This window comes from Chiloscyllium punctatum, chromosome 27 (genome assembly GCF_047496795.1).
Source record: "Chiloscyllium punctatum isolate Juve2018m chromosome 27, sChiPun1.3, whole genome shotgun sequence".
In the NCBI taxonomy this organism is placed as follows: Eukaryota; Metazoa; Chordata; class Chondrichthyes; order Orectolobiformes; family Hemiscylliidae; genus Chiloscyllium; species Chiloscyllium punctatum.
Genome location: NC_092765.1, coordinates 3,049,731 through 3,304,785, shown reverse-complemented (window position 1 = coordinate 3,304,785; position 255,055 = coordinate 3,049,731). Strand labels below are relative to the sequence as shown.

At 41.1% G+C, this 255,055-nt stretch overlaps 3 protein-coding genes and 1 long non-coding RNA gene across 4 annotated transcripts; 1 reads left to right on the top strand and 3 right to left on the bottom strand.

The window, feature by feature from the left end:
- Positions 1–4,213: 4,213 nt before the first annotated feature.
- zbtb8os (zinc finger and BTB domain containing 8 opposite strand) lies at positions 4,214–16,724 on the bottom strand. Its single transcript, XM_072547927.1, has 7 exons — positions 16,583–16,724; positions 14,991–15,015; positions 13,619–13,740; positions 10,141–10,223; positions 5,726–5,778; positions 4,593–4,629; positions 4,214–4,488 (listed from the first exon to the last, which is right to left on the bottom strand). The coding sequence occupies exons 1-7, from the start codon at positions 16,662–16,664 to the stop codon at positions 4,402–4,404; spliced, it is 489 nt and encodes a 162-aa protein (XP_072404028.1). The 5' UTR covers positions 16,665–16,724; the 3' UTR covers positions 4,214–4,401.
- Positions 16,725–16,754: 30 nt separating this feature from the next.
- On the top strand, positions 16,755–30,708 carry iqcc (IQ motif containing C). Its single transcript, XM_072547926.1, has 5 exons — positions 16,755–16,871; positions 24,350–24,493; positions 28,640–29,000; positions 29,509–29,630; positions 29,797–30,708. The coding sequence occupies exons 1-5, from the start codon at positions 16,755–16,757 to the stop codon at positions 29,833–29,835; spliced, it is 783 nt and encodes a 260-aa protein (XP_072404027.1). The 3' UTR covers positions 29,836–30,708.
- An 82,073-nt stretch (positions 30,709–112,781) lies between these two features.
- Positions 112,782–238,313, bottom strand: LOC140453275 (uncharacterized). Its single transcript, XR_011952333.1, has 4 exons — positions 238,256–238,313; positions 176,121–176,198; positions 135,634–135,692; positions 112,782–113,017 (listed from the first exon to the last, which is right to left on the bottom strand). It is a non-coding gene; the product is annotated as an uncharacterized lncRNA (long non-coding RNA).
- LOC140453359 (transcription factor Sox-12-like) lies at positions 201,645–209,949 on the bottom strand. The gene has a single exon (XM_072547925.1). It carries the CDS (start codon positions 209,789–209,791, stop codon positions 208,742–208,744), a length of 1,050 nt encoding a protein of 349 aa, XP_072404026.1. The 5' UTR covers positions 209,792–209,949; the 3' UTR covers positions 201,645–208,741.
- Positions 238,314–255,055: the final 16,742 nt, after the last annotated feature.

The following is a 255,055-nucleotide window of genomic DNA, read 5'->3' as shown; positions in this document are numbered from 1 at the left end:
GCACATACAGTTGGACCCACAGATCAGCCATATCTTATTAAGTGGTGGAAAAGGCTCAAGGGGCTGAATGGCCTACTCCTGTTTCTACATTTCTAGGTATGTACTTAGCTGGTTATGCTCAGGCAATAAAGAATTAGCCAGATGGGTTTCTCTCGAGTCAAGTCAAGAATGTGTTAGCTTAATTCGGTAAAACCCTGCCAGGTAAAATACTAAAACCATTAAATAAAATCTATCCTGAGTTCTGCTATGTCCCCCCAAATGTGCAGTCAAACCAAATGCTCAAAAATATAGTTATAGGGGAGGACTGATTAACTTTGGCTAAATTCAAGAACATAATAAAATCAGCATACTACACAAGTATATTCTTAGCAAGATTTCCCTACTTTTACATTATAGTCCCTTTGAAATTAAGGCCAACAATCCATTTGCCTTCCCTATTACCTGTTCCGCTTGGATGCTAGCTTTTTATGATTCATGGCCAAATAATCCCAAATCCTTCTGTTCTGTAGCTTTCAGCAGCCTTTCTTCATTCAAATAATACAAATCCCTTCTATTCTTTCTGCCAAAGTGCATAACCGCACACTTTTCCACATTATAGTGCATCTGCCAAATTTTTGCCTGCTCACTAAACCTATCTCCATCCCTCTGTAGACTTTATGAGTTATCCTCACCACATGCCTTGCATCAATTTTTGAGCCATCAGCTAACTTGGCTATAGTACATTCACTTTCCTAATTCAAATTACTAATATATATTGTAAATATTTGCAGTCCCAGCTCCAATCCTTGTGGCACTCCACTAGTTACAGGTTACCATCCTTAAAAAGCCCCCCTTATCCCAACTTTCTGTCATCCAATACCTCACGAGCCCTTCCCTTATTAATTAGCCGAATGTACTGTATTGCAATGAAGCTGTTTTGGAAATCTATTGAATGCATAGAAGCTATACAAATGCAAATACAATTTATTGTATATCTGTTGATGCAGACGAGAATTCTGAGACAAATTGTAAATCACAAACATCGACTATTACCAATTTAAAAGCTTCGTCTGCTCATTTGGCACTTTCTTTAAAAATTTATAAATTCATGTTCCATTTTCATTAGCTTGAGATTGGAAAATCTGGGTTGATTCTTCTTAAAGGAGGTAGAGTTAAAATTTAATGATATCCAAAATCAGGCAGAATTTTGACAGAGTAGACATGGAACAGCAGTTTCCATTGGTGGTGGGGTTGAGAATTAGAGGACAGTAGTTTAGGCTGATTGGTTCCTTGATCAGTGTCGATATGAGGTAAATTTTTTTTACATAATGATCTGGAATGCACTGCCTGAGGCAGATTCAGCACCCAAGGAGGAAATATCTGCAGGTCTACAGAAAAAGAGATGCCAATCTTTTTCTAACAGAGAGCTGGTACAGTCAATAGGCCAAACAGCTTCTTTCAGATCAGTAATCATTACATAGTAATTCCTCAGACTCATGCTCTATAATGAAGACCTTTCTGATAAATCAAGTGTATAAGCTGATTGCTACTGCCATCTGTAGACACGCAGAGAAATGACTTTATATTCACATACAAATTCCTTCCAATTTACAGTTGCACAAACTCAAAAGGTTTTGGAGAGATGGCAGGATGTAATGTACAAACACACATCACCTGGAGGTGCAGTGATAATGCTCCGCCCTCTGTAGAATCTCCAGGTTCAAGTTCCACATTAACTCGGAAGTCAAACTGAACTTAAAATTTAACTCTGGTACTTTCACAACAGAAGCTGCCAGACTTGCTGAGATTCTTGAGAATTTTGTTTTTATTAGCTGCTAGACTTTTTGGTTGCAACAAACAGTGTTCCTGATGCCATTCATTAGGTTGATAGCTAGCCTAGAGAACCTTGCACATTTCCCCAATGTTCCACAAGTGGAAAACATGTGTGAAGGTATGCTTTAAAAAATTTTCAAAATACTAAGGATATCTTACTTCAGGGATTTGGAGATGGCAATGTTGGACTGGTGTGTACAAAGTTAAAAAAAATCACACAACACCAGGTTATGGTCCAACAGGTTTAATTGGAAGCACTAGCTTTCAGAGCAACGCTCCTTCATCAGGTGATTGAAATACATACCTCACACCTCACACCTTTCATACATTGTCTAAGTTGAGATGGCGCTTTTTTTTAAATGAAACCTTAAGTTGTCTCAGCAATGTGAATTGGAAGTAGTTCTGGGATTTACATATTAATGAATCGAAACCTGCAACACATTCTAAAAGGGGTATGGGGCATCCTTGAGACCATATTTTAAATACCAGAGTGCAGTTTTGGTCATAAGGCATTGGAGGCTGTTCAGAGCGAATAGGTGGAATGACTGATTGAGGAGAAGTTGGAAAGATTGGGTTTATTTCCACTGGAGTCTAGAAAAGTGAAGGGTGACTGAATTAAAATATTTAAGATTCTAAAAGGTCTTGACATGGTGAATATGAAAAGGATGTTTCCTCTTTTGTGTCAGTCCTGAACTAGAATGTACTGTTTTAACACCAGGAAACAGATTGAGTGAGACAGTGTGCAGTTTTAGAACTTGCTGTCTCAAGCCATTAAATATTTTTCAGATTGATTCATTTCCCTAACAAGAATCTTCCTCAATCTGAAGTTAACCAGGATGGATGAGAATGTGGAATCAGTGATGATCTCATCCAATGGCAGAGCAAGGTTGAAGGACCAAATGGGCTACTCTTGCACCAATCGAGTATGCTCATATGAGGATACCATAATTGAACATTTTGTTGCATCCATTAACGATAGAAAATGCTGTCAGATAAATACTGGAATTGATTAGAGACATTGACTGGATTTTTAACCTCACTGAGGGCAGGAACTGAAGTATGTATGGGATAGAAATTATACTAACTCCATCTTGCTTTCTGGAAACTGTCTTGAAGTGGAACACCACTATTCTGAAAGAACAACACTTGCAATCCCATCATGCCTCAGGGAAAAAAAAAGTGTTTATCACCAAAGGATTATAATTGAAAAGGAGTAGGTTTTATGTAAATATGATAAAACACTCTACTCTGCAAGCACAATAGTTATAGCTAAATGAACAAGATCATTTAGAGACCACTGACATTAATTTAACAGCTTTATTATATAATTTAAAATCAAAACTATTTTTTGTAAAGCTGAAAAACCCAGCAAAGCTTCAGTAATAAATTGGCACAATTGTAAAAGCCAATTCTTTGAGGATTGGATGAAGCAATCCAAAATATCAAATTGTATTGTAACAAATTAAAATATAAATTGCTGGAAAAACTCAATAGATCTGGCAGCATCCTTGGAGAGTAAACAGGGATAATATTAGATGTTGGAGTTCAGTGATCCTTCTTCAGAACTGTTATAATAAAGGGTCCCTGGATTCAAAACATTATCCCTGTTTACTCTCCAAGGACGCTGCCGGACCTGTTGAGTTTCTCCAGCAATTTGTTTTTGCCTGTTTCAGATCTCCAGCATTTGCAGCTCTTCATTTTAAATTATATTGCAAATTAGTGGGATCATAGAACTTCTGCAAAAAGTTACAAAATTATTTAAAGAAACTCAATTTTAATTATGTATGAATGAAGAATTAAAGATTCTACCTCACTGCCCCGATGATTATCAATACAAAAGAACTTTGTCTATTACTACTGTCATAGGTTTGGGAAATTCATATGTTAAGACTATGTTTAACATTGAATGTACAGAAAAAGTTGATGATGTGTTACATGGTTCAGAATCAAAAACAAATCAGTAGTGTGAGTACAAGTCTCATTAAAGCACTGCATTGCTCTGTGGAAAAGTAATCCCTATTGCACTGCCAATGAAATGATTTGGGATTCACTGGAAGTGGCATTCATATTTCTCAGTCATGTCTTTTAATTTGAAAAGGCTACATATCCAATAAAAACAATGTAAATTTTCACTAACAATAACTGCAACTTCAAACAGTCAATCTTCAAGAAGATCTATCCAACAGCACAGTCATTGCTAGTTCTTTCAGCTTCAGAAAGAACTTTTAAGAATTCATCGATTTCAAAAGGGTTAAAATTATGCTGAAATTCAGAACTGCTCTTGATTTGTCAGACAAGTATTTCTAGAAGATGGGGCACAGCAATCAGTTCGGTAGCTCCATTAGTCAGTCATTCTGATTATATTTCACTAATAAAGACAGACTGTAGTGAATCTGGTACCTTCTGTTATTGAGTTCTTTAATAAATTAAAAGGAGTGCATCTTAAACGTAAATAGAAGAGGCTGTTCTTCTAGTAGTGGGTCTTATCTTACATTCACACTCTCATCCGTTATTTCAAGAAAATGTCAAAAGTATACACTGTACACATTTCAAAACACACAAGAAACATTTAAAAAATTTAAATGAAAATCAAATATCAATTATGACAAAAATTTGAGGTTTCTCATCTTCGTGGATCTGCATTGCTGAGTATGTGATGGCTTTGACTTCAGTGCCCTGGAAAAGCAGAGAAATAGCTGGATCAATTTTACTCAATTCCTCAACTAATAAATAATAAATGGAGATGGTGTAAAATGAAAAGTGAAAGATCCTAGTCTTACTTGAGGATGTTTGTCCAAATCAAACTGTTCTCCCCACCTTAACAGGAAAAATAAAGCATCTTTAGTTAGATTTCAAGTGAGTTACTAGGAAACAAGCATACTTACAAACAACTATTCTTATTATCCACCTCCCACTAGGAAATACACTTTGTAGGTCCATCTTAATTGCTATTAAGGAAAGGATAAAAGGTTGAGTATTCCAAAACACTACTAGTTAAGCGGGCACATTTAAATGAACTTCAATAGTGTTAACCACCATTTAACTTTTACACATTTAATTATTAAATTGTAATAACTAAATATTAAATTAGAATCTAAACACATGCTCTGGTTGTTTGTATTTGACATTGGACTAATTTTCAACACTTGGAATACTTATCCCAAAGCTAAAATGAAAAAAAATCTAATTTCAATCCACCCATTAGATTGCTTCCTTCTTCCCCGATGAACGGATTTCAGTCACAATACTCAAGTGATTAAACAAATACAAACAAGGACAACACAATTCAATCCACTGCATCAATCGAATATGATTACTTCAAAATTTTAATCAGTTTAAAAAGGGATTCTGTGCTCAAAACATTTCTTTGAATGCTTTACATTGGAATTATGCTTGAAATAATCAAACTGCACACATTATTGTACCAAATTTTAAATGTTGAATATATTACTAATTTGAACAAATATAAAATTAATAACCAGCTAGAACTCTACATTCTGTCTGTCTTTAAGTCTCTCCTTATTGAGGCAACAACCAGACAGTCCAATCTTAGACTTATGCAAATGTTACTCAAGCTGGTCACAAAGCAGTTAGACAAGTCAGGCCTGCAATCAGTAACTTCCTTCCAAACATTTGGCTAATGCTCCTCCCACTAATAATATAGTTGCAGCAGGAACCTGTCACTTTATAAATCGCAGGTAAAGAAATGCTTTGAGGGAAAGTAAAACTTTAAACATTAAATGATATATTACATTATTTTAATGTCCATGAAGGAAACAGAATGTAATATTTCACTGACAGTGCACACAGTCTAAATAACCAATTGTGCTCAGATGGTCAATTCTCTAAATCTGCAGTATTTAAGATTAATGATTCTTATACCAAATTGTTCAAGTTTTGTTATCGTACATACCCGATTGATCGAATCTTATAATTAACTCTATCCATGTGAATCACTTTCATCTCCTGAAAGAGAAACCCAAGACAGTAAGAATAGCAACTTGTAAAAAAAACCTTAAATCGACAGTTAGAAATCAGCAATTTCTGATAAACTGCAGCTAATTTGTAGTTGAAATCAGTTGCAACATTTGCAAAGGAAAGCACAGCTATTTTGTGGCTAGTTGAATTATTTGAACAGTCAACATTTGCATTACTAAAAGGATTTTCCAATTTATAGTTATGTTAGCTCCTCTAAGGGTTACATTAATCAAAGCAGTAACTAGATCAGGAAGGCTCCAGATCCCAGCTGCAGTTTGTACTGAGTGAGCTAATCACACATAGCTGCAGCTCAGATATCTAGGATTACAAGTGGCCTCAGCAGGCCCAGAAGGTGGATGGGGAAAATAACGTTGATTGCCATTTAACAGCCTCTGTTTGGGCAGCTTGTGCCTGATCAACCGAGAACAGAAATGAGGTCAAATATGACAACCTGCCAGTGCTGCTTAAATTTAGAACTGAAACATGGTGACCAAAAGCACCCATACAACCGTCCTCAAGCAAGGAGGCAATAACTTGAGAGAAAAACATTTCATAAGATCTCGTCAGAAAGCAGAATGCAATGCCACTATCCCAGCAGAGCTTGTCAGAACAGGTTCTTTTTCATGCCGTAAACTTTAATTTTTAGCATAGCTCGAGTATTTGCAATGTGGAGGATTTTTATAGTTTTCTGAAGGTTATTTGCATTCATTGGGCAATACATGCCCAATAGCCAAACCTTAAAGTTCACAAAAAAGTGAAATTTTAGCTCAGATGTTTGCAAAAAAACATTTTTAAAAACTACTTTTCCAATAGTACTTTGTACATAAGAACTAGGAGCAGGAGTAGATCATCTGGCCCATCGAGCCTGCTCTGCCATTCAATTAGATCATGGCTGATCCTTTCATGGCCTCAGCTCCACTCACCCACCCGCTCACCGTATCCCTTAATTCCTTTACTGTTCAAAAAGAAATCCATCTTAGCTTTAAAAACATTGAATGAAGCAGCATTAACTATTTCCCTGGGCTGGGAATTCCACAGATTCACAACCCACTGGGTGAAGAAGTTCCTTCTCAGTTCAGTCCTAAATCTGCTTCCTCTAATTTTGAGGCTATGCTGTCTTGTCTCCGTTTCACCTGTCAATGGAAACATCCTCTCTCCTTCTATCTTGTCTCTTGCCTTCACAATTTTATGTGTTTTTATAAGATCTCCTGTCATTCTTCTAAATTCCACTGAATATAATCCCAGTCTACTCAGTCTCTTCTCATAAGCCAACCCCCTCAACTTAAGAATCAACCTCTCCGCTACACCCTCTCCAGTGCAGTACATCCTTTCTCAAGTAAGAGACCAAAACTGCACACAGTACTCCAGGTGTGGCCTCACCTACACCCTACACAGCTGCAACATGACTTGCCTGCTTTTGAACTGAATCTCTTTAGCAATGAAGGACAAAATTCCATTTGCCTTCTTAATAACCTGTTGTACCTTCAGCGATTCATGCACAAGGCTTTTTACCATTCTAGTAATAGTCCGTTTTACTGTTATTCTGACCAAAATGGATGACATCACATTAATTAACATTGTGCTCATTCTGCCAGACTTTTGCCCACTCACTTAAAGTATCTATGTGCCTCTGTAAAGTTTCAGTTGGTCCAACTGTAGAATCATTTAAGTATTAATCTTGAGTTCACATAGTAAATCAGTGCAGAGAAACAGATTAGAAATTAAATCCCAACAACCTCATGCAATGTTCTATAAAACTAATGCTAGTGCAAAGGCTATAAACGTACTTGACCATTCTCCAACTCCTTTGTTCTTTTGGGGGCTACACTTTAAGGGCCTGCGGCTGACACTCTAATTCAATCTCTAAATCTTACTGTTTACTCACCACCTTCTCTTCCTTAATCTTTGAACACATTTTAATTATCCTCCTAATCCCCTTCTTTGCTTTAGTGACAGTTACTTTTTATGTCTCTGAAACAGTGCAGAATTTTACAAACAACTTTGAAATACAAGTTGCTGTTTCAAGAACAATTTATTTTGCTTCTTTTAACTATTTTGCTCTTTACTGTATATCCTCCAGGATGCTTTTTCATGTGAATATTGAACACTAATGGGCAATTTCAACCGAACCCAATGGTTAGGTTGCAGACTATATAGGCATACTCGGATCAGAGTACATGGTAAATGAATCGCAAAAAATGTGAATACAAATACAGTAAGTGATTAGGAGACAAATGAAATGCTATTATATTCCATTCACCTTACAATAAATAAAAGTAGGGATGTTTTGCTAAACTTGTATATAACATTTGAGAGTCCACATCAGGAGTGTTGTGTGCAGTTTGGTTCTCCTTACCTAAGAAGGGATGTAAATGCACTACAGGTTCACGTGACTCATACCTGGTGTGAAACTTTCCAGTCTCACCTTAAATGTAGGGCAGACAATGGAACTTAACTGAATCGAAGGCAAACATTCTGGTGTCTGATGGGGCTGGGTTTATTGTTTTACTATTAAGTTCTCAGATGTTAAGTTCCTTCACTATCACTGGGTCAAAATTGTGAAACTGCCTTTTTACAGCACCATGGATATCCATACATTCCAAGTACTGTCACCTTCTCGAGGGGCAATTCGTGATGGGCAGTAAGTGCTGATCCAGCCAGTGATACCCCCCCACATCCCATATACAAATAATGAGAATTAATCTTTCATGTTAGTCAGCTTTTCTGTCCTTCATGGTGGGGAACCTCTTCTGGGTTCATGAGCATGTCACAAATTCTCATTAACATCCCCCAGCTTGTTGGAATTAGGCTCATGGATGCAATTGTGATAGCCAAAAACAGGAAAGGTGCGTGTGCACAACAACCACCACCTGGCAGTTAGATGGCTTCCTTCAAGCTCTGATGAGTAAAAGCTTCATCAGTAACTTGGCCCCTTCATAACAAAGATGCAAATGCTGCAGCGTTTGAAGTGAAATCTCTCCATGTTGATCAACTCCTAAGAAGTTTCACTTGTATTCAGTCTGGCTTCTTGCTGTTAAACAGTGTTTGAGGTGATGCCTGCCTAAGCCAATAAGCTTGTCCAAGAGGAGCAACCACACCGCTTGACATCAGCAAATCACCTGAGCAAGCAAATGGGGTTGAACTGAAATTGCCATCGCATGTGGTTATGTCATAGAATCAGTGGCGTATAGTGCAGAAACAGAGCCTTCAGGCCAACTCGTCTATGCCAATCAGATATCCTAAATAAATCTAGTCCCATTTGCCAGCATTTGGCCCATATCCCTCTGAACCCTTCCTATTCATATATCCATCCAAATGCCTTTTAAATGTTGTAATTGTAGCAGCCTCCACCACTTCCTCTGGCAGCTCATTCTAGACATGCACCACCCTCTGCATGTAAAAAAATGCCCCTTAGATCCCTTTTAAAATCTTTCCCCTCTCACCTTAAACCTATGCTCTCTAGTTTTGGACTCCCTAGCCCAGGGAAAAGAATTTGCCTACTTACCCTATCCATGCTCCTCATGATTTTATAAACCTCTTTAAGGTCACCCCTCAGCCTCCGACACTCCAGGGAAAATAGCCCCAGCCTATTCAACCTCTCCCTTTAGCTCAAATACTGGCAACATCTTGTAAATCGTTTCTGAACCCTTTCAAGTTTCACACCATCTTTCCGGTAGCAGGAAGATCAGAACTGCATGCAGTATTCCAGTAGTGGTCTAACCAATGTTCTGTACAGCCACAGTATGACCTCCCAACCCCTACACTCAATACCCTGACCAATAAAGGCATGCATATCAAAAACCTTCTTCACTATCCTGTCTACCTGTGACTCCATTTTCAAGGGACTATGAACCTGCACTCCAAGGTCTCTTTGTTCAGCAACATTTGTGTCTCATACAAAGATAAAAGAGTGGAAAGCTCAGACGTGTAGTTGTGGTGCAAGTTCAGTGAACTAATGGTGTGTACGCTGCTGGCCAGTAAAGTATCTTTCACACTAAGTAACACCCTGGCAGATACTGTGGGGCCGGTAGAGCTACACTGAAAGTAGCAAAGAACTGACCTTTAGAAGACAAGTCAAATAGCTTGGGTGAACAGGTTACGAGGATTATGTGATGTACTGTCCATTCCTGCTGGCATTATGACATGTAAAATATAAGCTTAACACAAGATGCGATATTTCCATTATATCCTCTATTGGACTGTTTCTCAAACAATGTTTAAAACAAGCATTTCACAGCACCCATCACAGCCGCAGTTCAAGGCTTGTGAATCACTCCAAAGTGCTTAATGAGATAAATTTTAATGTCAGTTCACATCGGTCTTACTTCAATGTTAAAGCAAATTACTGACCCTTGGAATGAAAAACATTTCTGCGCTGAATTGATACAGCCATTCATCCATAAAGTTGTAGAGCAGGGACAACATGTCATGGCCTAAGACAAAATCAAAATAAAGTTACAATATCAAACAGTGATTTTATTTCTTATCATGCAAGCACTCCAATGATTTTGAAGCTAGAAAATATACTGAACTCTGGTGATCAGGGTAATACTAGAGTTAGTCACTTGACAAAGTCAAACAATGCATCAACTCAACAAAATGTAAATGATGGAAAACAAGGTTCCTACAGCTGAAACAGTGACTTGCCTACTCTCTTCACAGATGCGGATTTGACTTCCCCAATGCTTCCAGTAGTTCCTTTTTTGGTTACAGATATGTACTTACACAAAAATTGGTAACCAGCAGTCAGTTCTCAGTGAATGTCTGCCAGAGAAAAACAATGCCTATTTGTTCAAATGATGTCCTGATAAGCATCCCTACTTAATTTATAAAATTTCCTATTGTGGTTCTCTAAACACCAGTTAGTTAAGATAATAAAATCCACAAAGAATATTGGATTAAATTTGAAGACTGTCTCATAACCAATGATAAATCAGTTATACATTATACAAATGTAAGTTGTATAATGTAAGTTTAAAAAAAGTTCTGAAAGATATGAAAGAACTGAAACCAACATAGCCATTCTAAAAGATGAGAGACAAACAATCCAAGGCTTTTTCAATATATCATTTCAGTTGCATCACACTGTAAGCTTTTGCTATAAATTCTGTGTCTTATGAGGTGAAGGAGCAGTGCTCTGAAAGCTAGTGCTTCCAAATAAACCTGTTGGAGTATAACCTAGTGTTGAGATTTTTAAAAAACTTTGTACACCCCAGTCCAACACTGGCACCTCCAAATCACATCCACAAAAAGAAACATCCTTTTAATATCCACCTGGTCAGGTCCCCTCTGGATCTTTTATGTTTCAATTACTCATTTCTAAATTCTAGACGATAAAGGCCTACCCTGTCTAGCCTTTCCTCATATGTTCCTTCATTCCAGGTATTAGTAGAGTAAATCTTCTCTGAACTGCTTCCAATTCATTAACGTACTTCTGCAAGTACAGTGACCAATACTTAACACTGTACTCCTGATGATGTCTCACCAGTGCCATGCATAGTCTCTCTTTCATTCAATTCCCCTCACAATAAACCATAATATTAGCTTTCCTGATTTCTTGCTGTACCGGCATACTATCCTTCTGTGATTCATGCACATTTGGGTTCCTGTGCATCTCAGAACTCTGCAAACTCATCATTTAGATAGTGGTTTTTAAAATTCTTTCTGCCAAAGTGGATAACTTTCACACTTTCCCACATTGCATGCCATTTACCAAAGCTTTGCTCACTCACTCAACCTATGTGTATCCCTTTTAGGCTCCCTATGTCTTCTTTACAACTCACTTTCCTACCTTTGTATCTCAACATATTTTTGATTCCTTTATAAATTGTAAACAGTTCAGACCCTAGCACCAACCCTTGGGGGAACATCACTCATGACAGCCTGTCAGTCTGAAAAAGACCCACTTATTCCTACTTTCGCTTCCTGTTAGCGAAACAATTTTTCGTCCATGTGAATTCTAACCCCTACACCATGGATTTGTATTTTACACAATAAAATTTGATGCAGCACGGTATTAAACACCTTCGGGAAATCTAAACACATTACGTCCATTAGTTGCCCTTCACTGAGAAAACCATGGGTGCTCCACCTGATTACCATGAACAAAATGTACTGTTGTAACATCTTAAATAGCTTAAACACTTTCTCTTTCACAGATGTTCAGCGAACTAGAATGTAGAATCCTGTTTTCTACCTCCTACCTTTTTTTGAATAAAGGAGTTACATTAGTTATTTTCTATTCTGAAGTTGTGGGACATTAGAATCAACACATCAATATTTCACTGGTTACTTCTTTTAAGATCCTATCAGGACCTGGGGCCTTGTCAAGTTGTGGTTCCAATAATTTACTCAGTACTATTTTCATTATAATTATATTTGATTTCCTCTCCCTTTTCAATTCCTGACTTATAGCCATTTCCAGGATGCTATTGTATCATCTGTAGTGAAGATGAAGCAAAATGTTTGATCAGAAAATATAACCTGAAAACAGGCCTAGATCCAGTCCCAGGAATTAAGAAAGTCCTGATTTTAGAGTAAATCCTTGTAACTAATTACCTTTCTCAAAATACTCTTTATTGTCAGAGAATAAGTTTTAATTGGAATCTACTTACCAAAGCAGTAAGACGGCATTTCAACCTTCACACCTTCAATTAAATGAATGCCTTTGTTGTGCCCAACAGCCTAAAGAACCACACCTAACAGATTTCAATGACTATACTTGGAACAGGGCAAGGCAGCACAATACCCATACTGCCAAATGCCAGTGCCCATAAACTATCTGCTTAATTGTCTATTAATGAATAGGACATGATCAATATCTGTAGGGAGCGCCTCAATGAACTTTAACATTTCTGACATAAACACAACGTAGAATAAACAGCTGCGTCACTGCTTGTCGTACCCACCGCCAGGAATTTAATCACAGTTCAAGTACACAGCAAACTGGTTTTAACATTCTGAGGAAGCAGGGATATAGCGAATGGCAGACTCTTGAAATTATGATTAAGCCTTTTGTTATCTCATAACAAATAAAACAAAGATTTATTTATCATATCAGCTTATTGCTTCAAGTATTTGCACCAGAAAGTTTGCAGTGATTCAATTTATGGCATTAATTTATACATCAGTTTAGCCTGTAGGTATTTTAGTATTAACATTTTTGAAACAAATTTTTATCATTTGCTAACAGGTCACCTGTTAATGGTTAAAACTTTACCAACTCTCACACAGAATTACTGATCACTCAATAGTTTATTCATCTAATGATATTTGAGACCAGACTCCAATTCCCACAGCTTTCCTTCCTAGTGAACGTACCCCACTGTCACTTGCTGTACCTTCAAACAATTAAGCAGAGACAAGGGACTCAGCATATAAGTCTGAACTATCTCCAATTTTGTGGATTGACAAAGTAATTATGGTCATCAGATCCCAGACCGCCTTTCCACTTCATTGAATAGTGCTTATTAAGTTAATTCTTTGTATTTTAGCAAAATGTTTTGATTGCACTAAGAATCTTCTCTAATCTAAAATGTACCAAGTTTGATATAGTGTTTTACCTTTCACATTCCTCCCCTTCTCAAACTTCATGGGTAGCAATAGTCTTTCAAGGCTTACACTTAACCCAAGTAACTTATGTTCTGTATCCTTACCCTCACCCTACAGGAATTTGATACTTACAAAATATTTAATGTGAAACTGAAGCAGTTGATCTAAACGCCCTGACACTCAAGCACACTAACATAAAAGGATAATGTTTCATGGAAATGTCTTATCTACTGAAAAATTATAAATATGTAGGTACGTAGAATGTCACCATGGTTACCTTCAGCCTCTACTTCAATTGTTGTTGATGGTTGCACCGTTTCAATGTCAGTCATATAGCCAAACATAGCCATTACAATCTGTTCAAATGCCTCTTCTAATGTATCGCCCCATGAATGCAACCTGTCAAAAGAAGTAATTTCAAGGACTTCAGCACCGGAAGTTAACTGCTTTATAAATGTAACACAGATTGCCAACTCTGTTATACTAATCACAAACTGGGAAGTTAGTGGCTATCAATTCCTTTCAGCCACAAATCCCAAAAGGATCAGCTAGAAATCATTCAGGAAAAAGTCAAATAATATCATAGAATAATACGAAAAAAAGACTGCAAAGTAACAAGAGCCTGTTTTAAGTAATTTTGAAGAGCAAACTTTTAAGCGCTCACGGAGCTTCTAACATTTACTGTTTGTATATCAGTTGATATAGCACACAAATAAGACAAGTCAAACATTATACAGATAGTTCTTTTATAACGCGATGGTTGTGTTCTTGTGCAACCCTGTATTATAGAAAAATTGTAGTTTTAGAAACAGCACTTAAAGTGTTGACAGTGTAATCGCCGGTGTAAACAGTGTCCTTAATTCATCAAATGCATTATAGTGAACTTGTGTTAAGGAAACGTGTGTTATAGCAGAAAGACCTAAACATAATGTCTGGAAGTTTCCCAATTACTATTAATAGGAATCAGTATAAAAATGTATAACAGGCAATATATATTAATAGCCCCCCAATACCAACAATAGCAAGGCCTGAAAACATTCCAATGTTAATATTTCTTAAAACATTTCATTCACAGTTAGTTCCAGTTTGCAAAGTTAGAATATAATTATGGTGCTGCATGTGTTCCACAATTCAAGTAGAAAACACAGAACATTTTATATGGATGGCTTAAAAAGAAAGTCTCAGTTACAACACTGGATCAAAGGTGCGCCCCATTTTGATAATCCTCCTGAACGTATACAAGAATAAACTTTGGAATTCCTAACCCCATAATTTCATCACTATGATTGATAGAATTGAATTTTTTAAAATTAAAAAAAAATCAATTAAATAAAAAACATAAGCTGGTGTGCTGATTAAAAACTTAATACTTGGAAGACAGCAGCTTATATATACTTTAAAAAACAAAGCTCAAAAAACACCAATAATTGTACTGGAACACAAAAAATCAGACACTTGCCATGAGAAGAGCGATGCAACAACAGGAAAACTTCATATCAGCACAGAATCCCAAAGTTGCAATAAAAGCTGACATGAATTGTAAAATTCAGATGTTTGAGGTTACTTTCCAAATATCAAAGAACTGTATTCTAAATTGGCACTTGCTTTTAACAAATGTTTCAGTAAAAGTAGTTATTTTAAGAACTTACTGTACATCTGCAGTGTGGTCCAAATCTAAAGGAGCAAAAAAAAAGAAAATTACAGGAATTGAAAATCATTTTATAAACCTTGTCATTTCAAGGACTTACAATACATGAGGGTGCAATGTACAGCAACTAAGATAACCCACTATATCGAATAAAACAATTATACTGTGATCTGTACTTGTTTAATTTACTCCACAATACTAGAAGCAATTAAGTATGATTTGCTCACTTATGGGTGTCTTAAATGCTCACCATGACCGATTTATCTTGTTCGAAATAGTGGCCAAGGTTCTAGTGGTCATACTTTACTAGGAGAAAATGAGGATGGCAGATGCTGGAGATCAGAGTCAAAAGGTGTGATGCTGGAAAAGCACGGCCAGTCAGGCAGTACCTGAGTAGCAGGAGAGTTGACATTTCAAGCACAAGCTCTTCATCAGGAATGAAGAGCTTGTGCCCGATACGTTGACTCTCCTGTCCTTGGATGCTGCCTGACCGGCTGTGCTTTTCTAGCGCCACACTTTTTGACTATGTCATGCTTTACTGTCTGATGGTACACGAGGGGCTGAATGTGCTGGGTGGCGATTAGTACATTCTGTTTTTTACCTACTCAACAGTTAAATATGCACTTTCTAGGTCAGGTTCTGGACTGCAATGAGAAGCTTGGAAAAAGCAAAATTCCCTTAACTTTTCCAGACCCATTTGCACCCTTCCCATTTTTAATTTGGCTGAGAAGAGCTGACAACATTGGTTAAAAATCAAAAACACAGAATGCTAGACAAACTCAGCAGGTCTGGCAGGATCTATGTAAAAACAATGACTGTAGATGGTGGAAACCAGATTCTGGATTAGTGGTGCTGGAAGAGCACAGCAGTTCAGGCAGCATCTGAGGAGCAGCAAAATCGATATTTTGGGCAAAAGCCCTTCATCAGGAATAAAGGCAGTGAGCCTGAAGCGTGGAGAGATAAGCGAGAGGAGGGTGGGGGTGGGGAGAGAGTAGCATAGAGTACAATGGGTGAGTGGGGAAGGGGATGAAGGTGATAGGTCAGGGAGGAGAGGGTGGAGTGGATAGGTGGAAAAGGAGATAGGCAGGTAGGACAAGTCCGGACAAGTCATGGGGACAGTTACTGAGCTGGAAGTTTAGAACTAGGATGAGGTGGGGGAAGGGGAAATGAGGAAACTGTTGAAGTCCACATTGATGCCCTGGGGTTGAAGTGTTCCGAGGCGGAAGATGAGGCGTTCTTCCTCCAGGCGTCTGGTGGTGAGGGAGCGGCGGTGAAGGAGGCCCAGGACCTCCATGTCCTCGGCAGAGTGGGAGGGGGAGTTGAAATGTTAGGCCACGGGGGATCTATGGGAGAGTCACTGAGTCACGGTGAGAACTTTCAATCAGGGCGATTAGGATTTGAATCTTGAAGGACGTGCGTGCGAGACTCCATCCTCAAACTCCTCTTCCACCCCCTCTACCCCCGTCATTCCTCACCCACCCCCACCCCAATACCCCCCTCCCCCTCCCCAGCCTGACCGGGGTCGGTGGGTCGGTGGGTCGGTGGGTCGGTCCCTCCCTCCCTCAGGGAAACACTGAAGGAAGCCACACTCACATTCGTACTTCTTGCTGACGGGCGGGTATTTCTCCTTCACCGCTTTCTGAGCCGCGGTCAGGAAATACTCCCGATCGTCCATCGACCCTCCGACAGCGCCCGCGCATGCTCGCAGCACCGAGCGCCCGCCTCCCCCTGCCGCCGATTGGCTCACCGCGCGGTACCCGATTGGATGACTACTCTGTCCATCACTAACGAACATGTCACTTCCTGCCCACCACCACCGTCACTTCCTGCCCTTACCAAGATGGCGGTGAGTGAGGATCGCCGCGGGTTGTGCGTTCTCCAGGTGAGCGCAGCTTCCCCCCAGTTTCACTGGAATCATTTTTCCCTTCGGTGAAGTATATGAGGACTCCTGTTCCGGAGGGTCTGGATGCTCTCGATTGTTGAATATTCAAATTTTGTTTTCCCAATGATGCCGGGTGGTTACCATGGTAACAACTCAGCACCTTTCGAAGACTGGATTCTGTGAATCCCCTCGCACTCAGACAGAGCTAAGGGACATGATGCAGCTTCATGCTGAAGAGAGAGGGTGGATGTGATGGTACTGGAGAAGGTGCAGAGGAGATTCATCTGGGCTAGAGCCATTCACCTCTGGAGAGAGGCTGGTCAGGCTGGGGCTGTGATTTTCAGAACTGCAAAGGCTGATGTGGGGGGGGGGGGGAACCTGATTGAAATGTATGAAATTTTGAAGGGTATAGACAGAGTTGTTTCCCCTTGGTGAAGGGATGAATGAACAGGGGACATAGATTTAAAGCAAGGAGCATAGGATTTAGAGGGCATTTCGGAGGTTTTTTAAAACCAGAGGGTCACTGAAACTCGTTACTATAAAGTGTGGTAGAGATGAGAATCATCACAATCTTAAGTAGTTAATGATCGCTTGAAGTGCTGTCGCAAATAATGCTACAGGCCACGTACTGGAAGATGTAGATAGGTGTTGATAAGAGGAAGTGAGGACTGCAGATACTGGAGAATCGGAGTTGAAGAGCATGGCACTGGAAAAGCACAGCAGGTCAGGTAGCATCTGAGGAGCCCGATAATTGACATTTTGGGCACAAGCCCTTTGTCAGTAATGACTGGTTTGGACATGGTGGGCTGAAGGGGCATGCTAAAAACTCTAACTATCTATCTTACTGATTGCTAGAACAGTTTCGCGTACATAATATTTTAGCATTTGAACACTGTCCTATCCCCCCTAGTCCAGGAACTCCCCACATACGTTCGAGACACCACCCACGCCCTCCACCTCCTCCAAGACTTCCGTTTCCCTGGCCCCCAACGCCTCATCTTCACCATGGATGTCCAATCCCTCTACACCTCCATCCGCCATGACCAGGGCCTCCAAGCCCTCCGTTTTTTCCTCTCCAGGCGTCCCCAACAGTACCCTTCCACTGACACTCATTCGTTTGGCCGAACTGGTCCTCACCCTTAACAATTTCTCCTTTGAATCCTCCCACTTCCTCCAGACCAAAGGGGTAGCCATGGGCACACGTTTGGGCCCCAGCTATGCCTGTCCCTTTGTTGGCTACGTAGAGCAGTTGATCTTCCGTAATTACACCGGCACCACTCCCCACCTCTTCCTCCGCTACATTGATAACTGCATTGGCGCCACATCGTGCTCCCGCGAGGAGGTTGAGCAATTCATCAACTTCACCAACACATTCCACCCTGCCCTTAAATTTACCTGGACCATCTCTGACACCTCCCTCCCCTTCCTGGACCTCTCCATCTCCATTAATGATGCTTGACACTGACATTTTTTACAAATCCACCGACTCCCACAGCTACCTGGATTATACCTCTTCCCACCCTACCTCTTGCAAAAATGCCATCCCGTATTCCCAATTCCTCTGCCTCCGCCGGATCTGCTCCCAGGAGGACCAGTTCCACCACAGAACACACCAGATGGCCTCCTTCTTTAGCGACCGCAATTTCCCTTCCCACATGGTTAAACATGCCCTCCAACGCATCTCGTCTACATCCTGCACCTCCGCCCTCAGACCCCACCCCTCCAACCGTAACAAGAATGCCCCTGGTGCTCACCTTCCACCCTACCAACCTTCGCATAAACCAAATCATCAGCCAACATTTCCGCCACCTCCAAACAGACCTCACTACCAGGGATATATTTCCCTCCCCACCCCTTTCCGCCTTCCGCAAAGACCGTTCCCTCCGCGACTACCTGGTCAGGTCCACGCCCCCAAACAACCCACCCTCCAATCCTGGCACTTTCCCCTGCCACCGCAGGAACTGCAAAACCTGCGCCCACACCTCCTCCCTCACCTCTATCCAAGGCCCTAAAGGAGCCTTCCGCATCCATCAAAGTTTTACTTGCACATCCACTAATATCATTTATTGTATCGGTTGCTCCCGATGCGGTCTCTTCTACATTGGGGAGACAGGGCGCCTCCTAGCAGAGAGCTTTAGGGAACATCTCCGGGACACCCGCACCAATCAACCACAACGCCCCATGGCCCAACATTTCAATTCCCCCTCCCACTCTGCCGAGGACATGGAGGTCCTGGGCCTCCTTCACCGCTGCTCCCTCACCACCAGACGCCTGGAGGAAGAACGCCTCATCTTCCGCCTCAGAACAATTCAATCCCAGGGCATCAATGTGGACTTCAACAGTTTCCTCATTTCCCCTTCCCCCACCTCACCCTAGTTCTAAACTTCCAGCTCAGTAACTGTCCCCATAACCTGTCCGGACTTGTCTGACCTGCCTGTCTTCTTTTCCACCTATCCACTCCACCCTCTCCTCCCTGACCTATCACCTTCATCCCCTCCCCCACTCACCCGTTGTACTCTATGCTACTTTCTTCCCACCCCCACTCTCCTCTAGCTTATCTCTCCACACTTCAGGCTCAGTGCCTTTATTCCTGATGAAGGGCTTTTGCCCGAAACGTCGATTTCGAAGCTACTTGGATACTGCCTGAACTGCTGTGCTCTTCCAGTACCACTAATTCAGAATCTGGTATCCAGCATCTGCAGTCATTGTTTTTACCTATTATTGTCATGTACTGAGATAATGAAATTTTTTTTTTGTGATATGGGCAAACCATACCTTACACAAGTACATCAGAGTAATAGAAGTGAATGCAGTGTTGGAACTGCAGAGAAATATCAACTTAAATACCATATTAAATGTCCTTTAAAAAATCAGGTAACAGGGAAGCTGTACCTGAATCTGTTGGTACTATGACAAAGCTGCTCCTTTAACAAGGGTATGCTGTTCCTTGGCTTTTTTTGCGTGAGGTCATAAACAACCCAGACTCTGGAAAGTCTGGGGTTAGTGCTTTAGGGCCAGTTTGATTATAGCTAACAGATACTGCCTCAGGTAGAAGGCTTTCGAGTTAAAAAAACACACTTGTACAATGAAAGGGGAGTGGCCAGTTTCCCCAGCTCAGCTTTTCTCTGGTTTGGTTTTTAGCAGTAGTGTGGAAAAAGCTGCTGGACCCAAGGAAACAGGTCCAGTTTGGTATTCTGTCTCTGACTTCGATTGTGTAAACCCCTCCCAACCTGGTTATAAACATTTCTAATCTCTTCTGTCAGGCAAGAGATAAAAAAGCTTAAACACATACCAATAGATTCACGAACAGCTTCTTCCCCACAGTTGTTAGACATCTAAAAGGACTTCAAATTTCACTTCTAACATTGATCTCACTTTTTGTGCTTGTCTTTGCTGGTGTGACTCTGCTCTATTACCCTATGATCTTTGAATAGTATAATCTGCCTGTACTGCACACAAAACACAACGTTTCACTGTATCTAGGTATATATGAAAGTAATAAATCAAATATTGGTGGGGTTGGGTGGGTGGGAGTGGGAGGTAGATCTCATCACTGGTTCAAGTCATATGTCACACAAAGATGATTGCACAAAAACCACAGTAATCATCTCAGCCTTGGTTCTTCAGTTGACATGTTTTATGACCCCCTCTGCAGTTTAGACTTGAACCCACGCTTCCTAATGTAAGGTAGGCATATTACTACTGTGCTATTTGAGTCCTCCCAGGAGTTCCCCAGTGTAGTGTTCTTGGCCTAACCATCAATGTTTTCCCTTCAGTCAGAAATGGTGTTCGTGTACATTCATTAATGTTCTGTGATGTTTGCAACTTCTCACATATTAAACCTGTCCACATACAATTGCAGCAAGGCCAGTACAGCATTCAGAAGGAGAAAGTGAGGTCTGCAGATGCTGGAGATCAGAGACAAGAGTGTGGTGGTGTAAAAGCACAGCAGGTGGTATAAAAGCACTGCAGCAACATGCCTCGTTCCTGATGAAGGGTTTATGCCTGAAACGTTAATTCTCCTGCTCCTCAGATGCTGGCTGACCTGCTGTGCTTTTCCAGCACCACACTTTGTACAGCATTCAGGATTGAGTTGATAAGAGCAGAGTGATATTTGTGGCACACAAGTATCATGCAGTGACTATCTTCAACAGGAAAGAATCTAACTAGCTCTCCATGACATCCAATGGCATTATCTTTGTTGATTCTCTCTCTGTCAATATCCTGAAAAATACTTGAAATAACTGCAGAGAGGCCAGTATTGCATCACCAAGCCTTAAATTACATGTGCACCATATATGGGCTCTGACCAGCTAACTGAAAGCCAGTCCCTAGACTGAGGAGACCTTCTGAATCTCCTGTTGTTTTTTATTTTACAAGCCAAGCATCCTAAGTTAAGGCTTGATGCCAGAAATGCTTACCTAAACTCCAAGATGACTGATGCAAGCAGTTGTTCTTCAGGCACAAATTGTTTGTTCCCATCGTAAGTGAAATAATTGCACAGAGGCCAGTATCCTGTCACCAAATCATCCTTTTTTTACATGTGCACTGTACGTGGGCTCTGACCAGCTAGCTCAAAGCCAGTTGTTAGACTGAGGAGACCTTCTGAATCTCCTGTTTATCTCTGTCAGCCAGGGCTTCCTGATTGGCATTGTTAACCTGGGCCAGTCAAGAATCTCACTGTCAATGAGATCCACATGGCACTGCTTCCCATCACTACGTTAAATAGAAACTTAACAGGACTGCAATATAAATATCGTGGCCACAAAAGCAGGTCAGAAGCTGGGAGTCCTGCAGTGGGTGACTCATGTGGCTCCTGAAAGCTTCTCCACTGTCTACAAGACACACGTTAGGAGTGTAATGGAATACTTCCCACTTGCCTGGAAGAGTACAGTTGTAATAACACTCAGGAAGTTTGACATCGTCCAGGACAAAGCATCCTGCTTGAAAGACACCGGATCCATTCTCTGCAATATTCACCACTGACGTATTATCAATTTTCAGTGATTTACCAAGAATCCTCCTTTCACATTTTCCAAACCTGCAACTTTTACCACCTAGAAGGACAAAGGCAACAGATGCTTGCAAAGATCGCCACCTGTAAATTCATGTTCAAGAGCCAGACTTAGAACTATTATCCTTGTTCATTCACTGTCACTGGATCCATTTTGTGGAAGTTGTGTTAAGAACACTGGGTACATTTGCACAGATGGCCTGCTGAGCCCAAGCTTCCTCTTTATCCTGAATAGTTTATTCTGTCAAGCCAGGAATACCCACATTCCATGAAGATCAAAAATCACACAACACTAGATTAAAGTCCAACAGGTTTATTGAAGAAGGAGTGGGACGCCGAAGGCTTGTGTTTTCAAGTAAACCCGTTGGACCATTAGCTGGTGCCGTGTGATTTTTGACTTTGTCCAACCCAGTCCAACCTCCACATCATGACATTTCAAGAAAGACTTTTAAAAGGGATGTTTTGATCATTTAACTTGTTGCATAAATACAAGGTATTGTATGAGGAACAGTGCTCCTGCTCTGGACAAAACATGGCTATAGATAGTAAGAGTCCTTTACTCTTATGCACCAATCTCTTTTATAAAGGTTAGTGCACTGCAGGTGTTTACTTTCCCAAAAGCTTGGAATGCCTGCAGATTAGTGTTCTGGCATTAAATTAATCAGGTTCTTGTGAATATCCGCATTTACCAATTTCTCAACATTGGAAACATATGCTATATTCTATTTTCTCTGCTTAAAATGGATAAGCAAATAATATCCCATCTACCACATTCTTGCCTATTCACTTAACCTGTATTTATCCCCTTATAACTATACAATAAAAACACCAGAAAGTTGGTGAGGGTTACAGCCTTGCAGGATGTAGCTTCTTCAAGCTTTCTGCCACTATTTTAAACTGCAACACTTCCTCAGATAATGTGACATAATCCCTGAATGGAAGGTGTAGCTGTTTTTGCAAAGAGCTGCACTGCATTCATTTTTTTTCTGATGGGTATAATCTCATCGTTCCTGTGTTATTCAAGAAAATCATTTGTTTTGCCTTAGAATCCTTTTCATAATATCGTGACAAGAATTACTTAGATGTGGTTAGTCCAACCAAACTTCTGTTAGATGTATGGTAATGTTCCTGCATTTCAATTCTATTCCAATAAAAAGAACCCTTTTAAAAAAAATCAATCTATTTGGATGTGTTATTGCACAATCTATGACCATAACATCTTGACATGGAACTTGAAACCAGCCCTTTTAGCTTGGAGGTACGGGACACTACCATTGTGCACAAGACTATACACCTAACCCCAATGCTTTGTTTGCCTCTCTCTTTAAAAGCATTAAAATTAAGCTTGTTGATAAGTTGGAATAATGAAATGAAACTCTGTACACAGGCACACAAATCGTTTTGTTTCTCTAATAAGACTTAATTGATGTGACATTTTTCACATGCTCAAAATTCCAAGGTATAAATTAATTCATGAAATAAGCATTCCCCTTGCAGAAAAGTCCAACAGTTAACTTTTGGGCAGTAAGGTCACTAACAGTAAGTTTTAAGCAGCCAATTAAGCTGTTTTTTTATGGAAAAAACAAAGAACTACAGATGCTGGAAATTAGAAACAAAAACAAATTGCTGGAAAAACTCAGCAAGTCTGGCAACATCTGTTGAGAGGAAACAGAGTTAACATCTCAGGTCCAGTGACCCTTCTTCAGAAATCTGTTTTTGTACTGAGCAGTGGACAAATCCTCTGCTTGGTCAGGTCCTTCATGTCTGAGAGGGCAGATGCAACTTTTGTTTAATGTCTCAGTTGAAAAACTCCACCACCAACAAGGCAGCAAAACTGCACTGAAGTGTCAAACCTGGACTTGAGCCCAGGATTGTAGCTCTAAGCTGTAACCTGCAAGATTCTGAGGAGAGTGCAATTCCTTAGCAAAGCTGACACTTCATTTTATTCTCAGTTATGTTTTGAACATTGATACTCCGAAAATAAAACCTACCCGAACCAAAGAACTCTTTGTATGCTACTGTCAAAGGGAAGAAGAAGTAATCTTCAAAGATTGCTGTTAACACTGAAATTAAGTAGAAGTACTTTAATTAAGGTACTGACAGTGAACTGTTTTCTTTTTAAGAATTGTATAATACATCAGGAGCTACTTGCTTAAAAAGTAAATTTTTTTTATGTAAAGTCAGTGAATTGTCAACGCTTTTGTTTATTGCTTCAATTGGATGGGTTGTCATGAAGCATTAGTCAAAAAAGCTGGGTGTTATTTTAAAAGTCTTACAGTCATCTTGCTTTAACTTTTTGATGAAAGGGCAATGCCCAGCGTAAATGACAAATTCCGTACAAATTTCTGCCAGTGTAGTGGTTGAAGCTTTTATTTATTTTAGAAAAAACTCTTTAACATGTAATTCTTGCTGCTACATGGCATTTATTTTTTAAAACTATTTCTCCACCCTGCCCCCTTTGTAGGCTTACGTTAGAGGTTATTTGGTGAGAAAAAGCTTCCAGCGTTTGCGCCAAGACTATGAAAATATTGTAAAAGAAATCGAGGGAGGTGTGGACTTGTTGGAGTGGGACGGCAAGGAGTTACCGAGGCCTATATTTAAGGAGCAGGTACCTTTCACTGGACAGTGCGTGTGTTTATTTCTGTATATACGACTACGTTATTGAGTACCTTGGCTATCACAACATTCGATACAAATTTTAAGAAATAAAGCCAATCTTTTGTGCATCACCAGACATATAAATGTTGTAGCCAAAGCCTTTTCACAATCCAATTCACATCTGATCCAAGCTGTGAACAGCACGTAACCTTCGAATGACGTTACTCATTGTATGCATAATATCAAATAATCTTGAAAATGGCACAAGCCTGCAGTTTAATAGCAAAATGATGTATACTTTGAACTAATTAGATATCTATCTAAAACCCACATTGCAAGATGCATAAAACATAAACTTCAATGCCCCAAAATATTTGGGGAGATCACTTAGAAAGTCTTTCTAAATTCTACTTCTTTCTCTCCTGCCCCCAACCCCTCGCTCTCACCCAGCCACCTACCATAACTGTAACTACAGCAAGTATATTGGGTATCTTGAGTCATATTGGTTCTTTAACCATCATCATGCTCTCTGCAGTTGATTTGGAGATGCCGGTATTGGACTGAGGTGTACAATGTTAACAATCACACAACACCAGGTTATAGTTGAACAGGTTTATTTGGAAGCACTAGCTTTCGGAGCACTGCTCCTTCATCGTGTGGTTGTGGAGGACCTGATGAAGAACCAGCGCTCCCAAAGCTAGTGCTTCCAAATAAACCTGTTGGACTATAACCTGGTGGTGTGTGATTTTTAGCTCTCCAGTTGAGGCTTCCTCAGTAAATGTTCTTAAAGTTAAGGTAATTTGTTTGAACAGTAAAGGAATTAAAGGTTATGGTGAGTGGGGGAAGGTAAGTGGAGCTGAGGCCACAAAAAGATCAGCCATGATCATATTGAATGGCAGAGCAGGCTCCAAGAGCCAGATGGTCTACTCCTGCTCCTAGTTCTTATTTTGTTGCTATTTGTTTCTCTTGCGCTCAAGTTGACTCTTGCCTCCATTGAATTACAACAATGGTTACAAATAAATATATAGTTCATTGTCTGATTTGCTTTGGGAAAACCTGAATATAATAAATGTTTGTTATCTTGAGAAGTTATGAGCTAACTACTTCAGTCGCTTCCAACCACCAATTTGACTGGCTGACTGCTGTTAAGAATTACTTTTGTTTCTTTTAGCTGAAAGCATTCCCTAACTACTGTTCTGCTGAGCACCGTTTACCTTTAAGTCTGTAAAGAAAAATGTCTGTTTGAATCTAATTTATCTTTGCACATGACTAGTTGAGCAACTTAGCTTTGCCACATGCTTTTGTTTCAACTTCAGACCATATTTAGTTTCCTTCAGCACAAGCTTATTTTAGAGGTATTCCATTTTAGATTTTTAGGGTTGCTCCATCAATCTCATTCAGCTTCTGTGCCAGTATTACTAAGCTCGCTGTCTGGAAATCTCGGAGAGTTTCTCAACACATTTCATTCTTAATCAAAGGCACAACCATCATTGAATCTCCTACATCAATACTCTGAAAGTTCCTGTTGAACAGGAACTTAACTACATTAGCTCAAGAAACATTAGTTACAAAAGCGAGTCAGTGGCTGGGAATCAGCAGCTAGTAACTTACCTACTGTCTCTTCGATGCCAGTCAATAAGGTACAAATCAAGAATGTGATGGAATGCTCTCCACTCGGCTGGATGAATGCAGCTCCAGCAACATTTGTAAAATTTGAACTGATCCAGGCAAAACAACTGACTTGATTGGTATTTCATCCATCACTTTAAATAGTTAGTGTTTCCAACACCTGTACAAAGTGGCAGTGTAACATATGCATTTTTGAGAGCACCTTCCAAACCTGCAACCTTTTACTGCTTAGGTGAACAAGGTAGTATGCATGTGGGAACACCACCATTTGTAAGTTCCCCTCTAAGTCATGTATGATTTTGACTTGGAAATATATCACCATCCCTTCTCTGTCATCAGGTTAAAATCCTGAAACTCTGTCTCCAACAGCACGGTTGATTCTCCATCAAATGAGCTGCAGCAGTTCAAGAAAGTGGCTCATCACCACCTTCTGAAAGGGCAATAGAGAACAGTCATAAATTGGTCAGGAACTACCTCCTCGTATCAGAGAGATAGTGGCAGAGACAGGCTCTTGTGCCGGAACTCGACTGCTCCAACCACTTTTTGTTTTCCTCTTTTTTTTTTCTTTATTTACTTCTCTTTACTCACCATCAGTGGTGAGGAATTCCAGCATGGACCTGAGTGGGCCAGCGTAGACCTTGTGGTGGCAGCGACAGGGTCCCTATTTACTTTTCCAGGGCAAATATGGGACCTGGAATTGAAATGCAAGAACAGGTAGGAGGCTAGGAATACTGTGACAAGTAACTTTCCTCCTCACTCCCCAAAACCTGCTCTCCATCTACAAGGCACAAGTCAGAATGGAATGCACCCCACTTCCCTGGATGAGTGCAGCTCGAACAGCAATCAAGCTCAACACCATCCAGGACAAAGCAGCTCATTTAATTGGCACCACACCCACAAGCATCCACTCCCTCCACCACCAATGCTTAGTAACAACAGTGTGTGCTAACTACAAGATGCAATGCAGAAATTCTTCAAAGATCCTTAGACAGTATGTTCCAAACCCATGACCACTTCCATCGAGAAGGACAAGCACAGCAGATTTATGGGAACACCATCAGCTTCATGTTCCCCTCCAAGCCAATCACCATCTGACTTGGAAATACTGTTGCTGGATCAAAATGCTGGAATTCCCTCTCTAATAGCATTATGGGTCAGCCCATAGCAGGTGGACTGCAGCAATTTAAGAAAGCAGCTCACTATTGCCTTCACAAGAGCAACTACAGATAGGCAATAAATACTGGCCCTGCCAGTGATGCCCATATCCAACAAATACATTTTTTAAAAATTGGCAGCTGCTATATCGGAGGTGATGTTGGCTAGTTAGGCCGACTAGTGAAAGATGGAGCCTGAGGATAGACATCTTTGTGATTGGTTGGGTCTAGCGCTGGTGGTGGTGAAGTAGTGATGGAGGAGAATGATAGCAACAATGTTGAGGTAGGCCCAGTGGCGAGAGATACGACTGTGATATTGGTGGGCCTGGCACAGGTGACGAGGCATTGGCAAGAGGAAAATTGGTCCAAGAGCGAAAGATGGTGCATGAAGAATGATCCCTTCAATATTGGCGAAGCACTGGAGGAGGAATGGCAGCCCAGGCATCATTGATGATGCGCTGGTTCAGGACTGATGGATTCTCTTTAAGCTATATCTTTCAATTTTTTAACTTATTAAAACTATTCAAAATAGCGCTGGATCATGGCGATGGTGGAAAAGTATTTTGCTGTAATTTACTGTTTTTCCACTGTAAAATACATGACAATAAAATCAAATCATAAATAAATGTTGGCCATGCCAATCCTGCTCACAGAAAGACTTGGAAAATCTCTGTTTATTGCTCCTCCCCAAACCACTGAAACAGCCTAATGTTTTATTAAATATGAGCAATATCTTCTCATTACATTTCAACATGTTCTCCATTCTGAAGAAAAGTCACAGACCTGAAACACTGATTCTACTTCTGTGCCCACAACTGTTGAGTATTTGCAGCAATTTTTGTTTTTAATGTTGTGCTGATGACGTGGGTGAGATTGGAGGTGTACCAGGTACAGTGAAATGTTGTCTGGAGATATGTAGTCCAGGCTTAAAGGGGTGCAGGGTAACAAGTGCAATAATTGATTCCTATTTGTAAGATGCAGGTGATGTGGAAATTGAAATATTGTTTCTAAAAAAGTAATTGATGATGTAGTGTGGATGACTGAATAAAATAAATCTTTTTTTCAGTTGTTGGTTTTGGAAAGCCTAAACCTAGAAGTTTAGAACCTGTAGATTTGATAGAACAGCAGAAAAGTCTTATTGAGTATTAGCAGTATTGAAAGTTCTCAGCTGCAGTGACCATTATGGTAACTTCTATAAAGAACACATCTAATATATACATTTATTTTTGTGGAGACTTCAGTAGGCACTGTTTCCTGACTAAACTAAATTGAAGGATCGTGGCTTTAAGCATTAGCAACAATCAAGCTTTCTTTCTTATAAAGATTAAGTCTAGAATTTGGTGTGATTGGAATTCTTTTTACTTCTTTGACAGAATGCAAAGAGAAAAGGCATGAACCGTGTAATTGAAAGGCAAACTTGTGAAACATCTTGTCCTGAACCTAAAAAAAATGAAATTTGTGGAATATTTGAGGGTGATGAACCAGAAAAAGATGGTTGTGAAATCAGAGCATCCTCAATCACAGGAAGTTTTCCTGCAGTGGCTGAGCACCTGGATGTTCCTGGCATTTTGACTGGAGGTCCTGCGATATGTGAACAGGCATCCAATAAAATTGAAGCATCCTCTGCAAGTGGTGATGAGAGGAAAGACTCTGATACTACAATGAACTTTACTGATGTAACCTCAGTTTGGAACAGTACAGTGCTGGAGGATTCACCCGCTGTTCTCAGTACAGGTAATGTGCAAGATCCAGTGAGTTGCACCCTGAAGGGGAAATTAAACTTTTAATGTACATTTAATTAATGTACTAATGATCAGGAGATGTTTTGAAATAGTAGGTTCTGCAGTTAATTAGTATAGATGTTTAGCTTGTTTATGGGTCTTGAAGTTCTGGAATTATTCAGAGACATTAGATGCTTGGGGAGGAAACAGTTGCTTTCTATAGAAAATCTTAAAAAGCTGGTTCTGCTGTCTTCTGCATGTTTGAGAGTGTTCCTGTTTGGATCGGATTATTTGCACTACTAGAAAGCTGTTTTGAACCATGTGTCTATCACAGATTCAGCTACACTTGTTTTGATTTTTAAAAAATGTGAATATGAAATGAGTGTATATAGTTTATTTTAAATGGGTGTAAGTTTTGAATAAAAACACTCCTTTCCATTTTAACACTGAATTTTAACTAAATAGAAGAACAAACTGGTGAAAGGATACATACTCACAAATGTACATATTTGAATTTGTAGAACATTTGTGTAAATGGCAAAGGAAAGAAATGCCAACAACATTCGAAGGGATACAGAAGTACAGAAGCAGCCTCGCAATGGAACTCTTGTGGCTGCAACAGGCCATTGCTAGTCGTAAAAATGTAAGTATTGAGTTGGAATGTGATTGAAGGAATGTATTGTATCTGTATGCTATGTTTCCGAAATAGTCTGTCCTCCTGGTGTAATCTTATAAGAAATTGACTATATGTATTTTGTGCAAGAGAGAGATTTACCCTTTCACTGTGGTGACCTTATTTGTTTTAACAGTATTTGATACTGAAGCAACAATTGAGAACTCCAGAATGAAAACATGGTTTCAAAATTGGCAGTCACCAAGAAGCTGATCCAAACAAGTCATGGAGATGTTCTTCATTGGAAGCTAACTAGATGCAAGAAGAATTATATCACAGATGAAATCTGTGTGTGGTAAATGCAGTGAAGTGGAACCTGATGGAAACTCTTTAAAGAGAACATGAGGTTAAAAGAATGCTAACGGTTAACTTAATGCATTCCTTGGAGCAATACTGCAGTTTGTATGTTCCAGGGTAAGGCTCTGTCATTCTTCTGTTAAGCTTATAACCCTGTTTTGTTTATTTCAGAAAATAATAATCCTTTCATATTTAATGTATCAATTTATTTACTTATGGCTGGCAGCCTGGCCAGTGGGTGGCACAACTATTGCTAATCTTGGAATCCAGCCAAGATGCTGCTAATCAGTTCCATTTTTCACCAATTTGTCAGGATATGCTTTAGCTATTTGACTGTGCTGGGATAAAGAAATACATGCTGATCAACTGAGTTAGCTTTTTGTCTTTTGTCTGATTGCACTTAAGTCTCTACATTGTCAAGACATAAACGGAGCCTGAGCTTTTCTGGGACCTTTCCATCACAATGACCATCAATCGAAATATGAACTTCTGTGATGTAATATGTTTATTCTTTTTAAAATACTGTCTGATGATTTCTTATGCATTCTGCTGAAAATTTGTAACATTATGGAATTATTTCTTCATTATGGAATTGTGCACTGACCATGTAAGCTGAAAATTAATCAAATTTAATGCAAGTATGTACTGATTTCAAGTTCCCATTTCTCTCCAAATGGGTTATTTTAAAAAAATGCCAAAGTTTTATCATACATCCACAATTTTGAAATCAGAATAAAAATGAAACTTACAATCTGATCAAAGCATTTCATTGGGTTTAAGATTCGGTATCTAATTCACAGACCACGCATTTTGCAGTTGGTGATGCAGCTGAACAATCATCTACACTTAAACTTTTTCGAGTGTTTGTACCCAGTGCACTGATTCTGTGGGAATCAACCTCTGTTCATAGCATTTTCTGAAGGGAAACACTCCTTTTAATGTTCAATCAGAGTCACGTGCTCTTTGCTGAAAGCAGGGAGCTGGATTGAAACCTCAAATTGTTCTTGTTTCCCTCTGTAATATTGCCACTTCTGGCTGTTACCATGCAGGTAATTACTGTTCTTAAGATGATAAGGCTACTCTTGGAATATTGCAAGCAGTTCTGGTCTCCTTACTATCAGAAGGATGTTGTGAAACTTGAAAGGGTTCAGAAAACACTTACAAGGATATTGCCAGGGTTAGAGGATTTGAGCTATAGGGAGAAGCTTAATAGGTTTTGGCAGTTTTCACTGGAATGTCAGATGCTGAGGGGTGACCTTATAGAGGTTTATAAAATTATGAGGGGCGTGGATAGAATAAATAGACAAGGTGTTTTCCCTGGGGTCGGGGAGTCCAGAACTAGAGGGCATAGGTTTAAGGTGAGAGGGGAAAGGTATAAAAGAGACCTAAGGGGCAACTTTTTCATGCAAAAGGTGGTACAGGTATGGAATGAGCTGCCAGAGGATGTGTGGAGGCTGGTACAATTGCAACATTTAAAAGGCATTTGGATAGGTATATGAATAGGAAGGGTTTGGAGGGATATGGACTGGGTGCTGGTAGGTGGGACTAGATTGTGTTGGGATATCTGGTCGGTTGGACAGGTTGGACCGAAGTGTCTGTTTCCGTGCTGTACTTCTCTATGACGCTAATTCATTGAGAGAAGGACTCAAAGCAACTGTCAGTACATTTAAAGGCTGTGAAAATAACAGAATAACAATCCTCAACACAAAGCAAAAGCAGCTTAAAAAGTTATGGGTCAGCTTTCCTTTTGTGGGTCAGGAGATACAAGCATAACAGTGGAAGCACTATATTAATTGGGTCCAACTCCCCTCAGCTCTGGAGGATTTGAACTATAGGGAGAGGCTGAACAGGCTGGGGCTGTTTTCCCTGGAGCATCGGAGGCTGAGGGGTGACCTTATAGAGATTTACAAAATTGTGAGGGGCATAGATAGGGTAAATAGGCAAGTTCTTTTCCCTGGGGTCGGGGAGTCCAGAACTAGAGGGCATAGGTTTAGGATGAGAGGGGAAAGATATAAAAGAGACCAAAGGGGCAACTTTTTCACTCAGAGGGTGGTACGTGTATGGAATGAGCTACCAGAGGAAGTGGTGGAGGCTGGTACAATTACAACATTTAAAAGGCATTTGGATGGGTATATGAATAGGAAGGGTTTGGAGGGATATGGGCCGGGTGCTGGCAGGTGGGACTAGATTGGGTTGGGATATCTGGTCGGCACGGATGGGTTGGACCGAAGGGTCTGTTTCCATGCTGTACATCTCTATGACTCTATAACTCTCAGTTTGCAAACTCCAAGTGACACCTATTGGTGTTGTCCATAAATTACAGTTTGTCAGCTCTGTCACAATACTCAGCCTGCTGTCATTTGCATCTGTGTTTGTTTGTACATCCAAATATGTATAAATGTTTATAAAGAACAAATTTGGTTGGATGTACAGATGTACTCACATATTAATTTTGCAATAATTTAGTTAGCACAATGCAACTTCTAGGAAAGACAAAGCCCTGTCAAACTGTACTTCATGCTTATTTATTAATGATTTTGCTTGATTTGACAAATAACACACAGGAGAAAAAAAATTGACCAAGAATACTTTATTAAGGTCAGTACATTAGTAATCAGTAACCCTGGACAACATCAAGCATGTATTGTGAGGATTTATCTCCAATGCCATTGCACCTTACTCCTTCAATCGATTTTTAAATTCTTTATTTTTCTTGAAACTGTGATATGATGGCTGTAATTGACACTATATGATTGCAGATTTGAATAATTCTTTTTAATGTTTATTATTAATATCATTTCAGTGTGTGGTAGACCAAGCCCTGATTTAGTGGATAAATGAATGATGGAATCCTTCGCTGCTGCACACACAGGGAAGAGCCATCTTTAATCTGTGACTTGAGCACAGCCCCGAAAGAAAGGATATCAGACAAAAAGAACTGCAGATGCTGGAGATCTAAAAAAGCAAAAACTGCTGGAAAGTCTCAGCAGGTCTGTCAGCATCTGTGAAGAGAGATCAGAGTTAATGTTTTAGATCTAGTGACCCTTCTTCAGAAAGGAAATCAGCGTAACAGTTGTTTTAGCAACCATTTGCTTTGTGATTGGCTGCGGTTGGTAGGATATTTCTGAGAAATGTGAGGTTTGGGGTGAAAGCAGCTGGGGCCAAATGTTCAGGATTGTCGTTCCTGACTGCAGCCCAGTGAAGAATGGGTTGAAGACATGCCTCAATTTCATGTAGAAACAGCAAAGAGCTTCGCAATGAGTCAGAAGTTAAAGATTTTTCATAAATTTTAGTTTCGGCAAGGTGTAAAATATTTACTTGCAGTAAGAACATCCATCCTCTTTTGTTGCCTGGTTAAATTTGATATTCCCATTGTATACCACATAACTAGTCAATGTTCTGTTCTCATTCCTTTGATCATTTCCTCCATCAGACATTCTTGAGGCATCTGAGTGATAAGGAAGGTAACCACCAGAGGGCAGTAAAACAAAGGTATGACAACTTTTGTTGTGTTCTGATCATTTCCGCTGAATTAACTCGTGTATATTATAAACTTTTAAATAAGATCAGCCTTTTTATTTATGAATATTGTGAATATTCAATGTAGTATTTAAAATAAAACTTAAAGATGGGGGAGGGAAAATTAAATTATTACTTCAGGGTCTAGTGGTTGATTGTTGGAACTTTTCACGGGCATTTTCTTAATTGCCTTTGTTAGTTTTGGAAAAAAACCCCGGGTTACATGTTTTCCTTGGGTTTCCTACAAAGCAGCTAATTGGGCAGTGTGAAGAAAGTCCTGATGCATATTAAAGCTTGGGGTTAAACTACTGCAATGGGGATGGCTCGGTGGTCTCAGGGTATGATTCTTACTTTGGGTCTTTTATATTGTTGACATGTCGAGGTTCCAGTTTCAATGCCTGGACAAGCTCTCATTTCTCCATATTACAGAGGAAGAGATGCAGGATGTCTTAAAATGCATAAAGGTGGATAAATCCCTAAGACCTGATCAGGTGTACCCTACAACTCTGTGGGAAGCTAGGGAAGTGATTGCTGGGCCCCTTGCTGAGATATTTGTATCATCATTAGCTGGAAGACTGGAGGTTTGCTAACTTGGTGCCACTATTTAAGAAATGTGATAAGAAAAATCCAGGGAACTATAGACCAGTGAGCCTGACATCGGTGGTGGGCAAGTTGTTGGAGGGAATCCTGAGGTACAGGGTTTACATATATTTGGAAAGGCAAGGACTGATTAGGGATAGCTAACATGGCTTTGTGAGTGGGAAATTATTTCTCACCAGCTTGATTGTGTTTTTTGAAGAAGTAATGAAGAGGATTGATGAGGGCAGAGCAGTGGATGTGATCTATATGGACTTCAGTAAAGTGTTTGGCAAGGTGCCCCATGGTAGACTGGTTAGCAAGGTTAGATCTCATGGAATACAGGAAGAACTATCTATTTGGATACAGAATTGGCTTGAAGGTAGACGACAGAGAGTGGTGCTGTAGGGTTGCTTTTCACACTGGAAGCCTGTGAACCATGGTGTGCCACAAGGATCGATTTTGGGTCCTCTGCTTTTTGTCATTTATGTAAATATTTTGGATGTAATCATAGGAGGTATGGTATGGTTAGAAAGTTTGCAGACGACTTCAAAATTCGAGGTGTAGTGGACAGTGAAGTAGGTTACCTCAGATTACAACGGGATCTTGGTCAGATGGACCAATGGGCTGAGAAGTGGCATATGGAACTTAATTTAGATAAATGTGAGGTGCTGCATTTTGGAAAGGTAAATCAGAACCGAAATTATACACTTAACGGTAAGTTGCTGAGGAGTGTTACTGAACAAAGAGACCTTTAATTGCAGGTTCATAGTTCCTTGAAGGTGGATTTGCAAGGAGATAGGGTAGTAAGGTGATGTTTGGTATGTTTCCCTTTATTGGTCAGTGCATTGAGTATAGGAGTTAGGCGGTTATGTTGAGGTTGTACAGGACATTGGTTAGGCTACTTTTGGAATACTGTGTACAGTTCAGGTCCCCCTGCTATTGGAACGATGTTGTGAAACTTGAAAGGGTTCAGAAAAGACTTACAAGAATGTTGCCAGGGTTGGAGGGTTTGAGCTGTAGGGAGAAGCTGACTAGGCTGGGGCTGTTTTCCCTGGAGCGTTGAAGGGTGAGGGATGATCTCATAGAGGTTTATAAAATCATGAGGGGCATGGATAGGGTAAAATAGACAAGGTATTTTCCCCAGGGTAGGGCAGTCCAAAACTAGAGGGCATAGGTTTAAAGTGAGTGGGGAAAGAGTTAAAAAGGGCCTAAGGGGCAATCCTTTCACACAGAGGATGGTGTGTGGATGGAATGAGCTACCAGAGGAATTAGTGGAGGCTGGTACAATTACAACATTTAAAAAGCATCTGAAAGGAATATAAGTATGAATGTTTGAGAGGGATATGGGCCAAACACTGGCAAATAGGACTAGATTTATCTAGGAAATATGGTCGGCATGGATGGGTTGGATTGAAGCGCCTGTTTCCATGCTGTAGGACTTTGGTCTCTCTAATTCCGTTGCTGCAATTTTTACTTGATCAACGAGAGCACTCTAATCCATCTACAGCTACTCTTGAACATGATGAAGATGACTTCCATTGGCAGACAAGTCCCTTTGTATGGAATTGTGAAGACTTCTTTCATGTAAAACTTTGACTTTCTGTTTTGCCATGTTGATTCTAGAGTCTTTATTTGTTCTGAACTGCTCCAAACAAAAGTTTATTCTTACCTTCCCCTCTGCTATAGCTCGATATTTGTTTCTCCAGGTCCTGGAGCACAGCTGGCTTTGCTATCAATCAGTTGACTAGCCTAAATCAAGTACTTTATGAACTTCATTCTGTCAGAACGGTTCATTAATTCCAGATCATTCTGATACACAGAGATTCCACCTTGTTGGTTCATATTGTCAGTGCAGAAAATTAAAATTAACAAAAGTCTTTAGCATTAACAGTGTGCTCTGATGAGGTGGTAATCTTTGTGTTTCAGGATAATCTATAATTATGAGACAGTTTTGTACTGCTCTTGGGAATACTAATCAATAAAAAAGAAACGGTTACAGCAAGCAATCAGTAATACTTGCAGTATTTAAAATTGAACTGTAAATATGTCCAATATCTTAGTGTCCTTGTCTGAATCTTTAGTGGAGTCTTTGGTGGATGGACTATAAATAGTTCAAACTTGTGAAGCCCCTACCCCTACTTCCAGGTACAAATGAAAACAAGAAACTGAGGATATGGAGAAACCAGAAATGAGTTTGCTATTCCAAATGAATGCTAGGTTCAGCATCCCAGATCAAAGTGGTTCTTTCCCCAGCAGGCATGCAATAATCAATGCAGCCATTCAAATAGATGGAGTATTAACAGCAGGTTTCCGGCCTTTCTATCAAGTGGAGCCAGGTGTCTTTAAAGGATCACCAGATTATTTCTCAACAGCCTGTTAATCAGACTGTTAATTCTTTCTGCCACTCAAGTGCACAAGTAAACACCAAAAGCAAAGTTCCACCTCCTCTGTTGTTTGTAAATCTGCTAACCCTGTCATTTGTCCAACCAATGGTGCTAGCCAAACAACGTCCTATGGTTAATGTTTGAGCAATCCTAAAAACACCTTCTTCTGTTGATACATGAGAGTATATACCTCTACAAAGTATTCACAAGCTGTCTTTCTCTTACAGGCATTAAACTCTTAAACGTGTGTCTTTAAGCTGCATAGATCTGAATAAAATTTGAAATGTAACATTTGACAGCTTTTCATGTTTGGGCTCTGATTCTGTTCACAGTAGTAGATGAAACAAGAAATGTGCTTTATGCAGATTATGTGTAGTGTTCGAGAGGCTTGATTTGCTTAAAGGTTTCTTAATTCTGAAAAGTTTACTGAAGATGTTTAATGCACAGTAAAATTGACAGGCAACTGTGGTGTGAGCTTTCTATCTCTTTTTATAGCACTGGGAGTGATGAGGCTTCTCCTGGCTAATGATGTACAATTTCAAGAAGGAATTAGATATAGGACTTGGGTCTAAAAAGATCAAAGGTTATGTGGAGAAAGCTGAAACAGGATACAGCATTGCATGATCAGCTAAATTTCTGTGTCATATGATCCCACTCCACAGCTACCTGATGAAGGAGTAGTGCTCTGAAAGCTAGTACTACAAATAAACCTGTTGGCCTGTAACCTGATGTTGTGTGATTTTCAGCTATATTTGAATCACAAAGCACACTTGAACAGAAGACCCTGATAAGAGAGGTTTTTTTTAAAGAAAAAAGCTCTGGGGTTTAAATGTTCCAAGGCATGCTTCAAATGACCTCCTGAAATCCAAACCTTCCGCTTCAGTAACAGCTAAAGGCCTCTGTAGCAGAGTTTTCTGCATGCAGATAAAGATCTTTGAGGGATGAATAATTGAAATAACTTATCAGCTCTGGTTTTATTTGGTTCCCACCAGATGCTCCCGTTAGGAGACTTCCAGTATCTGGTTGCATCATCATGTTGTACCGAGGATCCCTGACGTTGTTTCTGCACAAGATTGTTCGGGTGTAAACTGGTGAGATTACTCCATCCCACTGCCTGTCCCCAGTGTTTTATTGGGCCTGTCCCTTTTGCCATTGTAGAGCCAGCTCAGCCTCCTGGGGCAATGCAAAAACAGGTTTCTGTCTATTTTAATTGACATTTGAACCTTGGTTCTGAATTAGTGGTGCTGGAAGAGCACAGCAGTTCAGGCAGTGTCCAAGTAGCTTCGAAATCGACGTTTCGGGCAAAAGCCCTTCATCAGGAGACTATATTACAGTTTTTAGTAGAACATCACATAACTAAGTACAGATGGAAAGTATCTCTGTTCATATGCAGTTTCTCCTTTGGGAAGCTCGTGTGAAGGTGCTCTTCCGAAAGCTTGTAATTTCTAATAAATCTGTTGGACTGTAACCTGATGCTGTGTGACTTCAGACAGTATGGAGAAAGGAGATGAGTTTCTGTTCTTGATTGGGATTAAGATAGACTAACTGCAAAATTTAAACATGTAATCTGCTCATTGCAAAATTTAGTTTTAAATGGTAGAACTGTCGCGAGTGAGAGAAAGAATTCTTTTGTTTTACTTCTCTAATTTCCTCCTACTCCTGCTTAAAATTTGAGAAATTGAGGTGTGAAAGGAAAATGTAGGCAATTGTTTGTGTGACAAGGCATCAATAATGCTCCTGATTTTGATGGCATTGGATGATAGGAAAGACCATTTTTATTAACTTATTATCTATAAGCAGAAACCCAGTGTGGGCTGAGAAGTCTAATTAAATATAGTTCAAATATAGTTCTGTACCTATACTTTCAGAGTAAAGTGGAGAAGTTGCCCATCATATTTTCCACCAAAAAAATTCAATGAATTATAGAGTACGTCACATGTGGTGTGAATCACATCCTGTGAAAAGCCCTACATTCTCTTTTCAAGGTAGATAATTATTCAGTGTGTATTTTGCTTCACTGAAATCTCTGTGGTCGCATTTTGAACTCGTATCTTTCTCTACAGCTGACTGAAACAGTAATGTATGCTTTTTCACAAAGGCTTCTATCTTAATAAATATCTCTCAGAGGTGACAGAGATATGCCTGTGAAAACCTAAATCACAAAAGAGTCATTTAGTCTCTCGGAGGTCACTGAAGACCTCTTGCTGTTCAACTTGTGACACTAAGTGTTGCTGGGTCATTCACAAACTGTTCTGAGCAGGAATTTTCAATCATAATCTGAGCAGATGTCTGTTTTGAGACTGAGATTTAAAAGCTAAACTCTATTGGCTTCTTTTGACTTTTAATTTTATTCTGTATAATTTGAATGAAGATTGGCTGCAGGTTCGGTCCACTCCGGTTTAAACTGGTTTTTATGTCGATTTGCGCTGTGTAAGTGGATGTCAGAGAAAGGTCCTCTTGAGTGTAGTGCATTTTTGAAGCACATTGCTTGCATTTAGAAATGTCTTGTGATACCCAACATTCATTAAATGAATATTATTAATTTTGTCTATTGTGTCCAAACTAGAAAATCATGAATAGATTTAAATTGATTTTAGGCTGCACTCAGATCACCTTTTTACGTATCCATTATAAAATAATTATTTTAAGCAGAAAAACATCTTGAATCATTTGAAACTATGTATTTTTATGTGTGAAGAAGTATTAACTTGGATATCTTTGATAATAATTTAAACACAATTGCTAACCATCCAGCTCAACTGAAGAAATCTTCTGCAGACTTGAGCCAAATCCAATACTTCCTGAAATGGTCAAAATTGTCAATAGGTCAAGTGTAAATGGAGTGCAAAAAATGTCTAGTGACTCAGTGGTAATGTCCCCCTCTCTGGGCTAAAGGGTCCATATTAATTCCTGACTGCCCTGGAGGTGTGTGATAATATGATCAAACCAGTTAATTAAAAATAGCTACAATGGAGTGCGGTAACTCTACAAACCAAGACGTGATTTAAATAACATTGAAAATAAAAATTTCTTCCTGAAATTCATCCAAATTGTGCAGTATGCTTGAGGGTTAGGTTTATATTTTATATTTCAAAACATAGTTGTCACACAGTCAATGCAGTAGTATTTCTCTGATCCTCTCTTGATAAGATACAGAAGTAAGGAGACTATTGTGCTTGAGCCAGCTCTTCAAAAGAGGAAACTTGATTGTCTCACCCCCGCTCTTTCCTTATAACTCTGCAATTTTTTTTCCCTTTCAAGTATGTATCCAATTCCCTTTTCTGGTTTCAGCACCTGTTTGTCCAATGTAGTGTTTCTGTGTTTCATACACAAGTCCCTTCGTAATGCAGTGTTCTGCAGCTTTTCTCCATTTAAATAATACACTGTTCTTTTGTTCGCCCTTCCAAATGAACATCTTCACATTTTCCCACATTATATTCCATTTTCCAACTTTTTGCCCACTTATTTAACCTATCAATATCTCTCCGAAACTGTTTGTATCCATCTTGTAACTTGCCCTTTCAACTATATTTTTCACCAAAATAGCAGCAGAGTAGGTGGGCTGGGCTTTCTTTCCCGCTCTCTTTACTCATTTTCTTTTTTTTTTGCTCTTTCTCTTTTCATTTTCTTCTTCCTGTTTTCTTTCATTTAATTCCGGAGAGGGCCAGGTGAAAAGAGAAGTCTCTGGTGGCAGCAGCAGCAACACCAGGATGAGCCGGACACAGCTCCACCCAGCCCGGCGTCTCCCAGTGAGCGAGGAGCAGGTCCTGGGCTGACTCCCCACACCTGGAATTGGAGTTTAGGCCAAGGCTCAAGGTCCGCAGTTAGGCCCAAGTACCTGAAGGAGGAGAAGTGGTGGTCTTGTCACGGCATGGAGGTCTCATCCCTGTGTGGAGGTCTTGAGAAGGTGGTGGTGAGCTGCCTTAAAACATAGACAATACAGCACAGAACAGGCCCTTTGGCCCTCGATGTTGCGCTGACCTGTGAGCTATTCTCAGCTCATCTCCCTACACTATCCCATCATCATCCATGTGCTTATCCAAGAATTGTTTAAATCTCCCTAATGTGGCTGAGTTGTCCTTCTTGAATTGCTGTTGCCCACTTGCTAAGGGAATTCCAAGATTTTGACCCAATGATAGTGAAAGAACGGTAATATATTTCCAGTCAGGATGGTGAGTGGCTTGGAGGGGGATCTCACAGGGGGTAGTGTTTCCAAATACTTGCTGCCCTTGTCCTTCTAGATGGAAGTGGTTGTTGGTTTGGAAGGTGCTGTTTAGGGATCTTTGGTGAATATCTGCAGTGCATCTTGTAGATACTACACATTGCTGCTACTGAGTGTCAGTGGTGGAGGGATTGAATGTTTGTAGATGTGGTGTCAATCAAGCAGGTTGCTTTGCCCTGGATGGTGTCAAGCTTCTTGAGTGTTGTTGGAGCTGCCCCCATCCAAGTAAGTGGAGAGTATTCCATCACACTCCTGACTTGTACCTTGTAAGATGGTAAATTGACTTTGGGGTGTCAGGAGGTGTTTACTTGCCTAACTATCTCTTGTCTTTGACCTGCTCTTGTAGTCACTGTGTTTATGTGGTGAGTCCAGATAAATAAATTAGTCAGGCACCATTTCCTTTTCATGAAGCCATGCTGACTCCACTTTCTGTCGCAGTCCTTTCCAGAATAAAGGTGTTGATTATCTATTTTCCAATGAGCTGAGACCTTTCCAAAATCTAAGGAATTTTGGATGATTATAATCCAATGCCTTTAGTATCTCTGCAGCCATTTCCATTTAGATGCTGGGTTGCACCCACTGGGACTTTAGATCTGATTATTCTCACAACATTGTTTCAGTCCCTTCCCACTCCACCCCCTTTCACTTCTTCATTTTTAAGTTTCTCTGGGAAGTTTTCTAAATCTCTGATGAAGATAAATACAAAATACTTGATCAAAGCAGTTGCCAATTCTTGCAGTTCCATTAATAATTCTTTCTGTCTCAACGAACAACAATAGTTGTAGGTGCTGTTTGCTATTTAAATACTTGTAGAAACTCTCACTCACCAGTTTCCTTTCCTACTCTATTTTCTCCCACTTTGTATTTAAACTCATTCTTTGCTTGTCCTCAATCTGTCTGGCTTTCTGATGTACCAGTAATCTTTGCAGAATTGTAGTTTTCCTTTCAATTATATATGGTCCTTCATTTCTTTATTAAACTATAGATTATGCATCTTTCTCAAAGAGTTTCTTTCTCTTTGGGGATAAAGCTTTGTTGGGTATTATTAAGTATCTCCTTAAAGGCCTGACCCTACAATCTAATGTCCCATCTTTTAACCTACTTTCTCCAGTTCACTTTAGGTATAATTAATTTTATTTAGGTTTAAAATGTCAGTCTTAGAACTAAACAAAAAAAAATCCAAAGAATTGTGAATGCTGGAAATCAGAAACAAAAATAGAAATTGCTCAAAAAAGATACTCAGCAGGTTTGGAAGTATTTGTGGAGAGAAAGCAGAGTTAACCTTTTGGATCCAATGACCTTTCTTCAGTACTGATGTTTGATTGGAAAAGGTTGGTCCATATCCTGAAGTTAGGGTAAAGGGGCAGGGGGAGGAGTAAGCAATAGGCAGAGATTGAGCCCAGAGAGAGAGAAAAGCACTTGGGCAGACAAAGGGCTGGGTAAAGGTCATCCTGGCAGAATGAATCGTTCTGACGAAGGGTCACTCGACCCCAGGCATTAACACTGAGTTCTCGCCACAGATGTTGCCAGACCTGCTGAGCTTTTCCAATAATTTCTATGTTTGTCTCTAAAATGGTTGAACTCGATATTGAGTCTTGAAGGCTACAGGGTCCCCAAGTGGAAAATGAGGTGCTGTTCTTCCACCTTACGCTGAGCTTCACTGGAGCACTGCAGCAAGCCTGAGACAGAGATATTGGTCAGGGAATAGGGTGGGACTGTTAAAGTGGCAGGGAACTGGAAGCTCAGGGTCTTTTTTTGTGGACAGAACATATGTATTCTGCAAAGTGGTTACTCAGTCTGTGTTTTGCCTCCCCAGTGTACAGCAGACTAGATTGAGTGAAATGCGGGTAAATCACTGCTTCACCTGGAAGATGTGTCTGGGGCCTTGGATAATGAGGAGCAAGGAAGTAAACAGGAAGGTGTTATATCTTCTGCAATTGCAGGGAAAGATGGAATTGTGGTGGGGGAGGGGGTGGTGGGGTTGCGAGTGGAGGAGGAGCAGACCAAGGTGTCTCAGAGAGAATAGTCCTGCAGAATGCTTACAAAGGAGTGTACAAAGTTAAAAATCACACACCAGGTTATAGTCCAACAGGTTTAATTGGAAGCACACTAGCTTTTGGAGCGTCGCTCCTTCACCACCTGATGAAGGAGCGACGCTCCGAAAGGTAATGTGCTTCCAATTAAACCTGTTGGACTATAACCTGGTGTTGTGTGATTTTTAACTTTGTACACCCCAGTCCAACAACGGCATCTCCAAATCATACAAAGGAGTGGAGAGGAACATGTGTCATTTGACAGAATGCCTCATCACCAGAACTTTCCAATAAGCACCAAGGAATAGCATGGCTGGTGGTGAGAAGGGCACTACCCATCAGATCCTTATGTAAGCCTAGTCTCTATGTGCCACCGCATGCTGCCTTTGAAGTGGCTGTGCTGTGGTGAGACTGTCACTCACCTCCCGCTGGAATATGTTTTTATAAAGAAAACCTTGAGAAAGATGCAATGGTTTTTGTTGTGGTTCGTCCCGAGCAGCTCTGTGGGGCAGGACTCTGTTGTTTCTGAGGATGCACATTGAGACAAATATCGACTGCACCTGGAGGACCATCGACTCTGTGAAAGACCCTTTTTGGTCTGCCCGAAACCTGTTGAACTTCCAGAACAAGGAGTCAACCTTGACTGAGTGTTGCAGATTGGCACATTCTAAGGTCCAGGGCTACGTGCTGAGGGACGCAGTAGGCACAGTGGGGAAACACTACTGAGGTCTTTCTACTAATGTATAACGGGGGTCTGTTCAACTGTTAGAGCCTCTCCGTGCCTCCAAATGAACATAAGTGGTTTCCTGCATTGGTAGAAAATTATTGAATCATGGAATTCCTACACTTTGAAAACATGCCATTCAACCCATCAAATCCATACTGACCCTATGAACAGCATCCTACCCAGACCCCCCTCCCTACCCCATCCCTGTAACCTTGCATTTCCTATGGCTAATCCAGCTAACCGACACATCCCTGGATAGTATGGACAAGTTAGCATGGCCAATCCACCTAACCTGCACATTTTTGGACCTTGGGAGGAAACCAGAGCACCTGGAGGGAACTCACGCAGACACAGGGAGAATGTACAAACACCACACAGACCGTAGCCGAAGGCTGGAACCACACCTGGCGCAATGAGGCAGCAGTGCAACTGTTGAAAAGCTCTGAGAAATGTCATAATTCCAACGTCTTGTTTGTTATTTCTTTCTATAAGGACTGTACAGAACTGATTTAGAGCATTTGTATGTACATATAGATGCTTTTATGAATAAAGTGTATTTTAAATAAAAAATATAATCACACAGTATTGATAAAGACAATATTTTCTTAAGGAAATGTAATCAAAATGTATAATTTCCATCTTTGTGGCCTGGACAGACAAGTTTTAGATAGCAATAATGTTTAATAATTTAATTGACATTGTGATTCTTTATTTTAAAAAAAACGTCTATTGATCGTGAAATGTAAATGTTCTCTCCAAAAATCCACGCTCATTCTTTCTGGCACCACGAGACAGAGTACTATTTGACACAGCCGACTGAGTAAATATAAAAGGAATGCATTTCCTCTCACAGGTTTCTAGATATCGTCACAATAGATGCATATAGCGTGCCCCACACTCTCTCCATATGTAGCCTTCGAATATTAATTCCACAGGGGGGAGCTCAGGGAGACAGAAAACCACAGGCAACAAATGACTGAAGAGCAATTTAGCTGAATTTTTATTTAACCCTTTGAAATCTCAGCACAATATTTTCAATTCTTTTCTGAAATCTTCGGAACGTCTGCACTGTGTAACTTTGTGATTGCGATGTTGGAGATTGTGGTTGATGTGACCTGATTGAATAGGACCGTACAAATGTACAAATTAGGAGCACGATTAGGATGTTTGGCACCTTGAGTCTGTTATTTTGGCTGCTGTTTGGAATCTGCACGTTTCCTTTAGTCTCCCTCCTGTTTATTCACGCAGCATTTTTTTTAAATTTAGCGTGTGCATAGTCACAGAGTCAAGCAATAATCATGACAGTAGCCAGATATAAACAAAAACAGAAGTTGCTGGAAAATCTCAGCAGGTCTGGCAGCATCTGCGCAGAGAAATCAAAGTTAACCTTTCATGTCCGGTGACCCTTCCTCAGAACACCTGCTGAGCTTTTCCAGCAATGTCTGTTTTTGTTTCTGATTTACAGCCGCAGTTCTTTCGGTTTTCATTTAGTATCTCGATAGCTCTTTAAGCCTGCTCTCATGGTTCGTCAGTAGGTCCTCTTTAACAACATGAGTGATTGTTTGAATGCGATCAGATAGCATTGTACTGTACATGGCTGCATCTGTCAAGTTCTGCATCAGCAGTTTGGTCGAAAACTCCTGTGGAGCAAATTTTCCTGAGGATCAGCTCACCGTTTTATCCTTTTCTCAGCAAATAAGGTAGAAGGAAGTGTCCACAGGCCCTTACATCAGGACAGTAATCAGAAACCCAAGGCAGCAGCAAGGATTCCGAGTCACTCCGAATTCAGTCTTTAACTTGCCGACTTTGAGCAAACACTGTTGTACAATGAATAAATCATGTTGCTCAGGGATCGAGTATTAAGCCACAGAATCTGATGTTAATGGTCACACAGGCTGGACATTGATTGAGGAGAAATTCTTGCAGGTCACAAAAGAGAAATTGCTACTTGGTTGAATATGCCACATAAGTGGGTGCTATCAGTGACCCCCACAACATTACAAAACCCTACTCTTTTTAAGAAACCTTGGCTTGCTGCTCCTGAGGTCCATGGAAAAGAATTGATGTAACCATTTGCTCTAGCAAACAAGGCAGCCGGTCACCTATATCTTTCATTGACACAGAATGACTGATGTTGCTGTTGAACATATCTACCCAACTGGACATAAAAACCCAGCTTAATAGAATTCCAGGCATTGGTCACTTTAACTCCATGACTTGTTGGGCCGAAGGGCCTGTTTCCACACTGTAAGTAATCTAATCTAATTTAAGAAAACAGCCTCAGTTCCCTCAGCCTTTCCTTGTAAGGCATAGAACATAGAACATTACAGCACAGTACTGACCCTTCGGCTCTCGATGTTGCGCCGATCTGTCATACCAATCTGAAGCCCATCTAACCTACACTATTCCATGTACGTCCATATGCTTGTCCAATGACGACTTAAATGTACTTAAAGTTGGCAAAGACCTTCCTTCCATACCAGGTAACATCCTAGTAAGTCTCCTCTGAACCCTTTCCAAAGCTTCTGCAAAATTCCTATAACGCAGTGACCAGAACTGGACACAATTCTCCAAGTGTGGCCACACCAGTGTCTTGTACAGTTGAAGCATGACCTCATGGCTCCGAAACTCAATCCCCATACCAAATAACGCCAACACCATTTGCCTGCTTAATAACCCTATCAACCTGGGTGACAACTTTCAGGGATTTATGCATTGGACACCAAGATCTCTCTGTTCATCTACACTGCCAAACGTTTTACCATTAGCCCAGTACTTTGCATTCCTGTTACTTCTTACGAAGTGAACTACCTCACACTTTTCCATATTAAACTTCATTTGCCACTTCTCAGCCCAGCTCTGCAGCTTATCTATATCCTTCTGTAACCTACAACATCCTTTGGCACTATCCACACCTCTGCCTACCTTAGTGTCATCCACAAATTTATTAACCCATCCTTCTATACCCACATCCAGATAATTTATAAAAATGACAACAGCAGTAGCCCGAAAACAGATCCTTGCGGCACACTACTGGTAATGGAGCTCCAGGATGTACATTTCCCATCAACCACCACCCTCTGTCTTCTTTCAGCCAGCCAATTTCTGATCCAAACCACTAAATCACCTTCAATCCTGAAACTCTGTATTTTGTGCAATAGCCTACTGTGTAGAACCTTATCAAACACCTTACTCAAGTCCATATACATCACATCAACCAGTTTAACTTTATCCACCTGTTTTGTCACCTTCTTGAAGCTTAGTGAGGCATGACCTACCCTTCACAAAATCATGTTGACTATCCCTAATAAAATTATTCCTTTCTAGATGATTGTAAATCCTATTTCTTAGAACCTTTTCCAATACCTTACCCACAACTGAAGTAAGGCTCACTGGCCTATAATTACCAGAGTTGTCCCGACTCCCCTTCTTAAACAAGGGAACAACTTTTGCTATCCTCTAGTCTTCTGGCACTACTCCGTCGACAATGATGACATAAGGATCAAAGCCAAAGGCTCTGCAATCTCCTCCCTGGTTTCCCAGAAAATCCAAGGATAAATCCCATCCGGCCCAGGCATCTATTTTCAGATATTCCAAAATTGCTAAAACCTCTTCTTTGTCAACCTCAGTCCCACCTAATCTTGTAGCCTGTATCTCTGTATTCTCCCAAACATTGCCCTTTTCCAATGTGAATACTGATGAAAAGTATTCATTAATTGCTTTCCCTGTATCCTCAGATTCCACACACAACTTCCCACTACTATCTTGGATTGGCCTTATTCTTATTCTAGTCATTCTTTTATTCCTGATATACCTATAGAAGGCCTTAGGGTTTTCCTTGATCCTATCCACTAATAACTTCTCATGTACCCTCCTGGCTCTTCTTAGCCGTCTCTTTAGATCTTTTCTGGCTAACTTATAACTCTCAAGCCCCCTAACTGAGCCTTCATGCCTCATCCTCACATAAGCCTTCTTCTTGACAAGAGCTTCAACTATTTTAGAAAACCATCTCTCGACAACTACCTCCCTGCCTGATAGGTATGTAATTATCAAGGAACCGCAGTAGCTGTTCCTTGAACAAGCTCCACATTTCAAGTGTGTCCATCCCCTGCAGTTTCCTTCCCCATCCTATGCATCCTAAATTTTGCCTAATCACATCATAATTGCCTTTTCCCCAGTTATACCTCTTTCCCTGCGATATATTCCTATCTCTGCCCATTGCTATTGCAAACATATCTGAATTGTGGTCACTATTGCCAAAGTGCTCATCTACCTCCAAATCTAACATCTGGCCTGATTCATTACCCAGTACCAAATCCAATGTGGCCTTGCCCATTGTTGGCCTGTCACATACTGTGTCAGAAAACCCTCCTGCACACATTGGACAAAAACGGACCCATCTGACTACTTGAACTATAGTATTCCCAGTCAATATTCGGGAAGTTAAAGTCCCCATAGCAACTACCCTGTTACTCTCTCTCCTATCCAGAACTACCTTTGCTATTGTTTCCTCTACATCCCTGGAACAACTCAGAGGCCTACAGAAAACTCACAATTGGGTGACCTCTCCTTTCCAGTTTCTAACCTCAGCCATACTACCTCAGTAGATGAGGTATTATGTCCTTGATAATACTGTCCTTGACTAACAATACCACTTCGCACCTCCGCCCCCCCCCCCCGCCCTCCACTTACCACCTTCCCTGATCTTGCTTAAACATCTAAATCCCGGAACTTGCAACAACTATTTCTGTCCCTCCTCTAGCCATGTCTCTGAAATGGCTACAGCATCGAAGTCCCAGGTACCAACCCATGCTGAACGTTCACCCACCTTATTCTGGATACTCCTGGCATTGAAGAGTACACATTTCAAATCAACATCCTGATTGCCGGTGCCCTCTCGTGACCATGTAAACCTATCCCTGACCTCACTACCCTCAACCTCCTTTACAATGGAATTACAATTCAGGTTCCCATCCCCCTGTTGCATTAGTTTAACATCACCCCACTGAACCAATAGCAAATTTCCCTCCCAGGATATTGGTACCCCTCTGGTTCACGTGAAGGCCATTCTGTTTGTAGAGGTCCCACCTTCCACAGAAAGAGCCTCAATTATCGAAGAATCCAAAACCCTCCCTCCTGCAGCCACGTTCAGCTCCGCTCTCTCCCTGTTCCTCGCTTCACTAGCACGTGGTATGGACAACAAACCAGAAATAATAACTCTGTATGTTCTAGCTCTAAGTTTCCACCCTAGCTTCCCGAATTTCTGCCTTTGCTCCCCACCTTTCTTCCTACCTACGTCGTTGGTACCTATATGGACCACGACTTGGAGTTCTACCGTTGAGGATCCCAAAACCAGGATCTGAGACATCACAAACCCTGGCAACTGGGAGGCAACGCACCAATCGTGAGTGTCTCTCATTCCCACAAAACCTCCTATCTGTTCCCTAACAATGGAGTCCATAATGACTAAAGCTCTGCTCCTCTTTCCCCTTCCCCACTGAGCAACAGGGACAGACTCTGCACCAGAGACCTGTGCTGCATTGCTCCCCCCTGGTAAGTGCACCCCGCCAACAGTATCGAAAATGGTATACTTGTTTATGAGGGGCACCACCACAGGAGATCCCTGCACTGCGTGCTGGTTCCCTTTCTTACCCCTGACGGTAACCTGTCTACCTTATTCATGTGGCTGTGGAGCAACTAACTCCCTGTAACTCCTCTCAATAACCCCCTCCACCTCCTGAATGATCTGAAGTTCATCCAGCTCCAGCTCCAGTTCCCTAACACGGTTTTCGAGGAGCTGGAGTTGGGTACACGTCCCACAGGTGCAGTCAGCAGAGACACAAGTGGTGACCCCTACCTCCCACAAACTGCAGGGGGAACATTCAACTGCTCTAACCTCCATTCCCACTATTCTAAACTCACAAATAGACCACTGATAAAATGAAACACAAAATAAAACACTTATCACCTTACGAACCGACGCACAGAATGTTTTGTTTTGGTTGGAGGAGGAGGATGGGTGGGAGACACTACCCGAGTAGCGTTTCGGGTAAAGCAACAGCCCAAATCTGTAACCTCGTGTCCTCTCCGATTGCCTCCAGGGTCTGAAGAATTGCTGACCTAAAAATAAGTAATTTATCCTGTCAAAGCTGTCGATCTTTTCCAGCAATTTCTGGGTGTTTTTCAGTGTTAAGGCTAGTCAGCAGGTTTCTCTAATCAACAACAAAAACTTGGTTTATTCTCAAACAAATGTGCAAAGATAAATGAAGAATAGTTTGGATGATACACATAAATAAATAAATAAATAAATGCATATTTACATTGTACACACAAGGAATTTGGTCAAGCAAAAGTTCAACACCTGAGAAAAGCATAAATGCTAGATTGTCCTGTGTCCAAAGCTGTTCTGCACACAAGCTGTTAGCACTGGCTGTTTCCCTGGAGCAGTTATAGCTAACTGAATTCCCTTTAGTAGAGATGGTGGGATCGTTCCCAAGAACATCCTCTCTAGGAACTTTCCCCAAATTGTACAGATGGCCTCTGGTGGATTCTCAGTTCGTACATTTCACTGAGAGGAATTGCAAAGAATGAGAGGGCAGTAGGATGTTTCTTTTCAGACAGGTCAAAGCTTCCCTGAGTTTAGGTTAGATCCCCTACAGAGTGGAAACAGGCCCTTCAGCACAATAAGTCCACACCGACCCTCCAAGGAGTAACCCACCCAGACCCATTTCCCTCTGACTGATGTACCTGACACTACAGACAGTTTAGCATGGCCAATTCACCTGGCCTACACATTATTGGACTGTGGGAGGAAACCGGAAACCCACGCAGACACGGGGAGAATGTGCAATCTCTACACAGACAGTCACCCAAGGCTGGAATTGAACCAGGGACCCTGGTGCTATGAGGTAGCAGCGCTAACCACTGAGCCACCGTACTGCCCTAAAAAATATTATTGCATTCTTCCCTTCACAGATCGCACCCATGTCTTCTACAATTTACCAGACTGGTGACTGTCTCTGGGTTCCCTGCTCTGTGGAGATTCAACTTTGTTAGGTTTGTAACCAGTACTTTTCTTTAGCAATGTGCCCTTTGTTAAAAGAAAGTTCTTTATATATTTATATGGATCCGCATTATCTTTGTAAAAAACAATATTTGGATTACATCGTGTCATAACTGTCTTCTTTAACTTTTTGTACTGTTATGTGTCTATGTTTGAGAATGTGTGTATTTGTGTCAATCTGTGAGACACGTGTGTCTGTGTGTCTCAGTGTATGTGTGTGTGGGCATGTTCATGTCAATATGTGTGTATCTCTGTGTATGTGTGTGTGTATCTCTGTGTATGTGTGTGTGTGTATCTTTGTGTATGTGTGTGTATCTCTGTTTATGTGTGTGTGTATCTCTGTGTATGTGTGTGTGTGTGTGTATCTTTGTGTATGTGTGTGTATCTCTGTTTATGTGTGTGTGTGTCTCAGTGTATGTGTGTGTGTATCTGTGTGTGTCTGTGTGTGTGACTGTGAGAGTACCCAAATGACTGCACACTGAAGGCCATGTGTTTGATATTGTACCTTTATTATTTTTCTTATTTAGCAGGTAATACAAGTTCTCTTCCTTTAACTCAAGTAAACCTGGTAACTGGTTCCTTATTGCTTGCAATAAAATAGTTAACTATATTTTAATTGGACAGAGATACAGCCTCATGCTGTAAACAAGTTAAACCTTTATTATGACCAATTGAGAGCTCAGCCCTTCTCCAGTTGCTTCTCACACACTGAGTTCTCGTTGCTCCTGCAGGGAGCCTATGACTGCTCCTCTGTGATGTCAAGAAAATCCTTTATTGTGTAGCAGGGTAGGTGTCCTGCTCCTAAGATGGCATCCGACTTTCCTCAGCCCCTGCCTTAACTGAGTACACGTGTGACAGGACCTAACGACATTCCATACTGTTGCTTCTGCTTTTGGTCAGAAACCATGTTTCCCTGAACCTGGACCCACAGGCTCTTTCCATGAAACATAAACATGTTTCTTTTTTTAAACTTGGTTCGTTCATCCCTGCTGAAGGACGGGATGCCAAAAACAAAGCAGTACATCCACTGAGAACGGTAGTGATTCTCAGACACCATGGTAATGAGGAGAGGCAAGTTTTCACTGCCTCACAGGATTAATTTCCTCTCACAGTTGGGGATAAAATATTGCATCTGCATCAGAAGACATTCGAGTTGACAGCCTGGTTATTGGAAGACAATACTGTTTTACATTAAATGGGTAATGTTAGTCACAAAGCCCATGAGTATGGCAATAAGATGTAGAAATTGTACTCCTTTTCAATAGATGTGATTTATAAAAGTTGGTTAAATATGTGTTGCTGGGAAACTGATGAGGAAGATTGTCCAAGGAACGCAGATGGCCAGAGGCGACAGATCCGAAAGTGTGGAAGGGCTGGTTTGATTAGTTCCTGTACACTGCCGAACAATAGACTGTAAAATATAAAATAATACAGTATTTACAAAGCATATCTCACAATGTTCCAAAGACTTTTATGCTAATAAAGTACTTCTTGAAGAAATCTAATATGGGAAAGAGGGCAACCAATTTGGACACAGTAAAGCCCCAACTCACAACAGTTTGATGCTGATCAGCTGATCATTATAATCATCATTTTCGTGTGCTTGTTTTCAGATGCATATTGGACAGCGCAAGTAGGAGAACTCTTTGGTTAGTCTGCAGTGTCCTGGAGTTTTACGTGCACCTAGAGGGCAGACAGAGCTTTGACTTAATGCCCCTTAGTGAATAAATCATCTCCATTTTATGAGTGGCACAGTGGTTAGCACTGCTGCCTCACAGCAACAGAGACCTGGGTTCAATTCCCGCCTCAGGCAACTGTCTGCGTGGATTTCCTCCGGGTGCTCCGGTTTCCTCCCACAGTCCAAAATGTGCAGGATAGGTGAATTGGCCATGCTAAATTGCCCGTAGTGTTAGGTGAAAGGGTAAATGTAGGGGTCTGGGTGGGGTGCTCTTCGAAAGGTTGGTGTGGACTTGTTGCAGAATTTCTATTGAAAGGCCATTGACCTGACGCATTCATTCTGTTTCGCTCTCTACTGCCAGACCTTCAGAATTTTTCCAGCACTTCCTATTTTTATTTAAAATCTGGAGTATTTTGCTTTTGACTCTGGCATGGGGGTTGAGTCCAGGATGCTCTGACTCAGTCACCATAAGGCAATATGACTTTGGAGCAGATGTAGGCCATTTAGCCCATCCAGTCTGTTCTGCCACTCAATGGCCGATTTGGTAATCCTCAACTCCACTTCCCTGGTTTTTCCCTGTGACCCTTGATTCCTTCATTGATTTTTTTCATGGCTGATGTCTTATGGGAAATATTTGCAGAATGTTTGTCTTCTCAAATATCTTTGACAGCACCTCTGCACACCCGTGTACCCTTCTATGTAGAAGGACAAGGACAACAAATCAAAAGGAAGTCCAGCCCCTCCAATTTACTTCTCAAGTCTCACACAATCCTGCCTTGGATTGATACAATTGTTCCTGGGTTGTCACTGGGTCAAATCTCTCCCGAAAGTCACTCTGGCTGTTCCTTCACCACACTGTTCAAGAAGGCAGCTCACCACTATCTGCTCAAGGGGCAATTAGGGATGGGCAATAAATAGCAGCCATACTGACACCCCCTGAACAAAAACAAACTCAAGATCCATCTCAGGTAATAGATGCAATTCTTAGAATACCTAAAGCGTTTGTTAGAATCCTCCTGTTTTATGTAAATTATTTGGCAATTCCATCCAGTTAGGCTCTCACTCCAAACTAGAATGTCATTTCATTTTCCGCACTGAGCTTAAGTTTAACAGATGGGAAACAATGGAGCTGCTTGCAAAGCACTGTTTATAGATCAGTATTGATTTGGCTTTTCTGACAGGATTGTCCTCGGAGTATCCACTCTGAGAGTCTAGAGAGAGTTGAAACAAAAACAGAAATTGCTGGAAAAGCTCAGCAGGTCTGACAACATCCATGGACAGAAATCAGAGTTAACAATTCGGGTCCAGTGACCCTTCCTCAGATCTGAGAGAGAGATGAATTGAGTGGTTGTGTGGAACTGAGCTGATGATTCAGCCATAACCTTCCTGATTAGTACTGGAGCAGGCTGAAGACAGTGACCATTCTTACCCAAAGTTTCTCCTTCATTTAGTTCAGGGAAAGAAACCATTGCCATGTTCTTTTCTCTGCCAGCATACAATTCAAAACCAGTAGATATTTCAGTAGTATATTAGCTGATACAGAGATAGCGAATATCTGATACAGAGACTGAATGTACAATGTGATATACCTAGTGAGAAGATATTACATTGACACTCACTTTAAAAACTCCCGCATGAAACATGGCCATTAGGCTGAGGACACTGGGTGCACACAATGACAAAAACAAATGACCAGTATGAAGGGGAAAGCTGATTGGAAACAATGGGAAGGGAATTATGTGGCTACTGTTTGTTCATTTCAATTTGCAATTGAAACACATGAAAGGTTATTTGGTGAAAGTGTGCTTGGATGAGATATTTGAATTTACCTTTTTTAAGCTAACATAGGTTTTACTAAAATGAACACTAAACACAATATTTTACATGAAGAATGTTCTGTATATCTTCTAATTCCACTGTTACAAACTCTTAAAGAAATGATTCTGGACAATGTTGGTTTGTGCATAACATTTGCATATTTTGAAATATGCAAAGTAAATTTAATTCTCTGCGGAGTTACATTGCCAGACCCTGTTGTCTATTATTTAACAAGGTATCTGCATTTTGGCTGCAGGCACATGGTTTGTTTATTAAGGGTTTAATGCATTCAAAAATTCAGCTCAGTCATCAATGATTTAGCAAGTTGTAAAGCCACCAAGTGGAGGGGTTTATCAATTATTAACTATTCACTTGTCCATTTTATTTATATTTATATTTTTATAGAACCATACTGAATTTATCATAATGCAGCATCCATATTTTCCATGAATTTGGTTTACTGATTTAAAAAAAAGTGAATGACACATATTTTAATATGCAATACCTCACTGACAGTGCAATCAGGGACTCTTAAAATGGAACTGTAATTTCAGTGTAAACTTGATGAATTACCACTGAGGCACTGGAAGGAATGTAATGTTAAACTGCAGACAGAAATCATCACCCAATTAATTCTTATACAATGTCACACTGACTTGCTGACAAAAGCACATACACCATTCTTAGGTTGGCATACATACAGCGTTATCATTTGCATATAACTCAGAAATGATTAAAATTTTGTTTGGCAGATGACACATTCAGAGGTGTGGCAGATTGCAGGGATTTGAATTGACATTTGGGATGAGGGTGGGGTTTCGGTGGAGTTAGCTAATCTTGTCACCTTAGCAACCCTGTACCTCTGCTGTTTTCCCCCAGGGTGCTGTTGCTCTTTGATGTTGGGACTTGTGGTTAAGATTGAGGGATGGTTTGGGGAGGGGGTGGGCACTGTTCAGACATTATGAATTTGAATAGTAAAATAGGATAAAAGAAGGTATCATGTTCTGAAACCTCCAGATGTTAAATTAAAATTAAACTTGAACTACAACAATAAGTGTCACACAGAAATCCCATGGTGGTCGTCACATTTTTGAATGACTTTTCCACTGGACGTTATAATCACCAGAGTGAAACTCAAATGGTTTTCAACTTCATCAGAACCCAAGTTATACCTCAGCCTGCCATTTCCTAGCCTTTTATAGTTTGCACAAGATAATATTTATATTTGTTACTGAAAGGAGTTTTAGCTGCTCACTGCTTTTTCTTTTCAATACTGTTCTTCATCTGGTGATGCGTGAAGATTGCACTTGATGTAAGGAGATTGATTAATGCTTTAGGAGAGTGGCAGTGGGTCTGAAGATGTACAGTGTTATGTAATTGGTGTTATCGCAATGCTATCTTTTACCATGGTAGCAGTGCACGGGAATACTTAAGTTTTATTAAGTGCCGATTGAAATTCATGCCAGCGCATTATAGCTCCAGGCTAGCAAAATATTAGTCAGACTACTGCATTTCAAATGTTCGAAGCCTGCTTCAATACATGCTTTTCATTATTCATTCCTTGTTGTTACACTAGATGTACTTTCCTAACTTCATATTGTAATAATTTGCGATATTTTATAATAACATTTTATTACAAAATGGAGTGTAGACAGCAGGATTGTATTATTTTATAACCTGATCTATAAAACCTGTTAGTGGATCACTAAATGGAGTAATGAGATTGACTGGCATATAACACAACAATAAACCACATTTCCAGCTCCATGTCTATGTAAGATCGATCAATAATTGCATGGTTTACACGAGGTGTGTAGTATCTTTAACAGATATTCTATAAAGTCCACGTGTGGTGGGTGCCCCACGTGTTCTGATCATTTTCAATGATTAATTCTTTTTCCTACTATTGCCAATTTAGATAAAAACCATGTGTTACAAATCTCACTCCAGAGTCAGAACAAAGTCAAAAATCACATGACGCCAGGTTATAGTTCATCAGGTTTATTTACAAGCACTAGCTTTCAGAATATTGCCTCTTCATCAGGTGAAGTGAGAGGGAAGCACACAGATACAGAATTTATAAAGTTAAAAATCACACAACACCAGGTTATAGTCCAACAGGTTTACTTGGAAGCACCAGCTTTCAGAGGGACTCTCCTTCAGCAGGTAGCTGTGGAGCAGGACCATAAGACACAGATTTTAGAGCAAAAGATTACAGTGTCATGCAACCGAAATGTTATACTGAACAAACCTGGATTGTTGTTAAGTCTTTCCTATATGCTGCAGGCAAGGATGCCCTGAGGCATGGTATATTGGCGAGACCAACAGATGAAGGGACATGGTGCAACAATTGCCAGACAGGAATGGCCCCTCCTACTCGGGGAACACTTCAGCAGTCAGGGACATTCAGCCTCTGGTCTTCGTGCGACCATCCTTCAAAGTGGACTTTGGGATACACAACAACGCAGAGTGACTGAGCAGATGTTAATAGCCAAGATCGGTACCCATGAGGATGGCCATAACTGGGACCTTGGGTTCATGTCACACTACAAGTAACTCCACTACACTATACACTCTCTCGCACATACATGTACACACACACTTTACCAAGCATGTACACATGCACTTTAACAAGCATATACACACGCTCTTTACCAAGCGTGTGCACACACACTTTACCAAGCATGTGCACATGCACTTTACCAAACATGTACACACACTTTACCAAGCATGTACACACGCACTTTGCCAAACATGTACACATACACTTTACGAAGCATGTATACACACACACTTTACCAAGCATGTACACACACACTTTACCAACCATGTATGCACGCACTTTATCAAGCATGTACAGACGCACTTTACCGAGCATGTACACACGCACTTTACCAAGCATGTACACACGCACTTTACCAAGCATGTACACACGCACTTTACCAACCATGTATGCACGCACTTTATCAAGCATATACACATGCACTTTACCGAGCACGTACAGACGCACTTTACCAAGCATGTACACACGCACTTTACCAACCATGTACACATGCACTTTACGAAGCATGTACACACGCCCTTTACAAAGCATGTACACACACACTTTAGCAAGCATATACACACGCACTTTACCAAGCATTATCAAGCATATACATACGTACTTTACCAAGCATGTACACACGCACTTTACCAAGCATGTACACATGCACTTTACGAAGCATGTACACACGCCCTTTACAAAGCATGTACACACACACTTTAGCAAGCATATACACACGCACTTTACCAAGCATTATCAAGCATATACATACGTACTTTACCAAGCATGTACACATGCACTTTACCAAGCATATACACACACGCACCTTACCAGGCATGTGCACACACACTTTACCAAGCATGTACACACACACTTTACCAAGCATGTACACATGCACTTTACCAAGCATATACACACTCGCACTTTACCACAAAAGTATACATGCACTGTACCTGGCATGTACACACACACTTTACCAAACATGTACACACGCACTTTACCAAGCATGTACACACGCACTTTACCAACCATGTACGCACGTACTTTATCAAGCATATACATACACACTTTACCAAGCATGTACACACACTTTGCCAAGCATATACACATGCACTTGATCAGCATATACACACACGCACTTTACCAAGAATGTATACATGCACTGGACCAGGCATGTAAACACATACTTTACCAAACATGTACACATGCACTTTACCAATCATGTAAACACACACTTTACCAATCATGTACACACACACACTTTACCAAGCACGTACACATGCACTTTACCAAGCATATACAGACACGCACTTTACCAAGCATGTACACACACTTTACCAAGAATGTACACATGCACTTTACCAAGCATGTGCACACACTTTACCAAGCATGTACACACGCACTTTACCAAGCATATACACACACGCACTTTACCAAGCACGTACACACACTTTACCAAGCTCGTATACACACACTTTACCAAGCATGTACACATGCACTTTACCAAGCATATACACACTCGCACTTTACCACAAAAGTATACATGCACTGTACCTGGCATGTACACACGCACCTTACCAGGCATGTGCACACACACTTTACCAAACATATACACATGCACTTTACCAGGCATGTGCACACTTTACCAAACATGTTCACTTGCACTTTCCCAAGCATGTAAACACACTTTACCAAGCATGTACACACACACACTTTACCAAGCATGTACACATGCACTTTAGCAAACGTGTACACACACACTTTACCAGGCATGTACACACGCACTTTATCAAGCATGTATACACACACTTTACCAAGCATGTACACATGCACTTTATGAAGCATGTGCACACACACTTTACCAAACATGTACACATGCACTTTACCAAGCATATGTGGAACTTGTTCAAGGAGCAACTATTGAGTGTCCTTGATAAGTATGTACCTATCAGGCAGGGAGGAAAGGGTCATGTGAGGGAGCCGTGGTTTAATAAGGAATTGGAATCCCTTGTTAAATGGAAGAGGGCGACCTTTGTAAAGATGAGGCGTGAAGGTTCAATAGGGGCGATTGAGAGTTATAAGGTAGCCCGGAAGGACCTGAAGAGAGAGCTAAGAGCAGCAAGGAGGGGACATGAAAAGTCCTTAGCTGGTAGGATTAGGGAAAACCCTAAGGCTTTCTATAGGTATGTTAGGAATAAAAGAATGACTAGGGTAGGAATAGGTAAAATCAAGGATAGTAATGGGAAGTTGCGTGTGGAGGCTGAAGAGATTGGGGAGGCACTGAATGAATACTTTTCGTCAGTATTCACTCAGGAACAGGACATTGTTGTCGATATGAATACTGAGGCACGAATAAGTAGAATGGATGGCTTTGAGATATGTAGAGAAGAGGTGTTGGAAATTCTGGCAAGGGTGAAAATAGATAAGTCCCCTGGGCCTGATGGCATTTATCCTAGGATTCTCTGGGAAGCAAGGGAGGAGATTGCAGAGCCATTGGCCTTGATTTTTGTGTCCTCTTTGTCTACAGGAGTAGTGCCAGAGGACTGGAGGCTAGCAAACGTGGTTCCCTTGTTCAAGAAGGGGAGTAGGGATAATCCTAGTAACTATAGGCCAGTGAGTCTCACTTCTGTTGTGGGCAAAGTCTTAGAGAGAATTGTAAGGGATAGGATTTATGCACATCTGGATAAGAATAATGTGATCAAGGATAGTCAGCATGGTTTTGTGAAGGGCAGGTCGTGCCTCACAAACCTTATTGAATTCTTTGAGAAGGTGACTAAGGAGGTAGATGAGGGGAAAGCGGTAGATGTGGTATATATGGATTTTAGTAAGGCGTTTGATAAGGTCCCCCATGGTAGGCTACTGCAGAAAATACAGAGATATGGCATTGAGGGTGAGTTGGAGGTTTGGATTAGGAATTGGCTGGCTGGAAGAAGACAGAGGGTAGTAGTTGATGGCAAAGGTTCATCTTGGAGTGCCGTCACTAGCGGTGTTCCGCAAGGATCTGTTTTGGGACCATTGCTGTTTGTCATTTTTATAAATGACCTGGAGGAAGGGTTAGAAGGTTGGGTGAGCAAGTTTGCGGATGATACGAAAGTCGGAGGAGTTGTAGACAGTGAGGAAGGATGTGTCAGGTTACAGCGGGATATAGAGAAGCTGCAGAGCTGGGCAGAAAGGTGGCAAATGGAGTTCAATGTAGCTAAGTGTGAGGTGATTCACTTTGGTAAGAGTAACAAAAAGATGGGGTACTGGGCTAATGGTCGGATACTTGGTAGTGTGGAAGAACAGAGGGATCTTGGTGTCCATGTACACAGATCTCTGAAGGTTGCCACCCAGGTAAATAGTGCGGTGAAGAAGGCATATGGCGTACTGGCTTTTATTGGTAGAGGAATTGAGTTCCGGAGTCCTGAGGTCATGCTGCAGTTGTATAAGACTCTGGTGCGGCCGCATCTGGAATATTGTGTGCAGTTTTGGTTGCCATACTATAGGAAGGATGTGGAGGCACTGGAACGGGTGCAGAGGAAGTTTACCAGGATGTTGCCTGGTATGGTAGGAAGATCCTATGAGGAAAGGCTGAGGCACTTGGGGTTGTTTTCATTGGAGAAAAGAAGGTTTAGGGGTGACTTGATAGAGGTGTACAAGATGATTAGGGGGTTAGATAGGGTTGACAGTGAGAACCTTTTTCCACGAATGGAGTCAGCTATTACAAGGGGGCATAGCTTTAAATTAAGGGGGGGTAGATATAGGACTGATGTTAGGGGTAGGTTCTTCACTCAGCGAGTCGTAAGTTCATGGAATGCCCTGCCAGTAGCAGTTGTGGATTCTCCCTCTTTATGGGTATTTAAGCGGGCATTGGATAGGCATATGGAGGATAGTGGGTTAGTATAGGTTAGGTGGGCTTTGATCGGTGCAACATCGAGGGCCGAAGGGCCTGTACTGCGCTGTATTCTTCTATGTTCTATGTTCTATATACACACGCACTTTACCAAGCATGTACATACGCACTTTACCAAGCATGTACACATGCACTTTAGCAAGCATATACACACGCACTTTACCAAGGATGTACACACACTTTACCAAGCATATACACACTCACTTTAGCAACATGTACACACACACTTTACCAGGCATATACACATACACACTTTACCAAGCATGAACACATGCACTTTACCAAGCATATACACACACGCACCTTACCAAGCATGTACACATGCACTTTACCAAACATATACACATGCACTTTCCCAAGCATGTAAACGCACTTTACCAAGCATGTACACACACACTTTACCAAGCATGTACACATGCACTTTAGCAAGCGTGTACACACACACTTTACCAAGCATGTACACATGCACTTTATCAAGCATAAACACACATGAACTTTACCAAGCATGTACACATGCACTTTACCAGGCATGTGCACACACACTTTACCAAGCATGTACACACATTTACCAAGCATATACACACACACTTTAGCAACATGTACACACACATTACCAAGCATGTACACACACACTTTACCAAGCATATACACACATGCACTTTACCAAGCACGTAAACATGCACTTTACCAGGCATGTGCACACTTTACCAAACATGTTCACTTGCACTTTACCAAGCACGTACACACACACTTTACCAAGCATGTACACACACTTTACCAGCAGAAAGTGAGGACTGCAGATGCTGGAGATCAGAGCTGAAAATGTGCTGCCGGAAAAGTGCAGCCTGACCTGACACACTTTACCAAGCATATACACACACACTTTACCAAGCATGTACACACACGCTTTACAATCATGTACATATGCACTTTGCCAAGCATGTACACACAATTTACCAAGCATGTACACACGCACTTTACCAAGCATGTACACACACACTTTACCAAGCGTGTACACATGCACTTTATCAAGCATATACACACACACACTTTACCAAGCATGTACGCACACTTTACCAAGCGTGTACGCACACACTTTACCAAGCGTGTACACATGCACTTTACCGAGCATGTACACACACACTTTACCAAGCACGTACACATGCACTTTATCAAGCATGTACACATGCACAGCACCAGGCATGTGCACACACACTTTAGCAAGCATGTACACACACACTTTACCAAGCATGTACACATGCACTTTACCAAGCATATACACACTCGCACTTTACCAAGAATGTATACATGCACTTTACCAATCATGCAAACACACACTTTACCAAGCATGTACACACACACTTTATCAAGCATGTACACACGCACTTTACCAAGCATGTACACACACTTTACAATCATGTACACATGCACTTTGCCAAGCATGTACACACAATTTACCAAGCATGTACACACACTTTACCGAGCATTTACACATGCACTTTACCAAGCACGTACACATGCACTTTATCAAGCATATACACACACACACTTTACCAAGCATGTACGCACACTTTACCAAGCGTGTACGCACACACTTTACCAAGCATGTACACATGCACTTTACCAAGCAGGTACACACGCACTTTACCAAGCATGTACACACACCCTTTAACAAGCACGTACACACGCACTTTACCAAGCATGTACACATGCACTTTACGAAGCATGTACACACGCACTTTACCAGGCATATACACACACACTTTACTAAGCATGTACACAGGCACTTTACCAAACATTTATGCACGCACTTTATCAAGCATATACATACTCACTTTACCAAACACGTACACACACTTTACCAAGCATGTACACACACACTTTACCAAGCATGTACACACACACTTTACCAAGCATGTACACATGCACTTTACCAAGCGTGTACACATGCACTTTAGCAAGCGTGTACACACACACTTTACCAAGCATGTACACATGCACTTTAGCAAGCGTGTACACACACACTTTACCAAGCATGTACACATGCACTTTATCAAGCATAAACACACATGAACTTTACCAAGCATGTACACATGCACTTTACCAGGCATGTGCACACACACTTTACCAAGCATGTACACACATTTACCAAGCATATACACACACACTTTAGCAACATGTACACACACATTACCAAGCATGTACACACACACTTTACCAAGCATATACACACATGCACTTTACCAAGCACGTAAACATGCACTTTACCAGGCATGTGCACACTTTACCAAACATGTTCACTTGCACTTTACCAAGCACGTACACACACACTTTACCAAGCGTGTACACATGCACTTTACCAAGCATATACATACACACACTTTACCAAGCATATACACACACGCACTTGACCAAGCATATACACACACACACTTTACCAAGCATGTGCACATGCACTTTACCAAGCATATACACACACACACTTTACCAAGCATATACACACACACTTTACCAAGCATGTAAACACACACTTTACCAAGCATATATACACACACACTTTACCAAGCATGTACACATGCACTTTACCAAGCGTGTACACACACTTTACCAAGCATGCACACACTCACTTTACCAAGCATGTACACATGCACTTTACCAAGCATGTACACACACACTTTACCAAGCATGTACACACACATTTTACCAAGCATGTACACACACACTTTACCAAGCGTGTACACATGCACTTTACCAAGCATATACACACACACACTTTACCAAACATGTACACATGCATTTTACCAAGCATATACACACACACACACTTTACCAAGCATGTACACACGCAATTTACGAAGCATGTACACAAGCACTTTACCAAGCATGTACACATGCACTTTACCAAACATTTATGCACGCACTTTATCAAGCATATACATACTCACTTTACCAAGCACGTACACACACTTTACCAAGCATGTACACACACACTTTCCCAAGCATGTACACATGCACTTTAGCAAGCGTGTACACACGCACTTTACCAACCATGTACACATGCCCTTCACCAAGCATGTACACATGCACTTTACTAGGCATGTGCACACACACTTTACCAAGCATGTATGCATGCACTTTATCAAGCATATACATACGCACTTTAGCAAGATGTACACACACACGTTTCCAAACATGTACACACACACTTTACCAAGCATGTACACATGCACTTTACGAAGCATGTACACACACACTTTACCAGGCATATACACACACGCACTTTACCTAGCATGTACACACACTTTACCAAGCATATACACACTCACTTTAGCAAGATGTACACACACACGTTTCCAAGCATGTACACACACACTTTACCAAGCATGTACACACACACTTTACCAAGCATGTACACACACACTTTACCAAGCATGTACACATGCACTTTACCAAGCATATACATACACACACTTTACCAAGCATATACACACACGCACTTTACCAAGCATATACACACACACACTTTACCAAGCATGTGCACATGCACTTTACCAAGCATATACACACACACACACTTTACCAAGCATATACACACACACTTTACCAAGCATGTAAACACACACTTTACCAAGCATATATACACACACACTTTATCAAGCATATACGCGCACGCACTTTACCAAGCATGTACACATGCACTTTACCAAGCGTGTACACACACTTTACCAAGCATGCACACACTCACTTTACCAAGCATGTACACATGCACTTTACCAAGCATGTACACACACACTTTACCAAACATGTACACACACACTTTACCAAACATGTACACACACACTTTACTAAGCATGTACACATGCACTTTAACAAGCATATACACACACACACTTTAACAAGCATATACACACACGCACTTTAACAAGCATATACACACACGCACTTTACCAAGCATATACACACACGCACTTTACCAAGCATGTACACATGCACTACACCAGGCATGTGCACACACACTTTACCAAGCATGTACACACACGCACTTTACCAAGCATGTACACATGCACTGTACCAGGCATGTACACACACACTTTACCAAGCATGTACACACGCACTTTACCAAGCATATATACACACACTTTACCAAGCATATACACACACACACTTTACCAAGCATGTACACACGCACTTTACCAAGCATATATACACACACTTTACCAAGCATATACACACACGCACTTTACCAAGCATATATACACACACTTTACCAAGCATATACACACACACACTTTACCAAGCATGTACACATGCACTTTACCAAACGTGTACACATGCACTTTACCAGGCATGTACACACGCCTTACCAAGCATGCACACACACATTTTACCAAGCATGTAAACACACACTTTACCAAGCGTATATACACACACACTTTACCAAGCATGTACACACGCACTTTATGAAGCACATACACATGCACTTTACCAGGCATGTGCACACACACTTTATCAAGCATGTACACATACATTTTGCCAACCATGTACGCACGCACGTTATCAGGCATGTACACATGCACTTTATGAAGTATGTACACACGCATTTTACCAAGCATGTAAACATGCACTTTACCAGGCATGTGCACACACTTTACCAAACATGTTCACTTGCACTTTACCAAGCATGTACACACACACTTTACCAAGCATGTACACGCACACTTTACCAAGCATGTACACATGCACTTTACCAAGCATATACACACACACACTTTACCAAGCATATACACACACGCACTTTACCAAGCATGTACACATGCACTGTACCAGGCATGTGCACACACACTTTACCAAACATGTACACACACACTTTACCAAACATGTACACATGCATTTTACCAAGCATATACACACACACACACTTTACCAAGCATGTACACACGCAATTTACGAAGCATGTACACAAGCACTTTACCAAGCATGTACACATGCACTTTACCAAACATTTATGCACGCACTTTATCAAGCATATACATACTCACTTTACCAAGCACGTACACACACTTTACCAAGCATGTACACACACACTTTACCAAGCATGTATGCATGCACTTTATCAAGCATATACATACGCACTTTAGCAAGATGTACACACACACGTTTCCAAACATGTTCACACACACTTTACCAAGCATGTACACATGCACTTTACGAAGCATGTACACACACACTTTACCAGGCATATACACACACGCACTTTACCTAGCATGTACACACACTTTACCAAGCATATACACACTCACTTTAGCAAGATGTACACACACACGTTTCCAAGCATGTACACACACACTTTACCAAGCATGTACACACACACTTTACCAAGCATGTACACACACACTTTACCAAGCGTGTACACATGCACTTTACCAAGCATATACATACACACACTTTACCAAGCATATACACACACGCACTTTACCAAGCATATACACACACACACTTTACCAAGCATGTGCACATGCACTTTACCAAGCATATACACACACACACACTTTACCAAGCATATACACACACACTTTACCAAGCATGTAAACACACACTTTACCAAGCATATATACACACACACTTTATCAAGCATATACGCGCACGCACTTTACCAAGCATGTACACATGCACTTTACCAAGCGTGTACACACACTTTACCAAGCATGCACACACTCACTTTACCAAGCATGTACACATGCACTTTACCAAGCATGTACACACACACTTTACCAAACATGTACACACACACTTTACCAAACATGTACACACACACTTTACTAAGCATGTACACATGCACTTTAACAAGCATATACACACACACACTTTAACAAGCATATACACACACGCACTTTAACAAGCATATACACACACGCACTTTACCAAGCATATACACACACGCACTTTACCAAGCATGTACACATGCACTACACCAGGCATGTGCACACACACTTTACCAAGCATGTACACACACGCACTTTACCAAGCATGTACACATGCACTGTACCAGGCATGTACACACACACTTTACCAAGCATGTACACACGCACTTTACCAAGCATATATACACACACTTTACCAAGCATATACACACACACACTTTACCAAGCATGTACACACGCACTTTACCAAGCATATATACACACACTTTACCAAGCATATACACACACGCACTTTACCAAGCATATATACACACACTTTACCAAGCATATACACACACACACTTTACCAAGCATGTACACATGCACTTTACCAAACGTGTACACATGCACTTTACCAGGCATGTACACACGCTTTACCAAGCATGCACACACACATTTTACCAAGCATGTAAACACACACTTTACCAAGCGTATATACACACACACTTTACCAAGCATGTACACACGCACTTTATGAAGCACATACACATGCACTTTACCAGGCATGTGCACACACACTTTATCAAGCATGTACACATACATTTTGCCAACCATGTACGCACGCACGTTATCAGGCATGTACACACGCACTTTATGAAGCGTGTACACATGCACTTTACCAAGTATATACACACACACACTTTACCAAGCATGTAGACATGCGCTTTACCAAGCATGAAAACACACTTTACCAAGCATGTACACACGCAATTTACGAAGCATGTACACATGCACTTTACCAACCATGTACGCATGCACTGTATGAAGCATATACACACGCACTTTACCAGGCATGTGCACAGACACTTCACCAGGCATGTGCACACACACTTTACCAAGTATGTACACAGGCACTTTACGAAGCATGTACACACGCACTTTATAAAGCATATACACACGCACTTTACCAGGCCTGTGCACACACACTTTATCAAGCATGTACACATACACTTTGCCAACCATGTACGCACGCACGTTATCAGGCATGTACACATGCACTTTATGAAGTATGTACACACGCATTTTACGCACACTTTACCAAGCATGTACACATGCACTTTACCAAGCATATACACACACACACTTTACCAAGCATATACACACACGCACTTTACCAAGCATGTACACATGCACTGTACCAGGCATGTGCACACACACTTTACCAAACATGTACACACACACTTTACCAAACATGTACACATGCACTTTACCAAACATGTACACATGCACTTTACCAAGCATATACACACACGCACTTTACCAAGCATGAACACATGCACTTTACCAGACATGTGCACACACACGTTACCTAATATATACACATGCACTTTACCAAGCATGTAAACACAGTTTACCAAGCATGCACACACACACTTTACCGAGCATATGCACACACACTTTACCAATAATGTACACATGCACTTTACCAAGCGTGTACACACGCACTTTAGCAAGCATGTACACACGCACTTTACCAAGCATGTACACATGCAGTTTACGAAGCATGTACACACGCACTTTATGTTGCATGTACACACGCACTTTACCAAGCATATACACACACGCACTTCACCAAGCATGTACACACGCACTTTACCAAGCATGTACACATGACTTTACCAACCATGTACGCACGTACTTTATCAAGCACATACATACAAACTTCACCAAGCATGTACACACACACTTTACCAAGCATGTACACATACTTTACCAAACATGTACACATGCACTTTACCAATCATGTAAACACACACTTTACCAAGCATGTCCACACACACACTTTACCAAGCACAACACATGCACTTTACCAAGCATATACACACACGCACTTCACCAAGCATGTACACACACTTTACCAAGCATATACACACGCACTTGAGCAGCATATACACACACGCACTTTACCAAGAATGTATACATGCACTGTACCAGGCATGTAAACACATACTTTACTAAACATGTACACATGCACTTTACCAATCATGTAAACACACACTTTACTAAGCATGTACACACACACACTTTACCAAGCACGTACACACACACTTTACCAAGCATGTACACACACCCTTTACCAAGCACGTACACACACACTTTACCAAGCACGTACACATGCACTTTACGAAGCATGTACACACGCACTTTACCAGCCATATACACACACACTTTACCAAGCATGTACACACACTTTACCAAGCATATACACACGCACTTTAGCAGCATGTACACACACACTTCACCAAGCTTGTACATATGCACTTTACGAAGCATGTACACACATACTTTACCAAGCATATACACACATGCACTTTACCAAGCATGTATACATGCACTGTACCAGGCATGTACACACACACTTTACCAAACATGTACACACACACTTTATGAAGCATGTACCCACACACTGTACCAAGCATGTACACATGCACTTTACCAACCATGTATGCACACATTTTATCAAGCATATACATACGCACTTTACCAAGCATGTGCACATGCACTTTACCAACCATGTAAACACACTTTACCAAACATGTACACATGCATTTTACCAAGCATATACACACACACACTTTACCAAGCATGTACACACACACTTTACCAAGCATATACACACACACACTTTACCAAACATGTACACACACACTTTACCAAGCATGTACACATGCACTTTACCAAGCATACACACACACACACTTTACCAAGCATATACACACACGCACTTTACCAAGCATGTACACACACACTTTACCAAGCATATACACACATGCACTTTACCAAGCATGTACACATGCACTTTCCCAAGCATGTAAACACACTTTACCAAGCATGTACACACGCAATTTACGAAGCATGTACACACACACTTTACCAACCATGTACATATGCACTTTACCAACCATGTATGCACGCACTTTATCAAGCATATACATACTCACTTTACCAAGCATGTACACACGCACTTTACCAAGCATGTACACATGCACTTTACCAAGCATGTACACATGCACTTTACCAACCATTTATGCACGCACTTTATCAAGCATATACATACTCACTTTACCAAGCACGTACACACACTTTACCAAGCATGTACACACACACTTTACCAAGCATGTACACACACACTTTACCAGGCATGTACACATGCACTTTACCAAACATTTATGCACGCACTTTATCAAGCATATACATACTCACTTTACCAAGCACGTACACACACTTTACCAAGCATGTACACACACACTTTACCAAGCATGTACACATGCACTTTACCAGGCATGTGCGCACACACTTTACTAAGCATGTACACACGCACTTTAGCAGCATGTTCACGCACACTTTACCAAGCATGTACACATGCTCTTTACGAAGCATGTACACACACACTTTACCAAGCATATACACACACACTTTACCAACCATGTACACATGCACTTTACGAAGCATATACACACGCACTTTATGAAGCATATACACACGCACTTTATGAAGCATGTACACACGCAAAGGAGAAAGTGAGGACTGCAGATGCTGGAGATCAGAGCTGAAAATGCGTTGCCGGAAAACACAGCAGGTCGGGCAGCATCCAAGGAGCAGAAGAATCGACATTTTGGGCATAAGCCCTTCTTCAGGATTTTCCTGTTCCTTGGATGCTGTCTGACCTGCTGTGCTTCTCCAGCAACACATTTTCAGAGCTGTACACATGCAAAACCACACTCTCTCATGCGTACTCATGCACACACTTACACTCTCTCTCACTGTCATGGACACACACATACATATAAGACTATGGAGTGAATTTGCATTTGGAGAATTATATTTGCAGATACATTCTATTTTGCTCAAAAGGTGCACAATCTGCAGGCAGTCATTCCATGTAATATCTTATAAATTTCACTTTGGAAACAGAACCAGTATGAACTCATCGCTGGGATACAGACCGTCTCTTACCTCACATCATCAACGTATTGTCTGAGCTGAGATGTTACCTTTTTAAATAAAACTTTGTTATCTTGAGAATGTGACTTCAAAGAAGTTGTGGGATTTACATAGTAATGAACTGAAAGCTGCAACCCACTCTAAAAGCTGAAAGACTTTCTAGGTTTGTTCAATATATGACTTCAGTTGCATGAGACTGCAACCTTTTGCTATAAATTCTGTGTCCTACAATCCTGCTCCACAGCTACCTGATGATAAGGCAGCACTCCGAAAGCTAGTGTTTCCAAATAAACTTGTTGGACTGTAACCTGGTGTGTGATTTTTAACTTTATCAAACTAATTAAGGTGGAGAGATCATAACAATTCATCAAATCTAAAAGAACTGCGGATGCTGTAAATCAGGAGCAGGGGCAGGGGCTGTTGGGGGTGGGCTGGGGTGGGGGTCGCAATGGGTCTGGCAGCATCTGTGAAGAAAGGTTAACATTTCGGGATGGTGCTCCTTCCTGTGTGTTTTTTCACAGATGCTGCCAGAGCCGCTGGTTATTTCCAGCAGTTTCTGTTTGTGTTCCATATTATTGCAGGCATTTGGTTTGGCTCCAGCACCACATTCTTTTCTATTTTTTTGTAAATATCTCTCTGCCTCATTTAATCAGATTATAAATCATCCCTTCAGTTGTGATTCAGCTGTTGACACTTCACTCACACCATCTGACACCCTTGGTCACATACACAGACTCATTATCCTACACTCCACTCACAACATTTGTATAATCTTTTAATCGTTCTGCCCTTGATCTCTCTGCCTATAAATTCTGTGTCTGTGTGCTTCCCTCTCACTCCACCTGGTGAAGGGGCAGGTGATTTCAAATAAATCTGTTGGACTACAAACCGTGTCATGTGACCTTGTCCACCTCAGTCCAACACCAGCACCTCCACTTCCAGAGTTGGGTGTATAGGGATTGTGGGCTGATGCTCCTGTGAAGCACTGAGGGAGTGTTACACATTGTCAGAGGTACCATTTTTGGATTAGATATGAAACTAAGACCTGAGTGCATTCTAATGGGGGTAGCCTGGTGACTCAGTGGTTAGCATTGCTGCCTCACGGCGCCAAGGACCGGGCTTGATTCTGGAGCCAGACTCGATTCCAGCCTCGGCCAATTGTCTGTGTGGAGTTTGCACAGTCTCCCCATGTCTTTGTGGGATTCCTCCCACAATCCAAAGATGTGCAGGTTAGGGTGTGGTGATTCACTTTGGTTAGAGTAACCAGAATGCAGAGTACTGGGCTAATTGTAAGATTCTTGGTTGTGTCGATGAGCAGAGAGATCTCGGTGTCCAGGTACACAGGTCCCTGAAAATTGCCACCCAGATTGACAGGGTTGTTAAGAAGGCATACAGTGTTTTAGTTCCGGAACCATGAGGTTATGCTGCAGAAGTACAAAACTCTGGTGTGGCCTCACTTGGAGTATTGTGTACAGTTCTGGTCACCGCATTATAAGAAGGATGTGGAAGCTTTGGAAAGGGTGTAGAGGAGATTTACTAGGATGTTGCCTGGTATGGAGGGAAGGTCTTATGAGGAAAGGCTGAGGGACTTGAGGCTGTTTGCGTTAGGGCAAAGAAGGTTGAGAGGTGATTTAATAGAGATATATAAGATAATCAGAGGGTTAGATAGGGTGGACAGGGAGAGCCTTTTTCCAAGTATGGGGACGGCGAGCATGTGGGGGCATAGCTTTAAATTGAGGGGTGATAGATATAGGACAGATGTCAGAGGTAGTTTCTTTACTCAGAGAGTAGTAAGGGTATGGAATGCTTTGCCTGCAACGGTAGTAGATTCGCCAAGTTTAAGTACATTTAAGTCGTCATTGGACAAGCATATGGACGTATATGGAATAGTGTAGGTGGGATGGGCTTCAGATTAGTATGATAGGTCGGCGCAACATCGAGGCTGAAGGGCCTGTACTGCACTGTAATGTTCTATGTTCTATGTCGAAGTTATAGAATGGGGAAGCAAAATGCAGGGGATGGGGACAATCGAAATGTGAAGCTGGTTTAAGGAGCAGATATTGCATGTCCTTGATAGGTATGTCCCTGTCAGGCCGGAGGAAGTGATAAGGTCAGGGAACTGTGGTTTACCAAAGAAATTGCATCTCTTGTTAAGTGGAAGAGTGAGGCTTATGTGACATGAGGCAAGATAGTTCAGATGAGGCGATGGAGAGTTACAGATCAGCCAGGAAGGATTTAAAGAGAGAGTTGAGAAGAGCAAGGAGGGGACATGAGCAGTGTTTAGCAAATAGAATAAAGGAGAACCCTAAAGCTTTCTATAGGTATGTGAGGAATAAAAGGATGACTGGGGTAGGAATATGGCCAGTCAAAGACAGAAGTGGAAAGTTGTACATGGACCCTGTGGTGATTGAAGAGGTGCTAAGAGGAGAAGATTGAGATACGGGCATTAGACTTGAAAGGATTGAGATTAGTTAGAAGGAGGTGATATCAATTCTATCATGTGTGAAAGTAGATAAATCTCCTGGGCTGGATAGTATTTACCCAAGGATTCTCTGGGAAGCTAGGGAGAAGATGACGGAGCATTTGGCCTTGATTTTTGAGTCATCATTGTCTACAGGTTTAGTACCAGAGGACTGGAGGATTGCAAATATTGTGCCCTTTTTCAAGAAGGGCAGTAGAGATAATCCAGGTAATTATGGACCAGTGAGCCTTACATCTGTTGTATGAAAAGTTTTGGAAAGGTTGATAAGAGATAGGATTTATAATCAGCTAGCAAGCAACAATTTGATTTCAGATAGTCAACATGGTTTTGTCAAGGGCAGGTCATGTCTCACAAACCTCAATGAGTTTTTTGAGAAGGTGACCAAGCATGTAGATGAGGGTAGGGCAGTTGATGTGGTGTACATGGACTTCAGTAAAGCCTTTATTAAGGTTCCACATGGTAGGCCGTTGTAGGCATAGCTACAAATTGAGGGGTGATAGTTTTAAAACAGATGTCAGAGGCAGGTTCTTTACTCAGAGAGTGATAAGGGCATGGAATGCCCTGCCTGCCAATGTAGTTCACTCAGCCACATTAGGGAGATTTAAACAGTCCTTGGATAAGCACATAGATGATGATGGGATAGTGTAGGGGATGGGCTTGGATGAGTTCACAGGTCGAGGGCTGAAGGGCCTGTTCTGCGCTATATTGTTCTATGTTCTATGTTCTATTTATTTCACACTCAACGTAACATAAAGATTAGCTGCTCACTTACATTACTATCTGGAGGAGCTTGTTGTGCACTATTTCCACCAGCGTTCAAATGAAGTGAATAAATTCCGTCTCCACACATAATAGAATTTGAAATATTTTAAAGATGTAGGTTTATCAATTCAAAATTAACTTGATGATGTGTAAAGTCATATGAAGAAATAAGCCAGATTGTTCAAATTAACAAAATTAAGGAATTAATTTTACTGTAACATCACTCAAATCAGCTATAAAGTGTATTAACACACACACACACACACACACACACACCAGCCAAGTTATAGGGTCAGGGTAGAGTAGTAAAAAGTCCGTAAGTACAATGAATTACTTTTTTATTCTCGCGCTCCTTTGATGATCTTGAAGTCCAGTAACTGTTGTAGCTGATGTAAACTGGCTATTCTTCTGGATTAAAGCATTTTATGTTGTCACTGGTAATTTTTCAGGTGGGTGGCATAACCCTTGAAGTTCCTTCTATTTTTACAGTCTCTACCTTTGTGATATAATTCAACCTATAACAAAGATAGCATCTGAAAAGTAAAAACCTATTGAAGAGAACAATGCTATTATTCTATTGTAATCTTCTTATTGTAATTTCCTCTCTAGGACAAACAAATAAGATTGAAGCAAAGCTTTCACAAGGGGAGGTTCAATAAAATGGCAGTGTGGCTATTGCCGTACAATGGAGATAACCAATATTAACAAAGGGGTTTTGGTCTCCCATTGTCAAAGCTATCAGGATGTCATTGAAACAGATAGGAGAGTTTTCAATATCCTTTTGCATAATGGATTTAGTAGAATGTCTTTGTCTCTGGCCGTTTTCTTTTTTAGATGAGTTGATAGTTGCTTACTGTCCTTCAGCTTTCTTCTCCAAATGGCTCAAATACAGTAAAGACCACTAATCCGATCACACAGTATCCGGCAGAAGTGGAATTCCTCACTCTGGGAACTATCTTTTGACAACCTCTTTTTTTGTCTCTCTCTCTCTTTCTCATCATACCTTGATGATGGTATACATGAGTGAGCCTGCCTTCACTGGCACATTCATGTCACTGTTTTACTCCGCCACACCCCCATCCACCCACGCCCACACCATTCCCCATGTGTATCAGATACTGGGGAGTTTACTGTAATAATGTAAATATTTAATACGTACATATTAAAGAACCGAAACCAGCAAATCCATTCTAAAAGATGAAAGACTTAACAATTTAAGTTTGTTCAATGTATCATTGTATCACACAATCTTTTGCTATAAATTCTGCATCTTATGGTTCTGCTGCACAACCACCTGATGAAGGAGCAGTGCTCCTAAAGCTAGTGATTCCAAATAAACCTGTTGAACCATAACCTGGTGTTGTGTAATTTTTAACCTTTGTCCACTCCAGTCCAATACTGGCTCATCAAAATCATGATTTCTTTTCGGGGGACTACCCAGACATGCCTCCTGTAAATCCATTAGGAGAAAGTGAGGACTACAGGTGCTGGAGATCAGAGCTGAAAAATGTTTTGCTGGAAAAGCGCAGCAGGTCAGGCAGCATCCAAGGGGCAGGAGAATCCTGAAGAAGGGCTTATGCCCGAAACGTCGATTCTCCTGCTCATTGGATGCAGCCTGACCTACTGCGCTTTTCCAGCAACACATTTTTCAGTCTTATTAATCCATGTCAGGGTTTTTTTCAAAGAGACTTCGCTTTTCTTGCAAGTCAAGTGACCTCTGCTCTGTCCTGGCTCATTTAGGCTTTTTTCAAGTGAAGGTCCAAGTATTAAATTAGTCAATGCAATTAAAGATTAATAGTCCATTCCTTACAGCATTCTGTCAGTTCCAATTGCCTGCAGCATTTTCTTACATTGTATGAGTGACTACACTTCAAATATTACATCTTGAATGTAAAGTGTTTTTCTATGCCCTGAGTTCATGACAGGTGCTATGGAAATGCAGGTCCTTCTTTGCTGCTTGCTACTAATTATCTATGGTAATTCAGTAAGTAAATAAGTAAAAAGGGTTTCCCAAGCATTGCAATGTGAAAGGCGACTACAGACTAAAATAAAAATAAGATCAAAATATCTTGATTTACTGAATTGCTAATCTCTCTAAAAATTCTAATGTTTACATATATTGCCTCATCTTTTGATTCAATCTGTATGATGTTTACGGTAATATTCAATAGCTACTTCAAATGTTTTGCTGTATTTATATTTTGAAAGTCATTTATCTCCAATTGCTTTCAGACACTTGATCTAATTCATCGTCATTCATTGATCGGTCATTACAGTTTTATGTCCATTTTCAATAATTGAAATTAATTTGTTTTTAATCTACCAGATTGCAATAAATTCAACATTTTTACAAATATTTATTGCATCCTATGACATTAATTCTTTTGCATAAAATCTGATCCATCTATTGAGTCTGATCCACCGTTCAAAGAGATCATGGCTGATCTGACAATCTTCAACTCCACGCTCCTGCTTCTTACCCATCACCCTGCATTGTCTTTCTGATTAAAAAGCTATTTATCTTGGTCTCAAATATACTTACACAGAGTGGCCAGCTCTCTGTGGTACAGAATTCCAGAGATTCACCAACACCTGAGAGAAAAAGTCCTCCTTATGTCGTTTTGACATGTGTGACTCCTTATTCAGAGATTTTGCCCTCTCATCCTAGATTCTTCCACAAAGGAAACAACTTCTCTGCACCTACCCTCTCAGTCCCATAAGAATCCTACATGTTTTAAAAAGGTTAGTTCGATTATTAGCAAAAAAGACAATGTTATGCTCAAGGTTAGAGAAGTGCACAGTTGCTCTAGTCTCACTCCTCCATGGGGTAAAAACAATGACTGCAGATGCTGGAAACCAGATTCTGGATTAGTGGTGCTGGAAGAGCACAGCAGTTCAGGCAGCATCCAAGGAGCTTCGAAATCAACGTTTCGGGCAAAAGCCCTTCATCATTCCTGATGAAGGGCTTTTGCCCGAAACGTCGATTTCGAAGCTACTTGGATGCTGCCTGAACCTGCTGTGCTCTTCCAGCACCACTAATCCCTCACTCCTCCATGGGTCACAAAATAAAAATACAAATAGTTTTTCTTGTACCAACATGGCCAATTAAATACTTTAATTAAACACCATATCTGTATCAGGTTTAAAATGAAAAGATCCATCAACCAAGTTTCTTAGTAGACACAATTATTGGTTTATTATCAAACAAAACTTATTCAACAAAGATGCAATGTTTAGTAATGTATACAGTTGACAAAATAGAAATATAAATGCTGATCGCTCCTAACATCCCCAAAAATGCTCTCACTCAAATGCATACATTTCAGGAAAATAAAAAAAAATCTCTGCAGAAACTGGTTTTCTGAAACAAAAGAAAGGTTTAGCTAATTCTAGTGGCCAAATCACTAATCGCCCAATGTGGGCTTTGGAGGCTTTGTAGACACAGCTTGCTCAGGAAACAGAGATTTTAGAAATTCCGTCATTCCTTTACTCACTTTTTCAGAGGAACAAATAAATTTCACTGTAAACTCAACAAGTTTTTTTTCAGGAGTAGGAGAGATTAGTTGGGTATCCCTTCCTCAATGCTTTCTCATTCTCCAACTAATTCTTGATACGAAAGCAAGAAACTCATTCATCCAATCACTGTTTGGAAACAGCCCTGGCAGAGGTAGACAGCAAAGTATGCAGTCAACAAGTCATAGAGTCTGAGAGCTGTACAGCACAGAAACAGACCCTTCAGTCCAGCTCATTCATGCCGACCAGATATCCCAACCTAATGTTATTCCATTTGCCAGCACTTGGCCCTTATCCCTGTAAGACCTTTCTATTCATATACCTATCCAGATGCCTTTTAGATGTTGTAATTGTACCAGCCTCCACCACATCCTCTGGCAGCTCATTCCATACACACACCACCTTCTGCATGAAAATCTTGCCCCTTCGGTCTCTTTTATATCTTTCCCGTCTCACCCTAAACCTATGCCCTCTAGTTCTGGACTCCCCCACACCAGGAAAAATTTATCTATTTATCCTATCCATGCCCCTCGTGATTTTATAAACCTCTATGAGGTCACCCCTCAGCCTCTGACATTCCAGGGAAAACAGCCCCAGCCTGTTCAGCCTCTCCCTATAGCCCAAATCCTCCAACCCTGGCAACATCCTTGTAAATCTTTTCTGAACCCTTTCAAGTTTCACAACATCTTTCCAATAGGAAGGAGATCAGAATTGCATGCAATATTCCAACAGTGGCCTAACCAATGTCCTGCACAGCCGCAACATGACCTCCCAACTCCCACACTCAAAGCTCTGACCAATAAAGGAAAGCATACCAAACACCTTCTTCACTATCCTATCTACCTGTGACTCCACTTTCAAGAAGCCATGAACCTGCACTCCAAGGTCTCTTTGTTCAGCAATATTCCCAAGGATCTTACCATTAAGTGTATAAGTCGTGCTAAGATTTGCTTTTCCAAAATGCAGCACCTTGCATTTTTATAAATTAATCTGCCAATCCTCAGCACATTGGCCCATCTGATCAAGATCCTGTTGTAATCTGAGGTAACCTTTTTCACTGTCCAATACACATCCAACTTTGGTGTCATCTGCAAACTTACTAACTATACCTCTTATGTTCATATCCAAATCATTCATATAAATCACAAAAAGTAGAGGGCCCAGCACTGATCCTTGTGGCACTCCACAGTCACAGGCCTCCAGTCTGAAAAACAACCCTCCACCACCGCCCTCTGTCTTCTACCTTCAAACCAGTTCTGTATCCAAATGGCTAGTTCTCCCTTGTTTCCATGAGGTCTGACTTTGCTAACCAGTCTCCCATGGAGAACTTTGCCAAACGTCTTACTGAAGTCCATATAGGTCATATCTACTGCTCTGCCCTCATCAATCCTCTTTGTTACTTTTTCAAAAAACTCAATCAAGTTTGTGAGACATCATTTCCCACGCCAAAGCCATGTTGACTATCCCTAATCAGTCCTTGCCTTTCCAAATACATGTACATCCTGTCCCTCAGGATTCCCTCCAACAATTTGCCCACCACCGAGGTCAGGCTCACCGGTCCATAGTTCCCTGGCTTGTCCTTACCACTTTCCTTAAATAATGGTACTCATTAACCAACCTCCAGTCTTCTGGCACCTCACCTGTGACTATCGATGATACAAAAATCTCAGCAAAGGGCCCAGCAATCACTTCTCTAGCTTCCCACAGAGTTCTAAGGTACACCTGATCAGATCTTGGGGATTTCTCCGCTTACAAGCTTTTCAAAACATCCAGCACTTCCTCCTCTGTAATATGGACATTTTGCAAGATGTCACCATCTATTTCCCCACATTCTATATCTTCCATATCCTTTTCCATAGTAAACACTGATGCAAAATACTCGTTTAGTATCTCCTCCATCTCCTGTGGCTCCACACAAGGGCTGTTTTGCTGATCTTTAAGGAGCCCTATTCTCTCCCTAGTTACCCTTTTGTCATTAATATATTTGTAAAACCCCTTTGAATTCTCCTTAACTCTATCTGCCAAAGCTATCTCATGTCCCCTTTTTGCCCTCCTGATTTCCCTCTTAAGTATACTCCTACTGCCTTTATACTCTTCCAAGGATTCATTCGATCTATCCTGTCTATACCTGACATATGCTTCGTTCTTTTTCTTAATCTAACGCTCAATTTCTCTCGCCATCCAACATTCCCTGGACCCACCAGCCTTTCCTTTCACCCTGACAGGAATGCACTGTCTCTGGATTCTTGTTATCTCATTTCTGAAAGTTTTCATTTTCCAGCCGTCCCTTTACCTGCGAACATCTGCCCCCAATCAACCTTTGAAAGCTCTTGCCTAATACCGTTAAAAGTAGCCTTCCTCCAATTCTGAACTTCAACTTTTGGATCTGGTCTATCCTTTTCCATCACTATTTTAAATCTAATAGAATTATGGTCACTGACCCCAAAGTGCTCCCCACTGACACCTCAGTCACCTGCCCTGCCTTATTTCCCAAGAGTAGGTCAAGTTTTGCACCTTCTCTAGGAGGTACATCCACATACTGAATCAAAAAAATGTCTTGTACACACTTAACAAATTCCTCTCCATCTAAACCTTTAATACTATGGCAGTCCCAGTCTATGTTTGGAAAGTTAAAATAACCAACCATAACCACCCTATTATTCTTACAGACAACAAAAATCTCCTTACAAATTCGTTTCTCAATTTCCCTCTGACTATTGGGGGTCTATAATACAATTCCAATAAGGTAATCATCCCTTTCTTATTTCTCAGTTCCACACAGATAGCTTCCCTGGATGTATTTCTGGGAATATCCTCCCTTAGCACAGCTGTAATGCTGTCCCTTATCAGAAACGCCACTCCCCACCCCCCACCCCCACCCCTTCTGTTGCCTCCCTTTCTATCCTTCCTGTAGCATTTGTATCCTGGCACATTAAGCTGCCAGTCCTGTCCGTCCCTGAGCCACGTTTCTGTAATTGCTATGATATCCCAGTCCCATGTTCCTAACCATGGGATTTCCTGGAAATTTTGTTAAAAAGTCTCCAATGCCCACAATCACCTCTTTTGAATTAGAGTCATAGAGTCATAGAGATGTACAGCATGGAAACAGACCCTTCAGTCCAACCCGTCCATGCCGACCAGATATCCCAACCCAATCTAGTCCCACCTGCCAGCACCAGGCCCATATCCCTCCAAACCCTTCCTACTCATATACCCATCCAAATGCCTCTTAAATGTTACAATTGTACCAACCTCCACCACTTCCTCTGGCAGCTCATTCCATATACATACTACCCTCTGTGTGAAAAAGTTTCCCCTCAGGTCTCTTTTAGATCTTTTCCCTCCCACCCTAAACCTATGCCCTCTAGTTCTTGACTCCCCGACCCCAGGGAAAAGACTTTGCCTATTCACCCTATAGATTCTCTTCATAATTTTGTAAACCTCTATAAGGTCACCCCTCAGCCTCCGACTCTCCGGGGAAAACAGCCCCAGCCTGTTCAGCCTATCCCTATAGCTCAAATCCTCCAAGCCTGACAACATCCTTGTAAATCTTTTCTGAACCCTTTCAAGTTTCACAACATCTTTCCAATAGGAAGGAGACCAGAATTGCACGCAGTATTCCAACAGTGGCCTAACCAATTGCACCAACAGCTGCAACATGACCTCCCAACTCCTGTACTCAATACTCTAACAGATAAAGCAAAACATACCAAATGCCATCTTCACTATCCTATCTACCTGCGACTCCACTTTCAAGGAACTATGAACCTGCACTCCAAGGTCTCTTTGTTCAGCAACACTCCCTAGGACCTTATTATTAAGTGTATAAGTCCTGCTAAGATTTGCTTTCCTAAAATGCAGCACCTCACATTTATCTGAATTAAACTCCATCTGCCATTTCTCAACCCATTGTTGAACCAAATTGAATTTATTGTCACGTGTACCGAGGCACAGTGAAAAGTTTTGTCTTGCAAGCAATACAGGCAGATCACAGAGTTAAGTAACATAGATAAGTAAATAATAGGTAAACTGTGGCAAAAACAAAACGCAGGTACAGATGAATATTAAGAGATTATGAGTCCATTCCATATTCTAAAAAGAGTAGGGTAGAAACTGTTTCAAAATCAGCTGGTGTGTGTGTGTTCAGGTTTCTGTACCTTCTCCCCGATGGTAGAGGTTGTCGAAAAACATTACCAGGGTGAGATGGATCTTTGAGAATGCTGGCGGCCTTTCCTTGACAGTGGGCCTGGAAGATAGATACTATGGATGGGAGGTTGGCCTTTGTGATTGACAGGGCCAAGTTCACCACTCTCCGTAACCGTCTCTGATCTTGAATGGTACAGAGAAGAAGAAACAAGTCCAAGTATTTCCACAAAACTTGAAATAAATCAATTATTCTACCAACCTTCAAAATGTTAAATCCTCAAAGAAATCTTAAGTATGAGGTGTATTTTTAATAACTAATTACAGCAGGTATTTACTGATATTATAAACATTGGAGTAAAGTGCTAGGGGAGTCTATTCACCAGCTCCCAAACCAATTTAGTTTTTGATATCAATTCCTTAAATTAACTTCATCTGTGTCCAATGATTTATATTTCTTTCCTCAATGTCACCCAGGGTAACCCGTTTTTTATTCTATATTGTTTTGTCCTGTTCCTTGTCCTAAACCATGGCTAAAGTAAAATTCTGTTTTGGAACTTTTATCTTTATTTCTTATTTACTATTTTATATTGACAAGAACAGCAATTTGAACTTTTAACTTATTTCCTTATTTTTGACTTTTTAACCTCAGGTTTTGTACCTAGGTATCTTGCACCTAAGATGGTGCTGTGAATAATGCCATTGCACACTTTTCACCGCACCCCTGTATCCCTGTAATTGAGTACACACAACAATAAAGTATAATTCTTAATTCTATACTGTTGCTGCTAATACTTTGAGATATTTCTGTAACAATTATCCATTTTAATTCAGATTGACACTTAACTTAAGCAGGAATATTACTAGATGTAATGGTACATCTACCACACCATACCAATTAGAGGCGAAAAACTAACAAGATAGTGACCAAATAAATACATGGCCAGAATTTTGGTCTTCTTCCTGCCAGATTTGGCTGGACTGGGACTTAAACCTGATAATCTGCTGATTCTGCATTGAGAAATCAAAACCGAACAAAGGTTGATTTCCGCATTCCCATGGCACTCAGTTTAATTAGAATCCTTTCATTTGGAACTATGCCAGAAGTTTTCTGTTCATGTTAAAATTATTACACAGCAATAAAGTAACTGCAACTTATTAGTTATTGGTAAATAATAAATATGATAGCTGATCATTCAACCATAATAACTATTATATTTTGCTTGACCATATCATTGAAATGTCTTAAACCAGTTCACAGTCAATTACTTTTGATGGGGTGAATTATAGGCAAAATATATTGATCTATTCTTATGAAAAATTAACTAGCTCTCTGGAGAGCTGTTTGAAAAAGGCCCAGTAGAAAAGGACTTATATTTTGCCTACAACATCATTTAAATACTCTATTTAACTGGAGAATTATGCTTAAAACATTCACTTTACTCATTCCTTAGTTCTGAATTATAGCAGCCAAAATCTTTCCCTGAGGAGCCATGACAGGAAAGTAGGATTTAAATTGACCAAAGAAATTGCACCTACCACGCTGCACCAAATCAATTTTTAGTCCCACACTTTCTTACAGCTACTCAGTTCTGCTCTGCTTAGCCAACCAGCTCATTCGTCACACATAATGGCAACTTCAGCCAACCGGTCAGAATTCCCTGAGATTGGCTACAGGAGCTGAAATATAATGAGTGAGTGAGAAATGGCCTGATCATGAAGTCAGTAAAGGCTTATGTATTTTACCTTCAAATACCATTTGGAATGAAGTCCTGCATGACAATGTCTTAGAGATCAAGGTATTTGCTATTTTTAAGAGGATTCAACTTCTTTATGATCCATTACTTTGAAGAGTTTTCAACACAGAAAGGTCCAGTGGAAACATATCTAACATTTGAATTACTTGAGCCTATGATAGGGTATGAATCTGTTTCAATGTATTGACTTATCGTCAACCCAGAAAACATTTATTGACATTTCAATTGTCCTCTTGTTTTAATCCTTTTAAACTCACTAATAACAGCAACCCCAACATCCACCTCCCACCCTCAACCGCACCACCACCCCCACCCAAATAAATGGCAACAGACAAAAATATTGGTGGTATGGGTGGAGAAAAAAAACTAGGAGAATTGTTCAGGGGCCTGTCTGCATAGCTCATGGAGAAGGTCCTTTTGCTTGTGAGGATTTTCTGTTCTTTGGTTTCTCTTCTTCAAATGCATTTTTCTCCCTCACAGGGGTTACAAGCCACTGGTACATTAACCTCAAAGCCTCTTGTTACTGCTTAAAAGGTATAATTTACAGAGGCTGAACAGGCTGGGGCTGTGTTCCCTGGAGTGTTGGAGGCTGAGGGGTCACCTTAAAGAGGTTTATAAAATCATAAAGGACATGGATAGGATAAATAGACAAGGTCTTTACCCTGGGGTGAGGGAGTCCACAGCTAGAGGGCATAGGTTTAGGGTGAGAGGGGAAAGATATAAAAGGGAACTAAGGGGCAACTTTTTTATGCATAGGGTGGTATGGAATGAGCTGCCAGAGGAAGTGGTGGAGGCTGGTACAATTACAGCATTTAAAAGGCATCTGGATGGGTATATGAATAGGAAGGGATTAGAGGGATTTGGGCCAAGTGCTGGAAAATGGGAATAGATTAATTTAGGATATGTGGTTGGCATAGATGAGTTGGACTGAAAGGTCTATTTCTGTGCTATACATCTCTATGACTGTATGACTCTATAACTGGCATGGGAGAATATATAGGCTTACTTCAGAGTTGAGGTGTTTTACTGGAGAGGGAGAGACCCACACCATCAGGTCTGTTCAGCAATCTGAAGACTTCTGCCAGTATCATGCACACTCACAAGCTGTTTGGCTACTGTTGAATAGTTGCTCTGTGGAAGGGTCATTGAACCTGAAACATTAACTCTGATTTTTTTTTTACAGGTGCTGCCAGACCTGCTGAGTCCTTCCAGCAACTTCTGTTTTTGTTTCTGATTTCCAACATCCACTGTTCTTTTGGGTTTTTTTGCTCGAACAGTTGTTATCAAGCTGATGGCCTTTGTCATTCATAGTTGGTTACAACTCCACAAACCAATCAGCAATCTGTTGCCAGCTGAATTCCATTTTGTACACATCTCTGTCGTTAACTTGCCTGTAAACAGCCTCCTCTTGTGCAAGACTTATTGCAAACATTGGAAGGCCCACATCTATTTTCTTTTAAAGGAGCAAGCACCTAGAAATTGGTCTTGTTATGCCTTTTTTGCAGGAGTTTAGTTTCTGGAAGATTGTCATCACAGGTATTATATACTCAATGCATCCAGATTAGAGGATGTTATTCCACTATCCTGGGTTAGACAGCTCAATAGAGTCATAGAGTCATAGAGCTGTTCAGCAAGGAAACAGACCCTTCAGTCCAACTCATCCATGCTACCCAGATATCCTAAGTTAATCTAGTTTCATTTGCCAGCATTTGGTCCATATCCCTCTAAATTCTTCTTGTTCATATTCCCATACAGATGCCTTTAAATGTTGTAAATTGTACCAGTCTCCACCCAATCCTCTGGCAGCTCATTTCATACATGCGCCACCCTTTACGTGAAAAGTTTAGCCTTAGGTCCCTTTTAAATCTTTCCCCTCTCATCCTAAACCTCTGCCTTGTAGATTTGGACTCCCCCCCCACCGCCGTCCCAGGGAAAAGCCCTTGGCTATTCGTCCCAAGTATGCCCCTCATGATTTTATAAACTTCTGTAAGGTCAACCTGAAACTGTTCACATATCATTGAGTTGACGCTCAGTTTATGCCTGATCCATGATCACTCCTTGATTCAAATGGCTTATTTTCTTGGCCATGCACTCTCGATATTCCTGACAACATAGTATTTTGGTCGAATATTTTTACGTGTGTGCGTGTGCGTGTGCGCGTATATCCCCTGTCTTACCATCATCATTATTCATGCTTCCCCTTGTGACACTGCATCTCCTGGTACAAATGGAAGGGCAGTATTTACAGAAATTACAGCTGCAGGAAATCCCCCCAAAAAACAAATAGAAATGCTAGAAACTCTTGAGAAAGAAAGTTAACTTTTCAAGTGAATGAGATAGAGTGGCATGGTGGCTCAGTGGGTTAGCACTGCCGCCTCACAGCACTAGGGACCGAGGCTCGATTCCAGCCTTGGGTGACTGTGTGGAGTTTGCATGTTCTCCCTGTGTCTGTGTGGGTTTCCTCCCACAGTCTAAAGATGTGCAGGTCAGGTGAATTGGCCATGCTAAGTTGCCCATTATGTTAGATGCATTAATCAGAGGGAAATACGTCTGGGTGGATGCTCATTGGAGGGTCAGTGTGGAATTGTTGGGCTGAAGGGCCTGTTTCCACACTGTGGGGAATCTAATCTAATCATATCCTGAATGGCTCCTAACTCTTATACTCCAAATGGTACATCAGTCAAACCAGGAGCAAAGCTGGAGTAAATGGGACTTATTCCCAGTGTCATGTTTTAATAGCCTTGTTACTTTTATATTATTGACTGCACCATATAACTAATGATAGCAAAATGATTGCATAGAATTTAAACAGAAATTCAATTTGGTTTATTCTCATGTTGCTGAGTGGAACAGATGGTTTGTTACTGGGGTGTGTCCCTTTAAGACCTGCACTAAATCACTGCCTTCATCTCATTTTAGCATATCCTCCATGGGCTTGTGATCTTACTGTGGGTGGCCTCAAATAAAACAGCGGAGCACAGCTGGAGATAGATTTCCACAACTCAGCCACCTGAGTTTAGAGAGATGAATGGGGCTGAGAGAGAGTCAAGGATGATAAAATTTACGAGTGCCCGTAATCCTCAGCCCTTTTGGGTCACCATACAAGGCTGAAAGTCAGACCTAATTTCAGATTAAGCAAACAGAATCTTAACTGTCAACTTCCTGAACTCTGAGCTATGTGACCTTCAGCCCAGGCATTGTAATATTTAAATAATTGAAAAACTACTAATTTTTCATGTCAATACTCTCCAAATATAAGTGTATTATGTGAGTGTTTATCAAGATAAGGGATGACAGTACTGCCGTGGGAAAGATAATCCTTTGCTGTTTTGTGTGTCTTGATAATATTGAGTTGCACAGGTCACAAAAAATACAAAACACCCCTTGTGTTTGTCTGACAGTTTATGTTAATGTATTATGTATATATGCTCAGCCACTGAGCTGCAATTGCCACCTCTACCTAATTCAAAATTAACTCCCAGATGAAGGGAATGTTATTTTAGCCAACAGGATTTGAATCCCTCCAACTTTTTTTACATTTAAGCACTGTCTTTAGTACAATTCCCAAATAAATTCAGTCATCTCACTCTGTCTCTCAGGCCTCTATAACATTTATATCTTGTAACCATCTGAGCAGCAAACATTCTGATGATCCAGGTCCAACATCCTGCCCCTTGACTCCTGTTGGAAAGTGAGACACAGTCACCACATTGAGCTGCTGTTATTGAGAGAGGAAGGGTGGACATTCAACTAAGACAAGACAGCATGCCTCAAGCATTGTCTACATGGTTTATGATGTCATTTGGTATAGATAATATTTTAATAACTTTTACATTACACATCTTTGGTTTACACTCAATAATTTAAACCTTCAAGAATTCAGGGCTAACATTTTGAGATACAACAATGTGACGTAAAGGGTTAATTATACCCTGATTCTGTGTGTGAGATAGCATAAGCTCATATGAAAGTGGAAGTGGATCATATGGAGATTATGTCTGTGCCAGAAGGTGTCCTCTGTTACAGCCCTAGTATACACTAATGTTTAATAAAGCCTTCAATTGTTCACATTGCCTGAGTGTAGGCTTGACCTTACTACATGGTGGCAGTGGTGAGCAGACCCACAGGGATGGAGGCACTCACAGGAAGACTCAGCAGCAGTGTGTGGCACTGCAAGTCCAGCTATCCAATCGCCACAAGTGGGAGAAAAAACGGAAGACTATCACGGAGGCAATATTGTGCTGAAATTCAAGATCAGCCAAGGCACTGGACTGAAGAGAGCAGAAACACCCATGCTGTACAGTGCACGCTGACAAAGCCCACAGCAGGAACCATTACACATGAAAGCAGCCATAATGAGTAAACTATTACCATAAATCCGAGGTCGAGGCAGGAATATGTGTGTACTCAGAAAATATTCCAGCAGAAAGCACACAAAGAAACAGGTCATGGTCTAACATTTAGAAATGTACGTCCCCTTAAGGGTCAACCAGAACAGTTCCAGAATGGATTGAGAGCAAGGGATGTTCCTTGGACTTTGTCTGTAAGAGCTGGGTTCTTTCTTCTGAGTATCCTGCAGTTCAGGTGGAATTCCACAATGGGTCCAGCTTCCAGAACCATCCTCAGCCACCTGCATCCCACAATCTGAGCCATCTCATGTCTGTTAGGGAAGGAAATCTGCCATTCTCACCTGGTGTGGCCTACCTGTGACCGAGACCCACAGCCACGTGGTTGACTCTGAACACGGTCGAGACAATTAGGGTTGGGCAATAATTGCTGGCCCAGCCAGACGTGCGAATTTCCCAAGAGTGAATTTTAAAAAAAATCCTTTAGTGTTGTTTCATGTGGTAGAGAAAGGTTTCCTGAACAGCCGACTGCTCCACTTCTCCACCTTCACCCTTAACCTGGACATACCTCGCTGATCCTTTCTACTGCCCCCCAGTGGAGGGGTCTCGATGCGGAGTACTTCTGCTTTCATTTGGGGACGTGGGGCAACATTCCCTTGAAGCCATGTGGCTATGTATGTGTGTAATCGAATGGCATATGCACGGTGATTGATGCCAGTTGTCGCTGCTTGCGTGGACATTGGAAGCCCAAGGAACTGGTATGACATTGTGAAGGAACGCTGACATGGGGTGGAAGGTGTTGCACAGCAGACATCCTGTACAATTATAGTTTAAGGAGCTTCACAGGTTCCAGGTCAAAAATGTGTTGTGGAGTCAATGGACCATCTGTATACAGGCTTTTTGTTTACATAGAGTTATACAGTCATAGAGATGTACAGCACGGAAACAGACCCATCAGTCGAACTTGTCCATGCCAACCAGGTATCCGAAATTAATCTAATCCCAATTGCCATCACTTGACCCAAATCCCTCTAATCCCTTACTATTCATATATCCATCCTGATGCCTTTTAAGTGTTGTAATTGTACCAGCCCCCACCACTTCCTCTGGCAGCTCATTCCATACAGACTCCACCCTCTGTGTGAAAAAAATTTCTCCTCAGATCTCTTTTAAATCTTTCCCCTTTCACCCTAAACCTATGCCCTCTAATCTGGACTCCCCCACCCCAGAGTCCAGACTAGGGAAAAAAACCGTATCTATTCGCTCTATCCATGCCCTTCATGATTGTATAAACTTCTATAAGGTCACCCCTCAGTCTCCGACACTCCAGGGAAAATAGTCTCATGTTCCTGATCTTTGAACATCAGGTGTTGATGTGGGAGCGTGGGCATGTTGGAGTACCTCTCCATGGGGGTCTAAGTCCAGACAATGGGTTTGGACAGTTCAGGATCTGTGATGCTTGTTAATGTTTTTTTGGTTACATCTATACCCAGGTGACTTTGGAGAGTGAACAAGTGGAGAGAGCAGGATGAATTCTTCTTTCAGGCTGAACCATCACAGGATTTCAACTCCCCAATAATGCAGACCTATACAATAAATTCTGGCATTCAGAGATCATTGTTAATATGGAGAAAACTCATTTTAAATTGGACACAGGTACTGGTGCAACCATTCCTTCAGATGCAAGTGTGGTTGAAGCCAAGAATTTTCTGGCCATCTTCCATCCAACCTTGGGACCCAAGTGATATTGAATTCAGAGTTCGAGATACAGGCAAAACATTAAAGTGGAAGAGAGAGCATAGAAACGTATGTCATTCTTAATCATTGCTGTTCCTTATTGAAAAGAGTTACTTGTGTAACTTTGACCCTTCTTCATTTGGCAGCTGGAGAAGATGTGGCTGTTGACTTGTTGTGGATTGAATTGGTCTGCAGTACAGACTGTCCATCCAGTGGACCACTGGAAGATAGTATAGGCCTTTTATTTCTCTCAAAATGGAGGCAGAAAGTGATGGGAGAACAGTGTCAAGGCTGAAGGAAAGCAGTCACTGGAGGGCATAGTAGACCTTAGCTTGTTCTTCTAGGGCAGAGAGACACAAAATGAAACCACCAATCATACTGCTAATTTAGGGGAGGCCAGCTCTTTTATACCATTGGATTTGGGCTCCTCAATCAATGATGATTCTGCTATCTCTTTTGAGGGAACCACCCTGTTGTTGAAGAGCGCAACAAAAGGGTGAACTGTCCACTTATTCCAGTGAACCCACCAATGACTTGGACAAGAGCAAAACGTACCAACAGCTACAATTAGATGAAGAAACAGGATGGACAGTACCCAGGCATTCACACAATATGTAAACAACATCAAGCTGAGCTGATAGATTACAAGAAAATCTCCAAACCCTTGAACAAGCCAACCAAGAGGTAATTCATCGACTGCAAACAGGTGGAGAACTATCTGGAGGAAGATTACTCTTACGTCATTGGCACACCAGAGGGCTTTTTTCAGTAAACAGTCCATGGCCCAAAATCTACTGCTTCTCAAACTAAAGTCAACCTTGGAGAAGCTCAAAGTCAAGCAGCAACAGGAGCTTGAACATTTTAAGATTAAGCAATGATTGGAACAGTCTAATTATCCGAAGGAGACTGCTAAACAAAATACCAGCCATTAATAGCCATACAACACGTCAAGAGTCAGTGGTGGAGAAAGAAAACATGACAGAACATTTACACAAATGCGGTGCAAAGACAGCTCATATTCATAACGAATTGACATAACAAAGAGCTATCTTGATTGGGGGGTGGGGGTGGGCAAGTCTCTCTTCTACTGAAATGTTTAGAGATCAAAGATCACTGTGAGTTATGAGTTGAAGAAAACATCTTGCTGCAATCAATGAATGCTGATCAGAGATTGAAATGAATAGAGAGAGAGAAAATACAAATCTCCATTTAACAATGTAGAAGACTATGATAGCAAAAGTTGTTCTTATTAATGACCTTCAGAAAGATGATGACTTTTTAAAAGAAAGGTTAGTAACAAATGGAAAACAAAATCAACAGAGAATTTAAATTCTCAACATCTGACCAGTCCAAGTACTTGATTAACAGTGAGGCTCGCAAATAGTTGAACATCTGAATATCCTACTACTCTCTGATTCTCACTGCAACTTGTAGACCACAGAGATACATGTGAACCTCCTATAGATCGTAGTCCTGTAGTCTACTTCTTTGATGATGATACACTGCTATTCTCTGATGGAGGTATGAGGATGTTCTTATTTGTAGCAGCCTCACTTTGAAGCATGTAAGAAACTGACATCACAACATACATAATGCATCCCCCCTACTCCAGGATTAATGGTGAAGTCATCATTCTCCTGTGTTCAGATTGCTTTTTGTTCATCTATTCATTTGTCAGATTTATCCCCTCTCAGAGTTTGTGATAGACGTTTGTGAAAGAGAGAATTTCAATTCATTATCTTCCTCTTCCGGTGAGAATTCCAGTACCTGAGAGTTGCCTCTTTGAGCACGTTTTTCATTGATTCGTCTTCATTGCTGTAAAGACCAGGAACCAGCTGATTTGAGAAGCTGTTATTCCAGTCTACTTCTGCAATCACCTTATAATAGAGCATGTACATCCAACACGACCTCCAAAGGAGTCGGGAATATTGGTAAGAGTTGTATGTCTCAGATGAAAGAGAACTAGGGGAGTGAAAGCTGGAAGGTAAAAACAATGACTGCAGATGCTGAAAACCAAATACTGGATTAGTGGTGCTGGAAGAGCACAGCAGTTCAGGCAGCATCCAACGAGCAGCGAAATCAACGTTTCGGGCAAAAGCCCTTCATCAGGAATTTTCTTGCTCCTCAGATGCTGCCTGACTTGCTCTGGTTTTCCAGCCCCACTCTAATCTTCTTAGGCACAAATTCAAGGGATATTCTTTGGCTGTAGGTACAGATAACCTTTTACTCTTCATCCCCATCAAGTTCTTTCACTGTACCTTTTCAACCAATACTATTTGACCATCAATATTTAACACCAAACTCCAGCTTTCACTCATACTGGATTAGTGGTGCTGGAAGAGCACAGCAGTTCAGGCAGCATCCAATGAGCAGCGAAATCAACGTTTCGGGCAAAAGCCCTTCATCAGAAGAACTTCTTCAACATAGGCATCCTTGGAAGAGGATTCGTAGTGAGGTTAAAAGGCTTGCTAGCCTCATTCCTGATGAAGAGCTTTTGCCTGAAGCATCAATATTCCTGCTCCTCAGATGCTGCCTGACCTGCTGTGTTTTTCCAGCACCACTCTAATCTTGTCTCTAATCTCCAGCATCTGCAGTACCTACTTCTGCCTTTGTGCCTAAGAAGCTATGTGGGTGGAACAGTGGCACAGCGGTTAGCACTGCTGCCTCACAGTGCCAGAGACCCACGTTCAATTCCCGCATCAGGCATCTGTCTGTGTGGAGTTTGCACATTCTCCCTGTGTCTGCGTGGGTTTCCTCCGGGTGCTCCGGTTTCCTCCCACAGTCCAAAGATGTGCAGGTTAGGTGAATTGGCCATGCTAAATTGCCCGTAATGTTAGGTGTAGGGGAATTGGGTTAGTGTGGATTTGGGCTGAAGGGCCTGTTTCCACACTGTAAGTAATCTAATCTAAAATTACATCATATGAAGCTTGAGCCTGTAGGGTTCCTGTCCTGTCTTACTATACCTTGTAAATAGCTATTTTTAATAATGTTCAAGCACCTGAACACAGAGTTGACCTCACTGCAGGCAGCTGAGACAACGTTTTCATTTTTATTAGATTGCTAGTGGGTGTTGTGTTTATTTTAGTATGTTTCCTGTCAAACTTTCTGTTGGGGAATATTGAAATAATTTTACCTGGCTTCAATGTCTTCATACCACGTTACACAGTGTTACCATGTGTCCGTCCATTCTCAAAACCCACATAGGTAAGTTTGCCCAAAATAGTAATTGTTCATATGTGGGAAAGGATTTAACTTCTGACTGTTCTTATGGCCCCAAAATTCGATTATTTGCTTACTCATGGGATGTGTGCGTCACTGCGAATCCTCTTCCAAGGATGTTTATGTTGAAGAAGTTCTCCTGATGAAGGGCTTTTACCCGAAATGTTGATTTTCTTGCTCCTCGGATGCTGCCAGTATTTATTGCTCATTCCTGGTTGCCCTTGAGAAGGTGGTGATGAGCTGCCTGCTTGAGCCGTTACACTCCACATGCTGTAGGTAAACTACAATGCCCTGAGGGAGGGAATTCCGGGATTTTGACCCAATGACAGTTAAAGAACAGCAATATATTTCCAAGTCAGGATGGTGAGTGGCTTGTAGGGTGAACTTGAAAGTGATGGTGTTCCCATGTATCTGCTGTCCCTCGTCCTCCTGAATGGAAGTGGTTGAGGTTGGAAGATGCTGTCTAAGGATCTTTCATGAATTTCTGCAGAATAACTACATATTGGATAATTCACCCCTACATTTCATGCTAAAGAAAAACTGTTTGGTACAGGACTACATCATACAGCAAGGACTTGCTGGTTCCCAAGTGGGAAGAAATGGCAGAAACAGGAAACGGTTAAGAAAGTAATCCAATTTACCAGTTCTTAAATCAACATAACTGGATCATGGTAGGTTGTGCTGATTTTCTTTTGGTGTTGGGAGTGTCAGTAATACTGGGCGGGGGGTGGGGAGGATAAAGGGAGTTAGTCAGAGTTCAGACTCCTGATAACTGACTGGTCTTCAGGTTATTACACTGATGCAGTTTGCATCACATTCCCTTCCATTTCTGTTGATGGAACTGGGACTTGAATGGGCCAACCAGCAAATACAAATGGCATGAAGTGTAGATAACCTCTGTCCTTTTGAATATTGCTGCAAAGTTTACAATTTACATGAGACATTGCTAATGCTCCTTGTGTATATGATCAGATTTATTTGGGAAATGTTAGAAGCAGCTAGTAGCCAGTTCACCTTTAATTGTGATTCATTGCTTTGTGAGTATTAATTCCCATGCAAATCGCATATTATTACTACTGATGGATGAAAGTGCAATGCAAGTATGATGAAATGTTATAGTCTCAGCTCAGTCAGAGGAAAAGTAAGATTGTAGCTAAAATCACAGGTGAACAACCCGGCAGAGTGGTTCTTGCCCCAACTCTTGCAGGGGATGGCACAGTGGCTCAGTGGTTAACACTTCAGTCTCACAGCACCAGGGACCCAGGTTTGATTGTTACCCAGCCTTGGTTTGCATATTCTCCCCATGTCTGCATGAGTTTCTCTGGGTGCTCTGGTTTCATCTCATAGTCCAAAGATAGCAGGTTAGGTGGATTGGCCAAGCTAACTTGTTTGAGAATGTGTAGGTTAGCTATGAGAAATGCAGGATTACAGGTATGGGGGTGTGTTTTGGTGGGATGCTGTTCAGAGGATCAATGTGGACATGGTGGGTTGAATAGCCTACTTCCACACTGTAGGGATTCTATGACTTATTTATTATTTGAACCAGAGTGTGGTCATACTTTACTGCATCTGCTAATGCTCCACGTTCTGTGTCTATTTGTACATGATTAAAGAGTTACCCGCTGGTGGATTGAGGATTCAATGTTCAATCTGTGCCTACTCATTTCAGCAAAAATTGGTCTAATCCGTCATCAGAATGCTTACTGCAAAAGATTCAATAGTGAAGGATGAGCGACAACAATGGATATTAAAAAATACCAATTCAATTACAGTTCATGAATAGCTAATCATGAAAATTTGTCTTTGCTGCACCTTAATTTTCAATTTTCAATGATACTACAATATCATTACCGATATTGAGACCTTAAACACAGGCAGAAATCAATGAAAACTAAGAGGATAAAAGCACGAAAGATCACATGTCAGGGTCTACCATTATACAATGCCATCTCCTCCTGCAACATGACTTAAACATCCTTTGGGAAGTGTTATTGATTAGATTTTGGTGTGGACTGGCACAGCAGAACTAAAATCTAGAGTAATTATTATGAGGTTTTGATGTGATTTATATTATCCTGAGATGGTTGGTCCAATATTATAAAAGTTGTTTCCAAAATTTAAATTCTATCCATTCAAATAATGTTGGAATATCAACATCATGAATGTTGAGGTGTGAGACTGAGTTTGTTGCAGAGTCTGGTCAGCAAATCTACTGTTTTACTGGGAATTGATCCTGCCCTCATGAAATTAAGCTGATCTCAACTGATCAGGTCATTACAGCAAGGGTAATAGTTTGAGAACCTCTGGAAAGACACACTGTGGGGAAATCAATCAGTGCTTCTCCAATCCTGATCTTTGTCTGTTGATTACCATGCAGAATGTTTTTGGACATTGGATGTTTACATCAGTGGATTTGGCCAGGAGGAACCTGCAATCACTTTTGAAACTCATACAGTGGGATAGTTACTTGTGTGATGTGGTGGTGGACAATGACTGTATGTCAAACTGTATCCTGATGTCTGCTTTCATGGGAGAAAATAAACTTTAAAAAAAAAGAGACAATGTTGATCCACAATATTAAAAATCTTACATTGAGTGCTATGACATCAGAGATTGAAGAATTCCGCCATAACTATAATTCATTCCCAAATTATTGTATGAACACTAACCAAAGAATATTTTCCTACTGCTTCAGTCACACAGCAATAATCTCATCTAGCATATTTGTAACTTCTCATTAAATGGCAAACAAATTAATATGAAGTTCCAAGTATTTTTAAATCTATTAGCTCCTGTCCCCAGGAACCAGACTGACGTTTCAGTTTCACCTCAACAGCTCTCTTATAAGAAAGGTTTAGTAGTCCCTAATATCCTCTATCACACAAAATCACTAAAGTTGCTTTAAAACAAAAAGTAAACCATGACTACAGGAGATTTTAAGTAAAACTGAAAATATGCAGTAGGTTGATTAGCAACCAAAATCCTGAAATTTTCACTTGTTCGATCTGATTAAAGTGAAGATGATGCTCTTATCTGAGGGATCCATAAAACAATTGACTTTACTCTTTGGAAATACCAAGGTTTTTTTAGATTAGATTAGATTACTTACAGTGTGGAAACAGGCCCTTCGGCCCAACAAGTCCACACCTCCCCGCCGAAGCGCAACCCACCCATACCCCTACATCTACCCCTTACCTAACACTACGGGCAATTTAGCATGGCCAATTCACCTGACCTGCACATCTTTGGAGTGTGGGAGGAAACCCACGCAGACACGGGGAGAATGTGCAAACTCCACACAGAGAGTCACCTGAGGTGGGAATTGAACCCGGGTTTCTGGCGCTGTGAGGCAGCAGTGCTAACCACTGTGCCACCGTGCTGTCCACTGGTGTCACATAAGAGTATCTTTATCAGAAGTTCAGTCGGACATTATCGATTCATCATCTTACCCAGGTAGTGCAAAAACTGTCAAATAAAATTCATCCCCAGTGCGACCGCTCCTTCTTTATGTTTTGCTCAGTTACCTTTGTAAAGTGAGGCAACATTTCAATTAAAAGTTGAAAAGTGTGGGGCTGGAGAAAGCACAGCTAGTCAAGCAGCATCCGAGGAGCAGGAGAGTTGACATTTCAAGCATAAGCCACTATTCCTGATGAAGAGTTTATGTCCGAAACATTGACTCTCCTGCTCCTTGGATCCTATCTGACCTCTGTACTTTCTCCAATGCCACATTTTTCAACTCTGACTCTCCAGCATCTGCAGTCCTCACTTTCTCCAGCGTTCCAATTAAGTCTACTGGAGTACTGTAAACATTAATTGCTTCTCAGTTTTATGAAATAGCAAAAAAAGTAGACAAATGCAAAATGTTCTACTCTAAAAAAACTGGTATCATAGAAAATTTCTTGCTCAGTCATTTACAAAAAAAAAACTTAAGGCCAGTGTCAGACATAGCGAGTTCAGATTGATTCAATTGACCACTTTGTACTAAGTCTGAAATAAAATATAACTCCAGTCGATATGCTAGGTCAGATAGCTAAGCACTGTTTGTTGCAAATTGGCTTTGTCGAAAATGTGGACAAACTGCAGCACAAAGTAATTAACCCTTCTCCCGAACTCATTACAGTGCATCTGGAGGCTTTGTCACCAGTCACAGAGAAGAAGGCTGTAATTTAACGTGGCAGCAAATCACAGCACTGAACAGTGAAAATCTACCTTCCAGCTACCATCATCCACTATTACTTGTACATTAATTTGCTTGCATTCATCATCACCACTATCATTTGCAACATATTAGGGGAAGCTCTTAGGTTTTTTTAATTAAAAGAAACATAAATGCGTAGTGATGTCTTGCTCAATAGTATTATCTGCTTTTATTACCACTATTGCTCTACACTCTGCTGTTGGTGCACAGCTCTGCTGAGCCAAGAACTGTCATTTTATAAACTTCAAAACATTATCATTAACTTCAATTAAAAACGATAGCAATATTTGGTCTCAGGCCAGCCATGCTCACTAGTTCACTGGGATTAAGTAGGACAATATCAGACAGACTGGTTCTTGTGTGTGGACATTGAGTGAGGACATCTTTGTTTTTTGGCTGAGAGTCCCTTCAGTTACAGAAGGTACTTTGGTGATGTGATGGCCTAGTGGTATTATCACTGGACTATTAATCCTGGGCCCCAGATCATATCCTGAGTTCAAATCCTGCTGTGGAATTTGAAATTGATAAAAATCTGGAGTCTAATGATGAAATGATTGTCAGGAAAACCCATCTGGTTTACTAATGTCCTTTAGGGAAGGAAACTGCTGTCCTTACCTGGTCTGGCCTTCATTTGATTCCAAACCTGCAATTGACAGCTGCCCTCTGGGTAATTAAATATGCAAAAAACAGTATAATTAAGATTCACACGTTAAGAACAGCCATATAGATAAGGTACTCATATGTGGTAAATATAATAAGGAGTCAATGACTTAAAGAGAAAACTTAGTAAAAGAGATTGTATTGAAAAACCAAATTGAAGAGAAGATTTCATATCTAATTCCTGGTCTTAGTGGAACTATCATGGTGATGCATTGTGACATTTGGAGAGATAAGAGAAAAGTCAATTGAATGCTGTATTCAGAATTGGAGCCTTGAGACTATGTTAGAAAGTGTGGATCTGATGTATGAATCTGCATAGCTTTCCATGCTGGAATCAAACGACAGCATCTCATGAGTCAAGAATGACAAGGTGACAGAGAGATACTATAAAACTGGAGACCAGCATGAGTCATACTTTGGTAAGAGGAACGCAGAAACAGAATGAAATTGGAAGAAACAGGAAAAACTCCTCTAATTGAAATAATTATGATATCTGTTCACTAACAGTGCTTTCTGCTTATAGTTATCCTTAGAGATTTGTTGGAGATCGTGGTAAGTATTTCACTGGACATATCTTAAACAATATACATGGAGTAAAATATCTATAGATGAATTTAAAATTACTTTATAATTACAACTGCCTGCAAACCAATCTAAAAACTAATTTATTGAGACAGCTTCAGGATTTAAATCCTACATCATTTTTAAAGCTAAAATTACAGAATTGAATTTGATGAGAAAATTCTCAAAGAACCAACCTTTCCTAGTTGTGTGCTCCTTCAGCAGTCTTGCCTGGCAACAATACTGCAACGTAACTACACAATAAATTGTTGGCATTAAATTTGAAACACTGCAAGTGCTGTGGGTATGAAACAAAAACTAAAATCCTACAAACCTACAACATGTTGGCCAGCACTTTTTAAAAAAAAGATAATTACTGGTTATCAATTTGGGATATTCCTGGATTAATTAACAAAACCAAACAATAATCCTATTAAATTAAATATTATTGACAAAGTTTTCAATACTACCTCACAACCCACAACTAAAGTTCACAATGATGGTTTCTCTGCTAGGCCAGCTGGAGAATAACTGACAAACCCACAATTTGTTATTTTTGAATCTGAGATGTATGCAAAAGAATAATATATGTTTTGAAATCATCAATGGTATAATTGATAAACTAGTTCACATTGTGTTCCATCATATTCTATCATATTGTGTTTCAGTATTTAGAGATTATATCCACTAATTCTGCATGTCTGAGGTGAGTTTGAATTGGAGAAGATTATGTAATTATATCCCAGAAAGACTGTTGTCAAAAGTTGTTGGATCTGGAAAGTTCATGGATTATCGTGAACAATGAGTTTTGTTCAGCAGCGTTAGTAAAGTTTAAAAGGACACTGATTGTTTTACATGGAACGACATTGATTTGTCTCATTGATTCAGGGAAAGGGGATTGATCAGGAGCATTTCATAGATTTTCATGGACTATTTTGCTTAAACATTCATGACAGTCCATTGATTTGTTACCCTGAGTTCATAGAATTTCATGGACTGATTGCTTTTATCAGTGTTCATTAATGTTCATGAACTCAAGAAGGTGACATTTAATGTTCATGAATATTCATGAACAGACATAAAGTGACTGTTCAGGGAACATTTATGGATGTTGATGCTCATGTTTCCATGAACATTATGAATTACTCATACTTGGCTGACATACTGGGGGAAGGGAATCCGCACCATGGCCTAACAGTCTGGAAATTTCAAGCCAAATGCTACATGGTTAACCTCTTAATAGTGCATATGAGGTAAATAGCTGCATCTATTAGTAAAGTCAAATTGTAATATTACTTAATTAAATGGTATTGAAAATGATTTTACATTGTTGTCCAAACAAAAATGATTAACAGTCTTTCTAGTAAATTAGAGGGCTATCAGCCTTCCTCTACCTTCAGGAGAGGCTGGATGACTTATAATGTCACCACAGGACAATCTAAATTCCTATCCATTAAATCAAAGTGAATTTGTTTTGATTGTTACATTATAATGTGTGGCACAAAACGTCCTCTCTCTATTATGTTCAATCTCTTACAAATTGATATATAGCGTAGATCACATTGTGTAAGAAAGCCTGATGCACAAGATGACCTCTGTTCTGTGGTATCGAAATGCAAATGTAGATTTGTACTAGGGGTGTAGGTGTTATACTGACATTAGGAACCAATCTCAAATTTTAAAAACACAAGTTTGAGTTACACTTACCTACTAATTTGGCTCCAGGGATGAACCAAGAAAACAAAGCTGAAATTGCTGGAAAAACTCAGCTGGCAGCTGGAGTGGGAAGCAATAAAAACAAAGTTAAAGTTTCCAGTCCAGTAACTCTGCTTCAGAATCGAAAGCAGATGATTCAGACTATCTCACAAGAAGTTGGGGAGGAATTTAAGATATACTCACACACAGGAGCCTGCACATGGTGACCAATAAAGATCATTTTTAGCAAGTTTTGAAAAGATTTGTAGTTGAGATTGAGGTTCTGGATGTAGATTTGCTCATTGAGCTGGAAGGTTCGTGAAAACCTACATCAAAAGATCATACTTTTCTCAGTACAAAATGACAATCATTCTCAACCAATACAAATGGTTACATTTAGTACTTGGCATATATCAATCACTGTTGCTGGAAGGATTTTTCAAAGCTCCAGACATTAACTTATATCTGGCGATCTACAGTAATTTGTAATGGTTAGAGTCAGTAGAGCGGTGGTGAATTTTTTGGACCTTGCAAACTAAAATACGTTCCTCAAAGGAAACTAATTAAAGGATTAAAGTTTATTGTAAGTCACAAAAATCAATTGGAAATAATAAGGCAATTAAGAAACAGCCTCCATTTGTCAGGATTGCACAAGGCTGATTAAACGTAAAGGACACAGGAACCATTTATTGCTAAGGACATTCATGACAAATAGAGATTATTGCTACTTTACCAACTCAGTAGTAACCCTGATTTAAAATATCAAAACATATCTACATGATAAATGTTTTTTTTGAATAAGTGTTCCTCATATCAACAACCATAGTTTGTTTTCACTATGTCGCTGACAAGTATAATTGCTGATCTTTCTAAAAGGTCTTGCAACTGTCGTACATGGTATGGGTTTGCATCAAAATTATGAGAAAATATTTATTCATTCCAAAATCACTTCTTCACTGATTGCTTCTGTACAATGAGTAGAGAACAGTTTTATCCCAGCACAGATAGAGTCCGCAGATTCTGTCAAAAAGAAATGTCACTGAAAATGTAAATATACCCATATTTCGAAATAGCAGAAACTTTCAACTAATTCAAGTAGCATTCAAAAACATAGTCTGTATATTTCATTTTTATCCAGAGCAGTAGCAGAAGTCCATTCAGCCCCAAACTTACTATCCAATTACATCCTGGCTGATTAGTGCTTCGAATTAACTGCTGTTGTGTTGTTACAACTGAGTGGTGAAGGGAAATCAGCTCCTTTCTTTTTAACAGTCTCCTGGATGGTCACAACAAATATTTTTCTTTCCTTTTAACAAGCAGCTATCACACTTAATTAAAACGTAATTAACTAGATCAAGATGAAGGAGGCAAATTAGAAGGTTTTCTTAGGTGAAAGAACCAAGAGTTTTTGTACCTATTAATCCCCAGAAAATCATCAAAACGTGACATAAACACAGGTAATAAGTTTAAAAAGAACTGAGGAAGATGTCCACTACAGACAGGAATACATGGAAAACAATTATTTAAAGTTCTTAGAGTCCTTGAGTTGAGAGAATGACTTGAGTCCCAACTACTTAGCTATTGCCTCATTTCTTCAGCAGCAACAAACTTTGTAGACATTCTTAACTTCTCAGTGAATAGTTGTTTTCTAAGCCTTTTTAATCATTGGGCACTGGCTTCAGAACTTGGGTGAAACAGGAAAAGAGAAGCATGCAATGTGCTTGCTGTTTTCATTGTCATATTTATTCTTCTTGCTGTTTTTTCTGCTCAACGCAGTTATAGAGTCATAGAGATGTACAGCACGGAAACAGACCCTTCGGTCCAACTGGTCCATGCCAACCAGATACCCCAACCCAACCTTGTTCCACCTGCCAGCACCTGGCCCATATCCCTCCAAACCCTTCCTATTCATATACCCATCCAAATGCCTTTTAAATGTTGTAATTGTACCAGCCTCCACCACTTCTTCTGGAAGTTCATCCCATACACGTACCACCCTCTGAGTGAAAAGGTTGCCCTGTAGTTCTCTTTTATATCTTTCCCTTCTCACCCTAAACCCCCTATGCCCTCTAGTTCTGGACTCCACCACGCTAAGGAAAAGACCTTGCCTATTTATCCTATCCATGCCCCTCATAATTTTGTAAACCTCTATAAGGTCACCCCTCAGCCTCCCACGTTCCAGGGAAAACAGCCTCAGCCTGTTCAGCCTCTCCCTGTAGCTCAAATCCTCCAACCCTGGCAACATCCTTGTGAATCTTTTCTGAACCCTTTCAAGTTTCACAACATCTTTCTGATAGGAAGGAGACCAGAATTGCACGCAATGTTCCAATAGTGGCCTAACCAATGTCCTGTACAGCTGCAACACGACCTCCCAACTCCTGTACTCAATACTCTGACCAATAAAGGAAAGCATACCAAACACCTTCTTCACTATCCTATCTACCTGTGACTCCACTTTCATGGAGCTATGAACCTGCACTCCAAGGTCTCTTTGTTCAGCAACACTCTCTAGAATCTTATCATTAAGTGTATCAGTCCTACTAAGATTTGCTTTCCCAAAACGCAGCACCTCACATTTATCTGAGGTAACCTTCTTCGCTGTCCACTACCCTTCCAATTGTGGTGTCATCTGCAAACTTACTAACTGTACCTCTTATGCTCACATCCAAATCATTTATATAAATGACTAAAAGTAGTGGGCCCAGCACCGATCCTTGTGGCACTCCACTGATCTCCCTATATTCCATGAGATCTAATCTTGCTCACCATGTTGAACCTTGTCGAATGCCTTACTGAAGTCCATATAGATCACATCTACTGCTCTGCCCTCATCAATCTTCTTTGTTACTTCTTTAAAAAACTCAATCAAGTTTGTGAGACATGATTTCCCACGCATAAAGTTGTTGATTTATATCCATTCTGAGTTTGCTCTATTGTCCAACCTAAATATAGGTAACTTTTTATCTTCAATACTTGAATTTATGATGCAAGTGTGGATTAAATAAGAGACGCCATTAATTTCTTTATGGTGGTCCAGTTCATTGGTTTCAATCTTTAGATATCATTGAATTCTCAGTGGAGCTGGTTTTATTTATTCCATAGGGTTCCCTGGACTTGGCCCACTTTGTGGCCACATGATCACAACAGGCATGCCAGGTCGGTATTTGTCCATTTTAAAACTGTTTTTTTAGCCTCGGAAAGGCCTTAGGCATGAGAGGCAAATGATGGAAGTTAAAGGTGTACTGTCCATTTTCACTATGATCGTTACTGCTTCTGTTATATGTTGTACCGCCTCAACAAAAATTTGTCAATCCCAGTGCTCTTGAGCACTTTGAAAAATTAGAATACACAAGTCAATTTACTCCTTTTTGTACACTGGAGAGCAAACAAGATAGGTGCACAGAAAATCCATCCTTCCAATTAAATCAGGGCAAGTTAAAGCATGAATGTGTATCTGTTGTAGATCTCAACCTCGAAATTCATGATGATTCCCAAACTTCACAAGCAGCTAGTGATATAGAGTCATAGAGATGTACAGCGTGGAAACAGACCCTTCGGTCCAACTCATCCATGCCGACCAGATATCCCAACCCAATCTAGTCCCACCTGCCAGCACCCGGCCCATATGTGCCCCACAGTTTCCTCATCTGTCCTCATTTATACTCATGTTATGTATTCTGGATGTTAAATAACATATTCACTGTTTGTCTAAATGATTAATTTTGATATCTGTTTTTACAGTTTAAAACAATGCCTAATACCCTTATGATTTGTTCAGTATTTTATACCGAAGTCAGTTGAACAAAAGTATCCTTGTTCAATGTATTACTTGGTTCAACTAAAAGTTTCTGAAGGTAAGTTTTAATTTTGGGTGACAATAGGAGAGTGTAACAAAAAAAGATACCTTCTCAGGCTGAGGCATTTGATGTACCATTATATGAATGGTTGTTTGATAGTATAGAAATTAAGGCTTGTTGTCAAAGCTTTTCATCTTGCACTCGTTAGGACAATCTGCAAGAATACCCATTCAGGAGCAAACTTAAAATTTACAATACCCACCACTTTAAAATACAATTTGCTGAAACATTTTATATTTCAGATGTGTCTCCTTTAATTAATTACACTTGACATAATTCTTATTGCGTCTGGTTCATGCTTGTAAACTACAGAAAGCTGCCTGAACAATTTAATATATACACTCCTGATCTTATCATTTTATTGTGCTGGGCTTGTAAATACAGCATGTAATTTAATATGGAACATGTTTCTCTTCTGGATTGAGGATACATAAATGTATCTTCAACATAATACTTTAAGACTTTGCTGATGAAAAACTTTGGCATCGATAACACATTGTGTGGGTGTCAACCACTATCAAATATTTTAGTTGATTGATTGGTAAGTGGATTCTGAATGTGCATTTCAGTATTAGTGTGATACCAAGAGTATAAGCCTTATGTCCCAACTGTCAATCATCATTAATTGGTGTATCCTCCATGGCAACACCTCCACCGATCAAAGATTACTTGCCAATTAATCAATACTCTCCTATCATATATTTAATTTTTAGTTTTCCACTTGAATTGGTACTCTTGTGAAATGTCCTGATGAGTGCAAGATGAAAAGCTTTGATAAAATGTGTCTATTTTCAGCAATACTCAAATAGGGAAGTTAGGAATTTATCCAGTTTATTATTTGCCTTGCAGAGGTTACTGCACGTTTGATTCAATGTTTTGCTGTTTTTTAGGTGTGGACAGGAAGGATGGTGATGTTAGTGGAAGTTATTATTGCAGAGCGACTACAAAATGAGCTGGCACTTACATGGAAAAAGATTTATTAAACTTTGTTTTATTCATGTATTTACATGTTTCCTTGTCCTTTATTTCATCTCCCCCACCACTTTAAAATACAGTTTGCTGAAACATTTTATATTTCAGATGTGCCTTCTTTAATTAATTACATTTGACATAATTCTTATTGTGTCTGGTTCATGCTTGTAAACTATAGAAAGCTGCCTGAGCAATTTAATATATACACTCCTGATCTTATCATTTTATTGTGCTGGGCTTGTAAATACACATGTAATTTAATATGGAACATGTTTCCCTTCTGGATTGAGGATACATAAATGTATCTTCAACATAATACTTTAAGACTTTGCTGATGAAAAACTTTGGCATTGATAACACATTGTGTGGGTGTCAACCACTATCAAATATTTTAGTTTCCTGAGAAAATCATATCAGTTAAAGTTTCTGTTTCAATTCCTCTGTAAACTCTGCTGATGGCAGTCAAATATACCATCATCGCTTTTCTGGCAAGTAGTCAGGTGAAAGGTTCATTGGAGTGAAGCAATTTGTATTTAGTTACAGCCTTTGGGACATATTATAATTAAAAATTGTTTACCAAAGCTTTGCTGTTGCAGTAGTGAGGCGAAATAGAGAACAAATAAGGTGAAAAATCAGGTTATTTTTGTTTTGACAACATGTTTAGATAATGCCAAATCGGAACAGACTCCATTGCTTGTATCCATTAGTCTGGTGTTTGTTTGTGACTGGCACTGACTCAATGGGCCAAATAGTCTTTTTCTGTACTGTAGATATCTATGGCTCTAACAAACCTAGCATTCTCAATCCATGTAAGGAAATTCGTACTTACAAGATAAAGCTCCCAGCATGTTGTTGCAGCCTTGTACAATAAACTGGGAAACCCACAAGCACTACACTAACACTTTATTTATTACTTACCACACCAGACAGCCCATTGCAGACCCAGGTATAAATCTAAATGCATGAGCTTGATTTTGGTTGTATATGTGGAGAGGATTTGGGTCAGTTAAAACCGTGTTTGCAATAATGGGTTTTGGACCAAGTATGTGGAAACGGGACTAGTGTAGTTTGGTGTTTGTTGGTTGGTATAGACATGGTGGGCCTAAGGGCCTGTTTCTATGCTTTATGACTCTGTGACTCCAACTCCTTGTGGAATGGAAGGTAGAAAAAAAGCATTTTTTAAAAAATGACAGAAAGGAGGGGACTAACTGCTCCATCAAGACAAGCCCACATAGTTGGCCAATCACAAGCATCATCGCTCAAAACACACTGTGGGGTAAAGGGTTAGCTATATTTTTAAACATGTTATTGGTCTCTCATCTGAGCCTTGCTCTCCACCCACCGCAATGTACTGCTCCAGGGCTTGACTTAAGGCTCCTCTAGCAATGTTCCTCCAGTGCCATGGGCTTGCTCACCATACAGATCAGAGCACCACTGCTTGTTGACAAACTTCAGACATGAATGAATCTTCACAATGTTGAAGACAATTCAGCTGGAGGTGCAGGACATTTTTGTTATTCCTTTGTGGGATGCGGGCTTCACTTTTTGGGCCAGCATTTATTGCCTGTCCCTAAGTACCCTTGAGAAGGTGGGGGTGAGCTGCCTTCTTGAACCACTGTAGTCCATCTGCTGTGCGTTGACCCACAATGTCTTTGGGAGGGAATTCCACAAATTTGACCAGTGAAACTGAAGGAACAGTGACATATTTCCAAGTCAGGATGGTGAGTGGCTTGGAGGGGAACTTTTGTTGTGGGGGGTGGTGTTCCCATATATTTGCCACTGTTGTCCTTCTAGATGGGAGTGGTGGTGGGTTTGGAAGGTGCTGTCTCAGGTTCTTTGATGAATTTCTGCAGTGTATCTTGTGGATGGTACATCCTGCTGCTACTGAGCACTGATGGTGGGGGGAGAGGCATGTGGATGTGGTGCTGACCAAGCAGCTGCTTTGTCCTGGACAGTGTCAAGCATCTTGAGTGTTGTCAGAGTTGCACCCATCCAGGCAAATGGGGAGTATTCCATCACACTCCTGACTTGTGCCTTGTGGATAGTGGACAGGATTTAGGGAGTCAGGAGGTGAGTTATTCACCAGAGTATTCCTAGCCTCTGATCTTTGCTTGTAGCCACAATATTTATATAACTAGTCCAGCTCATTATTTTTGGTTAATGATAACCCCTGGATGTTGATAGTGGGGGATTCAGTTATAGTAATGCTGTTAAATTTCAAGGGTCAATGGTTATATTACATATAAAAACAGAAAGAACTGTGGATGCTGTAAATCAGAAACAAAAACAGAAATTGTTGGAAAAGCTTAGCAGGTCTGGCAGCATCTGTGGAGCGAAATCAAACTTAACATTTCAGGTCCATTGACCTTTCCTCAGAACAGGTTTACTTTCTTTTGGTTATACTCTCTTGGTTATATACTGCTTTGGAGATGATCATTGTCTGCGATTTATTACTTTCTACTTGTCAGCCCAACCATGGATATTGTTCAGATCTTGTTGCATTTGAACATGGACTGCTTCAGAATCTGAGGAGTTGGAAATGTTCCAAACATTGTGCAGTCATTGACGAACATCCCCACTTCTGACCTTATGGTGGAAGGAAGGCCATTGATGAAGCAGTTGAAGATGGTTGGGCCTAGGACACTAGTCTGAGGAACTCCTGCAGAGGTGTCCTGGCGCTGGTGTGACTGACCTCCAACCATCTTCCATTGTGCCAGGTTTGACTGCAACCAGTGGAGTGTTTTCCCTCAATTCTTATTGACTGTAGATTTGGAAAAGCTCTTTGATGTCACACCAAGTTGAATGTGGCCTTGATGTTAAGGGCTGTCCCTCTCCCCTCCCCTCTGGAATTCAACTCTTTTGTCCATGTTTGAGCCAAGGTTGAGTGGCCCTGGCAAAACCCAAACCGGGCATCACTGAGCAGGTGCTGCTTGACAGCACTGTCGATGACACCTTTCATCACTCTACTGATGATTCAGAGTGGATTGATGGGATGGTAATTGGCCACATTGGATGTAACCAGCCTTTTGTGTACAGGACATACCTGGGCAAGAGGCTTGGCTAGGGGCATGTCAAGTTTTGAAGCACAAGTCTTCAGTACAATATTGTCAAGTATTGCCTTTGCAGTATCCAGTGCCTCCAGCCATTTCTTGATATCATTTGGAATGAATCGAATTGGCTCAGGACTGGTACCCCTGATGCTGGGGATCACTGGAAGAGGTGGATCATCTACTCAGTACTTCTGGCTGAAGGTTGTTGCAAAAGCTTCAGCCTTACCTTTTACACTGATGTGCTGGACTCTTCCATCATCGAGGATGGGGATATTTGTGGAGCCTCCTCCGCCAGTGAGTTGTTTAATTGTCCACCACCATTCACAACTGGATGTGGTAGAACTGCAGAGCTCAGACCTGAACAATTGGTTGTGGAATCACTTAGCTCTGTCTATCACTGACCAGTAAAAGCAATGAGGATAGGACTTGAGGTGTGGTTTCTTCCTTTATGATAGATTGTCTTGAACAATGCCAGAAGTGTTTCCTCTTGAATCAGTTTGTTGGTGATTTTTCTTCACTGCTGACTCAGGTTTATATGAAATGCCTCAATCCAGGAACTGGCTGCCATGAGATTTGCTGCCCTTGCCTATCATGCCCACTTTCCAAGATGACATCACCCCAAGCACAGATACATCCTGTACCACCTCCTAAATGAGCAGGAATACTGTTAGAAATTTATGCCTTAGGCAAAAGAGACTGGAGAGGGCCGAATGTAGAATCTGGATGAAAATTGTAAATGGATCATGAGGTTAGTAATTTGTGGGAAAGGACAATTTGAAGGGGAGCAATAATGGTGTAAAGGGTTAACTATTCCTTTACCCTAAGTGCAGATACTGAGCATGTGCATCAGGAGGAGTTAGGTCTTAGTGACACAGAGCACAGGGAACTGAGAGCTCAATCTGTAGGTGCCAGAAGATTTCCTCTCCTAACATCCCTTTTATCTTCTTATGTGCATGAAAGCCTTTTAGCATTCATTCACCAGATTGTAGCTCTACTCTTACTGCTGCCTTCAATCAGCTCAACAACCAAACCAGATTCTAGGAGCAAAAAGAGGGACAGTACAGCATCCACCCCTGGTCTGAGGTCTTACTAAATGGACATACCACTATGTAAAATGGCTACAATGAGAGTTATGCTGTAGTATACTTTGTAAGAACTCTCTCCAACACTCCAACTCACCTTGAAGACACACAGCACCTGCCCTGTTTTTCAGTGGTAAGTAGACTCATTGGTGTATCTCTGTACTGGACTTGAGAAACACAGATAAGGTTTCTGACAGTAAGCCTAACTGAAGCATGCATCCTGAGAGTGGTCCAAAAGTCATTTCCCACAGAGAGATGTCCTTGCTAGCACAAATCAATTTCCCTTCTGTTTCTTACTGCTGTACGAATCAGTTACTGAAGTATGGTTTATTTATGCATTCCCAGCTCTATCTCTGTTATAAAATGCTAATTTCATTTCAGATAACTTTACTTATTCCAGCCTGGTTTCCTGTACGTGTCTCAATCTATGGTCAGGTGATCACTGCTGTAATTTTAAATCTATGTTTTTTCCTTTAAAATAGATTTACACCGTGGAGGGCTCAAGTATCAAATTCAGATGATGGAAGTTGAAATTGATAGTCTATATTTTATCACAAATATCTCAGAAATAAAGTTGGCCCTATTTAACATTGAACTCAAGTCACGTTTATCCTTGACTGTGTTTAAAAATGTTTTGTTTTTTGAAGTTCAATTCTGGTTTCCAGCTGGTGTGTTAAAAATCATCATTTGACATAAAGCACATTGCTTCTATTTTATTAAAAATGCTATGAGAATGTTGCTTTAAAAATAGTAAAATATGAATGCATTGCTACCTTCACAGTAGACTCTAAAATATTGGATAATATATCAAGCAAAATTACAATTAAAAACTTTCTTGCAGCACATATATTCATCACTTACCCTCCACACCCAATATTCACTAATCTTTGGTTTAAAATTCAGTACGATTGATGAAACTTTGGACATACTACAACACATGGTCTAATTGCTATTAGTTAGGTTTATATCCTTTAAGGTGTCAGCTTCTAGGATTGTGTCAACTGCTTTAAAGCTCCTGATCAACCTTTTTGTGATATGTGCAGGATGATTAATGATGTTTCCGTGATAAAGAAAAATATGCTCAGTTAACTCAGCACCCATTTTTTTGAAACTTGCAGAAAGTAAGACATAATTTAACGGTTACTGTTTTATCTTATAACGGTTGATCTTAGAGCTTTTTATTTCTTTGTCCCATTATTGACATGACAAAGATGAATATGGAGACCCATGAAAAAGATAGAAAGGAACTACAAAAGAGATATCCTTGAATTACGATAATGGCCTCCTGAGTGCTGCAAAAAGGAAGCCTATTATTAACTGATATCTTGTGGTTCAGAGCCCCAGCTACTCAATTGTTCAGTCTGCCTGCCTTGGACAATTTACTGAATCAATCCTCATTACACGTGTTAAGGCCTCACATCATTACCTCCTATATTTCCATCAGGTAAACGTAATAAGGCTCCTTGGCTGCCTTCCAGTACCACAAAATGTAGGTGTTAGTTCATTGTCTAGAACTGTCTTTAGGAAACTTATTAGACTAAATTATCCTATATCCATAATTTAGATATTGCAGGTGCCTCGGCAAGTCTCCAGCAAGGTTATGTACAGATTTCATTTTTGCTCTATTCTCTCACAATATTTTAACTCTTTATTGTACACGCATAACATGAAGTTATACTTTGATACTATATTAAACTGTGCAGGTAGTTTAAACATTTTATTGCCTCTCATATTAATAATGAACAGGTTGTTGAACAATATCAGAGGAAAAATCACCATAGTCCCACTCATTCATCTGAGACAGATGGTTGATGTGGGTTTAACCTAAGAACCACCTCACCTCAGTTGAGGAGAAAGGGTGAGAAGGAGATTCCTTCATAGTCACCTCAGTTAGTGCAGGAATTGAGCCTGTACTGTTAGTGTCACTCTGCATCACAAACCAGCCAACCAATCAACTGAGCTAACTAGCCCTCAGTGCACTTAATAGAAAGATAAATGAAGGCTCAAACAATGCATTTATTCAGTGAATACTAAGCAGTGTCGACACCCTACAAAGGATTTCACCACCACCCCCCCCCCAACCCCCAACTCCTGACCTGGGCTGACATAACTTTAGATTAAATTACTTACAGTGTGGAAACAGGCCTTTCAGCCCAACAAGTCCATTCCGACTCACCGAAGAGCAACCCACCCAGACCCATTCCCCTACGTTTACCCCTTCACCTAACACTACAGGCAATTTAGCCTGGCCAATTCACCTAACCTTTAGACTGTGGGAGGAAACCAGAGCACCCGGTTTTCTGTGAGGCAGGACATGAACCCAGGTCTCTGGCACTATGAGGCAGCAGTGCTAACCACTGTGCCACCGTGCTGCCCCAACTGGTTTGGGATTTACTGTGGACACCCTGCCCCCACACCCTTTTCCTGAGCAATAACTCACTGTCATACTTATGTGCTGGCCACTTCATGTAAATGAAGAACATCCCCAGTACCCAACAAAACAATTAAGAATATTGTTCCAAAAATCTTAAGTTGCCCAAGAATAAACTCACTGACCCTGGAGTGAAGATGAAGCAGTTATCAATTATTTCCTCTCAGAAAGTGTTTTTGATGAATTCATACATGCCATTTGGTGATACAAAGAAAAATGATTTGCTAAAAAATCCTCAGACAAATAATTTGACTCTTGATTCCAACCTAAGATAGAAACCACCACAAATCCATTGAAAAATAGAAAAGATTACAGAATGATCATCTTTGACAAAAGTTGTTGGTTTCTTCCATCTTTCAACAAATAAAAAATTCTGATGAAGGGCTTTTGCCCGAAACATCGATTTATTTGCTCCTTGGATACTGCCTGACCTGTACACTCTCGACTGATATCAGAATAGAACATTCCTTTCTATCATTATGGATAGTGACCTCCACTCTTCCACAATGATTCTTCCTTTGCTCACTTGATTTCCTCATCTATTTGTTGGTCTTCAGTCACATTATCCACAGACATTGAGTCAATTTTACTTTGTTAAAATTGCATTCGGCATCCCGTCTGTAATTAATCTATGCATGAATTGGAATGTATTCCACTTGAATATCAGGAAGATAGAATGTATTCTTGTTCCCCTGAATCAATAAGCCTGCGCCTTTTACCTTAGGACTCGTTCTGTTCTTTACACCTTTGGCTACTTACTCAAGCTGGAGAGGCACAAAGTTTCAACTTCAGAATGCCAAAACCTTCTTTTTCCACTGTCTCACTCCCAGTGCATTTTTATAACACCAGGGAGTTCTGCATACCCCAATGTTCATCCCGCAACCAATATCATCAGGAGCAGGTTAATAGGCTGTTCTTTTCACTTGCTGTTTGTAAGAATCCATTTTTCCACAACATCACTTTTGTTTTGCATCTACCAAAGCTACATTTCAAAAATAATTCAGTCATTGTGGAATATATTGGGATTTTTGAAGATTATGAAAAGTGGATATAAATTAGCTCGCTGAGCTGGAAGGTTTATTTTCAGATGTTTCATCATCATGACTAGGTTGCATCATCAGTGAGAGCCTCTGGTGAATTGCTGGTGGTATGTCCTGCCTCTCTATTGATAGGTCTTGGTTTCTTAAGGCGGGTAATGACATCTCCGGTTCCATTTTTCAAGGGAAGGTAGATGGGGTCTAAATCGATGTGTTTATTGTAGAGTTCCAGTTAGAATGGCAGGCCTCCAGGAATTCTTGTGCATGTCTTTGTTTCACTTGTCCTAGGATGTGTGTGTTGTCCCAGTCAAAGTGATGTATGCATGTATGGAAACTAGTGACAGTAAGTCGTGTCTTTTGCTGGCTAGTTGGTGTTCATGCATCCTGGTGGTAAGTTTCCTGCTTGTTTGTCTGATGTAGTGTTTTTTACAGTTCTTGCATGGTATTTTGGAATTGACATTACTTTTTCTGGTAGTATCTAATGGATCCTTTCGGCTCATTTATCACTGTTTGAGTGTGTTGGTAAGTTTATGGGCTACCATGAGGCCAAGGGATCTGAGTAGCCTGGAAGTCATTTCTGATTACCTCTTTGATTGAGGTAATGTCACCAAATTTTTTGGTTGTGTTGGTGTCTGCTTGTTTGGGGTTATTTCTGAGGAATCACCAGATTGTGTTAATTGGGCACCCGTTTTTCTTGAAAACGTTTATAAGTATTTTTCTTCTGCTGTTTGTGAAAGGTGCTATGGGGATGTGGGTTAGCCCTGTTGACTGTATGCATTGAGTGTGGTACAGAACAATATCAATAAAGTCCTGTGAGGAAGTTTTTAGGGCAGACCTTCGACAGCATTTTCAAAATTCACACTGTCTACCAGCTAAAAGCGCAACAGACCTACAAAATGCCATCAGCTGCAAAGTCCCTTTCATGCTCATTTCAAGTTCACTTTATTGTCACATGTGCCCACATGATTACAATGAAAGTTTACAAGTCACCACCTATGGCTCCATCTTGGATACCATGGTACCTGGGTACAGATACTTAAGTACAAGAGGAGGTCAAGAGCTGAAGCAGACACAATGGCCTTTTTCTGCAGCAAAACACTTTTGTTATTCTGTGATTTAAGCAGGTGGCTCACGTCACCTTCTCCAGGCCGGTGATGGGTGGAGAATGTCCTGTCCAAGCCAGTGATGCCCATACCCTGTGAAAGCATAAATATTGAAATTATGATGTCATAGCATCAGCCTTGATTAGCAATTCTAATAAGAGCAAACTAGATGAAGAGAAAGATGCTGGATAAATACAGGTTATTCCTCAAGAGCTAAGTAACCATTTCTTCTCATTTGCTTAAACCATTTGGAGGAATTTTTCTAAATTGAAACATTTATGCAAATTGTTGTTCCGATCAAACTCCTGAACTTCAACACATTACAATCAATACTGTGGCAGGAAACCAAAGAAAACTTGCCATATTGTATGAAATTAACATGACCTGAAAAAGAGTCATCTTTTGAAGCACATTTAATGATGCAATACTTTTACTAACGGCATTGAAAATTTGTTCCATTGGTTCAATTATGCTTCCTCACAAAATAAGTTTATTTTTGACTGATTGTTTTAAAATTCTACATAGGCTTGCTCTGAGTGGGATTATGAGAGTGATATGGAGCAGAGAGAGATGTATTGGACTTTCTTGGATCTTTAGCAAACATCTGACAATCAAAATCGCTGAAGCGAGGGAAGTAAAACAGGTCTAAGGCAACTTCCTACTTTTATCCAGTGAAACTCGATTTCATGAATCTCAAGTTGTCAAGTAACTCTGAATTGCCTCTGATGGATTATACTCTGCCATGTGGCAGGCACTGAATATTGTTGTATAGAATTGCAGTTTATACACAAAACAGAAATCCTAATACTGAAAATACAAAAGGCTGCCTGTACATATATATGTCCCCACATGGGTGATATTTTTAGCACTTCTCTTCCAAATGCTAATCTAAGCTGTCTGCAAGTAAATATCAAATGCACAGACACTTCCTGAAAATTACACATTGTGAACAGAATTGTGAGTCATGTTGTACAGATTTGTTAAAAAGATATCAGGCATAATTTTTTATTGTAATACAGAAACCATACAGATTTCAAATCTTGTGTTTACCTGGCAACAGCAACAGGGATCAGGGAGTCAAAGTCTTCAAGAAGGAGGTAGATATAGCTCTTGTGGCTAAAAGGATGATGGGATATGGGGAAGGGCAGGATTTGGGTAGTGAACTCAATGATCAGCCATGATCATTTGAATAGCAGGAGCATCCTCAAAAGCCGAAAAGCCTACTCCTGTTCCTTACATTCTATGTGTCTATTTTTGTCTTCAGTGAACGATGTAATTGGTTATTATTCATTTACTACTCTGGATAAGGAGGTGCAATTAACATAACTTCATTTCAATACCCAGACTGTCCCTTCAATACAGCATGCCTTTGCTTTTTGCTGTTCCCATCACCTCAACTCCATCTGAGAACCCATTCTAATTGCTGATCACTATTTAACACATTGAGTATGAGGAACGATCAAAGTTTGTGAGAAGATTTGTAGCTCGGGTGCTCGTTGTTGTGGTTCTGTTCGCCGAGCTGGGAATTTGTGTTGCAGACATTTCGTCCCCTGTCTAGGTGACATCCTCAGTGTTTGGGAGCCTCCTGTGAAGCACTTCTGTGATCTTTCCTCCGGTATTTATAGTGATTTGTCTCTGCCGCTTCCGGTTGTCAGTTCCAGTCGTCCGCTGCAGTGACCGGTATATTGGGTCCAGGTCGATGTGTTTGTTGATAGAATCTGTGGATGAGTGCCATGCCTCTAGGAATTCCCTGGTTGTTCTCTGTTTGGCTTGTCCTATAATAGTAGTGTTATCCCAGTCGAACTTATGTTGCTTGTCATCTGCGTGTGTGGCTACTAAGGATAGCTGGTCGTGTCGTTTTGTGGCTAGTTGGTGTTCATGGATGCGGATCGTTAGCTGTCTTCCTGTTTGTCTTCCAAAGGACTAGCCACACTACCATACACCAAGAGCATTTCTGAACTGACAGCCAGACTACTACAACCACTAGGACTCAGAACAGCACACAAACCAACAGCCACTCTCAGGCAACAACTCACCAGGACAAAGGACCCGATACCCAGCATGAGCAAAACCAATGTAGTGTACAAAATCCCATGCAAGGACTACACAAAACACTACATAGGACAAACAGGAAGACAGCTAACGATCCGCATCCATGAACACCAACTAGCCACGAAACGACACGACCAGCTATCCTTAGTAGCCACACATGCAGATGACAAGCAACATGAGTTCGACTGGGACAACACTACTATTATAAGACAAGCCAAACAGAGAACAGCCAGGGAATTCCTAGAGGCATGGCACTCATCCACAGATTCAATCAACAAACATATCGACCTGGACCCAATATACCGACCACTGCAGCGGACAGCTGGAACTGACAACCGGAAGCGGCAGAGACAGGCCACTATAAATGCCGGAGGAAAGATCACAGAAGCGCTTCACAGGAGGCTCCCAAACACTGAGGATGTCACCCAGACAGGGGACGAAACGTCTGCAACACAAATTCCCAGCTCGGCGAACAGAACCACAACAATGAGGAATGATGCATGACATATTCTGTATACAAAATCAAAACTTTTCCCTTGATATTAAGAAATTAAAGGTATCAATCTTAAATTTGCCTTCTCTTAATCTGGACCAATGGATTATTGTTCTGCTACAAAAATCAGAAATTGCTGAAAAAACTCAGAAGATGTGACAGCATCTGTGGAGAAAAAGCAAAGTTAATGTTTCAGGTCTAGTGACTCTTCCTCAGAATAATTCTGAAGAAGGGTCACTGGACTTGATATGCTAACTGGATTTTCTCTCCAAAGATGCTGTCACACCTGCTGAATTTTTCCAGAAATTTCTGATTTTGTTTCTGATTTCCAGCATCTGCAATTCTTTGAGTTTTTGATTATTGTTCTGCAGTCTGACAATGGGTTGACTTTTACCAGAAATAGCCAAATGTTATTCTTGGTGAGTCTCATGGAGGGTTTCTCTCCGTAGGCCCGAACACATTATCTCATGCTATCTTTCCAAACGCACTTCATTACTTCCTACACCACGCACCAATGGCTCATTGTTTCCCCAACCCACCACAGCTTGAAATACTACCCACAGGAATTCCTGGTGTCATCTTTAACCTCCAGCTGGGCCCATGGTCAAGAATTGGCCATCCACAGCTGCCCCACATGGTTCCTGTCAATTACCCCTGACATGTTGGATAGAAGGACCTGGAAGTGGACTAGACAGTTGGGAAGAGCATGCGATCACTGCCCAGGAGTGCACCCTGAGATATTAGCGATGGATGGAGATCTGAAGGAGCAAGAACTCGAGTCTCCAGGAACCCACTAGGACCTTCCTGTCAGGAATTGTCTACCATTGACTTGAATGTTATGCCTTATCCAAGTACCTTTTAAAAGTTGTGAGGTTTCCTGCTTCAACTCCTCTCCCAGGCAGTTCATTCCAAAACTCCACTACCCTCTGGGTGAAAACAGTTTTCCTCAAATCCCCTCTAAACACCATGCCCTTCATCTTAAAATTCTGCCTTCTTGTTATTGACCCTTCAACTAATGGGGAGAACTGCATTCTGTCCATACTCCTCATGATCTTCTACACTTTTATCAGGGACCCCCCCTCCCTCCCTCCCCCCCCAACAAAAGAAAACAATCAAGCTTATCCAGCCACTCTTCATCACTGAAATGTTCCATCCCAGGGGCAACATCCTGCTGAATCCCCTCTGCAATCCCTCCACTACAAACACATCCTTCCGATCATGTGGGGGCCAGAACTGCACACACAACCCCAGCTGTGACCAAACTAAAGTCCTGTACGGCTCTAATGTAACCTCCCTACTTTTGTAATCAATGCCATAAAGGCAATTATCCCTTATGTCTTCTTAACCACCTTATGAACCTGTGCTGCTGACTTCAGGAATGTGTGAACAAGCACTCCAAGAATTTTCTGCTCCTTTACACTTCGTACTGTTCTGCCGTTCATTGCGTTGTCTTGTCTTGTTACTTCTTCCAAAGTGCATCATTCACTCCTTTCAGGGTTAAGTTCTATCCACCACTGATCTGTATATTTGACCAATCTGCTTGTATTCTTCAGTAACCTAAAACCTTCTTCCTCACTACTAACCACCCCGTCAATCTCTGTGTAACTTGCAGGCTTACTTACCATCCCACCAACATTGTCCGCTGCATCATTTATGTATTTATCACAAACACGAAGGGGTTCAGCACTGATTGCTGTGAAACACCACTGAACACTGGGTTCCAGTCACATAAGCAATTTTCTATGACTGCCCTCTGTTTCCTACCACAGTGTCAACTTTAGATTTGTATGCCCACCACCTTTATATATTCTGATACTACTCAGTTAAAAAAAATTGCTCACAATATTTTCATGTAATTAATTAATGTTATTATATAAATAGAAAAGAACGCTTTCAAAAATTACTTTGAACATATTGGTGGCTTTTCCCCAAAATAACAGTTGTGCTTGGAAAGGCAAGGACTGATTAGGGATAGTCAACATAGCTTTGTGTGTGGGAAATCATGTCTCACAAACTTGATTAAGTTTTTTGAAGCAGTAACAAAGAGGATTGATGAGGGCAGAGTGGTAGATGTGATCTATATGGACTTCAGGGTAAAAACAATGACTGCAGATGCTGGAAACCAGATTCTGGATTAGAGTGGTGCTGGAAGAGCACAGCAGTTCAGGCAGCATCCAAGGAGCAGTAAAATTGACGTTTCGGGCAAAAGCCCTTCATCAGCAATACTGTATTCCTGATGAAGGGCTTTCGCCCTAACCGTCGATTTTACTGCTCCTTGAATGCTGCCTGAACTGCTGTGCTTTTCCAGCATCACTAATCCAGAATCTAAATGGACCTCAGTAAGGTGTTCGACATGATTCCCCATGGGAGACTGGTTAGTAAGATTAGATCTCACAGAATACAGAGTGAACTAGCCATTTGGTTACAGAACTGGCTCAAAGGTAGAAGACAGAGGGTGGTGGTGGAGGATTGTTTTTCAGATTGGAGGCCTGTGACCAGTGGAATGCCACAAGGATCAGTGCTGGGTCCACTTCTTTTAGTCATTTATATAACTGATTTGGTGAACATAAGAGGTACAGTTAGTAAGTTTGCAGATGACACCACAATTGGAGATGTAGTGGACAGTAAAGAAGGTTACCTCAGATTACAATGGGATCTTGACCAGATGAACCAGAAGGACTGTTATGGAAATGGGTTCCACATCTCATTGTGGTTCACCATCTGAAGGAATTCCTCCTCATCTCATCCTCACATTCAGCAACTTAATTCTCCTCTGATGGCATAGTTGTTTTCTGTTCAGAGCTTTGTGTGTTCTGAGAGACCCTTCCACCTGAATATCCATCCAGTTGTCCCTAATCTTATTGGGCTGCTGCAGGGAATCTGTTTATTGGTCACTTCTGGGCAGGTGTTACACATCACCATTGAGATCTAGATATCATCCCAAACCCGTGAAGAAAAATGTCAGACCATTTCTGCCCCCTACTGTGATAACAGCAATGATCTCTCCAAAAAAACTGGATGATTGCTCCTAGGCAAATAACAAATAACAGTGTTTATGACTATGTAGATTATATGTTAAAATATAATTTCTGGGAACTAGATTCAGGAGGAATGGTGCAATGTTTACAAAGTTTATTGAATATACATAAAATACAGTCTACTACATTTGGCATTTGCAAATTTATTTTATTCATTTATAGTGGGTGGATGCTGCTGAAGATAGGCATTGGTGGTCCATCCCTAACTGCCATTGAGGAAGCAGTGCTGAGCTACCTCCTCGATCCACTGTAGTGGATGACACTGATGTATGACACCTACAGAACAGTTAGGGAGGGCATTCCAAGATTTTAACCCAGTGACACTGAAGGAACAGTGACTTTAAAAGGTTTTGAAAAGTATGGTGTAACTAAAACTGGTTTGGTGGTTAATATTGATTTCAAATGGTCGAATGTCTCCTGACATTGTTCTCTCCACCAAAACTTTGTTCTTCTTCAGCAAATCAGTTAACAGTGCCACTACACTGGGCTGAAGTTTGGAACAAAACGTCTGATAGAATCCACTGAGTCCTAAGAATCGAAGCACCTCTTCCTTTGAGGTTGGTCATGGAAATTCCTTGATAGCCTTCGTCTTTGAGTTCCGTGGGGTCAACCTTCCATGACCAATGTTATGTCCTAAGAATGTCACCTCTGCTTTTCCAAATTCCATTTTATTTAAGTTTATCACCAGTTTTGCTTCTTATAGTCGTTCAAAGAGCTCTGCCAACTGTACCATGTGATCTTTCCAGGACTTACTAAAGATCACTACATCGTCCAAATAGACTGCACAGATTGTTAACCCAGCCACAACTCTGATAATGAGTCTATGGAATGTGGCAGGTGTGTTCTTCATTCCAAAGGGCATCACCTTAAACTGAGAGAGCCCATTTGGGGTCACAAACGCAGAAATTTCTTTTGCCGTCTCTGATAAAGGTACCTGCCAGTAAACATGCATTAAGTCCAACTTGGTGATGTAACTAGCTTGTCTGACTTTCTCGATACCGTCCTCCAATGTCGGAATTGGATATGACTCCGATTTCGTAATGGCGTTAACCTTCTGATAATCCGTACAGAATTGTTGCGTCCCATCTAGTTTGGGAACTAACATGATCGGCGAACTCCACTCGCTCTGGCCTGGTTCAATGATGTCCTCGATGAGCATGGCCTCCACCTCCATCTGGACATCTCTGGCTTTGAAAGGATTAAGCCAATAGGAGCAGTGTTCCCTACATCTACTTCATGTCCAATAGCATTAGTCCTACCAATCTGATCCTTACGTATGTCCTTATACTGCAGTAACAATTCTTTCAACTGCATTTTACGCTCCTGAGACAGATAGCTTATTGACCTATCCCACTCCTCAAGTACTCCTTCATTTTTTATTCTATTTTGAGGCACTTCAAAATCCATATTATCATCCGGATTTGATTCTTCACTCTGTCAGGCAGTAACTAACACCTGTTTCTCCAGTTCTTTCTCTCTAGTATAATATGGTTTCAACATGTTCACATTACATACCCAATACCTTTTCTTCTCTAACTGGCATTTTTACAAGATAATTCACCTGACTCAACTTTTTCTCAATTTGACAGGGACCACTAAACCTGGCTTTGAAAGGATCTCCTATAACTGGTAACAGTACAAACACGTCATCCCCTTGGGAAAACGTCTGAGTCTCAGAGCTTTTATCTGCCACCTGCTTCATTCTACACTGTGCCCTCTTTATGTGCTGTTTAGCTAACTCACCTACTTGACTTAATCTCTCTCTCTCTCACCTCCGATACATAATCTAAGTGTGAGATCACCGATTTTGGTCCTGTCAATTTTTAGAACATAGAACATAGGAAAATAGAGCATGGGAACAGGTCTTTTGGTCCACAATATTGTGCAGTAGATTATTCCTAATCTAAAACAAAATAACCTAACCTATGCACCCTCAATTCACTGCGGAAGGTGGGACCTATATATGTAGGACGGGTTGTGCCTGAACTGGAGGAGCGTAAATGTCCTGGGTGGGAGATTTGTTCGTGTGGTTCAGGAGAGTTTAAACTAGTTTGGCAATGGGGTGGGAATCAGAGCTACATTCTCTCTCCCTTTCTTCTCTCTCTCGTTTTCCTCTCTTTCCTTCTCTTCTCTCTCTCTTAACCTTTCTTCTCTCTCTCTTTCTCTTTCTCTCTCCCTTTCTCTTTCCTCTCTCTTTCTTTGATTATCTTCTAACTCCATTTTCCTCAATCTTAATTGAAATTTTTCTACCTCTACTGCACGTGTCTGTTTCGCTGACACAACTAAGTATTTGAGTAATTCCCTTACAATTTCAGCTTTATTTTTGTCCTTGGTTAAAGCCAAATCTAATTTCTTTGTTAATTCTAAAAGTATGGCCTTTATCTTTCCTTCTAAACTTCCATAGCAAATCTGAGAATCATCTTCAAATCTCAGAAACTCTTTAGAAATTTTAAGAGTCATTTCTCTCACTTTTAATTTAATCAACCACAAGTCACCGAAATTAAACAAATTGCCTCACCTATGTTTTATTCAAAGATCGAGGACACTAACCTGCAAGTGTTTAAATCCGTTGGGATTTTTTGTACCCCCAAATCTATTCAAATCTGTCTAATCCAGTTCAAATCCCAACGATAAGTCCCCAGACTGTTACATCATTGTGTAAACCCCCCTACTTAATTTAAATCAGCAACACAGAAAAGATTTATCCCATGCAGTAATCTGTGAGAATTTGAGAACTATTAAGTAAAAATTAACAACTTTATTTCTTAAAGTATAACAGAGAATAATTAACTAACAACTATTTACAATCCCTTCCTCTAACCTATCTTTTACTTTCCCTTCTATATTACTAATCTGATAAAACCCTTGATAAAGATTTACTAAAATTCAAATTTCAAAACCAGCCAGCTGTCGAATCTTCTCTTTATATCTTCCTCTGTCTTCTTTTCTTCTTCGTAAGGATCTCTGTTTCGTAGGGTCAGCACGGTGGCTCAGTGGTTAGCAGTGCTCTCCACAGTGACAGGGACCCAGGTTTGATTCCAGCCTTGGGCAACTGTCTGTGTGGAGTTTGCACATTCTCCCCGTGTCCATGTGGGTTTCCTCCGAGTGATTTGGTTTCCTCCCACAGTTCAAGGATGTGCAGGTTAGGTGAGTTGGCCATGCTAAATTTACCCATAGTTTTCAGGGATATCTAGTTTAGGTGTGTATAGGATAGGGGAAAGGGTCTGGGTGAGTTATTCTTTGGAGAGTTGATGGGAACTTGTTGCCCCAAAGGGCTTGTTTCCACACTATAGGGGTTCTATAATCTATGAGGTTACTGATCAATAAAAGGTACCTTTAAGAGAGCTATTCTCTGGGCAGTCTGCATGTGTTAGTGGCTTGCAAATCTCCCTCAAATGTTCAATTTTTCCTGGTCTTATACTCCCAAAGCATTGGATTGTGTCATTAGCTTTTAATATTGTCAATATGCTCAATTCAAACTGGATTGGAGTTTTGTATTTTTCGGGGTATAATTTAAACCGATTGGCCTAATTCAAATATGTTTCTTTTGTCTCCAGGTAACCAGCTCCCCTAGCTGCTGGACCAAAAGGTTACTTTATATCTTCTTCAGAATACTTGGTGCTGTCAGGTAATTCTGCTAGCTTTTAACTTTCTTAAACGTTGTGGGCGGCACGGTGGCACAGTGGTTAGCACTGCTGCCTCACAGCGCCAGAGACCCAGGTTCAATTCCCGCCTCAGGTGACTGACTGTGTGGAGTTTGCGCGTTCTCCCGTGTCTGTGTGGGTTTCCTCCGGGTGCTCCGGTTTCCTCCCACAGTCCAAAAATGTTCAGGTGAATTGGCCATGCTACAGTACACCCACATCTTCACAACACCATGTATCTGCTGTCCCTGTCCTTCTATTTAGAAGGATCATGGGTTTGTAAAGCTAACAAGGAGCCTCATTAGCTCTAGAGCTCCCTGCAGATGATGCACGCTGCTGCTGGGAGTAGGTGATAGATGGAGTGAATGTTGAAGGTATTGGATAGGATGCTGATCAAGCATGTGCTTTACCTTAAATGTTGTTGGAGATGCACGATCCAGGCAACTGTAGAGTATTCCATCACACTTCTGACTTATGCCAGTAGCTGATGAACAGGTTATGAAGCCTCAAGAGGTGAATTGTTTGCCACAGAATCCCCAGCTTCTGACTTACTATTTAATCATTGTATTCATGTATATGGTCCAGTTCAGTTTCTGGTTAATAGTAACCACCAGGAAGCTCAGGGATTCAATAATGATAACACTATTGAATGGCAAAGTTAGGTTCTCTCTTGTTTGAGATAGTTATTGCATAGAACAGATATTAACTGTTACGTATTACTGGTTGTTGTCCAGGTCTTGCTGTATGTGAACATGGACTGCTTCAGTATCTGAGAAGTCAAAACTAATGAACATTGTGCAATCATTGACAAACATCTCCACTTCTGACCTTATGATGGAGAGAAGGTCATTGATGAAGCAGTTGAAGATGGTTGGGCCTAGGACACTACCCTGCGGAACTCCTGCAGAGATGTCCTGAAACTGAGATGACTGACCTCCAACAACCACAACCACCTTATATGTCAGGTACGAACCCCAAACAGTGGAGTGTTTTTCCCGCTTCCCAATGGCTTTAATTTTCCTCAGGATCCTGGAAGTGACACTTAGTCAAAGGCAGTTATTCTCATCTCCCGTCTGGAATGCAGCTCCGGAACCAAAGCCGCATTGAGCTAAGTGACTCTGATGGAACCCAAACTGTGTATCAGTGTAAAGGTTACCACTGAGCTAGTGTCAAGTGCATACTTATTAAGATCCATTACATATATATTTGTTATACCTGTATAATCTTGTGCTTTCAACATTGCCAGAAATGCTTCTTGTTCCAGTGGAACATAGCCCGTGGGTCTTCCAGTTACAAAAAGTGAGCTGCTGTGTGTGCTCCAGATTCAAATTAACACCCTTGGAGTCTTCACAGCAAACCAGGATCAGAGAGAACTGTCCATTCCAAATTGAAATACCGTGTTAAGAAGTTGAAGAAGCTAATATTTTAAGATGTACACACAAGTACACACACATTTTGATGGATGCCTGCATACACACACAAGTATACACACATGAACGCACACATGAATACATACACATGTATACACATGTGAACATGCACATCATGCACAATTTACCCTTCGATGTAAAAACAATTAACTGAATTAAATTACTAAGCAGAATCATTATTTAAGGAAAACTATTGGTAGTTCCGGGTACACAAAATTTCTAGGGCTTTTACAAACAAAAATCATAAGTCCCTTTGGTGGAGAGGAGGTTTCAAATGCACATCAATAAAGATTGGAAGAAATCCTGCTGTGATAGCTCAATAAACCAACAGACCCTAAAGGAGCAAAGTTTCCCACTATGCTGTCTGCATTCATTCTCAGATGGTTTGAAGCAACGTCCTTTGCCCAGGTGTTTTTTTATTAGAGCCTACAAATCCCAATGGACACTGAGGAACATGGTTCAAACTCCACTCCTGAAACAGCCGGAATATCAGGCAAATAATGTAGTTTCAAAAGGAATTGATTTTAGAAATGTTTAAAGTTCAGATTCCTAATCTGGGTACGATAGAAATGTCTGACAATTATCATTATGTTCAATTTTCAGCACTTTAGCGTAAAACATAGAAGCACGTGAAAGCTACAGATGGTAGCGAATTGTCTTGATGGTGTCTGTAGACGACAATCTGATTGGTCCCAAAGGGATTACGAGTGCAGACAACAGTTAATCAAGCAGCAGACTGCAGTTTTTTGCTCAGAATTCAGAGATAATGACAGGGAAAAAGGGAGCAATGTGAGAGAAATTTGAGTGGAAGGAACAGACACAGCTGTCTGATCTGCTGATAGGGACTTCTAGTGAGGGAAGCAATTTACCTCAATCAACTGCACAAGAAACAACATGTAACCATTTCACACCCAGAACTCTGCCACAGTGATTGAAACACTGTTATACCAACATGAGATAATGAATATAATTGATATTTTATATTTAAGCAGTTAGTTCTACATTGGTTTTTATACCAATTAAATTCCGATCATTACTGTAGGTCATAATTTTATTCATTTACTGTTGGAAGAGTTTGCCATGTGGGTTTGCTATTTATGTCTGCTACTGTGCCACATTGACATTCATTGGAAGGCAAATGTGACCGGACAGCTGGGTTTGTGACACACAGTGACAGCATGGGTTCAGTTCCTGCACTGGCTGAAGTTACCAATAGGTCTAACCTTCTTAACATCAGCCCTTGCCTGAGGTGTACTGACCCTCAGGTTAATCTCACCATCAGTCAGCTCTATCTCTCTCTCTCTGTCTAGTGAGAGAATGATACTTTGGCGACTCTACCTTTAGTTTGACTGCATCACTGAAATGCCTTTGATTTCCAGGTGCTGAAATGTTCATGTTGTTACATGCTCCTCTCTTTATGAATTCTCTGACCTTTTTGCATTCTTACCAGGTTGGTCTTCACTTCATAGACTCACCTTGTAGCCACTGTCTCCTGTATTTGCCATTCAGGTGATTATGATAGCTCCCGAGTACTGCATGCAATCCCAGAGTGTGGACCACACCAACTAAATTCAGTCTGCCCCTTTCAGTAGTCACGTTTTCCTTGATGTAACATTGTGGTCAATTATTACATTCTTATTGTCACTTTGGCTGACAGATCAGCTAACATGGCCAATCAGAGATCAAAAATGGGATCTTTCGTTTCTGTGGGATTCTTTAATACTTAATCTTTAGTACTACCATCAAAAGATCAAGTCTGTCTTGATGAAGCCTTTTTTTTACTTGAACTATTATTTACTGAGATATTTCAATCAGTTGCTTTCTTATCCCACAAACTTATAGGTTGCATACCATTTTACCTAGAGGTGGGCAGTTATGTCAAAATTAACTGGTTTATGTTTCTCTATAATTTTCCGAAAAGATGGTTTCAAACTGACAGATATCACTCATGTTGAGTTAAAAACTCTCTGACAACCCTTACAATGCAGCATTCAGTTAAACGGAGCAGGCAATTCGGCTTTTGCCCAAAACACGATTTTCCTGCTCCATGGATGCTGCCCAGCTTGCTGTGCTTTTCCAGCAACACACTCTCGACTCTAATCTCCAGTCCTCACTTTCATCCAGGCAATTGGATAGTTAATTGTACAAGCAAATCCCACTCTCTTAGGATCATAGAATCCCAACAGTGTGAAAGCAGCCATTTGGCCCACATTAACCCTCCAAAGGACATCACTCCCAGGCCCAACACATCCATGAAACTCTGCATTTCCCACGGCTAACCCACCCAGCCTGCACATCACTGCACACGTTAGAGCATGGCCAGTCCACCTGGCCTGTACATCTTTGAACTGTGGGAGGAAACCGGAGCACCCAGAGGAAACTCACACAGACATGGGGAGAATGTGCAAACTGCACACAGATAGTCACCCAAGGCTGGATTCGAACCCAGGTCCCAGGCAACAGTGCTAACCACGGAGCCACCATGCCACCCTAATGACCCATTGATTCATAGATACGTAAATTCATATTTGCCACTGCAGTTTCTGAATCAATGTAGGAAAACTTTTTTTGCTGTACATCGTGAAATTTTGTCTGTAGGTTGGGAAACACACATTTACACACAACTTTTCTTACTAATAAAACAACAACACTGAACTGCAGATGTTTCTAATGTTTGCTTTGTTCTGCAACATCTCAGACTGGTGCCAAAAGCTATAAGAGATCTCATGCTGTTGCTTTCGACTTCCTTGACCCTGCTGGGGAACAGTTCTACAAAGTACCTATTGGTCTGTTACATCCCGTCTAGCTCTGTTCCCCCCAGATAAGGTTCCACTTGATCTGGGCAAGTTTGTTGGGCTAAATACAAAAAAATCTGTAGAGTTGGATAGTTTGAATCCCATCATAAGAGACATATCATAAATATGGTGACACTGTGTCTGGAATATTGCTTTAAGTTAAAATTCATCCAACACCAGGTTATAGTCCAACAGGTTTAATTGGAAGCACTAGCTTTCGGAGCACTGCTCCTTCATCAGGTGGTTGTGAAGGACACAATTATAAGACACAGAATTTATAGCAAAAGTTTACAGTGTGATGTAACTGAAATTATACATTGAAAAATACTTTGTTTGTTGAGTCTTTAATCTGTTCGAATACCATGATAGTTTCACTTCTTTCATGTGTAAATCACAAAACGTTTTTAAAAGTTGCATTCTCAGGTTAACTGTACCAATGGGTGTTAGCTGGACAATATGTTGAAGGTGTTAGCCCCTGTGTTCTCTGTCTGTGCCATGATGTTTAGATTCTAATCTAAAAAGTGAGATCCCAGAGTCTTGCATGTATTGTTTTAGTTCCTTTGAGGAGGGATGTAGTTGTTTTGGAGGCAGTTCAGTGGAGATTCACTGGATTGATTTCCGATATGAAGGGTTTGTCTTATGAAGAGATATTAAGCAGTTTAGGCCAATACTGTCTGGATTTTAGAAGAATGAAATGAGATCTAATCGAGGCGCATAAGGTGCTAAAGGAGATAAACAAAGGGGGTGTAGAGAGGATGTTTCCTCTTGTAGGGCAATCTCGAGTGGGAGATCATAGTCTGAGGCTATAATGTGTCACAAAGCTGGCTTCTTTTTACTAAAAGCTGTTCCTTTTCTCAAGGATACATTGTCCTTGGTTTTCTTTTCAGCGGGGTAATAAACAGCTCCCAGAGCCGATTAGATTGATTTGGTACAGAGATTAAGCACTATTGAGTGGACTTTTTGCTTATATGTAAACAGCTGAGACTTCAGGCCAAAGTAGTCATGTTTTAGAAGTGACCTGTATAATGAAAGGGGAGTGGTCAGCTGTCTAACTGAGCAGTTGAGTTCAGTCTAGAACTAGCTGGGAGTTAAAAAGTGAGCTGTGTGAAAACAAACTCTCCTTCTGCTCTTCTAACTTCAATCTGTAAGCATCTGTTCCATTTTTAAACTGTGTTTCAAGAGGGTTTGCTTATTAAGACTGTTGTGTATATTTGGAACAGCATAATTAAGTCCAGTTTGAATAGACTGAGTTCTGTAGGGGTTCTTTTTTCTGTTCTTTGTGCTTTATTGTGTAATCTTGTGAATAAATGTTTGTCTGGTTTAAAACCCAGCTTCCTCACTCTGGGTAATTTTCACTGTACACTTACCGAAATAAATTGTAAAGCTCTGGTCTGGGCTGCCTGTTTAAGAATGTTTTGAGTGGTCTGGCCGAGTCCATAACAGATTGGGGGCTCTTTGTGGGATTTTGAACAGCATGTGGTAGGTGCTAGTTTCTTTATTTTGGGTGTTGGTTTGGTTGGGGAGACAAAGCTTGGGATAGGAATGGCTCTTTCAGTCGCCAGGAAGTGGATGCAGTGACTTTGGAGGTTTTGCACAAAGTGAATAAGACCAAGCTGCAGGAATTAGCTGGGAAGCTGGAAATGGGACTGCCTGTTCCTGTGAGGAAAGGAGAGATAATTACAGCAGGAACTCAGCATTTAAACTTACTGGAGAAACCATCAGAACCTATAGAGATGGCCAGAATTCAATTACAAATGAAGCAGATTGAGTTAGAGGTGAGAGATAAGGAAAAGGCAGCAGAAATGAAACAGAGTTGCGATTAAAAAGCAGAAGAGAGGGAAAAAGAGAGCAGAGAAAGAAAAAGAGAGAGCTTTTGAACTTCAAAACTGACACTTAAAAAGGAAAGTCAGCTTAAAAGGCTGGAGATAAAGGCCAAGGCAATCTCAGTGAGAAAGTAGTGCAAACTCATGTGGAAAAGCAGAGAATTAAAACAGCGAGGTTAGCAGCTGAAGTGGTTGATGATTATGAGCTGGTCCATAAAACACAGTTTGTCTTCCAGAATCAGTTTCAGTCCATGAGGGATCGAAATTGGGGCAAAGAGAAATCCTCACGTGGAAAGGGAAGCAGAGATCTCAGTGAAGATCATAATGATAATTTACCACCGGGTAAAAAAGAAACCCTTGAGGGGGAGAAAGAAGTTAAAAAACTCCAGCGTTTTCATTATATTAAAGTGGGCCACACAAAATTGCAGTGTTGGTGGGCTGGGGGAAAGACAGATGTAGGAAAACCAAACAAGCCTGGAAGTTTTGATGGACCAGTAATAAAAAGCACAAGGGAATTTAGACAACTGCCTCAGAGTAGACAAGATGATCAGAGGTTGGTTAAGGAGGAAATGCCAGATCTGCTTAAAAAATATACATGCGAGGATAAAGTTTATTCACATAGGCCAGGAGCAGCAGGTAAGGAGGTTACAACATTAACGGACACAGGATCCTCTCAGTCTGTGATGCTGAAGGATGAAGAGATATATACTCCTGAGGGACTATTGCCAGAAAAGGTACTGGTAGCAGGGAATTCATGGTGAGACAAAAGTGCTCAATTATGTAAAGCGAGGCTAGAGAGTCCAGAGAAGAGTGGGGAATTTGTGGTAGGAGTACTGGACAAACCCTCAGCTCCAGGAATACAATTTGTCCTTGCAAATGATATAGCTGATTCACCAGTAGGTGTGCTGCCTACTCTAGTTGAAAAGCCAGTGGAGACGCAGGCAACTGAAAAAATGAAGAATGTTTATCCAGGAATTTTCCCTGATTGTGTGATCACAAGATCACAGAGGCACAAGCTGGAGCAGGAGGGATCAAAAGGAACAGACAAGGAAGCTGACATAGCTTTATCACAAACTTTCTTCGATCAGATAAGTGGAACAGAGAAGGAGCAAATAGGTAAACATGTAAGTATCTTTAGTTCTGCTATGCTTTTGAATTACAGCTGAAAGATGAGGAGTTAAAACCGTTATATCAAAAGGCATTTACAGAGAACGAAATGCATCCCTGTGTGTTATTAAATAACAAATGATGTCATAATGAGGAAATGGAGACCATCACACATTCAAACAGATGAGAAATGGGCAGAGAGTCATCAAATTGTTTTGCCAATAGGGTATAGAAAGGAAGTACTGCAAGTGGCGCATAAGCTAGCACTTGGAGATCATTTAGGGGTGAGGAAAACACAGGCTAAAATACAAAGACATTTTTACTGGTCTGGACTACAAAAGGATGTAGTTGAATTTTGCCAGATGTGCCATAAATATTCGCTAATCAGAAAACCACAGGCAGTAATAAAACCTGCACCTTTAATACCTATTCCAGCAATTGAGGAATCTTTCACAAGAGTCTTGATTGATTGCATAGATTACATTACATTACATTACAGTGTGGAAACAGGCCCTTCAGCCCAACAAGTCCACACAGACCGGCCGAAGTGCAACCCACCCAGACCCCTACATTTACCCCTTACCTAACACTACAGGCAATTTAGCATGGCCAATTCACCTGACCTGCACATCTTTGGACTGTGGGAGGAAACCGGAGCACCCGGAGGAAACCCACGTAGACACGGGGAGAATGTGCAAACTCCACACAGTCAGTCGCCTGAGGCGGGAATTGAACCCAGGTCACTGGCGCTGTGAGGCAGCAGTGCTAACCACTGTACCATCGTGCCACCCAAATAGGTCCCCTACTTCAAACAAAAAGTGGGAATAAGTATTTATTAACAATAATGGATGTGTCGACTAGATTTCCAGAGGCAATCCCATTACACAACATCACAATTAAAAGGGTTGTAGAAGAATTACTTAAATTTTTTACTAGATATGGACCACCAATAGAAATTCAGTCAGATCAAGGATCAAACTTCGCATCCAAACTATTCACGGAGGTTATAGATAACTTGGGAATAAAGCAATTCAAATCTACAGTGTACCATCCTGAATCGCAGGGAGCGCGAGAGAGATGGCATCAAACACTAAAGACCATGTTAAGGGTTTATGATCAGGATTATCCAGATGATTGGGATAAGGGAGTTCCATTTGTACTTTTTGCGATCAGAGATGCACCGAATGAATCGACCAGTTTCAGTCCATTTGAACTAATTTTTGGGCATGAAGTAAGAGGATTGTTAAAATTGATTAAGGAGAAATAAGTCAGAATTCAGAGGTCACGCATTTGGACTATGTGTCAAATTTTAGAGAATGATTAAAAAGAGCTGGAGAGTTGGCTAAACAGTATTTAAACATATCACAGCATAGAATGAAACAGGAAGCAGATAAGAAATCACAAATTCGCTATTTTGCAATTGGTGATAAGGTATTGGTGTTACTTCCAGTAACAGGTGAGCCTTTAAGAGCAAGGATCTTATCAAATCAACACAGTTCCAATATCCAATTCCACGGTTGGAGGACAGTGTCAAAAAAATGGGGCAAACAACTTACATTTCTAAGTTGGCCTTGCTCAGAAGCTACTGGCAAGTACCTCTGTCAGAGAGAGCAAAGGCAATTTCAGCTTTTGTAAAGCCAAATGGACTATATCAGTTCAAAGTCACGCCATTTGGTATGAAAAATGCTCCAGCCACATTTCAGAGACTAACTAATAAGGTCATTGCCGGATTACCCAATTGTGTAGTGTATATTGATGACCTGGTGGTTTTTAATCACTTGTGGAAGGAGCATTTACAGCATTTATTGGACTTGTTTGATCGACTTCAGAAGGCAGGTATGGTGGTAAACCGAGCTAAAAGTGAACTTGCCAAAGCCCAAGTCACCTTTCTGGGCCATGTTATCGGACACGGGCAAATGGCCCCACGGAATGCAAAAACAAAAGTAATCGGGGAATTTCCCACACCATTGACGAGAAAAGCTGTACTATGGTTCCTGGGGTTGAATGGATTTTACTGAAAGTTTGTGCCAAACTTTAGCAGTGTGGCTGTTCCACTCACCAAATTGTTAAAAAAGGGAATGAAGTTTCAGTGGATAGCGGACTGTCAAAAGGGATTTGACAGCCTAAAAACGGTGTTAACCACTGCCCCAGTATTAGCCACACTGGATTACACAAAACCTTTCAAGGGGGCTATTGATGCCAGTGATGTGGGTGTTGGTGCGGTGCTCTTACAGGAGGATGACGAGGGAATAGAAAGACCCATCGGGTATTTTTCCAGGAACTGAACATTCATCAACAGAAATATTCAATGGTGGAGAAAGAAACTTTGAGCTTGGTGTTGGGATTACAACATTTCAGTGTCTATATTACCAGCAATGCTTCTGAAACAATCGTATACAGAGGAACCTCAATTATCCGAACGAAATGGCAGGCACTATTCGGTTCGGATAATTGATTATTCATTTAATTGATTCAAGGCCTCTCCCCTGGAGCTCGGAGTTTTCTGTTAGGTTCGCTCCCTGTTCAGGAGATGAGGCAACATCACACCACACGCGAGCGAGTTTTAGGGTTTTGGAGATTGGGCAGGAAGTGAAGTTGAGACTGAGATGAGATCAGCCACAATTGTATTAAATGGTGCAGCAGGTAGAAAGGGCTGAATGACCTGCTCCTGCTTGTGGTTCTTATATTTTCATATTCTAAATGAATTTTGCCAAACACCAACAACTATTCTGAGAGATGATTTGGAAATGATGCACAGTAGGAAAGGGGAATGATTTCAGATCCAACCGGCTTTAACGCTAATGTCTGAGAATAAAACTTGAGGGAGAGGCCTAAGAAAGAAACATAAAAAATAGAAGCAGGACTAGGCCCTTCGGCCCTTTGAGCCTGCTCCACCATTCTATATGACCATGGCTGATCATCCAGCTCAATCCCCTGTTCCTGCTTTTCCCCCATACCCTTTGATCCCTTTAGCCCCAAGTACAATATCCAACTCCTTCCTGAAATCATTCAATGTTTTGGCCCTGACTGTTTTCTATGGTAGTGAATTCCACAGGCTCCCCAGTCTCTGGGTGAAGATATTTCTCCTTACATCAGTCTTAAAGCCAGACCTGGATGAGAATAATCGACAACTTTAAATTTTTACAAAGCATTAATGGGATACCCAATCCTCTTCTTAGCCTGTGTCCACAAACCTGATCCGGGGCTGTGCACGTCAGTGGATCTCAGGATTTTACTAAATTAGGAGACAGTGAGGACTGCAGATGCTGGAGATCAGAGTCAGAAAGTGTGGTGCTGGAAAAGCACAGCAGGTCAGGCAACATCTGAGGAGTAGGAAAGTCGACGTTTCAAGCATAAGCTCTTCATCAGGAATTTGGGGATGCCCAAGGGGGCTGAGAGATAAATGAGAGGAGGGTGGGACAGGGGGGAAGGTAGCTGGGAATGCGATAGGCAGATGAAGGTGGTGGGGGATGGTGATAGGTCGGAAGGATGGATTGGATAGGCGAGAAGGAAGATGGACAGGTAGGACAGTTAAAGAAGGCAGTGTCGTGTTGGAGGGTTGGATTGAAATAACATGAGGAGAGAGGAAATGAGGAAACTGGTGAAATTGACATTGATCCCATGTGGTTGGAGGATCCCAAGGCAGAAGAGGAGGCGTTCTTCCTCCAGGCGTCGGTGGCTTGGATTTGGCAGTGGAGGAGGCCCAAAACTTGCATATCCTTGGCTGAGTAGGTGGGCACTGGGGTTGTTTATTGTGTGTGTCCTGGAGATGTTCCCTGAAAAGTTCCGCAAGTTGGTGTCCTGCCTCCCCAATGTAGAGGAGACCACATCGAGAGCAACGGACACAGTTGGTGAGGTGTTTGAATGTGCAGGAAAATCTCTGCTGAATGTGGAAGGAGACTTTGGGGACATTTCATTTTACTGAAATATGCAAACGTAACAAGGCTTTGGTGTGGAACACAGCTATAACACAAGGTTTGCAAGAACAGTAGAAACAATTCAAATGGACAAAGGGAATATTTAGGACACACGTTCAGGAGAACTTTTACAAGAATAATCAACACTTCTGAGTTATGTAAGCATGATACAAGAGGAGGGAGTAATTCAAACAGACATTTAGATGATGGAGTGGTAGAAATGGTTCTTTGTTTAATTACAGATAAATGAGTGAAAATGAACTGGATAGTCTGTAGCCACCACTTGGATCTAATTTGTGCATGTAACAACATTATCCTACTAGGCTGATATCATTCTTGCTCAAAGCACATGTACTTGTCCCTGAATCTGGGCTGATCTTTGCTGGAGTGGCAGCAGCAACCCTGCAGTTGGATCCCAATCCCCCCTGAATTACAGAGGGGAAAGGGGAAGGAGGCTGGCTTTCTGCTTTCTGATTGCTATCTGCCACAGCAGATTTTCATAATCAAGTTAAGCATCAGGGCTACCATTTACATCACATTCCTTTGCTTTCAGAGTATTAATAGGAAACAGCAGAGCAGCTAATGGGCAACTGGTACAAACATAGACAAGCAACTGCTGCATTTAAAATAGTGAAGAGATTAATGCATTTTAATTTTGTTGATTGTAACTCAGATAAATGTTCTTCAATCTCAGGAAGGAATTATTGCGTGGAGTTGGGGTTGTCAGTAACAAGAAACATAGAGATATGCTCAGACATCCAGGATATGCCGACATCAGAATTCCATGCAAGTGGTCATGCCTTACAGCTTTGAATTATACATTCTATAATCCATTTTCATAAATGAAAAATTTAAAACCTGAGTATCTATTTTCTAATCATCTTCTTGTCAGTTACTTACTCAGAAGCAACTGACAAGGTGATTTCTGTTCGTAGCTCTGACCTCGGAGACATGAAGGTGATCATTGAAATCAAACTGAAAACATTACTCAAAGAAAATTACTTGAACTAAATTAAGGAAAGAATAAAATAAGAAGTGAGGGAAGAAAGAACTTCTTTTCTCTACAAAAATGGCATTGTTTTGCAGTTTTAACTCCATAACTAATAGTTATAAACAGTAACCAGCTTCAGCCATCCCAGAATAAATACTGGGTACACACTACTTTTATTTTTAGATGGAAGGGCAAGGACTTGTTAACATTGTATAGATTTGTTATTTTGTGCTTATATTTGGAACAGTTCAATTATTTGACTTTTCTCAATCTGAATTATTCATCAGTTGCTGAAATCAAGCTGAGCCTACAAGTTTCAATATTTCACTTCATATCTGTTCGGATGAGCTTTTTTTGGGTTGTGTGGTGTTAGCAATTATAAAATTGTTAAATTATCGACCACCACTCTTGTAGTTGCATTCGCTGTTGCTGGTGTGATGTCCTCTGCTGTTTGAATGGAGATTGGTAAAGTGCCAAGTGATCATTTAACTACAGCAAAGGAAGATATTGGGACTAGACAAAGTAAAATTGATCACTGGTGCTTCTGTCTTTAGTTTATTGACCAAATCCAATGATTCTTATCCAACATAAGATACCTAACCTCAGTCAAACATTCCAAGTTCAGCATTTTGCAATGTGATCATTCTAAAATATATCAGTTATGTTTCCATCAATGGCTGCTATTTTAATTTTATAATTGTGTAAAGCATAAATGGTGGCAAACTGGTGATGGCTCAAGACTAGAATCTGAAAGCAACAACCTTCTGCCCTGTGGAAATGGGTTAAAATCCCACTATGTTTAAATGAGTGATAGACCTGGCATATAAAACTATTCTCGGTAATACTGCCATTAATTGCTGTTCAAGAAACCTGCACTTGATTCATTAATGCCATCTCGGGAAGGAAATCCTTGTCTGGCCGACATGTGACTCCAGACCCAAAGCAGTGCAGTTGACTTGTAACTGTCCCTGAAGTGGCCTAGCAAGCTACTTAATTTAACAAATGTGTGTCATGCTAGTGACAGACAGATCCCATTAAAGAGAAACGATTGATTACATTGTTTGTTTTTGAATAAACAGTTTTCCACTTGAGAGCATTAATTAAGAATTTGATCTTAATTATTGGGAACAAAAGTAAAATGTTAAATTGTCAGTTAGGCTTGCAATATAGTGCACTGTATGTCCTGGAAGCTATTTATATTAACAAGTGATGCCTTGCTCTTGCAAGTAGAAACAAACGTACATGTCTTTTGCCTTTTTAAACTTAATAAAAATAAGTGAAAATGATTCAATAGCTAGTTTATTTCTCAGGGCAATACCCTAACCAATCAGAGTCAAACAGCCTAGTTTCAGACTTAAATAAGTCTGGCAATTAATTGTCAATCATCATTAATCGGTGCATTTGCTGTAGAAATATCCCTACCAGTCAGAGTCCACTTGCTAGTCAATCAGCACTCTCCTCCCATAGTCTTGCAAAATGTCCTGTTGAGTGCAAGATGAAAATCATCAACATAATGTATTTTGTCAGTAGTACTCAAAAACAAAATTGCTAAGATGTTTAAGGATTCATAAATATTCCATATTCCTGTATTCTACTGCTTTGCATAAATATCAGAGGAAATTATTCCTTTTGACTGGAATTTGTAAGACATGGAAAAAGATTCAAATTAAGTTTTTATTGCACATCAAAAATGTGAATAACAAAATGATGGTAATATGAAATAAAGTTGAATCAAAAGTAGAGCAACATTTTCAGTGCAGTACGAAGTGATGAGCATGTTTAGACTGGTGTACAACTGTAACACTGAGACAGACGCTCTGTTGTCAAGTGGTGTGCTTAATTAGCAAGTGTTATGTTGTAAAACAACAGTCTAGTAGAATCAAGAAAGATTGTAAAACCCAGTACCAGACAATTACTGTCTGTGGCTAGCCCAGACAATAACAAAATAGAAAAAGGCACAGTCTCCTGGCAGTGAGCAATGACAGCTTAATACTGATGATTCTAAACCAAAAATACATTCTGTAATATACCAGTATCTTCAGTAAATAGTGAAAGCATTAGCTGATACCAAAAACAATACTCGCACACTGTTAAAGTTCCTGTCTCAATGTTTAAGAATCTACTCAAAACAGCAGTTAAATAACTTAGAAAGAGAAGAGCAATTAGAAATTGTCAGTGTTGAGACATATTACTAGACAAAGATTTGCTTCTGGACTCTGAAGTGCTGGGACAGTCAGTGTGCAATGTTCAACTTTTCTGGATGTCAGATAGACTGGAGTAAGTAATAGAGACAATGAGAAGGAACATTGCAGCACCAACACACTGCTGTTCTGCTGATTTCACCAGCAGTATTGACTGAATCAACTTGCAGCTCTATTGATGCATTAATCACTCATGGCCAATAGAACCTGGGTGATGTCATAACATTTGTCTCCAAGAATTTCATTTTCCAAATATTGCATGTCAGTATTATTATCCTCAAGATCATATGAAATCAATGCAGATTTCCAACATTTTTTTTTGGATTCCCCACATCCTTGATATTTTGGTTTGTGTTCATGTGATTTCACTGGAACTTTGATTGTCAGTCAAATGCACATCATTAATTGGGAAAATACATGTGGTGGACAGCTTTTGTGTAAGGGGGTAAAGTTCTGAAACTTTCTCGGCGGCAATTGGAGTAGGAGGAGCAACTGCGAAGACCAGACAGGAACGGAACTTTTAAATATATAAACTTACCTCGAGAGTTTCAGGTACATATTTTGGCAGCAGCTTGAAAGGATATTGGAGCTGAAGGGGGAGGATCCAGTTGTTGTGGTCCACGTTGGCACTAACAACATAGGCAAAACTAGGGTGGAGGACCTGTTTGGGGATTATCAAGCACTAGGAAGGAAATTGAAGAACAGGTCCTTGAGGGTTGTAATCTCTGGATTACTGCCCGAGCCATGTGCTAATTGGCAGAGGGATAAGAAAGTTAGGGAAGTAAATATGTGGCTCAGAGATTGGTGTGGGAAAGAGGGTTTCCATTTCATGGGATATTGGCATCAGTTTTGGAACCGGGGCGATCTGTACCGTTGGGACGGTCTCCACCTGAACCGATCCGAAACCAGTGTTCTGGCAAAAAGGATAAATAGGGTGATCACTAGGACTTTAAACCTGTGAGTTGGGGGAAGGGAAAGGGAAAGTAACAAGGAATATGGAATCAAGTAGAAAGAAAAGCAGCAGGTTAGCATGTGTGCAGGGTTTAAGTTCAAGGCAGACTAGGAATGAAGCAAAAAGGATTGATAACTCTACCTAATGTTATGACATCACCCAGGTTCTATTGGCCATGAGTGATTAATGCATCAATAGAGCTGCAAGTTGATTCAGTCAATACTGCTGGTGAAATCAGCAGAACAGCAGTGTGTTGGTGCTGCAATGTTCCTTCTCATTGTCTCTATTACTTACTCCAGTCTATCTGACATCCAGAAAAGTTGAACATTGCACACTGACTGTCCCAGCTCTTCAGAGTCCAGAAGCAAATCATGAGGATAAGAAAATTAGCATTAAGGTGCTTTATCTGAATGCTCAAAGCATTTGTAATAAAGTAGATGAATTAATAGCACAAATCATCGGGAATGATTATGGTGTGGTAGGCATCACAGAGACATGGTTGCAGGGGGTTCAGGACTGGCAGTTAAACATTCAAGGATTTACAACTTATCGAAAAGACGGGGGGTGGGCAGAGGGGGCAGGGTTGCCTTGTTAGTAAAGAATGAGATTAAATCTATGGAACTGAATGACCTCAAGTCAGATGCTGTGGAGACTGTGTGGGTGGAGTTGAGGAACCACAAATGCAAAAAAACCATAATGGGAGTTATGTGTAGACCGGCCAGTAGTGGTCAGGACCAGGGGTGCAAGATGCACCAGGAAATAGGGCATGTCAGAAAGGCAAGGCCACAGTGATCATTTAATGAACGGCTGAGGATCCTGGGATTGTATTCATTGGAGTTTAGAAGGTTATGGGGAGATCTAATAGAAACTTAGAAGATAATGCATGGGTTAGAAAGGGTGGACACTGAGATATTGCTCCCATCAGGCGGGGATACTAAGACTCGTGGGCACAGCCTTAGAATTAGAGGGGCTCAATTTAGAACGGAAAAGAGGAGATATTTCTTCAGTCAGAGAATGGTGGGCCTGTGGAATTCACTGCCATGGAGTGCAGTGGAGGTCAGGACGTTAAATGTCTTCAATGCAGAGATTGATAAATTCTTAATCTCGCAAGAAATTAAGGGATGCGGGGAGAGTGTGGGTAAGTGGCGTTGAAATGCCCATCAGCCATGATTGAATGGCGGAGTGGACTCGATGGGCCAAATGGCCTTATTTCCACTCCTATTTCTTTGGTCTTATGGTCTTATGAAAGAGTTAAGGCTGAGGAGTGATTTAAGGATTTCTTAATTTTTTTTAAAAATCACTTGTAGGATATGGGTGTCATTGGCTGGGGCAGTATTTATTGTTGGTCCTTGAGAAGGTGGTGGTGAGCTGCCTTCTTGAATTGCTGCAGTCCACCTGCTCTAGATAGATTTACCTACACTTAGTGAGGGAGAGCCAGGATTTTGACCCAGTGACGTTGAACATAAACATGTTCAACGTCACTGATGTATTTCCAAGTCAGGATGGTGACTGGCTTCGAGGGGAACTTGCCGGTGGTGGTGTTCCCATGTATCTACAGCCCGTCTAGATAGATGTGGTCATGGCTTTGGAAGGTACAGTGTAAAGATGATGATGATATCACATGGATTTGGCCAGGGAACAGCTTGAAATCTTGATTTATTATTTTGAAATCTTGTTCCTCGGTGTCCGATATGTGGGTCCACAGAGTTGACTATGGTATAGGTTTCAGGCACAAAATAGCCTCCTCTGCCTCCAGTATGGTAGGCAAGTATATCCTCATCATGAGCTGGAAATATACAATCATACGAAACAAACCAGTGATCGGTGCCCAACACCTGAAACAGGTATTACACACTTTTTACGACTAGAATGTGCACATTAATGTTCTCCACTCCAAGGTCAGCTTGTCTTGAGTTAGTCAGCACCAGAATCCCAAAGTTACCACCCACTAGGCTGCAACCATCAAGGTACATTTGCAAAATATCTGAATCCAGCTCACGTTGAAAAAACATGTGACCGTGGTTGCTAAGTGATGATGGCAGCTCAAAGTCTACCTCAATGATAACCTCTCTCCCCTTGGCGACTCAAGATCTTCCCAAACCAATCACTCCTCCTTTTCAAGGTAACCAGAAAATAACACCTGCGTTGGTCAGAAAATAAAATCTGCAACAGAACATCTTGTGCAGTCAAGATGATGTCATGCTAATTGACACTTTAAATATTTAAAAGCTTGAAGCACTCAAATCACTCCATTAGATTAATCTATTAATTTTAAAGCAAAATATATCTTGCTTGGAACATGGATGCGCTAATTACTTCCAGTCCTTTCAGCATGAAGCCTATAAATAGAAAGTAGGAGAAGTAAATCCTCACTTACATCAATCCTTATGATGAAGAAAGCAGTTACCTACAATTATTTTCTAAACATTTCACAGCTTTCAAGTTTTGATTCCAGGAACAATTGATAGTGGATTCAAACATAAAGAACATTCATTGTCTGAAATGATGTATTCAAATTAGCTTTGAGTTTTCCTTCCAAAAATAATGAAAGAAAATGGTGTGTAACTGCAGGCAGGGATGGCTGAGAGGATTAATGATGTGGAGATACTGGTGTTGGACTGGGATGGACAAAGTTAAAAATCACCAGGTTATAATCCAACAGGTTTAGGTGAAATCACAAGTGTATAAAAGTGTATGATGTTGCCACACATGGCGCCATCTTAGGTACAAAGGTACCTAGGTACCAAAACATTTAGTTATGAATTAGTAAAAGAAACAGTGTTAAAAAATTAAGCATTTCAGACCTTCATAGAATAAATAGATACATAAATAATTAGCGCTGCCGATGTTGGAGATCTGAAATATAAACAGAGAATGCTAGAGCAAGTCAGTAACTCTGGCAGTATCTGTAGAGAGAGAAACAGCGTTAAACTTCTCAAGTATGGTGACTTCTTCAGAAATGAAGAGGGCTGGAAAATAATAGTTTTTATGCTGTTGAATAACTTCAGATTACGAACACTGTCCTCCATTTTGATTACATCCCCTTCCCAACTCTTACCCAGGGTCCTGTTTTCCTGAAGAAGGGCTTATGCCCAAAACGTCGATCCTCCTGTTCCTTTGATGTTGCCTGGCCTGCTGCACTTTTCCAGGAACACATTTTTAAGCTCTGATCTCCAGCATCTGCAGTCCTCACTTTCTCCTGTTTTCATGGGTTTAATTACACCATAGCTGACTTATTTTTAACTATTTACCCATTCCATTAACACTTGTTTTGCATCTTAAGCATTCCTTTACTGCCCTTAGCACTCCCTTCATCTTTTGCTCTGGGTACCATCATCACATGTCACAATTGATCCTTCTCCCATTTACCATCAGCATGAAAATGATTACTTTCCTGACCTCTTCAATTCAAGGAAGAGTCTTTAACTCGAAAGGTTAACTCTGTTTCTCTCTGGAGTGATGCTGGCAGATCCACCGATTTTTTCCTGCACTTTGTGTTTTTATTAGTGATTCAGTAACGTGGATTCAAATTCTACTACAATAGATGGGAATTTAAAATCAGATAAAATAATTTTAAATAAAATGTTTGTATGGGCAATGACCAAAAAACTAACAGATTTTAAACCTGTCCCCTGTGTCGCAAAAGATGGGACTGGCCTCGGAATCCTCCAAATAGTTGGACCGTTCCCTATCACCTGTCCTTCATGTAAGAATTTGTAAAGAGAAACACCTTTGACCACAAGTCCTTCAGGAAGTGGGTCAGCATGTAATGTCCTTGAAACTGTGTGGGAAAAGGAGAAGGCGGATTCTGTCAGGTTGTTCCCTGAACAGACTGTCAAAGTCATTTGGCAAAGAGTACACCCAGACTTTCTGCACTACCCACACTGCCCTCAAAGTGGCTACTAAAAGTGGCTACAGATTGTCACACATCTTCTTCTGGAAAGTGTCTTTGCAAAGGGAGTCAGGAGAGAGGTGCTATGGCTCATTCCAAGCAGCTCCATGACGCAGGATCTCTGTGCTCTATGGCCTGTTCCATTGAGACAAACATCGACAGTGCCCGGAGGACCATCAACTTGAGGAAAGATGCTCTTTGGTCTGCCCATTGGTCTTCCAGAGCAAGGAGTTAACCTTGACTGAGTGTTGCAGACTGGCACATTCCAAGGTCCAGGACTACGTGCTGAGGGATGCACTGAAGCTTGGGGCAGCTGCTGCCAAGGTGTAGTGAGGAAAGACCACTGTCTGAGGTCTTCCTGCTGAAGGTAAATGGGGATCCTTTCAGTTATCAGACCCTCTTGATATCTCATATGTGTGTAAAAAGCCTTGTATAAGTAACAAATGCCTTGGGTTTGTTTGTTCTACATATGAAAACCTGTGTACAGAATCAATCTGCTCTGATGACTATGTATGTACATAAAGATTTTTTATGAGTAAAGTATATTTTTGAAATAAAAACATTAAGTAAAAAAATCAATCCAGTTCACTAATGTCCTTCAGTGAAGGAAATAATCCCTTCCTTATTCAATTTAGTCTCCAGACCCACAGACTCCAGACCCACAACAAAGTAGTCAACTCCTAACTCCCTCTCCAAAAACTAACAAATTATTCAGTTTAATTTCAAAAGGTGCCTCACCATTGGTTTTCAAGGAAAGTTAGCCCTGGCCTTGTGAGTAACGTATAATCATGTGAATGCATTTAAAAGAAAATGGCCTACCATCAAGTTTTCTTTTTTTATTATTGGGTGTCATTGGTTAGGTCAACATTATTGCCTATCCTTAATTGTCCAGAGTCAACCTCATCTCTGTGGGTCTGAGGTCACATGTAGTTCAGACTAGGTAAGGATGGCAGACTTCCTTCTGTGAGAGGCGCTTGCAAATGTTGTTGTTTCTGCAAAAATCACAAGGCGGAATCATGAGGGGGGTGTATGTTAAGCTAGATATGCCTGCACAAACAGCTACAAGTAGCTGCATCTTGCTTCTGCAGAAATCGCAAGGCGGAATCAAGAGGGTGTATACCAACAAATAACAAACCGAAAAGGAAGATGGTCGACTGGTAGAAACTGATGTATTGACATGACAGCTGCAATTGTCATGCACATAGGGAGTTAGTATGAACAAGATAACCAAATAAGACATAATATAAATATGAGTTGTAAGAGCAAGTGTCCAACAAGTAGGCACCCTGATCAGAAGGTTACAGGCTTAGAGTAGTGGGGGATGTAAACAGAGGCAGTGTGAAGCTAAAACTTGTGATAGGCTATGCGCAACAACAAAAGCAACCAACAGGGTAAATGGGGAGTACCAAGAGATTCAACTGAACTGTATAAATTGTTATACAACCTTCTGATCAGGGTGCCTACTTGTTGGACACTTGCTCTTGCAAGAATGCATTAATAAAACTGCTGCTTCAGAATTTGACTTGGACTGAAATTATTGAACAGTGAGCTTTGTTTCTCACACTTCCTTAAAGGATATTAACAAAGCAGATTTTTTTTACAGTGCAAGTGCTTACATGGTCCCATTAATCTAGCTGTCTGTTTTAAATTTTATTGAATTCAAATTTCACCAGCAGCCATGGTTGGATTCAAACCCCTATCATCAAAACCCTGGCCTGGGGTTCAGGGTTCCTAGTCCAGTGACATTGCCACTATGCCTCTGCCTCCCCTAGCCTTGCTCAGTGGATTGCAAATTGTGCACTTGTTCCCTTTAGACAACATGAATTATCCATGTCAGGAATCTTACCGTTATATGGAAACTCGAAGAGATAAGGTGACAAATTCATTTTGGGACATTGATAATCCAATTGTGATTTGAACAATTTCACTTCATTTCTTCAACAAACCCAGCTTCAGGTTCAAATGGCAGCCAGGAAAAACTGAGAAAGGACTGTCTGGAATAGGAAAATCAGATTTGGTGGTCTTTAAAAAGAGGAAATTCAACACTGAGGTACATTGAGGCCTCTTCGTTCTGATGTAATATGTGTGTTTTTTAAAATAACTTACTTAATGGATTTTGAACTAGTGGCATGTGGGTTTTTGTCTGTATCTATCAATGAGTTTAATGATGAAATTTTAAATAATTCAGCGGCCATGGTGATTTCTTTTAAAACACAGTAACAGAGTGGGATGACCTGGAGAATAATGGCATGACTTTTACAAGCAAACAGAGTAAACAATAGTGCATTAGGATTCAGGGAGTGGGATCTGGAAATTTGCTCCTTGCTTGCTTTAGAGGGAACACCCATAGCTTGAAGAAACTTCTTGGATTTACAGATTTCAGAAGTTGTAATTGAAGCTGGATGTGTAAAATAATTTCTCCTGAAGAAAGGAGATAATTGAGAACTGTTAGGAAATAGGTTACCTCAGTATAAGGAAGCTAGTTGGAATGTTCCTTACCAGTATTGTTTGGCTAAAACCTGAAGGGGTTATTTGAAGATCAGAAACTTTAATCTTAGTTGTATGATATCGGAAGTCACATGACACCGGGTTATAGTCGAACAGGTTTATTTGAAATCACAAGCTTTCGGAGCACTGCTCCTTCATTGAGTGACGAAACAGCAGCATTCCAATGTGATTTCAAATAAAACCTGGTGACGTGTGATTTCTGACCTTGTCCACCCCTGTCCAACACTGGCACCTCCACATCATAGTTGTAATGATGACTAAGGAAGAGAATATCAGATTCTCAAGATCAGGAAATGGAGCATTCATTAAGTTAAATCCTATAGATGTGATAGTAAAAGAAATTCGCTCTGGTATGAATATTCGAAAGCGCTGTTGGGATTGATTGGCATTAGTAAATATTGATAATACCAAGTGTTTTGAAATCTTTAACTTGTGGGCTTTATGTAAATAATTTTGTTTATTCTATTTTACCTTAATTCAAATTCCATTGGTATTGATAAAGCCAAATCTGCAGCAATGTTTGCTTCTTTTTTCCAGTAAAGCAAAATAAAATACAATCTACCAAGCCAGGTTTCTGTGCGTGGCCTGACTTGTCAATTAATAACATCAGCTGGATCTAAATATCGTGCTGAGTAAATCATGCAGGAAAGATGCATTTCAGATCAGCAACTTTAAAAAAAATGTGGTTGCCCAGAGGTGAAGAGCACAAACCTGATCCTAAGTGTAGTACAGGTCCTTAATAATGAAGACAGAAAAATTGCTGGAGAAACTCAGCAGGTCTGGCAGCATCTGTGGAGAGAACGCAAAGTGATCACATTGAGTCCATTGACCCTTCTTCTGCATCCACAGTTTTTTTTGTTTTATTACCCTAATGTGGAAGGTTTGCAATAACACTCATTCTGCATTACAACAGAGTGGCCATGCAACAAAAGCACCTCATTGTCTGCAGAGTGCTTTGGGACTTAGCAATTGTGAAAGCCTTTTTCTAAATCTGACCCCACCCAATGAATGATGCATCAATCTGCAGAAAGAACAGAGTTGTGATGAGACAGGGCTCTGTCATTAACTGCTTTCATCCACCCAATTACTAACAATAAACCCTCAAAAAAAATCTTCCGTATTAGGTTCCCAAATCAGAAAGCTCTTTAGAAAAAGGGAGGAAAAACCTTAGGTTGGAATTCAACCTGTATCTCTCTCACATTATCTCCCATGGGCTAGTTTCAGAGCAGAACTGCAGCCTTTCAGTGAACAGGCCATAAGATTGCGATCTCATAGTAACCAGTCATGATAAGACAATGGATAGAGAGAAATATATTCAAAATATCTTAATGAAGGAGACAAAGAGAATCATAACTGTCTGAATGTACAAAGCAATACTCCCTTTGGCCCCAAAGAAAGTAATTTTTAAAAAATTATACTTTTTAAGTAACACAACTCAAAAAATTTAAGATACTCCAATATCTGAAAATAGCCTCACACAGTATGGAAGATAAAGGACCGAAGCAGCTTTGAAGTAGATAACCAAAGATAGTGTGTAGCAAAAATGCCTGATAACCTCAAGGGGAAAATATTGATTTATTTTGCTTTTACTCATTACAGCTCCCTCTTGCTGTTATTTCTACATTTGTAGCAAGTGAAACTTCTGTGGATGATCAGAAAAAATGTTTGTAGTCTTCGATTTTATTAAAAAGACATCAACTATCCCTACAGGGGGTGAAGGCAGTACAATTGGTAGCAGCCAAGTCAAGAAGTTCCGAACATGTGATAAAAAAAAGTCACAACTGCTTGAAGGATACAGGAGCATCCTGGTTATGAAAAATGTACTAGTAACACAGAGGGATTAAAGTTCTGAGCACTTATGTTGAAGGAGTTGTGGGATTTAATTACATACATTGGAAACAAAATGCTGACAAGAGTAATGGAGACTGTGAAATTATCAAATTATTGTAAAAATTCCATCCGGTTTACTAATGTTCTTTAAGGAAGAAATTGCACCATCCTTACCTAGTCTAACCTCCATGTGGCTCTACATCCATGGTAATGTCTTGGCACAGTGTGTTGCACACATGCCTCTGAATTAGATTGTTGTGCATTCAGTTCCTGCACTAAAGTCTAACGTGGCTTTCAATTGCAGTGCCTGGCTGTTGGAATTGTCATCTTTCAAATGGGATGTTCCACCTGCCCTCCGAGATATAGGAGATCTAATAGCAGGGGAGTTCTTCCTAGACAAATATTTATCCCTTTATCAAACTCACAAAAGAACATCTTATTTGAGTGTTATTGCATTGCTGTTTGCGGGAACTTGCTCTGTGCAAACAGGCTGTCTCATTTCTTACATTGCAATGGAAACCAAATATCAAAACATACTTCATTGGTTGTAAAACACTTTGAAATTGCTTACGGTCATGGAAAGTGCTATAAAAATTTAATAAATATGCATTGCAAATTATCACCATCTTCTCAGGGGTTATTTGGGATGGCCATAAATATTGGCTTTTCTAGTAATTCTCACTTTCCGTGACTGAGTTAAAAATAAAACCTCAGGAGCAACAAAAAAAGGTTGCAGTCGCCCTACAATCTGCAGCATTCTTCCCATCTTTACATCCATCTATCTATCTTCATGAATTCCAGGTTGGCTAAACAGTAATGCCATATACCATGTTGCAAATGTAAAAGCTGTGGAGCGCCTATCAAAATGAGATTATAGATGGTTTGCATATATGATTCATGGAAGATTGAATTCTTCTGAATTTAAAGTTGACATGATCTATTCACACTCAATATCAAGATTTCAGTTTGAAATAAAGACTCTGCAGGGGGAATAGAACAATGTTAAAGGGGTTTGATATAGGATGACAGTTTATTTGGAAGACACTTATAAAGGCACTATACAAACACACCAGGAGCTATTTAAAGCTGTAGCAAGCAACAGGAAAACTGAAGTAGGTGTTTCACCTGTTTATGAATTATCCTAGAGTAAATTTATACCACAACTTAGAGCGTAAAATATTTTGAGCTTTTTGCAAGCATTTTACCAGCATTATGATTAGGTCAGCTATTATTTTTTACTTTACTGGCAGATTTCATGTAAACTTCCCATATTGTGTCAACAACATCATGAAATTATTGTCAGGGCACTTTCAAATGCAGCATCTGTAAATTGATAAGCACACTTGATGATGTCCCAGACAGATCTGCAGTTTTTCAGCTTTACTTCACAAACTTGTTTCTTGTAATGGGTCACCTTACAGCAGGGAACGCTAAGAGGGGATTTGGTGGAGGTATTCAAATTCATGAAATGTTTCACCAGTTGAAATAAAATCCAAACTGTTTTACTGGGAAACAAACTTGTAACCAGAGAATCTAGATTTCAGGCAATTGACTGAAAAACCAGGTGTGGCATGGTAGAGAAGGGAGAATAGGAATTGTGAAGGTACTGGCTATTATCTGTCTGTTTTCCTCATGCTCAGTATCGGTGTCAGAGGACTGGAGAATTGCAGACTTTATGCAGTCATCTCAAAAATAGTGGCAGGATATGCTCAGCAATTACAGATGAATCAATGGAACTTCAATGGCAGGAAAGCTTCTGGAAGTAATTATTTGAGATGGAATTAGTAGTTACATGAATAAATTAGAATCCCTACAGTGTGAAAACAGGCCCTTCAGCCCAACAAGTCCACCCCAACCCTCTGAAGAATGGACCACCCAGACCCATTCCCCTACATTTACCCCTGACTCATGGACCAAATCTACACATCCCTGCACACTATGTGCAATTTAGCACAGCCAATTCACCTAATCTGCACATCTTTGGACTGTGGGAGAAAGGCCACGCAGACATGGGGTGAATGTGCAAACTCCACACAGACAGTCACCCCAAGGCTGGAATTGAACCTTGGTCCTTGGTGCTGTGAGGCAGCAGTGCTAACTGCTGAGCCACTGAGCCACCATACCACACCACATATGGGTTAATTAATAAGAATCAACTTGTTAAGGGAAAATTATGTTTAGCAAACTTGCCACAGTTTTTTGAAGAGGTAACAGTGAAGGTTGATTACAATAAAACTGTTGATATGGTGCACAAGGATTTCCAAAACGCATTTAATACAGTGTCACACAATAAATTTGTGAACTAAGTCAGAGCTCATGAATAAAAGGGACAGTTGCAACTTGAATGCAAAATTGGCTCAGTGATAGGAAATAGGAATTTTTCTTTCATTTATTCATGGGATGTGGGCATTACTGGCTATGCCAGCATTAATTACTTATCGTTATATGGTGGCTCAGTGGCTAGCACTGCTCCCTCACAGAGCCAGGGGCCTGGCTTCGATTCCAGCCTTGGGTGACTGTCTGTGTGGAGTTCGCACATTCGCCCCGTGTCTGCGTGGGTTTCATCCGGGTGCTCAGGTTTCCTCCCAGAATCCAAAGATGTGCAGATCAGGTGAATTGGCCATGCTAAATTGCCCATAGTGTTTAGGGATATGTAGGTTAGTTGCATTGGTCGGGGTAAATATAGGATAAGGGAATGAGTCTGGGCAGGTTACTCTTTCGAGGGTTGGTGTGGATTTGTTCAGCCTAAGGGTCTGTTTCCACACTGTAGGGATTCTTTATTAGTTGCCCTTGAGAAGGTGGTGGTCGTTGGCTTTTGCCCGAAACATCAATTCACCTGCTCTTCGGATGATGCCTGACCTGCTGTGCTTTTCCAGCACCACCCTAATCTAGACTTGAGAAGTTGGTGCTTTTTGAACCACTGTAATCCATCTAGTGTAGGCTGACCTACAATGCCCACTGTGGAGGGAATTCCAGGATTTGACCCAGTAATGCTGAAAGAACAGCGATAGATTTCCAAGTCAGAGTGATGAGTGGAATGGAGGGGAACTTGCAGGTGGTGTTCCCATGAATCTGCTGCCCTTGTCCTTCTAGATGGAAGTGGTCATGGTTTTGGAAGGTGCTGTCAAAGGATTTTTGGTGAATTTCTGCAGTGCATCTTGTAGCTCATACACATGCTGCTACTGAGTGCCAATGGTGTACAGCGTGAAGGTTTTTGGATCAAGTGGGCTGCTTTGTCCTGGGTGATGTCAAACTTCTTGATTATTCTTGGAGCTGCACCCATCCAGGGAAGTGGTGAGTATTCCACCACACAGGTTTATTTGAGGCATTTTAAGAAGGTATTAGATAATCATTTAACCAAAAATAATGTGCAGGGTGAAAGGAAAGGCTGTGAGAATGACTCTAAGACATGATGTGCATTTGGAGAGCTGATGCAAACATGATGGGCTGAAAGGCCTCCCTTTGCACTGCAGCATTTTTGTGATTCCATATATTGTCACCTGCATGCTCTTATCTTCTTGACAACATCATTTCTTACTTATCTTTGTGTAGTCTGTGAATCTAGCCGGCGTGTCTTCATGTGCCCCATCTAAATCATTGATGCAAAACGTTTCTCTCAAACCCTTATGGGACTCCACTGTCACATCTGGCCAATCTTTTTTTTATTCATTCACAGGGTGAGCACATCGCTGGCTAGGCCAGCATTTATTGCCCATTCTTAATTGCCCAGAGGGTATTTGAGAGTTAACCACATTGCTTTGGGTCTGGAGTCACATGTGGGCCAGACCCAGGTAAGGATGCCAGTTTCCTTCCCTACAGGGCATTAGTTAACCAGATGGGTTTTTCCAACCATCGACAATGGATGCATGGTCATCATTAGTGAGCACCTGATGAAGCAGCAGTGCTCTGAAAGCTTGTGATTTCAAATAAACCTGTTGGACTATAACCTGGTGTCATGTGATATTTGGCCTTATGTAGAACCAAACAGAGACCAGATGGCCCATCATACTGTGCTGACTCTTTGCAGTGGTGGAATCTTCTAATTCAGCAAAGGAGCATTAATGAATTTGAATGTCATTTTTAGGATTCAGCTGGGCAAAGTGTATGTGATGCTGCACATAGTCACTGTTAACTGTCCAGCAGAACAGAAGCCCAGAAAGTAAGCTGCCATCTGATCAGGCAGTATGTCCCATGTCTCCATGTCCCAGAGACAAAGAAAACAAAGGAAATCCCATTACATTGCACTTACATAGCCCTCTCTCTGTTACAGAACTACTACATACTAAAAGGGACTAATGTCTTGAATTTAAGTGGGGGGGGGGGGCAGTGTAATTTTAGTGGAAATCCTGAAAATAGGTCTTAGGGGCTGGTGATTCGTGAAACGTATGTTGAGAAATTGGGATTACTGCGGTAAATGTACCTTGATACATGGCTCACAATGTTTAATGCAGTATTTTCACTCCAGTGGTTGGTACCGTGATAGGTAATTCATGGTAATTATCATTTACTGTTACAGGTATTGCTACCTATTTTTCTTCAATGTAGTAGGAAGGTAATGCTGCACTTATTGTTGGAAGTTCTGCTTTCAGATGAGATATTAAACTGAGACTTTGAACTCCTGTGAACAATCCCAAAATAACGTTTGAGGAAGAGTAGACTTTCCCCAGTATCCTGACTAACAACTATCCCTCCTCAAATGTGTAATTTGCTAATTTATCTTATTGCTTTTTGTAGGATCTCACTATGCCACAGTGATGGTTTATTTAAACTAAAAGTATTTAATTACATTTGAAGTGCTTTGAGACTTCCTGAGGCTGTGATAGATGCTATACAAATGAAATATTTTATTTCCTTCAGGTACATTTAATATTTTAAATGATTGTGACTGCAGTTGTACATCCTGCCCACTAGGTGGCTTTGCAGCAATCTACAGCATTAAGTGAAATCTTTCTCCTGGTTAAAATGGGGATGTAAAGTTGGTTAAAGTTGGTTAAAGTTGGTGACAGTGGAGAAACAACATCAGATGTTTGTTGCTGTCACTCATTTGCTGCTAAGTGCAAGGATGGAAATGGCTGAAGTACACTGCTCTCAGACCCACCTGGGTTGATCCAGACTACAGCAAGTAGTCTGATAATTTCACTGGCAACAATCCCTTTCATTTCTGTAATGATAACTTTGAAAGTTGTGAAATGCTCATTTCTGGATGAACTTCGACAATAAAGGAACAAATGCTCCAGTCTCCGTTATCTTTTTATTTGTGAGCTCTTAAGCAACTAACTTGCATTTACGACCTTTTATGATATATTTTCACTGCATTTTAATTCTAAAATAGCCCATGCTTTATGTCTGAGTGTTCATGATGATATGAAATGTTAAAAATACTTAAATGATGCATATGGAGTATAGTTGTCCCATTTAGGGTAATTAAAGACATTCATTTTTATAACAGACAGAATCAATAACTTGCAATAAATAAATCTTCACTTTAGACTTTCTATGGGTTGGCTGCCTAATTAACATTGTTAAAAATCACACAAAACCAGGTTATAGTCTAACAGGTTTAATTGGAAGCACTAGCTTTCAGAGCGCCACTCCTTCATCACACAACCACCTGATGAAGGAGCAGCACTCCAAAAGCTAGTGCTTCCAATTAAACCTGTTGGACTATAACCTGGTGTTGTGTGATCTTTAACATTGTACACCCCAGTCCAACACCAGCATCTCCAAATCATAATTAACATTGGACCAGGAGACTGGGACATGGAGACAAGGGACATATTGCCTGATCAGATGACACCTTAATTTCTGGGCTTCTGTTCTGCTGGACAGTTAACAGTGACTATGTGCAACATCACATACACTTTGCCCAGCTGAATCCTAAAAATGGCATTCAAATTCACTAATGCTCCTTTGCTGAATTAGAAGATTCCACAGCCTGACCCTGCATCAGTAATTTACTGAATCTCAAGGTGCTGTTTCAGCTGAGTGGGTTGTTTGAACTTTTTCCCTCAAAAGTGGCTTCATAAATCTTTGAACTAAATAGAACATTGGAAAGGACTGGCTTGTGTTATCCTCCTACATATTCTCATTTTTAAAATTTTTTGAGGGTATTTGCCTTTTTATGATGAGGCCAGTTCAAGTTTATAGTTTGATTTCCCTCCTGTGTTTTTCACTTTATAAACTGTGTTTTTTTTCCAGCTCCCAGTTACTGGGGCTTCAATTCTAGATATGTCTTTGTTTAGTTTGCAATGTTTTTTTGCAATCAGTGAGGTGTTACATTACAGTGGCTCAAATTGTGCAGACAGCAGAATATGAAGAAAAAAAAGAGTAAAATGATATAGCAGAGAAAAAAATGTGATTTGCATTAACTTGAGACAAAAGAACAAAAGTAATTTTTATGCTGTGACTTTGTACAGTCTGAAAGAATAATGCCCCAAATTACCCCTCTGCATTATTCTCATATTATCACAGTCTGAATCCTGACATGGGTCAATTGAACATGAATTGGATCCATGCAGGGGATCTTTTTGATAGCAGATCTGAAAACTTAGAAGAATGCAAGTCTTACCTCCCATATTGACCAAACAGGTATGTTGCTAATTAACATTGAAAGTCAATGACATCACAGTAATAGGATATGGAGCACACTGGAATGTAAACGGTTCCTTCACAAGGATAACATAACCTGGTTGCTAAGATATATATCACTGTTTCATATTTAAATCTTTTTATTAATCTATAGTTTACTTTCAGTCTCTTACTCAAGAAGCTCAGCACCATCCAGGACAAAGCAGCCTGGTTAACTGGCACCACATCCACAGATGTCCATCCCTCCACCTTCGACGCTCAGTAGCAGCAGTGTATTCTATCTACAAGGTGCACTGCAGAAACTCACCGAAGATCCTCAGACAGCACCTTCCAAACTTACGGCCACTTCCATCCAGAAGGACAAGCACAGCAGAAACATGGGAGCATCACCCCCTGCAAGTTCCCCTCCGAACCCCTCACCGTCCTGACCTAGAAATATATCATCGGTCCTTCAGTGTCACTGGGTCAAAACCCTGGAAATTTCTCCCCAAGGGCATTGCGGGTCTACCTACTGCACACAGACTGCAGTTGTTTAGAAACACAGTTCACCCCCACCTTCTCAAGGTGAATAAATACTGGCCCAGCCAGTGACACCTGTGTCCCATGAATTAATAATTTTCAAAAACATTTGCTTTGAGAAATGAGAACAGCTGTGGGCCAGTCAGTGCCACCCATCTGCACCACCATCATTAAGATCATGGATACTCTTCGATCTCAGCTCCAACTTCCCACTCTAACTGGGGCAAAGACAGGAAGGATTGGACAAACTCAGTTGATCTGGCAGCATCTGTGGAGAGAAAAACAGAGCTAACGTTTTGAGTACAGTGACTCTTCAGCAGAACACTCAACCTGGGCATTCCCTTAGCACCAACATTTTCAGCAAATGCACATCCACAGATTCTCACTCATTCTGAGTTCCCAGCTAGTGATAACCCACTCCCACAATACCTGGCCTCACAGGACCCTCAGGAATTTTGTCTAATTAACTTCATTAAGATGATTTTAAAAAATGTCTTTTTTATTTTGCATGTAATTAGTTGTTGGACAATGTGAAAGCAATTATTCCTGTTCTAACAGATCATGTGACATGCCGGAGTTGGACTGGGGTGGACAAATTCTGAAACATGCCATATTTTTGCAATTTCAAATAAACCTGGTGTCATTTGATTTTTGACCCTATTCTAATGGAGCATCTAGATCTCAAATATCAAGAATGAATAGTAAGTTGTTATAATATGAGGCTTTTTAAAAACATGTTTAAGCCATCTCCCACCACCCCCACCAAAGTAGATGACTGTGCACAGGCCTAACATGTAAATGTCTTTGAAACGTGATAGGTGCTGTCAAACAAGCCCAGAGGCAACTAACCTTGTAAACTACCTCACAATAGGCTCTGATCCTCTGCATGAAAGCAGTCCGGTCTAAAGATCCAGCAGGCTTGATGTAATGTTTCATACAGCATCGTTTTTAACTAGCTTTGCAATTTTTTTCCTTTTGCTCCCACTTATTCCCCCTTCAGCCTGGGGTCTAGAAGAGGCTTGACTCCTTCCTGCTTCTTGCTGTGAAGGTGATGCTGTTGTCTTTACTTTCCCATTTTTTTGTCTCTTATTCATACAAAATAAGAAATGCAATTAGCTCCAGTACAGCCTCTATCCATTAGAGCTTCGATATCCAGTTCCTCTGCCAGCACAGTCTGTTTCTCAATACTGACACAGACAAATTCATACACCATCCCTCCTTTATACTTCAGTCTCATTCTCCAATTCACTTACTGATATATCCCATTCACTTTCTCTGCTCCATATTGAGAACAACTTGGGTAGCTCAAATAAGGACACATTCATAGAAAATGATAATTCCATAGCATAAGACAAATAAAAACAAACCACTGCAAAGATTTATTACAAACCACAGAGATATAGTGGACAACGAAGAGGGTTACCTCAAATTACAACAGGATCTTGATCAGATGGGCCAATGGGCTGAGAAGTGGCAGATGGAGTTTAATTCAGATAAATGTGAGGTGGTGCATTTTGGGAAAGCAAATCTTAGCAGGACTTATACACTTAATGGTAAGGGCCTAGGGAGTGTTGCTGAACAAAGAGACCTTTGAGTGTAGGTTCATAACTCCTTGAAAGTGGAATCACAGGTAGATAGGATAGTGAAGGTGGTGTTTGGTATGCTTTCCTTTATTGGTCAGAGTATTGAGTACAGGAGTTGGGAGGTCATGTTGTGACTGTACAGGACATTGGTTGGGCCACTGTTGGAATATTGCATGCAATTCTGGTCTCCTTCCTATTGGAAAGATGTTGTGAAACTTGAAAGGGCTCAGAAAAGATTTGCAGGGATGTTGCCAGGGTTGGAGGAGTTGAGGAAAGGCTGAACCGGCTGGAGCTGCTTTCCCTGGAGCGTTGGAGGCTGTGGGGTGACCTTATAGAGGTTTACAAAATTATGAGGGGCATGGATAGGGTAAATAGGCAAAGTCTTTTCCCTGGGGTTGGGGAGTCCAGAAATAGAGGGCATAGGTTTAGGTTGAGAGGGGAAAGATATAAAAGAGACCTAAGGGGCAACCTTTTCACACAGAGAGTGGTACGTGTATGGAATGAGCTGCCAGAGGAAGTGGTGGAGGCTGGTACAATTGCAACATTTAAGAGGCATTTGGATGGGTATATGAATAGGAAGGGTTTGGAGGGATATGGGCCAGGTGCTGGCAGGTGGGACTAGATTAGGTTGCGATATCTGGTCGGCATGGACGGGTTGGATCGAAAGATCTGTTTCCATGATGTACATCTCTATGACTCTATCTCTTGGTTATTAAATTTAAAATTAATTCTTAATAATTCTTAAAATTTACACCAGATCTTCTCACTCTGTGAAGTCACCATTTGGTCAACTTTATTACTATGTTGTTCCTAGTGAACTCATTACACACCACAATACTCTATAATGAAAGATTACAACGGCTTTCCAGTTTGTAACTATAATAATCACAGCTGAATTTATGAAGTGCATTCTGAACTATTAGCCAAATTCTCTTTTCAGCGAATATGATGACATTTGAACACATTATGACCTGCCTAGTTCATTCATTATCCCCATTCTTACCTGAAACAACTTTTCATTTTCAATGAGGGTAAAGGGTTAACATTATTCTTTGCTGTGCAGCCATTCTAGTACTTTTGAGACACTCAACATCAATTTATGGATTTTTGGATGAATCATTATATCAGGTATCACCCTTTTAGCCAACCACATGTTAGACAGGAATTGGCAGGACAGCAACCTCAGCAGGAATATTTTCCCTTCTGTTAAACTGAAATGATATAGTGAAAACCTTACCTAGACTGGCTTTCACCATTTTATTTTAATTTGACCACTTACTGGAGCATCCATTGAATATCTGAATTATTATTAGAAGAGGTCTTGATCATCTGAAAAGGTGAATTGTAAAATACATTTTATAAAACAGCACATTAGTAATTCTTACCAAGTTCAGCTCTCCTGACAATACATTTGCAAGATCCACCATCAGCATTGAATGTCGCCACCTGAACATCTTTTTGCTTCTAGGTTTGGACCCTGGTCTGTGTGGAGTTAATTGATCTCAGTTGAGGAGGAAGGAGATGTGTCACAATTGGTCTCAATATTTTCTGGTCTGGTAGGAAGGTTACACGGAGAGGGTGAACAGTCTGTGGTTGGTGACAGCAGTGGTATGACTGAATGTCCTGTGAGAACAGGTTGGAGCCCAATTATAATATAATAACTCACTGACACTCACAATCAGGTATCACCATTGAACCTTAGTACCCAGGGATGGTTGGCACTTGCTGAACTGCATACTAGTATCCCACAGAATCTTTAGAAAGGAGACAAGGAGAAAATGGGTGGAAAATGTAGTTGAGTTGTGTACTCAGCATTATCAGGAAGTGAATATATGTAGATGATTGAGATTCAGAATTGAGAATTAATTACATCAGCACCTCCATATTGGAGTTCCCTCAGCTGTTGATTAAACAATGGTCATTAATGTCTACATGGCTCTGTGGCATGAAAATTGAGAGCCAAGCTTTAATTGAATGAAATAGTAGGAGACACGAATGCAGAGTCTGCTCCAATCCTTATGGGAAGAGTTGATGCAGAGCATGAAATGTTTGGATTAAGATCATTTTAGGATTTTTGATGGATGAGACTAAAAACAGTAAGTTTAGAATCAGGAATACTGAGTGTTTTGTTGAATCAGACAAAATTAGGATATTGATATAGAACATGTTATGGTAACATGGTGGCTCAGTGGTTAGCACTGCTGCCACACAGTGCCAGCGACTCAGGTTCAATTCCAGCCTTGGGTGACTGTCTGTGTGGAGTTTGCACATTCTCCCCGTGTCTGCGTGGGTTTCCTCCCACAGTCCAAAGATGTGTGAGTCAGGTGAATTGGCCATGCTAAATTGCCCATAGTATTAGATGCATTAGTCAGAGGGAAATGGATCTGGGTGCCGAAGGGCCTGTTTCCACACTGTAGGGAATCCAATCTCATCATTCTGGGTTTATTAATATCCTGATGTTTAATAAGGTGATGATGGATCCAGACATGTGGACAGTGTGCCACAGCTAAAAAATAAATTGACAGCATTTGATAAAGCAGCCAAAATTGGATCTGCAGACTGTGTAGCTTCTGAGATTGATGTATTTCAGCAGCTTTATTGGAAGTTGCATTTGAGGATTATGCAAAATATTAAACTTTGAGACTGCTTCATGTGGCAAAGGAAATGCATATATTATATCAGGTGTGTCTCAAAAGCTGAAAAAAAATTCCTATACATTTGTAAGATTTATTTGTAAAGTTACAAATTATGAAAAGTCATGCTGTCACCTGAAAGACATTAATTGAGCTGGATTAACAATCTACCAATAAACTTTCTAACCAATCAACACCTAATCTGCTCCTTGCAAACTGGCAACGGTCTCTGAGCAGACATATTACTCTTAAAAAACCCGCACTTACTTTTCATTAAGGACAATGACTTGGTTTACTTTCAGTCCGAATCTAGTTACCATTTGAATGCAAATAAGGGATGAATTGATCACGAATTTAGAGATTACTTTCCTAAAGCCTCTTGTTTCAGTTCTTTCGGTGTGTACAATTGGGAGCTGCTGAACTCATTTTGTGTTGATTACTCTTAAAAAGGCCTTATACTGTAAGGGGTGAATCGAGAGTGTGGTGTTGGAAAAGCACAGCAGGTCAGGCAACATCCGAGGAGCAGGAGAATGAATGTTTCGGGCATAAGCCCTTCACCAGGAATCTGTTAGGGGTGGCACAACAATAAAAGGATAAATGCAGCAAAGTAAAATTTCTCAGCTACTATTTCTTTTGTGATTAAGGATAAAATAGCTAATTGATGTCCATTTCTGAGTCTGCAATAATATTTTTACATGGTCAAATGAATTGACATTTCCTGAATTCAGCAGAGAAGCAGAAAAACAAAAAAAAACATTTTTTATTGCTTTAGGCCAACACTATAATAGCACACCAGTCACCCAGCACTGAAACAATTGCTATTCATTTGTATTTAATGAATCCACCCGTTAGCTGTTTTATGGGTGAAAGAGTTTAAACACAGAAATGTAACTGGCAGTAAAGAAAAAGGCAAAGTAATTCTAAGATGTTAAATGAATCAAATAGATTAACTAATTGAAATATCTGCTACCTAAGCTCCTCTGGAGTCTTATATATGTTTGTCTGTATTGGAAATCAAACCAGATTGTAATTTATTGTGAAGGATTTGTTATGCAAAAATCTATATGATTTTTGATTTGTGTTTTTTGGTGAGGAATTATAGTGCAGTTCCTTGATCTGTAACCTGCAATAAGACTGCAGTTGTCTGTTTAGTGGTTTACAAAGCAACATTGTGTTCCACCTTTTGTGCTAATTTGCCAAAGTAAATATAATGATAAAGTGTAAACTGTTCCATGTGTTCTGACCAATTGATACTGACTCCGACAACTCAAGGGCTGAATGTTCCCATGGGCTTCAGGGCCTCGACTTGCTGAGAGTGAGACCGTCAGGAATATTTGAGAGGGCGGCATCCTAATTGCTCTCCTATAAACACACAGCACTCAAAGCAAACACCGCCCGGTGGTGTCGGACAAATCAAAGCAGGTCAGAAACTTCCTCAGCCTGACTGGGAAAAGTGGGAGAAGGCATATTGAGACAGAGCACCTCAACACACAGGCAGCCTCTGAAGCAAGTTTCAATAAACCTTACACTTCTGAAAGAGGAATCATATCGAACTCAAAACATTGACTCTGTGCGCGTGTCTCTCTCTCTGTGCAGATGCTGCCAGATCTGCTGAGTTTCTCCAATACTGTGGTGTTTCTTTTTAAGGAAGAAATTAACATCCCAGCCTGAAAAAGGGAAGCTGAAACCAGTGTGATTGGGATTTACAGGGGTCTGAGTGAGGGGGCTGTGCCAAGGTTTGAAGCAGAATTGGATGAGAATTCTGATGAGGTAGATCTATCTCGGCATCAGGAGTGTTTTGATTCCAGCTTTTGTGCTTTTCACAAGCAGTGTGTTGAGTTTCTCGGGAGGCAGTAGGGAGTTGCTGAGGTTCTCAGTAGGCAGTAGGGAGTTGCTGAATTTCTTGGTAGGTAGTAGGGAGTTGCTGAGTTTACCAGTGGGCAGTAAGGAATTGTTGAGTTTCTCGGTAGGCAGTAAGGAGTTGCTGGATTTGTCAGTAGGCAGTAGGGAGTTGGTGAGATTCTCGGTCGGCAGCAGGGAGTTTCTGAGTTTCTCGGTAGACAGTCGGCAGTTGCTGAGTTTCTCGGTAGGCAATAGGGAGTTGCTGAGTTTCTTGGAGAGCAGTAGGGAGTTGTTGAGTTTCTCGGTAGGCAGAAGGGAATTGCTGGGTTTCTCGGAGGGCAGTAGCGAGTTTCTGAGTTTTTCAGTCAGGAGTTGCTGAGTTTCTCAGTAGGCAGCAGTGACTGTCTGAGGTTCTTGGTAGGCAGTAGGGATTTGCTGAGTTTCTCGGTAGGCAATAGGGAGTTGCTGAGTTTCTCGTTGGGCAGTAAGGAATTGCTGAGTTTCTCGTTGGGCAGTAAGGAGTTGCTGAGATTTTCGGTAGGCACTGGGAGGTGCTGAGTTTCTCGTTGGGCAGTAAGGAGTTGCTGAGTTTCTCGGTAGGCACTGGGAGGTGCTGAGTTTATCGGTCGGCATTAAGGAGTTGCTGAGTTTCTCGGAGGGCAGTATGCAGTTGCTGAGTTTCTCGGTACGCAGTAGAGAGATGGTGAGTTTTCGGTAGGCAGTAGGGATTTGCTGAATTTCTCGGTAGGGAGTAGGGGAGTTTATCAGTAGGCAGTAAGGAGTTGCTGAGTTTCTCAGTAGGCAGTAGGGAGATGCTGAGTTTCTCAGTAGGAATGTAGCAAGTTGCTGAGTTTCTCAGTAGGCAGTAGGGAGGTACTGAGTTTCTCAGCAGGCAGTAAGGACTTTCTGAGTTTCTCAGTAGGCAGTAAGGAGGTACTGAGTTTCTCGGTTGGCAGTAGGGAGTTGCTGAGTTTCTCGGTTGGCAGTAAGGAGGTACTGAGTTTCTCAGCAGGCAGTAAGGACTTTCTGAGTTTCTCAGTAGGCAGTAAGGAGGTACTGAGTTTCTCGGTTGGCAGTAGGGAGTTGCTGAGTTTCTCGGTTGGCAGTAAGGAGGTACTGAGTTTCTCAGTAGGCAGTAAGGAGTTGCTGAGTTTCTCGGTTGGCAGTAGGGAGTTGCTGAGTTTCTCGGTAGGCAGCAGGGAGTTGCTGAGTTTCTCGGTTGGCAGTAGCGAGGTACTGAGTTTCTCAGCAGGCAGTAAGGACTTTCTGAGTTTCTCAGTAGGCAGTAAGGAGGTACTGAGTTTCTCAGTAGGCAGTACGGAGTTGCTGAGTTTTTGGTAGGTAGTCGGGATTTGCTGAGTTTCTCAGTAGGCAGTAGGGAGTTGCTGAGTTTTTTGGTAGGTAGTCGGGATTTGCTGAGTTTCTCAGTAGGCAGTAGGGAGTTGCTGAGTTTTTTGGTAGGTAGTCGGGATTTGCTGAGTTTCTCAGTAGGCAGTAGGGAGTTGCTGAGTTTCTCAGTAGGAATGTAGCGAGTTGCTGAGTTCCTCGGTCGGCAGTAGGGAGTTGCTGAGTTTGTCAGTAGACAGTAGGGAGTTTCTGAGTTTCTTGGTAGGAATGTAGCGAGTTGCTGAGTTTCTCAGTTGGCAGTAGAGAGTTGGTGAGTTTCTTGGTAGGCAGTAGTGAGTTGCTGAGTCTCTCGGTAGGCAGTAGGGAGTTGCTGTGTTTCTCAGAAGGTGGTACGGAGTTCCTGAGTTTCTCGGTAGGCAGTAGGGAGTTGCTGAGTTTCTCAGTAGCCTGTAGAGAGTTGCTGAGATTCTCAGTTGGTAGTAGCGAGTTGCTGAGTTTGTCAGTAGGCAGTAGAGAGTTGCTGAGTTTCTCGGTAGGCAGTAGGAAGTTGCTGAATTTCTCAGTAGGAATGTAGCATGTTGCTGAGTTTCTCAGTTGGCTATAGGGTGTTGCTGAGTTTGTTGGTCGGCAATAAGGAGTTGCTGAGTTTCTCAGTAGGCTGTAGAGAGTTGCTGAGATTCTCGGTCAGTAGTAGCGTGTTGCTGAGTTTGTCAGTCGACAGTAGGGAGTTGCTGAGTTTCTCAGTAGGCAGTAAGGAGTTGCTGAGTTTCTCAGTAGGAATGTAGCGAGTTGCTGAGTTTCTCAGTTAGTAGTACGAAGTTGCTGAGTTTCTCGGTTGGCAGTAGGGAGTTGCTGAGTCTCTTGGTAGGCAGTAGGGAGTTGCTGTGTTTCTCAGTAGGTGGCACGGAGTTGCTGAGTTTCTCGGTAGGCAGTAGGGAGTTGCTGAGTTTCTCGGTAGGCACTAGGGAGTTGTTGAGTTTCTCGGTTGGCAGTAGGGAATTGCTGAGTTTCTCGGTTGGCAGTAAGGAGTTGCTGAGTTTCTCGGTTGGCAGTAGGGAGTTGTTGAGTTTCTCGGTAGGCACTAGGGAGTTGCTGAGTTTCTCGGTAGGCACTAGGGAGTTGTTGAGTTTCTTGGTTGGCAGTAGGGAGTTGCTGAGTTTCTTGGTAGGCACTCGGGAGTTGTTGAGTTTCTCGGTAGGCAGTAGGGAGTTGCTGAGTTTCTCGGTAGGCACTAGGGAGTTGTTGAGTTTCTTGGTTGGCAGTAGGGAGTTGCTGAGTTTCTTGGTAGGCACTCGGGAGTTGTTGAGTTTCTCAGTTGGCAGTAGGGAGTTGTTGAGTAGATTCCAGCTAATTAAATCTTTTTTAATGCTTCAATGCACATCATTAATATTCAGCTTCCTATCTTACCAAACAAGCTCAACTTTGAGAAAACCCTTCAGGGAGGTCCGAGCAGAAACCTGGTGTCTTCAGTTTACTGCTCGTGCCAAACCAATTCCAGATTGGACTAGGAGCAGGTGAGGCCTGCAGATGCTGGAGATCAGAGTTGAGAGTGTGGTGCTGGAAAAGCACAACCAATCTGGCAGCATCCGAGGGGCAGGAAGGTCGATGTTTCAGACCTGAAGTGTCCATTATCCTGCTCCTCGGATGCTGCCTGACCTGCTGTGCTTTTCCAACACCACACAGTCGACTTGAAATTCCAGATTGTACTTAGGACAATCTCCATGGGCACTAGCCACACACGTCCCATGTCCATGAACACTGGTATCTGACATGCGCTAGTTTCGTTGAATCCTACTGGCCCATCCCCAACTCACTTACAGGACACTCTGCCCCTTCAATGCTGCCCCTCAGGCTGCCCCGATAACTCTCATTGTAATGCTGCAGCAAGGACACTGTGAGCTCAGGGACCCCCAGCTCAGGGGGTGCCCCAGGCTGTATCTCTGGGATCTTCACCCCCTGTCAGAGCGCCCCCTCCCTCTGAGTGTTCCTGGATACCCACAGCATCCCTGCCTTGCCCCCTCAGCCAGAGATACCAGGCTCACAGTGCTGCTCGATTGCTGAGCCATTGAGCACAGGCACAATGGGAGGAAGCTGTCCCTGGATCTCAGCAGGACTCAGTCAGGACAAGGGGGAATAGCCTTCACTCAGAGGGTCCTGGCACAGTCAGCTAAGGGCAGCCTCCGATACCAGTCCAGAACCCACTCAGGGTGGTCAGGGTCAGGATGTTCCACTGATAATGGGGTGGGGAGCTAAATGAGGGGCAGCTCGTCACCCGTCTTGACTCTTCCTGCCTGATTGTGGGCCGTGTTCCTCCTGGAGTGAGAGTGAGGCAGGGATTGAGGGAGATGAAAGGGGCTGTTAATGTTGGTGCAGGTGGGGAGGGGTCCTGAGAGAGAGAGGGCAGCACAGAGGGCACACAGGGTGAGTGGTATTGGGGATTGGGGTGGGTGAGGGTGAGTGGGGGAAGATGGTCCAGGTAATAGTGACAGTGGGAGAGCAGTAGCCTTGGTGGGAGGTGGGTACAGGAGCAGGGGGAGTGTGAGGGTGAGGTATCGGGGAGAAGATGGTGGCTCTTACCCGGGCGGAGTGGAGAAGGACCTTCCTACAGCACTGGGCATTTCCCCCAGACGCTGAGACTGCACTGACCCTGGGGGAGGGGGCACCCTTAGACAAGGCTGGGCAGGGTCTGGTGCCATGGCCCCTACTGCTGGTGCCAGGGGAGGAGGAACTCCTGCCTCTGCCCATCCTGTCCAGCAGGAGCTACAGGTTCCTGCCCACAAAGTGGGCTCTGATTACCCCCCAATCTGCCATGAATTCTGGTTAAATGTAGACTCAGGAACAGAACTCTTGCACCAAGGTCTGTGAAAATCAAACCAGACAGTAACAGTGAGACCATAAGTCATCGGAGTCCAAGTCAGCCATTCAGCCCATTCAAGGAGAAATTAGCTCCTCTGATAATTCTCAACTGCACTTTCCTGCCTTTTCCCCATTAGCCTTGATTCCCTTACTGATTAAAAACCTGCCAATCACAGTCAGCACGCCTAGCCACTGCTTCATACTAGTTCTATTTTTGCCCCATTTTGAATGCAAACCATCTTCAAAATCATCCCCAGGTTGTCTTCCTGTCAAATCCTCACTTCTCTGCTCTGACCTGCATACAGATTAAACAATTAATCTGTGCAGGAGAGTGAGGGCATTAATCATAGATGACCCACACAACGTCAGGTAATTGGACAAGTGACTCTGTCACCTGAATGATCAAAAGCTGTGCTTCATGAATTTGTAAAGGGTGCGACATATTATGCAATATCTCACAAACCATGCAACCTGTCCTGAAATTGCTACAGCTACACAGACAGAACTGTGTATGGATTGATTCCCTTCCCCCATAGGATGACATCATAGCTCCAGTAGCATTTTACAGATGCAGACATTAACCAATGAGGGTAAACCAGAGGCTGCTGAGCAAAACACATGATTGGAAATGTTGGTTACTTCTTGTGTATACAGGGTAGATGATGAACTAACTGCCCGATTCAGTCATGCAGAGATTTCTCAGAGGTGAAATAAAAGATAAGTTACAATCCTCAACCGCAATATTTGCCTTATTACCACCCTTAAGGCACTTTTATATTGCACAAGTGCTCTTGCTTTCCCACAGCACAGGTATCACGGGTATTATGCAGTCAGCTACAAGGCAAATGTAAAACTGCTCAATCTCACTGAATCTAGCTGCACAGGACCCAGTTTGGAGAACTTAAAAACACAAGCGGAGTCTCAGGAAACATAAAGCTGTCTCTATTTCTCTGTTCTGTAGCCTGTGTTGCAACAACCAGTGTAGTTGCTTAAATAGGCAGGAACATGGCAGATGGAAAGTAATGTGGCAGGCCGTGAAGTTATCCACTTTGGTAGGAAAAATGAAAAAAAAACAGAATATGTTTTAAATTGTGATAGACTGAAATGTTTGCACACAGAGGGACCTGGTTGTCTTGGATACGTGGATCACAGAAAGTTAACGTGGAGATACTGTAAATTAGAAAGGCGAATAGAATGTTAGCTTTTTCTTTGAAAAAAATGATTGGCGCGATACACCTTACAGAGCGTTGGCAGGACTGTACTTGGCGTATCTCTGTCCAGTTGGCATGGAGGGATTACACTGAAGGTTCACTGGACTGATGCCTGGGATAAGCAGATTGCTCTGCGAGTGAGATTGAGTACACTAGACCTATATTCCAAGGAGTGTAGAAAACAGAGAGGTGAACTCATTGAATTATTTAAAATTCTTAAGAGGTTTTTATTTTATTCTTTTCTGGGCTGTGGACATTTTGTCAACTCCAGCCTCTGATCTGCTCTTGTAGCTTGACAAGGGAGCTGTTTCCTAGCTGAAGAGTCTAGAATGCAGAGTTACAATCTCAGAATAAGGGACAGCTTTTCAAGGCTGAGCTAAAGACCTGTTTCTTCCCTGAGGGTTGTGAATATTCAATACAAGAGAGCAATAAGTGTTCAGTTGTTGAGTGGATTTAAGACCAAGGTTGAAAATGTTTGGAAATTGAGGGATATGGAGACAGTGAGGAAAGGTTGAATCAAGGCAGAGGATCAGACATGATCTTGTTGAATGGCAGGCCAGGCCCAAAGGCCTACACCATCCACAATGTTTGTTCTCATCCTTGTTAAGTTTAAAGTCACCATACTCTGACTGGGCCATAGGACTACTCTCTCATTAGAGAGAGACAACTGCTGGTGTTTTAACTTGAGGGTGACCTTGCCCCAGGTGAGGGGAGATGGTGAGATTGAGAGTCCTTCATAGTAAGCTCAGCTGGTACAGGAATTGAACCCATGCTGTTGGTGTTATGCTGCATCACAAAACAGCTGACCAGCCAACTGAGCTAACCAAAGCCCTGTTTTTTTTGGTATCTGGCAGTGAAAAGGAAGTAAGGGCTTTGTTGCTAAGCCATAAAGCCTTGCAAGATGAAAGTTTTGAATCTCCTCCTCTCTAATCTGTGAGGGTTCAGCGAGATTGTAGTGGAGCATGGAACTTGCATTAGTTTTTGCATGTTGCTTTACAGAATTAGAATCCCTACAGTGTTGAAACAGGCCCTTCAGCCCGACAAGCCCACACCAACCCTCCAAAGAGTATCCCACCCAAACCCATTCCCCTAACTCATACATCTAACCTACACATCCCTGAACACATGGGCATTTCACCTAACCTGCACATCTTTGGCTTATGGGAGGAAACCGGAGCACCTGGAGGAAACCCACGCAGCCGTGGGGAGAATGTGCAAACACCACACAGACAGTCGCCCAAGACTAGAATCAAACCCAGGTCCCTGGTGCTGTGAGGCAGCAGTGCTAACCACTGAACCACTGTGCCACTCTGAGATGGGAAATGTCAGTCCAGATCCCAGTCTCCAATGATTAATCCAGTGATCCTTTCTTGAATCTGGGTGGAGTAGCTAAGATGCTTCCATTGTCAAACAGCTGATCACTGCACATTATCTGAGTGATTTGGCTGAGCTGTTGATGCTCCTTTCAACTGAGCCACAGTGTTAATCACTGTGTTGAGGGTGACAGGATAGAGATCAAGAAAACAGATAAGCTTTACAGTAATTTTACAAATATAGGTATGCCCACATGCTATGAAGATTAAATAGAAACATTTCTTGATACCAAGAGACAAATAATCAGCCTGGTAAACAAGGTCATGGATAAATGAAAGTCAAGATTCAAAGCTTTTCATTGTGCACCAACTACATGGCAGTTTAGATTACCATGAATCAGAGAAGTATATATATCCTTATTAGGCTTCACAAAGGTCACTAGCGTCAATGAGGAATATATTCATACACTCACAAAATTAAAATGATTTCCCTAAAACTTTTACAGAGAGCTCTAGTTATAAACTTCTACTTTACATCAATAAATTAATCTAATTTTTGGATCATAACAATTCCATTGCCTCAAGCAAAACTAATTAAGAGTTTGATGAGATTAACTCTTTTCATTTCAGCCAGACAAATGCATGAATAAAGTATATTATACATTTCTGCTATCAATGATTATTGCCCACATTAACTGATAAATCATAGCAACACATTTTGCAGCAAATAATTCCACCAGCAGGATTAAGATTGCAACATCATCAATAAGCTGAACCCGAACTCTATTGTAGTTGTGGCTGTTGTGGCTGTTGTGGCTATTGTAGTTGTTACTACAAAAAATGAAAAAATCTATGACTTGGCCATAACCTTGCTGGACAGGCTGATTTCAGACTGGAATATGATGATGGCTACTATAAAAATGAAAACGTCATGAGTCTCAGCTGGAAATTACCAAAATCTACACTAAAGAAGAAACCTGCATTGAGATGGAGCCTTTCACAATCTTCAGATGGCCCTTAAATACTTAATACTATGTGTAGACATTACTGAAATGTAGCAAAACATAACAACCTATTTGTGCCCAGCAAAGTAAAGACATCATAAAAATAATGACCTATTAATTTCCTTTTGTTGGAGAAATAAATCCTGCCTGAGACAACAGGCTTGTTCTTTTTGACTTATTTTGGTAGATTATAGGCAGAATGGCCTCTGTCTCAGTAGTTATTCTGTGAGGGCAGGGCGGTGGATGTGGGACTTTAGCAAGGCCTTTGACAAGGACTCTAGTAGCAGGGTAAGACAGTAGTTTAAGTTATGTGGGATCCACGATAAGGTGGATACAGAATTGACTTGGTCGTAGTCAACAAAGAGTAGTGCTGGAAGGGTCTGTTCCTGACTGGAGATCTGTGACCAATGGTGTTCCACAGGGATCAGTGCTGGAACCCCAATTTGTTGCAATATATGGACATGATTTGAAGGAGATTGTAGGTGATCTGATTAAGAAGGATGCAGCAAACACTGGTGGAGCTGCAGATCGTGAGGGGGATTACTAGAGGATACAGCAGCATGTAGACAGGCCGGAGGATGGCACAGATAAATGGCAGATGAAATTTAATCCAGACAAATGTGAGGTGATGCATTTTGGAATGCCTAATGCAAGAAGGAACATACAGTAAATGGCAGAACGCTGAGAAGCATTAACATACAGAGGGATCTAGGCGTTCATTGTTCCCTGAAAGTCATAATGCAAGTGATAAGCTGGTCAAGAAGGAATATGGTATGCCCTTATTAGTCAAGGCATAGCATATGAAATTTGCCAAGTCCTGCTCCAACTGTGTAGAACTTTAGTTAGGCCACATTTCAAATAATGTGTACAGTTCTGGTCGTCATACTACCAGACTAACGTGAAAGCTTTAGAAAGGGTACAGAAAAGGTTGACCAAGGTGTTGTCCCTGCTATGAATAGGGATTGGTCAAACCTGGTTTGTTTTCTGTTGGATGTTAGAGGCTGAGAGACTATCTGATAGAAGTTTACAAAGTTACTGGAGGATTGAATAGAATGGATAGATGGTCTCTTTTTTTCCCAGGGTAGGAATTTGTGGACGACATAGTGGCACAGTGGTTAGCACTGCTGCCTCACAGCCCCAGAGACCCGGGTTCAATTCCTGCCTCAGGTGACTCTCTGTGTGGAGTTTCCACATTCTCCCTGTGTCTGCATGGGTTTCCTCCCACAATCCAAAAATGTGCAGGTTAGGTGAATTGGCCATGCTAAATTGCCCACAGTGTTAGGTGAAGGGATAAATGTAGAGGCATGGGTCTGGGTGGGTTGCACTTTGGCGGGTCGGTGTGGACTTGTTGGGCCAAAGGGCCTGTTTCCACACTGTAAGTAATCTAATGTAATCCACATTAGAAAACTTACAGACTTTCAGTTTGTATACCTCATCCAACAACTGTCAACATGTCTTTGTGCTTGGGAAATCGTGTCTCGCTACCTTGATTGAATTTTTTTGAAGAAATAACGAAGAGAATTGGTGAGGTCACAGCAGTGGACGTGATCTATATGGACTTCAGTAAGGCATTCGCCAAGGTTTCTCATGGGAGACTGGCTCGCCAGGTTAGATCACATGGAATACAAGGAGAACTATTCCAAAGACCCATGCCACTACCCTACAATCCTGCATTTCCATGGCCAATCCCCCTAACCTGCACATCCTTGGACTGTGGAAGGAAACCAGAGCACTGAAAGGAAATCCACACAGACACATGCAAATTCCACACAGTCACCCAAAGCTGGAATCAAACCAGGATCCCAGGAACCGTGAAGCAGTAGTGCTAACCACAGAGTCAGCATGCCATGCCCTTTTTTGACCATTCTAATCTAGGAAATGCAGCAAAAAAATTGAGCACATCATGGACTCATAACTGAAAGCATGCTGAAATACCAGGGAGAAGTTTTCAAATTGTGCCATCCAAAAAGCAGGCAAATAAATGGCGACATCTTGAAAAATGTGCATTTTACAGAGGAGATGTAGGACACCTTAAAATGCATAAAGGTGGATAAATCCTCAGGACCTGATCAGGTGTACCCGAGAACTCTGTGGGAAGCTAGGGCAGTGTTTGCTGGGCCTCTTGCTGAGATACTCATATCATCGATAGTCACAGGTGAGGTGCCGGAAGACTGGAGGTTGGCTAACGTGGTGCCACTGTTAAGGAAAGCTGGTAAGGAAAACCCAGGGAACTATAGACCAGCGAGCCTGACGTCGGTGGTGGGAAAGTTGTTGGAGGGAATTCTCAGGGACAGAATTTACATGCATTTGGAAAGGTAAGGACTGATTAAGGATAGTCAACATGGCTTTGTGCATGGGAAATCATGTCTCACAAACTTAATTGAGTTTTTTGAAGAAATAACGAAGAGGATTGGTGAGGTCAGAGCAGTGGACATGATCTACATGGACTTCAGTAAGGTGTTCGACAAGGTTCCTCATGGTAGATTGACTAGCAAGGTGAGATCTCACGGAATACAGGGAGAACTAGCCATTTGGATACAGAACTGGCTCAAAGGTAGAAGACAGATTGATGGTGGAGAGTTGCTTTTCAAACTGAAGGCCTGTGCCCAGTGGTGTGCCACAAGGATTGTTGCTTTTTGTTATTTATATAAATTGTTTGGATCTGAACATAGGAGGTAAAGCAGATGACATCAAAATTGGAGGTGTAGTGGACAGTGAAGAAGGTTACCTCAGAGCACAACGGGATCTTGATCAGATGGGCCAATGGGCTGAGGACTGACAGATGGAGTTTAATTTAGATAAGTGCAAGGTGCTGCATTTTGGAAAGATACATCAGGGCAGGACTAATACACATAAGGTCCTGGGGAGTGTTATTGAACAAAGAGACCTTGAAGTCCAGGTTCACAGCTCCTTGAAAGTGGAGTCACAGATAGATAGGATAATGAAGAAGGCATTTGGTACACTTATCTTTATTGGTCAGAGACTGAGTATAGGAGCTGGGAGGTCATGTTGCGGCTGTACAGGACGTTGGTTCAGCCACTTTTGGAGTATTGTGTACAGTTCTGGTCTCCCTGCTATGGGAAGGACATTGTGAAACTTGAAAGGGTTCAGATAATTTATGAGGATGTTGCCAGAATTAGAGGGTTTGAGCTATAGGGTGAGGTTGAATAGGCTGGGGCTATTATCCCTGGAGCATCTGAGACTGAGGGGTGACCTTATAGAGGTTTATAAAATCATGAGGGGCATGGATATGGTAAATAAGCAAGGTCTTTTACCTGGGGTGGGGGAGTCCAAAACTATTTGGCATAGCTTTAGGGTGAGAGGGGAAAGATTTTAAAGGGACCTAAGGGGCAATTTTTTCACACAGAGAGTGGTGACTGTCCGGAATGAGCTGCCAGAGGAAGTGGTGGAGACCGGTGCAATTACAATATTTAAATGACATCTGGATGGGTATATGAATAGGAAGGAGGGATATGGACCAAGTGCTGGAAAATGAATTTAGGATATCTGGTCATCATGGACGAGTTGGACTGAAAGGTCTGTTTCCGTGCTGTACATTTCTATGACTCTATGACTCTTTTACACCCAAAGGAGATATTGGCTTAGTGTCTCATCCAAAAGATGGGACTCTGACAGTGCAGTGCTCTCTCTGTGGAATGACAGCATGGGTTATGTCCTGTAGGCTCAGTGACAAAGTTTAACACATGAGTGTATAGAAAAGGACAACTCAAAAGGAGGGCTTTTGGTCCATCAAGTCTGTTCAGGCTATTTCAAAGAACAATATAGTTAGTGCCTGTGCTCTGCTCTTTCCTTATGTCCCTGCTATTTTCTTTATTTCAAGAAATTGTCTAATTGTCTTTTGCACTTGAAATCCTAATCCCTCATTGCATCGAAGACATTTTCACTCATGTTCCGTTTGGTTCCATTGCTAATCATTGAGAGAGAGGAATCAAACTATAATTCCCAAAGTTAAATAATCTGGCAACATTCTTTGGCAAGGCTTATCTGCAAAGAATAACCAATTACACAAGGGACTAAAGGGTTGTCAAACATCAGAACAAGTCATTGTTTTCAGAACAGAGTCAGTGACATTAAATGGAATACTTAAAACAAAAACAAGAAGAAATTATTTACAATACTCTGCAAATCAACTGCAGATAAACCATCAAAACATACCTGAGGGAAATAGATTAGATTACTTACAGTGTGGAAACAGGCCCTTTGGCCCAACAAGTCCACACCGACACTCCGAAGAGCACCCCACCCAGACCCACTCCCATACATTTACCCCTTCACCTAACACTATGGACAATTTAGTATGGCCAATTCACCTAACCTGCACATTTTTGGACTATGGGAGGAAACCGGAGCACCCGAAGGAAACCCACGCAGACACGGGGAGAATGTGCAAACTACACACAGTTGCCTGAGGCAGGAATTGAACCTGGGTCTCTGGCACCATGAGGCAGCAGTGCTAACCACTGTGCCACCGTACCACCCATTTAGTTAATCTAAAGTCATTTAGCAGATACAGAATTTGAATATTGGTGAAAAAAGACACATTTTGTTGAAATTTTTCATTTTGTACTCATCAGGACACTTTGCAAGAATACCAATGTGAAGGGAAAACAACATTTAAACTGTATTAGAGGAGAGTGCTGATTGGTGGACAAGTGGGCTCTGATCAGGAGAGATGTTAGCACTGCTGCCTCACAGTGCCAGAGATGCAGGTTCAATCCTAGCCTCAGATGACTGACTGTGTGGAGTTTGCACATTCTCCCTGTGTCTGCGTGGGTTTCCTCCGGGTGCTCCAGTCTCCTCCCACAACCAAAGATATGCAGATTATGTGAATTAGCCAGGCTAAATTGTCCACAATGTTCAGGATGTGTAGGTTGAGTGCATTAGTCAGGGGTAAATGTAGAGTAATAGTGTAGGGGAATGGGTGGGTTATTCTTCCGAGGATCAGTGTGAACTTGTTGGGCTGAAAGGCCTGTTTTCACACTGTAGGGATTCTATGATGGTTCTATGTTACCATGGAGAATTCACTCGTCAGAATCATGTTTGTCATGAACAAGATGTTGCTATCAAGCTGATACATTTGGGCCTAAGTGGACAAGTAAGTCATAGAACATAGAACATAGAACTTAGAACATTACAGCACAGTACAGGCCCTTCGGCCCTCAGTGTTGTGCCGCCCTGTCATACTAATCTGAAGACCATGTAACCTACACTATGCTTGTCTAATGATGATTTAAATGCATTTAAACTTGGCGAATCTACTACCGTTACATGCAAAGCATTCCATACCCTTACTACTCTCTGAGTAAAGAAACTTCCTCTGACATCTGTCTTATACCTATCTCCCCTCACTTTAAAGTTATGTCCCCTCGTGTTTGCCATTCCCATACTTGGAAAAAGGCTCTCCCTGTCCACCCTATCTAACCCTCTGATTATCTTGTATGTCTCTATTAAGTCACCCCTCAACCTTCTTCTCTCTAACGAGAAAGCCTCAAGGCTCTCAGCCTTTCCTCGTAAGACATTCCTTCCATACCATGCAACATCCTAGTAAATCTCCTCCTTTCCAAAGTTTCCACATCCTTCTTATAATGCGGTGACCAGAACTGTACACAATACTCCAAGTGTGGCTGTACCAGAGCTTGGTACAGCTGCAGCATAACCTCCTGGTTGCGGAACTCAATCCCTCTATTAATAAAGGCCAAAACACTGTATGCCTTCTTAACAACCCTGTCAATCTGGGTGGCAACTTTCAGGGATCTGTGTACATGGATACCGAGATCTCTCTGCTCATCTGCACTCCCAAGAATCTTACCATTAACCCAGTACTTTGCATTCCGATTAATCTGCCCAAAGTGTATCACCTCACACTTGTCCACATTAAACTCCATTTGCCACCTCTCAGCCCAGCTCTGCATCCTATCTATGTCTCTCTGCAACCTACTACATCCTTCGTCACTATCCACAACTCCACCGACCTTAGTGTCATCCGCAAATTTACTAACCCACCCTTCTAAACCCTCATCCAGGTCATTTATAAAAATGATGAACAGCAGTGGACCCAACACTGACCCTTGCGGTACGCCGCTAGTATCTGGACACCAAGATGAACATGTTCCATCAACTACAACCCTCTGTTTTCTTTCAAACAAGCCAATTACTGATCCAAACTGCTATATCTCCCACAATCCCATTCCTCCGCATTTTGTATAATAGCCTACTGTGGGGAACCTTATCGAACGCCTTGCTGAAATCTATATACACCACATCAACTGGTTTACTCTCATCTACATGTTTGGTCATTTTGTCAAAAAAGTCAATAAGATTCGTTAGGCACCACCTACCTTTCACAAAACCATGCTAACTATCCCTGATCAGATTATTCTTTTCTAGATGGTTATAAATCCTATCTCTTATAACCTTTTCCAACACTTTACCAACCACTGAAGTGAGACTCACTGGTCTGTAATTAGTAAATGAGACTCACTGGTCTTTTTGAACAAGGGAACCACATTTGCTATCCTCCAGTCCTCAGGCACTATTCCTTGTAGACAATGATGATCTGAAGATCAATGCCAAAGGCTCAGCAATCTCCTCCCTTGCTTCCCAGAGGATCCTCGAATAGATCCCATCCAGCCCAGGGGACTTGTCTATTTTCACACTCTGCAGTATTTCTAATACCTCTTCCTTGTGAACCTCAATCTCTTCTAGTCTAGATGCAAGTATCTCTGTATCTTCCTCACCAACATTTTCATTTTCTATAGTGAACACTGTCGAAAAATATTTATTTAGTGCTGCCCCTGTCTCCTCTGACTCCATACACAACTTCTCACTATTATCCTTGATTGGCCCTAATTTAACTCTCGTCATTCTTTTATTCCTGACATACCTATGGAAAGCCTTAGGGTTAACCCTGATCCTATCCGCCAACAACTTCTCATGTCTCCTCCTGGCCCTTCTGAGCTCTCTTTTTAGGTCTTTCCTGACTTCCTTGTAACCCTCAAGCGCCCTAACCGAGTTTTCATATTTTGTCCTAACATAAGCCTTCTTCTTCTTCTTGACCAGGGATTCCACTTGCTTAGTAAACCACAGCTCACACGTTCTATATCTTCCTCCCTGCCTGACAGGTACATACTTATCTAGGACGCACAGGAGCTTTTCCTTGAATAAGCTCCACATTTTTAATGTGCTCATCCCCTGCAGTTTCCTTCCCCATTCTACGCTTCCTAAATCTTTCCTAATTGCATCGTAATTTCCCTTCCCCCAGCTGTAACTCTTGCTCGGTGGAGTACACCTATCCCTTTCCATCACTAAGGTAAATCTGACAGAATTGTGATCGCTGTCTCCAAAGTGCTCACCTACTTCCAAATCTAACACCTGGCCAGACTCGTTACCCAGTACTAAATCTAAAGTGGCTTTGCCCCTTGTAGGCCTGTCTACATACTGTGTCAGGAAGCCCTCCTGCACACACTGGACAAAAACTGACCCATCTATAGTAATCGTACTGTAGTGGATCCCAGTCAATATTTGGATAGTTGAAGTCCCCCATGACAACTACCCTGCCTCTCACTCCTATCGAGAATCATCTTTGCTATCCTTTCCTCCACATTTCTGGGACTATTCGGAAGCCTATAGAAAACTCCCAGCATGGTGACTTCTCCTTTCCTGTTTCTAACCTCAGCCCACACTCCCTCAGTTAACGAGTCCCCAAACATCCTTTCGACAACTGTAATATTGTCCCTGATCAACAATGCCACACCTCCCCCTCTTTTACCATCTTCTCTGTTCTTACTGAAACATCTGAATCCCGGAACCTGCAGCAGCCATTCCTGTCCCTGCTCTATCCATGTCTCCGTAATGGCCACATCATTAAAGTCCCAGGTACCAACTCACGCTGCCAGTTCACCCACTTTATTTCGGCTGCTCCTAGCGTTGAAGTACATACACTTCAAACCAGGTTCTCACTTGCCAGTGTCAGATACTTGATTTGGGAACTCCCTACTCTCGTCCTCTTCTGTACCTGTCCTACAATTTTGGTTCCCATCCCCCTGCTGTATTAGTTTAAATCCACCTTAATAGCTTTAGCGAATTTCCCCCCAGGATATTGGTATCCCTCTGGTTTAGATGAAGACCATCCTGCTTGTAGAGGTCCCACCTACCCCAGAAAGTCACACGGTACATGAATTTCACTGCTAGTATGATGCCAGGTATGTTAATGTTAACTTTTTAATTGAATGTCCAGGTATTGGATAGCTAGGTAAAGGATGGGGCAGTGTAGATCAAACTCTTGAAGCCACTGGACACAATAAATCCCTGACTCAAATACAATAGGAGCCACAGAGCATTTCCCATTTGCAAAAGTGTTTAACTGAAAGAAAGTGTACATTTTTGACATTGGAACAAACATAACAGAATATTATCCTTAATTTCCTATTCTGACTATTTAATGCAAGTGTTTGGAGGAATTTCATATTTTCTCAAATAAGGAAAAAAAATGCATTGTAGGAACACATAGCTTCATAGGAAGTTCAAACTTTGATTCCCAAGTCAGGTAGTTCCTGAAATGGCCACTAAAGCAGACATAATGACAACTCATCATCCTCTAGATGTCTTTTGAATGATTCATTTGTTTAAAATATTCAGCTCAAACTATTCATTTTTTAAATCTTTGGCTTAATTTGATTGGTTTTGATCCAAAGAATAAACTACGGTGGTGAATTAGTCCATATATGGTATGGATGTAATGTTCTTAGAGCTCTAGACCCATGCCTTTTGCTGTTAGAACCTTGCAGGAAAAATTGCACATGTTCTATCGAATGTAATTGTCAGAAACAGTTTTGATGGAACAATAGTTTGGGGTAGATAGAAATAGACTCAGCAGTTGAGATAAGTTGTTAAAGGGCTGATTAATGAAAGATTCAACGCAAATTTTAAATAGAGATCAAGCAACATTTCCTTATATAACGAGTTGAGGCTATGCAAGTACCTCCAGGGTTTGTTGTTGAGATTCAAGACTAAGTGAACATTCATGGCTAGATTACAGAAGAAAATGTCAGAAATCACATGACACCGGAATACAGGAGAAAGTGAGGACTGCAAATGCTGGAGATCAGAGTCAAAAAGGGTGGTGCTGGAAAAGCACAACAAGTCAGGCAGCATCCGAGGAGCAGGAGAATCGATGTTTCAGGTATGAGCTCTTTTATAGTCCAAGCAAGCTTGTGGTTTCAAATAAACCTGTTGGACTACAATGCAGTATTGTGTGAGTTTTGACTTTGTTCACCCCAGTCCAACACCGGCACTTCCACATTACAGAAGAAAAAGTATTGGAGAGATAATGGGAACCTGGTGAGTAAATGTAATTAGAAACATTTGCTCACACTGATGGTAAATGTAAAGGAGTCATTTGTCTGTTGCTATATTGTAAGGTAAAGGTACTTCAGTTTTTGGACTGGGATGGAGAAACTCCACTAAAGCACATGATGGCTGTCCTGTCAATCTTGTTGGAATGTCTATAAGGATGGAAGACATTGGAGACAGGAAAGGACTTGGTTGTGTGTGCCAAACCCCCATCTCCCACAGTCAAGTAACTTCCCAATATCTAATGTCAAGACTCACACATCAAAGAATTCTCCCTTGGCTGAGGCACCAGTGAATTGTGTGTATTCCCATCATGAGGCAGTTCCTGCAGGAAATCTAAAGAGACAATCAAGAGACATTATCAAATGATATGAAATGCATACTAGCAGCTAAAATATATTACAACTTTCGTCAGAAATCTACAGAGGCCATATTTTACATAAAACAGAAATGTGATTTAAATGGAGGAGATTAGAGTTTGAATTCTCTTAGCAACAAATTAAGGTCACTTTGGAGATAATTTACAGTTTCTTTTCTAACAATGAAGGAGGAAAGAGTGACACCCTAAGAAAATGATCATTTACATGAAAAAGCTTTGTAGCACACTGTAATTACAATGGTAACAAGCGTAAATCCAACCAATTCAGATGTTTCAATAGATAGTAAACCCCAGGATCTTGTCTCATTCATGTATATTCAATCTCAGGAAGTTGATGACCTGTTTAAGAAGTAATTTAACGAAATGGTAGCAACTGAGTGATTACACATGAAAAACTTTGTTTTAATCTATAATGAGCTTGTAAAATCTTAACACTCTAACTGTTAAGTTCATTTCATGTTAATAAAGCAGCCAAGAGTGGAGTGCAGGGGCCAGTAATTGCCTGAATAATATGTTTTTACATTGCAGCATTGTCAGGGCAACTAGGCACAGTAGGGTGGTTGTACAGCATCTGAAAATTGCACACAGAGAAGCACAATAGACTGAATTTTTAAAGAAATCACTTTTCAATCGTCATGGCTATGTCTTGATATTACTTTATTAGATGAGAAAGTCGAGCATGATTATTTAAAAATAAGAATTAGGAGTGTGCATATCATTAGCAGCAACAACAAATAGAGTTCCTGACATTACACCTGAGTTAATAGGTGTAAAAAATTTAATATATTTGTCTGAAAAGTCTCTCTTAATTATTCTAGTATTGTTCACTAATTTTCTTTTGGATGAAGTGATGTCTCTGTTAAAACAGGTCAGGAATTTTGGATAAAGACATTAAGTATACCTATTATGCAACATTGGAATTCAAGGGACGATAGAAAATTGCAACCTTATTTGACAGGCTACACTGTAGTACCTTCTATTGCATGCACCAATGTCAAACAAAAAAGTGAAGTGGGGTGAAGATGGTAAGTCCATGACATTACTGCACCAGAGTAAGGTTATCAATGCAATTATAATCTAAACTGCTCCTTAAGACCAACCCAGTGCTTAAGGCAAACTTCCAAGGAACATGTGGCTGCAATTCACTATTCTACATCAGCCCTCAAGAGATTGCAACAAATGACAGCAGCAAATTCTCATACAATTTTTGTTTGTGGATCTCGCTCCCCAGCACAGTCACTGTGGAAAATTATCAGTATAGAAACAATCATTCCTTGATAAAATCAGTATTATTGATCACAGTCAAGATAAATGTTTTCATTTCTGGTTGGTAAGACACAACTAGTAGGATACCAAAGGGTTTAGTCCTTGGGCTCCAACTATTTAGATTCGATATTAATAACCTGGATGTGGGAATAAAATGTTCTGGAGCCATCAGGACTTTCTTTAACTGAAGCATGACTTCAGCTTCAAGATGCAAGATATCTCATGGAATCTTAGAGTCATAGAGATGTACAGCACAGAAACAGACCCTTCGGTCCAACCTGTCCATGCCGACCAGATATCCCAACCCAATCTAGTCCCACCTGCCAGCATCCGGCCCATATCCCTCCAAACCCTTCCTATTCATATACCCATCCAAATGCCTCTTAAATGTTGCAATTGTACCAGCCTCCACCACATCCTCTGGCAGCTCATTCCATACACGTACCACCCTCTTGCATGAAAAAGTTGCCCCTTAGGTCTCTTTTATATCTTTCCCCTCTCACCCTAAACCTATGCCCCTCTAGTTCTGGATTCCCCGACACCAGGGAAAAGGCTTTGTATGTTTATCCTATCCATGCCCTTCATGATTTTATAAACCTCTACAAGGTCACCCCTCAGCCTCCGACGCTCCAGGGAAAAGAGCCCCAGCCTGTTCAGCCTCTCCCTATAGCTCAAATCCTCCAACCCTGGCAACATCCTTGTAAATCTTTTCTGGACCCTTTCAGGTTTCACAATATCTTTCCGATAGGAAGGAGACCAGAATTGCACGCAATATTCCAACCGTGGCCTAACCAATGTTCTGTACAGCCGCAACATGACCTCCCAACTCCTGTACTGAAAATGTGTTGCTGGAAAAGTGCAGCAGGTCAGGCAGCATCCAAGGAGCAGGAGAATCGACATTTCAGGCATGAGCCCTTCTTCAGGATTCTCCTGCTCCTTGGATGCTGCCTGACCTGCTGCACTTTTCCAGCAACACATTTTCAGCTCTGATCTCCAGCATCTGCAGTCCTCACTTTCTCCTCCCATCTCCTGTACTCAATACTCTGACCAATAAAGGAAAGCGTACCAAACGCCTTCTTCACTATCCTATCTACCTGCGACTCCACTTTCAAGGAGCTATGAACCTGCACTCCAAGGTCTCTTTGTTTGGCAACACTCCCTCGGACCTCATTACATTTTTTCATTCTTTTCATTTTAATACAGACAAACTTCGAATGGGTAGACAGCAGGTGTTTTCCGGATCTTTCTAGGCTGTAATCTGAACAACATCATCTTCTCTGTTCCCAACAATGACAAGTTCATTCTCTTGGGAGACTTCACCGCCAGATTTGGGAAAGATCATAGGCTCTGGACTGGAATAATAGGGAAGGAAGGAGTTGGCCAGTTCAACCAGAACACAATCTGGTGGTTACAAACACCTTATTTCACCAGCAAAAAGTCTCCTGGCAATATCCACACTCCAAACACTGGCAGCTCATTGATTGCATCATCGTACAATCTTTGGACCAACAAGATGTACTGATAACAAGAGCTGTTACAGGTGCCAGCAAGAGCTGGGTAGACCATCACCTCATCTCGTCTACCATGAGAATGAAGATTCGGCCCAAACGCAAACACCAGAATCAGAACACTATCAAGAAAGGCAATGTTAACATCCTCCAAGACATCAACCATGTACAGAAGTTCCAACAAAATCTTCAAGAACAACTGCCTCAATAAATCCCAGCATCCATCGAAGAATACTGGAATCAGTTGAAGAACACTGTTATCACATCTTGCAAAGAAACAATTGGGTTCAAGGCGAAAAAACATCAGGATTGGTCCATGATAATGACAAACTACTCCAACAATTTATCGATGAAAAGAGAAAAGCTTTCATCACCTTATAAAATGACAACAGCTACCAAAAGGAAACGCTATCAGGAACACAAGGCTGCAGTCCAGAAGAGCACCCAAAACCTGAAACACGAACGGTGGAGGAAGAAAGCTCTGGAAATCCAACAACTAGCAGATGCCAATGTTACTTGAGGCTCCTTCAACACAACTAAAGTTATTTTTGGCCCATCCACTCATGGTCAAGTACCTTTCAGAAGCAAAGATGGTTCGACCATCCTGAAGAGAAATGCTGACATTAATTCTAGATGGAGGAAGCAATTTGAAGATCTTCTAAATCAAAGAGTCCCATTTGACAAGAATGTGATCAACAACATTCCAAAACAGCCCGTTGACGACTCCCTCAGCAAAGTACCAATACTTGAAGAAGTCAGGGAAGCCATCAAAACCTTGAAAAACAACAAGGTCACTTGGCTTAATGGAATACTAGATGAGGTCTATAGAATTGGAGGTAACCTGCATCATTACCAACCGCATCAACTTCTCATCAAGATCTGGATAAATGAAAATATACCAGCAGACTTTAGAGACTCAACAATTGTTACCATCTACAAAAGGAAAGACAATCGATCTGAATGTGGAAACTGTCATGGAGTTTTCCTGTTAGCAACAGCAGGAAAGATCCTCACCTGCGTCATGAACAACTGGCTCAAGCCTTTAGCTGAGAAGATCCTTCCGGAGACACAAGCCGGTTTTAGATCATCATGTGAAACTCACTATGTGTCACTACAAAAAAAATGTTGTGAACAACTTTAACCTTTGTATATGGCATTCATCGACCTCACCAAAACCTTTGACTCAGTATCAATGGAACTCCTATGGGATTCTGAGAGATAAATGTGGGCCAGGGGAGCTGAGAGCATTCTTAATGAAGGGCTTAAGCCTGAAACGTCGATTCTCCTGCTCCTCTGATGCTGCCTGACCTGCTGTGCTTTGCCAGCACCACATTCCCAACTCTGATCTCCAGCATTTGTAGTCCTCCCTTTCTCCAACTCCTATGGGATGTCCTATACACCTATCGACGTCCTGAAAAGTACATTCAAAGCCTGAGACTCCTCCACGATGGCATGCTTGCCACAGTTATGGTCAGCAACAGGAACTGTGAGCCTTTTCAAGTCAGATCAGGAGTAAAACAGGGATGCGTGATTGCCCCAACTTTGTTCACCATCATTACTGCAACAATCACCCTCATCATCAAGGAGGACCAACCCCCAGGAATCGAAATTGTCTACAGAACAGATGGCAGACTTTGCAATTTTGCTTGTCTTAAGTCCAAAAACAAGACATCTATGATTTCTCTCATCAAGTTCCAATATGCAGGTGACAACAGTGTTGTAGCTCTCTCAGATAACCACCTCCAACAGATTCAGACTGCCTTCAACTGCGCACACACAAAACTTGGACTTACCATCAATTCCAAGAAGACTCAGATCATCTATCAACCGTCACTAACTGAGACAAATCAGATAGAACCATCAATTCAACTTGACAAAACAACTCTGGAAAAAGTGGGTTGCTTTTCATTTCTTGGAAGTCACTTCTCCTCCAGTGCTAACCTTAATGATGAGATCCAACATCATTTTAAATACACTGGAACAGCTTTTAGATGTCTCCAAAGTTGAGTCTTTTATGGTCATGAGATCCGAACAGACACAGAAATGTTAGTGTACAAAGCAGTAGTGATCCCAAAGCTCCAGTATGCATCAGAAACTTGGATAACATACCAATGACAGCTGAAGGCATTTATAAAGTTCTATCAATGATGCCTATGAACATCTTGAATATCATAGAGTCATAGAGATGTACAGCAGGGAAACAGACCCTTTGCTCCAACTTGTCCATGCTGACCACTCATGGAATACAGGGAGAACTAGCCATTTGGATACAGAACTGGCTCAAAGGTAGAAGACAGAGGGTGGTGGTGGAGGGTTGTTTTTCAGACTGGAGACCTGTGACCAGTGGAGTGCCACAAGGATCGGTGTTGGGTCCTCTACTTTTTGTCATTTACATAAATGATTTGGATGCAAGCATAAGAGGTACAGTTAGTAAATTTGCAGATGACACCAAAATTGGAGGTGTAGTGGACAGCGAAGAGGGTTACCTCAGATTACAACAGGATCTGGACCAAATGGGCCAATGGGCTGAGAAGTGGCAGATGGAGTTTAGTTCAGATAAATGTGAAGTGCTGCATTTTGGGAAAGCAAATCTTAGCAGGACTTATACACTTAATGGTAAGGTCCGAGGGAGTGTTGCTGAACAAAGAGACCTTGGAGTGCAGGTTCATAGCTCGTTGAAAGTGGAGTCACAGGTAGATAGGATAGTGAAGAAGGTGTTTGGTATGCTTTCCTTTATTGGTCAGAGTATTGAGTACAGGAGTTGGGAGGTCATGTACAGAACATTGGTTAGGCCACTTTTGGAATATTGCATGCAATTCTGGTCTTGTTCCTATCGGAAAGATGTTATGAAACTTGAAAGGGTTCAGAAAAGATTTACAAGGATGTTGCCAGGGTTGGAGGAGATGAGCTACAGGGAGAGGCTGAACAGGCTGGGGCTGTTTTCCCTGGAGCATCGGAGGCTGATGGGTGACCTTATAGAGGTTTATAATATTATGAGGGGCATGAATAGGGTAAATAGGCAAAGTCTGTTCCCTGGGGTTGGGGAATCCAGAACTAGAGGGCATAGGTTTAGGGTGAGAGGGGAAAGATATAAAAGAGACTTATGGGGCAACGCTTTCACACAGAGGGTGGTACGTGTATGGAATGAGCTGTCAGAGGAAGTGGTAGAGGCTGGTACAATTGCAACAGCAATTTAAGAGGCATTTGGATGGGTCTATGAATAGGAAAGTTTTGGGAGGGATATGGGCCAGGTGCTGGCAGGTGGGACTAGATTGGGTTAGGATATCTGGTCAGCATGGATGGGTTGGACTGAAGGGTCTGTTTCCATGCTGTACATCTCTATGACTCTATGAGATATCCCATCCTAATGTAATCCCATTTGTCAGCACTTGGCCCATACCCTTCCTATTCACATACCCATCCAGATGCTTTTTAACAGCTCGGAAGAGAGAAGAACCAACACTAGTGTGCTAAATGAAGCCAAAGCAACAAGCCTATGTCATCAAGAAGCAACTAAGATGGAGTGGTCATATTATTCGGATAAAAGACGAACGTCTGCTGAAACAAATCATCTATTCCCAGCTTAAAGAAGGCAAACGGAACCAAGGCAGACAACAGAAGAGATACAAACATGTTTTAAAAGCCAACATGAAGGAATGTGACATTGACCATCAAAAATTGGGAAACTGATGCCAAGGACAGGAAACTCTGGCAAACCATCATCCAAGAAGGAACAGCAACTTTCGAAGCCAACAGATGGGCAGAACTAGAAGAGAAGAGAAGAAAAAGGAACGTGAAGTAGTGATGGCCAAAGCCCGATCTGCCACCTGGACCTACTTGTCCTGAATACACAAGAACTTTCAAAGTCAAGATTGGACTGATATGCCACCGGAGAGCCCATAATAGATCAATGGAATGAAGACCATCATCCTCGATCTCGAGGGATAGCCATGACGATGAATCTTGCAGCAATCTGAAAATTCAATGTACTCTTCTAAACCTCATAATTCTCATATGATGCTAAAATAGATAGGAAATTAAAGTCCAATGAAGAAATAAGAATTTTACAAATGGATATGGATAGTTTGGGAGAATGGGTCAAAATTTAGCAGATGAATTAGCGAAGTGTTCCTGCAACTTACAAGGGATCACTGAGACTGCACTTTTCATGTTTTAGAAGCAGCCTTGAGTACTGAGTCCCCCCCCTTACATGAGGAGGGGTTAGTTGTATTGAAGACAGTTCAGAGAAGGCTCACTAGATTGATTCTAGAGATGAGAGGTTTGTCTTATGAAGAGAGATTGAGCAGATTAGATGCAGGGAATAGTGAGGACTGCAGATGCTGGAAATCAGAGTCAAAAAGTGTGGCGCTGGAAAAGCACAGCAGGCCAGGCAGCATCTGAGGAGCAGAAGAGTCAATGTTTTGGGCATAAGGCCTTTGTCAGGAATGTGGAGGGGAAGTGGTCCAAGGGGCCAGAAAGATAAATAGGAGGTGGGGTGGGGCTGTGGGAAGGTAGTGAGGTAGCTATGCTGTCTGAAATTTAGGAAAATGAGAGATCTACTTAATGTGTTTAAGATGCTAAAGATCATTGACAAAGATGTAGAAAGGATATTTCCTCATGTGGGGTGTGTAGGTAGAGACACTCACAGAGCTGTAAGGAAGTGAGATCCAGGATTTTGACCGAGTGACAGTGAAGGACTGGTGATACATTTCCAAGTCAGGATCATGTATGGTCTCAAAGCTGATTAACATGAAAACAAAATCTGGCAATATGTGCAACTTATACAGAACAGGATATATAAATTACACCAAACAATATCCATTCAATAAGAAATTATGTAGGTTTAGAAAAGTACATTGGATTCTCAGATTGCTGCAAGGTTACAAACTCGAATGACCCAGGAAACTCCTGCTGACTACCCATTCGAAACCTGTCTAGATTAAAATGAAAAGAATCAAAAATGTAATGAGATGTCTTACACGTTTAAGTTGAAGTCATGCTTCAGTTATAAAAAGTCTTGATGGCTTCAGAAGTAAATGAAGAGTTCTGTTTCTCTGTGTATCCTTTTCAGGGCCATTGACATAATTTGGAATAATGCTGGGATCAGGAACTCAGAGTTTCTGTTTCCCTGACACAGGTGGGAAATGGTATAGGATTGAAGGCTGCTTTTAAAACATGAAAACCAATGTAATGTTCTGAGCATAGTCCACCCAAATCCTGCGAGGGAGTTAAAGTCTGTAAGCTTGACCTCACTTCTGATAGGTCAACTGTGAAATCCAGCAATTAAAAAAAACCCTAATTTTAAATAGGCTTTCATCTCTACTGACCTGGTAATATGTTCAATTTTGACCTTGTTATGTTAAATGTAATGAATCAAACAGCTCTGAGCTTATTCAGTTTTGTTGCACATGTTTGCCCAGGTCTGTTGTAGACTCAATACTTTAGGAGGATATTAATGTGTTGCTGTACTGATTTCCTGTGTGGAGCCACACACTTACACAGCTCAAGTACCCTGCAGCTAGAATGTCAGGGTTTTGCTCTCTGGAGATTTCATTCCAGCCAATGATCATGTAATTGGTAAAAACAGGACCAGTGGAGGTATTCCACTATTAACAACAGCATCATTGTGGTGTTGCTGCAATTCAATTACTAATGAAACAAACTGCATTGCCATATATTTAGATTTATATTCTGCTTTTTCTATTCATGCAGTAAATGTTGCTGTGTTAGGCTTCTTCAGCAAACAACAAGGCAGTAAACTGGGATTAGTTCAGCTGCTTGTATTAACTGATAAACTCCTTTGGATCTGTCCCATTGTAGCTTGACTCTATAAACGCCATTACTCACCATGGTAACCCTTTCATTTAAAGTTCATCGTGTTTTTGTAAACTTGAGAGTTTAACTAAGTACAAATAAGACAAGAGAATGTAGACTGGAGATTACTGAAGCACTCAGTGCTTATAGTACCATTAAAAAATCCATTCCACCCATCAAAGTCTGTGTCAGCAGTTCAGAAACGCTCTCCAGCTCATTCTAGTCCTGCAATCGTATGCCATATTCTTGCGATTTTACTCTCCTTCAAATATTTATTTAATTCTGTTTTGAAAGTTACCGTTGAATTCAGAATCACCACCTATCAGAGAGCACATTCCAAATCCTAACCTTTTGCGACATAATTTTTATATCTCTCATGTTACCTTTGGTTCAATTTGCAGACAACGGAAACATAAGCAGCATGATTTGACATGAAGTGAAATTTAATCGGCTTTCAGAGGACGGCGAGGTTACTAGTTTGGACATCTAGAAGGTAAATGAAATTTTATGCCAGGAACTCCAATTTGGTGGATGACAGGGGCAAAGAGAATCAATTTCAAGTTAAAGTCTCCCACTCACTCAGCGTCTGTATTATGAGCATCACCAGATCAGTGCAGGCCGTGTTCAGGTTTCGATTTCAGTGAAGTTGATGCTGGGTTTGCCCCTCACAATGCCGCTTTGATGGATGATGAGAGATAAGTTTGATAAAATGTAATCGTGTAGGCAGGGGTAGTTGAACTGTGTTCCCAACTCTCAGTGACCATGCTTTGTACAGCCATTCCTTGCCCCACTCTCCTCCTTGAAATGTATCTCCAGGCTGTAATGTATCTTATGGCTTTCTGTCTCTGAGGTAAGTGGCCTGACATTCAGCCAGTTTAGGGACTGAGAGAGGAGCATGGCAGCTCTGCATGAGACCTGTTATTGGGCAAGGGGCTCAACTTCAAGCCAGATTGAGGCTTCCTGTTTTGGATCTATGCAGAAGCAGTTCACCAGCAGCTTCTCCAGGGCAATTATGGGTAGGAAGCTATAAATACTCGCAGAAAGTGAGGACTGCAGATGCTGAAGGTCAGAGTCCAGAGTGTGGTGCTGGAAAAGCACAGCAGGTCAGGCAGCATCCGAGGAGCAGGGGAATCGATGTTTCGGGCATAAGGCCTTCATCTGATGAAGGGCTTATGCCCAAAATGATTCTTCTGCTCCTTGGATGCTGCCAGACCTGCTGTGCTTTTCCAGTGCCACACTCTGGACAACTATAATTACAGGCCCAACCCAGAATGAATTACAATAAATACTACGCCTGAGTCCAAGGGTGGGTTCAAATGAATTTCCACTCTAATACCTTTCAAGTACAGCATCAACTTTGGAACTTTTAACAACAAACACAAATAGCCCTTGGATCACTTTGTCAATAAGCCTGAGATCCTTCACTTGCCTGCTTTAGAGACTTGTTCCTTGTTCCTGCTCCTCAATATCATTCTCCCATCAGCTTCCTCGCTACCAACCCTTTGACGGTCAAGTTTGCCTCCAGTTTATTTTTTCCTTTTCTCCTAGCCTTCACATGCTCTCACTTATGAAACCCACCTTGTGCTTCCTCGATCCTGTTGACTAGCTACCTAACATTTATGCCTGGTTTCAATTCCAATTGATAGATTATAGGAGCAAGTTACTGCAGATGACGGAATCTGTACTGGTTGCTGTCTGACTCACTGTGATCTCCAGCTTTTGTTGTTTTCACTCACAGATTATCTGGTTCCCTCTCATACCCAAGGTACCAATTCCATCAACCCCATCTTCAGAAATTAACAACTGACCTTTTTGACCTTGCAAATTGTTTCCTATCTGCAACCTTTGTATGTTCTCTGATGTCTTTGTTTCCTCCTAAAATTATTCTCCACCTTTCAATTTGGTTACCTTCCCTATCCCAGAATCTAGACAGATCAATCAAATTCACAAACAGCATCCTCTGTGACTGTGACCTGCTCCTTCCCAAACCTTGTGCAGCCTTTGTTACCATTGATACCACCCTCCTTGATTGATTCTGACTCTCCTAACTTGGTTTTGCTCTTACCGTTGCATCTCCATCAGTCATCGAGATGTACCGCATGGAAACAGACCCTTCGGTCCAACCCGTCCATGCCAACCAGATATCCCAACCCAATCTAGTCCCACCTGCCAGCACACAGCCCATATACCTCCAAACCTTTCCTATTCATATACCTATCCAGATGCCTTTTAATTGCTGCAATTTTACCAGCCTCCACAACTTCCTCTGGCAGCTTATTCCATACACTTACCATCCTCTGTATGAAAACATTTGCCCCTCAGGTCTGTTTTATATCTTTCCCCTCTCACCCTAAACCTATGCCCTCTAGTTCTATACCCCAGGGAAAAGCCTTTGTCTATTTAGCCAATCCATGCCCTTCATGATTTTATAAACCTCTATAAGGTCACCCCTCAGCCTCCAACACTCCAGGGAAAACAGGCCCAGTCTATTCAGCTTCTCCCTATGGCTCAAATCCTCCAACCCTGGCAACATCCCTGTAAATCTTTTCTGAACCCTTTTACGTTTCATGACATCCTTTCAACAGGAAGGAGACCAGAATTGCATGCAATATTCCGAAAGTGGCGTAACCAACGTCCTGTACAGCTGCAGCATGACCTCCCAACTCCTGTACTCAATACTCTGACCAATAAAGGAAACATACCAAATGCTACCTTCACTATCCTATCTACCTGTGACTCCACTTTCAAGGAGCTATGAACCTGCACTCCGAGGTCTCTTTGTTCAGCAACACTCCCTAGGACCTTACCATTTAGTGTGTAAGATTTGCTTTCCCAAAATGCAATACCTCATATTTATCCAAATTAAACTCCATCTGCCACTTCTCAGCCCATTGGCCCATCTGATCAAGATCCCATTCTAATCTGAGGTAACCATTTTTACTGTCCACTACACCTCTAATTTTGGTATCATCTGCAAACTTACTAACTATATCTCCTATGATCACATTGAAATCATTTATATAAATGACGAAATGTAGTAGACCCAGCACCAATCCTTGTGGCACTCCACTGGTCACAGGTCTCCAGTCTTAAAAGCAACCCTCCATTACCACACTCTATCTTCTACCTTTGAGTCAGTTCTGTATCCAAATGGCTGGTTCTATCTCTATTCCATGAGATCTAACCTGGCTAACCAGTCTCCCATGGGGAACCTTGTCGAACGCCTTACTGAAGTCCATATAGATCATGCCCTCATCAATCCTCTTTGTTACTTCTTCAAAGAACTTAATCAAGTTTGTGAGACATGATTTCCCATGCACAAAGTCCCTAATCAGTCCTTGCCTTTCCAAATATGTGTAAATCCTATCCCTCAGGATTCCCTCCAACAATTTGCCCACCACTGACATCATGCTCACTGGTCTATAGTTCTCTGGCTTGTCCTTACCACCCTTCTTAAACAGTGGCACTATGTTAGCCAACCACTGGTTTTTCTGGCTCCTCACCTGTGACTATTAATGATGCAAATATCTCAGTAAGAGGCCCAGCAATCGCTTCCCTAGCTGCCCATCACGTTCTCGGGTACACCCGATCAGGTCCTGGGGATTTATCCACCTTTATGCATTTCAAGACAGCCGTGTTTTTATCCCATTCAAGCATTAATTTACATTTCCCCTGTGGATTCCCCAGGCTGCTTACCCTGCTCATCTGCATGGTCAGTTGATAGTGCCACCAAAAGACAGAATGACACTTTGGTCAAGCTCTCTTGCCTCTGCTCCTGCCTCAGTTTTTATAAACATTCCATCTTTGGCAAGCCTCAAATTCCTTTAATTAAACATCGGGAAGTCAAAAGTAATCCTCTCTGGGACCCAGCCATAATTTGGAAGACCCTCACCACTCATCACTATCTTTTCCTTAACCATGTCTAGAGAATGAACCGAACTCGTTTGATGTTTTATTCGAGATCAGAAACAGAGAGACATAGAAAATAGCGACAGGAGTAGGCCATTCAGCCCTTTGAGCCTGCTTTGTTACTCAATAGGATCATGGCTAATCCTCTATCTCACTGCCATATTCTCGCTCTCTCCCCTACCCCTTGATGCCTATAAAACCTAGAAATCTATCTCCTTGAATATAATCAGTGACTTAGTCTCCACAGCCTTCTGTGCTAGAGAATTTTGTAGTTTCACTATCTTTGACTGAAGAAATTTTTCCTCATCTTATTAGATTAACATTAAATTCTTTCACAAATACAAATACATGAATTAGGAACAAAATAGACCATTTGGCCCATTGACCCTGTTCTGCGATTTCATAAGACCACAGATGGCTAATCAAGTGGTTTCCTCAACCCACATTACTGCCTTCTCCTGATAATCTTTCACCCTCTTTGCTTATGAAGAATTTACCCACTTTCGGCTTCACAATATATGAAGACTCTGCTTCCACTACCTTGTCAGGAAGAGAGTTCCAAAGACTCATAACATTTTGAGAAATCCTTTTGCCTCATTTAGTTTTTAAATGGTCAACCCCTTATTTGTTCTCAATAAAATGCAATAGTCCAAATGTTAACTCACAAATATAATTAAACATTTAACATTTTATCTGAAACAGTTTTTGAAGAATGCTTTCAAGTGGAAAGTAGTCATGATGTATTGCCAAGGCTGGCAGGTTAAATATGAATGGTTAGGCAGAAAACCATTACATTTCCACTTACTTGGCAGTGACTGGGAAGATACAGGCAGAATAATCTTACAAATGATATGTGTCACCATGACTGATTAGGAGGGCTGACTAATTACTGTGTCAGATAAGCATTTAACAGCACCAATGGTTAAAAAAATGCCCTTCCATCAATAAGGGTATGCTTTTCTTCCATTTATAAAAACAAATATAAAATATCTAAGATTCCTTTGAAATTGAAGTCAAATTTCATTCTGTAAAAAGTAATACAAAAATAAACACTGTCATTACATAATCATCCAAAGTTGCTTTTATGCTAAAACAAAACATATCCATTTTCACTGAGGAAATAAAAGGTTGCATTCAGGAATTGGTTTAGCTCAGTTGGTTGGATTGTTGGTTTACAGAGTAGTGTGATACCAACAATGTAGGTTCAATTCCCATCACTGGTTTGAGGTTGCTATGAAGGACTCTCCTTCTCAACCTCTTCCCTTACCTGAGGTCTAATGGCCCTCAGGTTAAATCATCACCAGTTGCTTCCCTCTGTGACAGGAGAGCAGCCCCTATGGCCTGGTAAGACTATGGCAACACAATACTCTACATTGAAAAACTTCATAATCAAAGAGGAGTGTTGATTTCAAGCAGAGAGAGATTAGTGAATGGTTTGTTGATTTTTTTCCCTTTCGATTATTTACTTTCCTCACTCTCCAGTATTTGCCTAATACTGCAGCACAATGGAAGGGGCCATTGGTGAGTAATTGATGTGCATCCGTGAGGCTGAGGACCATGTGGTTGCAGGTTTAGGGAAGTGATCACAATTCTGTGCAGGAGGGTGAATAGCCTGAGGTCATGACCCATCCCAGTGCTAATGATTTAGTTCGAAATGAGGATCTGAAAGCACGTACAGGAAACTTGGAAGGAGATTGAAAAGTAAGAGCTTCAAAGCAGTAATTTCAGGATAACTCCCAGTCCCAATTACTAGTGAGCACAGACATGGAAGAATTGAATGATACAACATTACATAATCAAAAGATGTAGGAGCAGAAATAGCCATCTCAACCCAAGTCTGCTTTCCATTCAATGAGATCATGGCTGACCTGATAATCCTCAACTCCACTTTCCTGTCTTTTCCCATAACCTTTGATTCCCATACTGATTAAAAATCTCTCAGCCTTCAATTTTCTTGGGGACCCAACCTTGACAGTTCTCTTCAGTAATGAATTTCACAAACTAAAAACAAATTGCAGAGCCTTAAGTAAGATAGTGGAACAGAAGGACCTTGCGGTTCGACGTACAATTCTTTGAAAGTGGAATCACAAGTAGACAGGGCAGTGAAGAAGGCTTTTGGCTTTTGGCACACTGGTCTTCCTAAAGTCTATACTCAATGCCCTGATTGATGAAGTCATGTTGCAGTTGTACAGGATGTTGGTGAGGCCGCATTTGGAGTATTGTGTTCACTATCGATCACCCTGTTATAGGAAGGATGTTATTAAACTGGAATGAGTGCAGCATAAATTTACAAGGATGTTGCCTGGACTTAATGGTCTGAGTTATAGGGAGAGGTTAGATAAACTTGGACTTTTTTCTTTAGAGCATAGGAGACTGACGGGGGATCTTAGAGAAGTGTATATGAATATGAGAGGCATGGAGAAAGTGAATGCACTCAGGCTTTTTCCCAGGGTTGGGGAATCAAGGACGAGAGGGCATCAAATTAAGGTAAAAGGGGAAAGAATAAAAGGGAACCTGAGGGGCAACTTTTTTACATAAAAAGGTGGTATGTATATGGAATGAGCTGTCAGCAGAAGTGTTTGAGGCGGGTACATTAACAACATTTAAAAGACATTAGACAAATACATGGAGAGGAAAAGTTTTGGAAAATATGGAGACAGTGAGGGGTGCAGATGCTGAAGATCAGAGTCAAAAGGTATGGCGCTGGAAAAGCACAGCAGGTCAGGTAGCATCCAAGGAGCAGGACAGTCACCGTTTCAGGCATAAGCTCTTCATCAGGAATGTTGGGGAGGGAGGAGGGCTGATAAATAAATAGGAGGGTGGGGGTGGGGCTGGGGGGAAGGTAGCTGAGAAGGCATTAGGTGGGGGGGGTGATAGTAATAGATTGGAGCAGAGGGTGGATTGGATAAGTCCTCTTGAACTGTCCTACTTGTTCTTTTTCCTTCCTACCTAGCCACTACATCCTCCCCTCTGACCTCCCCCCAACCCCACCTTCCTATTTACCTTTCAGCCCTCCTCCCACCCCAACATTCCTGATGAAGGGCTTATGCCTGAAACAGTGACTCTCCTACTCCTTGGATGCTACCTGACCTGCTGTGCTTTTCCAATGCCACACTTTTCAACTTAGAAGGATATGGGCCAAGTGCAGGGAAATGGGGTTAGCGTGGATGGACATTTTGGTCGGCATGGACCAGTTTGGGCCAAAGGGCCTGTCTCCATGGTGTGAGACTCTATGACTCTATGTACCTTGCAGGATTGGAGCAAACAATCTCGTGGGAAGATTTGCTATTGTTGTTGGAGAGGATTTAAAATAAATTGGCAGGGGTTTGAGAACCAAATATGGATTTCATTTTCAAGGAAAATAAAACAGGTTTGAGCACTGTATGGTCCTGGTGGAGATACTATCTTGTCTTCACATCAAGAACATCCTGTGGCACCAATATCATGCTCAATGGGATAGAATTCTAAAAACTCAAGACTGGGCATCTATGATGTACAGTGGTCCATCAAAAGCAGCAGTATTATACTCTAAGATAATCTGTAACCTCACAATCTGGCTCCCATTTAACCATTACCATCAAGCCAGTAGATCAACACTGGTTCAGTGGAGGATACAGGAGGACATGCCTGGAGCAGCACCAGGTATATCTATGAATGAAGTGTTAACCCAGTAAAGTTCGCAAGTGGTACTATTTGTGTGCCAAATAGCATAAGCAGCAAGTGATAGACAGAGTTAAGTAATTCCACAACCAACAGATCAGCTATAAGCTCTGCAGTCCTGCCACATCCAGTTGTGAATGATGGTGGACATTTAAGCAACTCAGTGGAGGAGAAGGCTCCACAAATATCCCCATCCTCAATGATGGAAGAGCCCAGCACGTACAGTCATAGAGTCACAGAGATGTACAGCACAGAAATAGACCCTTCGGTCCAACTTGTCCATACTGACCAGATATCCTAAATTAATCTGGTCCCATTTGCCTGCATTTGACTCATATCCCTCTAAGCCCTTTCAATTCATATACCCATCCAGATGCCAGTTGTGATTGTACCAGCCTCCGCCACTTCCTTTGGCAGCTCATTCATCGGTGCAACAAAAAGGCCAAAACATTTGCAGTAATCGCCAGACAGAAGTGTCGAGTGGATGATCCATCTTGGCCTCATCCAGCAGTCCCCAGATGCCAGCCTTACAGATGCCAGCCTTTAGCCAGATCAATTTATTTCACATGATACCTTGAAATGATGAAAGGCATTCCACCGTGGCATTCCATCATTCTGCCAATAATACTGAAGACCTGTGCTCCTGATTGGTCAGGTCCTGTACAAGCACAGCCACGACACTGACATTTACAATCAATGTGGAAAATCACCCAGGTGTGTCACGTACGCAAAAAGCAGAACAAATCTCACATGGCTAATGATCGCCCCATCAATCTACTCTCGATCATCAGTAAAGTGTTAGAAGGTGTTATTGACAGTGCTATCAGCTACTCACTGACACACAGTTGGGGTTCTACCAGGGCCACTAACCTCATAATCTGTTACAGCCTTGGTTCAAGCATGAACAAAAGAGTTGAATTCCAAAGGTGAGGTGAGAGTGACCACCCTTCACATCAAGGCCACGTTTGACCATGTATGGCATCAAGAAGCCCGAGCAATACTGGAATCAACAGGATTCATGAGGAAAGCTATCTGCGGGTTAGAGTCATGGGAGGATGGTTGTGGTTGTTGTAGGTCAGTCATCTCAGCACCAGGACATCTCTGCAGGAGTTCCTCAGGGTAGTGTCCTAGGCCCAACCATTGTCAGCTGCTTCATTAATGACCTTCCTTCCATCATAAAGTCAGAATGGGGATGATCATCAATGATTGCACAATGTTCAACATCATTCGTGACTCCTCAGATACTGAAGCAGTCAATGTTCAAATGCATCAAGACATGAGCAATATCCTGGTCTGAGCTGACAAGTGGCAAGTAATATTTGTGCCACACAAATGTCAGGGAATGACCATCTTCAACAAAACAGAATGAAACCGTCATCCCTTGACATTTAGTGGCATTATTGTTGCTGAATCCCCCACTGCCATTATTCTGGGGGTTACTACTGATCAGAAACTGAACTGGACCTATCATTTACAGTGGTAACAACAGGAGACCAAATGCTAGGAATCTTGCAACAGGTAACTCACCATCTATAAGGCACAAGTCAGGAGTATGATAGAATACTCCCCACTTGCCTCCAACAACACTCAGGACAAGGCAGCCAGCTTAAGTTGCACCACATCCTCAAATACTTACTCCTTCCACCATCTACACCCAGTAGCAGCAGTGTGTACAATCTACAAGATGCCCTGCAGAAATTCACCTAGGCTCCTTAGAAAGCATCTTCAGAAGCTAAGGCCCAAGTAGAAAGACAAGGGCAGCAGATGTAAGGAACCATTACGCATATAATTTCTCCTCCTGACTCAGAAGTATATAATTGTTCCTCCAGTGCAATTGAATCAAAATCTTATAAGTCCCTCCCAAACAATATTGTGGTTGTACATACATCAAATGGGCAGCAGCAGGTCAAAAAGGCAGCTCACCACTAACTTCTTCAGGGCAACTAGGGATGGGCAAAAAAATGCTTAACCAGAGACATCTTTTCCCCTAAATGAATAAATAAGTCTTGAATGAGTTGTAAGCAAAAATGAAAGACAATGAAGTAATAGCAGGCATCAAATAGAATCAAAATGGAAAATAATGTTAAAAAGATTGAATTAAAGGTACATGATCTGAATGCATGTAGTATTCACTAAATAGTTTGATGATTTGAATCCACAAATTGAGCTAAATGAATATGACCTCGTTGTCATCAGAGATGTAAGTCTAGGGTCATCAAGTTTGGGAACTGAATATTAATGGCTATTCTACAGTTAGGAGGGATAGACAAAAAGGGAAAGGAGGAGGGCATCACCTCTCACAAAGAGTGACATCGGTATATTACATTGAAGGTGCAGAATCCATTTGTGTGGAGCTAAGAAACAGCAGGGAAAACAAACATTGGTGAGACTTTAAAGAACAGCAAAGTATAATATCAAGCACACTGTAAGTTAGGATAGTAAGTTTTGAGAAGATTTGTAACTCAGGTTGATGAAAAGTATGTAAGTAAGATCACTGAGCAGGAAGGTTTGTTTTCAGACATTTTGTCACCGTACTAGATGACATCATCAGTGATACACATGACATGGATAATATAGTATTATGGGTAACTTCAATTTGCATATAAACTAGGTTAACTAAGTCAGCTGTGATGCTGTGGAGGATGAATTCTTGGAGAGGGCATGAGATTGGTTTCTGGAGGAGTATGTAGATGAGCCAACTTGGGTTGTTTCAGATTTGATGTCATGAGAAAGGGCTAATTTATAACCTTGCTGTAGAACAGCCTGGGAAATAACGACCATAAAATGATGGAATTCTACATGAAATTTGAATGTGATGTAGTTCATTCCAAATATAGGAACTTAAATCTGAGCAAACAAAACCATGAGAGCATGAGGGAAAGTTATCTATGGTAAATTCATAAAATACACTAACAACATTTCACAGTGGACAGGTAATAGCCAGTATTGAAAGAAATATTACTAAGTCTACAAAAGATATGCATTCCTCTTAGGTGCAAACTCTCAAGTAAAAAGCAAATCAACCATGGGTTAATAAAAGAACTTAATGATTGTTTTACACCAAAAGGTACTAAACACATAAATGGAAAGCAGGTCACTAATACCAGTGCTTCACTGGAGGCTCACTGATGATGTTACTTAGTATGGTGATGAAATGTCTGAAAACAAGCCTTCTTGTTCAGTGAGTAAACTTACATCCAAAACTTCAATCTGAGCTACATATTTTCTCAAAACTCACTAAAGTGTGGAAACAGGCCCTTCAGCCCAAGTCCACACTGACCCTCCAAAGAGTATCCCAATCAGACCCATTCTCCCACCCTATTTCTCTACATTTACCTTTGACATTTACACCTAGCCTAAACAACCCTGAAGACAATGGGCAGTTTAGCATGGCCAATTCAATTAACCTGCACATCTTTGGATTGTGGGAGGAAACCCATATAGACACGGGGAGAACATGCAAACTCCATACAGACAGTCGCCTGTGGCTGGAATCAAACCCAGGACCCTGGCGCTGTGAGGCAGAAGTGCTAACTACTGAACCACCACGCTGCCCCTAATATCTAAACATTTTTAAAATAATGAAAACTGGGCAGAATCAACATGGACTTATGAAAGCTAAATCATATTTGACAAACTTGATTTTTTAAGGATGTTATGTGTCGCACAGACAAAGGAGAACCAGTGGATGTGGTGCCTTTGCATTTTCATAAGGCTTTTGATTAGATCTCAAACAGATTAATAAAAACATATTGGAAAGGGGGGGATGCACTAATATAGATTAAGAATTGCTTAATAGACAGAATGCAGAGAATAGGAATAATGTAAATGGATCATTCTCAGAATTGCAGGTTGTTGCTTTGTAGGGTACTGAAAGGGTTAGCACTCAGTTCACAATGATTTGGATGTGGGTGACCGACTGTAATATTTCCAAATTTGCTGATGATAGCTAATAAGGTAGGAAGGCAAGTTGTGAGGATGGTGTAAGGAGGCTTCAAGAGGACTTTGCCAGGTTTAGTGAATGGGCTAGAACATGGCAGATGAAACATAATGCAGTTAAGTATAAAGTTATTCAATTTAGTTGAAAATCAAGAGGCAGAATATCCCTTAAATGGTGAAGTGCATGTGTCCAAATGGATCTGGGTGTCGTTGATCAGGAGTCACTAACTGTTGGCATGCGTGTATAGCAGTTAGGAAAGCAAATTGTATTTGGGGATTCATTTCAAGAGGATTTGAAGACACAACATGTTTTGCTGCAGTTGTACCGAACCTTGGTTCAACCTCATCTGAAACATTATATCCAGTTTTGGTCTCCTTATTTAAGGAACTATATACTTGTCATGAAAAGAGTTCATTGAAGGTACACCAGATTAATCCAGGGGATGGCGGGATTCTTTTATGAGAGATTGAGAGGAGCAGGAGCGAGGATGTTTGTTGCAGTTATACAGAGCCTTGATGAGACCCCACCTGGAATATTATGCAATTTTATCTCTTTATCTGAGGAGGAATGTTTTTACTATCGAGGCAAAAAGGTTTATCAGATTGGTTCATGGAATGGCCGGACTGATGTATGAGAAGTTGAATTGGTTAGGCTTATATTCGCTGGAGGTCAGAAGATTTGGGGTGGGATCTCATAGAACCCAGAAAATCCTAACAGGACTAGAGAGGTTAGATGTTAAGTATATACCCAAGTACTGCGGAAGTCCAGAAGCAGATGTCAGTCTGAGGGTATGGGATAAACCATTTTGGATTGAGATGAGAAGAGATTTCTTCCCCCAGAGAGTGGTGAACCTGTGGAATTCACTACCACAGAAAACAGTCAAGGTCAAAACATTCTATAATTTCTAGATGGAATTGGAAATTGCACTTTGGGGCTAAAGGAATCACAGGATATGGGGTAAAGCAGGAAGTGGCTATTGAGTTGGATGATCAGCCATGATCAGAACGAATGACAGAATGGGCTTGAAGAGCCAAATGGCCTTCTCTGATGTTCTCTGTTTCTAATCTGAGTCTATGTTCTCTCGAGCTTTGAAGCATGAGAAGTGACATCATTGAAACTTACAAAATACTTAGAGTGTGACAAGTTATACATACTGTACGATGTTTCCATGGGTTGGTGGCTCTGTAACCATGAATCAAAAATCTCAGGATAAGTGGCAGACATAGTCATAGAGTCATAGATATGTACAGCATGGAAACAGACCCTTCGGTCCAACTCGTCCATGCCGACCAGATATCCCAAACTAATCTAGTCCCATTTGCCAGCACTTGGCCTGTATCCCTCTAAACCCTTTCTATTGATATACCTGTCCAGATGCTTGTGAAATGTTGCAATTGTACCAGCCTCCACTAATTCTTCTGACAGCTCATTCCATACATGCAACATCTAAGACTCATTCCATACACGCAACATCGAAGAATGAAATACATAATTTCTCCACTTGGAGGCTGGTGAGTCTTTGGAATTCTCGACGACTCAGTGCTTTGGAACCTCAATTATTGAGCACGCTCGAATCAGAAATCAATAGGCTTCTACACAGTAATGGAATATGGAGATAATGTGGGAAAGTAGCAGGGAGATGATTAATAATGTTCTAGAATGGTGAGTAAGGCTTGATGGGCTGAATGGCTTAACCCTCTTCCTATGAATGAGACAACTTTGAATAAAGGGAATTAATAGTCAAAATCCACTCAGCATACATACCAACTGAATCTACAAGATAACAAAGTTAATTTGTGCATTGTTTCCATCAATGAAGGTACAATGCTTTAGCACCATTTTTACCTTAAGAATATTTCAATTACACTTGTCAACACAATCATTGGGCAGAATTTAACTCAGGCAGTGGGATTCTGACTGCTGGCTGGAGAGGCCCATGTTGCCTTTTACAGGAAGACCCATCACATTAAGTGCCAGTCAAGTGGACCTTCTCAGATATGAACAGTCATTGATTGATCATTCATGGGCTTCAATTGATGGCAGAGTCGGAAGCCTTTCCATAAGGTAACTGCAGGAACCTTGTAAGGCTTCCTGCTATAGACTTGGTCAAGTAGCAAGGGTTCCCACCTACTACAACCCTCCCTGATTAGATCTGAGCCTCTACCCTAGCTCACCAGCAGGCAGAAAGTTAACCCTTTGTATCAATTTTCCACACTGCATTAACAACTTCTATTTAGCTTTCTCCCAGTGAACTGCGTTTTGTGATTTTAATTTTTTGGACTGAGGAACAATTCTCATTGAAGCTAGATGCTTTTACCCACTTTCTGGGAAATAGCTCCAGCACATATTTTATATCTACAATGCATATACAAAAATATGGCCCATTTATTTTTTTCAAAGGACTCAGCAATTTTTTTTAGTATTTTATTAAAGATATTCAAAGTCAAACAAAAGGCTTAAAATTCAATAACAGTTCAATCGTATATCTGCTACAAATTTTTTAAAAATCTATTATGGCACAAAATAAATTATGAACACATCAATATAACTCAGTACACCAACACTTTCCCTCTAAACATACAAGGACGTCTACACTGTACACATAAAAATCTTTTATACAAACATTTCAATGTCAGGCAGATCCATCTGTGTTGTTCTGAAGTATTAACTCCTATTCCCTCAATTCAAAACTATATCAGAATGGATCTTAAAAATGTAATTAGTAGTTGAGAATGATGTACCATTGCAGAATACTATTCCAGTTCTATTACATTGATGTATTGGGATGGAACCATTGTCAAATCATAGATAAAACATGGCTTACATCATCTTGCCGCTAAGTGTCTTTGTGTTCTATGGAGAATCTCTGGATATTGTTTTATTAACGTTTATTGATTAAAAATAAAACCTGCTGGTGGGGGAGCATAAAATCCAGATCATGGTTATTGATAAAAATCAGATGTATAAATGCCATGTTTTAAGTGGAGACTATGCAAGTATTTGAGAATCTTGCCCACCTTTCTTTCCAAGAGTGATACTATCACTATTAATGGGCATGGTCTAACAGTGTGGAATAGGAAAATATCCTGTGGCCTGACAATTTAACTTATGCCATGGACCTGCATACTATGGAGCAATCTATTAGAGTGCTACAACTAATTTGTGGCTTGTATCCTAAAGTGGTAAACACAAATGTTTCCAATATTAGCAGATGAACATTTAATGTTTCTGCAGCTAATGGCTTTTCTTAAAAAGTAGCAAAGAATTTCATATGATTGTGTTAAGAATTTACTGGCTAATATCTCATCCACTGACAGGTCTGTATCTTTTATCTTTTGACCTTCCAATAAGTGAATTAGCAGTTTTGACTTTATTTGTAATTTGGTAAAAAAACATTTTTCCAATGTTTATATCCACTCTTACTTCTCAATGCCTTCTTTGTCTTACCCCAGATTGTTCACTTGACAAGGTTGTGATGTTTGAAAATTGATCCGATTACAGACAGAGGGATGAAGGAACTAAATAGTAATGACCAATAAAAGTTTTTAGTTAATGTTCAATATTCTATACAAACTACTTTATAGATAGTTTGCAAAATTAATGCTCTGCAAATTTGTAAAGATGCAGCTTAGAAAATATTGCCAATAGGACAGGATAGAAAAAAGTCAATGATCTAGAATAAATTAAACTCATGATCTTTGACAATTCCACATTGTCTGTTTCCCTGCTGTACATTTCTATGGCTCTGTGACCAGGCTATCTGATCTCAGTCTTGGGTCCCCACCCCCAGTTTAGATAGAAAAGAAAAACAGCCTGCATTCCTAATGACTCTTGCCCGAAGCTCACTAGGACAGTTGAGGGCTTGATATCCTGAAATATAAATAAAATATCATCCTTCATCTCCAGGACTCAGCCACAAATGATGGCTATGACCACAATTAGCCATCATAAAACAATATACTGAGAACACTGGTGCAAAGGAGCTGTACTTCAGCATGAAACCCATGCCCTCAGGAGAGAGGAGAAAACATTTATAAGATGGAATCTTAAAAAAAAACATTTCGGTAAACAAGGAGCTGGGACTTCCAAGATCTTCAGAGCAAGTTTTTGTTTCACTTGTTTCTCAAGTGTTGAGAAAAATTGTATAATGATTATATTGCTCAAATTTTAAAATGATTTACCACCATAAGTCTCAATAATTTTCCTAATTTAGATGAATTTATTTAGTCCCCTGGCTGGTTAAAAATTTAACACTAGTCAGAATTTGAGCATCAGGTTTTTTTTTCAGTGGAAGAAGACTTCCAGTTGTCCCACTTCGGTTGGATTACACCTTCTGTCCACTAACTATCCAGTATCATTGACTAAATTCACGGAGAATTTAATCCATTAGCATTGACTGCCTAAAGGAGGGCATACAATGTAGATCTATGAGACAGGGCTAGAAAATGAGGAGGATGGGTATTCCTAACATGTTACATTTTCAATGGATATAATTTCTTTGACAATCCGCTAATAAATCATCATTTAATTTGCATGCTCACAATCTGTTGTGAAGGATTCAGTCAAGCTGCATGTCACACTTCTCACTTACAGTTCACTGAGCATCCTAAAATGGTTGGGTTTTAACAGAATATGTCAAAATGGCTGGGATGCTGGCCTATCTAGTATCTGTATTGCTTGTCAAAAATGCCGACCACAATACATCTCGACTAAGCAGACCTTGCTGTAAAAATGCACTGAATGTGTTCACAGTCTAACAATTTTGGAGGACAATTATAGTGAGTAGTCTTGATGGTAAGCAAAGTATTAGATGTTGTAATACTGTGGGGATCACCAATCATTCTGTATTTAATCTCTCCTATTTTAAGGGTTTTGTCAGACCCATCTTCCAACTATCATGGTTTGTAACCATCATAATAAAGACAAAATATTATGGGTTTACACATCCCAATATATCATGATATCATGACATCCAAAATATTGACATCATCGCAACATTAAGAATTGTGACAAATTAATGCAGCAAAATAAAGTCCTTTTAATATTTCAAATGCCCAAGATAGCCACAAATATCTACCAGCTAAATACATCATATTAGCCACCACATCCATTGTATAATTTGGATGTAAAATTTTCTGGGCTACTTCTGATGGCTTAGTGGGCAGTTGCCCCTTTGAAGTTGCCATCCCTTTCTTGGGCAATGAACATTTCCCCTTTGCCTAGAATTCCCTGAATGAGAAAATGCAAGGAATTAGAAATTTAGTAATGTTCAAAATGACTATAATAATCAGTTACACACCACAATGTATTAAGTACAGATTTTTATAATGATTGCATCCTTATTTTGACAAGTAGATCAGGAATGTTACATTCTCAGTATAAGACAGAGGAACGGAGCAAAACTCCAATAGTTTTTCTATGTACTGCTACACATTACTGTAGAAAATTATTAATGAAAATAGAAAGTCTAGAAAACAGTCTGAGGTCTGTTGTGTTTAAATTCTGAGCTGAGAAGAGGTTTAACAGTCTATTGCAGGGTTTGAATTTAACAGTAAGCAACCCATAAATGCACGCGAATAAAGCTTATTGACAAAAATAGGAGGCTTGTCTCTTCCAGGTAAGTATCTATAATGAGGCAATCCACGACGACAGATAACTACTGAAAATATTTTGTATGTCTTATTGCCATGTTGGAGTGTGCCCTAATTATTTTGGTTTGTCTTGAAACGTGTCATTTATTTTAGGATCATGGTGGACCCTGTAAACATATATAAAATCTGTCGCCAGCATTATGGTTAATGAAAGCCAAGAGTTGGAAGCCTCCTTCTTTTGCCAGTAAGGCACATTAACTACAAGTGCCAGCCACAAGAAGGCTGGGTGTTTTACTGAATGAACTTTATGGGATTGATGCTGCTTCATGAGACAAAGAAGCAGCTAAATTAACCTGTCTGTTCAGGTCACCTTGCTCAAGTCACTACCTGTCTTATGCAGCCTCACGTCAAAATTGCCCTTCACTTGGATTAGGCATCCAGCACAAATATGGCCAAAGCCACTAGATCAAACATTGGTAAAAATAACTCAAACCTTCAAACATAGCCATTATGAGCAACATCACAGTGGCCTTGATGCCAGGACATAGAACAATGCCATTGGTAATTTGAGCAATTTGTGGAAACCACACTGTTACCGAGACATTACCCACTCATAACAGGTATTGCAATTCCTATTGTCAAGATTGCTGTGAGTGAAAATGATTAATTTTAGTAAGTCACTCGGGCCTTTCCATTATGTTATCTGCACCTGGACTCTTCCCTCATTCGTGGTAAATGGGTAGAATATCTTTGCCACAACCATTTATTAATGCCCTGGCTCACCTAGTTGTATATTTATCAGAAAAGGCAATGTGACAAAGGTTCCTGCTGCTTTGTACAACACGTTTAATATTCATTGAAATGCTAATTGACAGCAAATTTATCATGATTTCAAAATGTAAGTAATTTTGAATAAGTTTAGCTTGGAAATTATCCTATTAAAATATCACCACAATGTTCATTTACCATATGGTCAACTTCAGAGAAATATTTCACTGATCTAAACAGCTGGCTCAATGAAGCAAATATTTCATATTAACGTCCATTCCAATTTCTGATTTGAGGTAGCATTTTATAAGGAGCATTGGTGCTTGACACAACAGCTGTCCAGATATCTTACCAGAATTGAAAACAAATGGAACCAATCCCGGAGAGGCTTTAAGATCCAATTGTCATGATTAGTCCAAGAGTTTAGATAATGGTTCTAATCAAGACTCTGGTGGTGGAGCAGTAGTGCCCTAGCTCTGGGCTAGAAGGTCAGGGGTCAGGATCCACCTGCTGCAGAGGTGTGTCATTAACCTGCTTGTCTGAACAGGTGGATTAAAAAAAAATCTGATAACATGATTCTAAGAAGGTGGCAATAGCCCTTTACCATAGTCCTAACTGGGTCAAGAGATTTTATTCCATTGCCCATTTGTAATGTTGAGGATGTTACAGATAACAATCAACTGAGAAATTTCAAATTAAACTGCTTAAAAATGAAATACGGTGTGCCACAGGTTAGCTGTGTTATTAAAAATCCTAATCCAATCACATCATTTTCTAGATTTGTCAAGGCTAATTGAATGAATAAACTCAATCTGTGCATGTTATTGCCACACTCAGTGCTTTATGAACAGCAATAAGCTTTGACACACCAGTATTTGTCAATAGGAAGATTATACATGACTATTAATATTGAAATGGTATTCTTGGATTCAAGACCCTTACCTTCAGTAATATCAGTGATATTACTTATGGTCCAGTATCCATAGTAACTGACTGACAGATTCACTGAATTTAGTTCACACTTGCTCACACAATACAATTTGGCATAAATTTGCACCAGTTAATACAGGCAGCTAAGTTTGAACCCTGTTTTGGCAGACAGAAAAAAATGGCATTGTACTGGCACTCAGGTTTTTAATAAATACAGAATAATAAAGCCTTTTGGTGACTTTTTTTTTGCTAAAACCCACTAAATCCATGCACATTCCTTATCACTTTAGGCATTTGGGGTGACATAGGCTTTCTTAAGACCAAAACTGGCCATCAGTGGTGATAGAACCAGCACTGCAGCATTAAAACGTCCTTCAACTACTAAATGGAAAACAAGGTTTTTACTTAGTGGGATGTGCCTACACATGTAAAGAATCATTGTGTTCTCAGTACCACTAATGGGTAAGAACATCTTGTCAAAAACATATTCTTCACAGTTTCAGCCTAATGTCTCTAGTACAGGAAGAGCTAGCAACAGAATGCCTCTGTCTACAATTACGTCACTGTGTCAGAAAAAGAAGTCTACATAGTTGCACCATAGCATTCAAGAGTCCATGGGGAGCACTGGCAGACATGCCAGTGCAGATATCACACACAGTCTCATTTTAAAAGTTTCTAAGTGTAACAAATGTAAATATTTTTGCAATACAACCCACATGGAGCAATCATACCAAAGAATAAGCCACAACTAAAACTTGAACTTCTATTATTTTCCAAAGATATATGTTAATCATGACAGCATTTCTAGTATTTTTCGTGGTATTTCACTTATATTTTACCACGTTTGTGTACAATTCACTTCTTTCAATAGCATCTATTTCAACTGGTCTACACATGAGCTTTATAATTAAAAGTTATTTTAAATGGGATACAATATTCCCATTTGCTAAGCTAACGAACGGTTCAAAAATCTACCTTCTATTCAGGGGTAATTTGAGACAAAACTGGATCATATCTGGTGCTTAGAAATCTTGAATTTTCAGCACAGAAAGAGGCCATAAAGGCTATTCTAGTTCTCGGAGAGTCTGTGGGGGTGGGGGCTGAACTTTTAGCAATAGTGTAAATGAGACGACATCAGATAGCCACACCTCCAAGGTTTTAGTTTCAGCTAGAATCAGGAGTAGTAATTAACAGCAACAATCCCATATCCTCTCATTGTACCAATTACCAAAAGTTTACTTACCACCTATCCTTCAGAATAAAAATTTTAGATTTCATCACACATTTCAAATCTTTTTGATTTGCAAAACAAAGTTCTGTATCTGTCAATTGTGAAGTTGTTTTGGGATCTATTTTAGAGTACCCTTTTAGTTTTATTTCTTATGGAGATGCTCTTGTAGCTAATACAAAATCTTTCAAAATAAACTAAGTACCTAAGTTGCGTATGATAACACTGAACTAATTTTATTCATCAAATGTGAAAAGGAAAGTTTAATTAAAGGCAAGATCATTGCATTTGTGCAAATCACCTCCCCAAAGTTTGTAGGATCTATTACATAAGTAATATTTCTATTTCCCCATTGAACATTCTACCAACCAAAAACAGATGTAACTTTCACGCAAACTGACATGTTGCAGAAATGTTATACTTGGAGAATGTCTGAGTGCAGAATTTGAACAGACTTTTGAACTAGCAGTGACAACAAACAAAGTCACTGTGAAAGACCTCTGCTACATCCATAATGCATTTGCCTAAATCAAAAGATTTAGATATTAGAAATAAATTCCACAACTTGTGGGAGAAAATGAGAAAAAGGGAGGAAGTTTCTAAATAATGCCATTTGCTACAACAGTCTAAAAACAGGCTCTTTCTTACACAGAGGTTTTGTCTAAACCTAGCACAACTTAATTTAGCCAACTCTTCTATTAGAATTGAGAGGCAACCTTTATTATTTTCCCTACTTGGGATAGCAGCCTATATCTTTTGTGGTAGGGAGCCCCAAGACTGACCTTTTAATCCTCTTGACTATCTAGTTCCCCTGAACCTTTGAATAATTTTGGCCATGGAGCACATGTAGGCTAGTTAAAAAGGTACTGGTTTTAATCTATCACAAATTTCATTTTTTTTTAAAATAAGTCTAAACAGTCAATCTATAATGTATAAATATACCTACATACACTGGCTACACATGTACATGTGTGACCATATTTTTATACATACTTATACACATGCATGCAGTTAAAACAAGCACACCCTGCAAAAATAAATTAAAATCCACACAGAACCAACTAATTAACTAAAAATGCTGGTATCAGAAATTTTTGGATTAAAATAAAATCACATCAGAAAATTCACAATATAAAGGCTTTTCTTTTCCTGAAATTAATGAGCATGGTCCCATTTTAGGCCAGTTGTTTGAGGAATGATGTGCTGGTCTTTGGATAGAGTTCTAACCCATTAACATAAAATACAGTTCAATGCAACCTTTTGACTTGCACAGGCTGGTACAATGTGACACTGGATGGATGGCCATTTCACACAGAATCGGAATAATGTTGCACTAATTCTCAACTTTTCACCCTTTGAGCAGTTAATTATTTGTTACAAATTGAAGAAAAACTTATTTTATAAATAGGTGAAAAGTTGTAAATTATTACAATGTTACTTCAATTCAATGTTGATATTGCTTCCTTGAGGCTGAGTGTTTTTCGTTATATTGCCCTGTAAGCAACAACCTTCAAAATGCAAATAAAAACCCTGCAAATATTGCATTGAAGTAATTGGATTGTTCAGTTGTCAGAAAAAGTCAGTTTGCTAAAACAGTTTACGAAATGATAAATCTGTTGAAATTTTTTTAAACAAGATAGGATATCTTCAGATCTATTACTACATTTTTTGAACGAATGGAAAATGATCTTCCATCTGTGCATTTGCCTCCAGATTTAGGGGCTGCTGTTAGTTTTTGATGTGGTTTGCATGGAGGCTGACATTGTACCAGACTGTGGCAATAGGTCCAATTTACAGTATCATGGCACTCAGCTTCCCACTGCCATTCATTTCCTTGTCAGAAGGAAACCCTATAATACAATGCGTGCTGAGCATGCACAACAAATGAATGAAATGGTACCAATGTTAATAGATCCATGCTGCAGCAATGCTAAGCTGGCAAACAGCAGAAACAATATTCCTTTTTATTACAGACCAAATCTTAAAATGCTTAGAAAATAATTCAAAGCATTCTTTTCCAATATTTTAGTTTCCACGACAAATTTAAACATCTCACAACTAATTCAAGATCAAGAAACATCTGTTTTTTTTAAATTGATGTATAGGGCTAGGATGGCAAGGCTATCAAATACACGTGTCCTTTTTTTTCAGTGTGATATTAACATCAACCTCACACAGGCTACTGAAAAGGGAATATTATTTTTTGCTGCTTTCATGGTTCATTCGATTGTGTTGTATCGATTACATGAAAGAAAAATTGCCCCTCCCTTTCTGATCGACGGTTCTACAGAAAGAAAAGTTCAGCACAATGCTTGCAAAAAACAATTTAACGAGTGCAGTAATGTTGGGTAATGAGCATTTTCAGTACCACAAAAACTGTACTGGATTTTAGACTGTGCATAATGCAGGAAATTAGACTTCCTTTCGTAAGACCTCTCTGTAAACCTTTAATTTAGAATCCAAGACGAATGCCTGACGGCCAACAGAGGAGTCAGACGCGACAAGATCCTGAGGGAATGCTATAGCGTTCGGCAGCAATGCCTCGAAAGCAAACCGAACCTTAAAAATCTCAGAGAAACCCTGAAGGTAGCACCCCTATTCTCTGAATTCTATAGTCCTGAGCGGTAAAAAGCTGAGACTAATCATAGGGTTTCAAATTCACAGTAGTTTTGTACAATGATCTAAAGCCCATTGAGACGAGCTGCCGACTACAGTACATATGATCCCTAACGTTCGTCTTTAAACGAATACAGAAAGCTGTGTTGTGTGCCGTTCAGCTCCTGGACAAATCACAACCTGCTCTACTAAAGAATGCCACTAAGATTTACTGAGGTACTGAAACACCACAACATGTTAATTTCTTCAGAATCGTCCCTGTCATAATAGATACACTGTAATAAATTGGCACAATAAAACTCTATTTCTTCCTCAACTTCATCTACATTGTCACTAAAAGTTCCACATTAATTGTATCCATATTGTAATCTCCTTCCAAACCCAGCCTCCTTCTTGTAAATCCGCAAACCGTTTAGACACATTTTAAAACGAACCCTTTCTGCTTGTATCAGTTAAGATAGCAAATCCTGCAGATTTTTCATTTTGTAACCAGCTCGCCTCAATACATAAGAAAAAAAATCAGTTTATAATCAATACTTTTATTAATTTCTTTCTAAGCAGGCTAACGGCAAGGCCAATACTATTAACCCCTGCAACTTTCCCCCTCCCCACTGTAAATCCACATCTGATCTGGATCGAGGGGCGAAGCGCTCCGAAATGAATCTACAATTGTAGCGGAAACGGGCTAAAATCACCAACATGACACTAACTCGTAAAACTAGAACCACAATGAAAGGATGATCGCTCTTTTCCATAATCACTTCACAAACCACATGATACTACTGCTGTAACCTTGTTACCCTACACATTTTTTTTCCAGTCCAGCGTGGAACAAACATTTCTGGGTCACTTTCACTTCTTTCCCTTGAAGAACCTTTTTCTCTCTTCCCCCCCCCCCCCCCTCCCATTAGTCGGATTTATTTGTCCCTGCCCCCTTCAGAATCCAAATTGGGATTTTACCTCCCAACCCCTTCCCCGTCACATTCAATCGTATGCGTCTCCCTTTTTGTTTAAAGTCAATCGCTAAAATTAAGAAATTCTTCACTACCATAACTAATTGTGCTCTTTATCATTCGGCGGGTAGCCGCTTTCTCTAAAGCACCCTGAAAAGATGGGACTCCACTTGCCAGAGGAAGGGTTGATTAGAAAAAAAGGGGGAAGGGAGCCCCCTCCAAGATAAGATTTGCATCCAATATATTCGAATGAGTCGGTCCTTTGTAAATCTCCAGTATCCCTCAGCGGTGGGAGACGTTGTGCCTCTCTGCCCTTCCTAATATGAAATGTTGGACTCAATCTCCAGCCAGTCTCCTGAGATCATTTTCCGCACCTCCGGGGTCCCGTAATCGGGGAACTCGAAGTGGGAGACGGGGCTGCAGCCACTGGTCAGCGGCTCCATGTCCTTGTCCAGCGCCAGACCACCTCCTCCACCCCCTCCTCCTGCTGCTCCTCCGGCCGCGCTCACCTCCAGCAGCTCGGCGCCCGCCGCAACATTCAAACTCAAGTCGAAGAGTAAGAGCTCGTGGTCGGACTCCTCCGGGGGTCTGCCCGGGGCCGAGCGGCTGGACAGCGAGACGGCCGCCGTCAGCTGAGCTGCCCGCTTCGGGTCGGGGGAAGGCAGCCTGGTGTCCCTGCCGTAACAAGCCGAGAGGTCGGCCCCTGAACCCTCACTCTCCGGGCAATCCGCCTCCGCCTCCGATTCCGACTGAGAGTCCGCCGCTGCTGCCGCCGCCACCGCCGCCGCTCGCACCATCTTCGCCTTCTTGGCTTTGGACCTTTCCAGGTGCAGCTTGCCCTTCTGGGGGCGGCTGTGTTTCTTGAAGGACTTGGGCTCCTTTCGGCAGCTCTTGTCCTCTGCTCCTGCTCCAGCCTCTGCCCTCACCTTCTTCCTGGGTCTGTATTTGTAGTCGGGGTAATCCGCCATATGCTTTAGCCTCAGGCGCTCTGCCTCTCGGATGAACGGGCTCTTCTCGGTCTCCTTCAGCATTTTCCACTTCTTGCCCAGGCGCTTGGAGATCTCGGCGTTGTGCATGTCCGGCACTTGCTCCATGATCTTTTTCCTCTCGATCTGGGACCACACCATGAAGGCGTTCATGGGCCTCTTGATGTGGCCGCTCGGGGTTTTGCACCAGTCAGGGTTACAGCTCGCCTCCTCCTCTCCTTTGGCAGAGCCGCTGGCCCAGAGAGATTCCGCAGAAGGGGCTGGGGAGAAGCCGGGATTCGGGCTGGAAGCTGCACTCATGTCACTGATGCCGCTGTCTGCCGCTTCCCGAGACGCGATGCCGCCGCTCTGAGTGTCCGCAGCCTTGCTTTGCTGCACCATGTTTAAGAAAGGCCAGAGAAGAGAACCCTGCAACTTGTGATGCTGAAGAATGCGGCTCCCTCTCGCTCCTCCAACCGCTCACAGCCTCATCCCCCCCTCAGCAATCTCTGCAGCAGCTTCTAGCTCCCACACGGGGCTGGGGGGGCACCGCGAGGGAAGGAGGAGCCTGTCTCTGATACACCGCGGTCCCAGCCAATCAGAACCCGCCCTCCCATCAATCACAGCCTTGGGGGTGGGGCCCAGTGCCCATGACATCACCGCCAGATGCAGCCAACCCGCGCGGCGCCTCCATCAATGAGACGGGCCATTGGTGGCACTTGGCTTTGACCCTTGTAGGTGGAGCAGGGGAAGGTGGGGATGTGCCACTCGGTACCCTCAGATGTCACCAGGGTTGCCCGGTCAATCTGAGGCGGGCACGACCAGCGTTAACGCATATTTCAATCTCAGAAAGATTTGCTTTGCGATTGTGCTTGCCACGATATTGGGCCACCTCAAAACGCTTTATGACAACGAGATGCTTTCGAAGTACTGTATCCTCACAGTTGTCATGTAGCGAATAAAACTGCCAATTATGTCACAGCAAGATCCAAGAAACAGCAATGTACCAGTGATCGGGTACATTTTTGTGTGTGATGTTGCTCGAGGCATACTGATCCCGGCACATCAATGTGCAATTGAGTGTTGATTCCAACACATTGGCGAATACTCATTTGGTCTTTATCAAAATGGAACCATGATATCTCATTGATGCTCCTGTAGAAGTAGACGAGATCTTGGTCGAAATCCCATCTGGAAGACGATCAGCCCTACTGGAATGCTACAGTCTCTGGGCAGAATAGAGCTTTAGAAAGAATTAGCGATGAAACCGTTCATATTGATTGGCTTGTTGATAGTGACCAGCCAAGTTCTCACATTAGGGGTCTCCGCTTTGATAGATTTTAAGTCAGAACTCAAAAGAAAATCAGATCTTTGAGGAAATGAGTTATTTTATATTTCTTTAAAATAGCCTAACCCTTACAACACTGGATTGGATAGTTCTGATCAATGTTGGACTCGTTGGAGATTTGATCTGATTTCCGAAGACTGCACAACACAGAGTTCCCTCAGCTCTGCAACCAGAATCCTTTAAAGCTCCAAAGGCAAAGCTTGAAGCATAGTTGAGCTCTGAATGTCCTGGGCACCATTGTAGAAAACAAAGGCTCCCAACAATGGGCAATCCCACCTTCCTGTCCTATGAAAATGCAACTCTCTAGGTCAGAACAGCTAATGACACAAGCTGCATTGGCATCTGAGATGGTGCAAATGGGGTCTGAGCATAAAAGTTGCAGTTTAGGTGCAGATGCTGCTGCAACAACTCATATTACATAACAGTCTGAATTTGAACTGCAGGAAAGACCTTTCCTTTTCTTCCATGTGTGTCTTTAACTTTGACTATGACAGATAACAGAAACTGAGTGGGTCTCAATATTTAGTAACACGTTGAGGTGACAGAAATTTGAAACTCATTTCTGCTAACAAGAACTGATGCAAGATCAATTATTAATTTTAAATTTGAGATTGATAGATTTCTGTTAAACAATGGTACCAGGGGATGTGGGGCAAAGGTAGATATATTCAGAGAGGTCACAGATTAGCTATGATCTCATTGAACAGTGAAACAGGCTCAAGGAACTAAATAACCTCCTCCTTTTCCTCTGCTCCTGTGATTTTATACAAGTATTGTCAGGGATGCATTTTCTATAGTGTATTATTGAAAGGTGATAGATGCTGTATATGCAGAATAATATTTTGGTTGGAAGAAACTGGCTCTGGATTCAAACCTCAGGTATAGAATGATAATTCTATGACAGAGGACCATTCTTTCAGACCATTCTTTCAATTTTTAGCTATCAGTTCTCGCTGAGGTTGTAAGCAGTACCAGACTGAAATGGTTTCCAACACATCAACCAGATCTCTATGTCGGGTAAGAATTCAGGCATTGCTGTGGTTGCACCTCACTGTCTCAACATGGAGTAAAGAGTAAGTGCATTTAAAAAGACACTGCAATTTCTGTGAGTGCTGCAAATCTGTCCCTTTTGAGCTGTAAATTTAATCATTCTTTATTAAAGTACATTATGCTATTGGCTGAATTCCCTATCTCAACTCCACTTTGGAGCTTTTTTGAACTTCCAAGTTGTACAAAGGCCAAACTAATAATGTCCTTCTCAAAGTTTCTGCTGTCTGTCTATCTGCTCTCTGTTCTTCTGATGGCTAATACAAAAAAATAAACTTAAATAAGCAAGTGATATAATTGATTGACAATTAATGAATAAAAACATAGAGCATAGACTTCTATAGAATGGAGAACTTGTTATTACTTACCTGCTGTAGCCAACATGAAGGGAGTGTTATCATTTGTTCAAAATTGAAATTATAGAGTCATAGAGATATACAGCATTGAAACAGACCCTTCGGTCCAACTTGTCTATACTGACCAGATATCCTAAATAAATCCATAGTCCCATTTGCCAGCATTTGACCCATATCCTTCTAAACCCTTCCTCTTCATATACCCATCCAGATGCCTTTTACATTTCATAACTGTACCAGCCTCCATCACTTCCTCTGGCAGATCATTCTTTACATCACTACCCTCTGTGTGAAAAAGTTGCCCCTTGGTCCGTTTTACGTCTTTACTCTTTCACCTTAAACCTAGGCCCTCTAGTTTTGGACTCCCCCACCACGGGAAAAGACCTTGTCTATTTACTTTATCCAAGCCACTCATGATTTTAGAAGCCTCTATAAGGTCACCCCTCAGACTCCAACTCCCCAGGGAAATTTGCCCCAGTTTATTCAGCCTCTCCCTATAACTCAAACCCTCCAACCCTAACCACATCCTCATAAATCTTTCCTGAACCCTTTCAATTTTCACAACATTCTTCCTACAGGAGGGAGACCAGAATTGCACACAATATTCCAAAAGTGGCCAAACCAATGTCTTGTACAGCCGCAACATGACCTCCCAACTCCTGTACTCAATGCACTGACCCATAAAGGCAAGCAAACCAAATGCCTTATACACAATTGTGCTTCTGAATCAAATATAATATTTCCAACATTTAATTGTGTAAGTGTATAATTTTTTTGGACTGTTTGCTCCCCCAAGTCCCCACTGTCTTTTGAGCAGAGGTCTGACTGTTTGAAGTGGATGGTATGGGTTGTTCTGAAAAGTGAAATCCGATGTGAATACATCAAACTTGCAGACCGACACCATTCCGGACAAGTATCAACCCAGAGATAAAAGATTTTAAACTCAGTTTTAGTGATGTTGCTCATGGGTAGTCTGAGGCTACAACAATAATAACATCAGCTCGCATCTATGTTGCAACATTAAAGTGGAAAAATATCTCAAGTTATTCCACAGTTTGACAAACGATGAAACTTGTAGATGGTGTTTAGTCATTAATCTATTTTCAACTTATGCCATTTTACTCATATTATTTTTGAAATGTATGGGGTGTCTGAAACATAGCTCAAGATCATTTAGCAGCAAATTTTTGAAAACTGTGAGAAATTTGACTTTTTAACAAATAAATCTGATAAGGATGAGCTCACCGGGGCACTCTGCATCAGCAATTAAGGCACGTCTTTAATGAGAAGCATGATAAAAAAGAAAGTCTTTACCTTACATTTTATCGTTCCCAAACTGAGGACATCCCTTACCTCTTTGCATTTGATGCTATATGTTTGATAAGTAATCACTGCTCTAAATGTGGGAAAACATGGCATCCAATTTCTACACAGCAAGGTCCCATAAATGATGATTTGATAATGACCAGACCATCTGCTCCTATGATGTTGATTGCAGGATAAATATTAGCCAAGAATAATTCCTTTCTTTGTCTTTGAAATAATGCCATTGGATTCCTTACGTCCACCTGAGTGCAGCTCAGTTTTACTTCTCGTTCAAAAGGCAACACCTCCAAAAGTGTAGCATTCCCTCAGCAAATGCACTGGTGGGTCAGACCTGATTTTATTCTGAAACCCAGCAATAGGACCTGAAATCAATGACCTTATGACTCGGTGGTGAAAGTGCTAATGACTGAACCAAGGCTGATAGAGGATCATTGCAAGAAGAACATTGCAACATTTTTAAAAATACTGTCTGATTATTAAAGTCAGGATGCTGACACTGAATAACAGGCTCTGAACAATTTATATTGATTTGTGCCAGTTTGGGGTCATTTTTGAGAACCATGTCCAATTGAAAAATAGCAGGAACACTGGTCATCCCTTCAACAAATCTGAAAAGTTTGGTATTGTGTTTAAAGTTGCTTCCCACTTTCCCATTGATGTGGTATTTTTCCATGCAATTATCTTTTTATTGTACTTTGTTTAATTACAGATTGGCCCAGAGGGAAGACAAAACATCATTTCAGTTTTACACATAAACCACATAATCATACTGTTCTTTGGATGTATGCCACTGTTTAATGTCTTCATAACAATTCGATTATACTCGTGGCAATCAGTGCTTACAATATAATAAAGATTAAAATTAAATTACAATTATTTCAGTAAGTGCATCACATGTGTTACAAACTGTCTTTCGAATTTCAATTTGTCATGATATTCGTGTTCACCTCCCTCTGTTTGTTTTCCCCTAACATCCATTTGCAGACATCTCTGGGTAAAAAGAAATGGCGCTTGTTTTAAGATGAGGAGGTTTTGCATATTAAACCAATTTAGAACAAGCTATGGATGACAGTTCTATTATTGCAAAGGAATGACGAATCAGGATTTTCCAAACACCATGTTTCTGCTTAGCTCCTTGTGATTTCCAGTTTTCCTGAGTCTTTGTGACAGTCATTGTCAGTATTGGTAACTTTGTAATGTCAATTACAGCACCACCATGAAATGGAGTAGCATTGAGTAATCAGTCCTGAAAATTCAAGATACTTTTTAATTATACTTGGTCAATAACACACCCGTTTGGGTAGAGCAATAGTGTCTTTTTGGGATTTGCAAGATTAGAATTTGAGGTGTAAATTCTGGGTACTTTTGAACTCAAACCTAGATGTCCCTGTCTGCAGTGAAATTCATTCCTTGCATTCACCATTAAGCACAGAAAATGGACATTCCCAGAATATGCACAAATATTTCCTCAACTTGGCCTGAAAACATTAATGAATAGACAGGGATCTCATCAAGGATTAGGCAGTCCAATTGTTTGGCAACACATTCAACACCTAGATATTCACTCATTTCACCACAACTGCACACTGACAACAGAACACCTACATCTACACTCAGGGTAACTTTGCAAAGCACCTTCAATAGCACATTTTAAGTCTGTAACCTATACCACCGAGATAAACATGAGGATGACAAAAGCACCATCTGCAAGTTCTCCACAAAGTCCTATGCCACCCCAACCTCGAAATATATTGTCATTCCTTCTCTGCCATTGAGTAAAAATTATGGAACTCCCTTTCTAATAGCACTGTGTGGGTATTCCCACACCATAAGATGAGAAGACATTCCACTCATGAGCATCCCAGATGTCCACCTATTTTGAACAATATACGTTTCCTCCCTCCATCATCTAGACAGCCCTCTGCCCCACCACCTTCATACCCCGTTCCACTGCTCTAAACCACCCCCTCCCAATGCAATAAAGGCAGAGTCTCCCTTGTCCTCACCTCCCACTCCAACAGTCTCCACATGGTACGCATCATCCTTAAACACTTGCGCCAATTCCAACTAGGCCCCACCACGAAGAACATCTTCCCCTCCCCAAACCTCTCTGCCTTCCACAAGGACAGTTCCCTTCAACAGTCCTTGGTTTGCGCTACTCTCCCCACCAATGCCCCCGTACCCCCAGGCACCCTCCCCTGCAACCAGAAAAGATGTAAAACCTGCCGGTACACCACCCCCCTCACTTCCATCCAGGGCCCCAAGCAGTCCTTGCAGGTGAGACAGAGATTCACCTGCATCAGGTGCTCTCGATGTAGTCTCTCTACATTGAGGAGACCGAATGTAAACTTTGCAAACGGTTTGTGGAGCATTGCTGCTAGGTCTGCAGGGGCCAGCCAGACCTCCCAGTCACCTCCCATTTTAATTCCCCTCCCACTCCCTTTCCAACATGACCATCCTTGGCCTCTTCCATTGCCATAACAAACCACACTGCAGACTGGAGGAACAAAACTTCATTTTCTGTCTGGGCAGCCTACAGCCTGGAGAACTCAACATTGAGTTGTCCAATTTCAAATAACCTCCCTTCCCAGCCCCTCCCCATCCCTTCCACTGCTCCCTGCCACCAACTGGATTCATTCCTCCCATTGATCAACCAGGATGTACCCTCTGTCTGTTTTCACCTGTCCCCACTTCACCACCCTGCCCCCGCCACCCCTTTTATCTGCAGCTCCCCGACACTCGCTCCCAGTCCTAAAGAAGGGTTATACCCAAAACATTGACTTCTCCACCTCCTGATGCTGCCTGGCTTGCTGTGTTCTTCCAGCCTCCTGTTTTTAAATCTTGGATTCCAGCATTGGCAGTTTTGTTTTGTCTCTGCCTTTATTGGTCAGCGCGTTGAGTATTGGAGTTGGAAGGTCATGTTGAGGCTGTACAGGACATAGGTTCGGCCATGTTTGGAATACTGTGTGCAATTCTGGTCTCCCTGCCAAAGGAAGAATGTTGTGAAACTTGAAAGGATTCAGAGAAGATTGGCAAGGATGTTGCCAGGGTTGGAGGATTTGTGCGAGAGGGACAGGCTGAATAGGCTGGGGCTATTATCCCTGGAGTGTCGGAGGCTGAGGGGTGATCTTATAGAGGTTTATAAAAGCATGAGGGGCATGGATAGAGCAAGTAGCCAAAGTCTTGTCCGAGAGTGGGGGAGTCCAAAATTAGAGGACCTAGATTTAAGGTGAGAGGGGAAAGATTTAAAAGGGACCTAAGGGGCAACTTTTTCACGCAAAGGGTAGTGCGGGTATGGAATGAGCTGCCAGGGGAAGTGGAGGCTGGAACAATTTTAACATTTAAAAGGCATTCAGATGGGTACATGAATAGGAATGGTTTAGAGGGATATTGACCAAATGCTGGCAAATGGGACTAGATTTCTATCGGACACCTTGTCGGCCTGGACGAGTTGGGCTGAAGGGTCTGTTTCTGTGCTGTACATCTCTCTGACTCCATTTTCACACTCTGCCTAGAATATCAACCATTGCACTATTGACAGATTAAAAACTAGAAAATCTGAATATGAAAAAGACCTCTTACCTATGTTCTGCTTTTCTCAATTATATTGAGTTGCGTTATTCTCATTGCAGCAACATGCAATAACTAATTAACAGGATGAAATCACGGACTTTGAACATTACAAATCTCATCTGACAATTAGAAAATGTTGTTCATATTCCATCTCCATAAACATCTTCAGTCTCCCTCTAGCCCCTAAAATCTCTCCTTACCCATAAGCTTTATATTTGGCATAAACTACAAATAGATGCTGCCTGTCCTGTGCAATTACTCCCTCATTATTTGAGTAACTTGCTCTAGCTAGAAGGAGGCTCTTTGATGACTGGATTTTTAATATCAAGAGCATGGTACCTCACATAAAGCAATAATTAAGTGGGATCCTGATGGGGAATCTCCTCCTCCTCCTTCCACCTCAATCACATCTGCCATCGCTCCCTTCGATGGGTCCATTGAGTTGGACAGAGTGTAAATCATATTGTCATAACTCAGAGAGGCCCAAGCCCCTTGTACACTTTTGAGAATGTAGTTCCAATTCTCTCACTGCTACCATTCTCATAATACAATAATATGTTTAAAATCTGATGTTTTTCAACTCTAATATAAAAGAGGGTGTAGAACAGGTGGGCAGCACTGACATTAGATAATTAAGCCACATATTTGAATTGTCTGCATGCATACAATGGTTCTGCTGTGAGTGTATTATGGAACCTTTTCATATGAGTAAAAGAATTTCATATTCAGCAATCGCAATCAGATGTTGTATTTGTTCAATGTCATTTTCTGAATGAGGTGATAGGGTCAAGGCAAAATGTCAATAACTTTAGAGACAGCAAACAGTCAGTGAAGGATAAATTTAAGAAATTCAGCTCTGGTGAATGGGTTAGAAAATGCAACTAAAGAGCAGGTTGTGAAGGCGAGTGACCTGTGGTTTACATTTACATGGAGAGGAAGAAAAACTGAAATAGACAGAACCTTGAATAAAATCACATGATCTTCAGGAGAGAAAGGTATCTGTTTCAGCCTCTAAAGTTGGACAAAATAAAAACACAGATTGCAAGGTCAAACAACAATAGAAAATGGAAAAAAAAACTATTAAGATGCTTCACAACCGAAGAGTAATGCTCCAAAAAAGGAGAGAAATGAAAGAAAACCCGTGAAAGAATGTTAATTAAAGCTGTGCTTTGTGAACAGCTTCATCTGGCATCAGGGAAGGTCTTACACAAACATGCAGGAGAAATAATAAACTCAAAACAAAGAAAAACAGACAAGAATTAAAAAGGTAACTTAAAAAGATTCAATGACATGCAGAAAGAAATGAAAGCAAAATCAAGGAAAATGAGATATGGAAAAACACATTGAGTAAGATAATAGTGACAACAAAAAATTAAAGCAAGACAAGACTTTCACTATATACAAAAAAATTGTTGTCTTATTGATCATGCAGCTAATTTGAAAATGATGCAGAGAATATGGTACAGTCCACTATTTCAGTGAAGATACCCTTGATTCTTTCTATCTCCTGTGTTGCTGTCCTCAACAGAGACAGGAAGCTTTCCAGCTTGCTAAATCTTATTTTTATGACAGAGTTTGTTTTCAATTAAGATTTATGCACAAAATACTGGATTTTGCATTGTTAAAATAGCACAGGTTTAAGGAAGTTTTACAACCCTTCAAGATTTGCCTGAATCAAGATTGCATTTAAGTTTAGCATTTAAAATATAGCACAGAACATGCATCTGTTGAAAGCGTCAGAGGAAACGCATCTGAAGCCGCTGCTGATAGAGGAAGCTGTACACTTGTGATAGATAATCTGTGTTATGGACATTATACAGTTCAACGTTGAGGAATATAACACATCCACTTTATGGATTCAAGAATATACAAGTTAGTGTCTTTCTATCAGCTGGTTTGATTTTAGATGATTATATGGGATATGGTAAATTAGTTGAGTGATTTTTTGGTAGTCTTGCTGCACCTAATAACTCTGCTTCTGTCAAAGTCTCAAGTTATCTGCACTGTTTTTGTGACACTGCCTGAACCAAAAGTAAAATCTTATATAATCTGTAATATAAACATGATTTGGGGATTGTTCTGACATGACTGAAAAGGAAACCCAGAGGGGTAAGCTAATATTCTAGAGACATGAGTTCAAAGCGCATTGTGGAATCAATGAACACATCTGAAATAGTGAGTCTTAGTAAAGGTGACAATTAAACTACTGAATTATTATAAAAATCCATCTGGTTAACTAAGCAGTCTTCACTAACCAGTAACTCCAGATGCACAGCAATGTGGGTGGCATTTATGTCCTCTGAAATTGCCCTTGATTAAACCGTTGTATTAAGGCTCTATGGGTGCCCTCACACCACGTAGACTGTATCTGTCCCAGAACTACCTTCTCAAGGACAATTCTGGGTCAGCAAGAAATGTCCACCTTGCCAGTAACATCATGGTCGAAGGACGAATTTTTAAAAAATGTTAACATTAATTTATCATAAATAAAATAACTTATTTAGGATCAACATACATTGCTTTCCTGGAAGAACACTTAGTATTTCAAACCAAGGTAAGGTGTGTAACTATCTTTCTTGGGCATTCATCAAAAACGATTGTTATATGTTTTTGAGCAACTACCGGTATGGATCTTCCTCCTTCACTTCCCCTGTGACCTCCCCCCCCCCAAATCATTTCTAATGGTTTTGATTTGTATTTTCATTCTTCAACATTTGCAACAATTGGGGATGTTTCCTCTTTCCTCATTGCAGAATGGCAAAAATAAAATCATTCCCAATGACGCAATGTCTCTGCAGTTTATCCAGCCTTGGTGGGGCAGACCTCTTACTTGTTGAATAGGACCATGTTATGGACATAACCCATTCCACAGCCAACAACTCAGATCAATGCCTCGCCACATCTGTCAAGAATGATGGTGGAGAATTAAATAAATAACTCAACATGAGGCTTTACAAACACCTTCGTCCTTAATGATGAGGGACCCTGGCACACTGGTGCAAGATGAAGCATGTCCAACCAGCTTCAGCCAGAAGTTTCCATGGATGATCCATCTTGGCCTCCTCCTGAGATCATCAGCTTCATTGATGGTAGTCTTCATTCAATTAACTTCTCTCCACATGGTATCCAAAATAGCTGAAGACATTGGATATAGCCTGAGTAATAGGTCAGAAAACACTCCAGATATAGTTCTGAAGACTTGTGCTCCAGAATTAACCATCACATCTAAGCCATATTGTTCCAGTTACAGCCAAAACATTGATATTAACTCACAATGTGGTACGTTCCCCAAGTGTATCCTGCCCACAGAAAGTAGGACAAATCCAACCTGGCCATTTGCTGATCCTTATTCGATTCTCAACAATCAGCAAATGATGAAAGATTAGGAGAAAGTGAGGACTGCAAATGCTGGAGATCAGAGTCGAAAAGTGTGGCGCTGGAAAACCACAGCAGGTCAGGCATTCACGATGAAGGGCTTATGCCCAAAACATCAACTCTCCTGCTCCTTGGATGCTGCCTGACCTGCTGTGATTTTCCTGTACCACACTTTTTGATAAATGATGAATGATGTCACTGACAATTGTTTTTAAGCATTTGTTGCAGAAGCTACATCTGCCTCTGGGGACAGACAGGGGTTGCTTGGCTTTGGATCAACAACAACTTACAATCAGTGAGTGGTCACTGCACCCGGCTCTCATCACCAAGTGTCGATTAAGTCTTGTCTGTTTTGTTGCATTGATTCTCCTGCACATTATCAAATAGAAGGCGAGGTTCCTCCTGCTCAAAGTTCTCATTAAACCAGAACATATAGGAGAAGTAGGCCATTCAGCCCATTGAGTTTGACCCATCATTCAATGAGATCATGGTTGTTCTCCTGATCTTCAACTCCACTTTCTTGCCTTTTCCCATAACCCTCGATAGCTTTACTAATTAAAAATCTGTCTATTTTAGCCTTGACTGTACTTAATGACCCAATCTCGACAGCCCTCTGTGGTACAGAATTTTATAGACTTACTCCCATCTAAGACATCCCCATCCTCCTCAGAAGACTTTTGCCATTCTCCTAGCTCTGCAGCCTCCACCACATTCTCTCTTTGCCCACAGAGTTGTGCAGAGCAGAGAATCCCTAATCCCAGTCAGAGACTGTCTATTGGGTCTAAGTGCCAACCTCTTCTGCCGAACATGTCACTCTGTTTTATTGCCTGGTGCTGTTTCAGGGTGAGAACTGACTGCGGATTAACTCCCCTTCCCACCCAGTACTGGAGCCTCACGCTGTGCGGCATCTGGATTGGTCACATGCCTCACCCTGCCCACATCAGGCTTTGCAACTTATTCTCTGTTTTCTTATTCCCTTGCCTCTTTTTTTCTGTTCGTTTTCTGTGAGACACCTTCTGTTAGTTCCCTGTTTAAAAGCTTGATACATGTTTCTGTTTATCACTTGGAGAAGCTGGTGTAAAACAAATGGTTTCGGATTGATGAGGTGAATCTCTATGAAGTCAGGCCTGTAGATGAGGTTGGGTGAGGAACCTGTGCTGCATGAACTCAGATGCTGTACGGACAATAGAGCTGTCCGAAAACACCAACCAACGACACCTCAATCCTTCAAACAAAGAGGGATCTTGACCTCATCATCCCTACAACTTATTATTGTATGGGACATGTGGAGGTACCTGAGCTTATAATTACCACAATGACTTAACCATTCTTACTTAGTGTTTTGGTCTCCTTTATAATTCAAACAGAAAAAGAAATTGGAAGTAGGGATTCTGAGATTTTGATATGTTATTATTTATTGTGCAGTCTTTTTGACAAATAACTTAAAGCATGCTGTCTTATTAGGCCTCTGTGTAACAGAAACATCGAATGAGAAAAAAGAACTTGAGGTCATTCAGCCCATCCTGGCTATGATGGCTCTTTGAGAAAAAAGCTCATCTAGTCCCACTCATTCATTCCGCCAATTTTCTTCCCTTTAAATAGCTGTACAACTCCCTTTTGAAAGTTACTTTCACAACACTGTCAGACAGTTCACAACTGACTGTGCAGAATAATGTTTCCTGTGGTTCATACGTACAAACAGATGAGTTTAGAAACAGGAGTAGGCCATTCAGCCCCTCTAACCTGCGGTATCTTTCAATAAGATTACAGCTGATCTGACTACAACTTTAATTTCACATTCCTGTTTACTCCTGATAATCTTCCATCTCTTTGCTTAACAAAAATCTATTCACCTTTAAAATGTTCAATTCCCACTGGCTTTTCAGAGACTCACAAAGCTCTAACAGAAAAGAAAACTTCTCCTTAACCCCATCTTAAATAGGTGACCCTTTATTTTTAAATGTGACCCCGAGATCTAGATTCTTCCCACAAGATGAAGCATCGTCCCTTTATCCAACTCAGGAAATTCAGCATGTCCACAATGGCTCTCATCAATTTTTATACATGCCCCATAGAAAACATCCTATCTGGATATATCACAGCATGGTATAGCAACTGCTCTGTCCAAGACTGCGAGAAATTACAAAGAGTTGTGAACACAGACCAGTTCACAAGTCCATTGTGAAAAGCAGCCTTCCATCTATTGACTCCATCTACAGTTCCTGCTGCCTTGGGAAAGTAGCCAACATCAAAGATCTCTCCCGCCCTCTTCCAACAGGCAGAAGATATAAAAGTTTGAAAACATATACCAACTGATTGAAGAACAGCTTCTTTCCTGCTGTTATGAGAATTTTGAATGGACCTCTCATATATTAAACTTGACCTTTCTCTGCATCTTCTCTGTAGCTGTCACACTATATTCTGCATTTGTTCTATGTATTTACGTAAGGTAAGATTTGCATGCAGTGCACACAAAACAATAGTTTTCACTGTATCTCAGTACCTGTGCTAATAATCAAATCAAATGGAGTGGATCCAAAAACAGAAGTTGCCAGAAAAGCTCGGTGGGTCTGGAAGCATTAATGGAGAGAAAACAGAGTTAACGTTTCACGTTGAGTGACCCTTCCTCAGAACTGATGGTAGCAAGGAAAATGTCAGTTTATATGCAGAACTGGTGGGGGGGGAGGGGTAAGGAGTAAAGGATGGATGGGGATGTAGCCCAAAGAGAGAGAAGCACAGTTAGACAGACAAAAGAGTGGACAATGGTCTGGCTGGGAGAGTTAATACCTGTTAATGGAAACTGTTTGTAGCTAACAGTAGGTAGCGTGTAGTGGCAGACTGTGATATAACAAGGTCTAATGAACTGGGGGCTAGGACACAGGTAAGTTCAGCCCCAAAATTATTGAACTTGATATTGAGTCCAGAGGACTGCAGGGTCCCCAAGTGGAAAATGAGGTGTTGTTCTTCCAGCTTGTGCAGAGCTTCACTGGAGCACTGCAGCAAGGCTGAGACAGAGATGTTGACCAGGAACAGGGTGGTGTGTTAAAGGGGCAGGCAACTGGAAGCTCAGGGTCTTTATTGCAGACAGAACATGGATGTTTTGTGAAGCAGTCACCCAGTCTACACTTGGCTTCCCCAATGTAGAGGAGACCACATTGTGAGCAGTGAATGCAGTAGACTGGATTGTGGTGAGTGCAGGGAAAGTGCTGCTTCACCTGGAAGGTGTATTTGGGCCCTTGGATACTGGGGAGGGAAGGGTAAATGGGCAGGTGTTACACCTTCAGCACTTGAAGGGGAAGGTGCCATGGAGCTGTGGAGGTGTGGGAAAGGGGGGGGGAGGTGGGGAGGTTGGAGGGGGAGAGATGGTGGTGTTGGGAGTGAAGGCAGAATGACCAAAGTGTCCTGGAGGGAAGAGTTCCTGTGGAAGGTGGATGACAAGGGAGGGGAGGGGAATATGTGTCTGGTGGAGGTGGCGGAAATGGCAGCTGATGATCCTCTGGATGTTGATACTGGTGGGATGGTAGGTAAGGACAAGGGGGGGGGGCCCTACTGCTGTTGTGAGAGGAAAGAGAGGGGGTGAGGGTGGAAGTGTGGGAGATGGGTCAGACCTGGCTGAGGATCTCCTTCATCAATGGTGCTGGGGAATCCTCAGTTGGGGTAGAAGGTGGACATTTCAGAGGCTCCTTTGTCGAAGTTGGCCTCACTGGAATGTTTTGTGATGGTGACAGAGGAACTAGGAGAATGGAATGGAGTCTTTACAGGAAACAGGGTGCAAGGATGTACAGTCCAGGTAGCTGTGGGAGTCAAAGGATTTATAGTAGATATTAGTGGCCAGTTTGTGCCCAGATATGTAAACAGTGATGTTCGGGAAGGGAAAGGAGGGGTCAGAGATGGATCACGTGAAAGTGAGGGCGAGGTGGAAATTTGTCGCAAAATTGATTAACTTTTCCAATTCCAGATGAGAGCGGGAAGCAGTGCTGACGACATCATCGATATATTGGAGAAAGAGTTGTAGGTGGGAGCCAGGATAGGACTGGAACAAGAAACGTTCCAAGTACCAATGAAAAGACAGGCATAACTGGAGCCCATGTGAGTAACTATGGTCACCCCTCTAACCTGGAGAAAGTGAGAAAAGTTAAAGGAGAGGTTGTTCAGGGTGAGGACAAGCTGGGACAGGTGGAGGAAGGGGGTGGGAGGTGGTGAATGGGGACAGTTCAGGCCTTTGCTCCAGGAAGAGGCGGAGAGGCCTGAGACCATCCTGGTGGGGACGGACGTATAACGAGATTGTACTTCCATGGGAACTGGGATGCAGCTGGAGCCTGGGAACTGGAAATTCTGAAACTGATGTAAAGCGTCAGAGGAATTGTGGATGTACATGGGCAGGCAATGGACCAGGGGAGAAAAGGTCGAGTCAAGGTTGGAAGAGATGAGTCCCTGTGGGACAGGAGAAGGCAGAAACAATGGGTCTCCCCTGGGCAATCCTGTGTGTGAGTCTTGGGAATGAGGTAGAAGCGAGCTGGGTGGGGCTGGGGAACTAACAGCTTGGAGGCAGTGGAGGTGTGGGAGGTGGCATGGAATCACTGGATGGAGTGAGGTCAGTGACCATAGCTGATACAATGGCCTAATGTTCCAGATAATGTGGTCATGGTCCAGGGGGTGACAGGAGAAGGTGACATTGAGAGCTGGTGCTCAGCCTCTGCAATGTAGAGATCAGTCCGCCAGACTACAACAACACCACCCTTATCAGGATTAATAACAAAGTCAGGGCGAGATCTGAGAGCAGAGTGCAGTTAGATCAGAGGGAGACAGGTTGGATTGGGTGAGGGAGGGGGGCAGAGCAATTGAGGCAATCAATGTCACATCAACAGTCAATACCAGCCCAGCCTGACCAGCCTTAAGGTAACCCAGCCAACTCAGTAAATCGAGCAAACCTCTTCTGAGCTGCTTCCCATGTATTTACATCCTGCCTAATTAAGTAGACCAATGCTGTACCAATGTATTCCAGATGTGGTTACAACCAAATCTAATGAGTAACTGAAGCATGAACTTCCTACTTTTGTAATAAAAACAAAGTACCGCAGACACTGGATGTATGAAACAAAAATTACAGGAGAAACTCAGTAGATCTGGCAGCATCTGTGGAGAGAGACTCTCTACTTTTCTCCTTACATTTGCATTCCATTCGCCTCACCAATTACAACAATCCTAGTTATTTGTTATATCTGCATACTTTGGCAATTTTAATGAAAGGGTCACTGCATTCAATGTTAACTGTTTTTCTCTACACAGATGCTGTCGGACCCACTGAGTTTCTCCAGCAATTTCTGTTTTTGTTTTTGGACTCCAGTGTCTGCAGTTCATTGTTTTATCAAAGTTTCTCATCCCTGATACCTTTCAAGTACTTCTCTTCTGCACCCTCCCAATGGTCCAAGGTATAGTATGGCACCCAGAAATAGAACAGAATCCTCCAGCAAAGATTTAACCATTGTTTAACAAAGGCTTGGTATAACTCCCTCACTATCCAAGAAGTGAATCACAAATACTTGGTTCGCAGGTGCAGCCGATATTTAAGAAGACAGAATTTTTTCCTTCATTGTTAGAAGGATGGATTTTAAAAGCAGGAGGGTTATGTTGCAGCTGTGCAAGGTACTGCTGAGGCCACACCTGGAGTACTGGGTATAGTTTTGGTCTCCTTACTTGAGAAAGTATGTCCTGGCACTGGAGGGGGTGCAGAGGAGGTTCACTGGGTTGATTCCAGGGTTGAGAGGGTTGCCTTATGAGGAGAGACTGAGTAGACTGGGATTATATTCATTGAATTTAGAAGAATGAATGGGAGGGGGGGGGAGGATCTTACAGAAACATATAAAATTATAAAGGGAATCGATAAGATAGAAACAGGATTTCCATTGCCAAGGGTGAAACTTGAACAATGGGGCCTAGCCTCAAGCTAACGGGCAGCAGATTTAGGACTTGAGTTGAGAGGGAACTTCTTCATCCAGACAGTTGTGAATCTATCAATTCTCTCTCCAGTGAAATAGTGGAGGCTACCTCATTGAATGTTTTTAAGGCGAAGGTCGATAGATTTTTGAACAGTGAAGGAATTAAGGTTATGGTAAAGGGGTGGATAAGTGGAGCTGAGTCCATGAAAAGATCAGCCATGGTCTTATTGAATGGCGGAGCAGGCTCGAGGGGCCAGATGGTCTATTCCTGCTCGTATTTCTTATGTTCTCAACACACACTGTACCTTTATTAACACACCAAAGAATCCCATATACTTTGTAACAGCCTCTTAACTTGGCCTGCATCTTCAAAGATCTCAGTGCATTCACTGTCTGCTCTGGTCCTGCACCCCACAGTGTATATTTATATTATAATTTTCCAATTTGGCCTTTGTAGTCCAACAAAATTGTTAAGACCTTATTAAATATACCTCTGACTCTATTGGCCAGGATTAATTGCAGATGATTAGTCTGATAATGCAAAACATATTTTTACGGTATATCATTAAATCTTTCCCTATTATTTAGAAATATAATGTCTGGGAGTATCCTTGCTAATCCATGCAGAATTAATTTCAGTATTAGTGACTGGGAAATAATTTCAAAATTAGTCTGCCATGCTCCAAATCATTTACTTGCAATTTGAAGAACAATATTTTCAATAATTAGTCTCATTTAATCTTCAGGAAACTTTTTGGTTTGTACAGCAAACCTTTTTTAAACTATCACTACTACCTTTCTACAAAGAAATCAGAAAATCATTGTGACATTCACTCTTATTTCTGCCACTGCACACACCTCCCAGCAGTGCTCATAATCTGTCATTCTCAGTTACAGACAGCTTCGTCCTTGAACTGCAGTCATCCACCCACTTTCCAAAATTACCGAAGCGTCTCTGTCCTCTCACTCGGACAACCCACTGAGTGTCCTGCTACTGCACCACCAGAACCAGCTCTAACCACTTCCAACTGACTCTATCACTCCTTTTATCTTATTTATCCATGACTCATTCCTTGGACCAATGTTTCCTCAGTGACCTGCTGGTAATCCATTGATTGGTTCAATTCAAACTGCAGGACAGCCCATGGCCAATCCCCTTGATGAAGATCAGGTGACCAAACATGGCAACAACCACTGATTGGCCGTAGGCTTCCTTGACTGGAATGAGCACTCTTACTGTTAGACACTGAGACATAGTCACCTGGACGAAGAAAAATGCCAGGTGTTCATCATGTGAGCTGCTGGCATGTTGTGTAGTTGAGTGTGTGGCACTGGAAAAGCACAGCCAGTCGGGCAGCATTCAAGGAGGAGAATTGGCGTTTCAGGCATAAGCCCTTCATCAGGAATAAGGCTTGTGGACTGGGGGCTGAGAGATAAATGGGAGGAGGGATGGGGTTGGGGGAAGGTAGCTGAGGATGCGTTAGGTAGATGAAGGTGAGGGTGAAGGTGATAGGTCAGAGAGGAGCAGAGAGATGGGAAGGTGGTGGATAGGTCAAGAGGGCAGTGCCAAGATGGAGGCTTAGGACTGGGATAATGTGGGGGGGTGGAAACGAGGAAACTGGTGAAATCCACATTAATTCCACATGGTTACAGGGTTCCCAGGCGGAAAATGAGGCATTATTCCTCCTGGTGTTGGATGGTAAGGGTTTGGCGATGGAGGAGGCCCAGGACCTGCATGTCCTTGGTGGAGTTGGAGGGGGAGTTGAAGTGTTCAGTCATTGGGCAATGGGGTTTTTTTGGTGCTGGTGTCCCAGAGATGTTCTCTGAAACGATCCTGATGTACAGGAGTTCTGTGGGATTAATGTGGATTTCACCAGTTTCCTAATTTCCCCTCCCCCCCGTATTATCCCAGTCCCAAGCTTCCAACACGGCATTGCCCGCTTGACCTATCCACTGTCTTTCCCATCGATCCGCTCCACCCTCCTCTGCAACCTCTCACCTTCCCCTCCCCCACCTTCATCCACTTATCATATTCTCAGCTACCTTCCCCAGTCTCACGACCGACCATTTATCACTCAGCCCCCGGCCCACAACCCTCATTCCTGATGAAAGGCTTATGCTCGAAACGTCGATTCTCCTGCTCCTCAGATGCTGCCTGACCTGACGTGCTTTTTCAGCACTTTACTTGACTCTGATCTCCAACATCTGCAGTCTTCACTTTCTCTATGTTGTGTAGTTGTCACATTTATGTAGAACAACAATGTGTCCAATCCCTTGACTGTTCAGTGGCTGGCAACCAGGAGAAGCTGACTGGCTTTCTGTCTGTACTAAACAGGAAGGCAGAGATGCTATGTGTTGAAGGAAGTGCAAAGTGACTGAGCTCTAAGAAAGTGAGCTAAGAACCCTGAGATACACCCTGTGCAGATAGAGTCATAGAGATGTACAGCATGGAAACAGACCCTTCGGTCCAACCTGTCCATGCCAACCAGATATTCCAACCCAATCTAGTCCCACCTGCCAGCACCCAGCCCATATCCCTCCAAATCCTTCCTATTCATATACCCATCCAATGCCTCTTAAATGTTGCAATTGTACCAGCCTCCAACACTTCCTCTGGCAGCTCATTCCATGCACATACTCTGTACACATTCCATACTTTGTGTGAAAACGTTGCCCCTTAGGTCTCTTTTACATCTTTCCCCTCTCACTCTAAACCTATGATGCATGAGATGTTTGTGAGTCCCTCTATCCACAGCAACCTGGAAGATGCATTGTAATGTGAAGTGTCAGTGAGCTCCAGAATGATGCTTCATTATTATGTGGGGAGGCTGGTGCTTTGCTGATGCTGTCTTCTATGGATGGAGAATGGAGGTAGCCGCTCAGTCAGTGCAGTGGGATGATGGTAACCACCCAAAGTGGGGCCTCTGAGAAGACACAGTCAAACTGCAACCACCAGGTAACTGCTCGGACCTTCAGGTTGGGATCTGGTGCCATCGAGTTTCTGACCAATAGCATCATGCAGAGGAAAGAGGCAAGAGTAGTTAACACTGAGAAACAAATACATAGAAATAGGGTCCATTTTCCTTACTAATGGACCATTAAGGAGAAAATTGCAGATATTTTTCTTGATGTCTAGAATTGCATCAATCATTCTTGTTGACATAGAATTGTATTTCTCCATTCTTGCTGTATTTTCCCAAATTGCTCACATCATTCAGATGTCGGGAAAATTCTGCGGATCTTTATTACAGTGATCCTTAAGTAAGAAAAACTTGTATTTTTACAATGAATCACCTGTCTACAGAGCATCCCAAAGTGTTTTACAAATTTGGAATGTACTATTGTTGGAATATTTGTGTCATTTACAACATATTTTGCAGAAATTCATCAAGGTTCCTCAGACAGCACCTTCCAAACCCACGACCACTTCCATCTAGAAGAACAAGGGCACCAAATATATGGGAACCCCACCCCTGCAAGTTGTCCTCGAAGCCACTCACCATCCTGACATAGAAATTTCAGTTTCTTCAAAATCGCTGGATCGAACCCCTGGAATTCTCTTCCTAAGGACGCTGTCGTCTAACTACAGCACGAGCTCTACAGCAGTTCAAGAATGTTCAATAAATGTTGACCCAGCCAGCACCACCCACATCAAATAAATGAATAAAGAAAAAAGCAACATAATTACCACAGCAACCAATTTTTACACAGCAAACGGTAAGCTGTTGACGAGATATTCTGTTCTTGTGATTTTGATTGACTGATAACACTGGGGATAATTTAATTGCTTTGCTTCAATGTAGTGTCATGGGATTGTTTCTATCTTCCAAGAGGTCAGACAAGGTGTTGGTTTCAACATCCCACCCGAGAGACAACATCTTCCACAAAATGCAGCACCCCCACACTACTGCACCAGCTCATCAGCCTAAATCTTTTGTGCTCAAGTCTTAGGAAGTGATGCAAGTCCACAAGCTTCAAACTCAGCTGACAGAATTATCAAATTAGCCGCAGTTTATACAGAAAGGAGAAGTTCAATTATTTTCAATGGATCCCAGTGTTGGCTGGAACTGTTCAGAGCCAGATTTCAATGGTTCATTGACTTGGATTCAAATCTGTGCAAAGGACATTAGTTTTTAGGAGCTTCCTGGTAGGGCGGTGGGATGATAAGATTGTATCTTTATTCTCCATTTCCTCCCAAATTTCTCCTTAGCTCTGCAGGAACTCTACAACATTTACACATTCCAACCTTTACTCGCTTCACTGCCCACGCACAGTGGCAGCGTGTGTACCATCTACCATGCACTGCAGCAATTCACTAAATTCCCCTGTACAGCACCTTCCATATGTACCTCCAAGAAGGACAAAGGCAACAGATGCTTGATTCCTCTTCAAACCATACACCACCCTGACTTGGAACTTACACTGCCATACCTTTGCTGTCACTGGGTCAGGATCCCAGCACTGTCCTTCTAACAACACCGTGGGTGTACTGACATCCCAAAGACTGCCATGGTTCAAGAAAGGCAGCTCACCCTGTCAAAAGCAATTAAGTTTGGGTAATAAATGCTGGCCCAGCCAGTGACACCAACATCCTATGAATAAATATTTTAAAATGTGAATTTTTTGAATGTGCATCTATAGGCGGCTCTTCAATCACATAGGGCATCTCAGTAAAAATTAACTTGTCCTCAACTCGCAGCTACAGATGCTGAATTCCATCAAAGGTCACAGGGCAAGATTCCACAGTAGAAATACCGTCTGCTCTTTCTTCCCTAACGTAAAGACGTGGATGTTAATTATAGTGTCCCTGTGCCATTGAGAACTGCTGAGTACATTTGGGATCAAATCTGAGACTATTCTTTACAAATCTAGCTTGCTACCAATTCATACAGTGTCAGGGAATAACACACTGTTTTTGAACAGCTTTGAGAATAACCTGAGAGTTTAAAAAATACAAATAATGATTTTTTTAAAAAGGTTGAGCATAATTTACAATTGAAAAAACTACAATAAATGTGGTAGAATCTTAAAGTTAAAACTGCATTGCCTCAAAGCACTCAGTGATGACAATGGTGATGATAACATGAAAGATACACGAGCTGTCCATAGTTGTGTCTGTGGCAAGGTCCATTAAAGAGAGTGAACATCACTGTGACCTTTCTGTTAATTGTTCGCTGAGAAATAAAAGTCTTAAGTTGCAAAAAGAATAACCAGCACTTTATAAATGTCACTCATTGCAGAGCACTTATAATATTCATATGATGTATAATCATATTTACCAGTGATACAGTCCTCTATGAATACCTTATTATATGTGGTTGACAGCACAATTAAAATGGATATGATTGTTAAAGTTTGGATGTGGATTTGTGATGTGACATTACATTAACAATAGTTAATAATTCAATTCATTAAGCTAATTCGGGTTGAAAGTAGTAAGAAAGCATTCAGCAACACAAACAATGATTTGACTTGGCAGCTTTGATATTTATTTATGGGGTTGAAGATGATCAGAGCATTTACTTTACATTATCGTGGCATGATGGCTCAGTGGTTAGCACTGCTGCCTCACAGCACCATAGACCTTTGTTCAATGCCACCCTCGGTACACTGCTTGTGTGGAATTTGCACATTCTCCCTGTGTCTGTGTAGATTTCTTCCCAATGTCCAAAGATGTGTAGGTCAGGTGATTGGGTATGCTAAATTGCCCATAGCACCCAGGGTTAGGAGTAGGTTACATGGATTAGTCATGGATTATAGGGAATAACATTAGGGAGGAATGGATGTGGTTGAGATGCTGTTTGGAGGGTTGGTGTGGACTCGATGGGCCAAAAGGTCTGCTTCCACATTAAAGGGATTCTATAATTTGTTATTGTGCATTCTGTTGGCAGTGCAAGAGACTTGAAAAATGTTGAGATTACAGAGAAGGTGGTGCTGGATGTCTTAAAATGCAGAAAACTGGATAAATCCCAGGCACCTGATCAGCTGTACCCTAGAACTCTGTGCGAAGCTAGGAAATGAGATGAGGTATTTATATCACTGTTAGCCACAGGTGAGGTGCTAGAAAACTGGAAGTTGACTAACATGGTGCCATTATTTAAGAAAGGTGGTAAGGAAAAGCCAGGGATCTACAGATCAGTGAGACTAACATCGGCGGTGAGCAAGTTCTAGGAGATTCTGAGGGACAGAACATACATGTACTTGGAAAGGCAAAGTCTTTTCCTTGGGGTAGGGGAGTCCACAACTAGAGGCCATAGGTTTAGGGTGAGAGGGGAAAGATTTAAAAGAGACCTAAGGGGAAACTTTTTCACGCAGAGGGTGGTACGTGTGCATGGAATGAGTTGCCAGAGGAAGTAGCGGAGGCTGGTACAATTGCAACATTTAAAAAGCAACTGGATGGGTATATGAATAGGAAGGGTTTGGAGGAATATGGACCGGGTACTGGCAAGTGGGACTAGATTGGGTTGGGATATCTGGTCGATATGGACGAGTTGGACCAAAGGGTCTGTTTCCATGCAGTACATCTCTATGACTCTGATTCTAAGACTGATTAGGGATAGTCAACATAGCTTTATGCTTGGGAAATCGTACCTCACTAACTTAATAGAGTTTTTTAAAGAAGTAACGAAGATGATTGATGAAGGCAGAGCAGTGAACATGATCTACATGGACTTCAGTAAGACATTCGACAAGATTTTGTATGGTAGATTGGTTAGCAAGATTAGATCACATGGAATAGAGGGAGAACTAGCCATTTGGATACAGAACTGGCTCGAAGGTAGGAGACAGAAGGTGGTAGTGAGAGGGTTGTTTTTCGGACTGGGGGCCAGAGGTGTGCCACAAGAATTGGGGCTGGGTTTACTGTTTTTCATCATTCATATAAATGATTTGGATGTAAACACAGGAAGTATAGTTAGTAAGTTTGCAAATAACACCAAAATTGGAGGTATAGTGGACAGCAAAGAAGGCTACCTCAGAGTACAACGGGATCTTGATCAGATGGGCCAGTGGAGTATAATGTGAGGTGGTGCACTTTGGAAGGGCAAATCAGGGCAGGACTTATCACTTTAGAGTCAGAGAGCCATAGAGATGTACAGCATGGTAACAGACCCTTCGGTCCAACTCATCCATGCCGACCAGATATCCCAACCCAAATCTAGTCCCACCTGCCAACACCTGGCCCAAATCCCCCCAAAACCCTTCTTATTCATATACCCATCCAAATGCCTTTTAAATGTTGTAATTGTACCAGCCTCCACCACTTCCTCTAGCAGCTCATTCCATACCCGTACCACCCTCTACATGAAAAAGTTGCTCCTTAAGTCTCTTTTATATCTTTCCCCTCTCACTCTAAACCTATGCCCTCTAGTTCTGGACTCCCCGACCACAGGGAAAAGACTTTATCTATTTATCTTATCCATGCTCCTCATAATTTTGTAAACTTCTATAACGTCACCCCTCAGCCTCCGACACTCCAGGGAAAACAGCCCCAGCCTGTTCAGCCCCTCCCCATACCTTAGATCCTCCAACCCTGACAACATCCTTGTAAATCTTTTCTGAACGCTTTCAAGTTTCACAACATCTTTCCGATAGGAAGAAGACCAGAATTGCACGCAATATTCCAACAGTGGTCTAACCAATGTCCTGTAAGGTCTTGGGCAGTGTTGATGAACAAAGAGACTTGGAGTGCAGGTTCATAGCTCCTTGAAAGTGGAGTCTCAGGTTGATAGGATAGTGAAGAAGGTGTTTGGTATGCTTTCCTTTATTGGACAAAGCATTGTGTATAGAAGTTGGGAGGTGCAGCTGCGCAGGATATTGGTTAGGCCACTTTTGGAATACTGTGTGAGATTCTGGTCACCCCGCTATAGGAAGGATGTTGTGAAACCTGAAAGGGTTCAAAAAATATCTACAAGGATGTTGCCAGGGTTGGAGAGTTTGAGCTGGAGGCAGATGCTGAATAGGCTGGGACTATTTTCTCTGGAGCGTTTGAGGCTGAGTGGTGACGTTATAAAGGTTTATAAAGTCGTGAGGGACATAGATAAGGTAAATATGCAAGGTCTTTTCCCCAAGGTAGGGGAACCCAAAACTACAGGGCGCAGGTTTAAAATGAGAGGGAAAGGTTTATAGGGACCTAAGGGGCAAACCTTTTCACGCAGAGGGTGGTACGTGTATGGAATGAGCTGCCAGAGGAAATGGTGGAGGATGGAACAATTACAACATTTAAAAGGCATCTGGATGCGTATAATAATAGGAATGTTTAGAGGGATATGGGCCAAATGCTGGCAAGTGGGACTAGATTAATTTATGATATCTACTCAGCATGGACTAGTTGGACCAAGAGGTCTGCTTCCATGCTGTACAGCTCCCTGACTCTGGCTAGGCTGGACTACAAAGAAGATGAATACTGGCAGGACTCCATTGGGGGTGTATAGTACTTCATTGCCTCCAGCATTGTGATACTATATATACAATCCAAAATAAACCATCCTTTGTGAAAGTGGAGTATAGGTAATTGTAATTTATTTTTGTAAGGCTTCTCAGGCATCATAGGAAAAAGTATACTCCTTTCCTTGGATGTGTTGAGTTTTACCTGGCTTTCCACTTTAATGTTACTATTGGTATTTAACCTGTTCTAAAAACCTTACTGAATATTAGTCTGATTTATTTGAAATAAGCCACTGAGCCAGTGAATAAAGGGACCCTGAATGTAAATCATTGACCATGTTAGGGGTAACAAAGAGATGGGTAGAATCCACTCCACAGTCTGAGGACTGTCCAAAACGTATATCCACCCAATGCTGGGGTTGAGCTTTTAAAATGTACAGAATATAAAATATTTTCAGTGGTGGGTAGAGACTGCAAGGTGGTGAGATTACCCAAATCATACAGACAATATTTTCAGGGAAAAAGTTGAAATATTTTCCACCTTTCAATAATATTATCCAGTAATATCAACTTCAAAAACACCGTCTGAATGTTTTCATCGTAATTAAACCAGAAAATGTGTCACATCTGACAAAGGCACGAAAATTCTGGTGCTACACAAATCAAATCAGTGAAGATTGGGAGGTAGGGAAGGTTAATGATTTGCATTCCCGTTCTCAGAACTAAAAATGGGAAAATGAATAAAAATATTGCTATAGTCAGAAAAATATAGAGAGGGGGAAAAAAATTTAATATTCAGATCACTGGATTAATTGTTGACAATTCCACATTAATGCTTTCCTCAGCTTTCCCCAGGGGGTGTTTCACTATAGATTTTCACACCTCAAAGCCAATTTTGGGAATACAGATTTACAGACAGCCCCTAAACAGCAGCATAACTTGCTCTCCATCTTTGTAACCCAGCACTACGACCCTTCTGGTCAGTAATTTACATGTAGATAAAGGAGTAGCGTTCCTGCTATAATGGCTTCAGGTCCTATTGCAGCATTAACTTGTGGTTTGAATAAGAAACCTCCCCCCTCCCCCACTCCTTCTGCACCATGCTCTGAGATGGATGATTGGGGAGGTTGAGTTGCTGTTTCACAGACTCCTTTGCTGTCCCTTCAGTGGCCAATTGCATTTGGCGTTTAAAACTTCTCTACTACCAAATGATGTGACGGTTTTTTTGTAGTGACACAACCTTACTTTTCATGTTATTGACCTAGCATCTGATCTGGAGTAACTTGAACATCACTGAATTTTGGTGAGTCTGATTGGTTTCAGCTCTAATCTTGAAAATCTCCAACATTTTAGTGTTTTGTAACTTTTAATAATATTGCTGTCTACTTTCCCATGGATAAGTGTGTCTTACAAGTTTGCATTGGGACAGGGACATTAAATAGAATGTGAAATTCAATTTAAAACAAAAGCTATCTTAGGATCTGATCTCTTGATGAGTGAGGATGAAGTGTGGTTTATTTCAATTTGTCCAATAAATTCATTGAAATGTAGTACAAGGCATTGTGTTGTTTCCAGGTAGGAAAAGGATAAGCTTCAGTGGAAGCCAGACTTCCCTCTGGTTGGAAAACAATGCAAAAAGTCAATCTTTCTTTTGATAATTTTGACTTATGGACAAAATTGTAGGAAATGTGCACTTCCTTCAATGTCAGTAGGAAAAATGAGAAAAACTCAGACAAGTATATTTTAACATAGCTACACCAATAATTTACACAGCTAGTTGAAATCTAGCCATGGAAGGATATTTTTTGTGTTGAATTGTTTAATATATACATGATTTAACACATATTTAGGTAAGAAGAGTTGTGTTTTGATAGTGTTTTGAGTATTCATAGTTCTCTTGTGTTGAACAATGCCTTTCTCTTATGATCTAATGTATTGAGAATGTCAAAAAATGACATTCACTATTACATCATTCTAATCCCTAAAAAACTTACTCACTGCACAAGTTGCTGTATTTTTAATTTGTAAGATGAGCAGACAGAAATAGTTGCGGATTATTAGGAAAACTTGGTGAAGCGTTTTAAAATCTCATTGTCCAGTGGGGACCTTCTGAAGGCAGGCAAAATCTCATGTGTACTGCTTCTGAATGGATTTAAAAATTCAGGACTCTGTATTTGTGTTCTTTGCTGGCTCCTCATTCAATTCCACGGAATTTTTCACAAGTGGCCAAATTTGCTTTCTAGGCCTTTCAAACAAGACTTTACAAAATGTATTTTATAATAAATTTTCATCATAGATGTCTCTTAATATGCTTGTTGATAAATGTGTATTAAATCTTATAAATTAGAAAGTATTGTTATAGTAAAACTGCATTCATATTAAATTTTGTTCTGCTATATTAACACAAATATGAAACTAGTTCACTTTAAGCATATTTCTTGCATAATATTAGAGAGAATTACTGTACTCCTAAAACAATTTGATTATTAAATGTTCATAAATCTAGTTGGAATGTGTCAATGATAACTGCATATCCAAATGCATGGAAGAAGCATAGTATGATTTATTTTATAAATGCCATGGTTAACGTTGTTACTATTGGTACTGCTTGATCAATGAGAAGCATCTGTTTTGTTGCATTTGGGAAATAATGGAAAGAACACAGAAATTTATTTTTATTATTGTCCCTGGAAATATGGAAATGTCACCCAATACCTATTTTAGAATTCTCTAATATCTTTCTGGCTTCCATTTTTAATTTTTGTACCGACTGGCTTCCTGCCTCTTTGTAACTCTTTAATTTTCATTCGTTTCAAATAATGACCAGAATCTCATTGCCGTCATCCTGCCAGTGGGCAGGTTTACTCGGGTCCCTATGATTTGTCATTGTGTCAGACCCTTGGATTGGACAATACCTAAAATGAGTGCAAACGTTTTTTTCCAAGATAGCAGCTTCTTGCCACTTAAGCACGATTGCATTTCTCACGATAAATACATCTTCTCCTCTTTGTCTTTTCAACCTTTCAGTTGTGCTGCACTGAAAGTTCAACACCATCTTTAATGTCATCCCTCCGCCAGTCCTTTCTACACACACACATTCGATGAACATTGGGGACATTCTAAGCAGAAGATTCTGTGTGAAGTGTTAGCAGCACACACGGATCGTGGCCTGGAGCCAAAACCTGATCTTCCCTGTGCTCCGCTAGAGTGCTGTGGATGGCCTGGAATTGGTGGTGGTTTTATGGACATGTTGAGCTACATGGCAAAAACTTCAAACAAAAGGCAGCAGAATATAAACATGTGGAAAGCATCAATAAAAGACCCAGAGATATCAATAAACATGACATTACGAGGTTGCACTTAAACCTATTAAAACAACATCCTTGTTTGAATCACCTCTCATTCTTAATTACTTCTTTATTAATTTGCATTCTTTCGTTTTATCTTTCGTCATTAAAATCTTCCTTTTAACTTGTTTTTCTAGCTTCCTCGGGGAACAAACTAAATACATACTCACCCATTTAGGTATCGCCGTGCTGGCTTGCAAATCACTTCCTTGCACGTGTTGGCAAGACACAAAACTGAAAAAGGATCTTTTCGAGTTTATCAGCATGGAAAAAAATTAGCGATTTCTACAAATACTCTCATTCGGTTTGCCCACTTTCCTTTTTAAATCAAGCGAAAAGAAAATAATATATTGACTCTCATTTCAAAATTTCAATCAAAATTTAAAACAAAACAGGAAGTAAAATGTTACAGGACAAACAAATGCATTTTAAACTATTCAGTGTCTAATACTTTGCAAACGTTGAATAGAACAGAAAGCAGTTTATTTCTTCCAATGATCTTCAATTTTAATGAGGTAACTTTATTCTTCAAATCTGTAAAAATATTCAACATGGTGTTGGACTGCATTTTGTTACCACCATTTAATTTCTGTATGCGTTGTTTTGAAGCAACGGTAATCTTATTCAAAAACAAATCTAACAGCTTGTGTAGTTTTGTTGAGAATGACGAATTCATAGGAAACACAAACGTTTGTAAGCAAATCACTCAGTATCTGAGACTTACAGATTTTTATTTTTAAAATAATTGAGAATAACGTTCCTCTTTTTCCCCGGTTCCTTAAGTGCTAGAAGGTAGATGTTACGCGTTTCACCAATTTGAAGACCATAACCATCGTGTGTGTCTCCTAGACCCCATTTTCGATGGCTCTGCTTTTGAGTGGTACACATTGCTCTGTACCTTCACACAGGGAAAGTGATTTTACATGATACTTACACCTCTTTATCCCAGACCGTATCTGCCTCTCTGCCCCTCTCCCTTCAAAAGCAAATCAGTCAGTACTAAGTACTTCCCTTAACTTTTCCCTTCATATTCTGTTCTCAGAACATTCTGTACTCCATCATGGGAAATGTTCTGAGGGATTCCTTTCTGTCAGAGACACTACAGATGAAAGTGGTTATTTAGCCACTGACTTGAAGGTGTATGAGTGCAATTTAGGATTTGGTCACTATATCATTTTTACTTCCCCTGCTAGAATCTCCCAGCCCTGCTCTTTAGCTGTTCACAATGGTCAGCCCAAGATCAAAGACTCAGTAATGTTCAGATAGCTTGAATGTGAACTTCCTCCCAACACTTTAAACCTTGTGCTCATGGGAGAGGGAAGTTTTCATAAACTGGCTGAGCATCCCCCAGTTCAAAACCTCATTCCAGATGTGAGCAGGATAATAGGCCAAAGAGTGTTGTACACATCAACCAACCATAACCTCATTGAATTGTGGCACAGGGACTGTGTAGGCTTTTTATGATTCTTTGGGTAAGATTTTAACTCACTCAAAACCCATTCCCTTTGAGTTAAAATCAGCCTCATATCTTTTCAATCCCTATGGGATGCTACATTTCAAAAATTTATGGGATTCCCATTGACTTCACCTTTCTGCTATGAAATGAAATGTTGCATTCCAAAATTATCACATTCAAGCAAAATTAAATCCGTTACATTCACAATAAATTAATTACACAGAATCATAAATATGTTGTAGCAAGATGTTGATGCTGGAAAACAAGAAAAGCAGATATAGTTCCACAAGAGGTACTTTCTGCATATTTCACTGACAAGATTAGATTATTTGCAAGACATTTGGATAAAACAATCTTTTTTCATAAGTTAATACGATATTTGTTTTTGACCAGAATAAAATCTCTACCTAAGGCTTGATGTCCAACTATTGATGTCTGACATTGAAGCTAAAGTAAAATAAGATAAATTAAAATTCTGCATTATTTTTATGTCAACATAAGCCTCTCACATTATAGGCATGAAGGCCAATTCAATAAACACCTTCTAATCATATCGGCCCCAGAGATAATGAATTGGTTTCTCTTCTCAGTTCATAAATTTGTATCCTTTAAAGATTCTGGAAAGATATAAATTATACTTGATACAACCAGCACACAAGCAATAACGAAACACAAATGTCAGTGAAAATGTGGAGTAAAATTAATGTCTTGTTAACTTCTCTGAGGCAAAGAAAAATATAATTCATACAAACTGACTTTTAATTCACAATTATTGGTGGGATCATTGAATAGTATAGCATGGGAAGAAACCATGGCAGCCTAGTCTGTCCACATTGCCTCTTCTGAAGAACAATCCAGCACATCCCACTCTCCTATATTTTCCCCACATATCCCAAACATTTTTCTCCATCAGGTATTTATGCAATTTCCATATGCAAGTTTGGATTGAATCTGCATTCCCACCCTTTCAGGCACTGGTTGGGTGCTGTTCAAATAACACTGAAAAAAGATGGACACCATCCAGAAGGAAGCAGTCCATATATTTGCTCCAATCAATCTCCTTAATAATTTAATCCATCTGCAATTGATTTATAGTCGCAGCAATATGTACCATCTACAAGATGGTCTGCATAAATTCAGCAAGATTGTTGAGATAGTTGTATCATTGATAGTCACAGGTGAGGTGCCGGAAGACTGGAGGTTGTCTAACATGGTGCCACTGTTTAAGAAAGATGGTAAGGAAAAGCCAGGAAACTATAGACCAGTGAGCCTGACGTCGATGGTGGGCAAGTTGTTGGAGGGAATCCTGAGGGACAGGATATATGTGTATTTGGAAAGGCAAGGACTGATTAGGGATAGTCAGTATGGCTTTGTGCTTGGGAAATCATGTCTCACAAACTTGATTGAGTTTTTTAAAGAAGTAACAAAGAGGGCAGAATGGTGGATGTGATCTATGTGGACTTTGGTAAGGCGCTTGACAAGGTTCGTCATGGGAGACTGGTTGGCAAGGTTAGATCTCATGAGGGGCATGGATAGGATAAAGAGACAAGGTCTTTTCCCTGCGGTGGGTAAGTTCAGAACTAGGTGGCATAGGTTTTAGGTGAGAGGGGAAAGAATTAAAAGGGACCTCGGGGGCAACTTTTTCACACAGAGAATGGTGTGTGTGTGGAATGAGCTGCCAGAGGAAGTGGTGGAGGCTGGTACAATTGCAGCATTTAAAAGTGTGGGTGTGTATATGAATATGAAGGGTGTAGAGGGATATGGGCCAAGTGCTGGCAAATGGGAGTAGCTTCGGTTAGGATATCTGGTCAGCATGGAGGAGTTGGATCGAAGGGTTTGTTTCCGTGCTGTACCTCTCTATGACCCTTCAACTAGGTGGAACAGCTGCTTTAAATCTACCATTTCCATGCATTTTACAATATTATACATGTCAAACATGTCCACCTCCCGCCTTCTCTGCTCTAAAGGAAACAACTCCAGCTTATTCGGCCTCTCTTCATTGCTAAAATAGTCCATCCCAGGCCACCTCCTGGTGAATCCTCTTTGCACCCTCTCCAGTGTAATCCCATCCTTCCTATCATGTAGTGACCACAACTGCAAGGGCAGCAAGATCGGGAGTACCCTCGATCGGTATGGGTTTGAGCAGCAAAGTGCTCTGGCAGTGATAAAGGGGAGTGTTATAATGATGGTCGAAATGGGAGCTTTTAGCAACACTATGAAAATTATGTCCAAAGCACATTCTGGGTGTTGGGTACATGACCACATTCGTGGGCAAGTGTTCTAGTCTCAGAAAGTTGTTTTGAAACAGGTACAGAGTCAGTGATATTTCTGGGCATTTGGATGATCAAGGGTCTTTATAAATTCAAATTACAAAACCTGACAAATCATTGTAATGAAACTGTTGCAGCCAAACAGTCTCATATTCTACACAAGAGTGACTGACATTTGTTTGAAATTTGTGTAAAACAAAGCAGGAAAAATCATTTATAAAAATGCTGGAAATCTGAAATATAAGCAAAAAGTGCTGGAGAAACTCAGCAGGTCTGACAGCATCAGTGGAGAGAGAAACTGAATTAATGTTTCGAGTCCAATGACCCTTCTTCAGATTCACAAGACTGCTCTTAGAGACAGAGAGACTGACCTAACCAATTTTTCAAAACGACATGGCCTACTTAAATCTGGTTGAGTATTGGGCTGTTTGTATATCACTCCACCTACCTTCTTCCACATTGTCTGTCCTGACAATATTTTCTCAATGTGGGATGTTCAGGATGAAGGGAATGCTGGTAAGGGAGACATATCAGTATCTCCTGTATATGTGTGCACACTAATTATTCACACAGGATGCATTGATCTCATTCACTGTCACGGTTTTACTGTTTACTTTTTCTGATCATTTATGATTTCTTAACAAAGAGCTTCAGCAATTAAACAGTAGGATTCCGTGGCATTTTTGTAAAAATTGCAACGTCTCCTGAATTTTTGATAAAAACAGAAAAACAAAATTTCCTGGTTGGGGGGAGGGTGTTTTGCTCCTGTTAGAAGTAACATCCCCTCATTAGACTTTAATTAAAATGCTGATAATTATATCTCATCTGGAAATTAAAGTCTCCTTCTTTTCTGTGGGTTGTCGTTTTATGTTTAATCAGTTATTGGACAGGTACAATGGACCAAAGATATTAACTCTTTGTGTACTCCCTTTCACTACATCTTTCAATTTATAAACAACATAGAAACCAATTTGTATTTTCAATTAAACACCTTAGTGTGGAATATTTCTGAAAACAATGTTTTTGAAAAGCCTTGTCAGATTTAAAGCTGAGATGGATTGAATATCATGCAATAACTTGGTGCAGTAATACAGCAATGTCCCAGGCTCACTGATCTTGTATGGGTTTGGGTGATATTTTAGAATATTGTAATCAAATCTGGGAAACGTGAAAGTATCAATTTCCAGTTCTCTCAGAAATTAGGAATATCCAGGAATTTCAGAAGGGAGAAGCTCAGAAATGTATCTTGCTTTTCTTGAATGCCTCATTGCCAATTCATTGCCAAGTTCCCCTCCCCCAAACCATCTTCCATATCTTCCAATCCCCCTCCCCCGCTCTCTGGGGATTACAAAGAGCCAGTGCATAATAGCTTCGTATTCAATAGAACACAGCAAAAGATTTCACTGATCCATGGTTTTGGGGAGGGGGTGGCTGGGGGTCATTCAACCCAAACTGGTGAGAGTATTTCGTACAGAATGGCTGACTTCCTCTCCGTCACAGTGCACTGAAGAAAATCGTTCAAAAAGCTTCCAGTCTGATCTGAGTTCATGGTCATTTGCATGAACCTGCTGATCTCTCGTGTGAATTTACACAATTGTCAGGGGCTTCTTTTCACCTCTTGGATGTGAACAGACAAAAATCTGCTCTGAACATGAAGGATGGAAATCTCCTCCAAATGCACCTTCGGAGGAGTCTACAGCAAAATCATTTCTCGTCAGTCCCTCATGAAGAGGCCACAATCAGAGGGAATACTGACTGGAAACATCCCAGACATGGAGTGAACTGGGTCATGGGAGGTTGGGACCGAGGTGTGTTCATGGAACCTTTAAAGCAATGTCTTTGTCTTCGGAATCTGAGATCGTGGGTGGGGGGGAATGGGGTGAAAGGGGTGAAAGGGCACCATCACGGCCCTATCCTGGTCCAAATAAATTTCTAAAGGAGTTGATGAGGTGAACTCCCAGCTCCTTTTTCCTACTGGAAGCCCTTCCTTTTCACTTTCTTGCTGTTAGCTGTTTGTCACATTTTCTTGCACATTTTACATTTCAAATAAATCAATTATTAACTCTTTGAGCACTGGACTCTTTTTCAAAAACAGCTTTGAAAGTCTGTCCTGCTGTCAATCACATAAACAAAGGTCAGGATTCAGTTTATGTTATCGTTCAGGATTACAGACAGGAATTTGGGAAAGGTGTGAAGCCACAACATTTTGATATATTGCAAATTAGTAGAAAACTTAGGGTTTATTCATTTGTTGCTATGAGACCACAGACAAGCTCAGTCCAGTTCTATTGATCCTATGCCAGCTATGTATGTGGTTAGACTTTGTCACTGAACTGAGGTATTTTGCCCTTTCTCTAATCTTCACATTTCCTAACATTTCTGGTCACTTTGACAGTTCTCAGGGCTCTCTGTCCCTTTCTCCCAGGGATCATTATTGGTGTCTTTTTGATGATGCTTTCCTTGTGATGCCACAGTTTTTTTTACCATAATAATTGAATCATGGAATTATTTATTTTTAAGAATTGATAAAACAGCCTTAGTTAAGTTGACAATCACACAACACCTGGTTATAGTCCAACAGGTTTATTTGGAAGCACTAACCTGGTGTTATGTGATTTTCAACTTTGTCCAACACTGGCATCTCCAAATCAATCTTAGTTAATGTGGTCACAACTTGTCTGAATGACCCGCTTGGTGTCCATGAGTATTGCCTTCTCTGATTGGGGCTGAGCAAAGGTGGGGTCTTCGCACACGAGGCATCAAATAGATTCTCTGCCAGGAACTGCTGACAGGCTTTAATCTCTATAATTCATGGCCAGTCTTCTTGATTGGATTGGTTTTGGTCACATTGAGGGAATTAAAAAATAAAATTCTCCTCATTTAACCTTCACCTTCTGTTCTTTTATCACTATGAGGACCTTGCTGGCATCTGTAGACTGGTGTACGACATAGGTTAGAGAACCATGTGCTCCTCGTCTATCCAGTGTGACCATATCAAAAGGTCATGAACTTTTGGAATCATCTATGTTATGTGTAATCAGTCATTGATCTCATTTAGCATATGATCAAGAAATGTTTGGGGAAAAAGGAATGAAACGAAATGGGGATAGTACAGGATGGTGCAGTTGTGCAACAAGATTAGCCATGTATCTCACTGAATGGTAGAGCAAGTTCAGTAGGGCTGACTATTCTAACTCTTATTCCATATGTTTTTGATACCAGAATTGCGATCAGTAGCTGGATGCACAAGTGCAATCCTTACACGGAATTCTGTGAGCCCTGTACAACATGGGGCCTTGGGATGGAATCCAAAATCACCTCGAACAAAATGAGCAGCTTGAGGGAGTGAGGGTCATTTAAGGTTAGGGTCCAGAAGATTCTTGTGCAAGGCCCTCAGTGGTGTGACTGGTGAGATGCATGGTGGTTGAGAGTGGAGCCTGGTTTCTCGCCCCTGGAACCATCCAAGGCTCTTTCTCAGTCAGGACCTTAGGCCCTTCTCTTTCCCTGTACTGAGTTTCCTGTCCCCAGTGGACAGTGCACAATGAGCCCTATTTCCTTCACCCCTCGTCATGGGCACTTATCCTAAACTCCAGAATATCCGCTCCACTTCCTATCACATCTGGGTCCAACAAAACCAGGCACTTCAGTCTCCATGGGGATTGTGAGTTACACTCTCCTTTAAAACAAATCAAAAGTGTACACCATCTTCGGACTGGGCAGTGAATAATGCAGTCTTCAACATTAACCCTTTCTGAACCATTACCTTATACAACAACACACAATGATTCCACATTCCAAATTTGAGGCTGTCATTGCTGCTTTCCGCACTGCTCTTTGATGTGGACTCCCTAACCATGTGGGGGCAGCAGAGCTCTCCCCACTCAGGCTAATTAATGTCTCTCTTAGCATTAAATGGTTATGGGTCAGCCTACTACAGCTGGGATGGTCAATTGTTAGATATTTGTATTTGGTGAGGAGGTGGAAGTTTGTGGGATGCCCAGTGATACGTACAATCTGAGATTGTTGACCTTGGGAGCAGTGTTAGAGCAGTTTAACACCTCACATCATTTCCAGTGAAGAAGAGAGAATAGAGTTGATAGAAAGAGATAGATCCTAAGTCCTCTGCTCTGGGGGGGAAGAGATCACCACAAGCACTCGACCCAGTTAGAGACTATTTTGACTCATTTCCATCTTAAATGAAGATTTGGGGAAAGCAAATCTTAGCAGGACTTATACACTTAATGGTAAGGTCATAGGGAGTGTTGCTGAACAAAGAGACCTTGGAGTGCAGGTCCATAGCTCCTTGAAAGTGGAGTTGAAGGTAGATAGGATGGTGAAGAAGGCATTTGGTATGCTTTCCTTTATTGGTCAGAGCATTGAGTACAGGAGTTGGGAGGTCATGTTGCGGCTGTACATGACATTGGTTAGGCCACTGTTGGAATATTGCATGCAATTCTGTTCTCCTTCCTATTGGAAAGATGTTGTGAAACTTGCAAGGGTTCAGAAAAGATTTACAAGGATGTTAACAGGGTTGGAGGGTTTGAGCTATAGGGAGAGGCTGAACAGGCTGCGACTTTTTTCCCTGGAGTGTCGGAGGCTAAGGGGTGACTTTATAGAGGTTTACAAAATTATGAGGGGCATGGATAGGATAAATAGACAAAGTCTTTTCCCTGGGGTCGGGGAGGTCAGAACTAGAGGGCATAGGTTTAGGGTGAGAAGGGAAAGATATAAAAGAGACCTAAGGGACAAGATTTTCACACAGAGGGTGGTACGTGCATGGAATGAGCTGCCAGAGGAAGTGGTGGAGGCTGGTACAATTGCAACATTTAAGAGCCATTTGGTTGGGTATATGAATAGGAAGGGTTTGGAGGGATATGGGCCGGGTGTTGGCAGGTGGGACTAGATTGGGTTGGGATATCTGGTTGGTATGGATGGGTTAGACCGAAGGGTCTGTTTCCATGCTGTACATCTCTATGACTCTAAGAGCACCTAAACAAAGACCAACCTACTCAACACAACTATAATTAGCAATCAACCCAGACTTCTTCTCTTCTAATGTCAGAGTTGGAGTATCGTTAACAAGCCCACACCAGAAACATTACCTGTGTGCAGCATGTCAGGACTTTGTTGTAGAGATAGAGGTGTTTTGAGTGGAGCTGCAACATATGTTGAGTGGTTTGAGATTATACTGGCTGTTGGAGGTGATTGAGAATGTTGCCAATTCTCAATCAGGAATTGTTCACTCTTCCACAAACAGTTACATATGTAACTACCCAATTAAAGCGCCAGTATAAACAATTTGCCTAACTTACTACTCTTCAGGACAAAAGCAATTCACACCAGGTTTTGTCATCAATAAGAAAATAATAATATATTGTGAACCAATTTATTTTTTAATTGCAAAAAAATGCATTACTGATTTGATACTATGTGACTTAAACTGTATCCTCTTCAAACCCGAAGTTCAGTTTCATTCATGAATAAGACAGACAAAAACAGATAGTTTGACAAATATTATAGGTGGAAGAATAAAAAAAAAGAGAAAACTAAATCTGTCAATCAAAGTGCAGAACACAAAGGAGGTTTTATTTTATGATTTGAAGATGCAGGTGTGGGACTGGGGTGTACAAAGTTAAAAATCACGCAACACCAGGTTATAGTCCAACAGGTTTATTTGGAAGCACTAGCTTCCAAAGCGCTGCTCTCTTGTCAGGTGGTTGTGCAGTATAAAATAATAAGTCACAGAATTTATAGCAAAAGTTTACAGTGTGATGTAACTGAAATTATATATTGAAAAAGACCTGGATTGTTTGGTAAGACTCTCATCTTTCAGAATGAACATGTTGGTTTCAGTTCTTTCATATGTAAATCACAGAGTCTACAGCAATGGATGGATGGACACCTCACAATAATCAACAGACAAGAATGTTCCCTCCCAGTTGGAGAACACTGCAGCGGTCTGGGACATTCGACATCAGATGTTCGAGTGACTGTCCTCCAAGGCGGACTTCAGGACAGGCAACAACACAAAATGGCCAAGCAGAGGCTGATAGCCAAGTTTGGTACCCATGGGGATGGCCTCAACCAGGACCTTGGGTTCATGTCACACTACAGGTGACCCCATTGCACTACACACTCACAGACACAGACACACAGACACCCACACCCACAGATGCACACTCACAGACACTCGTACACACTCACACTCGTGCAGTCACACACTCCTACAGACTTATGCACACACTCCTACAGACCCATTACATTCATGCAGACCCTCTCTTTTTTCACAATTTCTGTCTCATACACTCGCACCCTCTCACAGAACCATACCCCTTACATTCAAACTCACATATATACACACACTCTCTCGCAGACACTCATAACCCTCCCCCCCCATACACACACACACACACACACACACACACATAGACACAAACACATAAGTTTGTGGGGTGAATTTGTACTTGCAGAATTACATTTTATTTTGCTCAAAAAACTGCATAAGTCCATGTAAGATTCTGTAAATATTTTTTAGATTAACATCAGTCTGAACATTGTGGCACAGACAGCCTCACACAGGGCACCTCACACATTCAATGCATTATCTGGGCCGACATGACACCAATTGTTAAAGTTCATGTGAGAATGTAACTTTAAAAACGTTCTGTGATTTACATATGAAAGAACTGAAACCAACATGTTCATTCTCAAAGATGAGAGACTTACCAAACAATCCAGGTCTTTTTCAATATATAATTTCAGTTGCATCACACTGTAAACTTTTGCTATAAATTCTGTGTCTTATGATCCTATACTCTACAACAACCTGATGAAGGAGCAGCGCTCTGAAATCTAGTGCTTCCAAATAAACCTGTTGGATTATAACCTGGTGTTGTGTGATTTTTAACTTTGTTTTATTTTAGTGCTGATGATTCACTGTGCAGTCTGATTCAATAGCATTCAGACGGTCTTAGATATTATTTGTATTGGAACTCTTTCTGCAGAGTCTGTAGGTATTTTGTTTTTTTCGCTGAGAGCTATTTTTCATTTGTAGTCTTTTAGATGTCTCAGAGTGCACTGCACTCACAGATCAGAGAAATGGCAACTTGAAAATCAAATTCAAAAGTCTGTTGCTAAGCAGTTTTTCTTTAATTTAAGAATTCCTGGTGCCACTCTGTCTTGTTCAGTGTCTGCCTCACTGTCCTGGATTGTAACATAGTCCTGCAGAAGGCTCCTGCACGAAACGTTGACTCTCCTGCTCTTCTGACGCTGCCTGACCTGCAGTGCCTTTTCCAGTTCCACATTTTATCGACTCTGACTTCCCAGCATCTGCAGTCCTCACTATCTCCAACTAGCTAAAGTGTACACCTTAAGTCCCCACTTCAAGTAGCAGAAATTCTACAAGTACTCTTCCTAAATATAGAAATGTCCAACTTCCATTTTTCAAATAAAATCTAAAAGGAAAGAAATATATGGTCCCAGTAATGTTTTGGCACCCCCATCATTGAGCTACCTGGGAAATGAAGGTGGCACATTGTATTTCTCTGCACAGACCCCGGGTTTACAATGAGGCAGATTCTTAGGGGGAAATCTTCCTCTCCCAGAAATAATGGGGCCAATGGTGGAAGGGGTTAGATGATCTTGCACGATGGCACACAGCTCATTCCTACCTTCAGGGTAGGAAGGTTCAAGCTTCACCTTCCTGCCCCAGTTCCGATTGAGGTCTTTAAGTTGTCTGTTAGTGACCAGCTAAGAGCCTATTCGTGCCACTGTCGCAATTAATTTTATTCCCAGCAACTGAGACGAGAGACAGCCTTTCTGTCTGGGAGAGTGAAGTGGGCTGTTTGGAGGGGGCATGGTTCTGCCCCAGTCTGGGAATGATCAGGAGCATGGATGGGAGGGTGTAAAGCGGTGCCTGCTAAAAGCTCTTACTGACAAACCCCTCACCCCAAGAAAGCAGCCCAGCCCAACCCAATGATTCCTTCCTCTCCCCAACTCCACAAAGGTCAGACTGTACTCACTGCTCTTGGACTTCACTATTGCTGTTCCACGAGTCACCTCAGCCTCTGGGGAGGCACTGTTACTCACCAAGCCTCCTGGCCTCTCATTGGCCACAACTTGATACAGAGTGCCTGGAAATGATGCGCCAAAAATCCAATTGGATAACTAGTTAGTTGCCTAATAGTGGGTTTCCCCATTTGTGGTGGGGAGATTAGATTGAAATACAATTGTGTACAAATGTCTGCTGTAGTCATGTGACCTGTACCATTCAGTGCATCTTAAGCTTCACTCAAATAAGATCCTTGTGTTGAGCACACTGTTGTATTGTACACACAAAACATGAGGTGTCTGAAATGTTTTGGCACCAATCAGTATACTTGAAAAATGAACCATAAAATACCACCCTCAGTGCTTGGGTCTGAGGTATAAGGAAAGACTGGAGCATGTTGTGATTTTCATACTGCACTGGAGCTACCTCATACAAAATATGAGACAGGAAATAGAATGGCAAAGCTAAATTCAAAAACACCTGTAAATTATACCATGGAAACAGGTCCATGCACAAATTCAACTCAGTAAAACATAATAAGCATTGGCATCCATAAATTCTTCAAGGGAGAGAGAAACCTGGAATAACTTGAGGATCAAATAAATGTTACAACTAGGAGAGTATGGGTTTGCTCTGAATGGATTAACACAGTTGCAACAGATGCGAGTGGATGGTGAGGCAGCACCAGTCTTGTCAACTTACAATCAGCGAAAACATGTTTCATGTGCAGAATATGGCATTGATTGATAAAGTGCAGTCAAAATAAAAGCTATTACCGAAATTATCGTGACATGGGTTGGAGCGACTGAATTTAATTTTGGAGTAAGGGGGAGGAAAAGGAGTAAGGGAAAGGAGAAACAAGTGGGAGAGAGAGGGAGATCCAGAGGGACCAAAACTGAAAGAGGAAAGTCATAGAGATGTACAGCACAGAAATAGACCCTTCAGTCCAACCCATCCATGCTTACCAGATATCCTAATGTAAACTATTCCCATTTGCCAACACTTGGCCCATATCCCTCTAAACCCTTCCTATTCATATACCCATCTAGATGCCTTTTAAAATGTTGTGATTGTACTGGCCTCCACCACTTCCTCTGGCAGCTCATTCCAAACATGCACCACCCTCTGCGTGAAAAAGTTGCCCCTTAGGTCTCTTTTATATCTTTCCCCTCTCACCCTAAACCTATGCCCTCTAGTTCTGGACCCCGCCCCCTCTCAAAAAAGGGAAAAGACTTTAATTATTATTATTATTAAAGAGGTTATAGTCAAACACTTAGAAAATCATTATGCAATCAGGCCGCAACAAAATGGCTTTGTGAAAAATATGTTGTCTCATTTATTAGAGTTCTTTGGGGAAGTAACAAACAAAGTGAATAAAAGGTGCAATTGCATTTCCAAACAGTCTTTGGAAAAATGCCACATCGAAAGGTAACTGCAGATAGGGAGAGCACGTGGTGTAGGGAATATATCAGCATGGATCAAGGATTGGTTGGCGAATGGAAAGCAGACAGTGGGGATAAATGATTCATTTTCAGGTTGTCAAGCTGTAATTAGTGGTACCCCTCAGGGATCAGCTATTTACAATCGATAACAATAACTTTCATGAAAAGCCTCAATGTGTGGCACCTAAATTTGCTGATGACATCAAGATAGATAGGAAAGTAAATTTGTTTTATTCTCTTGTGGGATGTGGGTGTCACTGGCTGGGCCAGCATTTATTGCCCGTCCCTAGTTGCCCTTGACAAGGTGGTGGCCAGCTGCCTCCTTGAACCACTGCAGCCCATTTGCTCTGGGTGGATTCACAATGTTGTGAAGGAGGAAATTCCAGGCCTTTGACCCAGCCCATATCAGGGAGCTCAAAGTCATTGAGTGGCATCTTCCTGGTCCCTGAATGATGTGGACTTTGGGAGAATCGTGCAAGGTGGCTAATGAGGAACTTCTTGATATCAAGAGCAAAAATATTTCAGCCAATGAATTAAATATTGAGACAAGATTCTTGTTGGGGGGAGTGGTGAGAGGTCTCTTTACATACATGAACATCTCATTGTGATACTATCTCTTCTCTGGATGGAGACAATTCTCAATGTGAAAGTCTGAGCCAGTTCCTGGTGACTCTAGTTCACCTCTTCCTCCTCCAGACCTCCATCAGTTACCAGTGTGCCAGTGCACATTCCAGGCACAAGGACCCTCAGGTGCCATTGGCAGAGCGAGTGCAAATTCCCTTCTGCCCTACATGTCAGGGGTAATTGATAGGAACTGTATGGGGTATCTGTGGGTGGCCAGTGCTTGACTGGGTGCCCAGCAGGGCTTTAAAGATGGCACCAGGATTCCTGGGTGGTTCTGGCAGTGGACAACTTTACTTGCCTGTGGCAAATGGAGAATATGACGTGCCGTTGGTGTGTGGTGCATGAGCAATGAGATGGGTTTGGGAAGAGAGTGTCAGATAAACTCACTTGTGATTAAGGAGCAAATCCCCACAAAACAGTCTACTGTCTGTTTTCCTCCCACAAGAATTGTCCTCTCTAAGCCATTCCATCCATATCATTTGCCACTGCTGCATCACACTATTCACATCCTTCATGCTCCATTTGACACTGAGATGAGCTTCCAACAGCATATCTGGGACAAAATTATCATTAATATGGGTTACTTAAGGAGCTAGCGTGGATTTCTTAAGGCAAAGTCCTGTTTAACTTATGTACTGGAGCTTTGTAATGTGGTAACAGAGAGAGTTGATCAGAGAAATGCTGTTGATGTAATCTATTCCTAGAAGTCATTTGATACAGCGATGCACAACAGACTTGTGAACAAAGGCAAACTTTATAGCAATTGTAACGAGGTCAGCCAGGTGGAGTTCATAACTTGTGAGTTCCCTGAGTGAGGCTGTGAACCTGGTCCAATCAGGGAGACCTGGCTGACAGATGGAAGGAGACAGATCAGACATCCTGTTTACTCTGAGATCTGCTGCTGTCAAGGGCTCTCCACATGTAAATAAAGGGTGACTTGGTGACAGGATACCAGCCTCCGTGGGGTTATTTCAGACCTAGTGGAATAAATGACAAATTGAATATAGAATTTGCTGTGTGACAGGAAACAGAGAGTAATATTGAATGGATGTTTTGAGAAGGTATGTGGTGGAGTTTCTAGGATATGGAGGAGTTTTGACAATGCGCTGTGAACAATTATTTGCATCATGGGTCACTTTGCTTTGGCTTTTGTTTCTCTGATTTCTGCTTTTTATTTAGAATACTGTGATGGTGCTGGAGATTGGTGAAGCTATTGTCACAAGTAGACGTGACAATAAAATCTAATCTAATCTAATTTGGGTAACTTGGTGTAAATGATAGTGCCTGCAAATGTGTGTTTTTGTTCTTTTATATGCATCAGGAGTGTTTGAAAGGAAATTGTACTAATGTTTTCATGGCTTGCTCTGCCATGCAGTGCTCAAGGTCGGCAATAATCTTATAACCAATTTTAATAAGATAGGTTAAAACATATTGTGTACCTTCTGAACTTGTCATAAATGTTTTTCACTTCATCTGACAAAGGAGCAATGCTCTGAAAGCTTATGATTTCAAGTAACCTGTTCGACTATAACCTGGTGCCATCTGACTTCTGATCCAATGGAATGAGACGCTCCCTGAACCAAAATTATTCAAAATGATCTGCAAATGTTCTGAATGGCAATTGATTTTATACTTGGACATTATGGGGCTGATGAAATGTTAACAAAGGAAATTTTAATTGAGAGTTTCCTTAGTAAGGTTAACAAATATATTTCCATTTCAAGTTGATTCTGGGGTAAAATGATAGAGGTGACAAATGGACTCAAACAGAATCGGTTTTTATTTCAATCAGATCAAAATGTAATAAGTGTTACTGACCCACTATCACCCTGCTACAGTACTGCACCAGGACAAAAATCAAGCATTTATTTTCATGGAGGACACGTGTGGATCTTGCTTAAGCAGAAACCCACAGACGTTTGTTAGGTAAGAATTTTCAGCCAAAATGTGAATGTTTGAAGTCTGGCACTTCCTTCTCCCCAGCTGTCGGTGTCTTGGAGCTGATATATTGAACATGGCAATGTGGTAGAGTAGGCTTGCTTCCTGCTGTTTGGGGCTCGATACACTGTCAATATCCTCCTAATGCTGGGCACACAATAGGTAAAACTCATTTATACTTGAGGATTTTAAAAAATTTTAAGATTTATTTATGGTTGACATAGCTAAGATATGATTTAACAGAGGTAAGGTGCTTTTCAGATTGACCTTCACTTTAATTTCAGTGAGTGTTTGTTACTAACGTAGATGAAATTTCCATTATTCCACTCTAGATTGATGTCTTGTGGAATGGAAGTGCAATTTCTGCTCCACATTCATGTTTTATTTGTTATATTTTGTGTACCTCTGGGATACCACAAAATTGCATTTTATGAAAGGAAGCATGGGGAGGAAAGCTGGACCAGACAGGGAGAAGAGAGTGAATTCAGTTTACTCTATTTAAAAGCAAATCCATTTTTCAGCGTTTTCTGTTGGTGCTTCACAACTCAAGTCTTTGAGAGTTTGACCTGGAATGCTACACAACTGTTTTAATTTCTGTGTGTGTTGATCAGAAGCTGCTTGCTCAGGATTTGGAATACAGAAACAGTGTTTACTCTATTGTGTATGGTAATAGTTCTGAAAGTGTTACAGTTGGAGATTGCATTAAGCCATGCCCAACCTAAAGATGTCATGCAGTCTTGGGTGGGGAAAAGAGGAGTCTAGCTCAGATTCTGATGGAGACATTTTTGCTATCATTGGATCATGATAGTCTTGCTTATAATATAGCTTACTAATCAATGTAACCAGTACCTATTGCTACTGTACTGTAAGCTACATTGTGTTAAGACAAGTGTCCTTTCTAGTTAGTACTTGTTCACAGTTCATCCTCCAGCACAGTTAACCAAACAGACCCTCAGACTCAGTAGCGAGGAGGATTGCAGGCAAGACAAGCTGGAAGTGGTTAGTTCTGCAACATGTACAATATACTGGAGATTCTGGAATCTTTACCAGCATCTTGATGAGTCTTTACCAGATTTATTATAGTCCAAAGAAGACTTGACTTTGAAAAAAGCTATTCAGATCATACTGGAAGCAGTAACCAGGAAGGTTCATGGAGAGATTGTTGCAGACCAGACCAAGTCCCCTTCAAA

Bases quoted from the DNA above. Each gene is read 5' to 3' on its own strand.
- LOC140453359 (XM_072547925.1), bottom strand. From the start codon at position 209,791: ATGGTGCAGCAAAGCAAGGCTGCGGACACTCAGAGCGGCGGCATCGCG.
- zbtb8os (XM_072547927.1), bottom strand. From the start codon at position 16,664: ATGGACGATCGGGAGTATTTCCTGACCGCGGCTCAGAAAGCGGTGAAG. The intron at 13,741-14,990 runs GTAAGTTCTTAA...TTCTTTTGACAG, and splicing joins GACCACACTGCAGATGTACA to GTTGCATTCATGGGGCGATA. The intron at 5,779-10,140 runs GTCAGTAATTTG...TTTCTCTTTCAG, and splicing joins AAATGTTTTTCATTCCAAGG to GAGATGAAAGTGATTCACAT.
- iqcc (XM_072547926.1), top strand. From the start codon at position 16,755: ATGACTACTCTGTCCATCACTAACGAACATGTCACTTCCTGCCCACCA. The intron at 16,872-24,349 runs GTGAGCGCAGCT...CCCCCTTTGTAG, and splicing joins GCGGGTTGTGCGTTCTCCAG to GCTTACGTTAGAGGTTATTT. The intron at 24,494-28,639 runs GTACCTTTCACT...CTTCTTTGACAG, and splicing joins GGCCTATATTTAAGGAGCAG to AATGCAAAGAGAAAAGGCAT.